Source organism: Cyprinodon tularosa, unplaced genomic scaffold (assembly GCF_016077235.1).
Source record: "Cyprinodon tularosa strain WSP-4 unplaced genomic scaffold, ASM1607723v1 ctg454, whole genome shotgun sequence".
In the NCBI taxonomy this organism is placed as follows: Eukaryota; Metazoa; Chordata; class Actinopteri; order Cyprinodontiformes; family Cyprinodontidae; genus Cyprinodon; species Cyprinodon tularosa.
This window is the reverse complement of record NW_024039179.1, coordinates 299,630-572,221: the sequence shown is the minus strand read 5'-3', so window position 1 is coordinate 572,221 and position 272,592 is coordinate 299,630. Positions and strand designations below refer to the sequence as shown.

The window sequence follows — 272,592 nt, the reverse complement described above, 5'->3', positions numbered from 1 at the left end:
CGGAGCCCGCCATTGGTGATTTCATCACTGCAATGGCTCTTAGCAGGCGGGCGGAGCCCGCCATTGGTGATTTTTTTCATCGCTGCAAGGGCTCCTAGCAGGCGGGCAGAGCCCGCCAACTGCGCTTTACCCACTGCGGTTCAATATGGACAAACCATATTACCCTTGTGCATCATACGCTGTGCACGTCTATTTCCCAGATTTCAGCACAAGTGGCACACAGCTCTCTTTGCCCAAGACCTAGCCCTCTTTCCTTCCCTCAGCAGCCCTCAAAGGCGTAAGCAGTTGGTCTGGGGAGCCCCAATGTCACTTGCCAGGGCCGTATTGGCCCAGTTACCCAGACGGGCAGTAGGTGGCCCCCCTCAAAATTTCTTTAGAAATTTTCTAGTATTTTAACATTATTTCATATTTAAAGGTTTTCAAGTAGAAAGCCATTATTTGGCTGATATGTATGAAGTATTTCCTGTTTTGATTTGCATCATCAGTAACATAAAGAGAAGAGCAATTTAAACACCATCAATAAAGTAAAGACACAATATAATTTTCAAAGTGTTTTATAGGCGTTGAACTGACTTTTGATTTGATTTAACATTATAGACTTTTTTTTTCCAAACAACAAAAACCCTTTTTGTACAAGGGATAATTTTGTAATAATTGTGGTGCTAGAAGTCACATATAAAAAAAGGCACAGTCAACTTTCACCAAGAAATGTTTTAAGTGAAACTAGCACCCTTGTTGATTTCTTGGGATTTAACATGAGTCAGACGCTGTGGATCAGATACACTTGCTCAACTGATCATCAGAACATGTGATCACCGTTGGCAAAGGAGTAGCTTTGCCAGTTTGCTGGTCTGGAGCTTGCAGGTGTGTTTTAACACAATGTTAAGATGGCAACACATCAGCAGTGACCTTAGAGAATTACTATAATTCTTGCTGCCTATCAGTCAGGAAAAAGGTTAGGAGGCTCTTTCCAAACAGGTCCATCATTCTACAGTGAGTGGAAAACAGTTCAGACAGCTGTCAATCTTCATGAGTGGACATACCAGAAATTAACTCTGAAGTCAAATTTTGCAATGTTAAAAGTATAAAGTTGGAAGAAAATCAACTACTGATTGAATAGAAGAGTTTCCAGAATAACTCCCCCCTTCTCTCAAGAAAAAATGACATAACATCTATGTTTCGCAAAGTTGTAGCTGAATAAATAATAAGACAACAACATCCTTTAAATCAGGGGTGCTCCAGTCCAGTCCTCATGAGCTACCATCCTGTAACTTTTAGGTGCATCTTTTATTTAACACACCTGAATCAAAAGGCTCCATTCCCTCATTTAGCCCAGCAGAGGGATGGTAACGAGCCACTCATTTGATTCAGGTGTGTTAAAAATGGGCTGGTTCAAAAAGTGCAGGATAGTAGCTCTAGACGACTGGACTTGTGCACCCCTGCTTAAACCAATGACTAATTTGGAAATATTTGGTTATAATATACACAGAGGCACTTGGTAAACATCAAACCTTATCTGTATCAAAAACCTCAAACCACTGTCAAGCCCAGAGTTGGACGGAGGATAATTTATGCTTGTTTTGGGGCCACAGTATGTTGTAAATAGCTGTCTTGACTTCAAACTGAAGGATGGTGGAAAAGGCAGCATAAGGGTGTCACCACTTCAAACAAAAGCTCTGCCTCTTCAAGCATTTATTGGTACTATTTATCTAAAATACTTGGGAAATTTATTTAAAAAAATATCCAGCAATGAAAGAGCAGTAAAAGGGTTGGTAGGGTATAGATCAGGGCTGACCAATCCATTTAAGGCTCAGAGCTACTCCATGGGTACAAAGTCATGGGAAGGGCTACCAGTACTGACCTATGAATGTTCACTTAAACACCATGCAAAATAAACATATTTTTACTTCTTTCTTTTAATTTTCTTGTTGATATAGTCAATTTAAAACCTCTATTAATGTATTAGGCAACAGAATAAAATACAATTTTAAACTTAGCTTATTGGTGAGTTTTACTGTTTTCATTAGACACCCCGTTTGGTCCTAAGCGCCCTTTGATAAATGTGGGCACCGCGTTGATTACCTCTGGTATAGATGAATCAATTAATGAGCTGATGGTTTGCAGGGGGTGACAGCAGATATAAAACCCTCCTTTCTAATGTTGCTCTCAGAAAACCATACAGGCTAGTATACCCCAAACAACAGCAGAGATGTTATCTTTAATTCAAATGAGGGATGTTTTTTTCAGCTGACATGTTAAAGTAGAAACTGCATTTTTTGTGAGAAATAACACATTTTTAACAACATTTCAGACAATTTTTTCCAATGCCGGTATTTGAGAAATGTGCAAAAGAACACATAGCCACTGATTTTTTCTCCAAATTTTCCAAAAACTAAATCCTCATAAACAAAGAAACAAAAACAGATTAATCAATAAAATGATTCATCTTCCTGCCCTATGAGAAATTGATGAAGACATATAGCAAACATATTGCTTCAAGTTATGACTGTTTAATTCTGCAACATTTCAGACATTTTTTTCATTTCAATGGCTGAATCTGAAAAATATGCGAAAGAAAAGAATTTCCACTGAGGATTTCTCCAAAAGAAAGGCATAAAAACTTGAGCAAAAAGGCAGATATAACCATAAAGGCTATAATTGTTTTGGATGATACAGACTCTGCTGTGAGTTTCCCTGTACACCAGAGCAAACTGAATTACATTTCGGTCGTGCAAAAGAACATTGATTAAATGCATAGCAGCAAACTGATAACAGAATGGCTGAAAAAATAGTCAAAGTACTTTAACAGCTCTGTAAAACTCCCATTTCAGCTTTGTTAAGTCTTGTGATTGGACATCAGATCCTTGCAAACATTAAGGAAGCAGTGGCCTAAAATATAGGCCATATGAAAAACTATGGGTGGGAGACATGGCTTAAAAAAATTAATGTCCATTTTGTTTCTTCTCAATCTGATTAACCTTTTATTTCTCAATTAATTTTTGTAATAAAAATTACAAATAACATACATTTCTTTAAAAACAGATTTAAGTTCAATCATTTCCTCTGAAAGGGGGCTTTAATTTTAGGGCATCAAAATTCAAGCTCTGAAAATGCTTGTAAGCTTATCACGTTTCTCAACAAACAATGAAATTATGTCACTAAATGTAAGCAGCTAGTAATATTAAACAGTGAGATACTTTATCAGTTATGAGCAAACATCTAGGAACAAAGAGTGATGAACTGATGAGACTAAGACATATAGAAGCCAAAGATGTGGATTAGTGGAAAAAAATCCAGATCTTCCAAAAATGAAATCTTCATAGACAAACAAACAAAAAAGAATAAGCAATAAAATTAACGAATCACCCAGCCCTATGAGAAACTGATAGATGTATAGCAAACCTATTGCTTTAAGTCATGCCTGTTTAATTCTGCAGAACTTCAGTGAAAATGTGCTTTCTTCCTAGATCAGCCTACCGTAAGTAAACAAAAGGAAAATGTTCAGCAAATCTCCGAGGAAGATTTAATACAGCTTCTTCAGCGCTGCCAGTGGAAAAAGTTATGACTGTTAAAGCTGTTTAGGGCATTTTTTGAGCAAAGCAAGACAGTATATTAAAATAAAATGACACAAAAAATAAACAAAATCTGAAATCTCTGAAATCTTCACAGATAACTACAGATAACACTTCTGTCTCACTACCAGTCAGAGTACTTTAGGGTTGTTGGTGAAACACCAGACTGAAACATCTCAGCCTGTTAACTCCTCCTACAGTCACATTAAAATTTATAGGACCTGAATATTTTTTCATGTCTGTCCAGATTTATAAGCTGCTGCAGTTTTTATATAACAGCCAGACAGGTCCCAGGGTCCATGATATGCCATAAGGGAAAACCTGTCATTGAATTTATCTCTGCTAGTTGAACATTTAGTTTGAATCCTTACACAAACTTTGCAAAAGAAAAAGTAACATTTCTAATGTATTGATGTATATTTTTTTTCCAGGTTTTTAACTATTTAACAACAAAAAAAGGTCAAGTAATTATACTGTATGTGTTTTTTTTTGGGGGGGGGGTTATTTTGAGGTTGGAGTTGGAATTTTTTTATTGTCATTGTAAACAGTACAACAAAATTACAGCAACAACCTTAAGTGCCATCACATGAACACAGGAAAATAATACACAGTGCAACAACCAGTGCAAATATTTCATACCAATGTTAAGTAATAAATATAGGTAAATAGATTAAAGTGTCTAACACTAATAAATATGAAGTTAGAAGAGTTTCAGTATTAACAAACTCACATATGTGATCCACACTTGCACAGCAGAATCCACACGTGGATATCATGATTCATATAAGCACATCAAAAACATGGACATCATACTCTTCCATATGAAAAAATTATCGCCCATGTGTAATAGGTTCTTGTGATTGGAACAATGGAGTTATCTAATTGGTTGCAAATCATAGCTTGTTAAAAACAATGCATTTTTGCACTGAGCCACAGGAGCTGATTCTCAGAAATCTATAAAACAAATGTTTAAAGACCACTGATGGTTTGTAAATAAAGATACAGTATAATTGTGTATGCATCACAAATACTCTTGTGAATCTTGTCTTGTTAATATATACAATTCATGTGCTTGTTTGAATCGCTATGTGCAAGTGTGGATCTTGTCCTCTGCATGTGTGGATCACATGTGATTTTTTTTAATACTGAGACTCTTCTAGCTCCATATAATTATGACATTAAAAGATTAATTTATAAGTACTGTAGATGTGTGTGTGTAGATATGATCTCAAAATCTTTTTTAGTTCAATAGCGTGATGGCTTGGAGGGAGACAGTTTTTTAGTCTGTTAGTTGTGAACCTGATCATCCTGTAGTGACGTCCAGAGGGAAACAGGTTGAATACGTGATGCTTGACTGCAGGGGGTTGAGGCAGAGTCCAGGAGGGCAGAGTGTGGCCAGTAATTCTCTGAGCGGGTTTGACACCATCTGCAACCTCTCCTTTTCTGCCATGGTGTAGCTAGCATACCACACTGAGATAAAGTAGGTCGGAAAGCTCTACATGCAGGATCTGTAGAAGGACCGCAGTAGCTTGTTTCTTCTGATCACCCTCAAGAAGTGTATCTGCTGCTGGGCCTTCTTGACCACCGCTGTGGCGTTGGAGGGCCAGGAGAAGTCTTTTGAGATCACAACGCTGAGGTATTTAAAGATGTAAACTCTCTCTACACAGGCACCATTAATGTATAAGGGGGAGAGGTAAGTGTTCTTTTTCTGGAAGTTGATGATTGCTGTATTTATTTTGTTTTTGTTATATATAGATCCAGGTAGTTATATGAGAACCAAGCTGTCCAGGATCTCCTTCCTTATGTTTGTTTAATCACCTCTGGAAATCAACCCCAACACAGTAGTGTCAGCAAATTTAATACTTATGTATATTCGGTGCAGTCTCACGTATAGATTGAGTAGAGAAGAGGGCTCAACACACAGCCCTGGGTGAAGCCATTGTTAAGTATGCAGGAGGAGGAAAGGGAGGAACCAAGTTTCACTGTCTGGGGGCAATGTATTTGGAACCCTTTTATCCAGAAAAAGATGAGTTAGAAAAGCCCAAGGTGAAAGTTACCAACAAAAAGGCTATTTTTGATTCTACAGAAGCAGCAGAATTCATCATCCCTGGTGGGAGAATCAGACAGCAGGACAAATTTAACATTTTATGGAAGGGTGGATGAGAGAAAGCTATTGGTGAAAGAAAACCATCAACATTACATACCTATCAACACATAAGAATATCATTAAAGTTCAGAGGTTGTCACTAATGTCAGGAAGTGAACTCATTTGTTGTATAGAATAATTTATTGCATAGATTTATTCCCAGCATTTATGTATTGTTTTTTTTTTTTGTAATTATATGGCTTATATATAATGAACATCCGACATTTTGTGTCAGAAATGTTTTATTCATAATTATTAGTTGCTCCCTTTGCTTCTGTATCAATGTGACGTGGCAGGAAGGGGATCACCCTGTGACACTGTTAAGGTGGAAGCTGAGTACTTTGACAGTGGCCTCAGGGTCATCTGCACTGCTTTGTGCACCACTGTCACCCCAAAATGGCTTTTGAATCAGCTTTTGGTAGCTCTACCAGTGATAGCAGGGACCAAGTCCTCCTTAGAAATAGTAGAAGCATCTCTTTAATGATTGTTCAGCAGAAGAAAGCATGAAGTGCTTTAAAACCTCCTGGTGAAATGGCTGTGCTGACTGGGGATTTAGAAAACACTGTGGATCATTGACAGCAGGTGACATGTCCTCCTACACCATCACTGGCTTCAAGAAAAATGGATTTACGTGTCTCTTTAATGTGTGTGATTAAATGCAAACTTAACTTTTATTGGAAACAATGACTTCGGTTCATTAAGGATGGGTCCAGTGTTTTCTTTTTGCCCTGTATAAGATGCCTGAAACATTGTCCCTGGTTTAATATTAGCTTTACACAAAGAATGTAACAAAGAATGGCAATTATTTAAGCTTTATCAAAATTAGATGTGTTTTAAGAATGTACAACTGACTTCCCAGAATTTCTTTTTTAAAACCATTTTAAGTAACTTGCCAACCTTCGTAAAATATTTTTATAACTTTTGTGATTAAACTTAGACTTAGGCCTAGTTGAATGATCCTCTGTCATTGCTTTCACGAGCACTAAGCAACTTTGAGGAGCATGGGAGAAACCTTGTGACACAAAACAACTACAAATGTGCAAACTGCTTTACAGCATACAACACTTCCTCCTTTCCCTATTTGAGGGAAGTCGATGCAAGTACATTTCCCTCAGACTGTATAGTCGTGCAAATTGTGCAGGGCTGATATTCAGGCAATGTGGCTTTTTTCTGCTGGGATCTATATGTGTGTTTACTGTAAAATTATAAAACATGACACTATATTTTTCGATATCACGGCTGTTAACTCCTCAGCACATCATTTGCTGACAAGTCAGGTGAGGTGTGTGTGTGTGTGTGTGTGTGTGTGTGTGTGTGGGGGGGGGGGGGGGGTGCATGAATACGATACAAAATCAAAGTTAAAGATTTCTTATTTGCAGCATGATCTTCTGACATTGTTTCGCCACATTATAAATTCATCACCTCATCGCTATTCCTCTTGCGCAAAGCCAGTGGAAAAATAAATCTTGTTCAATCCAACTGCAGACCGGGAAATAATCTCTTCGGGAGATAGTTCTCATGGGAAATGCTGTCTTCCTTCAGGCAAAAACAATACAGCTTTTGTCCATTGGGGGAGCCATAATCTACCAAACTGAGAGTTCTTTAGAACTGCTTTAAATCTGTTTACGTCCACTATATCATAATGTGGTGGACCTTCAGTTAAGCTTCTAATTCTAGTTTGTGGTTTTATGGATGCATTTTTATTATTCTAGTGTTATGTTGCCCCCCACATTTTTACATTTCCAAAGTTACTCAGTTTCACATACTTAGACAGCTCCTCCTTTCCTGTTCAATTGCTCACTTATGTAGCATTTAGTCATCAAACTCCTTTTAAACTTGCTCTATATTTGAGTCCCCAAATGTTATGAAAAAACATAACAAAATATGCATTCATATGTTATTTAAAAATTCTAAAAACCTTCTTGTTATATTGTCTTAAAATGTATATAAAAATATTTATAATAATCTGTTGTATGTAGTGGTAAGCTTTGAAATTAGATAGATAACATTTTACTTAATTAAACCAAACTGTTGAGATCATATCCTTATTTTTGATTGCCAAATAAATGTTTTTTCTTTCCTTCCTTTCTCCACCCACACAAACTAATTTGATTATCAGCAATATACTCATCATACAGTACATTCTTGCTATGTTTGTGCTGCTATGCTTCTAGTCTGTTTTGTCTAAATATGAGTCAAGAAGGAGGAACAAAAATAATCATACCAAAACACTTATGTATGCTTTATAGTTTCAATTAAGCTATGCATTTATCTGATGTTTCAGTTACTGCGGCAAGAGATCATAATGCAATCCAAAACCAAATATAATACTTCTTTTTTAAGAGGAAGTGGTTGTGTCAAACTTCTTTCAACAGAGTGGCGGGCATTTTCCAGTAACTATAGTGCTATAACATACAAAGGGTAATGAAATACACCCCATCTGTCTTCTATAAAACCTCACATCAAGCTTGGCTAGCTTCTGGTACTTCCCCTCAGGCAAGAAACTAAACCGGAGAAGAGGCGAGGAGAGATTTATGAAATCCCATGCTCCACATCTGAGAGGAAAAAAAAATATTTTAGTGCATGCTCGTTCAAAGAAAGATCAAGCACAGCAGGGAAACTTAAAATTTGCCATCTAAAATCACTCTGGGACAGAAAATTATGTTACATCCTGGCAGTGGGCTAAAATAATTACATCAGTGAAGAATGCATTCCTGCACTGGATTAAAGAGGCTGTGGAGGATAGGAACAGACCCAGCAGGCAGTGAGACGAGATGAGAGGAGGAACTGCGTCTAGCCAAAAAAACAACATTATCCACCACATTCTTGATTCTGTCGGCTAAATAGGCCTCACAAGTAGCTTGGATACAACCTTGATAAGAGGTATTTCCACCACTATGTTACAAACAAATCAGTTGGATTTGTTGTTTCATTTTATTGAGCTATTCTTGAAAATAAAGTTTTTGCATACATTTAAATCATGAAAGGGAAATTTGGATATTTTGGGGCTTTTGCTAAAAATATCATCAATGAAGGCAAATAAGAAACACTAAACTCAAAGTTTTCTTTTGAACATGCCTTTGGTCTCATCATTAATTGTGATATTAGATTTAGGGGGAGAATAACTAAACAAGGCACACAACAGATATGAGTAAAATCAATAGCCAGACCACTGGAATTAATTTGGATGCTGTTTATTAGGTTAAAATGCCTTTGTTTACCATGGCTATTATAGCAGAATAAAAAATATGGAGATCCAACATATAAAAAAAAAATCAATAATAGTGTTCTCTAAAAAAACATGTGTCATGATCTTGGCTGTCTGGTCTGATTACTCATCTCAGTCACCTGCTTATCTCTGCCCAGTTCTCATTACCACTCATCTGTTCCACCTGCCTCAGCGTCTATTTAAACAGCATTCAGACCAGTTATTGGTGCCAGATTATTCAAGCTTTGTGTACCTGAGTGATCTGTTTGCCTGACCTGCCTGTTAACCTAACCTGCAACTGTTTCTCGTCTCCGTTCTGCATTCCCCTTCGGCACCTCTTTGGACCTCTGATCACCTGGCTTTGACTACATGTCCAAAAAATGTCTTCAACATGGTTTTTTTCTTTGTCCTCTGAATTATCCTGCCTTCCTTTGGCTGCTAGATTCTGATCTCCTGCCTGTTCTCCTACCTCCAGGACTTCAGCGTCTGGGACTCTCCACATCTTGTTGGCACCCAACAAGCCAGAACCAACCCCATCCTCTGGACTCGAACTGAACTTTAAGACCAGGTTAGTGACTCACACATTCATTATCAACATTCATTAACCTGTTGTCTCCTCCCGCACTCCCTGACTTAGATGTCGACACTGTTCACTGCAGTTCCATTGTTAATTAATAAACCTTTTGAGGAATCTAACTGTCCTTCTAACTCGAATACTGGGTCCTATTGAAGGCAGTAGTGATAGATGTGGCAATCCCAAGCGACAGCAACATCAAGAAGAAAGAACACGAGAAGCTTGAGAAATACCAAAGGCTGAGAGAGGAGCTAGAAAAGATGTGGAAAGTAAGAGCAGCAGTGGTGCCAGTGGTAATTTGAGCACTGGGGGCTGTGACCCCCAAACTGGGAGAGTGGCTACAGTAGATTCCAGGTAAAACATCAGAGGTCTCTGTCCAGAATAGCGCAGTCCTAGGAACAGCTAGGATACTGCGCAGAACCCTCAAACTCCCAGGCCTCTGGTAGAGGACCCGAGCTTCAGGATGACACATACCACCCCACGAGGGGTGAGAAAATAGTTTTATATATATATATATATATATATATATATATATATATATATATATATATATATATAAATTATATTATAGATATTATCTGGTATGTTCTTGATGTTGGGGAGAAGCAGGTTTACTCAGGGGGGTTAAAAAGTATGTCCCCCATACCTCTAGTCCCCCTTCTTGTAGAAAGGGGCCAGACTGACCCTGTCCCACCAAAGCACCCAAGCCTTGCCATCATGGAGTTTGTTTCTCTACAATTGACACCCAGTGTAATAACTATAAATATGAATATCCATCTAAATAAATACCCATGTAAACACCCTGTGCAATAACTCTGTATTATGTTCCTACTATAAAAAAAAAAAAAAGTGTCATATGTGGATGCACTGTATATACTGTGTATATCCCATGCACCTTTTTCTTGCTTTGGCACATTCTTCTTCTTTTACTATTTGAGCTGATGTAACGAGTACATTTCTACACTGTAAGATCAATAAAGACAATCGATCAATATTTTGGTCAGCTTTGTGACTTCAGCCTGTTTGATGAACAAGTATGGCTTCAAACACCCAGCCTCTGGATCTGTCAGAGGTTTGTTAGTGATATTGAGGAGATCCTCAATGTAGTCCTTCCACCATCAAGCAATGTCCTCAGTCAATTTCAGCAGCTCCCCGCTCCCACTAAAAACTGTGTTAGCAAAGCACTTCTTTCCCCTCCACAGGAGTTTGACAGTTTGCCAGAATTGCTTTGAGGCCAACCAATGGTCTTTCTCCATGGTCTTTCCAAACTCTTCCCAGGTCCAAGCTTTTTGCATTTGCTTCCCCCTGTACAGCAGCTTGCTCCGCCTCATGGTACACGCATGCCATCTAAGGAGTCCCACAAGCCAACCAGGCTGAATATTACTCCTTCTTCAACTTGACGCCATCCCTTACGGCTGGTGTCCAGCACCAGGTTCAAGGGTTGCTGCTGCGACAGGGACTGCTGACCTTATGGCCCGGGTGCGCATTGACAGTAGAGACAGAGAACATGGTTCACTCAGATTACTGTACATGTGCTCAACTCACCCGGAGTCTTCGAGAAGCTATCCTGGAGGGGAGACATGCATAGAACCCGGAGTGAAGACCAGATAGATAAAGTAATAAACGGACGGGCAGAGGAATGGACAGACAGACAGAGATTTATCGAAGGAAAACACAAACCTCATAATTTAAAAAAAATCTTTACAAAAATAAAAAAAAAGGCTTTGCAACACAAATATGAAGAAAAACCGGGGAATAAATGAAAATTTAATTGAAGATAAGGGGTTATTAATGGGAAATGTCCAAAATCAAACAGCCTTCCGCATTCTATGTTTTAACTGATTTTGGAAGAGCTAAACAGAAGCAACGTTCTTTTTCAAAAATATATGTCTTAAAATATGACATATGTGTAGAAAATATTTGGAAAGAACAATCAGATTTATGAGCATGAATTTATATTTTTAACACACAATCTTGAGGAGAAATTAAATACTTTTTTTGCTTGAATATGCTCTAATTTTTGTCTATGTAATGCTCAAGGAGCTATGGCTCTTGTAGTGTGGGAGCAGACATGTAAAGATTAGCTAATTATTCATTTACTAACATAAATCATCTAGAGTTAAATAGGGTTATCTTGATTGAAGCTTAACTTTACTTTTAGCCAAGAGCTACGGAGCAAAGAATAAAAGACTTAAATAGACTTAGTAGTTAAACCTAAATGCCAATATTTGAGTATACCATAACATATCTACATTCAACTCAAAATATCTTAAAAGCTTAGTTAGAGAAAGTGTATTATTTTAACTTCTAGTTACAATTTTTGCCATCATTTCCCACCAATACTGTCAAAGTTTCAATTTGCATTAAACCACACTAAATCACTGAAAATGTTGGTCAACAACGTAAACTTCAAATTAATATTTTGAACTTTTACTTTTTTATTTTTATATACTTATAGAAATAAAAAATGTTTATCTTATGTATTTCCCTCATATTATTTTAATCTGAAGTTCAGGTGTGAGGTTATTTTTTTTTGTGCTAATTAGCTTTGATGGAAAAATACAACAGAAAACTGACAGATTATTTCAGGTCATTTCACCAAACATAATATATGAACTGCTGTTATATCTATCTGCCTTTAAGATCTGCTGTTCCTTTAAAATGCCTCCCAACTGTTGTTGCCGTGAGGGAAGCTTCTGACTAAATTAACAATTAATGCAACACCTGCGACAAGAGGACTGCTTCCAGAAAGTGAACATTATGAATCATCAGCTGCCAGTGTGATGATTTTCTGATTACTAGTTTTTTGCACAGTCAGAACACATTGATTTTTTTTTTGGGATCCGTGGATACGTTAGTAATAGTTTCTATTCAGCAATAACAACATATTGCAGCAGTCATTTTTGACAGCATAACAGCAGGGGTGATTTTGATGTGCTTTTTAATCTACACGGTAGCTCTGTATTTCAGCAATGCAAAACATGCAAAACTACGGAAGAGGATTAAGGCCACTGAAAAAAAAAAAAAGTTAACTGATTTAAAAAAAAAAAATTTCAGTTTAGTATGGGAAAAAAGTCAGAATTCTGAGATTAAAGTCAGAATTCTGAGATTAAAGTCAGAATTCTGAGAAAAAAGTCAGAATTCTGAGATTAAAGTCAGAATTCTGAGAAAAAAGTCAGAATTCTCTGAGAAAAAAGTCAGAATTCTGAGATTAAAGTCAGAATTCTGAGAAAAAAGTCAGAATTCTGAGATTAAAGTCAGAATTCTGAGATTAAAGTCAGAATTCTGAGATTAAAGTCAGAATTCTGACTTTTTTCCCATACTAAACTGAAATTATTTTTTTTTAAATCAGTTAACTTTTTTTTTTTTCAGTGGCCCTAATCCTCTTCCGTACAAAACCACATGTCCACAATAAAGTAATGTTTTGAATAATGTTTCTCGCCATGTTGTCAGGCTCCACCCATTTATAAAACATTTTAAACAGAAATAACCAAATGGTGTAATACAGTGCATCTCTAACAGATCAACTATAGTAATAATAAACAAAGCTAAGGACAAAATACCTGTCCAGTTTTATAAAAACTTAAAAAAAACTATCTTAGCCCTATTTTACTGCATGATAATTTTATTAAATCAGCAGACCAAAGCTCCTCTACAGCTCAGTTTTTCAGAATGTTTAACAATTTAGAACTTAGTTGTTAAATTGAACGTTTTTCTTTTTTTTTGCTGCATGTGATTTGATATCTATTTTTTTCAATACATAAAACACTCAAACTGACTGTCAAATATTATTGACAACAGCTCCCTAGAGTGCTGATTTAATATTGATTCATCCAGGTCAGTCATTCCAATTTCTAATGTTTTCTGTGTGTAGTAAGTGTCTAGATAGAATAAGACATGCTATTTTCTGTTTCCATGGGGAATTTGAATAAGAAATAACTTATTTTTTTTTTCAAGAAAAAAATGTGTTTTACTACATGCTACTATGTAGCATATCAAACTTGGCAAGAGCAGAGGTTACAAGAGTTTGGCCACATTTAATTCTTCTAACCCTGAGCCAGTTTTCTAAAAAAAAAACATACTCCAATGAGTATCTTCAAAGGTACCTACAAGAATGTACAAAAATAGTTCAGAATGTTATTTTAGAAGTCTTGAATCAGAGCTTGTTAAAACTGGTAAAACATTTTTTTTATTAATAAAAGTCTCTTCTGAAGTCAAAATTGCCTTAAAAATCTGGTTTAAAGCTGACAATAAATAATTATTGCTTAACAAGAACCCTTACATCGATGACTGATTGGTCTTAGCCTTGTTCTCCCATAGATTTATTTCTATGCAATGCTTGCGGGTAGTCTGTTGTGGCTTACTTGTAATGAAAGAAAATATGGCTAATGAATTCATTCTTAATGTGAAGATTTTCTCATATGAAGATGGGTGACCAAGGACTTTAAGACAAAAGGAAAAGTGTTCATCTCTCCAATCTGCTCAGGATCCATCATCTTGATGTACGCCTGCAGTGGCCTTTCGTATTCAAATGAGGAAGATACAGTAGTGCGGCTGTATACTCCAGACAGATATGAAAGAAATTATTCAGGATATTTAATAGGGCTATTTTATTCCAGAATGGAACAGAATAATTTTCCTTACCTTACTTTACAATGAAGTGGCAGCAGTTTTCAGTATCAGGAATAATAAATTAGGGTTAACTTAATAAGGTAGGAAGAAGTCTGCCTTTATCGTGATTGATGACCTGAATACATTTATTTAGTTATGGAGCTCAATTGTCCAGTCTAATTTTATCATTTTATTGAAGTAGTATACTGGTATTGCTTTTCTTCTTAACTATGCAAAATGCAATAACAATAATAATAATAATAATGATAAAAATAAAGCATTATAATATGTTTAGATTCAATCCTAATGCTTAACCTGCATTACAACTGCATTCTACATGTTTCTAATCAGCCTTTGTTTACTTCTCACAAACACAAGTACTCACAAAGAGTTAACTGCCTCTTTTAATATCTAAACAACTCCATATTCAGCTATCGCCAAGGAGATTATTGCATAAGACATGCACATGCATAGTTTATTACCATTTAAAATTCATCTTCTGTACTAACACAAAGCAGCAGAATGTGCTCTAGAAGATTTATTGTTCTTTTACTTTTAACTACATAACATTCACTTCATCAGCTGTCTGAGGTAATATTAGAAAACATTTCACCTCCTTTTTGCATTGCTGCTGAACATTGAAAGGGTGAACTCTGAGTCAGATAGTGTCATGTAATAATAAATCAGGCAATAGATGTGTCAATCATTGCATGGGGGAAGCTGTGACCAATTAAATGGTATCGATTTGGACCAGTTTAGGTAGGACATTATAGCAGCAAGACATGATAGTGACATGACACCCTGATTAATAAATCCAAGCATTCAGTTCACAAAAAAACAGCAATATCTCTGTTGCAATTTTTCTGTGAACCTATTAGATCAAACTCTGCAAGTTAATTGACAGCAAAATAATGACCCCAAAATAGCTTTTTCCTTTTTGCCTTTACTCTACGCCACTGCTTTTCTAAAAATAATTATTGAAAAACTGCTTTGTTTAATGCTGCTAGTACCACCTAATACTACAGGTCTTTTAATATATATATATATATATATATATATATATATATATATATATATATATATATATATATATATATATATATATATATATATATATATATATATAAATGTCATTAACAAACAGTAGAGCTTTGTTTTTTCTGTAAGCCTTTTGAAGTTTTTTTTTTTAAAGCATTTTTAATAACTATTTTTGTAGAATTTATTTTATTTTTAGACAAAGTGATCTTGAGCCATAAACCATGTTAATAATTTTGGACATTGGTTGCCAATTTCCATGCTTTATATTAAACATATCCATTGGGTTAGGAGGATTAAGGTTTTGCCGGTTTTTCGGACACCAAAGCTTCTGCAACCCTCTCCCAGCCTAAGATATCACAAGACATTCCTACAGCGGGGTGCCTCTTCCTCCCCATGGTACCTTGAGGACGAAGCAACTCTCTCTACCTTTTTCTTTCTCTTTTTCCATAAGGTTCTAGGAGATTCACATTGGAGAGACACTATCATGGCCTCATGTTCAGTAACCAGATAAATCAAAATGACTAGAGGCTAAATGGACCTGATGATTGACATTAGAACCCAATTGCTGCAAAACAGACAGTAACATTTCTCTGAGTTTCAGATGCCTGGAAGAGGCTGGAGGTGTGAAACCCCTAATGTACAGTGTGGCCTGCTGCTAAATGCCAGAGAAAAACTCAAGCCTTACAAACTGAGACACAGAATTAGAGAAAACATTCCAATTGCTCTAAATTAGTTAAAAGCTAATTTGATCAAATTCCAAATTCCTTAAGATAAAGTCTGGTTCTTATAAAATCTCAAAATTAAATCCTTACTAAACTACGATATCATTGCATGATCTCATTGATTATAGTTTTCAACCACGTTTTTCTCTCATTATACATAATTAGTTCAGTTGAGTTTCAATAGTTTAATCAAGAATTTTTAAATGAAATATTTTTGGAGCTGAATGATTGACTAGTAGAACTGACTAGTAGAAGTCTGATTGACTGACTAGTAGAAGCCAGCAGACGCGCAAGACGCGGAACAGTCTTGTTTTTGTCATAACTCAGAATGTAGGACCCAAATTCAGGCAGACAGTTTAGAGTGATTTCATAAAACGTGTTTATTAACTGCTCAGATATCCACAGCTTGTCATTTGGGGCAGGATAGCTGGAATCTCTGTAGGGGTGGAAATTAGGTTAGCGACCATGAAACTTAGGAGGACCAATAGCTGGCATGTTAGTCACTAACCTGGTTTGTAAGTTCAGTCTTTATCCCAGAGGAAGAGGTGGAATCCAGTAGGAATATTTTCTCCACAGCATGCGGCGGGAGCAGCCCAGAGAGTTCCAGGAGTGAGACAGAGCAGAATGACTAGTAGAAGGGAAAGCAAAACTCAGAAGTCAAGAGGCAGAAACTAGTTAGGATCAGGTAATCAGAAACACATTAGGTACACTAGAGGCCTCTCATACACTGCTCGAATAATCTGATGGCTGGGAACAAGCAGTTTAAATAGGAACTGGAACAGGTGGATCTGATGCGTGACAATAAAAACTAGGTGGAGCTAGACAGGTGGAAGAACTGAACCAATAATCCAGTCATCAGTGACAAGATCATGACAGTTTTGAAAGGAAGTTGTGGTGAATGTATTCCATATATGTCCAGGGTTATCTGTTTGACCATGATTTGAGTTTGATTCACACTTTAATTTGTTGTTCTAACATACAGCCAGTAGGGCATGCGTTCACAAGCAATATATGACAGTCTGAATATTATCTGATTAAATAACATATTTACCACCCCCACTGAGGTGGGCAATAAAAGTTCAATGGTATATTTTTTTGAAGTGTCAAGTGTCTTATCACATTCCTTACTTTTGCTAAGGCCGGGTTCTCACATTCAAATCCTTAAGGGCTGTTAATCCTGTACCTTTTTTGTTGGTTGCCCTACACAACTGAATCATACCTCTTAAGGTAACATCTTATACACTATACTACATCATTTTTATGTTATCTTAGATGTTTTGAAGAGCTTTTTTGAAAGCTTACCCAGCAGACCTACAGTAGCATCCATTCAAAATGGTCCTTCCCAGTCAAAAGCCAGCCGCATGGCGGCCCACTTCCAGCCACTGGAGCCACTATGACTTAAAAAAATTGATTGACAGATGACTGTTGATATCTGATTGGCCGAATTTAGATGTACAAGCTGACATATAACTAACCGGCCTGCATAAATTAATGAAAATTTTCTAAATTTTGGGACAATATAGTCTGATAAAGGGTATATACATGTTTAAGCCATAAGGATTTGACATTTAAATATGACTTTCCTACGACTTAAATGTCAAGTAGTGTTTTACAAGTATAGAGAGTTTTCTTTTGGCATAAGGACCTACACACAGACAAGCAAACTTATAGTTACCATAAATAAATGTTGAAATACAGATTGTGGAATAAAACTGGAGGTTGTCTAGGAAATGTTATGTGAATAGAGAAGACTATTTCAATGTTTTGCTTAGGGAGAGTATCATGGTGCTGGTGCTGGTGAAGATTCTTAGTCATCCAGGTCATTCCAAAAAAGTAAAAAAACTATCCAAGTTGTTTCCAATATTAAAGACGTGCACTTCCCATACAGGAAGCTTATTCAATTCAAACTGTCAGAAATAGTGGACCAAAAACAAAGCCTTATTTTGGATAGGAAAACATGCAAATTGAACAAAACGAACGGGTCCGCCCCTTAAGAATGGGCAGTTGTTTGGGATTTTTGTAAGCCTGCAATACCTAATACCCATCTTTGTCTCTGAAAGGGGGATCGTTAGGGGCATTGTTGGCCTGGCTGAACAGGCGAGACGTTCTGTTCCCCTGTATTGGGGTGGGGGTTGCGATGATAGCAGGAAGGAATCAACTCTGTCATTGCATTGTAGGTTTTTGAATGCTGAAACCTGAGTCCACCCCCTCTGTTTAAGGTTGGGTTTTTTTTCTTAACATAGATGGATCCTTCAGACCCCTCTTAAACCACCAAAATGTGAATATTTTGGACAAAGAATACAGGTGGCATTAAATTGTATCATGGCATTAAATTATTAATCGTGGAATCACATACTGAGATTTGCGCTATTTCTGATGTTAGAGTATCAGTGTTGGACCAGGGCCTTTTTATTGAAGCTAGCTGCTGAAGGCAAGAAAGCTGTTTTTGTGGCAGAAGATTGTTTTCCCGATGGCCTGCAGCCTCCTGCCAGAACAACTGATGTTCAGGGTGGGAGCTGCTGTCTTTCCTACTTGTCTCATTGTCCTGGATGCGTACCCCTAAAAAAAGAAGTAAAGAGTTCAGTTAATCACCCTCCCTGTAGATTGGGTGTACCTAGCTGGCTATTCCCATTAAATTATTAATCTGGAATAACGCAAATGAAATTAAGTAATCAAAAGAGGTTGCAGATTTCCAATTTGTAGTCATCCAACATCTGTGAATGTGTTTGACTAGTAGTAGTAGTAGTACATTGTGTTCTTACCTGTGGCACCTGGTGTTGTGTCTGCTTCAGTAGCCCATGCTTCAAGGATTGACCCATTGGTTGTTGTGTTAGTAAAATATATATTGATATATATAATGATCTATGTTATAAATTGCTTCTATCCTTGTTACTTATTGTACCTGTCACAGTGAAGGTGTTAAAAATGTCAGTTTGTCTTTATAAATACAAACTGTATTATTGTATTTTAAAAAAGAGAAAGAAATAAACAGAAATACTCAATTTATTAAAAAAATGTTTTACGTGTCAAAGCTGTCTGGGAATTTAATGTGAAGTCTGAGTGAAATTGCTTTCAGAAATTGAAAACATGACTTTGGCTGGTTGAAATAAGCCACATGCTAGAGGCTACTCTGACATTTCTGTCCCTCCAAGTCATCCTAAAGGTGAAAAGGTTTGATTATTATTTGATTTTACAATGCCCTTTTTCTTTTCCTTTACCTATATCATCTCCACATAGCAATCATAGATGCCAAATGTGCACCAGTGCAGCATAACTCCAAACTGCTCTCTGAAAGTCACCATAGTGACAGCCAGTAGCAATCCGGTTCTCCTTAGCACCTACAGTATTATCAAATGTGCTAAAAATATTAGTAGAGCACTCACAAGTCCACTAATTACAGGTGCTTTTTTGTTTACACCTTCAAGTATGCAATATTAGGTGAGATCCTTAGTCCTTGAAAACAATTATTCATGTGTTCATACAGTATGTAGGCCCACATAGAACATATTTTTGGAAACAACAACAAATGTGTAAGAGTGAAAGCAAACTGATAATCAGGTTAGAAAAAAATACGGCTACATGAGAAACAATAACCATGTTAACAATTTTATTTGCAGAGAGCTGGCACATTTAGAATAGGCACCAGATGGCATACGGGGGTGACATAACAAGCAGAGCAATAGTGTCCAAAACAGTTGCCAGATCAGTCAATAAGATAAACATGTCTTGAAGATGCATTTAACATCATTACCTGAACATCAGTTTTCGAAGTTCATGAGAAGGTGGGCTTGTCTATTAACAAATAGAGATTGTTTATTTCCTATGAGCATGATTTATGCTTTATAGTTTACAACTTTTTCAATAATCCAACTGATTAAAAAACGTGTTTCATTGTCGCTGACATTATCAAATATAAGCCATAATAGATAGTAATAGATTGCTATAGAATTTGGTGCAATGGTTCGAACATTGGGCCTCAGTGAAATTTGTGTGCTTTATATCTTATGAATGGTGCTGGGTGTGATTATTAAATACAAGGCAGTGATGAATATTTACAGATAAATAAATAAAAAAAACCTGAACACTGCACAGTTTGCACTTAATAGCGATGGTGTACGTTTTAACAGAGCTCCTAAATGACATTAAATTTATGAGTCATTTCAATTCAATTTAATCTCACTTCTAATTAGATATAAACAAAAGGAAAGAGGAAAAAGCCACAAAAGCTAAAATATCCAGCAAACAGTTCTTAGCCACTGATAAATCCCCAGCAACAGTCTGTGCAGAGGGAGAATTGATTAAGCAAGTGTTAAATAATTTATCAAACACCATCATATGCCTACTATCAGTACTTAGATTCACATTTGAAGGCCCTCATGCAGAAAGAACATCTTTAATCAAGGGTAAACATCTCAATGATTTACACACAAGATGTCAATTTTGGCACTGAGCTTGTTGCTGCTCAGAGGACATCATCAGTGATCGGATTTGCAAGAAGGAAGCCATACAAAGCTGATAAAAATCAATTTACGCCGCTGTCTATGCAGAGATTAACATTCTATGTGGTGAAACCTCTGCAAATGATTCTACAGGACTATCACTAAAGTGAACTAATCTATAAAAACCTAGAGGCGACACAAGAAAACAGAAACAAAATGATAGTAAAAGTTGTTTAATCACAATCTTTCTTGAGAAATTATCTGTTTCTTTGTTTTCTACACTGGCATCAAGCCATCATGTTTTGTAGTACACTGTACAGTTTTTCCAAAAAATCTTTGTATTTAATACCTGATGATAAATGAACTTACCCTGTGGATCTTCTTTTTTATCCATCTTCTCATTCTGTTGTCTCTTAGCTCTGTAAGAACCCCCTCATAAAGGGTTAATGTAGCTCTACTGTCTCCAGGATCTCAAAAACAATTCCAAACTAACAAATCATATATCTGTACTAATATATTGTTAAATGTATCTATTTACATATCAGTTTTTTCCATCTACACATCCAGTTTTCAGCAATGCTATAGAGGAGGAAGTACCATTAGTACTTTTTAGAAATGTGAGATGATGCAGTAAGACAGCTTTCCGTACAGAGTAGAATACCTGCTGTCTAAAAATAAGAATGTGGCTCAAGTGTTTTGTACACATACCTTAAACAGCTGTCAGAGGGAAACACAAAAACTAAATTAGTAACATATTGCTCATTAGCAAGCATATCTATCAGAGTCTTAAGTTGCTTTGGTGAGCTGTGTTGTAACAATGATGGATTCATCTTATAACCTTAAATCAAACACACTTTTTTCTTCTTTTGCTCCACTTTAAGAAGTATGTGCAGGCTTTTCTTTGACAAAGTACTAGAAGTATGATCATGTCTTGAATATGTGTGCCTGCACCTATCACTGGATAGGGATAACACTCCATGGTGGTATGTTACATGCTTACCTGTATGTGCAAATAGCCTAAATATGGCCACTCTTTTTTTAGATTAATTTAAGCATGAAGTGAAGAAAAGGCTTGACAGAGCAAAATCCATCAATGTATAAAAAACAAAACAAAACAATGAGTCAGAGAAGACGTCAGAAACAGACATCTTACTTTCCTTCAAAATAAGAGGTGATGCATGGATGGATGGATCCTACATGCATTGAGTGTAGATTTCTGCATGGCACATTTTATAATGGATGACAAAGCAGACACAGAACGTAGGCAGTGTGAAGCCAGCCTTGGTAAAATATCACTTTTTATGCAATTAAAGTACAACCATGTAGGCATTTTACTTGCAGTTCCAAAACCCCTGAAATAAATTATTTAGAGAGCAACCACCCTGGATCAGAGGTAATGAGGTTATACCCTGTGGATGCCCTTGTGGCCTTGCAAAGTTAGGTAACTCTAACACAGTTTGACCTTATATGGTTGCTCATTCTGTTCTTAAGACAACCCTGAGTCCCTGCAGAGATTAAACAATTCATTTTAAGGTTGGCTTCAGTTTTCAACTGGTTGCCTTTATATTCCTGAAAGAAAAAAAACTTTGTACCAAGATCACAAAATATTTCATCATCATTATGCTTATTTTATGGTTAATGTTGTTAATGTTTTTTACCTACTGTGCCTCCTTTACATTGCATCACTTCATATAAAAAAATATCCAGTCTTTTATCTCATAGCTCTAGCTTGTAAACCTAATTTTTTAGTTAACCTCTACACCTTTTTTTCCTCCTACATTTAGTTGATCATGAGATTGGCCAACATTTTTGTTCGCTTTCCTCCCTTAAGCCCAACTTCCTCTTACCTTTTCAATCACTTTCTATTTCAGCTTGACAGACAAATCGGACAGCAGTGTCACCAGAGCCAGATTGTTTAAAAGCAATTTAGACATCTGTCTTGCACTTTTTCCGCTTTTCTATCTCAGCCTGTCTCATTTGAAAGACTAGAAGACTGAAGGTATGCGGTAAGAATGGATTTCAAATCTGTCCCTAGTGCGAGACACAGTCTGCCTTTTCTACAGCTTCCTTTCCAATACGTTCTGTGGTAGAATAATTTATATCACTAAGCCTAAGTCCCATCTCTAAAAATACAGTAACAAAATCTCCTTTAGTAATGCATGTAGCCTTCCGTGTGGATGTCTATAGCTGCAGAAAGCAGCTACCCTTTTATATCAAGTAAGAGTATGAATCATCATCCAGGAACAGAATAAGAAAAGCCTCTAGACATGATTTAATATTCTAAAATACCGTGAAGACCTGTACAACCAGTTGAATAAATTAAAATCTAATTAGAATGGAAATGTAGAAATTATTGATTTTTCATGAAAAAATACAAGAGCTTGCTATCCACACTGTCAGACCAAGACAAAAAAACAAAACAAAAACATTTGCACAATGATATGCAATTGTTGCATTAAATTAAGGTACAAGATCGGATGGGGAATGTGCCATGTATTGTTGATAATGACGTATCAGTTGAATAACTGCAAACAAAAGAAAAACTAAATTCCTTTCAATCAAGGCTACACTAAATACCCACATGTTCATAGCTGCCTTTGATTAAAAGTCCACATTTAAGTCCAACAGAAGAGCTGCTCTAGACAAAATTTCCTGCTACACACTGGCCATCTCCTTATCATGTGTATGCTATTGATGATTTTTATGATTTTGTGTGATGACTCCAATGTTTTAAAAGATTTGCTGTGTACTTGATTTATATTTTTAATTATTTTATTGCACATTTGTTCTGATGTTTTGAAGGATTTTGTATTACCTTGCCACTATACAGATATATGTTTACTTTCCCCCCCCCAGTGTTTTATTGTCATTACACTGTCACAAGTACAGAGCAACGAAATTCCCTCTCTGCATTTAACCCATCACCTTGGAGAGCAGTGGGCTGCCATTGTACTCACATACTATTAATGGGCTATTTGCACAGCTTCACTACTTCCTGAAGGTCTTTTTTTTCCTGGTCTTTCATCAATGGATGAACCCTGGTAATGAATTCAAATGCGTCAACTTATTGGGCCAATCTTAAAGCTTATAGTCTAAATTCTCCACAAATTCTTCTTAAAAATTACCAAGAAAAACAACAAAAAAAGGAAATGAATAGTTTTGGATAGATAATTCCGAATAAAATAACTAAAATAGGACTTGCTAACTTTATGATTTCGCCCATTGTCCATTATTGGCCCTTGAAAAGATAACAGTTGATTTGCATTTACTGGAAAAAGGGAGAGACATAGTTGACAAATTCATAAAAAATAAATATATACAATAGATTAAAGTCTTTACAGATTTTTCTAAAATGATAAGCGATAAAGTAAGTATATCTTTTTTGGTTCCAGATAGATAAATTAACAGTGTATGTAGGAGAACTAATGGCAATTTGGATGGTTTTAAGATGGGTTGAGGAAGTCATAGACTGCTCAGACTGCAGTAGCGCACTAACAAGGATCCGACAGACTCATTCAGACTCAAGACAAGATATTATAGTGGATATAATTCATCCAGTTTCCAGGATTGGAAAAAAAAGGAACAGAGGTTAAGCCAAAGGGGGTTTCTACAGCTTCCTTTCCAATACGTTCTGTGGTAGAATAATTTATATCACTAAGCCTAAGTCCCATCTCTAAAAATACAGTAACAAAATCTCCTTTAGTAATGCATGTAGCCTTCCGTGTGGATGTCTATAGCTGCAGAAAGCAGCTACCCTTTTATATCAAGTAAGAGTATGAATCATCATCCAGGAACAGAATAAGAAAAGCCTCTAGACATGATTTAATATTCTAAAATACCGTGAAGATCTGTACAACCAGTTGAATAAATTAAAATCTAATTAGAATGGAAATGTAGAAATTATTGATTTTTCATGAAAAAATACAAGAGCTTGCTATCCACACTGTCAGACCAAGACAAAAAAACAAAACAAAAACATTTGCACAATGATATGCAATTGTTGCATTAAATTAAGGTACAAGATCAGATGGGGAATCTGCCATGTATCCTTGATAATGAGGTATCAGTTGAATAACTGCAAACAAAAGAAAAACTAAATTCCTTTCAATCAAGGCTACACTAAATACCCACATGTTCATAGCTGCCTTTGATTAAAAGTCCACATTAAAGTCCAACCGAAAAGCTGCTCTAGACAAAATTTCCTGCTACACACTGGCCATCTCCTTATCATGTGTATGCTATTGATGATTTTTATGATTTTGTGTGGTGACTCCAATGTTTTAAAAGATTTGCTGTGTACTTGATTGATATTTTTAATTATTTTATTGCACATTTGTTCTGATGTTTTGAAGCATTTTGTATTACCTTGCCACTATACAGATGTATGTTTACTTTTTTCCCCCATGTTTTATTGTCATTACACTGTCACAAGTACAGAGCAACGAAATTCCCTCTCTGCATTTAACTCATCACCTTGGAGAGCAGCGGGCTGCCATTGTACTCACATACTATTAATGGGCTATTTGCACAGCTTCACTACTTCCTGAAGGTCCTTTGTTCCTGGTCTTTCATCAATGGATGAACCCTGGTAATGAATTCAAATGCGTCAACTTATTGGGTTAATCTTAAAGCTTATAGTCTAAATTCTCCACAAATTCTTTTTAAAAATTACCAAGAAAAAAAAAAAAAAAGGAAATGAATAGTTTTGGATAGATAATTTCGAATAAAATAACTAAAATAGGACTTGCTAACTCTATGATTTCGCCCATTGTCCATTATGGGCCCTTGAAAAGATAACCGTTGATTTGCATTTACTGGAAAAAGGGAGAGACATAGTTGACAAATTCATAAAAAATAAATATATACAATAGATTAAAGTCTTTACAGATTTTTCTAAAATGATAAACAATAAAGTAAGTATATCTTTTTTGGTTCCAGATAGATAAATTAACAGTGTATGTCGGAGAACTAATGGTAATTTGGATAGTTTTAAAATGGGTTGCGGAAGTCATAGACTGCTCAGACTGCAGTAGCGCACTAACAAGGATCCAACAGACTCATTCAGACTCAAGACAAGATATTATAGTGGATATAATTCATCCAGTTTCCAGGATTGGAAAAAAAGGAACAGAGGTTAAGCCAATGGGGGTTTCTTCAGCTTTGGGGTTGTAGGAAATGAGCTGGCTGACAGATTAGATTTATTATAGACTTGAAAGCGCAAATAAGCAAACAAGAGATTAAGAATATAGGTAAGGTCTATATGAAGAAGAAATTGCAAGAGCAATGTGACAAGTTAGATAACGTAGATGTTTTTGGAGCATCCAAAAGAAGTGGGATTTTAAGAAATATTAAAGGATAAAGAAAGAGGAGTCGTTTGCCAACCGCCATAAAAATCACAAGAAGAAGAATGCATGTGTCTGGACATTAAGGTCATGGTTACTAAAATCAGGCACAACTGGATTAATCAGTTCATCCAGTAAAGAAAGACAGGAAACAAATGAGCGGCCTTAAGTTCAGGAAGGAGTAGAGTTTTTTTATTTTTACGGCACTAGTGGCTCATTTTTCTGACAGTAGCATGACAGGAAAGGGTGAATGAGAGAGGGGGAGAGACATGCGGCAAAGGACCATAGGCTGGATTCAAACTCGGGTCGCCCGTGTCGAGAACTAAGGCCTTCATACATTGGTCGTGTTCAATAACCACTGCGCCACCAAAGTACACCCAGGAAGTAGTAGAGTTATGCAAAGAACGCATTGAAAAACAATTGAGGATAGTCTCTAGTTGACCTTTTCTTTACATTATTTATTATATACTTGCAGTTTACTATTTTAGATGCTTTTATTTTTTTAAATCACATTAAATTCTCAGGTTGTTGTTAAGTTCTCTGGTTGTGCTTAATAAATGCATTGCCTTACCTCATCTACAAGTCCTAACCATGGGTTTCCTAATTTCATATGTACCTGTAAACAAATTATTACCTTCCCATTAGTATTAATTGTTACAACAACATGTTTGTGGCAGATTTTGCTTACTGGAGTCTGATAACCACATTTTTCCCCCTTAGATTATAATCTGATGACAGAGAAAGGCTATAATTGATCAATAGTCAAAGTGGATATGGAATTTCCAATACTGCCTTTTTATTATGGAAAGAGGCAAAAAAAACCAAGACCTCTAAAGTATGAAAAGGCACTGAGAAGAAGTCACTAGTCTTTTGAGCAGATTGTGTAATTTGAACCTAATCTAAAGCATTTTTAGGGTGCTAATCATAAAACCCTGAAAAAAAAAACAAAAGAAAGAAAATAATAAAACAGAGAAAATGTCATTGCTGTTTAACTGGAACTTACATCAAATATTTTTTCTGTACCAAACCAGTTAGACACTGTAGACATACTTACACACTGATCTGCAACCCCTACCTGTGATGGTGTACTTGTTCCCATTAAAGTTCCTACAAAAAGATTTTTGTTTAGGTAAATAAAGTACTTTGCTACAATCTTCACTGTTTTCCTTACGTACACAAAAAATTTAATAGTTGGAAAAGTACAAAAGAGTATAAAAGTTGATATAGCCTCATCTTATCTCAAATGCTCTTAAATCATAAGTTGTTAATGAGATAGCCTGTGTGGTAAGAATAACTAAATACTACTTTACTCAAAATTCAGCATTCACTCTGACTAATGGGGATACTTTTCTAAATCAGAAAAAAAGATAGTTTTGAATAGTTTGTGAGCTTTCTCCTGAACTTTGAAATATATCCTGGAGAACAGTAGCTTTTTACTTAAAATGCCAGATTCCATCTGACTGATTTCACATCTATTTTTAATTAAACAATTAATCAATCAGTAATTTTCTACCAAACTACTAGTTTATTTTTATCTTCGCAATATAACTTAAATAAGCTTTTTATAAAAATTACAATGATATTTTGATTTACATTCTTTAAATTTCAGGTTGGAAAGCTTTCTCACTATCCCTATATCCTCATCCAAGCCCTGAAATATTCAAACCCTTTCTACTGACTGCCACACACATTCATTTTTTTCCAGCTGGATCCTGAGGATGAAGAGAAAATTTAATATTAGCTTAGAGATTATTAACTTGAAAGGAGAAATGGGCATATTTTGAAATGGCCCTCCCCATCAGTCAAAGAGACACTTGCACTGCCATTAATGAGAATTATAAAAAAGGCAAACTCCAGCTCTCCCTTTCGAGGATGTCTCATTAAAATCCTCTTATCTTGTTGAATGGTTTCAGCGTCATTGGAGCAGCAGCTTACATGATAATGACTTTTGTGACACTGTAGCCATTCTTGGCATATTATATTCCATATTTGAAAGGTGATTTAAATAGCTTTTAACATTAAACTTTCAACAGTTTCAGGAGGCCAGCATGTACCAAGGAAAACCAGAGAGCTAGACTGTACCGCATTAGGCGAAACAATTAACCATGGTACATGTTTTTAAGATAGTAGGACATTTTTGCCTTTTCTTTACTTAGCTGAAAACAACAGCAGTTCTGATGCCACAAAACTTTACTCTTAACAAGTGTGGATGCAGCTTTTCCCTGAGCGGTTACTTCAGGGTAATCTTGAAAGGTTTTATATGTCATAACTACACTAGATTCTGTTACTGTTCATTGAAATAGATCAATGAAGACTCATCTTGGGTCTTCAATCGACTATATGAGGGAAATGTTTGTCCAACTCAAGTTAGCTTGGACCCCAATTTACTGGTCCATACTGGTTACTAAAGTCTCTTCTTTTAGTCTACAGACATCAGCTATTTTAACTATAGGCACTGAAATACCACAGGACTCTGTCTTCATTTGTAATCATAAACTATACTTTCAGTGTTCTTTTTTTTTTTCCATAGATAGCAATGTACAGGACAGAAATAATGCTTGTTCCTTGCTACTATGGTGTGTCGCAGATATGATATTTTTGATTTACGCCAATTTTGAACCACGGTCTGCGCTATTCCACGCCACAATGTGAGATGGACAATAACGAACGAGCTAAGATTGTGGGTGTCCGTGTGTCAGTTTGACGAGCTGGTTCACCATTTGCAACCCCTCATCCAACGCTGGACAATACACAGTACACCCGTGAGTGTTCCCGAAAGACTGGCCTTGGCACTGTGTGTTTTGGCTTTGGGTGCATACTAACCGACCGTACAAACTAACGTCCTGCACAGTGTGTGGGATAGTGTGCGAGGTATGCCAGACGTTGTGGACGGCATACAAGGGTTTATGCCATTAGATACCAAACAGGAAATAAGCATAGTGTAGAGCAGATGTAGAATTGACCAATCAGAGGCCTCCTTTCTCTCCTCCCTGCGATGCTATCTGCGGTCATGTCTGCAGTCACCTACAATTTTGGGAAGGTGCACAAGTGTCTGTGGAAGGGGGGCATATCTGCGTCAACTGCGACACACATGCAGACGACCTGGTTTCTGAACATAAACCAGGGTTTGAAAACTTCTAATCTTTAATGTGTTGCTTTCAATTTGGATCAATATGTCTGTCACGCCTGCATTCCTTAGTGTTTTTTTCTTGTAGTTGTTTAGCAGAGAACATTTTTCCAAAGGCGATCTGACAGTCCCTTTGGATACATTATTAGCCTTGTCAAACATGATTTCAATCTGTTGGCTTTACAACCTCCTTATACATGTTATTGCCAAAGTTTAAAAATATGAATAGAAAACCATCTGCATTCAAATACAATGCTGTACTTTTAGACAGATAACATGAAGAGGGTAAAGGAATTAGTTTAAGTGATTCAATGACAAAATATCTGTGGACTGTAACTTAACTAAAGATCTTCAATCAAATAAATAAATGTACAACGAATAGGTTAAATATATGGTATACAATATTAATAATTAATTTATTTTGTTTGTATAGCTTTGATTAAAAATCTATTTTTATGATTTGACTCTTGTGGATTTAGATATTTCAGAACAAACTAGGGTAATAGAAGATGGTGTTTCTCAACTAGAGTGTGTGGTAAATATATTTCAACAGTCCACCCTCCTAGCAAAAAGACTGAGCTCAAGTCAGAGCAAACACTGAAAGGAAATCTAAAAACCAGCGCTGCATAACAGAAGTACTCCAGACCACAAGGTGGAGATAATAAGCTATATAAAGGTATGTTTTCCATTAAATCTGTCTTAAAGCTACAGTGTGTAATAATTACAGGGATATAAAGTCAGAAATTTAATATATTATACATAACTATGTTATTTATCATCACCTATGAGCTCAGCCATTTAACCATAATATTTGCGTTGCCTAAGAATTCGTTATTTATAATTACATAGGAGCGGGTCTCGCAGCCATGGAGGCTGACATCTTTGTGCTACGGCAAGCGCAGAGGCAACAAACTAGCGATTGCGAGATCGCCCATTACGCTCGAAAATAACTACGGCAAGTTGAGAGAGATTAACTGAGACGGTACTGAACAGTAGATGGCAGTACTATGCCTGAGAAGCGTTTAGTCTGCCTGAAACCAAAGAAGAAGAAGAAGCAGGTATACTGCGCCTCAGTAACAAGAAAGGTGAACAAGGCGGCAGGCGTGAGTGACTTTGCAAACTGTTTGGCACTGTGTGGCCAAACATCAGACGAATGGAGGATCATGCCTACTCTGTATCACAACGAAAAGCGGCGGGCACCGAACCCCCGTCATCTAAGAAGCGGAAACACGACGAGAATAAACGCAAGCGTGACAAGAAACGACAAAAAACACGGATCAACATTGGCACGGCATTTACACGATGGAAGTCACTGATGGAGGAAAAAGGTTTTCAAAGTGACGCTCAAGTTGCCAGTTTTCTCTTGGACAGGTAATTAATCCTACACACACAATTGTCTAATATCACTGCAGTTTTTGGAGTACAGAATGCTCAGACCTGTCTAAAACAATAACATGCTGCGTGATGATGCTGTTACTCTCCAGTATACTTATTCAGCAACGTCCCTGACGTTTCACAGGTAATGATTCAGTAATTTTCTGTAAAATAATTTTCTGGATATATACCTCGGTTACTTCTCTCCGGCTCCTTTGGAGATCTTCAAGCCTTTCTTCCTCTGCTCTCACCCCGCTGGCTCCCCTCCCTCGCCTGGCCCTAGCTGCACGCCCACCCCGGCCTCTCTGTCCTCGCCCTCTTCCTCGCCTTGTAACCCCCGTGCCACAAACAAGACTTGGACTCTGTAAACGGGGAATATATATTCTTCCAGCGAACACAATCTTGCTGTTAAACTAATGACTACAATTCCTTCGTCTGTTTATATCACCATGCAAAGCAGCTCACCAAAACGTCACAACGATGTAGAAAAAATAACGGGTATATTTATTATCTAAAGTCTACATGAAATCTATACCCTATACAGACTAATGAAATACTATCTGTAAAATTATCTATGTAAACAAACCTCATCACTTGAGAAGGTAGGTGATTCCGACGTCGTGGAAGACATTTTGTCCCCTAACGCTTGCCGTACTGTTGGGGGGGAGAAGCGGTGGGGGGGAGACGTTCATTTTGCTGCAGTCTGCAGTCTGGACGTTAGATGTCGCTGAAAATTACACACTGTAGCTTTAAACGACCAATCTCTCTTAGTATCCCATTCATGCCTCTGGTATCTAATGTGTTGATATGTTTTTCTTTGCATGTTTTGTGCATCAGTCTGGTTTTTATGTTTGCAGTACTTTTTGAATTTGTTAATTCAAGTATTTGCACAGCATTTGCTTAACACCTCAGCCACAGTTCTTTTGTCTTTTTTTCAACAAATCCCACACTCCACCATTCCACAAAAAACAGGAAACAGAGAAAGTGTTGGAGCGATCACAGGGTCAAAACACTATTTGTTTATATCCAACTCTTTCCTTTCTTCAGCATACATATTCAATGAAACATATTGGATTTTTATATATCTACTTTCTATCTTCTGGCTGTAAAGAAATATATTCTTCCAGCTCTAATTAAATAGAGGTCCCTCTGCTAATACACATGGAAAAGGTCACTGAAGGATAAAGTAATGCCACAGTGGGGAGAATTACACAAATTGATTATGGATGAAAAAGCCAATATCCAACATTTATATATCAAAAAGGGCTTTTGACATAGATTAGATTTTTGGTTATCAAAATGCAACTTTTCTCCTTTTGTCTTTTAAATTATAAGCCATGGCCAAGCAACAGAATATATTGGACAGAACTCACTTTACCTAATAATCTCTACAAAATGAGAATCTCTTTATATTGATTCAGAATCCCAGCTTATGTCAATATTATGGTATATCTCCCATCAGTTCCAGCCTCGCTGGGAGTTCACTGCTCTGCTTTTCAGATGCACATTGTTTACACACCGGAACAGGTCATTGGACTGGAGGCGCTTTAGCTGCAAGAAGCTGACAGCTCACCCACCTAAAAAAAAAAAAAAAAAAAGAAAAAAAAAAAAAATCAGCAAATAGACTGAAACATTGCTGCTTCATAAGTGCAGGTTTGTGCATCTAAAATTGTCATTTGTAAAAATGAAATAAATAAACACATTTTGATTCAGAGATCCATCCATCCATCCATCCATTATCTGACACGCTTGTCCCAATTGGGGTCGCGAGGGGTGCTGGTGCCTATCTACAGCTGTCAATGGGCGAGAGGCGGGGTAAACCCTGGACAGGTTGCCAGTCCATCGCAGTGATTCAGAGATATTACTGATTATTTTTAAGGTCATCTAGAGGTCAAATATCCCCCCATAGAGCTCCGAATTGAATATAAATTATCTACTTCTCCATTACTACTGTATTTCAGCAGGTAAAACTGTTTTATTTAAGATAGAATAATTTTCTAATTTCAGCTGATGATGTCACCATCCGACCAGACATTAGCCTTGAGCTAATTTCCTCATATAAAAGTATTGCATAACATCACATGTCATTCCTGTGCTGGTATTGAATGTAACAGTAGGCTTGTTTACCTTATTTAGTGGTTGAAATGATTGTTTAATATTTATTAAACAATCAGCCTCCCAGACCCTTCAGTTTGGACCTGCCGTTACCCCTGGCAACACCATAGCATTTCCCGTCAAGGTCTTGTTGTCGGTGAATCACATTAAAGGACAGGTGAAACTTAACTTAAAGGAATGCTGCTAAATTGTTCTCTGTGAACAACTTTTGAATCGGCTTGGGAAAAACATTTTTTTTTTTTTTTTTTGGAAAAGCCCCAGAATCAGAAAAAAAGAGTCCACTTTGATTCATCCAGAGCTGATGGTGGAATTTAGCAGGACTTTCTTGTGAATCCATGCTGGGTAGTGGGCAGCGACTGACCAGGGGCTTTGCTGGAGTTAAGGGAGGATGATGAACAATCCCTCTAGGGCTAAATTAGAACAGCTTTTTTTAAAGCCACCTATAAACCTCTTGAGAGCATTCATTATTTCTACCTTTGTTAACATTATTATTATTATTATTTCTCTGTATTCCATTTTAACTGAAAAAAGCTTTTCCTATACCCAGCCCCTGATTAGTTGCCGCTTCATTATTTCATGAAAAAGTTCAGATTTTTCTACTTCAGCAGTCAGTAAAAGTGGATAAAAACTTTGCTCTTCGGTTTATTAAACTTCACCTTCTATATGTACAAATGTTTTTTTCCACAGGACACATAAAATAGTACATCTTTAAATAATGTCTTTGGGAGTGTCTGCGGACATATCCAGCCCCGGTAATGGTACAGTGATGGTTGAAACAAACACACATTTACAAGAGCTTAAAAAAAAAGCAAAAAACAATCGTTTTTGATTTTTTTTTTCTGTACGAAGTCATTGAGAAGGACATATTTTCTTTTTCATAGGGCCTGTTAGTTCTGTAACAAGATGAATATTTGAAAGCATTTATTTCAAAAACTCAATCATGCAGTTCCCTGAGGTCAATGAAACTATTAGCAGCAAGTCTGAGGACAGTGACAAGTGAGCCATGTTGCTATTTTAGCAGTGCAGCTCTTTCACTTCAGTGTTTCTTTTAAAATGACATTTTAGATCTTAATAAGCATGATTTAAAAAAGCTCCCTGAACTGGGCCATCCTTTGGTCATAAGCAGTCCCTGCACAATGCAACCTGTCCTTTTTGGTAGTCCCTACATGGGCAAAGGCGTTGGTATTTGCGACTAGAACCAGCACAGCTAAACAATAGAGGATCGTGCTGTAGGCTGCATTCAGCATGCTCTGCAGAGAAGGCAGGAAAGAGGTGGTTCATCTCAGATTCTACTCCTTCACATTGGAGGTCCAACCTGGGCAGAGACGGAAAAAGATAAATGAAAATTCTTTAATATATTTGACATTAATGCCTGCACAAACGCCTTAGGAGATCCATGATTATTTGACATACATATTTATTATTTATGTTACAGTGCTTCTTTCACTCTCAGGCAGAAAGGAAATTCTAACCTGTTGGGTTGAGCTGAGAGCATTTTCCCTTTGGATTTGATTTTAAAAGTACATGTTCAAATGAGGCATGAAACCATTTTCTGTGTTTTGTTTTAGAAATTTGTTTTGTTTGCTGTTTTAGATCTATGAGATTAATTGAGAAATGGGTTAAAAAGAAAACATATATCTAACCTAATGTTTTAAATCATGCTTTAAAGAAATGTTTGCATTATTTCCTTATTTATATCACCCAATCTAATTATTTCATGCCCTTGGTAAAGGGGGTACCTTATAGCATTTCCTTATAAGTTAAATGTGGTAAAATGTTCCTCAAATCTCTATATATTTTTCATAAACTATCCAAATAGCAAAGAAAAAACATCTTACGCGCTGAATGCTTCTTTGATGTTGATAAAACGATACAAGGCAGGTTCACAGATTAGTCCTTCACTCTGGCATGCTTCCACGCATGACTGGCCTTGTAGTGATGTCAAAAGCCGGAGTGCAGTGAGAGGAGGCCATGATGGGAAAGAGCTGGCATTGGAGCCCCATGTAAGCATTTTTGAGTTAGGCAAAGGGAGGAAGGGCCCTTTGAGCAAATCCCACGATGTGTTTACTGGAGGAAAGGGAACCTCGGGTGAGCAAAAGTCCTGCAGATTCAAAGATTCACAAATCACAAAAAAAATTCTTGTTGAATACAGTAACGTCTCAAAGAAATAAAAAATGTAATGTAACATTTTTTTTTTTTACAGTGAAACAGTTTCAATACAGTTTGCATCACTGGAGTTAGCATCACTGCAAACAAGGAGCCCTAACATAGGTAGGCAAAAAAACAAAAGAGCCTGCCATAAGTGTGTGGTTGTGGGAGATCTAAAGGCAGATGTGCAAACCATTTCAGTTCAGCCCTATTAAAAACACAGAATTTTGTGCAACTAGCAATTTAATACTAATACACCCACCCACCCCTGCAGTCACGATTTAAAGGATGTGTAAGAGGCGACCTTAAAATGTCCCCCTTTTGCCTGATGGTCCTCTGTTGGTGGATGTATCGACATGAAGGTACATTCTTCAATAGATATGACACTGCACACACAGCTTTGTTTTCATGACATTGACTTCCAACCATTCTATAGTTATGTTTACCCTAAACATAACTATTATCAACACATATCTATATCTATATCTATATCTATATCTATATCTATATATATATATATATATATATATATATATATATATATATATATATATATATATATATATATATATATATATATATATATATATATATATATATATATATATATATATATGTATATATATATATATATATATATATATATATATATACATATATATATATTTTTTTTTTTTTTTTTTTTTTTTTATATACTCTAATAATCCCAGAGGGAAATTACTTCTCTGCATTTAACCCATCCCCTTGGGGAGCAGTGGGCTGCCATTGTGAGGCGCCCGGGGAGCAGAGTGAGGTTAAGGGTCTTGCTCTGGGAGCCAGAATGGCAGTCTGTGGGAGTGGGGGATAAAACTCACAATCTCAGGATTCAAAGCCCTATGCCCTAACCACTAGGCCGCCACTCCCGCCAATGGGAGTATATATATGGTATATGGGTACCAGTTGAATGTTCCTATATGTACTTGTAAGTCCCCTACATGCAGGTAAAACACGTCCACCCACACACACCGAATCTTGGTTCTTTAAAGGCTCTGTGATGGCTGTACTCTGGTTTCTGTTAATATTCAATTCATTTATTTTTGTAAACATGCCACAATTTTAAATTTCAGTCATTGTGCTATTATTTTGGTTTATTTGCATAAAGACTGTCTGCAGTCCTGCTGAATTATTCTGCTGGCCTGCACGGACATCTTATTCCCCACTGATGTTATTCTACAACATTTTTCCTGACCTTCAAAATATATTAAAAATGCTTACAGAAAGTATGTCCTTTTCTATACTTGGTTGAGCTCCTGTTGCATGAATTCCGTGCACGTGGTATGGGGTAATTGTCCTGTTGCACTGTATAATGAAAGCCCACATAGCTTTGAAAGCGTCCTTCGGATCCCTTTGTGTGACTTTTTTAGGGTCTGGCCTTTCATGTTTTGAATTACATAGATTTATGTCCATAGATTTGCTATTGGGTTCAGGTCAGGAAAATCTGCTGGTCAGTCAAGAAGAGGAACTCAATGGTGATTGAACCAACTTGACAGCTTGGGCAGATACAAAGTCCTTGTAGAAAATAAAACCAGCATCCATATAGTCAGCAGAGGAAATCATGAAATACTCTAGAATTTCCTGGTAGATAAAAATATTGATTGTGGAATCAGAAAACACAGGGGATCAACACCAGAAAATGACATGGTATGCCCAACCGTTACTGACTCTGGAAGGCTCACAATGGACTTTAAGTAACATGGATTCTGATCTTGTCTTCGCTTACTACTGTGGTTCATACTAATGAGCACTGCAGTTCTATCTGTTGCTGGTGAACCTTCACCTACCACACTTCTTCCTTTAATCATTTTTTCTGTAAATACAGAACTTGGTCAACAACCAGCTGACCTTTTATGGTCCTTTTTCCCCCCTTTTGAGGGGTTTCAATGATTAAAGTTCTCAAAGAAACCATTTGCATTTGTCTATGAAATAAAATCCCAGTTCAACAATGAAAGATTATGGTTGTAACTTGATAAAGTGTAGAAAAAAAAAAGCAGAGGAAAAACTTTTGCAAGACAGACTTCTCCAATGAGGTAGCGACAGGTGGGTAAAACTGAGGTTCTCATAGAACCTGTTGTCATTTAAGCCTGCACTTAATCTATAAAATAAATCTGTATGATTTGTTCATAATTGCAAATCATTCTTACAATTAATGCTCAGTTTTAAATGTGACAAAAAAAGAAAGTACTAACTGTATCTGACAAGTTCTGACAATTTACATGGAGCAAAACATTTTTCCGAATAACAAATAAGACGTTGAGGCTGAACTCTACTGCAGTGAGTCACTAGATTAGATTCCCCCCCCTAGCTGGGCCTATTAATAAAACCCAGGTAATAACATCTCTCTGACATGTCCCTCTGGCCTCTGGACCCGTTTATTAAACAAGCTCCCATGCCCACAGGCAATAACCAAGCTTCCAATCTCACAATCTCTGCTGCACCTACTTTCCTAAACACAGGTGACATTGTTGATCCCTCTTCTTTGCATGTACATGAAAAAGTACAAGGCACAGAAAGGATTGCAACTGCAAATCTTAATTTATACATTTGGAAATGTGTGGAGTTTCATTTTCTTTTCTTTTTTTTACCTGTGATCTTACAGTAATAATTTTTTTCAATACCTGACTTCCCTCTCTCAAGGTTACCTTTTCAAGCCTAAAATCTTGTGAAAATTATGATAATGGGAGATTTTAATATTTTAAAGCAGTTACCCTTTGATCAGCATGCAATTGCTAGTTTTGATAGATTTGTTCTTGAGAAACTCTATAGGTGTATTATTCAATTATTATTTATTTATTAGGATTGGTCACAGGCAATATCATTACTATGTTGTATACAACAAGTTTTTGTTTGTTTTTCTGGACAAACGTAGCACTGAGACAATCTAAAACAAGCCCAAAGTACCATTTCATCCCACCGTCATTTTTGGTTTAGATAACTTTTAAATAAAGCATTATATTCAGTTATGTCTCCAGCATCAAAATATTATTAAAAAGGCCTCATGTGAGTTGCTTATCCATATTAAAGAATCACCGTGCTGCTATAAGACTCTCTGGCGTGATCATTGAAGTTGGACTGTAGCTCTGCCAATGAAAAGGGAAGAGCAGATGCTTTGCAGTGACATGACAAGGTAGATAGGTTCAGGGAAAATACTAAAGGATGTGTAAAAATAAGCTGGGGTTAGAACATTTGTGGCTGACCATTAAATCCTAAAATTCAAATATTTCGAAATATATTTTTTACATGTGCAAGATAAATATTTAATCAATAATGACTAGTAAAGTTTTTTTGTTCCTCGATGGATTGGTCACGTATTTCCGTCCTAGGGTGCAGAAATCCTTAAAAGTTGTACATGTGCAGTAGCTCCTCTTCAATGCAAAAGATAGGATAATCCGGGGCACAGCTCTCCCGTGCCCAGAGCTGAACGCAGCTTTATTTGCACACCACCTCACGTCATAGCGTTGACGTCACAGTTGTTTGTTATAAGGTACGGCTGATTGACTGGTTTATATAATTATTTAGCAATGAGGCTTGGCTAACTGCATGCAGCAAGGCTGAAATTTTATTCTGCTTTCCCTGCCTCCTTTTTCAAATATCTGGATCTGACCCAGCATGTATTACGATAGGTGTTACTGATTTAAAGCACTTTTCAGAAAGTTTTTTAAAGTTGTTATTTTGTTGTTGGCTTTCATGTAAATATACTGGTGTGATAACTTAGTATACATTTCATTAGTTTTTGGTATAAGTCTATTTTGAAGTTATAGCCCCCCTGTAGAAAACCCCACCAGCCACCACTGGGTTAAAATTGATAAAGGTTACATTGTGAGAAAAGACAAAATGTGAAAAAAAAATGGAAGAAGGAAAAGGGACAGGGCTCTGACTTGAAATCTGCAATTTAGGTTTGTGACCTCAGTCAGTCACAGTTAGCGTTAGCATGTTGGATTTAGTTCTGACCAAAAAAAATGGCTACAAGGTACAGCGGAGGGTAAAATATAACTTTCAGCTGTGAGAGCAAATGCTTTTGAAAGAGTAACATGACATGGCTTAAGGTTTATGTTTGTAAATATCATTTAAATATAATGATTTTTGGACGGATGTAAATAATTCAGCTGTAAATGATTGATCAATGCATCTCTCTGTTATAGTGGAGCTTAAAGAGTGCACAATGGGAAACAGTGACAAGGCTTACATTGCTTTCAGCTAGCAACTCAAAAGAAGGCAACAGGTGACTCGGGCTGTGAGGAAGAAAGATTAGTGATGAAACAAAAAATTTCTCATTAAATAGAAATTTAGACCAACAACTCAGTGTACACGTGAATGTAACAGGAGAGAAAAAAACTGTGAAGAGGGAACACATTATAAATGACTAATCCTTTCAACATTTCTCAGAACACATGCTGAAATAAATACACTTATCCCAAAAAAACGACTAAATATATTCTACCATTAACTTTGTAAGAAAGAATCATCCTTTGTGTTTTTTCACAGTCAGGTGCATCAGAAAATGAAGGATCTGAGTGTTCCCACTGGCTGGCATGTATTCAACATTGATCAATGCAATATCCAAAAAACAGTTCAGACAAAACATTTATCCATCTCTAATGAAAAAAACCAATACAATTCCAATAAGAACTCCAGCTGTCTATGGGCGAGACGCAGGGTACACCCTGGACAGGTCGCCAGTCCATCGCAGGTCAACACAGAGACAAACAGGACAAACAACCATTCATGCACACACTCACACCTAAGGAGAATTTAGACAAGTCAATTAACCTAACAGTCATGATTTTGGACTGTGGGAGGAAGCTGGAGTACCCGAAGAGAGCCCACGCATGCTCAGGGAGAACATGCAAACTCCCTGAAGAAAGACCCCGGGCCGGGAATCGAATCCAGAACCTTACACGATACACCACATGACATAAAATATGGAGTATCAGTATTTACAAAAGTGTTAACAATTGTCTGAGGAGCACAACTGCTGCAGCTCTTAAAGCTCTTAAGAACATAGTTGTCAATTTTAGTAAGTAAAAAGTATCTAAACTACAATAGTGCTCTTCCAATTAACTGCATTTACAAGGAGTACTCCACCTCTATATTGGTAGATTTGTGTCTTTATTAAAAAAGAAAATTATCAAACAAAGAAAGTTCAAATGAAAAAACAAACACACAAAAAAAAATGTTGAAGGGATTTTTTTTTTAAGTTTAAAACCTTATGGAGTGGTTTTTATTTTTAGACACAAACATCCCACAGTGGGTAGCAGAGCAACACAGGTCTAGAGTTCCATACCAGACAAGACCCCAGGTTTAGACTGCGCAAGGAGGCCACAATTCAGCACATAACCACAGGGTGTAAGAAGCTGGCAGGGAAAGCTTACATGGAGAGCCATAACCAAGTGGCTGGAATAGTGCACAGGAACATCAGTGAAGATTAAGGGCTGGAAACCCCAAGGTCAAAGTGGGAAACACCTCCAAAGATGATAGAGAATGACTGAGCCAAGATCCTGTGGGACTTACAGATACAGACATACTGAATGGTAATGGCAAACCAACTGGACATTGTGGTGGTGGACAAAAAGCAGGGGAAAATAGCAATACCAAGTGACTGCAACATCAGGAAAAAGGAATATGAGAAACTAGAGAAATACCAGAGGCTCAGTGAACAGCTGGAGAAAACGTGTAAGGTCAAGGCATCAGTTGTGCCCGTAGTCATTTGGGCACTCGGGGCAGTGACCCCCAAACTTGAGGAGTGGTTATAGCAGATCTCTTGAAATACATCAAACATCTCGGTCCAGAAAAGTGCAGTTCTAGGAACAGCAAAGATACTGCGAGAACCCTCACTCTCCCAGGCCTATGGTAGAGAACCAGAGTTTGGAAGAAACAAAGGGAGACCGCCCGCGGTGGGTGAGGAAGAGTTTTTTTTTTTTTTTGTCCATCCATTATCTTCTGATCTGTCAGGTTCATCCTCAATATCTCCAGCAGCCCATGGGCCAAACTAGGGATACACTTAAGACAGGTTGCAAGATGCAAGTCTGTTGCAGGTTCACACAGCGACACACAACCCTGAACACCCACACATCTGAGGACAATTTAGCGATACAAATTGACCTAACAGTCATGTTTTTGGACTGTGGGACGAAACCGGAGTACCCGTAGAGAACCCAGCATACACAGAGGGAACATGCATACCCAGTACAGAAAGACCCTGGGTCGAGGCCAACTTCATCATTTTCCAGTGTTTCATGTCATAAACAATGTATTTACAGAAACATCTAAATCAACATCAAAGTTAGGTTTCCTAAGGGGTCTTCCTGCATTTTTCACCTCAAAGCACCGTTTAATGTGTTCTGGCAATATTGCAGATTTTTAAATCAAACAGGGATTTACATAGAAAAGCATATGGATGTAGAATATAAAAACAGCCCTCTTGCTCTTGGCGTATAGGTGTATAATCTGGACCCCAAACCATCATGATGCTGAATACCCACCTGATTCTGAATATAGGCATGAACCCTTTCAAGCATTCCTTCACATGTATATTCATAGGGCAGGAATGGCTCCACCTGCAGAAAATTGATGATGATGAAGAAGAAACAGAGGAAGTCAGTGTGTTGTTGGTATGTATCTGCATGTTTAGAGCTAAACCATTGTAATTACAGCAGCTGAGCATCTACTAGTTAATCCCAGCTGACATATTCATTAGTGTAATTGTAGGAGACTTAAATCATGCCACAAGTTTCACATAAAAATCAATGACCTAATACATCAAAGGTGGCAGTCTTGAAAATTAATTTCATTATTATATTTGGCGATGACTACATCAATAAATCATACAATGGATTAAAGATCCTGGAGCACGAGGGCGTTTTAATACAATCTGGACCATGCTTGTGCTTTTATTGGGGGGGGGCTTTTGACGTTTTTGGGTTCTGCTGGTAGAAAATGGTTTGAAATTTTCTGAGATGCTAATCGGTTAAACTTTTTTTTTCTCTGTTTGATACACTTGACTGAGAGGATTCACAACACACTGGTGTCTTTGTAGACAGATGAACTACATTTGGAAGCTGTTGAAGTTTGATGAGATCAGGAATTATTTATTGAAATGATGAGCTATTTTGCCAGGTTCTCCTGTGGTAGTTTCTCACTTTAGATCCTCCTCATGGTAGCTAAACTACAACCTATAGTTCCGATCAGACCAACAGTGTTTTCCTTCATTTAAATTGATAAATGGTTCTTTTTAGTGTTCTGTTGCTTCTAGCTATCTCTTATTACATTATTTTATCCGAGTTAAATGAAATGTATCTGGCACCTCATCAGCTGTTCTCGGCTGCAATTTGCCTTTTGGGCATCTTTATATAATTGAAAGGAAGAAAAACAAATCATGTCTGGTCATTTGAATTTCTGTAAATAGAGCTTTTGTTTATGTAGGAAAGAATTGTGCAGTGGAGGAAATATTAATTTGATCTGCTTTTGATTTTGTAAGTTTACACCAAGAGTACTTACTAAAGCAGTTCTTCATTTTAATGGAGACAGAAATTGAAGAAATTGAGGGGGGAAATATATTACATCGGTTACTTGAATGATATTGTATGAAAAAGGGTATTTTACTCCCTAGAAGAAAAGCAACAAAATACCAGTACCAACACAACATGATGCTGCCCAACCTGTACTTCACAGTTGTGATGTTTTTATTTCTATTTTGTATATATCATTTTAATTGCTATTTCAAGCTAAACACTAAGATTTCAGTTTAATGAAGACAAAGGACATGTCTACTAAAAAAGAAATCCTACTTTCTAACTCAACGCACTTACATCTGTCTTTATGCTGGTGTCAGACTAACTGCTCCTTCCTTTCTAAGCAGCCTTTAAAACGTCAGAATTTATTTTATTCTAAATTATAAATAATTTGTAGAGACTTGAATGGAATTTTCAAGATAATTCTAATCTAGGCTTGATAATTTCTAAATGGTTTACATTAATTCACATTTATTTCTTGGATACAGCACCTCTGTCCTTTGTGAGTGGTGTTATACAGTAGATAGACACTTGCATATCACAGCTTAAACAGGTGAATGCGGCACTGTAAGGCATCTGGATAAAAGCTGCCATTAAGTATGCACCATACTCTTAGAGGTGTATTCTTGATCTCTTGCCTGATTTATTTTACGTTTTGCTCGAAAGCTAAAACACTGAAAACATTGTTTGAGATTTTATAAAATGTTTTTTTTTTCTTTACTACATTTTAAATTTTAAATCAAATGTTCCACCTTTGCTTTGCTAGCTTACTTTGCATACTGTGTGCAAGAGTTGATTTAGCACCATCCAAAGGTAACACAATCCACCTATCATCACAAAATAATTACCATGTCCACACAAAAGCAAAGTCTTACCAAGCAGACTAGTTGCTTGGCAACAGAGGCTGTGGGAACTTCTCCCATTGCTCATAGCCTATAAAAAGTCAAACGCAAAGCCCCTTGAGAACTTTGAGACCTTGGCATTTTGTTGGACCGAATGCAGGATGTGATGTGTTGACGATGATGCATTAAAGGCCTTAGTGGGTAGATTTTGTGATAGAGCCAGATAAGCTTTTTACATTGTTGACTAAAGTTGAAAGTGGCCAGCCTAATCAAAAAATCCCTCAAACCATAATAACCTTAATAAACCTTAAATATATACAAATCATAGCATTTTTTTGTATCTATGTTCAAATTTTATTTGTTTTTTTTATTCATTTTTACTAGCAACAAAACATAAGTGACACCTGATTCCTGTTTGGTTTTTGTGTTTAATAATATAATCTCCAGCCTGTGCTCTTCTGCCATTATTCATTTTGCATGTCGAGTATTGCAATATCTTCCCGTTGAATCAGCACTTTAAGGTGTCTAACAGGGTTACGACTTGTACTTTGTTTTGCCTCTATCAGCAGGAAACACCTGGCTGGTAGAAGTGCAGATGCGTTTCTGCACAACGAGAAGTTTGGCAGTGACTCTGGGTTGCTCTGGTGACAGATTGAGAACAGCGTGATTGATTCATTCAATGTAATGCAAACAACGCTCGCTGCCTGTGGGGCTAGCCTTCAGAAAGCTGCTGTGTAAAACCAGGTGTGGGCACAGTTTACCAGTGAAGCCACTCAATATCTGCAACAATTAGAAGCGAAGAGAGCAGAGAGGAAGCCAGCTAAGCAGTCTGTTATAATGTCAGCTGTCAAGATTAAGAGCAGGGTCAAAAAAGTAGGTCAAAGCAAGCTGAAAGAACTCATTACTCTCTCACAATGTGTGTTAATATGTAGCAGCATGCACTTTAGTTTAGGCAGAAAACACATGCAGTTAACGTACATCGATCTTCATGATCTCACGTATGGTTGCTTCAAATACTTCAGAGTTATTGAAGTCAATGGTGATGACATGCGGCCTGCCGATATACTCCTCTGCGTAGGGATGTTGAGAGGACACCTGTGACAGGCATAAAAAGGACTTTTTTAAAATCACAGTAAAAGTAATTTGTTCAGACTAAACTATGAAGTGTTCTTCTTAGTGGATTTTCTTATAGTCACATTTTGTCAGCTTATAGCCACAAACTTCAGTACCTTTTATTGGGATATTAATGTGATACACTAAGGCAGTAGCACAAACATTTGCAATGCATAAAAAAAAAAGCCTGTGTCAATTTTGCTATAAAAGGAAAAAAACTGAAACAAATTGTGTTCAGCCGAAACGAAAACTTTCACCTTGAGTCTCCCTCATGCTTATTACTGTAAAATGTGAGGGTAAGTTTCCACCACTTTTTAACATTATATACATATATTTTTAAGCTGAACATATATTTTTACCTTATCACACTTTGAAAAATACCTAATTCTCATTAAAACTTTATGGCTGCAAAAGGGTAATTTCAATTACATCTGTAATTGTGTTATGTGCAATTAACAGTCATGTTAGAGTCTTTCTAAATAAAAAGATCAGATTCAAATTTTAACTACTACTCTGCCATTTTAACACACATGCATACCCTAAGGGTTCTAGTCATATACTGTAGCTTGTGTTGTGTTGTCCTGCTGGAAGTTAAGCTTTTACCCGTGTCTGAGGTCCTCCAACATGTTTTTTTCCAGCATTGCAAAGGTTTTAGCTTCATCTGTCATCCTATTAACTCAGATTAGCTTAATGTGATACTGCAACCACCATGTTTCATCAGAGTAAGAGTTTTTTTTTTCAGAGAAAGGTTTAGTTGGTTTTCTTTCACACATTGTTTTGCATAGTAGTCTATTTTGTTTTAATGATGTCTGACCAGATAACTTCTAGCACTTGAGTGACAAACGTGACTTCCTTCGCTTTTCTTACTAAAGTTTATTTCTTTCTGGTTTTGTTATATACAAATCTTTGAAGGGAATGATTAATAATTAAAATGTTTATTGCCATGTTGAAGGGGTGATTGAATGAGTGTAGTAGTAAAGCACTGTGAAGTCCTTAAACTTAATAAAAACCTTTCCAAAATTAAGCCATTTAGCATGTTATCAATTCAGTTTCAATAGCAGTTAGTTTCACAAACTTTTTAATTTGGGCAAATCTAACACATTTTTTCCCAACAAAACACATTAATGTTTAGTTGTAATCGGAGGTAATGTGAAGTGGTCACTATTTTTGCAACAAATTTTACATGTAGAAAAGCAGGTATGATGAAACTTAAACAAACCATATTTTACCGGTAGTTATACTACTGTAGCAGAGCTTTCTCAGCCATCGGGTTCATAACAGCTTCTAAAACTGGGTAAATATATCCCCAGCACACTCATATAAGTTACAGCTCCTGATGCCCTTAGATAACTGCCTTAAGTAATGATTAAAAAAGTAGAGCTTTTGGAGGGTTGTTCATCTCAAGAATATATGTTCTATTTAACACAAGATAAATAAGCATTTATTGCTTCTGAACTTAATGAATGGAAAACATTTGAGCCAACTCCACATTTATTCAGACCGAATGTCTCACCAAGTTTCCCTTTGAGGTCAAACTGTAAAAACATAAGAAAAAAATGCAAAATACTGCAGTATAAACCAAAACACTGAAGTTAAAAATGTCTATGCAAAAAACCTTATAGGGACGTTTTAACAAGCTAAGCCTTTTGAATACACCGGGAAACATCTCTTTGTCTTTGCTTTTTTCCTCTTGCAACAACAATCAAAGAAGTGTTTTACAAAATACAACCTAAAGCAAGACCTGATTTGTTTATAACAAAAGACTATGTTATGATTCATGATAATGTGCATTAATAAAGCAAATCTCACCATATCCGTATGTATATTTTATGGAATAATTTGATATTAAGAACATTTGATCATTACATTATCCCTATGTACTCTGTAAAGAACAAACTCAGAAGTATAAAGAAAATAATGATCATTGTTTATAAAACTTAGCTCTTTGGTAGAGCTGGACTGGACTACAGGCAGTATAAGCAAATGGTAGGGGGACTGTAGGTCTGTTAGGGTGCACTGGGTGCATCAAGTTTTTTGTTTGTTTTCAAACAGTCTATAACTAACATGCTATATATAGTTTTATTTATTGAGTTTAACAAACCACTAGTCAAACGACACCTTGTCAGCAGTGCAGAGTATTCCAGTCGGTGTACCCTTCTACCAAGATACCAGACAGACAGACAACACAGAGAGTGCTTAGCTTTATCAAGCACCCAGTAGCAACCAACCCAACAGACACTTCCACACACACATCAACTGGCTGGCCATCACCTCAAAATGCCCTTCTTGAAAAAATATTTACCTAGCTTGGTTTGGGATAAATATTATTCAGATATACAGATATAGTAGTCGGTATGTAAATAATAATAACAATAAAAATGTAGGAGCTGGTATAATATTATCTAAAGCGAAATATAAGACTGTCTAGTTTCAATTTCCCAATAGTAATCTAATATTGTTCAGTCATACTTGTAATAGTTGAAAAGCTTCCATTGCAATGTATTTTGAGCTGCTATGATTAACCAAGGTCTACTCCTACTTTTTCTGTAAATATTGACAGAAGGCAGGCCTAATAAGGCTTATCATAAGTAAAACTTAAACCCATTAAATTCTTTTCAGAGGTGTTTTTTTTGTATCTTTGAAACCCAGACCAATTGGGGCTATAAAACATCTGTGTTTTATAGCTTCCTTGTTGATTCTTTCTGTGTTTAAATCATTTAGCTAAATTTCTAAGTGAGAAATAATGTTTATTGGACCTGAAATAAATTTCTGCCACCAGTAAATACTGCATTATTATTTTTGGGGTGGATTGTGGTTCTTGTCGGGAAGGGGATGATAAAACATATTTGTGTCTGGGGTGCTTAATTGGCAAGGCCTGACCCTTCTCTTTGGCTCTGCCCAATGAATAAGGAAAACTATCAAAAACAGTTATTACAATTTAGTCTTTATGTAGAATTGAGTTTTACTGCACTGAGCCTGAAAGTTGTATTTCATTCAAAACCATGGGTAATTAACCTTTTAATGTTTGTTAATATAATAATATACATGGAAGTAAAAGTTTGTATGCTTTGCTTAAAAATCAAACAGTTATAAAAATAAAGGATTATAAAAAGCAGGACTAAATATAAAAAGAATGAACTTAGAGTGAACTTAGAGGAATATGAGAGCAGCAGAATGGTGGCAGAGGTAGCTAATGCATCAGTAAGGCCATGTCAAAGATCTCTATCACCAGAATTCATTGCACCACATTCCAAAATGACTATGAAACTTGGCTGCATACAAATTATGAGGTCAAATTCATATATGGCAAGCAGAATAAAAAAGCTGCAGTTCATTTTCTGTTTTGTTCCAACTGAAGAAGTGAAGCTTGTTGGAGGATAGAGGTACATGGAAGAACTGTCAGGCAGCGGCACCAATAAAAAAAACAAAATATTTGTTCCCAAGATGTAAATAAAGTAGTAGCACACATTTCAAATGTCGGCTTTATGCAGATACAGTGCCATTTTTTAAACTTTATAAAGTATTACTAAGTTTTACATAAGTAGGTATGTTTTATTCAAAGATAATACACAGACATTTCTTCTTTGTTATTTTATATTGAGTAGCATGCCAGTGTTAAAAAAAGACCAGTTCGCAAAGGAGGTCAATGTGACATTTGTAACAGAAAATTCTTGCAGCAGACACTGTCTTTATGATGAAAAATTATGTGATTTAATTGGTTCTGCATCTAGAAATGCTTCTACCCGAAAGCGACATCCCAGACTCTACAGACCTCAGTTAGCATGATAAATGTTAAAGTTTATGACAGTTTAATTAGAAAAAAGGAGGAACAAGTATGACCTACTTTAGAAGGCTTTCATGAGGAGTATGTCTATTCTCCCTATACAAAAAATGTGCTGACATGTTTGCAAAGTTAGATCTTAAGAAACCACAAACATATCCTTTGAACAGATGAGACTAATATCAAGATGTGTGGATTTTATGTAAACCAAAATTCTACTGTAAATCAGCCGAGTGAGCTGAGCTAATTCAATTTAGCAAACACTCGGTATCTGTCTTACAGACAAATTCTGTAAAACTGTATTAAACCCTTTTGCAAAGTAAAATGTTAAACTAACTGAAGAGTCATTATAAATGGTTATAGTGCAAATTGAAAAGAAACGTTACTTCATTGTGGTCTGTTTTAGCAAAATTGAATAAACCTCAGCTAGAAGATTTTTGAGTTTTAGTTTACAGTGTTGTGAAAAAAACACACTCCCCACAACAGACTTAAGCAAGAACATCATGCTCTCCACACTGAAGGACCAGGGTTTCCTCTAAAAATAGGTTCTGCATTGTCCCTTCTTGTAAACAGTATTATTGTTATATTTTGTTTGCACCCTAGTCTGTCATCCAGAGTCCTTTCTATAAATCCACTCCTCAAATCCATAATCATTCCACTGGACTTCCTTCGACTGAAGATAAGATGAATGTCATAAAACAGTCCACTCAGTTTCTGACAACTGCAGTATTACCAGTCCATTGTCTGCAGATGAGGTGTTATTGTAATAAGTGTTCAAAGCTCTGTGCCATGTGTTGCTTCTGTACAGCTAACTACAGGATCAGATATTCATTATCAACATATTTTTCACAAATACACACACACCAACAAATATGCACACTTCTCTTCAGTTGTCCCCCCTCTGAACATAAACTACGGGCTTATCTACACTTGAAGACGCTTGCATCTGGGGCATCTAATTTACACACACAACAGCACACACACACATTATGCTCTTGCTATATGTAGTTTCAGTTCAATTCAATTCAATTCAAGTTTATTTATATAGCACCAATTCACAACACGTCATCTCAAGGATCTTTACAGTTCACAAGATCATACTTTCAGATTGATTTACAGTTTTCTATCTAAGGAAAACCAGTTGATTGCATCAACTCATTGACTCGGACGCAATCCCTCACACTAAGCATGCTCGTAGTGACAGTGGAGAGGAAAAACTCCCTTTTATTAGGAAGAAACCTCCAGCAGAACCAGGGTCAGTGTGAGCGGCCATCTGCCGAGGCCGACTGGGGTTCAAGGAGACAGAAGCAGAGAGACAAAAAGCGACTGTAAAACACGGCCTCGTCCAGGAGACACACAGCCAGGCAGACGAGCTCCGGGCCAACTCCCAAGTAAATGTATGAAGAGAGCACATCCAGCCAGTCACAGTCAAGAGCAGGGGTGGGCAAACTTTTTGACTTGAGGGCCAGAATGGGTTCTAAAATTTGACAGAAGGGCCGGGCCAGGAGCATTTGGACAAGCAATGTCATTAATTAAACCTGGGGATTGAAATGTATAAAAAAACAGACAATTTTCACGACCATAAGGCGCACCGTACTAAAAGGCGCAGTCTCAGTTATGTGTGCCATTTCTGTATTTAACACACACATAAGGCGCACCGGACTATAGGGTTTTCTTATATACAGGTACATGTCTTCTACTACCTTTAGATACCTCTACTGCGTATTTAAAAATAGAGCGGGAGCAAAACTGAGTATGATTGTGCTTTATTCATTTATTTATTACAAAGTATTAATCAAACCTACGTGCTGGCCTTGAGACAGACACGTCGCTGATGACACAGAGCGCTGTGATGACTCCTAAATTAACTTAAAATCCTGAAACCTGCCGACGGAATATGTTCGCTTTTATTGCTGGTATCCTGGTGCCTGCAGTTTAAATTATTTAGATGAAAAACACCTGCCAGCCACCGAGGTGAACCCGGAGGCTGCCCGGCCTAGAGGCTGCTGTTGAAGGGGTTCCTACTGTCGGTGTACCGCTGGTATGTGGGGGTCTGAGCGCCTCCGACAGATATAGTATAGGCATGATGATAATCTGGATGAACTGACTGCAATTATTAAGTTTTCAGGTGGACTTTCTCACTTAAAAACATATAAAAACTACTTTATTCCCACTGATCACAGGAAATATAGCTTCAAGATTTAGATTATTTAGATGAAAAAACACCTGCCAGCCACCGCGGTAAAGAGGAGGAGACCCGGCCCAGAGGCCCCCTATGGAGGGGGAACAGATTATTTCAGGCAGCTGAAATATATGGTTCCCCCCCTTTAATTTTTGCAAATAAAGAGTAAATATGACCAAATCCACAGGATTTGTTCTCGGTGGTGAGAGGAATAAGCACAGTTAAAGACTTGCAGGTAAATTAATTTCTTCCCCTGTTATGGAGGGGGAACAGAATATTTCAGTAAGCTGAAACATCCATTATCTCCTCTCCTCCTCCCATATCTTTGGGAAATAAAGAGCAACTGTTTCCAATTTCTCTAAAATTGATATCTGTGATGTGGTATACTATAAATGTCCTTAATCCAGTAATCTGTCATATTTTACATTAGAAGGTGATTAACCAGAAATTCTACTCTCATCTTCGCAGGACGTCTTAATTTGTGTGCCCTGCTATCAGCCAGTTTCCATCCTCTTATATCAGCAATGAAAAATTAAAAATACACTACGTGTTGTTGTGTTCGGTGACTGACGTTTATTTCTGTCAGGCTGAAGGGACAAAAGTTGGAGAAATACAGATTCTCTTGGCGTTTAAAAAAAACACAAAACAGCGTGAGGACCTCGTTAATGTATTTATTTTACAATTTCTTAAAAAGAGCAACCGATTAAAATGGATGCTACAAAGTTGAGATGATTATATGAGCTGTTTTTACCGAAAAATGATCAGGAGCGCCTTGGGAATGGGCAGATCCGCCTCTCTGGCTGCAATGCGCGCTCCCGACACAGGGGGAACAGATTTTCACGGTGAAACAGAATTTCGCACAAGACCTCTTCACACCGATGTCGAGCGGTTGAAGTTCCTTTGTCAGACCTCCCGGGATAACGGCGAGCACAGCGTTCATTCAGTCACAGATTAACAGCGATGGTGATGCGTGGAAAAAACCACCTGGTCTCCTCATACACCTGCCTCGCTGTCAGCTCCCAGATCAGCTTCTCTGATTGGTTGATGCGGCGCTTCCAGCAGCAAAACTTCAATTTTTCCATCTCGAGCAGCAGCAGCGCGTTGGCGGCGCGCTCCCGAAGCGCACCGATGTCGAGCGGTTGAATAACAGCGAGCACAGCGTTAATTTGTTTCACCATGTTTTTCACATCAGCTGTGAGATGGGCACGCATGGAGTCACAGATTACCAGAGATGGTGATGAGTGGGAAAAAAACCCCTGGTCTCCTTACATTCACCTCCCTCAGCCACGCTTTCATCATCTCCTCAATGAGGAGATGAGGAGTTCTGCATGGTGCATGGTGGTCTCAAAAGTCGCAGTTACAACACACATAGGGCGCACCGCACATTTTGAGAAAAAAAAAAAAAAAAAAAAGACGTTTATGTGCGCCTTACAGTCAAAATAGGGTAATTTGGACAAGTTCGGCGGGCCGGATTAAAAAGCCTAACGGGCCGTATACGGCCCGGGGGCCGTAGTATGCCCATGTCTGGTCAAGAGTGATTGTGAGGATCATGTGCTGACTTTGATTGTTCTTCAGTCACTTTCAATCCCTTCTAAGTGTGCCCTATCCCTAAAAATGACTCTAAACCTTAAGAATACCAGTGCATAGCTAACACTAACCTTATCCTTAATTTAGTTCACAACTTAGGGCCGGATTTATCAAGATCCAATTTTGCGTGCAGTAATTTGCGCTCGCAAACTGGAATTTTGCGCGAGGGGCTGAACCATGGTTTGCGGGTGATTTAGCGATTGCGTAACTGGTGGCAGGTGCAAAACTGTTGGAGACGCCCTATTTAAATGATGGTTTTGCGCGTTTTGTGGTTTGCGGCAAAGTAGTTTGTAGTTTGTGCAAACTAGTGCATTAAGAAATTTTAATCTTACAGTGACACCCGCCCCCTCCCAAAAAAATAAATATATATATATATATATATATAAACTTTGGCAACCTTTATTCCCTAAGGTGGTATGTGGCTGAATTTCTACTTCACTGCAGTAAAAAAAAAACAAAAAAAAAACAAAAAAAAAAAAACAAACAGTTGTTTTGTATTGGCCTGTAGAAAAATGCACATACCAAATGGCTCATACCCGCAGCATTTGGCACGTTGCTCCACAGGCGCAGGGGGAGAACCCCGACCCCGTCGGACAGCACTTCTGAAAAAACGAGATTGGGAGATCCCAGCTCTCGCTGCAACCGTACGCTGGAATGACCCAGATGCAAAAAAGTGCAACGTTGCAAGGAGTTTTGTGATATCTGGTATTGCGTGGGTCCTCCTTGTGGCTGGCTCCAAATCCATTCGGAGTTCCCCCAACAGCTCCAAAATGGCAATGCTTGATAAACGATATGTTTTGATGATCGTTTCCTCCTTCATTGCAAAAATATTCACACGGAGTGAAAAAATGCGTTCTCTGCGTCTCCTTGCTTCATTTCGATGTCTCCTTCTTGCGACAATAACCGCTGCCATGTGTGCGCAATTACGCATACAGACCATTTGCACCTTCTTTTGAAACATGTTAAATATAGAGTCAGATACCGTTAGCAAAATTGCTTTCAGGTTTGATAAATCACTTTGCGAGTGCTAAATTGATATATTTACATGTTCTCCTCCCACAAGACGCACTTTTGCGTGTAAACGCCAGTGGTGTCAAAAGTACCCACATTTGTTACTTAAGTAGAAGTATAGATACTGCAGTTTAAAAACACTCTGGTAAAAGTTGAAGTATCAACTTGACCTCTTTACTCAAGTAAAAGTGAAAAAGTATGTGCTCCAAAAACTACTTAAAGTATAAAAGTATAAAGTAACCTTTAAAAAAAAACAGCCAGATGCCGCTATATGAATATTAAAGATACATTTTTCAACTATTTTTAAAATTCTCTGAGATAGGGCCAAGGATGAGGGGTGTTTTTGGTCTCCGTCTCCCGATACGCTCTCGCCTGTGTCCGACCTTTCAGACATTTCAACATCTTTTTCTGAATCCAACATTGTAGCATGGCATAGATAATTCACGTTAGCAGTTTGAAGAACAACTGCTTGCTTCTGATGATTTCCTTTAGCTAACCAATGAGTGTTTGCGTTCTATGACTCATCCAATCACACTAGTTTTCACTAGATGTGGATGGAGTCAATGATCTGCATTGGATGGAGCACATGACGGGAAATAAATATTTACAAACATTAAACCAGGGGAAACCAATTAAAAATCAGTGGGTCTGAATAAAGAAAATACATTAAATTTTTAAATTGAAAAAAAAAAAAAAAAACAAATTGCCAAAAATTGCATCCTGTGTTATCTCAGAGGAGTTGACACTTATATATCTGTATTCCTATACATCCATCAGTAGTTAAAGGTCAAGGGTCAGCAAATGCAAATTCTACCTGTAAAACAATGACAGCGTAATTGTCGCTGTCTGATCTGAAGCCTCATTTGGAGCTTCTAAACTGGCTTTTGAAAAACTTTGATAATTTGCTGCTAATATTACAGATTTTTTTAGAATAAAAAACTAGCAGATTTGCACAATCAAACAAAAATTACAATTATAGAGCATTCAGTATTATAAAAAAAAGTCCATACTGTTTCTGAATAGATACATTATTGTATTAGTTAAGTTCTGTTCCGTTTATGTATCTTTCCTTGAAAATGTGAAATGTCCCATGCTCCTGAATGCACCATAGCTATCTGACGCTCGTGAATGCATCACACTGGTCTGTGAACGCTGTGCTGTGTTGATGCGCGTTTGATTTTCCGCTTCAGACAAAGCTTTGCAGTTTCCAAACTCACGTCGGCATCACTGTTTATTGTTGTGTGTGAAAAACAAGAGACTAGAACAAATAAATCAGCCGTTCCTCGGTCAAAATCTTTGGATTAAATGATGTTCATAACGCCCATATATTTTTTAAATGAATCTTCCATATAATCACAAATGTTTTCCCCAGGAGAGGAATATTTAAACGTTTTTATATCATTAATATAACAACAAGTAGCTCCAATGGTCATAGTCAGGGGCGGATCTAGAAAAATATTTATGGGGTGGCAAGAGGGGGGCAGGAATTTTTTAGGGGTGGCAACATATGGCCTTTGTTTACACTGAATTTAATCACAGTTATCACAGTTTGGAGAGAATAGTATGTACAGTACTAGTGTTTCATGTGAAACAGTTCATATTAGAAATACTTCGTACAATGTGATCTCACTTAATAGGAGATAGAAGAATGATAACACTACTTCTAGAGGGGCCTTATGACAGGAAAGGTATTAAGGTGAGACACAGGTGCTGAGTAGTAGATGTGTGAGATTGACTGTCAGAGAGGCAGCTTTGCAGCATTTGCACAAGAAGGAACTATAGAAAGAAAAAGTTCCCCATCAGAGATCTATGGACTGAGCTGGACTAAAGTGAGCATCACTACACAGTAGAAATAAATGGGTCAACGCACCCGAACAAGGTACTGGACATCTATGTAATGTTTACTCTGAACACACATTTACCACATTTGTTCCTCAGTAACTTGACATACAGCAGTTACGGCAACATGAAAGGGACATTTCCTGCATGTAAATATGCTGTAGATGGAGCTGTATATGGAGGACCAACTCTGCCATATTTAAAAATAAATACAAAAATAAATAAATGCCACTAAAAATACAACCAACAAATAAATGTAATTAGAAATTATATTATAATGGCAGGCAGAAATGTAAAAAGGGCAGGCAGAAAGAAATAGCGGTGAAGAAATAACTAGGGTAAAAAAATACAAAGGAAGAATAAAACAGACAAAAATATTATAACATGCACATAAATAAATACTTTAAAATATAAGTAATTAAAAAATGAAGTTGAAGATAATAAATGACAAAAAAATAAATAGGGTAAATATTAAAAAGGCAAAGAATTAAAAAGAGTTATATACCTTTATGACTAGCTGTATAATTTAATTTCTACTTACATTTATTTGTTGTTTGTATTTTTGGTGGCAATTAATTGTATGCTTATTTATTTATTGAGCATTTATTTATTTCTGTATTTATTTTTAAATATGGCAGAGTTGGTCCTCCATACTGCTGTATCAACAAATCAACAAAAAGGCGGGTTCTGTATGTTACATCAAAATCTCCACAAATCTGAAAAGAAGCAACATAAAAATACATTTTGCTTGTGAGTAGGTTCATACGGGTCATTTCTGGATAGTTTCATACTATATATACAAAAAAGAAACAACAACACTGCTTCATATTAAGCAGGATTTACACCAGTATCACATTATAACTTTTAACACTTTTGGTTTTATTAAAGGAAATATCAGATTTTTTCAAGTGCCAAAACAAAATGTAACAGCTCTGTAAAGGCTCACCAGAGAGCATAACATAAAGTTAACATGACTATAACAGCTGAATGCTGCGATTTCCATGCTGCTCAGCAAAACGCTTCACTAATGTATTTAGATCCAATGCCTTTGTGCGTTTTGATTTGAGTACAACCAAACTTGATTGTCTCTTTTCTGTCATAGTTGACCGCAAATATGTCTTTATGAGCCTGAGACGTCAGGCCTAACTAACATCATAGTTGGAGAAATAACGTTCTGCAACCTGATTTTTATCATCTCAAAATCAGCATTGCAGCTATGCTAGCATCATTGTGCTTTCATTATGATTTAATTTCTCGATAGATATTTAATGAATTTTTACCTGTTTCATCCTGTTTCTCCTCTCCCCATCACCCCTGGCTCCCTCGCTTTACCCCATTCGGTTTTCAAAACAATCAGTCTCAGTCGCTCTCTGTCATCTCGTGCTGCATTCACTGCAGTCCGACATCAGAAATTAGCGGTTGTAATTCTCAAATGATCCATAATTTATAAGCCTCACCACCCCTACCGCCAACTGGGGTGGCAGCAGGGGTGGCAAGGCTGTCATTTAGGGTGGCATTTGCCACCCTATGCCACCCCAGTAGATCCGCCTATGGTCATAGTTTAATCCGTTTCCCTCGTTGATATGTGGTTGTACAGAGCGAGGCGCGCTCCCGCTACTGGGGATGCATATTCAGCAGGGATGCACTTTCCCGCATAACACCGTACCGCGGTCCGCTAATCCCTGACCTCTGCATTAAACCGAAGCCAAAAGTAACGAGTAACGTTTGTTTTAATAATGTAAGGAATAGAAAGTACAGATACTCGTGAGAAAATGTAATGAGTAAAAGTCAGAAGTAGGAAGAAAAATTAGTAATGGAGTAAAGTATAGATACCTAAAAAGTGTACTTAAGTACAGTAAAGAAGTATTTGTACTTCGTTACTTGACACCTCTGGTAAACGCCCCATATTGCATATTCATTGCAGAAAAAGTACTAAATGGATAAGAGGCGCTATTTAGCACGTTTTAATGACCAAATCCTTTTAGCACGCTGTTGATAGATCAGTTTGTACATTTTTTAGCGTGCGCAGTGAAATAGCTCACGTTTTTATACACGCAAACCTTTGATAGATCCGGCCCTTAGTCCCAAACCTAACCGTTGGCAAAAAGGGAAACCAGGACCAGCAAAAAGTTTTCACTTTGGTTCAAGCGGGCCTCATTTTGATGATGTAATCTGTGAAATGGTCCTCAGTCTGATGCCTCATAGGATCACCCAGAAACAAACACACATCCCACATACAGTCACACAGTACCCACTGGTGTAGTTTTGTGGAATTCACATGTTGTAGGTGGAGAAAAGTGGGCATAATGTTTCTTCACCACCCAGATACAGGAATTAAATATTCTACAGCCAGCAATCAGAATCTGATCCCTTAGACTATAATGTTTTGGTGAAAACAGGGGTTAAAAAAGGAATGTCTTAGATAAATATTTATTCCTGCCTTTTTTATGCCAACCACTGTTGTTTATACATTTACATTTTTTTCTTCCCGTTTTGTTGCATTAAATGATTGAAAGCATCGCTACAATCACACAAAGAATCCTTCAGTCAAAATGTTCTGCCTATTATTGTTGAGGATGGAAGTCTTAGGGTGTTTCTTGCATTGTAATTCCGGCTGAAATCTGTTTAATGGAGAAAGTATAGTACATGACCCAGTCTTTTCTTTATTTTATGTATTTCTTTATCTTCTGTATTAACTTATTTTTTTCAACTGACAGTTTGGTTTTTAAAACAGTTTTATAATGGCAACTCAAACAGCAACCCCCCTCACAACAGGCCAAATTAATTGGGTCCTGAACTAGTAAGAGTGTCTGCAGGACTTTCATGATGCTCAACATTGGCTAAACAACTCTGTAGTTAAGTAAAAAGAAATTGCATCTTTTGAGTGCTAGAAAAAGTCTAAATATCTTCAATGGTAACTTAACTCAGTTGAAAATCTGCTGAAAGATCCTATAAATCTGTCATGGCCTTTGGAAGTCTTATAATAACTGTTGTAGACAGAGGAGGGAGTGGAAGGTCAAAAGGGGGCATGGATATCCCCAATGTGACAGCAGACAACAATGGGGCAGCAGCGTGATCCGTGACAGAGGTGGATGATAAATAGTTTAGGTGTGACAGGAGAGCCATGGGCCGAGGAAAAGTCTGGAGGTCTGTTTGTTTGGGGGCAGGATGTGATGCTTACTACTAAACCAAACCCGTAGAAAAACACATTACGTTCAACCCAATCTTCCATTGATGTAATTCTCCTTTTTGATGGCTGTGATTTCAGACATTCTTTACAATGTGCTTCTTATAGGGTTCTGCTGGAACTCCAGCTTTTCCTGCCAGTCTCCTTGTTGAGTCAATATACCCCTCAATAATGCTCAGTTTTTTCAAGTCAGTTTTCATAGATGAGTTCGAGGATTTATTGCTGGGGAAATATCTCACTCTATATGCAGCCATTGTGTTAGCACAATAGCACTTAAAAAATATGATTCAGGTACCTTTTAATGAAATTTACATTGTGTCTGGTTGGCAAATTGAGTGCATCCCTGTCTGCAGCCTGGAAATCTCTAAAGGTGCTCTTTATGTTCCTGTGTCCACATACACATTATGCTCGTTTTCCAACTGAGCAATAGATTTATATACAGAACAAAGAAAGACCAGATTATAATCTTGACTGTTTCTCTACAAAAATTAATAAGATATTTAAGTTAAAGTTGCGTTTCTATAACATAGATACATGTGATTTCAGTCTCCAAATAGCCTCATAAATTAACATGGTCTTATGTTTCTAGCTGTTGTAGATAATTTAGCATGTGGTGCTTTTCCACCACCCTTTGCCTGTCCTTTTAAAATCTTTTTCTTAAAAAAAAATCTGAACAAGCCGGCAAAAAATGTTGAAAACATTCCTTCTACCTGCATGTCTCAGAGAAGAATGTAATACTATGTTCCTGATCCATTGGTTGAGTGAACAAGGTCATAATAAAGAAACTTGACCAAGGAAAGCTTCTGCAAATAAGATCAATGTAAATACCTTTATAAACCAAAAAGCCTTTTTTCCAACTCATACTTATAATATGTAAATCTATTGTTTATTTAATGTGGAATTGTCTGACCAATTAAAATGAGGTTGAATGAATCCATAGCAAAGACTGGAAATAGTGTTTTTCATAACTGCAGTATGCACCAATGTGTAATACTGGATTTGAAACAGGATGCCTTTACTCTTTATTTCTACAATAACATGAATAATTTATTTTATACTCACCTTTCTGGAGGTGGGCTTCCCTCTGAAGAATTCATGATTGAGAGAGCTGTGAGGAGGATTAAACTTGGGTTGCAGAAAAATGCAGCCATTGGCTATCGCTTCTAAAGGAGCCGGGCCTTCATATGGGAAGCCAAATCCAATGAATAGCTTACAAGAAAAACAGACAGAAGATGTTTTGTGAATACATACCTTATGGATGCTTACTTACTTAAGTCAAATTCATATATGCATAAAGCAAATTCAATTACTGAATAATCAATAATTTTGACTGACCTTTGCCTTTCTGAGGAGCTGCTGCAGCTCCTGCTGAGGTAACAGACCATGATTCTTAACAAAAGCAGGGACCTCTGGGGGGCGCTGCGTCTCAAAGTACACAGTACCATGGATATCCATGTAACGATGCAGGATTGCCAGGAAATTTTCTTTACCCTTGAAGATCAAGAATAAAGAAAATAGATAATCTCTTGAAAGAGCTGCAGTCAGTTAATACAATGGTTCTTGTGTGCAGTAGAAAAAATATAGTTAACAATGTTTTTGATTAACTACATTATTATATCATATCATTTGTTCAGTCTTTAAAAGCCCACTACCAAATCTATGGAAAATCGTATTTTCTTAGCCACATTGTATTCATTTCAATCTAATTGAAAGCAATTAATTAACTGAAAAATATTATGTGCATATATTAGGGAGATATTTTAGTGCAGCTATTAAATCTATATAAACAAAACAAAACAAAACATTTTTAAAAGGTTTCCATAAAAAAAACTAAATCAGAGAATGCAATTACCGTATGTCTTCGGCTAATATTTAAATATTTATTCTACAGTATATTTGATTATTGGTTACATTATTTGATTTAAAAGAGTATTTTAATGTAAATTCCAATCAAATACACCTAACTGGTATTACTTATACTGTATATTTAGCATTAGCCTTATGGATTAATTTATTTGTATATTTGTATAAACTAATGTAATAAACTCCATAAATGCTATAGCTCCAGCGGTTTTAAAAAGGATCTTTAAGACAGTAGTCTTTGCTTTTATATGTCCATTCTTGTTTGTGATAAAACTGTAGTATATTGACTTTATTCCCTGTAAATTGCTTGTTTTGCTGCACCACTCCCACTTTGACCATATAAATGAGCAGGATTGATCTATGAAATGATTGCACACACAGTTACTTTGGAATGGATAAAAGCCTGAAGTCAATGATAATTGAAATGAGGATAAGAAGGAAATGTATTGAGATGAGTTTACCCTTGTCTACACCTTCACCATCTTGTCGGTAACCACCCCAGTATTTGCGGAGTTTTATGACAAAAAGTAATATCAGTGCTTGTGCCTTGTGTTATATCACTTGTGTCATTTAATTGAACATATTAACCGGAAAAAAAAAAAAAAAATGCCTTTGCTGAAATATTGCAAAAATGAATGCCTCAGAGACATAAATCATTTATACAAGCCACTGAAGTGTTATCCCATTGGTATGTATTAGAGAATAATAATAAAGATACTTTATTGTTCGTTTTGTTTTTTTACATGCCATAACCATTGATATGTGTCTTAACAAATATTAAATATGAGGTTTTAGTGATCGATTTAAATCAATTATTTTCGGATTAATCACCATGCAAATAACAACTGTAATTATAAAAATAACACTAATCAGAATATTATAAATTTTTATTGACCTACTCAGGTTAAATTCATATTTATACAAAAATATTTACAATATTTACTGATGTGTGTGTCCGGCACCTCACTAATTACAGAGGCAGGTCTCAACCACTCACAGACATCAATACCTCCTATAGGCTGAGGAGCTCCTTCATTTTCATGCATGTTTTAAAACTGTGATAGACAATGGTACCACAATTTCCCCTCTCCTTTTTGATACAGACCATACACTCAATGCTGTGGTAGAAAAAATAAGACAGATTATTGGTCTGTGAAGGTCAAGCATGTCAACAGAGGATACTATTGTCACACCCGTGACACATCTTGATAAGAGACAGACCAGCGTAAGACAGCTGTCCACGTTATTAAGCAAATTGTAACTCTGTTCTAACATATTACAGTATGCGACTGAATCAAAAGGCGTTTCTCAATTCACAAGAACGTGAGTACATACTCGCGTTTTCATCAAGTCCGTTCTTGGCGAGAACGCAGGAAGATCGGACTTGACGAGAACGCGAGCACGCAAGCACGTATGTGTATTGGAGCAGAAGCGTACTCGTGACATCATCACAGGCAACGTTGTTTAGCATTTCTTTAACAGTCAAAACTATTTATTCCCTACACAAAACATTTTGAAAACAATATTTTTAATTTCTAAAGCTTAAAAAACATTAAAAAAAATTACCGAACCGCAAAAAACCGCCATCAGAACGAGCTGTAGTTCACACATAACTAGACCGAGAGAAGTTCACTCCACGACAGGGTAAATTTAGCCCTGGCTGCGGTTACCCTCGGAGGTCTGCTGGTCACTCTGGTCCGCTCAACGTCGGACTTTTTTTTAAATTTCGCACTAACTCTGTAAACAGACCACACAGGGAGGCTTAAATGTATAATGTTATCGCTTCAAACGATTTCAAAACGTACTTTTGAAGAACAACAGCAGCAGAAAAGGGAATGTTTAACTTAACACTGTGAGCGCTGTCTCGAATCAAGCTGCGGCCGCGGGGCATTCTGGGAAAGCGGTCAGTCTGAAGAACGCACAAGTCTGCTCTGATGCATGCTCAATAAAGAGGGCGGGGTGAGAACAACATCCGGGGATTTGATGCGTTCTCGATCTGGCGTTCTTGAGAATTGGAACGGTACTCGGGCTGAGGCTGATGACGTGTCACGAGTACACGAGCACACGAGAACGCTCAAGAACGCATATTGAGAAACGGTGAATGTCTTGATGATTGACCATCTACAGATTGGGGCATAACTGACATATCTTCTTGGTTTCAGCACTGGGGCCCATTAAGGTTGTATGCTCACTTCTTTTGGATACTTTATCTACATACATGACTGTATCTCCACCCACCCCAAAATCATATGATGACATTTACTAAATTAAACTAAAACAGACTGAAAATAGCTCTTCCACCAAGTCAGCCGTGTTTGTTTTGCTTTAGCCTGTTGCTTCTGGTTGACCTCATAGATATGACTACAATTTAATGGTTTGAAACATTTCTGCCTGCGTTTATTGTCTTTGGGCAAAATTTATTTTCAGGAGCTTATAAATTCACAAATCTCACAGCAATTCAGCTTGCTTGGAAGGTAAGGTCAGAGGGCCCAGTGGCACCTGCGTATAGCAACCTTACTTCTGTCAGTGAGCCACAGGGCAGCTGTGGTGCAATATAGCTTACCACCATTAAAATGTGTGTGAATTGGTCAGTAACTGAATGCAGTGTGTAGTACTTTATTTAAGTCTCCCGACTTGAAAAAAGGGGCTATATAAGTACAGAACATGTACTGTTTATAGTTGAAACTTGGACACAAATAAAAACACGACCAACTTAGCTTCAGAATGTGTTAAAGCAGGCTAAAATTAAGCTATTTAACTGGATCTAGCCTCCACTCTATTAAAAAATGAGTACAACAAGTGTCATGGTTTTGGTTCTGTTTAAGTTTTCTTTTTCAGTTTTCATTGATTTAATTTCCAATTTGTTAAACTAGTTGTTTTTGGTTGTATTTGAGTTCTTGTGAATTTCTTGTTTACCCTCTGTTGTCACCTTGTCAGTCTCCTTCCCCTAGCTCCCTTCTAGATGCTTCCATCCACCCCTGTTCCTCATCTGCTGATTAGCCCAGTCTTTGTTCAGTCTCCTATTTATTCTTTATTGTTTTATTCTTTGGACTTTACCTTCTGCATTTGGATTTACATTAAATCACCAAAAACTCATCTCTGCCTCCTTCCATCTCTGCATTTGGGACATCTTCAAAACTCCACTTAACCTGACACTAAGCAGGTCCATACCAACAAGTCAAAATTAATTTATTTATCAACATCATAGCAGATAAATAACTGAGATACTTAAACCAAAACTGTATTTACTGTGATAAAGGTTTGTAGATTTTCTAGTAAATAAGGGGCAATTTACCAAAAAACTCATGAAGTTGTGAGCATATCAGACACTTGAATCTTTAGTAGTAAAAAAAAATTGTATACTGGGGTCCTGTTTTTAAAATGATTGCACTTTTTGAATGAGTCACTGTGAATGCATCATTAGAAGTCCCTAATTATACAATAGTCAATTTATACTGTATAATTCCTCATTAGAACTAAAGTTCTTTGTACAAACTTTCATTTGCTTTGATACCCAGTTAAAGAGAAATTCGTATTTTGTAGGCATCAATATTTCTACTAAAACCTTACTTTGATAAAATAGTTTGGAGAATCAATAACTAAGCAACAATACTTACTTGAAGCTTTGTAGGTCCATCAATAATATGTCCGGAAAAGTACAGAAAGAACAGTACATTTTGAAAGCAGGAAAAAGAGAAGTAAAAAGAAAAAAAAGAAAAATTAGGAGAAAAACTAAATATTTAGCATTTATTGTATTATATACATCAGCAAAACTGGTATTTCTAACTTGGCCCTAATCATGAGGTAAAGCAAGGTAATCTTAGAGGGAACTGTTCCTCCTGCACTCTAGCTCTGACACTGAAAATCCTCAGATTCACCAAAGTTACACTGCTGCTCACATTGCTCGGAGGAACAAGGAAGGCTTTGGCAGTGAAGGAACAAAGCTGCTGCCGGTTTCAAGCAAAAAAAAACAACCCTTCAGGGAGGCAGCAGCACGTCGAAGTTGCAGGAGGAGTGAGAGAGAATGGCAGAAGCTTGGAGGGAAACTTTACTCCAAACAAGTGCAAGTGTTCCTCCAGCATCACACTTCAGACCTGATTCTTAGAGGAACATCAGTATCTCAGTATCAGGCATACAGGGAATGTAAAATCCCATGGGTTTTGCAGCTACTGAAACAAAATCTCATTATTTATCACATATAATATATCTCTTAGAGCCGTGTCCATACAAGGTCCTTACCTTGGGTTACAGAGATTTGGAAAAATTTTGAAACCACTTGCATTTTTGCACATTTGGTCATTCAACAACCACTTACTGTAACTCAGTATATTATAACATAACTCTATATAATGAAATAACACCAAGCAGGACATAAGTTAAAACAAACACACACACACACACACACACACACACACACACACACATATATATATATATATATATATATATATATATATATATATATATATATATATATATATATATATATATATGATTGCATTATTCTTTTATTATTTGTGATGTGATGTTTATTTTATTCATTCATTAAAAGAAAAAAAAAACATAAAACCTGTGCAGCTGACAAGTGAAATTTTGAATGAAAGAAAAGTAGCACTAAGAAGTAAAAAACTATATATGCCCCCATTTTCAAGTAATACTTCAATTCAACTCAGATAATTATAACCATACAGAAAACAAACACACCTTGTTCATCAAAACGAGCAACAGCAACAGAGAAAAACTATACATGAGCCTATCGACTGATAATCAACTCATCAAAATTACTTTTTTTTAAAACATAAAATAAGCTTCAGCTTGCTTTATCTCACTAATAAGCTTATTCCACAAATCAACACATTGCATAGAAATACATCTTTCCATCATTCCTGTTCTGTACCAGGATTTTTTGAAAATATCTTTTCCTTTTCAGTTATACTCATTTTATCTTTTAGAAAATCTTTTTCGAATATTGTTTGGTGGACCTTTTTTATGTGCCTTATAAAAGATTTTTAAAGTACTATACTCTATCAACTCATTAAGTTTTAATGTATTCAACTTAATAAGTATCTGATTTGTGTGATTTCTGTATCTACTTCCACTTATAACTCTTATGGCTCCGTTATTAAGTAAAAATACAAATTATTAATCTATTTTACTCACTTTTGTCAACACTTTCACCACAATTATACTTCAGCTGCAGCTCTTTTGGGTTTGTCTCAGCCTTGCAAATCCAGAGACTGAAGATGTATTTTTTTTTTCATAGTTTAAACTCAGTCAAACCGGATATGACAGCATAAGACTTATGTCTGGCCTTTAGCTGGGTCATTCTAACACATGATTATGCTTCGATCTAAACCACTCCACTTTACGCTGACTGCACAACTATCATGCTAAAAAGTGAGCCTTGTCTCATTTTAAAGTAAAGGCTTAAATATGTTTTCTCTCTGAATTGCAGTGCAAGTAACACCACCTGTCAGCCAAATCAACTTTAATCAGTTTCCCTATACTGTTAAAATCAAAACAGCATAATGATTTCCTTGTCATTTTCGTCATGTTTTCACCAATTAGCTTTTCTTTCAATATAAAGGATTGACCATTGCAACTTTCACATCATATTTTCTAAGAAAAACTGGACTTCTTATTTACCTTCTTTTGTCTTCATATTCCCTTAAGGTTATATGTGCTGAGTCACAACTTTTAGTTCAGTTGTACTACAGTACTCATATATAAATCTTTAAATATATTCTAAAAATTCAATCCGTGCTGCTTAAGGAGTGATAAGCAGATCTTTACCCCATGGTCATGTTTACATGTCAATTCGAGAAATTCTCTCACCTCAGAGTCTAACAGTTGTTAGTAGAAGTACTGTAAAAAAATAATAAGCAGAAGCAGGCAGGCACTGCTCTTATTTAGCCCAGACAGACCATTAAAATTGTTAGAATATGCTTGATATGTTCTGTAGTGAGAGAATAATCCCATGTGAAGCAGCTGCACAGCTCAAGTTGATTACTAGAGCTACCTCACAGGTAGTCCTGAATCTCTTCCTTGACCACTTCATCCCCTCCTGTTCCACAGATAGCAATATGAAGTCATAGCTGGACAGCCATAACTTGAATGACGGCCTTATAGTGCAACTCTGAGCAAAATTCTATAACCTAAACTGCTTTAAACTTTAACACTGTTGAAGAATGTCGTTTTTTAAAAGAGTTTATTTAACCATTGGTTTAAATTCTTGAAGGAAATTTGATGCACAAGATTTTGTATTGGGTTATTAAAGTTAAGAGGAGTGATTAGAAAAGCCTATCAAATGTTTCAGATTTTTATTATTAATCAAAATTTTAAAAACCTGTGAATTATTTCCACTGTTTTTTTCTGTTACCAAAGATCACTTACGTTTGTGGTTGTAATGCGACATAAGTTCCAAAAGTTCAAAGTGTGCTGACCTTATAACCTATAACCGATGCTTGTTAGAACAAAGCAAAAGGGAAGTAAAGATTGCTGATTTTTTTGTGTGCCATTCTTACCTTCCACATGCTGGCATCTTTGCCATAGACAACAGCCATGTTGTTGACTTTGTTCCTCTGAATAAACATCCTCTCAGTCTCATTCAGTTCCTCTGCCACAAAACCCATAAAAGAGTTGTCTGGAGTGTGGGCTGCCAAGGACAAACACAGTAATTGCTAATAGATGGCACAAAACCCATTTCATGTCTCAGTAAATACAGATGTTCTCATAATTTAGTTTGAAATAAAATAAAGCTGCAGCAAGGCTTCATAGAGCAGAAGGTTGAAATGTTCTTTGACTAGTTTCATTATACAATCATCTGAAAACAGAGGAGCACAAAGGTTTTTGCTTTTTTTATGCAGGGTCCAGAAGCTGTTATAGTTCATGAAGTTCAGAAATTCAACAACCTGCCGCAGTTGTTAGGTTCGGTGAAATGAAACAACCCTGAATCATAGCAAACAAAAAATAACTTAAACAGAACAGATGAGGGAAGTAAAAAAGAAACATTTTGCATCAAGATCTCCACCAGTGATGATGGTGGAAATTTCTCAGTAATCGTCTCGATGATAACTGTAATTTGGAGAGAGTGTTGAAGCTTGTTGTTCCAGAATAAATTGGAGACAACCTGAAGTTTTGAATCCCCGGGGCTTGACTAAATCTATTATGAATGTCTGCAGTTGGTGTTTTTTTGTATATTTCTGCGTGATTGCGGCCAGAAGAAGGGAGCTGCAGGCATCTGTGCCGACCCAGCTGTTCTGATTGAACTCTCTGGCTGGTGGCTGTTAGACTGAAAAAAAAACCCCAACTCTTTAAAAAAAAAATTGGGGGCTGAATAACTGCTGTAAGAGCCAATTGGAGGTAAATTCATAGATATATGTAAAAAGTTTCAAATAAAAAATGGACACCTTTTTGTTGTTAAAATTATCAGTTAAATTTACAAACACTGTAACGTTAAAAGCATAGCATATAGAAATGCAAATTTGTAATGCATATTTTTGGGCTTCCTACACACTGTAATTCCATTCTGTTTTTTTGTTTTTTTTTGTGTGCATATAGTACGTAAGAAGAGGGGAAACAGATATGCTGGAAGCAACACCGCTTTTTGACCGATTTAATCATGTTGATGTTTTTTAATTTTGTTCCTTTATTAAACATCATAACATCATATTATCTGGTACTGCGCACGTTTCAATAAATTTTTTTTAGACTGATTTCCAAAGTGGTACAGAAGAAACTAAAGGAGCTGGAGTGCCGCTACACTTGCAGGAAGGTGAATATTTGTTCAGAGGCCAAAAAATGCCTCCTGCAGGCTCTCAGCCTCATAATGTTTGTGAGCAAACTGTCTAATAATAAAGCTCATTGATGATTGGGGATGTCAGCCAAATATCCAGAGAATGAGGACAAGAAGGTCTGAGCAAGTTAGTGCAAGACTCTACAATTATTAGGAGTTGTTCTATTATCTGTTCTATAATCTGCTTTCACATTAATTAACATGCACATTATTTCAAACTCAACCTGGCCCATAGCTTGGAATGTGAAGATTTGATGCACTTTACACTCACAGTCTTCTCTACACTCAGAGCAGCACAAATCCACTCTAACATTTGTCCGCTTCTACTCATCTTAATAACTTTGTGATTTTACAATATTCAGCCGGCATTAGTTGATACTGTATTTGATAGGTTTGCTAAGGAGATATTCTGTATGTCTTAAACATTGTAAGACCAAAGTAAAAGAAAAAAAGGCATAAACATACGGAACATGGTCATGTACTGTTGGCCATGAAGGTTCCAGTAGCCCCAGTTGGTTCTGTAGCCGTGAAGAGTGGCATATTCCTCATGGTTGTAAGCAGGCTCTGTGCCGAAGGTGTCAATCACCCGAATATGGCATCTGAGATGTAATAGAAAAGGGAAAATTCTCTCTGTTATTGAAATGAATCCCAGAAATGAACCAATACAAGGTTATGTTTTTCTTTGTCAAAACAATAATTTGCATCAATATTTCACTGCTTATAAGTGAAAATTATTTAGTCAAGAAGGTCAGAAATAAATTGATGTTAATCTGACGAGATTTATCAGAGTTCAGGGTTAATCCTCCAAAGTTATTATAAGTGTGAAGGATTTATGGTTTATTTGATATATGTGCAGTAGTTGCTGTTGTTATTAAAATACCTCCTCTATTCAACTACTTTTGTTTTGCTTGAAATTTCATTTTTTTTAGAGATATATTTAAGCAGTCAATTAGTAAATATCTTATTTTCCACCACCACCTTTAATCAACGTACTGCCAACAATATAACAAAGTGATCATAATGAGTTATTGTATTCCTCCAGTTTCAGTCAGTTTCTGGTATCCCTATGTATTTGGAAAGAATCCCAAACTGGAAACTATGATTAAAAATGAAACATGATTTTTACATTTTATTTCCAATGTTAATATCTGATCAATTGGACCATTGAAAGATTAGCAGACACAAATATCCTTGACAATAAGAATAAGCCAAAGGCCACATTTGACAGTCTGCGACCTCTGCTGTACCAGGAAAAGTTTTACAGAGCTGAAAGGAAATAAGCAATAGCCCTAAATCAGGAGCGTGTGACCTGCAATACTGAAATCAGATGTTGCTCTCCAGCCCTTTTGCTGTACTTCTCTGTAACTCCAACCACTCTCTAAAGGAAAGCTAATACTATTTATATGTAGGTGGCAGACATAGGTTTACAATCAAAAGGGCCACTGATTGTGGTCAAATTCAAGATGAAGCAAAGAAAGTAGAGGGAATACACATCAATACTGTGGGCAATATCTTCAGGTTCACCAGAAAGGAAACATCACAACAAGCTGTCTGATGAAAGCTCAACATTAAGGCTTACAGAAAGTCAACTAATACAGATCAATAACTTCTGTTTTGCTCTGACCGCCCTCTGAAACACAAACCTTCTGTCAATAAACCCAACTCCAATGACCGGAACATGTCCTAAAGCAGGCATCCCCAAAGTCGGTCCTCGAGGGCCGATGTCCTGCAGGTTTCCCTGCTCCAGCTGATTTACATTGATAGTTTATTAACAGGCTTTTGCTGAACTGCATTCATCAGAATCAGCTGTGCTAAAGCAGAGAAACCTCTAAAACTGCAGGAAAGGGGCCTTCGCGGACCAACTTTAAGGATTCATGTCCTAAAGGACACATACCTCCTCTCCAAACCTGTGGATATCCTGACTGGTTTTGGGTCAAGGCAGCAAAAAATCCTCTAATGAACCAATTAATTACAAAAACATAGTTATGGTCATCCCTCTGTGGGAACACCTACTGTAAATAACTGAGAAGTATGATAATTGAAGAAGATTGGTTAATTCTAAGGAAAATTCCCAAACACAAACTGATCAGCATTATGTATCCAGTTCAGAGCAGAAAAAACTTTTAGGTTGGAGAAACTAAACAACCTGTCAAAGGACGCATGGCCAAACATGGGAGAGCCAACTCCTCAGGACAGATCCGCTGGGCACCTACACTTTTAGGATTAGGAACAGACTTCTCAGGGTTCAAAATATTTTACGGACGTGATACTAGATGGTGTAAAAGAGGAGTGAAGGAAACCATTTAGGTAAATAAAATATAACACAAAACAGAGAAGGAAGCCTCAGATTTAAGCTTTTAAAAACACACAGTTCACCATTTCAAACCAGTTCAACACTTTGTACATGAAACCAAACATCTCTCAGTGAGGGAGGCTATTGACCAACAATGCCCTCTAGTTATCAGTCAAATCTGCATGTTAATTTAGATCTGCAGCTTAGAAGCTTTCCAACAGCTTAAAAGCTTGAAACATCTGATTTTTTTCAAATTAAAGTCTTTGAAGGAAGGGTAAACCTTAATCAACCGCAAACACTTAAGTACAGTTGTCTTGTTTAAAAGCCTTTCTGGAGATCTTAAAAGCTCAAATATGTATACAAATTTTCACAGAACAATAACATCAGATAAAGTCACTGGCTTAGTGGATTTCATTAACCAAAAAACAATAAAACATTACAAAAAAATGGCATTTTTTTTCCTTTTCTTTAGACAAAGTGAAGTATTCTAAAAAAATATATATACATGTTAATTTCTTTTTGCATCTAAGTTAGTTTTCCATATATGATTCAATATCAGGCAAAGTCTAAGATTTGATGACAAAAGCATTATACATTAAATTTGGCTGCAATAACTTGTTTTCACACAAACAACAGAAGAAGAGACACAATAGATGTAAAACAGAGGGCAAATGATAAGTTACAAATGCCTTTCAATTGGTGGATGACTTTAGGACTAAAGTGTAGCAAAAAAGATAAGGATATTGGTATACTGGATTATATCTTAGCTTTTTATAGAAAAATATAAACCCACGGAAAGCCTGTTATATTTTTCATTTCTTTGTTTACATGGTCATATTTTTAATCAAAACATACTTTGGATTGTGTTCATGAATGTTTTACCAGGGGACACGCATTGACATCTAGAAGGATAGAGTTCAATCCATAAGACTCGAGATATGATTTTTTCATTATTGGCAGAGGCTCATGCACATATTCTCCTCTGAGACTGCCTGCTTCCAATGATGACACACCGTAAGTTTTCAAGTATGAGAGATGTTGCATCAGGCTATGACATTGCTGTTTGCCATCAACTGAGAGGATTTGTTAACCTTTTTAACCAACAGATATTTTCTCCTTACAGATATGGCACATTTAAATGTAAATACGCAAGTTTTTAACAGTATAAGATTTATTATTAAAAAGAAAGACCCTTTTTTTAGGCTAGGTATGTATTTTTTAGATTTATATCAGACATAAAATAAAGGAAACTGCACTCAGATATGCTTTAATTCTGCTCAGGTAATGTAACAGTTTAGTGCTTCAATATTTTTGTGATATGTTAATACATTGTTAAATGTCTAAATAAGTTTAACTAATTTGTTTCTAATGATAGATAATACATTTGACTGCTATTTGGCTTTAAATGCCCAGCAGTGTAATAAGACCAATATTGCAAACTTTCTGCATTTAGTGAAGTGCTGTTAGAAATAAACTGAAGTGGACTAACTTGTGCTTCCTCAGAGAAAGACCCAAGTGCTGCTTCATTTGCTGCAGTCCGTGGTAGTCAGTGTACATGAGGTCAAACGGTAAAGGTCCTGTCAGGGGGCAGCTTCCTCTTCCAGGTGGAACACCTAAAAACCTGTAGAGAGATCAGATTTGGTATAATTGTTATGTGGCTTATCAAGGCATCAACCTTTATACAATATGTTAATTTTGATTTGATTTTTTACTTGTCCCTTCAGATCAATAACTAAACCCAAGAGCAAAATTTTTTTCCTTAAACATCGTATTACACAGCTAATATGGAAACGGAAAAGTTAGCTCTAGAAGTAATGAGGTGTGCATGTAGAGTATCTACACAGGAAAAAGGAGTCCAATCAATAGTGCTCTACCTTTACTTCAGCAATATAAGACATTTTATCTAAATAAGGTGTCTCTCTGTTTTTCTTTATAGCTTGTTCAGATGATCACACCAAATACATGGATTATTTAAGCCTCACATTCACGTCTATTGAGAAAAGCTTGTATGATGAAAGAAATGGTTGTTTTTCAGAATAGTTTCAGCAGAATCTGTTTATGCTGTAACCAGCAAGAACATTCAAACCCTTTCAAGATGTTCCTCCTCTGGCTTATGCTAATTAGCTTTTATATGCAAATGTATGAATTCTGTGGATATTTACACAACTCTGTTATGTTCCACAACACCACCTCTGCCTTTTTTTCCCCAAGCCCCAGGTTCAGGAATCTGATGACTGCAAAACACATAAAGAATGATTTTCTAAAATAAAAACTAAAGTCGTTATTTAGGATTTAGCTTTTAATAAACCTGTGGGAAGGGGTTTAACATATCACTCCAAATCAATAAATAATTTAAATTAAAGATCCAATTACATTAATGCAATGAAAAAATATTTCATATCAAACATATGCCTTTAAAAGGCACTAGAATAAAGTAAACAGCTAATCCTTTTTCTAATTATGTTTTTTTAATGAAAATAATGTTTTCAACATAAATGACTGATGTCCGTAAAAGCTTAAAAATAAAATGATCCTGTTTTATTGGAGTTGTTAATAATACTGTAGTTAGATGAGCAGATGATGTCAATTTATAATGATTACTTGTGCTTTGAACTGAATTGACAGACTTTGTGATCAACAAAATATTGTATTTTATGTAAACAAATCAATATACCATATAATGATAAAGCTGTTGGTTTACACCCTTACCTATTCATTGAAATGTCATGTTATTGTAACAGTTTATTGGGATATCAGGAAACCAGAGGTAAGACTGACTAGAATACACTTGAATGAAGTTCATGTATAAAGTCAATGAAGATCCAAGAAAAGCAATTGTTATTTTCTTGATAAAGTAATTCAAATTCACTTAAACAATAAACAACCTTACTTTACTCAATAAAGCAGATGTAGATTTCTCAGATCTAGCTGAGGGAAATGTTGGGACACACTACGCACTAATAGTTAGTTTTACTTATCTTGCTGAAATACCTTCAAGGTGTAACTTGCATTTATCTATTGGTTTCTAACATCAGTCCAACTAAATTGAAGTGAACATTTGATACTTGTGTGATTTTGATTCCTAGGGATGGTTCTCCCAAAATCTAATAGTTTACATTTTTTGTTTGGGAATTTGGTAGCAGACCCCGTTATATCAGCAGATTAAGTCATGGAGTTATGTCAGATCAAGTCATATTGCTATTAGCTTATTTAGCTCTTATACAACTTATCTATACACTTATCCTATATATATATATATATATATATATATATATATATATATATATATATATATATATATATATATATATATATACCTATATAGATAGATAGATAGATAGATAGATAGATAGATAGATAGATAGATAGATAGATAGATAGATAGATAGATACAGAAACATAACGTATTCATGGAAACTTCTTAGACCTATCCCATTCACATATGTGGGTAAACTTCAAGGCCTAAATTCACCATAAAATATTGCTCGTGTTTTGTACACTGAGGTAGTTACATAAAATATGCCCTTTAGTTCTTTTATGTTTGCCTTGAATAATCTTGTTCTGCTTTGCTTATCAGTGATGCATTATTACATAAGACAAAAGGATTGTTTTTGTGATTCTTCCAAAAAACTGACATATGCATGTATTTATATATGCAAACTAATATGTTTCTATGGTTTCAGAAATAACAATGCATTTTCTTTTCAAAGCCTGGTTGTGAGCTCCGATTCTCCACATTAAAATTCTGAATTATGATATTTGGTTTCAGTGCTTTAGACTGAGGGTAAACACTGAATAAATCAAATTAAATTATTTCTTATCTTCATTTGGCCAAAATAAAATCCAATTGTTTGCTCTTTCAGAACATAGACAAGCAGCTGTATGAGATTATATTTGTTCAGCAACAGAATGGAATGGATCTGAGCCTTTTGAGCTGCTCAGGTCCGATAAGAAAACCAGGAATTAGAGGTTCAAACTAAAATAATATTTTATAAAACCAAGTTCTCTCTGCTCTACTGTGAAAAAATAAACGCTTTTCACATATAACTGCTGCAAACTACAAGAAAAAAAATCAAAACTATGAAAGAGCTAATATCCTTTAATACATGGGAGAAAATATTACAAACACGGTAAGGTACTTAAGGGTTTTTTATTTTTAATAGTCAATTGAGGAGGTACTTTATGTTTCACTCAATAAAAACATGTATGGTTTACATTTCAACAAATAAAGTTGTCTTTTTGATGTAATTTTGAATGATCAATTATCCAAAACTCTCATGTCTAACAATGAGACAGAAATAAAGGAATTAGTTACATCTATATCAGAAATACTTCTGTGGATATGGTAAAGGCTTTGAATAACTTCAAAATACAAAGACTCCACAGGAAGACAAGAAATACCCTAAAAGAGATGAATGTGTGTCACCTCAGCTTTTCAGATATTTAATAACTAACACTGACAGCCTATCTTCTCCCTATCAAGTACAATCTAATTTGCATAATGACTGTTCCTCAGAGCGCTAAGCATTGCAGTCTAATAACATCCAGACTGATGGATTTTATTATTCAGTTCAATACCATACATTGTCGGATCAAAACTCAACAAAAGACAAGACAGAGTGGATCTCTGTGTGCTGAAAAGAGGGGGGGAAGAGAGGTTCAACTGAGCACTGACATGCATGCTTAGCAAGGCTGGCTTCTTCTGACACAGTTAGAGTAAGGGTGTCATTAAATAGGACATCCAGTGCCAGTCAGAAGTTTAAATACCTTCATCGTTAGCATGAAGTTATTCATCTGGAATATTGATTTTTTATCATTTATTTTTTTTAATTAATTTTATTGATTGTTGTGATCTCTTTTAGCGCAGCTAAGCTGTCACAAAGACAATACTTTAAAATACGAAATGCATGACCACAGACTACTCAATATAGTTCATGGCTTTGAAATGAAACAGCATTTAAAATTTTCATTACTCTATGTTTTTAAATGTACCATCCATTTTTTGCTTTGTATGTTAACATCCTCATAACACTTTTGATTTTTCTTTTGGTAGAACAAATTTTCCTACAGTGGCATGTCTAGTGTATTGTGATAATTATGCTAATAATTGCTAAATATAAGATCTTGTTAAAAGTTTTTTGGCGGCTTTGTTGGTACTATAGTTTTTTTAAGAAAGACAACACATAAAAGAATCTATCCAGTAATGGTAGCCAATTTAGCTGAGTCAGCATTTCTGTTTAGATGATGAGCAACTTCAATAGGTGTAGTTAGAAACCATCTTTTTTCCCCAAAAAACGTTCATTGGATTATTGTTTTTCGTTATCATTTCATTCAGTCTTCTCCATATTTTTTCAGAGGGCTTTCGCGGGTCATAAAAAATCGTTAAAAGTCATTAAATTATTCTTTTTTAAATTAAGGGCTTAATTGGCTTTAAAATTTGTTAAATGTGTTTATTGTGGCATTTAAAATGCTTTATTTAAAAAAATGTTTATAAAAACAATTTCATCAGACATACGATATCATGATATATTTGCGTTGAACTGCTTCCAGTTGATCGCAAAGTTGTATGTTCAGAAAAGAAGCTTGAGTCGGAGAGAGACGAGGGGGGTTGGAAAACGAGAAATTCAGGACATGGCTGCAGCCTGTCGATGGGTACATGTTGGTGGCATGAAAATTATTTCTAAGAGCATTAAAAGAGCATTAAAAAGCATTAAATTTGAGTTATTCATTTCTGTATAAACCCTGTTTCAGATTCTTTTTTCTTTCTGTTAATTTTTGCCATTCAATTTCTGAGTCTTGTATAATTTGTCTTGTATAACTTGTACTGTTACCGGATTTCTCTTTTCCATGCCTCCTTTATGCTAAGCATCTGTCCATGGACACCTTGTTTTTTTCTAATTGTATTTCTTGAGAGGCTCATGCCTTTTTACAACAGGCAGAGTAAATGTTTCAGACTTCATTGTAATAATCCTGGATCCTTCACTGATAAAATATTTGAATATTTTATTTTTTTTTTATCAAAATATTCTGTTTAAAATGACTTGTATTATCATCTAAATGCAATTGTTGGAGTTTAATTGACTGTTATGTTTTCCTAACTATTAAAATAAGGTTATGGTAAGAAAAACCCACTAGCACTAACAGGTTTTCTGTCACATTAGTTAATATATAATCTTAGTCCATATACTGCTGTAATTGCATTAAGTTTAGCTTTTTGTGAACAATAAATGTTGCTCCAGTCAATGTCTAGACCACAAAATACACTTTTTATTTGTATCAAACATATGATCTAACAAATAGAGTCTAGATTCTCTGATTTAAATGCAGCAGCCTGGAACAAGAATCAAAACAGGATTTATATTGAGTATTTCTACAGTAACTTAATGACTAAGTAACTTTCCCACCTTCCCAGGTAGGAAATAGTTAATTAAGGTGTGATTAAGACAATGCCCAAATATTTAGACCTGCTGGTGACCAAACCTGATTTATTTCTGTCAACTTTTTCCTGATACCACATGTATTGGCACATGCTACTTCTTTTTGGAAAAGAAAACGTGAAAGTGTTAAATCAGTAATATATTTACCAAATACCTTTCCATTCACTCAGTTTCCTGTTTATTACCTTGTTGTTTTGGGGTTCTGCTTCATTGATGAACTGTTTGTCATTGCGTTAAAGCAATGTCTTCTCCTTGTCAGGCTCACCTAGCTTTGGGGAGCTTTGGCTTCAGCTCCCCCCTCTTTGTCACAAATGCCTCTGTGTAAAGTAGTCCTCATTGATGCAAATAGAACCCTGCCAAATCTATTTGCCCCAAAGCAGAGAGATGGTTTTTCTGTGAAGTCTTTATTGAACTGTTTAGATGAGATCAAAGCCTTGCTGGCCTTGAACTTTTTTTATTTTAACAAGAAGAAAACTGAGGTCATAGTGTTTGGAACTAGTCGCCCTTGTGAATGCATTATTATAGACCTAGGAGCCCTGACACCATATTTTAAAACGACTGTCACGTAAATTAGAGTGGTTGTAAGATCTTGCTTTTATCAGTTAAGACAATTGACAAAACTAAGACCATTTCTTTCATGACAACCATTTTAAGCAGTTATCCATGCTTTTATTTCATTTTGATTTGATTACTGTAACAGACTGTGTCTGTCTTTGCAGTCTTACTTACAGCTGATGCAAAATTCAGCTGTTCGTCTTTTAACTGGAATTTCAAAGTATGATCACATCACTCCTGTCCTGGCCTCGCTCCACTGGCTGCCTGCGTATTTTAGAATTTATTTTAAAATTGTTATCTTTGTTTTTAAATAACCTGGCCCCATCTTACCACTCTGAGCTTCTTCACCCTTACTTGCCTCCTCGGTCCCTCAGGTCAGCAGAACAGCAGCTCTTGCAGGTACAAAGTTTTAAAATGAAGCTCAGAGGGGCCAGAGCCTTCTCTATTGCTGCTACTCTTTTATGGAACAGGCTCCCACTGCACATTAGGGAGGCTTCCTTTCTGCAGAATTTTAAAGGGGCCATAGAATGCATAACCAAGTTTACATTGTCATAGATGAACGACAGTTCAGTGGTCGAAATGGACGTATAGAGAAGTTCAAGCCCCATTGACACCTCCTTTATTTGCAAATCTACCAATTCTAAACTTCCACTATGAAATGGACGAATTCAAACGAAGCACCGAATTGACCACAATCCGGGGATGTTGCCTTATTTGGTTCTGGGCTGTACTTTTGTGATACCCCAAAACTGACATACAGTAAATGCAGTGTTCCAGGCTGCACGGAGAAAGGGGTACATTCTAACACTCTTCTCAAGGATCCGAAGACTCAACAGGCATGGATTATTTTTTTCTATCAGAAGATCCCCGCAAAGTTTGATGCCCAGCTGTTCATTTGCTCAAAGCATTTTACCGAAGACAGCTCATCTAAATATTCATAGGCATACCATAAAAGGAAGAAACCTGTTGTTTCATGCTAGGGCTTTTAACCAGGCTTGAATTAGGGCTCATAGAACAGAAAATATGCCATTTTCAGCACTCAATGTTACACACCTATTCAGAGACCTTAAAGACCAGCACCAATTACCCTATATAACCAATCTATGACCCCTTTAATACACGGCCCAATACTTATCTTTATTCACTGGCTTTTAACACTGACAGGACTTACAGTAGTTGTTATGACGTGTTTATTTAGCTTTCTTGTTATTTCCTTATTTCTTGTTATACCTTATTTCTATATTTTATGCTGTATTTTATTATTTAATTGTGTTTTATTATTTTTAGCTATGTTCAGCACTTTGTTTTCAGCTGTAGCTGTTTTAAAGTGCTCTACAAATAAATATAATGATTGTGCCTCTGATGGCTTCAGTTCTCTAAAATGTCAGATTTAGCCCTAAATCTTTGCAATCTGAATACATTAGCTTGTGGTCTCTCTGAGTTTGCTCATGTGAGGAATAATTTCCATTACAATCTCCCTCTGCGTGTTCAATTTTTAGCTCAGAACCTTTTTTAATCTTAATTTTTTATCTATCCAAGTTTCACCAACGCATCCTCCTTCACCAGGTTACTTCTCCTTGACAACAAGCCCAGACTTTAAACTAGTCTGTCTGGACTGAGCTGCAGCTTTCTTTTAGTTTACATGTAGTTGTTCTCATAAGATAGACGTCTTTCTGTGTAAATTACAGGATAGTTTCCAGATCCTGCAATTCCCTTAAAAAAACTGTAAGTGAACCAGATATGTTGTGGATTATGTTGGCTAATCCTGAAATTGTTTTCAACTCTTGTTTTAGCAGCTCACTGAACATGTCTTTTTGTTCATTAAGCAGATTAGTTATCTGTGTGAGGGCTGGGAATGCATCCTCAGATATAGCTTCTGCTCTTACGTTGGGTGCCATTTCAGCTGGATTATTAGACCAGCCAGAACCAACATTGTCTCCCACAGCTGCTGCAGCCTCTCTGCTCACTTTATTTAAACTGTTCCTTGTTCAATATAACAATCATTTATTTTCAGATAAAAAAAAAAAAAAAATGGAATTGGTGGCTTAAATTTTAACTTATAGTGGATTTTTTGGATCAGATTTTGCAGCTTTTGTTTAAATTAGCTCCCTGGCTCATAACCAACCTTTAGAGCCGATCTGGGCATTTTCATTAAGATTGAGGCTATGCCCTGCTATTTCCCATGGCTTAAAGTTATGATATTTCTGCAAAATTGTAAAACCAGCTTCAGCTTGTGCTTAGGATTGCTTTCCTTTGATGCATCAATGTGTTTCTTGGTTTCAACTATCTGACCCAAACTACCCCCCTTGAAATGAAAGAAAATTGTTTATGATGCGTAGGAACAACTCAGAGAAAACCATAACTTTAGCCTATCATAAAATGGAAGATGATGGATTACCATTGTAACTGTTCCCGGAGAACATAACAGAAAGATGAAAAAGATGTTTAAGCAAAGACTAAAATTTTTTGTCAACAAATTAAGGCATAACGAGAAAACAAAACCTCTCGAATAGACCACAGTGACACCAAAGATTAGTAAGAGTGCATGATGTTCAATAAGCAGTAAGAATAAAAGAAACCCAGCAATACATTTTAAGCACCTAACAGCCTCTCTGCATTGTCTAATTAATATTCATGAATCCACCAACACTGAAAAACAATATTGCACAGATCAGGACTTCAAGGAGAAAGCCTTTGCTCTATGGGAAGGCACATACAGTTTACTGAAACAAACGTCACAGCAGTTAAGTATTTTTCCTGCATAAATATCCATAAATTCCAGATAATTTTCACATTTTGTCTTTTCAAATACAAAGCTGATATTCTGTTTATGACTACGTTCAGCTCAAATCTTATAATTTATAGAAAACTACACAAAAATTAAAAGCATTTAGTTAAAGAAGATGGGTAACGTGTATTCAGTGCTTTAGAAAGGCCATGCTGGATCAAGAAAAACAGAAAGATTGATCCAAGGGGTTTAGAGAGTTTTTATCATATTCTCTTTGATTGCGTTGTTTTTCATAGAAGACAAATCTATGACCTTTTATACTTTAGATTCCTAGCTCAAAAACAATCCAACACACTGATAAAAATGCCTGTGAAAAAGAGTCTATTGATCCGTTCTTGGACAGCAAACACATCTAGTCAGCACTACAGCCTTCTGGAAACAGAAGCTATGTTAACAAAAAAGTAATCTGTAGCAGCTTTGCTTAGCTTAAAATCAAACTATGTGCGGTATATTTTCCACAGGTAATGAGAACAAAACAGATACACAATACTTAAATAATAGTGTGACATTTTCCGGTTGGATGATTAATATTGATCAATATTTTTCATAAAAGTAAGTTTGAGCAAAGTAATGGCATTAAGGTCTTTGGTGAAATTGATGTTATCCAAAAACTGTCACAGCACTGTTTTGAAAACTGTCATCAAGGATTGTGTCTATGTAAACTCTCAGTCATCATTGGCTCTGATGCGAGATTCAACAGAATTAATATAGACTTTAGGATAGAAGTTGAAATGTCTTAGTTTATATGCACTGGCAATGTGGAGCCCTGATTTGCAAAAAGGCAACCCAATAAAATATTTACATTTCTTATTTGTGGGATATGTCTGAGCTGTAATATGATTGTGTGAGACCCTCACAAAGAGTGAAATGCAAGTTAAAAGTATTTTAATGTACTGTAATGGTTATTCAGCCAAATAATCAGTAAATATCAGTAGAAATCCGCTGTAGATCGCTAGGATGAGAAACGGAACCTTTCTGTCATAGCCCGTGTTTCCAGGTGCTCCCTCCCCTCAGAGGAGTTTTGGGAACGAAAGAGAATGGTTCGTTGTTCTTGATCCTGTGATCATTCACTCTGTTTTTCAGGTTAGTACAACGTGAAAACAACCTCAACTTATCCCTTAAGATTCAATAGTTTATGTGAAGTTACTGGGAGACCGTTTATGACATTTTTGAGTGCTTTAGATCGAGTTTTAGACACTATAAAAAGTCCGCGATTTTCGCGGGTTGTGCTGCAGTTGTTGCCGTGGCAACGGGCAGCCTTGTGACACTGAAGGTGGTTGTTTATATTCATCCACGATAATACTACTGTTGGTTACCTGATTACTTGAAAACTGTAATTTATTAGGTGAAGGGTTTTGTTATCTTTACATTTATTACAATACTTTAATATTTCTTCTCTTTACATTTCCAAATATTTGTCTTTAAGGGTTTACTGTACACTGTATGTTTTATGAAGATAAGTGAGCCTTTAGTGCACTTATTGTTGTTGGAATGGTTTGAACATACATATTTGTTATTTTCCATTTTTATTTCCCATTTGCAATGATGTCAATAAGTTTTGAAAAGACATATTGAGTATTCCGAACAGCTTTAAGCTAAAGAAAATGAAAGTGAATTCATATTGCACTATAGCTGTGATTAGCAGCACTATAAAAACTGCACTGGCTAACAGTATTATTTGTTCTATTTAATGGCAGCTATATGGGACTAGTACCTATACAGAGAGTGCCCGTGGATATATTTCAATGTGAAATGATGAGGGGTTTAGGTGTTTATTGAAGTCAAAGCGTGATACTGAGTGTGAGAGAAACTAGTGTATTTTGACAGAGTTATATGGTTATGTTTAATATAACAATAGCTTTATGGTTATACTGTATGTTTGTGTTCTATGGGAACAGAACAAACAACATTACATACACTACCTGAAAAAAAGGGAATAAGAACTGTATACACGTTCGTATGCACATTGTACCTGGAAGAAGACACTGAAAGAGACACTATTGCAGATTTTGGGAATATTTTATTGGTTGTTTGATTGATTGTTTTGTTATATAATTGTGAATAAATCAGAGGAGTTTTGGGAACGAAAGAGAATGGTTCGTTGTTCTTGATCCTGTGATCATTCACTCTGTTTTTCAGAACCCAAAGCCAGCGAGACACTGAAGACTCATCTCTCTCATCTTTTTTTTCAATATTGTGACGTGGTACCCGGCCCAGCTTGGGACCCGTTACAATTGTCAATGCCATTATTTCTGAATTAGTCCTCTTCTATTGTTTGGGTATCTTTGTAAAAATGTAATATATAAAATATTGAAACTGCATTTTTGTGGGCAGGACAGTCCAGAGGACCAAGCCAAAATCGGTGTCAAAGAAGTGCTCAGGAATGTCATAACTGAAGGTGACTCTGGACGAGAGCAACTACACAGGCAGGTGAAGGTTTAAGAGGTTTATTGAAAAACAAGATAGTGGATGTGAACTGGAAGCTGTATGGTCTGGTCAGGTTCTTCTGGGCTTCTGCAGAGAAGATGAGACTGGTGAATGTGAGGAAACAGTTGCTGGAGGATTATGGTGGGCTGACACTCACTGTAGAGAGGCTGTGGTCCGATCTTGGGGGGAGTGTCCCCGGTGGTCCGAGTGCTGACCAGTACTCTCTCCCTGGTTGGTGGTTCGAGGGTGGACAGGCAGGAGAGCGTAGGAGGGCTGAGCGGTGGATAACCCGAGATCCCTCTCGGGTTCCTGGTTGTTTTCAGACGGAGGGTCCAAGGTCTATGGTTCACGGCTGGGTCCAGGGGTCAGAAACAGGGGTTCTGCAGGAAGAGGTTTAGAGCAGGATTTAGACAAGGGTTTTAGAATCTCTAGGACAAGCTTTGGGTTTTGTCTGTACCAACGCAGTGGCATTAACGAACTGACGCCCTCCTCCTGGTTCCAGCTCCTTAAGAAGGTGATCAGCTCAGATGTAGTGCACCTGCCTGTCCATCCCTGCTGAGGAGAGAGAGAGAGAAAACCTGGCCTGCACCCGGATACAGCCCGGAGTGTGACAAGGAATCGAGCCAGGAGATCAGAGGTCTGAAGAGGTACAAAAGCGTAATCCAGGACGGTGTGGAGAAACAGTTCCAGGTTCGGTACAAAGGAAGAATCCAGCAGGAGTCCGAAAACAGGCCAGGCAAACACATCAGAACAGGAAAAGGTAGTATAGGAGGTCCAGTGGCAGAATGGGTGAGGATCACCCATTCTGGGTGAGGCAATCAGAGACTCTCAGGATGGTCTGAAGGCTGATTAAATAGAAGCTGAAGCAGGTGGATCAGATGAGCCATCATGAGAACTGGTCAGAGATAAGCAGGTGAATGAGATGAGCATAAATATTATATATTTTGTCAGCTTTATTTTGAAAGCAAAGATATTTTCATTTACTTTGAGTTTATCAGAATTTCAAAACAGTTTTTCATTCATACTTACACCTTAAAGCATGATCCTGAGTTAAAAGTCGCTTTTGAACTCCTCTCCTTAACAGTACCTTAAATTACACTCCACTCTGACTAATACTCTTATTGAATAATCTTGGTAATGATAGATCCTATAGCCAAGCCATGACAAGAAGTTAATCTGGTATGGGACATGGGCTATAGCTGATCCAATCTATTTTTAACTAGTAGTGATGTTCCATGTGGAAGAGAAACGTGGATGGTATTTTTACATTATTAAGATTTACACATACCACAGGTTCATAATTTGTAACTATATGTATATCACAGTGAAATATCCCTTAATGTTGCATTGTCTGCATTTCTCTTCTGCAAATTCAGCATTAGAGTATAAGTTGAGTTTGGGGTTGAATGAAAGCATGAGTCTGCTTTCATAGTTTCATGCTGACGTGTATTTATTAATGTGAGAGGAGATGTATTACTGTGACTCCAAGCAGAACTTGCCCCTGCACTTCACAGATCCACTAAAGCTGCAGCTGCTCTGGGGTTTAATTGGAAATATGCAAATTGGTAGAAACTTTGAGAGAAGAGAAAAAGGGATTAAAATTAATTAAGGAGACAGAAGCCTGCTTATAAACACATACTGTACATATGCATCTAACGACATCAACAAACTCTCTTTATCCCTCTTACATTTTCATTGTTATATTTTATCCTAGAGCTGGGCAATAATTCAATAACGATATATATCGATCGATAGACGTGTGGCGCAATAGAAAAAAAGAGAGTCGATAAAAGTTCGATAAAGAAACGCAGTTTTCCTTCCTTCTCATTGTAGCCTATCATGTAGGTCTATGCTAGTCACTACTTCCTCCTAACCAATCACGATTGCGGACCCAGGCATGCCGTCACAAAGCGCCGCCCTCTCAAGCCACAACACAGAGCACATGAAGATGTCGCAGCAAGGAGAGGCGGAAGAAATTGTTCCAAAAAAGGGTTTTTGTAGTTCGCCAGTTTGGCAGTATTTCGGTCATGGCTAGTCGGACAAAAAACAAACCACAGTCATCTGTAAAATGTGTAGGGAACCAGTGAAAACGAAGTCTGATAACACAACCAACTTTTTTTTTTTATCATCTCAGCCGCTCACACCAGCAGGAGTACGAGCTGTGTAGGCCCCGGCGCGCCTCTCCTCCGAGGAATCTTCGGGAATTTCAGGAAAATATATAAATATTTTCAGTTCTGTGCAGTTTCCCACGTAGTTCTAACAATTGAGAGAAAAATGCTGAGGGGCCAGCAACTTCAAAGTAATAACTCAGGTTAAAGCAGGAAACTACCGTATTTTCACGACTATAAGGCGCCCTTAAACGTCTTTTTTTCCCTCTAAATGTGCGGTGCGCCCTGTGTGTGTTGTAACTGCGACTTTTGAGACCACCTCATTGAGGAGATGATGAAAGAGTGGCTGAATGTAAGGAGACCAGGTGTTTTTTTTCCACTCATCACCATCGCTGTTAATCTGTGACTCCATGCGTGTCCATCTCACAGCTGATGTGAAAAACATGGTGAAACAAATTAAGCTGTGCTCGCTGTTATTCAACCGCTCGACATCGGTGTGAACCGGACCCAGCAGGTGCAGCAGAAGCAGCGTGTTTACATGCAAAGTCAATGGTTGACGCGCCGCAGCGCATTTTGAGCAGCAGGCGCAGCGCGTCGGGAGCGTTTAGGCATCTGCCAACGCGCTGCTGCTGCTCGAGATGGAAAAATTGAAGTTTTGCTGCTGGACGCGCCGCATCAACCAATCAGAGAAGCTGATCTGGGAGCTGACAGTGAGACAGACACATTGCTCTGATGACATATGATATTAAGGCAAATGAAAAAGGCTGGATGGATGAGGAGATGATGAAGGAGTGGCTGAGGCAGGTGTATGTGAGGAGACCAGGTGGTTTTTTCCACGCATCACCATCGCTGTTAATCTGTGACTGCGTGCCCATCTCACAGCCGATGTGAAAAACATGGTGAAACAAATTAAGCCTGTGCTCGCCGTTATCCCTGGGGGTCTGACAAAGGAACCGCTCGACATCGGTGTGAACCGGCCGTTCAAGGTAAGGCTGCGAGCGGCGTGGGAGCGATGGATGACCGACGGAGACCACAGTTTCAGGATAAGTGGAAGGCAGCGCCGGGCAAGTTACGCCACCGTTTGCGGATGGATTGTAGATGCTTGTGCTAACGTGTCTGCTGGCACTGTTGTTCGAGCTTTCGCAAAAGCAGGCATTATTTCTGAGGAGCCGCCCGGCACGGAAAGTGACTCTGACAGCAAAGAAGGGGAAATTGGCATTTCTGATTTAGCGCAGCTGTTTAATTCAGAAACAGAGGATGATGACTTTGATGGGTTTGATTAATACTTTGTAATAAATACATTAATAAAGCACAATCATACTCAGTTTTGCTCCCGCTGTATTTTTCTACCTGAAAACTTAATTCAACAGCAGCCTCTGGGCCGGGTCTCCTCCGGTTTCACCGCGGCGGCTGGCAGGTGTTTTTTCATCTAAATAATCTAAATCTTGCAGCTATATTTGCTGTGATCAGTGGGAATAAAGTAGTTTTAATATGTTTTTAAGTGAGAAAGGCCACCTGAAAACTTAATCATTGCAGTCAGTCCATCCAGATTATTATCCTGCCTATACTATTTCTGTCGGAGGCACTCAGACCCCTTCACATACCAGCGGTGCACCGACAGTAGGAACCCCTTCAACAGCAGCCTCTAGGCCGGGTAGCCTCCGGGTTCACCGCGGTGGCTGGCAGGTGTTTTTCATCTAAATAATTTAAACTGCAGGCACCAGGATACCGGCAATAAAAGCGAACATATTCTGTCGGCAGGTTTCAGGATTTTAAGTTAATTTAGGAGTAATCACAAAGCTCTGTCATCTGCGATGCGTCTGTCTAATGGCCAGCTCCCAGGTTTGATTAATACTTTGTAATAAATACATGAATAAAGCACAATCATACTCAGTTTTGCCCCCGCTGTATTTTTAAATACGTAGTAGAGGTATTTAAACGTAGTAGAGGACATGTACCTGTATATAAAAAACGCGCCCTATAGTCCGGTGCGCCTTATGTGTGTGTTAAATACAGAAATGGGACACATAACTGAGAGTGCGCATTTTAGTACGGTGCGCCTTATGGTCGTGAAAATACGGTAAGCTAAACCAGGTTCAGCTTAGAAGAATGGGGGCGGCGGCTGTGTGTGTGTGTGTGCGTGTGTGTGTGTGTGTGTGTGTGTGTGGGGGGGGGGGTCCATTTATTTATTTATTTGTTATATTTATTTTGGTCACTTTAGTTTATTCTTTGTCAGTATTTAATAACATAAGTCAGGTCTCTTAAGTTATTTTTTACTTTAAAACAATTCTGTTATGGTTAAAAAGGTTGGTTAAATAAAGATTTAATTCGAAGTCTGTGTTTGTGTTCTTTATTAAAATTAAATCATTTAGCAATATTATAAAAAGTCCAGGCAGAACTGCACATAAAATATGGTTTCAAATCTTTTCAATAATTATCAATATCGATCAATATTCATTTTTTTTATCGATAAACTTTTTTTCTATATTGCCCAGCCCTATTTTATCCCACTTCATAAAGGCAATAACGGCTCAGGAGGCAGGAGTATGCTCGACGTAACTTTTTTTAGCTTCACAGGCTAAAAACAACAACATCCGGGTTACCCATTCTTCCCAGAATAATCTATGGTAAGCAAAGGGGGACATTCTTAGCAAAACATAACATTCATGATGTATTATTCCAGTCTTTAGAAAAATGAATGAATGTAACCTATTCACAATTTGTGCTTTACCGAAATAACTGGCTAAAATTAGAATGTACTAAAATTTTAATTAAAACTGCATTTTCTCGGCCTATCCATGCGTACACCACTGTGGCCTAAATCTGACAATCCTGAAAGCAGTTCCAGCCATTTTTTATTCCATAGGGCTTGCAGAGAAAAGCAAGGGATTCTGACAGTGAAACATAGGACTTCCTGATCTTCCTGATAACTTCAAATCTGTTTGTGGTGATGTTGTTCCAAGATGATGCTTAGAAAAAATTTACTCCTCTGACGTTGCTTGTTGAAGTTATAAATCCATAATGTTATGTGATGTATGGCGCTGCTGGAGGTCAGATTTTGATGTTTGTTCATCCCCACATAATTTGAGGTAAAAAAATTATTTTGATAACTTATAATACTATGCCTAAAGTTCATGCAAAGTGAATTTGAAGAATGTAACTCAAAAGTTCTATGAGTACTTTGTTGAGATAAAGATGAGTCAATAACAGAATGGCGGACTTCCTGTGGGGTTTGGGAAGTGGCTCCAACAGACTTTTTTTGTGCATCCTGTTCAGTTATAAATATGTACCATATTTCACAAGGCATAGCCTGGGGCTTTTGTTGTTGTCCTATGGCGAGACATAAACACATAAATCAGATTTTTAATCGTTCAAATAACTTATTTTCATTTCCACTATATGAAAAATACATTTCAGTAAAAATGTTTTACTTGAATACAAATGTTTTCGTATTTTTTAAGGAAAACCAGCTGATTTTATCAAAGCTTTTAACCCTAAAACTAATTTATTTGTGCAACTGGAGAAAACTCATAAATATCCCAAATATTTAAAATATTTTTTCTATCAGCAAGAGGAGGAAACTGGGCACCCTGTGAAAAGCCCAAAATCTCAAAGTTATTCTAAAATTGATGTTGTTTCAACCATAAGACGAAACCACAGGACCCAGACAAAACTCAACAATCAAATTAGCCTAAAATTGACTTTGTGTAAAAGTTTGGGATGGGTTTTAGTTTTACAAAAGCCATGGGTGACCCAACATATCTTCTATTGGAGACCATTCCTCTGTGTCAATCATCAGACACTTTGTCAGAAAATCCTGGCAATTCTCTGAAAGAGTTTCGCTGATCTCAAATTCATTTGTGTTGAAGACTTTGTTGTGGAGTAACTCTAACAGGACCACTCCCAGCTGCCATAATGTGATGGGTTCAGCATTGTTATTGACTACAATGAACCAGTCCATTGGCTGGTCATCAGAAAAAATGCTGAAAACTTGATATGGTTGTCTTTCAACAAAGCAGCTTAACCCAAAGTCTATGAGGTAGACTTGTGGCTCCTCTGGGCCTTTCCTTATCAGGATATTATCCATTTTAATGTCTCCATGGAAGATGTTTGTATTGTGGAGGTGAAGGGCTGCTTGCAACAGCTGTTTAAATATGATCTTGGCATCATTCTCCTTGAGGGGAGCTTTGTGCTTTCTTAGGTAGTTTGAGAGGTTATCACATGGCATGGGTCTCTCCATTACTAGAATCAACTGCTCCTCCAGATCATACCAGTCAAGAAGGTACACCATGGGTGATTGTCGCACAGATGCATCTCTCAGTTTAAGCATGACAGCCACTTCCAAGGGAATATTTCTGCCATTCTCATCCTTATGGTTGTAGTTCACATAGTCTTTTAGGATATGTTTGATTGCCACAGGTAAATTATCCTCCCGGCGATAGCCTGCAAACACAGAGCCAAAGGCTCCTGCTCCCAGTTTATGAAGCTCAGCATATTTTTTGTGAAACTTGGATTCTTGGGAATCTGCTTCATTTTCTGTCTCGGTAAACTTCACCTTCTTTTTGCTCGGTTGTTCAATTAAGTCCTCGGCCTCCCTCTTTAGATTCCTGTCTCTTGAATCTTTTTTTCCACTGAAAAGTAGTGGGCTGGGGCTGCTAGACTCTTTGCTAATGTCCAAAAAGAGGGAAGGTGTAGTTGGGACTTGGTCTAGCTGTTTCTCCAAATTAATTTTCTTGGCAGGTGGTTCGCTTTTCTTGTCTTCTGTCATTTTCCTTTTTGGACACTTCAAGGTCCTGATACGGTTCTGGCAACTTGTGGAGGGTCCAACCTGCTCAGAGATCTTGGTTCTTTTTCTGCCTGTCTCATTCCCGGCTCTGTTCTTAGGTCCAGTGTCTTTATTAGACCCTGAAATTTGTAATGTCATGACGCCGTCGCTCTCTTGTTTTGTTCTGACGGCTGAAGTAGTAAAGTTCTTTCTAGATTCTTTGACCATCTTTGTTGTTTAATCTTTATGTTTACAGGTGTAAGCAACTTCAATGTATACTGTAGGGTCAGAAAACTCTGAGAGATGTGTGAGGTCAGCTTAGAATGAATCTTGGTGGCCCCTATGATGTCATCAAGGACATTCTAAAAATAGACCTTTTTAGAATGTTTGTTGATGTATCCTAGCAACCCGCCCACCTGTTAACCATAACCTACAGAACACATGAGATCCCCCAAATCAAACTCAAAACTTCACATTTCACTTTGGTTTTACAGGGAAAAGTCTGTTTAAGGACATATTGCCAAATATTGAGCCCAAATGGGAATCTTAACTTGTTTTGTTTTTAAAAACAACCCAACAAAATAAAGAATTCAAAAAGCACAATCACCCAAAATTCAAAACAAATAAATCAGATTTTTAAATAATAAATTCATACATACAACACAGCCTAAAATTGCATTGTTTTGCATTTGTTTCATTATTAAAAGATCTGACTGAAAATAATGCAAATCGATCAAAAGTTCTTTGTTTGTCTTTGTATAGTTTTGGAAAGAATTGAATGATGTATTATTCCAGTCTTCAGTTTTTTTCAGTTCAGTTCAGTTTATTCGAACAACAAAACAATATAAGATGTGTAAATACAACACAACACAATGAATACATAAACCATAATAAATTGTTCGAAAAGGAATGGGACGAAGTATAAACTTTTAAGTTTCCCATCCCTAATGATTCAAGAGACCTAAGTTGCTCATTTAACTAGTTACATTCACTCTTCCATATTAATCTACCTATTTTGTATCTTTCCTCTTCTACATATTTATCCAAAAGTAATTTTTTGTACCTTCTCTTAAACAAATTTATGTTCACACTCTGCTTTAAACACGGCTGTAGACTATTCCATAACTTCACTCCACTACTTGATATAGTCATTCTTTTCATCGCTGTTCGTACCGTCTTCGTTCTGAATACTGCATCTCCTCTAAAATTATATTTTTCATCTCGTTCTTGAAACAATTCATTTATATTTTTAGCCACTAGTTTGTTTTTTACTTTATACATTACTTGCGCTGTCTTGAATTGTACCAGGTCTGTGAATTTTAATGCATATAGCTGCAGTGTTGGGAAAGTTCTCTTTCTACGTGAACTAGTTCAAAGTTCAGTTCACACATTTTAAAATGAACTAGTTCAGTTCATAGTTCATAATTCAAAACCAAAAAATGAACTAGTTCATAGTTCTTTTTTTTTTTTTCATATATTGCTCAATTACACCATAGCCTACTGTAGAACCACAGACAGCAATTATTTTATCAGTTCTAACTCTGAAACTGTGCGTCAGATTTCATCTTCATATCCAGTTTTGAATCCTTACCCAACCAGGGTTTACATTAGCATTGAGGGGACAGCATTTCCCCATTGTTGCTTTAACGCTTTGTTGCTGTCCATTCACTTCACACTAGTAGCAGCTGCAGCTTTCACCCCTACAGTATATTCTCAAAAACATCAGGAAAAATGTGCTGCTTGAATGGTCTTTTTTATGAGTAATTATTAAAAGAAAAATAGGAAAGTAGTCTTTAAGGTGCAAATGTTTTTTTTTTTTTTTTTTTATAATTTTTTCCATTTGAAATTCCATTTCAATACATACTAAAAAGGAATACTGGAATCCTGGAAAATTATACCAGGCAGGTTTAACAAACAAGTTACATGGATAGTAAAACCCTCAAGAACAGGGGTCTTCTATGTTTTCCAGACCAAGGACCCCCAAACTGATGGCGAGATGGAGCGAGGACCCCTAACTATATATATTGTATGAAATTGTGTCCTATAGTCACTCTATTACAGATGGAGTAATGTAAAGAAATTCATTTCTCCCTGGGATTATTAAAGTTTTTCTGATTCTGATTCCTGGTTGTTGTGAAGGAAACGGTGCCCAGCTTGAAAGAGCTCCTGTGTGTCGCTGAATGTGTGCATTGATGACTGAAAGACATCTTTTGTCTCCATTTATCTGTTTACTACAGTGTGTTGATTTCATGTTAATGAGTATTTAAAGACATTTCAATTAGTGGGGGAAAAAATTGCAGGGGGGGAATATAAAAATATCAACTAACCATGCAGACCCTCATGCAGTACCTCCGTAGACCCCCTAGGGGTCGCGGATCCCCTGTTGAAGACCTCCGCTCAAGAAGATTTTACTAACACAAACTGAGGGACCAGGCTGAGGTAGGAATTTAAGGTTACTGAAGTGCGGATTTTTTTACTGAAAGCCGGCGGGCAAACTTGTTGCCATCATCCTCACCGACCACCTGGTCATAAAACTGTTTTAAGTGATCATACAGCTGCTTTGTCGCCTCCACGCTGCTGTGGCTTCCACACGGAATTTTGTTTTGATGACGCACGCGGCTGTAGGCTACAACACTGGTAGCTGGTGTTGCCAGATTGGGTGTTTTTCCCGCTACATATTAAGGCCTGTTTACGGTTTGATTTAGCCGGGGTTTCGCCTGGAGGGCTCTATAGAAATCTGGCAACCTATTGAACGGAGCTGAACTGAGAGAGCGTGCCGTTCACAGACACCAGAATGAACAAGTTCACAATAACGTTCATCAGGCAGTAATGCAGTACGTTCAGTTCACGTTCGCATAAAATATGAACGAGTTCATGAACTTTCGTTCAATGAACGCGTTCAGGCACAACACTGTATAGCTGTATAAATAATCGATTGGTGTGCTCTCTAAATCCTACTTTGCATATTATTCTTATTGCTCTTTTTTGTAGTTTGCATATGGATTGTAATGTGCTCTTATAGATGTTGCCCCATACTTCAACACAGTAAAGCAAATATGGCAAAAACAATGAAAAATAAAGCATTTTTAGTGATTTTGGGTTCAATATATGACTCGCCCTGCTAAGAATAGCACAGCATTTGGCAAGCTTATTTTTCACATAGCTTACATGTGGTTTCCAGCAGATCTTGTGGTCTAAAATCACACCAAGAAACTTTATTTCATTCACTTTTTTGATTTCTTTATTATCAATTGAAATGTTTCCATTAATCTCAGAATTCTTTCTTCCAAATATGATAAACATTGTTTTGTCCAAATTAAGAGATAATTTATTTTTGTCAAACCAAATTTTAAATTTATTCATTTCTGTTGTAATTAGCTCCAAGATCTGCGGTAAACTTTCGCCCGAACAAAATACATTTGTGTCATCTGCAAATAAAATCAATGACAGTGCCCTTGAAACTTTACAGATGTCATTTATATAAATGATAAATAATTTGGGGCCCAGCACTGAACCCTGTGGTACTCCACATGTAATTTCCAAGAGCTCTGATTTATGTTCCCCTATTTGAACATATTGCTGTCTATTTCCTAAGTAGCTTCTTATCCAATCCAACCCAACTCCCCTTATCCCATACCTTTCTAGTTTGGTCAGCAATATGTTGTGGTCAATGGTATCAAAAGCCTTTTTTAAATCAATAAAAACCCCAACTGCCACTTTTTTATCGTCAATGCAATCTGTAATTTCCTCCATGAGTTGTAGTAGTGCCTGGGATGTTGATCTGTTTGACCTGAATCCATATTGATTGTCAGTGTATATGTTGTGTTTTTCCATAAAGATATCAAGTTTAGTGGTAAATAGTTTTTCAATTATTTTGGAAAATTGAGGGAGTAAAGAAACTGGCCTATAGTTTGTAAAATGGTGTCTGTTTCCGGTTTTGAACAGTGGAATAACTTTGGCTATTTTCATTTTGTCTGGAAATGTACCTGTTTGAAAGGACAGGTTACAAATATAAGTTAGTGGTTTACTAATTTCTTCCATAACAATCTTAACAGTCTTCATATCTATTTCCATCCAGTCAGCAGAGGTTTTATTTTTGCAGTTTTGTATTATTTCTCTAACATCAGTCTCAGTCACTGCACCCAGAAAGATTGTGTATGGGTTCCTTTCCCCCATGTCTTCGCAGACAGATGTATTTGTCTCTGATATTTTTGACGCAAGCTCAGGTCCAACATTGACAAAGAACCTATTAGAACCATTTGCAACGTCAGTTATATCCTTTATAATTTTGTCCTTTTCAGTAAAATATTCCGGTAATTTTGTTCCCTTTGACTCCTTTCTCACAATACTGTTTAAGATAGTCCATATACATGTACCTTTAACATTGTTTTTGTTTCCTTCCAGCAATTTATTGTAGTACTCCCTTTTACAAGACCTCAATATATTAGTTAATTTATTTTTGTACCTCTTGTATTTTGCTTCTGCTTCAACTGTCCTTTTTTTAAGAAAATGTCTATACAATGAGTTCTTCTTCATACACGCCATCCTCAACCCCTCAGTCTCCCATGGACTATTTATCTGTTTAATGCTTTCTTTAAATTTCTTTACTGGGCAGTGCTTATTGTACGACATATTAAACATATCCATAAATTTCTCATAGGCTGCATTTACATTTTCTTCAATGTACACAGGCTCCCAGTTTTGATAATAATCTATAATAGTCTTTAGAAAAAGGAATATACACTCACCGCCCACTTTATTAGGTTCACCTGTCCAACTGCTCGTTAACACTTAATTTCTAAGCAGCCAATCACATGGTGGCAACTCAGTGCATTTAGGCATGTAGACATGGTCAAGACAATCTCCTGCAGTTCAAACCGAGCATCAGTATGGGGAAGAAAGGTGATTTGAGTGACTTTTAACGTGGCATGATTGTTGGTGCCAGAAGGGCTGGTCTGAGTATTTCAGAAACTGCTGATCTACTGGGATTTTCAAGCACAACCATCTCTAGGGTTTACAGAGAATGGTCTGAAAAAGAAAAAACATCCAGTGAGCGGCAGTTCTGTGGGCGGAAATGCCTTGTTGATGCCAGAGGTCAGAAGAGAATGGCCAGACTGGTTCGAGCTGATAGAAGGGCAACAGTGACTCAAATAACCACCCGTTACAACCAAGGTGGGCAGAAGAGCATCTCTGAACGCACAGTACATCGAACTTTGAGGCAGATGGGCTACAGCAGCAGAAGACCACACCGGGTGCCACTCCTTTCAGCTAAGAACAGGAAACTGAGGCTACAATTTGCACAAGCTCATCGAAATTAGACAATAGAAGATTGGAAAAACGTTGCCTGGTCTGATAAGTCTCGATTTCTGCTGCGACATTCGGATGGTAGGGTCAGAATTTGTCGTCTACAACATGAAAGCATGGATCCATCCTGCCTTGTATCAACGGTTCAGGCTGGTGGTGGTAGTGTCATGGTGTGGGGAATATTTTCTTGGCACTCTTTGGGCATCTTGGTACCAATTGAGCATCGTTGCAACGCCACAGCCTACCTGAGTATTGTTGCTGACCATGTCCATCCCTTTATGACCACAATGTACCCAACTTCTGATGGCTACTTTCAGCAGGATAATGCGCCATGTCATAAAGCTGGAATCATCTCAGACTGGTTTCTTAAACATGACAATGAGTTCACTGTACTCAAATGGCCTCCACAGTCACCAGATCTCAATCCAATAGAGCATCTTTGGGATGTGGTGGAACGGGAGATTCGCATCATGGATGTGCAGCCGACAAATCTGCAGCAACTGTGTGGTGTGATGCCATCATGTCAATATGGACCAAACTCCCTGAGGAATGCTTCCAGCACCTTGTTGAATCTATGCCACGAAGAATTGAGACAGTTCTGAAGGCAAAAGGGGGTCCAACCCGTTACTAGCATGGGGTACCTAATAAAGTGGCCGGTGAGTGTATGTAACCTATTCACAATTTGTGCTTTACTGAAATAACTGGCTTAAATTAGAATGTACTAAAACATGATTTTAAAGCCGCGTTTTTTTCTCAGCCTATCCTTACGTACACCACTGTGGCCTAAATCTGAGATTCCAGCCATTTCTTATTCCATAGGGCTTGCAGAGAAAAGCAAGGGATTCTGACAGTGAAACATAGGACTTCCTGATCTTCCTGATAACTTCAAATCTGTTTGTGGTGACGCTGTTCCAAGATGATGCTTAGAAAAAATGTACTCCTCTGACGTTGCTTGTTGAAGTTATAAAACCATGATGTTGTATGATGTATGACGTTGCTGGAAGGCAGATTTTGATGTTTGTTCATCCCCACATAATTTGAAGTAGAACAATTATTTTGATAACTTATAATACTATGCCTAAAGTTCATGCAAAGTGAATTTGAAGAATGTAACTCAAAAGTTCAAGTACTTTGAGTACTTTGTTGAGATAAAGATGAGTCAATAACAGAATGGCGGACTTCCTGTGGGGTTTGGGAAGTGGCTCCAACAGACTTTTTTGTGCATCCTGTTCAGTTATAAATATGTACCATATTTCACAAGGCATAGCCTGGGGCTTTTGTTGTTGTCCTATGGCGAAATGTCGGAATTTAAAGCTTGGGCATAAACACATAAATCTGATTTTTAATCGTTCAAATAACTTATTTTCATTTCCACTATATGAAAAATAAATTTCAGTAAAAATGTTTTACTTGAATACAAATGTTTTCATTTTTTTTAAGGAAAACCAGCTGATTTTATCAAAGCTTTTAACCCTAAAACTAATTTATTTGTGCAACTGGAGAAAACTCATAAATATCCCAAATATTTAAAAAAAAAATTTTATCAGCAAGAGGAGGAAACTGGGCACCCTGTGAAAAGTCCAAAATCTCAAAGTTATTCTAAAATTGATGTCGTTTCAACCATAAGACGAAACCACAGGACCCAGACAAAACTCACCAATCAAATTAGCCTAAAATTGACTTTGTGTAAAAGTTTGGGATGGGTTTTAGTTTTACAAAAGCCATGGGTGACCCAATAGATCTTCTATTGGAGACCATTCCTCTGTGTCAATCATCAGACACTTTGTCAGAAAATCCTGGCAATTCTCTGAAAGAGTTTCGCTGATCTCAAATTCATTTGTGTTGAAGACTTTGTTGTGGAGTAACTCTAACAGGACCACTCCCAGCTGCCATAATGTGGTGGGTTCAGCATTGTTATTGACTACAATGAACCAGTCCATTGGCTGGTCATCAGAAAAAATGCTGAAAACTTGATATGGTTGTCTTTCAACAAAGCAGCTTAACCCAAAGTCTATGAGGTAGACTTGTGGCTCCTCTGGGCCTTTCCTTATCAGGATATTATCCATTTTAATGTCTCCATGGAAAATGTTTGTATTGTGGAGGTGAAGGGCTGCTTGCAACAGCTGTTTAAATATGATCTTGGCATCATTCTCCTTGAGGGGAGCTTTGTGCTTTCTTAGGTAGTTTGAGAGGTTATCACATGGCATGGGTCTCTCCATTACTAGAATCAGCTGCTCCTCCAGATCGTACCAGTCAAGAAGGTACACCATGGATGATTGTCGCACAGATGCATCTCTCAGTTTAAGCATGACAGCCACTTCCAAGGGAATATTTCTGCCATTCTCATCCTTATGGTTGTAGTTCACATAGTCTTTTAGGATATGTTTGATTGCCACAGGTAAATTATCCTCCCGGCGATAGCCTGCAAACACAGAGCCAAAGGCTCCTGCTCCCAGTTTATGAAGCTCAGCATATTTTTTTGTGAAACTTGGATTCTTGGGAATCTGCTTCATTTTCTGTCTCGGTAAACTTCACCTTCTTTTTGCTCGGTTGTTCAATTAAGTCCTCTGCCTCCCTCTTTAGATTCCTGTCTCTTGAATCTTTTTTTCCACTGAAAAGTAGTGGGCTGGGGCTGCTAGACTCTTTGCTAATGTCCAAAAAGAGGGAAGGTGTAGTTGGGACTTGCTCTAGCTGTTTCTCCAAATACATTTTCTTGGCAGGTGGTTCGCTTTTCTTGTCTTCTGTCATTTTCCTTTTTGGACACTTCAAGGTCCTGATACGGTTCTGGCAACTTGTGGAGGGTCCAACCTGCTCAGAGATCTTGGTTCTTTTTCTGCTTGTCTCATTTCCGACTCTGTTCTTAGGTCCAGTGTCTTTATTAGACCCTGAAATTTGTAATGTCATGACGCCGTTGCTCTCTTGTTTTGTTCTGACGGCTGAAGCGGTAAAGTTCTTTCTAGATTCTTTGACCATCTTTGTTGTTAAATTTTTATTTTTACAGGTGTAAGCAACTTCAATGTATACTGTAGGGTCAGAACACTCTGAGAGATGTGTGAGGTCAGCTTAGAATGATTCTTTGTGACACCCCTTAGAATGATTCTTTGTGACGCCCCTATGATGTCATCAAGGACATTCTAAAAATAGACCTTTTTAGAATGTTTGTTGATGTATCCTAGCAACCCGCCCACCTGTTAACCATAACCTACAGAACACATGAGGTCCCCCAAATCAAACTCATAACTTCACATTTCACTTTAGTTTTACAGGGAAAAGTCTGTTTAAGGACATATTGCCAAATATTGAGCCCAAATGGGAATCTTAACTTGTTTTATTTTTTTAAAAAACGCAACAAAATAAAGAATTCAAAAAACACAATCACCCAAAATTCAAAACAAATAAATCAGATTTTTAAATAATAAATTCATACATACAACACAGCCTAAAATTGCATTGTTTTGCATTTGTTTCATTATTAAAAGACCTGGCTGAAAATAATGCAAATTGATCAAAAGTTCTTTGTTGTTTTTTTTCTATCGTTTTGGAAAGACTTGAATGATTTGTAGGAATTAAGGACACAGCACTAGGCTGGTACAAATCTTATTTCTCCAACAGGTCTCAGTTTGTTCATCTTAATGATAAATCTTCCACATGATCCAGGGTTACCTGTGGAGTACCACAGGGATCCGTCCTAGGACCAATTCTGTTTAATATATATATGCTTCCAATCGGTAACATTATCAGACAGCATGGAATAAGTTTCTGTCCATAAGTCCTGAAGAAAGTCCTAAAAATATATATTTTTTAATGCAAACTTACATGTATAATCTTCAGTGCCATAAGCCACTGCTATCTACAGAACGGTCACCCACCAACTTTTGCAATACAATATGCCTTTGCAGCACTTCGTTGCTTGGGCCTAATAATACAATGCATTAACTGTTTTGAATGTTTTAGATCTTAACACTAGCAATGCCTGCACACAAATTGGCTTCTCATCTGCACACTAAGACCAACAGGCAGATGCAGCATCCTCATTCAAATATTAAAAAACCACATGAAAAAGTTAGATAAATATGTCAGCAATGCATCTTCATTAAAAGGTTTGCAAAATGATTCGGGAGAAAATTAGGTTTTGTGCCAAGTCTATTCTCATCTATAAAGAAAAGGTGATACTGAAGACAGAAAATTCCCCCAGCTGCAAGAAACTTGTTAGGAAATTTCAGGCTCACTGAGAAAGAGAAAATAATTACTATAAGGACAATGGAATAAAAGGCAAACAGCAACTTTCAGCTCCTTGTAACTAAGACTAAGTCTGTATAAGCTTCTAAATCCTAAAACAAAACAGGGAAAAACAAATAGCGGGTGTTAGTTTTTAAAGGAAAAATCTGTTGTATTACACATATATAGCTGGTCAGTCAGCAAAGTTGTCCACAGTAATAAATGAGCACATGTTGGTTTTTACATGTGGTACACAAGTACTAAAGTAGTAAGGGAACAGATATGCAAAGGGTAGACCCTCAGAAAAACCAGTGGAAACTATCAGTTATATAAAATAGCATTCTACTGTATGCAACCCAGCTTCCTAACTCAATAGTGTAGTAGCAATAGCTCTGATAATGTGATGATGGATGTTGTTGATTACGACAATCAACCAGATGAGCCAAAAACTGTTGGGATCTGGAGATGTTCCACCTTTCCCCAGCAGAGTGCGCCGTGGGTTCTCTGGGCTGGAGCTCACCAGCACACCTGGAGCTCGTCAGCCCATTAGAGGACCCCTCTACTTAAGCAAATGCCAGACCTTTCTTCGACGCCGCAGTGTTAGCTAAGTTTGGTTAGCGAACCTGAGCCTCCTTGTCTTTTGGTTTTTATCCCCTAGAGAAAACTGAATTCTAACCAGCCTTTGTCTTGTCGCTCCTAGGAAAACCTGTCTCTCGTGTGAAGCTCTGGGAGAGCTTAATCTGAATCTGCCTGCCTGCCCTAGAGAGCCAAACCTGAAGATCTCACTTTGGAATCCACCTGCTGCCCTCGGAAGGAGAGCTAACCCCTCAATCCAAGGTCTGATCCAACAGTCAGAAGTTAGACGCTGCACCTGCTGAGCACTCTGTCAAACCAACAGTCTCTGGACCCAACCGGTTCCCCACCTCTGAGAAGAAAGCCTGAAACTCTCCAAGACGCCTGTGAATCCAGCCTGGACCTGTTTCCTGAACGCAGTCTTATTTTGTGCAAACATTTAATAAACTCTGTTAAACTTTTCATCTGTCTCCTGGTAGTGTTCTGCATGTGGGTTTGATTGAGAACCAATCATGACAAAAACTGCATTATATAGTTCAAAGCCTTTACTGAATTTAAACACACTAAAAAACATTTTTGAAAAAATTTGACTGTATTTTATTAAAAGTAATATAATCCAGTAATATTAGCAATATATTTCTTATTCTGGTGATATTCAAATGAGCATTTCTGACATAAAGGGGTCATAGAATGACTATACAGGGTATTTGGTGCTGGTCCTTAAGGTCTCTGAATAGGGTGTGTAACATTGGTTGGGCTGAAAATGGCTTATTTACTGTTCTATGAGCCCTAATCCAAGCCTGGTTAAAAGCTCTAGAATGAAACAGTGTTGTCAAAAGTACACACATTTATTACTTAAGTAGAAGTATAGATACTGCAGTTTAAAAACAGTCTGGTAAAAGTTGAAGTATCAACTTCACCTCTTTACTCAAGTAAAGTGAAAAAGTATGTGCTCCAAAAACTACTTCGAGTATAAAAGTATAAAGTAACCTAAACCTTAAAAAATCAGCCAGATGTCACTCTCTAAATTGAAAGCTCAATTTTTAGACTATTTCGAAAAATTCTTTGAGATAGGACCAAGGATGAGGGAGGTCTTGTTGGTCTCTGTCTCCCGATACACTCTCACCAGTGTCCGACCTTTCAGACATTTCCACATCTGTTTCTGAATCCCATATTGTAGCATGGCATAGACAATTCACGTTTGCAGTTTGAAGAACATCTGCTGGCTTCTGATGATTTCCTTTAGCTAACCAATTAGTGTTTGCGTTATATGACTAATCCAATTACACTAGTTTTCACTAGATGTGGATGGCGCCAATGATCTGCATTGGATGGCACACATGATGTGAAATAAATATTAATATATTATATATAATATAAATATTGCCTGCACGCTCTCTCTCACAATAAAAAAAACACCACCTTGCATAGTCTAAAATCCGGGATAATTTATCCAACTTGTGGGCATCCGTGAACAACCATCTATATCAAGGAGACTCCTGGAACTTCCTGGAGCCTTGGGATGTCTGTTACCAGCCCCGAGCCCCCCTCCTCCAGCTGAGGATCTCACAGTCTTGGTTCTGTTATGTTTTCTTATGAGTATTCAGTTTAACTTTGCTCAATGTTTTCTAGTTTGTTTTAATTCCCTAAAACTAAAAAAGAGAGGACTAACGAGCAGATTGCTCCCAATCAGCTCGTTAGTCCTCTCTTTGTTCAGTTAGCCATAAATACTCTCCTTGTGCAGTTCCTCAGTGCTGGTTCCTCATCTAACTTCCTCCAACTCCGTCTTACTGTGTCTTCCTCATCGTGGTTGTTTTCCCGTGGTTTGTTTTAATTTTTTAGGATTGATTTTTGGATTCCTGCCTCAGCTGCCTGTTAACCTTTCATTAAATCTACAAGAAACTCACCTCTGCCTCCCTGCCTCTGCATTGGGTCCTCAAACCACAACCAAATCCTAAAAGGAGGATGGGCGGCTCATGGCTCTCTCCGCTGAGGTCCGGTCCAGTCAGCAGAGTCAGTCAGCACAGCAGTCAACCCTTCATACCCCCCCTTGGGCCAGTGAACCAATAGGCTGGTCTGTATGTCAATTTCGGGGCGTAACAAAAGTACAGGCCAGAACCAAATAAGGCAACATCCCCGAATTGACGTCAATTCAGTGCTTCGTTTGAATTCAACCGTTTTATGGTGGAAGTTTAGAAAGTTTATTTGTGAGATTTTCAGAGAAAGGAGGCCTCGATGGGGTTTGAACTTTTCTGTACGTCCGTTTTATCAACTGAACTATCATTATTCATCTATGACAATGTAAACTCGGTTTTGCATTCTATGACCCCTTTAACTGCAGTTATGTCATTGTAATGTTAGGATAATTATCATTGATGATGGGTGAGTTTATTACACCTTAATATCAGCTGCCTGTTGTGTGTCAGAACTGATGATTTTCCCTATAGTTTATCTAATTAGGACAGTTCCTCGGTACGGCTATATAGTTATATACAGTGTTGTGCCTGAACGCGTTCATTGAACGAAAGTTCATGAACTCGTTCATATTTTGGGCGAACGTGAACTGAACGTACTGCATTACTCCCTTATGAACGTTATTGTGAACTCGTTCATTCTGGTGTCTGTGAACGGCACGCTCTCTCAGTTCAGCTCCGTTCAATAGGTTGCCAGATTTCTATAGAGTCCTCCAGGCGAAACCCCGGCTAAATCACTACGTAAACAGGCCTTAATAAGTAGCAGGAAAAACACCCAATCTGGCAACACCAGCTACCAGTGTCGTAGCCTACAGCCGCGTGCGTCATCAAAACAAAATGCAGCGTGGAAGCCACAGCAGCAGTATGATCACTTAAAACAGTTTTATGACCAGGTGGTCGGTGAGGATGATGGCAACAAGTTTGCCCGCCGGCTTTCAGTAAAAAAATCCGCACTTCAGTAACCTTAAATTCCTACCTCAGCCTGGTCCCTCAGTTTGTGTTAGTAAAATCTTCTTGAGCGGAGGTCTTCACCAGGGGATCCGCGACCCCTAGGCGGTCTACCGAGGTAATGCATGAGGGTCTGCATGGTTAGTTGATATTTTTATATTCCCCCCCTGCAATTTTTTCCCCCACTAATTGAAATGTCTTTAAATACTCATTAACATGAAATCAACACACTGTAGTAAACAGATAAATGGAGACAAAAGATGTCTTTCAGTCATCAATGCACACATTCAGCGACACACAGGAGCTCTTTCAAGCTGGGCACCGTTTCCTTCACAACAACCAGGAATCAGAATCAGAAAAACTTTAATAATCCCAGGGAGAAATGAATTTCTTTACATTACTCCATCTGTAATAGAGTGACTATAGGACACAATTTCATACAATATATATAGTTAGGGGGTCCCCGCTCCATCTCGCCATCAGTTTGGGGGTCCTTGGTCTGGAAAACATAGAAGACCCCTGTTCTTGAGGGTTTTACTATCCATGTAACTTGTTTGTTAAACCTGCCTGGTATAATTTTCCAGGATTCCAGTATTCCTTTTTAGTATGTATTGAAATGGAATTTCAAATGGAAAAAATTATAAAAAAAAAAAAAACATTTGCACCTTAAAGACTACTTTCCTATTTTTCTTTTAATAATTACTCATAAAAAAGACCATTCAAGCAGCACATTTTTCCTGATGTTTTTGAGAATATACTGTAGGGGTGAAAGCTGCAGCTGCTACTAGTGTGAAGTGAATGGACAGCAACAAAGCATTAAAGCAACAATGGGGAAATGCTGTCCCCTCAATGCTAATGTAAACCCTGGTTGGGTAAGGATTCAAAACTGGATATGAAGATGAAATCTGACGCACAGTTTCAGAGTTACAACTGATAAAATAATTGCTGTCTGTGGTTCTACAGTAGGCTATGGTGTAATTGAGCAATATATGAAAAAAAAAAGAACTATGAACTAGTTCATTTTTTGGTTTTGAATTATGAACTATGAACTGAACTAGTTCATTTTAAAATGTGTGAACTGAACTTTGAACTAGTTCACGTAGAAAGAGAACTTTCCCAACACTGGTTATATATATATATATATATATATATATATATATATATATATATATATTTATAGTTATAGTCATTCTGCACGTGGCAAAATTTTGAAAGGGTATGAAAGCGGTGTCCTTGATCTAAAGTTGCCCGGTTGGTAAGCAGCTGCCTTCTGTAACCCTAAGAAACGTCTCTGATCTGAGTAAAATTACAAGTTCTATCAGAATCTGTTGTTATGTCTCATGGTTATCTAATACATACATGTTACATATACGTTGCCTCGAGTGATCTCTTTTCAGGAAAACAAACCGGAGAGAGACAGCTTCAAGGTGTAGAAACAGAGCTTTCCTTTAACAGTAGATATATGTTTTTGAAAGCAATTTTTATGCAATTTGGACAGACTTAATAACAATCCCGATTTATTTCTACTGTAGCTTTTTCAAAACCTGTTTAAGAGTACCAAAAAAAAAAAAAAAAAAAAAAAAAATCACAGTACAGTATGTATAACTTCAGGTTTTAAAAAAGTGTTAACAAGTTTTTGCTCAAGCATGAGAAAGGGAAATAATTGTTAAAAGCACAAGAAACAGAAATAGTCCACAGCGTGCATAAATTTAGCTCACTCATCAACCACCACTGGGCACAATTTCTCGGTTTCACAGCTGGCCACTGCAACCACAGAGAGCCAGCATGGTGAGTGAGGCAGAGAGAGAGCTGCAAAAACAAATGAGGAAAGACACTGCACAGTGACACAGGATGACTTTTTAATGGAGGAGCACAAACGTCCAGCAGGGAAGGGAATTGGCAGACACGTTTGTGGGACAGGACTGTATGGAGGGCTGTGGGGCAGTTATAAGGAGGCTCAAACGGAGAGAGGAATGACACAGGCCACAAGGAGGTCTGCCAGGCACAGCGAGAGGGACCTGGCTTGTTAAAGAGAGCACTCAGGCCAGGAGGAGTCCAGGTGAAGAGCTAAAACTCAAATGCTTATGTTACTGTGATCAAAAAAATAATTTAAGCTGAAATGTCTGCTTATTTCTACAAATTAATGGGGGGAAAGAGATTAACTCACCCAGTGTTATATTTTTTACATAACAAACAGAAATCTTTTTTTGCTTTAAACCTCTGAGAAAATTTTAAATAGTTTAAGCGTTTATAGCATCTTTTTCCACAAACCGAATGAAATATTATACAGTATATAATCATATATAAAAATGGTAATGTATATATTTTCTGTTTTTACTAACACGAGAAAAAAGGAAGGTCCCTTTGTTACTTCAATAATGCCCTTTAAGGCTAGATCAAAAAATAGCTTTTCTACCGAATAATCCTTTTTTTTTAAAAATTTTGTCACTGTCACGTCTTAGTTGAGGTTTGGAGGACCCAAATGCAGAGGCAGAGAGGCTGAGGTGAATACCTATAGTTTTAATGAAAAAATGGTTAACAAAGGCAGTCCAAAAATCCAACTAAAATGTAACAGACCAGAACCATGGAGACATCAAGGGAAAACACGTAGAAGGAGCCAGGGAAAGACGAGGGGAGACGATTGCAGCGATGACAGGACCCGCAACAACAGAGGAACCAACAAAGAGTGAGAGCAGAGGGAGAGCATATATAGCTGACAGAGACAAAGGGAGGGCTAACGAGCTGACAAGGAGCAGGTGTGAGGAGACAACGAGGGAGCCAAGGGGAAAGGAACACACACACACACACAAGAGGGCAACGGAGGACAACAGAAAAACATGAGAACTAACATAAATCTAGAAATTACAACAAAATAGGAATTAAACCAATAAAACTAGAAAACAAGGAGCAAAGTAAAGCACAACATACTGTAACAAAAACCATGACAGTAACACTACTGCCTCAAACTTTGCATGTGTTTCATAAAAAAGCCCTAAACAATGAGGCGTGGAAGGAAATTCTGAAAAGCGTTATATCTCTGTGTATTCAAACTCTTTGGTAGAATTTCTCTTCCAGGTTTTCCTTCTTGAGGTTGATATTTTTGACTAAGTATTTCCTAATTTCTCCTTTGGAGCTATTGTAGTAGCAGTTTTATTGTCTTATATCAGAAATCAGAATCAGAATATATCCTACAACGTGGCCCTATACTTACTTAGCAACAAAACAGTACATCTTGAAGTTCAAGTATGAGTCTTAGCAATAATAAAGTCTCTAATGTTGGCTGGCTTGCCAAACAAGGAAGCAGTTGTACTGCATTATGTAGTCCTGTTTCTGACCTTATGCCCACTTAGCAACACAGAGCAAGCAGGTTGGAAGTCATGCACCAATCTTGGCAATAACAACATGTTTACGAACTAGAAGTCACAAGTCTTTGCAAAACAGGGTCTTAAAGGCCCACGCGCATGCAATCGGGTCACAGGACAAGAACTTCCAGAAGGTTCTTCAGAGCGTCCAGTCGTGCGCGTGCATCCACACAGTGCGTTGTGGAGCCTATAAAAGGCCGCCCTCAATGAATTGAAGGTGGGGGAAAACTACAGATGTGAGGACATAGCGCTGAATGTATGAAGTGTTTAAGACAGCTGTATGAATTTGGTTTTGTAAATAAATGTTTCCCCCCTCCGGAGACAATCGAGTGAATCGTCAGCCTTCTTTCTGTCATAAGAGAATTCTACCAATGAGCTTCCACACTATCTCTGGATTTCTCTTAGAAAATTCTAATCATTCTGTTAATAGCCCCAAGTATTTTATAGCTGGCAGGTTCCAGGACTATCCTGTTTTTTTCCATTTGACTAGCCTCCTTAACCCCATTGAAGAAAAGCACATCATTATGCAGCCAACATTATGCTTCACATGACCTTGTTTCCTGTTATTCTGAGTAATACAATTCTTTCCATCCTGTCCTTTTAGCGACAGCAGGTCAGATTTGGTAGGGCTGTCATTTTGCTTTAATTGTTCATTGTGCAGGTGATAGGTTAAACAGCTTTGTTATTAGATTTTAAACATCGAGAAATATTATCTCATTAACCAACTCTGCATTATTTTTCTAAACAGAATTTTCTATGTTATTCACCTTCGAGATTTTATTTAGTTTGTTGAAGGATGTTTACTATTACACATCTGAGGTCTTTGTAGAACTGCTGGATTTGTACTGAGAGTATTTCACAAACAACAAGACTCCTAACATTATTTTGATTACTGAAGGCAGCTAGTTGCTTTAAATTTAATTTTAGGGTGTTAAATAAAGGGGGTTCAATACCAATTTCACACTTTTACAAAAAAATACACAGGGAAATGTTTGATGGGTCATTAATTTACATCAAACTTAGAATATGCTTAGGAGGATGGGTCTTCAGGTACTTAAGAAAAATCAGTTCTCCAACTATGGATGGCTCTGGTGCGAGCTGACAAAAAAATAAAGCCTCCTGGATAGGTGTTGAGACATTTTCAGATAAACTGAGTGGAAGTCAGGTTGCGTTCAATTTTAGCCTGTTTTGTATTTACAATTTTAGCCTCAAGGTTACCATGTTTCTTTACATCACCCCATTCACTTTCACTGTTATGCGGATGACACCCAGCTTTATTTATCCAGTAAACCCACTTCCTCTCTCCCCCCCTTGTCCCTTACTAACTGCCTACTTGAAATTAAAGACTGGTTCACCTCAAACTTCCTTAAACTAAACAGTGATAAAACAGAACTCCTCCTCGTTGCCACTAAATCCACCCTATCTAAAATCAAAAGTTTCTCACTACCCATTGACAACTCCTTAGTCTCCCCCTCCCCTCAGGTCAAGAGTCTGGGTGTCATCCTCGACTCCTCCCTCTCCTTTCAGTCTCACATAAATAAAATTACCAGGTCTGCATACTTCCACCTTCGCAACATTAACCGTCTCCGTTCCTCCCTCACCACTCATTCTGCCTCTGTCCTTATCCACAGCCTCATCACCTCCCGTATTGATTATTGCAATTCTCTTCTTTTTGGCCTCCCTCATAAATCTCTCCATAAACTTCAACTTCTTCAGAACTCTGCTGCTCGTGTCATCACCAGAACCCCGTCCTTCCATATTTCCCCTGTTCTTCACCAACTCCATTGGCTCCCAGTTCAATTCAGAATTCAATTTAAAATCCTTCTCTATACTTTCAAAGCCATCCATAACCTTGCTCCTCCATATCTGTCAGACCTCCTTCACATTGCCACCTCCTCCCGCTCCCTTAGATCCTCCTCCTCCATCCACCTCACTGTACCCCCAGCTCGACTTGTCACCATGGGGAGCAGAGCCTTCAGCCGCTCTGCTCCCCAGCTCTGGAACTCACTTCCTCCCGACCTCCGCAGTATTGACTCTCTCCCCTTATTCAAAGCCAGACTCAAAACCCATCTGTTCCAGCTCGCTTATTTGTGATATACTGCTCTTTTCCCTATCCATGATTGTTTTTTTGTTTTTTTTGTTTTTTATGTTCCTGTATCTGTATTTTGTATTTTCATCTCTTTTTATTTATTTTTTTGTATTATTTGTAAAGTGACCTTGAGTGTCAAGAAAGGCGCTGTTAAATAAAATGTATTATTATTATTATTATTATTATTATTATTAAGAAATCATAAATCTGTGTGTTTATGTCATGATTTACTGTTTGGTGATGAAGGAATGAATCATAATCAAAACATCAGCAGGTGCATGAAAGAAGGATTTATATTTCCTGGAAAGGGATAAACTTTCAAACACAATGGAAATCAGGCTGATAGCTACAGTATGTCCTCATGAAACAGCTGAAAAATGTTTTTAATGCCAACAATTCTATTTGAGATAGGACCAGGTTGAAAACAAACCATCCTAATTATCAGAATTGATATTGAATTGATATGAATTGAATTCTTGAAATGGAATTGCTACCCAGCCCAAGAAAACAGGTGAGAGCAATTAACTTAATCCCTGCCAGGTTGGATCACGATATTACTCCACCCCTAAAGCCAGATATTAGATGTCCCAAAAAAAGGTGCATTTCCATCAGCTTTTTGCATTCTAGACTAGCAAATCAGAAAAGCTTAATAAAAAGGGCTAAATTTGAAAAAGAAATTGCAAAACAATTTTTATGCTCGCTTTAGACGGTTTTTGGGTCTGCCAAAAAAACACTTTTTTTTCACTTTAATATGCGCATAAACACGTCAGAAAGCAACATAGCTATTTCAAGCTGATATGTTAACGCAAGAACAACTTGCCAGATAGAAATACATTCATTTAAACTTTCCTCCGTTACTCATCTGTGGTCAGTGCTAGACTGAAGACTGTTATTACTGTTTATCAATGCCATGCATGACATAATGTGCATGATGACCTATGAAAACTTAATTAATTTGCCTTACACCAAATGGTAACACTGCAAATCCGCATTTCCTTTTTTTTTACTTTTGAAGATTTTCAGTTGGATGGAAACATGGATACTGTCTATGATAAACAGACCACAAAGAAGCTCTGCAGAAGCTCTAACATCTCAAATTAGCTCTAAAGAGGCACACAGCAAAAAGGATTTGGTACGGGAGCAGACATGACCTTCAAAGTGAGAGCAGGAAGGATTGGTAATTTGTCCTCAAAACCCTTGGGAAAGGAAGGTGAGGAAGTTCACATTGAGCAGTATCGGTTGTATGGAGCTGATGCAGGTGGTGCAAATCTGGGAAGTTTCAGAAGTGATGAGGTGGGCTCTAGAACCTGGAAGCAAAGTTCAGTAGGTGGCAGGCCATGGCGGCCCCCTGAGGATGGAGACATTCAATCAAGGTGATTATTTCCAGCCTGATTAAGCACTCTTCTGATGGTCTTGTCCAACTGTCTTGATTTTTGGTTGTAAAGGAGAGAAGCAACAACAGGGCAACAACTGGTGCATGTTTGAGGGATTTATATTAGGGCTGGGCGATAATTCAATAACGATATATATCGATCAATAGACGTGTGGCGTAATAGAAAAAAAGCAGGTCGATAAAAGTTCGATAAAAAAAAGCAGTTTTCCTTCCTTCTCATTGTAGCCTATCATGTAGGTTTATGCTAATCAGTACTTCCTCCCAACCAATCGCGGACCCAGGCACGCCACCACAAAGCACCGCCCTCTCAAACCACAACACAGAGCACATGAAGATGTCGCAGCAAGGAGAGGCGGAGGAAATTGTTCCAAAGAAGGGTTTTTGTAGTTCGCCAGTTTGGCAGTATTTCGGTCATGGCAAGTCGGACAAAAAACAAACCACAGTCATCTGTAAAATGTGTAGGGAACCAGTGAAAACCAAGTCTGATAACCCAACCAACTTTTTTTTTATCATCTCAGCCGCAGGAGTACGAGCTGTGTAGGCCACGGCGTGCATCTGCGTCGTCCTCCGAGGAATCCTCGGGAATTTCCGGAAAATATATACCGTATATATTTTCAGTTCTGGGCAGTTTCCCATGTAGTTCTAACGAGTGAGAGAAAAATGCTGAGGGGCCAGAAACTTCAAAGTAATAACTCAAGTTAAAGCAGGAAACTGAGCCGAACCAGGTTCAGCTTAGAAGAATGCAGGCGGGCAGGGGGCGTCTATTTGTTTATTTGTTGTATTTATTTTGGTCACTTTTCTGGTCACATTAGTTTATGCTTTGTCAGTATTTAATAACATAACTCAAGTCTTTTAAGTTATTTTTCTTTAAAACAATTCTGTTATGGTTAAAAAAGTTGGTTAAATAAATATTTAATTGGAAGTCTGTGTTTGTGTTCTTTATTAAAATTAAATCATTTAGCAATATCATAAAATGTCCAGGCAGAGCTGCACATAAAATATGGTTTTAAATCTTTTCAATAATTATCGATATCGATCAATATGCATATTTTTTTATCGATAAGCTTTTTTTCTATGTCGCCCAGCCCTAATTTATATTTTAATGAAAAAGGATAAACTTAGAAACTCAAAGAAAACCAGTGGGACCGGATGTAAAGAAAAAATCTGACAAAAGGGAAACAGGGAACACTGACTTGAATACAATGGGGAGTAACTGAAAAAAGGTATCTGCAATTAGCTAAATACCAACTGGTTTGGATCATTACAGTTAATGAACAATGTATACTAAAAAAATACAAAGACACTGATACTTATTTTTCAGGATATGAGAGCTTTACGGTAATAATAGATGAGTGACAACTGTATTTTGCTTAATCCAAAATTCTCCTTACTACCCTGCTGCCATATCCTACTGATTATCTATTCTTGCTACTTCTAACAAGGCTGCTGTTCTGCTTTTCATCTCTAACCATAGAAACATCAATCAAAAGGCTGTGGGCTAGAAATGCATAAGCTTTTATAGCGACGCACAACCTGAGACTAGTGGTGTAAAAGGGATCGTTGCAAGGGGTAAAAGGAAAATGGAAGAAGGAGCTTTGATTCTCAGTATCTCATTTTCCATCTCACAATGGCTGCACACGCTTGTCATTATCTTTATTGTTAAGGGTCGGGTTAGGGAAATTTAGGACACACCTGCCCCTAATATGAAGAGTTTTATATTAGGGGCAGGTGTGTTGGTAGGACTGTCATTTTGCTTTAATTGTTCAATGAGTAGGTAATAGGTTAAACAGCTGTTTGTTTATTTATTTATTTATGTTAATGGCTCAATTGAGGGTTTTTTTGTGTTTGCAGTTAGAATCTGTGATGGTCGAGATTACCTGCCGGTTGAGTTGATTTGCTCCATAAAATGCATTTGACAGAATCTGCAAACAACTCATCTAAGTCAGATTCATACTGCATGCAAAACCCAGAGCACTTGAGAGATGGTTGATGCGAAGCAACAACAACATGTCAAAATGAATATCAGTTTCAGAAAAAAAAGAATCTGAGTGGAGTGTGAAGTCATACTGGAAGAGATGTGGCAGCAACTCTCACTGCAGTGGAGGACATCAAGTGTGTTTGGCAAAGCATGGAAATATTGTTTTCCTTTAGATTTTTTATGCCTGACAGCACTATTGCGTGAAACTGTGTGCCTACATTACTATCCCACTTTCCCCACAGAAATCTGAGTCCCTGTGCAGCAGCTGTCTCGCTGCTCTTTTTCATTTTTTTCCTCCAGTTATTCACTGTTGAGGTGTCATGTGGCCATGCTCTGTTGCAGGCTAATTACCTGTGCATATTGGGAAGAGGATGAGGGGGAGATCCCAGAGCAGAAGGGACAGGTGTGTTTGTCCTTCTATAAACTGTGGTAACCCCCTAGTGCCCGCCATCCAGAAATCACAAGTATGCCACAATCGTCAGCATAACTAACAAATCCTTCTAAGCCCACATCAAACTTGACAGCTGGTGGAGTTTTCTCCAGGGGGGCTATAACTTCAAAACAGATGTATACCAAAAAACAATCAAATGTATACTAAACTAAAACATCATAAAACTTTCTGAAGAGAGCTTTAAATCAGTCATACTTGTCTTGATCCATGCTGAGTCCTGATGTTTGAAAAATGAGGCAGTAAAGCAGAATAAAGAGTTAGCCTCGCTGCATGAAGTTAGCCAAGCCTTGTTGCTAAATAATTATATAAATCTGTCAATCAGCCGCACTTTATAGTAGATGCCTGTGACCTCAGCGTTGTGACGTGAGGAGAGCTGTGCTCCATCTTATGCATTGAAGACGAGCTACTGTGCGTGTACAACTTTTAACAACTTTTACGTTTGTGAAATTCTAATCTTTTGTTCTAAAGAAATACCATATCTCTGTTTGTAAATGCAACTCTACACGCTGGGCCTAGGGAACACCAAAATTTTTTTTCTAACACTTAGCTGAGAAAGAATTACAAATACCAGTTCTGAGGCTCTTGCCCAGAAAAAAGAACAGAAAATAATATCATGCACTGGGTATTAAAACTGGGACACTAATAAATCTTTCTCTTCTGCTCGACCACCACCTGGATGCAAGAAAAGACATACCCTTCCAACTGGACATCACGATACATGTGGTGCTGCATAGGCTATGCTAGGGTTTTCATCACTAGTGTTTGTCGACCTGATCTCCAACAATACTTTACAGCACTGTGCAGCCAGTTCTCTCTTCTCTTTATCCTTTTCCTTTCTACTCCTCATTTGTTGTTGACTGTCTCTCTTGCTGCAGGCTATATGGGGTGGGTACTCAATTTCTTGTGCGCCTCAGAAACAAAAAGGAAGGGTGATGGGGTACTGTATGTCTGCTTTTTCCTAATCCCTCCTGTTCAGTGTGTATGGGGGATTCAGCAAGGCAGATACCAGAATAAAACTCACGAATGGCATTGATTGTTTATTTTTAAGGAATCAAAGGCAACCTCAAAAGTCACATTGGTTCAAACTGGCCAGGAGCCAGGCAGGCTACCGAGAACTATTCCACCTTTCCCAAGGGTCACTCTGATTTTAACATCCGTATTTTTGCAAAATTATCAGCCCCATGTTTCCTTTCCACATTTGTGTTGTTGTCAGTCCTTCAGTCAATCCCAGCCAACACCTTGTTTTAATCCATCCCAATCAAATAAATAGACCCTTTTTCTTGCAATAGAGAAAGATTTTATTTGTGTGGACTCTGTTATAGGGTTTGAGGTGTTTCTATGTTGTGAAGTGCACTAGTAGCCCCTGCAGCGACACAAACCTACATGATGTTCACAACTCTGTATTTTGCAGCTGGGAACGCGTTCTCAGGCTTGAAAGCTTTCCCCTTCTTCAGCAAAACGCCACAATGGTCACCTTGAACACACAGTTCAATTTAGGTTTCGTCAGGCTACAGCGCATGTTCCCAAAATGTAATTTTCTCCTTACTATGTGTATTTGAAAGCCGTAATATGGCGTTTCTGTGTTTCTTTTGGAGCAATATCCTCTTCCTGGCAGAGAAACGCTTCAGTACTCATTTCATTGTAGAAATTGACTCACTCTTGCAAGCATTAGCCAGCAGCTTCACAAGGTCTTCTGCTTTTGTTCTTGGGTTGGTATACACATTTTATGCTAAAGCACCTGGTCTCTCAGACATGAAACCCGTCCGCTTCCTGAGTGTTATGATGGCTAGACGGTAACATGATGTTTATACTTATCAAGATGATTGCTTGAACAAATTGACGTTGCACCAACCGGCATTAAGAAATTGCACCTGAGGATAAACCGGAGTTGTGCAAGTTCACGATTGCTTTCCTCATATCTTGGCAGATATCTGTTATTTTTTTCTATTATTTTACAAATAAAGGAAGAGTGTTTCAGATGTTGTTAATAAAGCTATCAGAAGTAGTTTATATGCAAAGTCAATGGTTGACGCACATCAAGGCGCAGTAAAAGTTCTTGCACTGCGTTTTGAGCAGCACCTTGCGAGCTTCTGAGCATCTGACACGCGGGACGCACTTCATAAGCAGCAGTTGTTGAACACGCCTCATAAGCCCAGAAGCTGATCTGGGAGCTGGCAGGTAGACAGACTAAACTGACGGAGATCACAATGATCATTCCTCTGAAACAGTTTATTTACGCCTAAATTTACTCAAAATGTCGAAACCTGCTGGCAAAATATGTTTGATTTTATTATCCTGGTGCCTGCAGTTTGGTTTACGTACATGAAAAACGCCATCCCACGGGATTCCCAGTGACAGCGCCCCGCCGGTGTCTGTGCGGCTCAAACAGAGAAATAATATTTAAAGGCATGATCATAATCTTGATAAACTGCCTGCACAGAAGAAGTTTTCTGGTGGACTTTCTCACTTAAAAACATATAAAAACTACTTTTACCCACTTATAGCCGCACATATAGCAAAGCTGCTCTCTGCCATCGAACACAGGAGCAGCAAAAACTTCAGGAGCATCAAAGCTGCTCTTGATGCATGTCTAACCTTTATGTGTACAAGCATTAAAAAATTAAACAACATGCCTGTTTATGCTGTTTCTGCTGCGTGCAGTCTGAACGTAGCATAACAGACATAGGAAAAGATTGATTAGATTCATAACTGTCTTTAAGGAGAAACATTGTATGTTTAGTGTACTGGATGTAAAAGTCTGGTTTAAACTGTATCATTTAAGGAGCACTTTTAACAGACATATCCACAAAGTGCTTTAAAAATCATATAATCTGTGTAACACTCAATAAGAACATCAAGACGGGGAGAAATGTTTGAAAACACCAACAAACCAAATAAGAACATTCAAATACTTAATTCTATTGTATTTCCTGGCTAGATAGAATATTTATAAGAAACCAGTGATTTAAGCAAATGGATCTGTTGAAAAATGTTCCAACCTCCAAGGTTACAACCTCTAATGCTTCATCCGCTTTAGTTTTCAGTCTTAAAGGGGCAATGACTACAGTTTATATGTAGAAACTTAAAAACGAAATGTTTAGTTAAGCGATCAAAAAGATATGATTGTGCTAGACTATTAACCATGTAGCTTTAAATCTACGCACTAATATTTTAAAGAAGTTTGTAAGAAGGCAGTGCACAACATATAAAACAGGATTCAACGCTGCTTCCTTAAAATATTTCAACCTCTCAAGCTCCACACTCAGGTAATAGGGTAGGAATTAACATGTTTTATCTTCTAGATTCATTCCTCTAAGTGTCCTTCATTAAATATACACAGATGAGGTATCCACAAAAACATTAAAAGCATGGGTACAAACTGATTTAAACTATTTCTGCAAGCACCGAGCATAGTTAAAACCAGGAGAAGTTGAACCATAAAGTAAACAAACCTAAAACCAGGCTGTCAGGTAAAAATCTGCTCTCAGCAGTTTTGCAGGTGGCTATGGATCAAACAAAAAGCTTCTCCCCTGGAAGCAGAGGTCTCACACATTTCAAAAACACAAGTTTTGTCTCAGTCTACCCAGGGTGTATATAACCAGATGAAAGCAGAAGACCAAAAAATGATTAATGCTTGAAAAACATGTAAAAACATTATTACATCTTAGTCTGTTTTTTTTGGGTTAAAATCAACAACTATACAGCAAAACTCTCTGCATTGGTGCACCATAGTTTTCTAGTTCACGTTACAAGCTTTTGTTCATCAATGTTCTCTCTTTCTGACCATCCTACTAAGTAGTTAATTTAACAACGGTACAATTTAATCAGTGTGCTTTAAAATCTCTTGTTGGCAGTGTTGATACTAACGCGTAATTATTTTGTAGTAAGTAGCACTGCTACCAATGGTAGTTTGTAAAAGTCAACAATGTGTTAATCATTACTACACTTTAAACATATGTTTGATTTGTTAATTACTGTTTATGAATAACAACTACAAAGGATGTGAGATGATAGCGCAGAGTCCCTGATTCAGTGACTACATTCCTGCTGCAAAGCGCTCACTGAAGGCTAAATATTGCTGTGATCTGCTCATTATGTGCAGAAAAAAAGACTTTATAAACTTAAATCCAAAGCTGAAAAATCAGCACATCATCTTAACACTGCTCCTTTTATTATACACATGTTCTTTTCTTACTAAGGGGTAGGATGATTTTACTTTCCTGGTTTACAATTTTTCACTAAGAAATACTCAGAGGGTAAAGACCTGCTAGTTTTTTATTTATTTTTATTTTTTCCACGGAATATTTTAATCCTTGTTTAATAGAATTTTTTTTTTAATTGCTTGAAATAATATTTTTTTAGGCTTTCCATTTGCAAAAAAAAAAAGAAGCCAAAATGTCTTATTTTTCTTCTATATTCCCTAATTGAACCTCTGACTCTATTCAAAATTCCAATAATAGGAATGTTTTCCAAATTCTTTGACATTTTGATCATAAAAGGTAACTACATACTTACGTTGCCTAGTAACAAGTTACTGTTATTGGGCAGCAACTGAGTAACTAGTAACAATAATCAGTTACTTTTTTAAGTAGCTTGCCCCACACTGCTCGTTGGTGATTAATGTGACTGATGTGAACATGTTACTTATACTTGATTCTACAAGCACTAATGATATTTGTTTATTTCTATTTTTATAATACTCAATAATATACTTTAAACTGTAAGATGATTTTATGAAATTTTGAAAGTACAAATACCAGAAATACATTTTTGCATGGTGCTAAAGTGTGCCAAACTACTGTATGTCAAAATGCAAGATACCTTAGTTTGTCTAAAACATCTGTAACTTTGCTTTAGTTTATCCCAGCTGCATGACTTAAGGTAAAGAGGTTTATAGCAAAAATATGTCTAAAAGGTTTATAAAGTGGATAATCCAAATGATGCCAATGGAAAAAAAGTTGTCCAGTTCTTTTATAATCTAAACTAACTCTCTAAATCTAATAATAATAATAATAATAATAATACATTTTTTTGTAATGCACTTTACATTTGAGAAAAATCTCAAAGTGCTACTGGTAAAATCATCATAGAAAGGCAAAAGGAAAAAATCAAAAACTACACATCATTGTAAAGTACATATGAATAATAAGTCTGTGGCATAAAGAAAAGAAATTAAACTTACATTTCTGATGGAATAACTAAAGCCTAGGGCTGTTAGGGCTTAAGATTTCACTAACCTTATTGCTTTATTTGTATAACTGTATACTTATTTTATGATTGTATATGATTTGTCTTAACATGAGATGATGCATTGGACAAGTTGAAGGGCAAAGAAATAAATACATAAAGATTTGTTTATAGAGAATGGAAAAAAAGAATAATATGAGCTTCAAGAGGAGATTTTAAAATGGATTTTACATTTACATCAAACCTATATCTCTGTATTCCAAGCCATCCCCCCAAAAAAATATCTTAGAAATATATTAAGAGTTATATAAAAGGAAAAAAATCGATTTCATCATGTTTAAAACTAAATTTAACGTAAAATGTCATTTCAAAAAGGTTATGTAGTATTTTAGAATAACAGAGACCCTAACCCAAGCTCTGTTCAATCAGAAAAACCTTAACACACCTTAATTTAAATCTAAATGAGATTCCTGCAACAGACTGGCGACCTGTCCAGGGTCTACTCCGCCTTTTGACTAAGAGAGGCTGGAGGGAAATATATGTACTTTTTTTTTACCTTCCCTACATTTTATTATGAGTTTAAAATGTTTCATGTCCACAAATACTTAAGTGTAAAAAAAAAAAAGAAGAAATGTGTTAGCCGGGAAATATATAGTTCCCAAAGTGAACTTGACATTATTTCTTTATTATTTGAATTATATGTCCTTATTATAAAAACTGTCAAGCTTATCTTTAAAATAAATTATTCTCATAAAACTGTACATGTACCCCATTGGTGAGCTGGTAAACAACCTCAAAGCACATGAAAAATTGAATCTTCTGATGCATAGATAACTGGTTTATACTTACAGGGAAGCAAAGAGAAAACAGCAGCCAGAGACCTCCAAGTGGATAGGCCACAGTGGCTAAACATTGCCAATCAGGCACAATTACTGTATTTATGTAGCACAACAGCTTGATACTGACTGTAAATACATTTCCAGCATGGACAATTGGGTCAATGAACGGAGCCCCTGCCTTTATTAATAGTTCTGCATATATCAGCAGCCCGTCCAGTGATATTAAACTCCTTTCCAATGTTTGGGTGGAAATACGGAGGGTAAAAATGTAAATAGACACCCGCCTGAGGGGATTCCGTAGGAGCACAACCCACATAACGATCTGTCAATTTAACAGTGTGTAGGAGTGCAAGAGCAGAGATGGAGAGAAATGTTTTCCTCCTCTGCTCATTAATAGTCGTAGAAATCAGATTTATGGTTGTTTGGCGCCTGTCATTAGCTGGCTGGAAATAAATAGGCATGTGTATACAGGGTTGTATTTTTGATTTGCAGGTGTGGTCAGAGCCTGTGTGAAGCATTTTGCATTAGTTACAGCCATCTGTTAGATTTGCTGAAAGGCTGACCCTTTCATTTGATGCTGAGTACAATAAATCATCAGCCTGAATGTTATGCTGCCACACCTCCATTAAAACATGAGGATAATATCTGAACTATTTCTCCCTGCGCACCCAGAAAAGAACCTGTAAAAGGCTGAGGTCTACAGTAACCTTCAGACTTAAGCAGTTTAAAAAAAAAATCTGTTGCTTTTCCCAACAGAGACAGGCCAGTGGGGTTCAATACCCCGCGACACCAATTAGAGGGGTAAATAATGGCACGACCAGCAGAGGCATTCCAACCTTGCTTGTCTTACTGCAACCGGCTTATCAAAGCCCCTTTTCTTCAATGCCATAAGTCTAAGATCAGAGGGCAGCAATAATTCATTAATGCCAAAGTTTCTTAGTGCTTAACAACTAGGAAACATCATTACCAGTTGGAGAAGAGAATCTTGACTGGTGAGGAGACATTTTCTTGACTGGCCAGCATGAAGCCAAGGCACCTCTGAAATATCACTTATCAAATCTCCAAGGCAAGACTAGACCTGTCTGCCCTACTACTTTTGCACTTCTCGGTTTGACAGCAAAAAGTCTCTACAGGTGCTGGTCATAAAATTAGAATATCATGAAAAAGTAGATTGATTTCAGTAATTCCATTTAAAAAGTGAAACTTGTATATTATATTCATACATTACATACAAACTCATATATTTCAGATGTTTATTTTGTTTAATTTTGATGATTACAAATGAAAATCTCAAATTCGTCATATCAGAAAATTAGAATATTGTGAAAAGGTTCAAAATTGATGGCCCCTGGTGCCACACTCTAATCAGCTAATTAACTCAAACCACCTGCAAAAGCCTTTAAATGGTCTTTCAGTCTAGTTCTATAGGCTACACAATCATGGGGAAGACTGCTGACTTGACAGTTGTCCAAAAGACGACCATCGACACCTTGCACAAGGAGGGCAAGACACAAAAGGTCATCGCTAAAGAGGCTGGCTGTTCACAGAGCTCAGTGTCCAAGCACATTAATAGAGAGGCGAAGGGAAGGAAAAGATGTGGTCGAAAAAAGTGTACAAGCAAGAGAGATAACCGCACCCTGGAGAGGATTGTGAAACAAAACCCCTTCAAAAATGTGGGGGAGATTCACAAAGAGTGGACTGCAGCTGGAGTGAGTGCTTCAAGAACCACCACACACAGACGTATGAAAGACATGGGTTTCTGCTGTCGCATTCCTTGTGTCAAGCCACTCTTGAACCACAGACAGCGTCAGAAGCGTCTAAAGAGAAACAGGACTGGACTGCTGGTGAGTGGTCCAAAGTCATGTTCTCTGATGAAAGTAAATTTTGCATTTCCTTTGGAAATCAAGGTCCCAGAGTCTGGAGGAAAAGAAGAGAGGCACTTCATCAACGTTGCTTGAAGTCCAGTGTAAAGTTTCCACAGTCAGTGATGGTTTGGGGTGCCATGTCATCTGCTGGTGTTGGTCCATTGTGTTTTCTGAGGTCCAGGGTCAACGCAGCCACATACCAGGAAGTTTTAGAGCACTTCATGCTTCCTGCAGCTGACCAACTTTTTGGAGATGCAGATTTCATTTTCCAACAGGACTTGGCACCTGCACACAGTGCCAAAGCTACCATTACCTGGTTGAAGGACCATGGTATCCCTGTTCTTAATTGGCCAGCAAACTCTCCTGACCTTAACCCCATAGAAAATCTATGGGGTATTGTGAAGAAGAAGATGCAATACACCAGACCCAACAATTCAGAAGAGCTAAAAGCCACTATTAGAGCAACCTGGGCTATCATAACACCTGAGCAGTGCCACAGACTGATCGACTCCATGCCACGCCGCATTGCTGCAGTAATACAGGCCAAAGGAGGCCCAACTAAATACTGAGTGCTGTACATGCTCATACTTTTCAGTTGGCCAACATTTCTATAAATCCTTTGTTTTTATTGGTCTTCAGTAATATTCTAATTTTCTGATATGATGAATTTGAGATTTTCATTTGTTGTCATTTGTAATCATCAAAATTAAACAAAATAAACATCTGAAATATATGAGTTTGTATGTAATGTATGAATATAATATACAAGTTTCACTTTTTAAATGGAATTACTGAAATCAATCTACTTTTTCATGATATTCTAATTTTATGACCAGCACCTGTATTTTTCATAAATCCAATTCTGCTGGTGTGAGTTAAATGCAGACAGGATTGTCCACTAACATTACCGTGTTTGTCATGACTAGTGAGAGGACCGTTTTCACTCAGATGTCAGTGGGCTGTAACAGAAGGGGGGTGCAGAACCGAAAGAGAAGCCTTTAGGCTTAACAGCTTTCTGCGGAGGAAGAATTTAACAGAGTCTGCAGCCAAAAAAAAAAAGTGTACAGGGTACGGTTCTTCAGTTAAACTCCTCTAGCGAGAGGAAGATGTTAGTTAGCTTATAGATGGTAGTCAGGGTGCCAACTTTTGAAACAGATTAGTTCCACAATATGACAGTAATGATAAGGCTTACCCGTGCAATTCCTTAAGAGAAACCGAGATCTTGACATCGTGACCAAGAACATGGAGAGCAGTGAGAATGTCAGCCCATTGCACCATCTCACCCAGGGGACCTCCTTTCAGCACCCTGGGACTGAAAACATCCCCAGACTCCTCAGTCAGAAAGCCCACATGGACTAGAATCTGGAGGAAAATAGCAGAGGATGAATGGCTTTAGAAAGGAAAATTCATAAAGGTCAAACAATACATTTGTAGTGTTGAAATGTATTAGTCTCTCAGAGTAAAATTTCAAGAGTCATAATTCCCTATTGTTTTTTTTTTAGTCCAAAAAGAAAAACAATAGGGAACTAACGTTTAAAAAAACAAACAAAAGTAATTGAACAGAAGGGTATATACATGTAAAAACTGACAGATTAGATGAAAGGAACTTATCACAAGAAATAAACTCTGGAAATACATATATCCTTTAAAGCCCTTTTTTAAATACTTATCCAGACCTGAAAATCTTATTTTCAGACTTTTCCAAACTGTTAGATGTTTGGATCAGAAAATAAAACTATGTTGTTCTGATTTAAACAATGTTAAAAACCACCTAACTTAACAGCTTCTTTGTACACATTGTCAGGGTTTAGTTGTGGTTTGGACCCAAATGCAGAGGCAGAGGCTGAGGACAACTCTTGGGAGTTTTAATGGGGCAAAACAGTAAACAAAGGCAGGGATCCAAAAATGCAGCTAATAATAAAAAGGCAAACCAGAACAGAGGAGACATCTGGGGAAAACCAAACACGAGGAGCCAGGAGGAGACGAGGAACATAGACCACAGCATGGGAAGACAGCAAAGACAAGGAACCAACAAAGAGTGAGAGCAGAGGGAAAGCATATATAGGAGACAGAGACAAAGGGAGGGCTAACGAGCAGACAAGGAACAGGTGTGAGAGGAGACAACGAGGGAGCCAAGGGGAAAGGAACATACACACACACACACAAGAGGGCAAAAGAGGACAACAGAAAAACTTGAGAATATAAATCTAGAAATACAACAAAACTGGAATTAGGCTAATAAATCTAGAAAACAAGGAGCAAAGAAAAGAACAACAGAACCAAGACCATGACAGTGCCCCCTACTTAAGGGCGGATCCCAGACGCCCAAAATGTCCAGAAACAAAAAATAACCCCCCCTGGGTGGGCGGAGGGGGAACCAGGAAGGAGGGCACGAAATACAAAACCAAACGCAGAGTCCAAACAAAACCGAAACAACCCACCCAAGGTGGGCAAGGGCAAACAAAGTCTCTGGAGGGCGGCCGTGAGGCCAGAGGCGAGGCAGAAGCTCAGGAGGACGGCGACGGCGCCGCCGTCTCTGACGAAGGAGGCTCTCTGGAGGAGACCAGCGGCGAAAGAGGGCCTCTGGAGGAGCCCGGCGGCGAGGCCAGCGGCGAAAGAGGGCCTCTGGAGGGGCCCGGCGGCGACGCCGTCTCTGAAGGAGGAGGGCCCCAGGAGGGGGCCGGCGGCGACGCCGTCTCTGAAGGAGGAGGGCCCCAGGAGGGGGCCGGCGGCGACGCCGTCTCTGAAGGAGGAGGACCCCAGGAGGGGGCCGGCGGCGACAGAGGGCCTCTGGAGGGGGCCGGCGGCGACAGAGGGCCTCTGGAGGGGGCCGGCGGCGACGCCGTCTCTGAAGGAGGGTCTCTTTAGGACGCCGGCGGCGACGCCGTCTCTGACGAAGGAGGGTCTCTGGAGGTCGCCGGCGGCGACGCCGTCTCTGACACAGCTGCAGGAACCTTGGGGAACGCCTACTGCAGCACAGGAACAGCCTCAGAGGGGGCCGCCGACAGCGGCACAGAAACAGCCTCAGAGGGGGCCGCCGACAGCGGCACAGGAACAGCCTCAGAGGGGGCCCGCTGGGGGGCCGTGGAGGCTTGGAGCGCCCGCTGGGGGGCCGTGGAGGCTTGGAGCGCCCGCTGGGGGGCCGTGGAGGCTTGGAGCGCCCGCTGGGGGGCCGTGGAGGCTTGGAGCGCCTGCTTAGCTTTATTTCAGACTGCCCTTCAGTAGCCTGCTCAGGGAAATCAGGATGACTCTGAACGGGCTCAGGAGTCTCTGGTGCTAGGCTAAACAGACCTCCAATGGTCTCAGGAGTCTCTGGCGCTAGGCTAAACGGACCTCCAATGGGCTCAGGAGTCTCTGGTACTGGGGAAACCCCCCCACTAATGGGCACTGGAGCTAGGGGATCTGGCCCTCTACTGGGCACTGGAGCTAGGGAATCTGGCCCTCTACTGGGCACTGGAGCTAGGGAATCTGGCCCTCTACTGGGCACTGGAGCTAGGGAATCTGGCCCTCTACTGGGCACTGGAGCTAGGGAATCTGGCCCTCTACTGGGCACTGGAGCTAGGGAATCTGGCCCTCTACTGGGCACTGGAGCTAGGGAATCTGGCCCTCTACTGGGCACTGGAGCTAGGGAATCTGGCCCTCTACTGGGCACTGGAGCTAGGGAATCTGGCCCTCTACTGGGCACTGGAGCTAGGGAATCTGGCCCACTACTGGGCACTGGAGCTAGGGAAACCGGCCCGCTAAAGGGCTCTGGAGCTAGGGAAACCGGCCCGCTAAAGGGCTTGGGATGTGCTGGCTGACAGGGAACTGATGGAGGTGGAAGGAAAGGGAATAGATCCTCCCTCTCCCCATAAAAGAAGGTCCATAATTGAGACTCCTCAATATGGGGAGCACTGACTGTAGGGGGTGTAATAATGAGTTTCTTTAAGGATGGGGCTAGCTGTTGGTCATGGAGGTGACGACTGAGATTTAGGGAGAAACTGACCTGGTTAAGAGGGGAGCTAAGGCTGTCAGCTGGCTGACCCATGGGAGTGGAGGCGTCAGGCTGACCCGCCGGAGAGGGAGTGGTGGCGTCAGGCTGACCCGCCGGAGAGGGAGTGGTGGCGTCAGGCTGACCCGCCGGAGAGGGAGTGGAGGCGTCAGGCTGACCCGCCGGAGAGGGAGTGGAGGCGTCAGGCTGACCCGCCGGAGAGGGAGTGGAGGCGTCAGGCTGACCCGCCGGAGAGGGAGTGGATTTCTTCCCCCGGTGGCGCTTACGCCTGGAGGAGGCAGACGGCATGGGGGGACCAACAGCTGGTGAAGGTGGTGGAACTGGACCGGAGGCGATTGACAGCAGGGTAGGGAGGAGATGAAGAGATGGCTTGGGTGGTGGAGGTCTGCTGAAGAGCTGGGCGCTGGCTGCTTGGTGGTTCCACTCCAACTCTTCAAACAGTTCATATAATACTGGGGGAGAAATGAGTGTGGAGTTTGAGAGGAGAATCTGTTTAAGTTGGCTAGTTGCACTCACCCTCTTCCAAGGCGGTGTAAGGTTGGATATTGAGTCCAGAGTATTGCCTAGGTTGAGGAAAAAGTCCCTCAGGGTGTCCAGACTGGGCTCTGCTGGGTCCATTGTGGTTGGTTCCTATTGTCAGGGTTTAGTTGTGGTTTGGACCCAAATGCAGAGGCAGAGGCTGAGGACAACTCTTGGGAGTTTTAATGGGGCAAAACAGTAAACAAAGGCAGGGATCCAAAAATGCAGCTAATAATAAAAAGGCAAACCAGAACAGAGGAGACATCTGGGGAAAACCAAACACGAGGAGCCAGGAGGAGACGAGGAACATAGACCACAGCATGGGAAGACAGCAAAGACAAGGAACCAACAAAGAGTGAGAGCGGAGGGAAAGCATATATAGGAGACAGAGACAAAGGGAGGGCTAACGAGCAGACAAGGAACAGGTGTGAGAGGAGACAACGAGGGAGCCAAGGGGAAAGGAACATACACACACACACACAAGAGGGCAAAAGAGGACAACAGAAAAACTTGAGAATATAAATCTAGAAATACAACAAAACTGGAATTAGGCTAATAAATCTAGAAAACAAGGAGCAAAGAAAAGAACAACAGAACCAAGACCATGACACACATACACTGAAAGAGATTAAGCTCATAATAAAATCAGCGATCAAACATGACTCAGTGATATTTCATGTTTTAATTTAATTGCATGTTCAAGAGAAGCAAAACTGCAGATTTATGGCTTTTTCAGCTTAGCTTTGTGAAAACACCATTAACTCTGCATGAATCTAGAATAAAAATCGAACAGGGGAGTTGTAATTTTCATGCAGAGCGATACAGGAGCAGTTTAAATGCTTATGGGGAAGGTTGTAATTTCCAACCTGTTGTATATTTAATGAAATTAAGACATTTCGGCATATGTTAGCACCTCTTTTTTTAACTCCCACCTCCCATTTGTTGCAGAAAAACCTTTTGTAAACAACTACAAAGAATGTTCTCTTCAGTATGAGTGGTATGCAAAACTTCCATATGTCTTACAGCATATGAGCAGTCAACTTGCTATTGCATCATCCACCCATATTTAGGCTCCACTAATCTGTCTAAAAATGTAAAAGAGTATGGAGTTTTAATGTAGCAGCAACCATATAGATATATGTGTTTGGTGAGGGAAATGTATAGTTTTGTGAATTTTTTCTTCCAAATAACTAATTTAAATGAAATGATAATGAACGTAGTGCAAAAAAGGCGAAAACTCAGCGGACTTCCTTTAGAAAAAAATGCAATATATTGTTTTTATACCTCAGTGTTCTGCTCCAATATGTTATGAACATTTCATTACCTTGGTAGCATTTAAAAGTGATCCAACTCACTTTGGATGGTGGCAGCATTGATTTCAACTCTTTTCCAGTCTTGTTTGGCTAAGCTCCAGTTTTTTTAAAAGATTTTCAACTATAGCTCTGATCATAAAAATTGTAAAGGGTAGACAACCAACATTTTTGTTGCCATTTAATGTGTTATTAAGATTACCATAGGTCTGTTTTACTTTCTACTTTTCCCTATTTTTTAGAGCTGCTATTTTATGAAAGGAAAATTAGACCTTTTTGAAGTTATATTGATTTGTAAAAGGGAAATGTTTCCTGACAACTGGGTTAGGTCAGCTAAACACCATCTTAATATGCCAGCTACAGATTTAAGGAAAGTGTCTTTATCACAAAAAAAAAAAAAAGGAAGCTTGCCTGCTTTGGAAAATCCATCCTAACTGTAAAGCACAGAGACTGTAGTGTCATGATGTGGGAATATTTTTGCTGCAGAAAATAGGTAACTAGGTATAGCTAAGATTGCTGGTGTTGATTTGAGAGACCTTAATTAGAGAGAGCTGTACAGAGTTCTGATATTATTCTGTATTGTTGCTTTAATGTTTGTTTTTTTTACATGTGTTTTGATTGGTGGGGTCTGTTGTAAATGAATATCCCCTGTTGGACATTAAAGTCTATCTGCATGTCTATATATCTTCTTCTCTTTATTTACATTTTAAAAGCAATCCTTTTCCTGCCCCACAATTAAATATTTTCTCATGTTTCTCCGTCATGTAAAAAGTCATCCAGTGTATTTGGTGATAATGTGACATAAGATCAAATTTAAGAGGTTTTAATAGCACTCATTTCCAAGTTAATCAGTTGAATCTGAGCTTGGTAAGTGTGAGACTCCAAATTTATGAAGCAGCTCTGATTCTCTAAAAGTATAATAAGCATAAAAACCTGAAACCTTCCGTGGTTTTTAAATCAAATTATGTAAATTCTGAGATTACTATATATTTTCCTACTCAGTGTTAGTCTCTGAAGGGTCGGCGTGGGGAATGTAGTATTTTATTAAAAACTCACAGGGATATCAAGATAAAATAGTGACTTAAATAAAAATGCATATGCAAGTCAGGGGAGTATGTGGGTGTTGTAATCTCTGCTAAGTCCTGTCATTTGGGTATACTAGAGGATATATATTTAAAGTGTGGGTTTTTTAAAATAAATTGTGTTAATGTGTTTAATGTTGTCTTCATATTATTTTACAATCTCTAGGGCAAAATTGACCAAATTAAGGCAAAAGACTTCAAAGAAAATTCTCGATGGGTTTGTTTTTTCTAAGAACTATTTGAATTTTCCAACAGTGTGAACACAAACACAGGGATATATCTAATGTCAGAACCCTTTTTCGTCAGGCACACGTTCCTCGGGGCCAGGCTTTTTAGAAACTGGGGGAAAACGTCCCTGTAAATGTCAGCAGTGAAAGCGCACTAGAGCCAGCAGACGTCTGCGCAAGGCGCCTGTCTGTCATTATCTTCTTCTGCCTTGAACTCAACATTGCTAGATTCACTCCAGGTGGCCATAGATAAGAGAAGAAAATATTAGTCCTAGAAAATGTCACAGCTGTTAAGGGTAACTCAGCGGAAATGGCTTAAGGGTATAAAAAGAACCGTCTGTTTCAAAAACGTGTAATGAGAGGGACTTTTTCTTATCCAGGATTAAATCTGGAAACCTTGCAAAAATTCTCTGACAGCTAAAAAAATCAAATCTCCTCATCAATTCATGTGTGTGGAGCTCAAATGGCACTATGTAGATTTTATAGCAAAATAAAAAAGGCAATTTTAACATTTTCCAATTGGTCACTGTACAACCAAAAATGTCTGTGTCATTTATTGGGATTTTATGTGTTCTGTTAATGTAAAGTTTTACATGATTAGTTTTCATCAGTGTCGGTTTTATTTTTTTTTTATAATTTTAAAAAGGTGCACCTCAGGCCAAGGAACAATCCATAAAAGTTTGGTGAGGATCCAGATCATTACCCGAATAAAGGATTTTTTTTAAAGATTCTCTGACATTGTGAACTAGAGATATTTGACAGAAGAAGCCGTTTTCCCCCTAAACCAGAGGGTGGCAGCAGTGAGTATTGACTGCCTGGGCATCAGACTCAAAAAGTCAAAAGGTATTTTACTAAAGACAATAACCGATGAAAAGGCAGCATTGCTGTTTTGTTAGTAGGATCAATTGAAAACTGATTTTAAGGACATTTGTTACCACAGGTGCACCTCATGGCAAAAATAAAAATAAATAAATCATTTAAATTGGGCAAAGAACCAGATTATATGCAATTTTTAGCTATAGTTTTAGATATAGATGGGGCAACATTTGTTGCTTGCAGAGAAAAGCAGAGGTGTGCTTTTCTAGTTACAAATATTTCTCATTCTGCTAATTGATCTTAAAAGCCCCCTATTGCTCCTACAGCTTAGTGATCAGTAGGACTTATGCACATCTTTATCTCAGATGGTTTTTTTTAGCAGCATAACTGGGTTTATACAGAGATTAATCTGTATGGAAATTATCTATTTACTAATGAAGTTGCTTCTTTAAGGAATTAGTTGGAAAAGGGTTTTAGTTTGGTCCATCCATCCATCCATCCATCCATCCATCCATCCATCCATCCATCCATCCATCCATAGGGTTAAAGTTGAGGTACACCCTGGACAGGTCACCACTCTTCATAGGGCACTACTGGGTTTATACTGGAGCATAACTGGTCCATGCAGACAGAGTGGATTGAATGTTATAATGTAGGCTATACATATGTGTTGGAAATAACATTTCAGCAAAGATATTACCTACAACCGATGGTTTTGTTTTCGTTTGTCTTCTCTTCTTGTTTAATGGTGGCTGGCAAACAACATTCAGATTTATTACTGCCACCAACTGCTAAGGATTTTATCTGCATTGTGGGGAATTATAACTAATATTCATAAATTCTTAACTTTTATTCTCACTGATGTAGATCTAATGTCCCATGTATCTATGAGCTGATAACAAGGAACACGTGCAAATCTTAAATGTCAATTTCAGTCATAATGTTTATATTATTCAAAAGAATCAAACATTTTGATGCTTCCTGTCTGTGTTAAAACTCCTGTTTACCCTTTTCTGTTCTCTCGGGTGGCTGCGGAGTTTCTCATCCAGTCGGCGGGCAGCAGAGGCCCACTCCGCAGACAGCCTGCGTATGCGTCTTTTCATGAAGCTCAGTGACTCCTTCCCGGTTCCAACCTGCTCCAGCAGACTCCCAATATCGGACTGGAAAAATGCCTGGATGGAGGAGCAAGAACACTGTGAATGTAGAGAACCTCTTATAAGAAATCGGTGTGTAAATTTAAAGGACTTTATTTCTATAAATAGTGCAGCAGCTTTAAAAAGTAACCCTAAAGCAGGACAGGGTGGATGATAAAAGATAGAATAAAACTGACAGTATTGTTCCCTTCTCTTTGAGCAAGCTGTTTTTATTGGAGGTGGTTAAAACTGCAGAAGCACAGACAGTACGTCAAGTTGTGTTTTTTGTTTGTACCTCATGGCACGGCTTCTCCAGCTGATGCCTGAGGGGAATCCGGATTTACCTCATAAATACTCCCTTCACATTTTACATCTTCTTTGTGTAATTTATGCATCACAGGGCAATATCTCTATGTGTTTTATTTTCACCTGAGTGACTGCAAGCAGAAAAGACTAAAGATACCCACAAATAATAGAATTCTAACACGCATGCACTATTTAAAAAGTGAACAATATCAGGAAATGTCATGAAAATGCAAAGCTGTTTTGTATGCTGGCATCAGAGATCCATTATATATCTTCCATTAGCAACCCGTGTACTTTACAGCAAGATGTGGAACAAGTAATGGGGGAAACCATTTTGGGAATAATTCTTGTGGAAGCAGGCCGGCAATTAGAGCAGAAGGTGGAGCTGTAGGGAAAACTAACATCAGGTCCCATCATGGCAGCAGTATATAACTCTGGGGGAGAAAACAAGAAAGATGAGATGGAGGCAAACACTGGGGAGGCCCCTGGCAGAGTGACTGTAAGGTCAGATCTTCACATGTTGATGCTGAAAATAAAGTGATTAAATGAGGCAGAGAATCAGAAGATAGTAAAAACTGGAGAAGATTGGAGGAAATATGTGAAGAAAAATAACCCTCAGCTGAGTTTCTGCACTTTTCTTTCTGGAGATAAAGGAACAAATATAACTTTTGGTTTAAGGCCATGCCATATTGTTAAACTTTTTAAATTTCGTACTTTCTCTCAGCATAAAAAAAAAGGAATTTGAAAATCCGTACATATAGCATTTTATAAAAACAGAAGAATTGGTTGTTTTAGTAGCAATAACCACCTGCTGTTTCCTATTCACCAACACATTTTCTTTCCTCTTATAATTTGCCTCTTTTTATACGGATCTCTTTCTAAATGGCTCAAAAACAAACTACTGTCTCTTAATTCAGCTGTGAAGCCAGATTTCTTGTAAAAGGCAACAAATGTTTATTTTTTACTTTCCAGGGACTGAACTAATGTGTTTGCATTAGCAGGCAAATGTTTCCACTCTAAATGATGCTGTTGGCCTGTGTTCGTTTCTCCTCATCAGCCAGCTGTGTTATGGTGGAGGTAAAATTAATGATCCGGAAGTGGGTTTTTTGTACCTGCTTTTTGGGAAGAGGCTTCAGAGTGGGTGTAGCAGTTTGGTTCCTCCAGGGCAGCGGGGGGCAGAACCACTCCACTTCACTCAGATAGATGAGAAAGGAGCAGTCAGAGCCGTCGACACCGTAGAATGCATAGCAGGGGTCCGAGGTCCAGCGAGCACGCATCCACTAGAAAACAACATTTTCTTTTTTCTCAGGGATTTAACAAATGAAAACATTAACAAAATTAAAATAAAAGACAAAATTCATGCTACAAATACAGATGCAATGTAGTATGAAAATGATAAAAAATGCTGACTTGTTTTTCAAATTAAATTTACAATATGTCACTGAGTTAAATATTTCAAGAAGTTTTTCTAATTATTTATATCTCATAACTTTTTGTTCATTATAGCTAATGAAAACCAATACTTCACCAATTAAAAACATGGTATCATATTAGTAATACACTAGAAAAGCTTATAGGTAGAGTGCCTCAGATTACCTAGATTAGCTATCTCTATGTTTATGCTGCTTTAGGCTTAGGCTGCTGCAGGACCACATTTCATCATTTCTATTCTACTTCTACTCTCCAACTCGGTATCATTTTTAAGTTCACCTTCTAACTAAATGTTGCCATCATAAGCCTCATCTGGCCTGTTGCTCTGTTAGGCTGTGACTCCATCCTTTATGTAGCCATTAGCCAAGCATGGTCAGGACTCCAGTTAAGTCCATCGTCACCATTATGCATTACATTTTGCTAAATTAATCTCAACCTCTTAGCGAGTGCATATATTGTACTTTACATGTACCACTATACTGGGACATTTCTGTGTTTAAAATTATCTATTTTACACCTCAATGTTTTTTTTTTGTGTCTTTAATTCATAAGTATTGAAGTTTGAATAAAGTAAAAAGACAAAAACTTCAGGCTGGTGATCTATATATTCAGTTTCCTTTTCAAACATTACATTTTCTAAACTGTTTGATGAAATTCTGATTTTATTAAGATACATATAAATGCTGAATTTCATTTTCTTAACTTTTTAACAGCTTATTCTATGTATCCAGGTTACTGTATTCCTAGATGTTTTTTAAAAAAAATATGTATTATTTGTGTATGGCATTACATACAACGTATTTTTTTTCTTACCTTTTAAAAAACATACAAGACTGAAAAAAAGCAATCTCTTAGTCACTCTCTAAAATGTGAAAGACAAAAGGGCATATATCAGAAAACTTATAGCACTACAACAAGATTAATGTAAATGTATATAGTTGAGGCTTTCATTACTTTATTACTTATACTTTAACGTATGTCTATAAGTCCCTGTTTTCCTTTTACCTTCCATAAAGTATGTTTCTATTTCCTGCTATCATAACACACTTATCAGACATGTCAGTTTTGCACTGCCGTTTAACATTCCGCTATCTTTAATAATTAATGTTGCTGTGAGGTGATGGAGTGATGACTGCTTGTTGTGTGAAATGGTGCATGCGAAAAAGATATGAAGGTTTACATCCATCTTGCTGGAGCAGTCTGGATAATGGGGATCCTTGGGAGTCTCACAGGATCCAAAGACCCCATCTTTACCTGTAAAGATAGGAATATAAACAGACTTTGAAAAGGGTCTGGAGGAAAGCAGAGAACGAAAAACTGATATGTTTATTTTTTTAATTCTTAAGGAAAGAAAACAAAACATCCTGGGGTATGTTTTTTGGACAGAAATGTTTCATAAACTCATTAGTAAAATTTTCAAGGTAATAAGGATTTTTTATGTGCTTAGCACAACCCTATAACAACCCCCTAGGGTTGTTTTTTATTTCAGATGCAGCATAAAACTTTGATCAATAAAAAACAAAGGTATGCTGATTTTCTATTCAAAAGGCCTTAAGCTTTATCTGAGAATGTCCTTATAGGAAGAATAAAATCTTAAGAACATGGATAAGGCAAAAATATTTTGCTCTAATGCACTGGACCAAGCTTTATCTCCATCCAGATCATTGCGTGTTAAGATATAAACACCACTCTTAACAAAATGATTTAATCAGTAAAGTCATCTGAAATAGAAATAAAAGTAGAAATAACGTTTGACTATTAATAATAATAATAATAATAATAATAATAATGATGATAGGAAAAAAAACTATGTAAAGAATCTGCATAAAGACCCAAACTGGTTTCAGAATTAACAAAGCAGGGAATCTTCAAATGACTCTGACCTCAACCTTAATGTGGATTTATGGATAACAATTAAACATAATTTAGTGCTAGTAAATCAAACAGTTTAAATAAACTTGATCAATTCTATCTAGAACAGTGGTCAGATTTGCAACCAAAATTATATCTGCATAATATCAATGGCTAAAAAAATAGTGTATGTTGAACCTACCTCAACATAGTTGTATAATCTGTTCACCCCAAAAGTTCCCATAATAAACAACATATGAGTAAGAAGCAGATTAATTAACGAAGAAATCATAATAAATAAACAACAAATCCCTTCCATGTAATACAGCTTAATTTAGGGTGAGATTATATCCCATCATGCATGTGAGGCAACAGAGGGAGAATACTTTCAGTTTAACAATAGGACCTCAACCAGGATAAACCCATTGGAGGTTGATAGTGTTTGTAGATTGCCGTTGGCTAAGAGTCAAAGACTCAGTAATCTAGAATGAAACTGCTAAAACACTTTTCTTTCCCTAAAGAAAATGTATGCAAAATGTTATTTTGAAAAATGCAGTGAGAAAATCTAAGTGCATCATGGGACATCCCTAAAGGGACTGATTTGGGTAACCCAAATAACAAAGATAAAGTCTTTGTTATTCAAGCATGTCATGAATATTGTTAGCAGTAACATTATTGTTGGCAAAGTCTCTCAGGAATTTTTTACACTGGAATTGTATTAATTAGAAAAGACATTTGCAAATGTTAATACAAAGGCTAAAATTCAAAAGATGTTTCTTTACCACCGGAAGAATGTCATGTGAGGTCAGGTAAACTCTTAGACAGAATGGAATCCATAAAAACGGCTCTTTCTTTTGGGACAGTTTCTGCTTTCGTTTCACAAGAAGTAAGAAAGTCTCTCTTCACAAGTTTCTGTTTAAATTTAAATCTCCAAATTAGGAAGATAGATTGTTTTCCCTCTTGTATCATTTAGTGTTTTACTATGATTGAAAATACAGAGCAGAGAAGGTTCCCAATTTCAAATTCTAGAATTAAAATTTTACAAATGCTCTCATAAATAAAGCTACATTTATGTGAAGACAAAAAGTGGATTATTAATTATTTAACTCTGAAATATCTTCTTTAAAAGAAAGCATTTACATTACTTTGTGTTGAAACAAAGCCCCTGGACATCCATCCTGTTTTGGGGTATAACACCACTTTTTAGCATGAGGGATAACTACTACTATTAGATGAGATGTAGAGGTAAAATGTATCTCTTCAATTCAGTTTATTTATACAGCGCCAATTCACAAAACATGTAATCTCAAGGCACTTTACAGAGACAATTAAACCAGATCATACAGTCCAATTGATCTCCCTCTGATTTCCTTTTCTCTCATAACCAGTTGAACTTTGCTTCCCATAAAACTCAGTGTCTTTAACTTATTGTAACACTGAATAGGTTCTGTTGTAAAACTATTTCATCTTGCGCTTTTGTGATGTGATATCACCCGATAAAGACATTTATAATCTCGTACAGCAGATGGTCAGTCAGATGCAGAACAGGCAAAAATTTTGTTATAAGAGGAGTGATTTTCTCTGGTGGACCAGAACAGATGCTACTGTTCTGGACAGATGTCTTCCTCTGTAACTGTTCTTATTCCTGCATGAATTATAATGAATGTTGCTTGAGCAACATGATCACTGATCTCCTTCTTGTTAATCAAGAGCATTATTTTTTTTTTTTATTATTATTATTTCAGCAGTTTTTTTTTTCTTTTATTGAAACTATCTTTTGAAGTGAGATTTGTTTTTTGTTTTTTTATTCGACATAGATATGTGTCAATTTAGTTTTTGTCTGTACAGTCAATTTCTGTAAAAACATTTCTTTATATGCAGCCATAAGCCTTGACAATTTTCAGTAAGCTTCAAGCGAAACCAAGACAAATGAGAACCATCTGTCTGGACACCTGAATTTTTATTTTATTAAATTTTTTTCCCGTTTGCTTTAGGTCATGGTTTTCATGTAACAGCAAGCTTATACCCTGTAGACTCTGAAAAATGTTCCAAATTACTGTTCTTCATGCATCTATCTTTCTGTCGAAGCCAACAAGTCTCCTGGCAACTGCAGCAGTAAAACACAGTTAAAGTAAAGTATTACAATGTTAGTGCCACAGATGTATTTCTAAAGGTGACATTTAAGCTTTATTTTTCTTCACAAGATTTTGCATTTAATGGACTAATAGCTTTCAGGTGCCTTTTAGTCAATTCCCTGGAGACTATGCTGTTTTAGATAGAAGTAATTCCTCCCCAAAATTAAAACTGTTTACATGTGTGGAGTTTGAAAAGGCATACCCCCAAATACTAAATGCAGATAATTTGTTAAATATGTGTAAAAAAGTATACAATGCAAAGGTGTCTGTATGAGAAAACAGTATATAATATTAATAATGACAATAATATAAATTTAACTATATTTAACCATTATAGGGTATGAATATTTTCTCAATGCACTTTACAGCCACAGTGTAATCAGTAAGAGTACAGATATCTGCTCGACTTGCAATAAATCATTGTAATTCAGAAAGTTTTAGAAACATTGATTACCAATGTATATGTGATGAATCAGTGTTAATGATAATAACTGCTATTGTGGAACCTTGGTCAATGCCCCCAACAGAGATCCGTACAGAACCTGTGTTAATATTTACAATAGACTCTGATTAACTACCATCTTGTAGAGTTAGATTGTTTTTCAGTACCTTGCAGAAGCATAAAAATGTCATTAACCCTCTGAAAAAAAGTTATTTATTTGTATTTAGCACACAAGAGCCAAACCCTTGTTGAACCATCTTTCACTGATGTTACAATTGCCTTCAGGGGTGGAGGGTATCTACCAGATTAGTTTATAACATTCATTGTAGTGACAAATAGCTCTATTCTAGTGTGATTAGAAGGCGAAAGTGTCTGCATAGGAACTTTCAAGTCATTTCCCAGCATCCTAAATAGGGGAGACACTCAACTGTCTCAGTTTGTGCACAACAGACTGTTGAGTGCCTTATTTAATATTCCTTCTTTATAAGTCAACCTTTCTTTCAAAATCTTTAGAATGGTCTCCCTGACCTAGTGTTTCTTGGGCACCATGATCAAAAAGGTATTTTTGTTCCCTAATGTTCTCTAACTAGCATGTTTCAGCTGTCACGCTCCTGAACGCCTGCTAACACTAAGTATAAGGACTGTATGCCCCCTCCTCCCAAAAAACATAAACACACAAACATACATAACACACAAAAATTACATATGGACTCACACAGATCCAACACCACTTACACACACATCTCAACCATAGCTGTATATAATCTGCAAGTGTTTTATCTGCTATTATCTGACATTATTTATCCTATATATATATATACATATACATATACATATATATATATATATATATATATATATATATATATATATACATATATATATATATATATATATATATATATATATATATATATATATATATATATATATGTATATGTATATATATAAAATCCATATCCTAACTCCCCTGTGTAATCTGTATACAGTTTTCATATTTATCAGTTTTATAGCCCCTTAAGATTAGCCTAGACTGGATAAACAAACAAAATGACACAAAGAAGGAAGTTGGTGACACTGGATTTAGGTGTATCAGAGTAAAGCGGCTAAATAGACATGCTCACCACCCTTGTCAGATTTTTATTTGTAAAACACTTGTTGAATCCTAAATTTCCATTACAGCCCTCTGCAAAATAATCAAAATTATCTAAGAATGATAATTTAATGGAGGGTGAAAAACTAATAGATTTGGAAGCTTGCCAGCTTATTGATCACCGTAGATAATATTGATGAATTCAACAAGTAGTTCTCCCTTTTTTTGGTCAAGCAATGCATCTTCAGCCAATGGGAAAGCAGAGGTAAATTGGTGAATAGATCTAGCAACAAACTTGGCCTCCCTTGCAAATGGACGTCATCTGTTGAAAGCTTCATTGTGGTTTAATATCCATAGATCATGTTAGAGTGAATCACAAATATAATTCGGTCTCTACTTGTTGTCTTCTTATTCCACTCTCCGCATCCTCTTTCTACACTACTGTCGATGACTAAATCTCTCCTTCCTTCCTCTATCTGCTTTTACCCCCCCTTCTTTTTCTTTTTCTTGAAGCTCAGCTCGAGTAGTCCTAATTAAGGAGCAGTTTCAGCTCCTCTGTTGGCATATTGCCAAGCCCTAAAAGGGCACATTTCCAGACAAATAATTACCAGTCAGTCCATCAGATTAACATAACGACAGAGTTTTCCTTACAAAACGAGCCACGTCCCCTTCTTGTCAAAACGCAGCCAGATACACCCGTCTTGTTTTAAAGGCATCAGACAAAGAGAAATTATGACATATTTTACTGATTTTATTTATTAAACATTGCTCAGTCAAGTGAAGGGTAATAATAATACATGGGGGCTGGGAGTAAAATAATGCAGTCTAATTTCTATTTTATGCATTATAAAGTAGATAGCAATGGGAGCTATTAATGTAAGTGACATAACCTGGACGTGATTAACAACAGAGCTGTTCGTCTTTGTGATGGGAAGGTGCAGCAGAAAGCAGTCCTCTGTGCAATACGCAGCAACAACAGAACAGTGCATTGCAGTAAAGCTCCTCAAACAAAACAAAGTAGTTGCAGCCTGAATAGATAATGTTCCGTAAATAATGACTATCATGTTCTGTATAATCAGCCAGCATGTAGTCTGTGCATTCAAGCATTCAGGTGTGATAGCTAAACTTTAAAGTTCAGGCCCAGATTCAGATGGGATGTGCCTGGGACCAGACAGGAGTGTTTGTCAGACAGGATGGAGCTGTCTTTGGTATTCATCGCGTGTTCTCTGCATGTGCACCCATGTGTGCTTTAGGGCTGTACCTCGGCTGTTGGCCATGCTGCGCTGCAGGATCTGCTCAACCCGCACGGCCATGTCGGACATGTTCTGGGCTATGGCCTGGATCCTGTCCACCAGCCCCATCGGCTGAAACCTGACCAATAAAGTCACAGACAGATATACAAAAGCACAACGTCTGTTAAAAACTTTTATTATTTTGCATGGCAATGCATTTGAGTATCTTGAAGCAATTCCTATAAGGTTAATATGTGTCAGCAATTCTCAGTATGCCCTGAATAGGGAAAACAAATTAGAAAATGCCTTTTATAAAGAAGTTTAAGAACATAAAGGCTTCAAATTTGAGTAATTTGTTCATTTAGATAGATGAGTAATTCACATTTTCAATTAGTTCTTTGTGAAGAAGTCTGTCTAATAACAACATGTTGCAGGGAAATATTAATTAATTTGATCTGAACACTGTAACCTATAAAGGGCTGGCATTTTAATGAGGAAGTGATTAATTAACATGGGGGTAAAAACAGAATGGATCGTACAAGTGAAATGTGAATCATATGAAGGTCTTATACTTCCACCTAATATGATGATGACTACACCTAAAGCCATAATGCAAATAAAACCAAACTTTCTTTAGACCTAACATTTTGTTGATTAGTTAAGAATTAAAAACATATTCATTTTAAAAAGCAAAACAGTTTCAGAAGTGATATTCCATCAGTAGAATTTAGGCAGTGACCTAAATCTGAGGATTTTCAGCCTGGTTATTTTTCAGGGAAGACATAAACCCAAAATATGTTGGAGAGTATAATATACTGACCGAAAGGTAAAAGTTAGTTACTTTAAAGCTACAGTGTGTAACTTTTAGCGACATCTAGCGGTCAGACTGCAGACTGCAGCAACATGAACATCTCCCCCCCACCGCTTCTCCCCCCCAACAGTACGGCGAGCGTTACGGGACAAAATGTCTTACACGACGTCTGCATCACTACCTTCTCAAGTGATGAGGTTTGTTTACATAGATAATTTTACAGATAGTATTTCATTAGTCTGTGTAGGGTATAGATTTCATGTAGACTTAAGATAATAAATATACCCGTTATTTTTTCTACATCGTTGTGACATTTTGGCGATCTCGCAATCACTAGTTTGTTGGCTCTGCGCTGCCGTAGCGCAAAGATGTCTGCCTCCATGGCTGCGAGACCCGCTCCTATGTAATTATAAATAACGAATTCTAAGGCAACGCAAATATTAAGGTTAAGAGGCTGAGCTCGTAGATGATGATAAATAACATAGTTATGTATAATATATTACATTTCTGACTGTATATCCCTGTAATTATTACACACTGTAGCTTTAAGCACCTTAAGAACAGGTTTTTAAAAAGAGATGTGAAAACAGGCTTTGTTCATTCAGGCTGTGAATTGAAAACAGGAAGGTCAATTTTAAACTTTTTAGCTAACTAGCAATTATAACCTGGAAAATCTGTCCTTGTCTGTATTTGTGATATTTTGCCAGCAGATTACGAATATATTATTATAGTTAACTATGTCATTCAAATCAAGGGTAGAGCCTAGTAATTATTTTTAGTTAGAGGATTATAACTCACAATTTGCTCAATTACCAGGTGTAATTAACTGCTTACCTCTATGGCTGGACATTTTGAACCGTCTGCTAAAATGTAAGATGTCTTCACCATTAGTACATTTCAATAATCTCATAAATTAAGCAGCGTTATTAATCATTAAACTATTTCTCTCTGTCTAATCAAGTTATTAACCAAAAGGGAGGTAGGCTCTGCTTTTTTAGACAATGTGTCATTGCTGTATAAATAATCATGATACGACCAGTTAAAACAGAAAGGTGATTTATTTATTGAACCTAATAATTCACTATTATTATGTTTAAGAAACTAAGCAAACACTAAGTTACTGGAAAAAACACAAGACAAAAGAAAGAATCAGTGAACAGAATAATTTAAAGAAGTTCTTGAGGTAGAGTCTGATAATGTTAAGTCCATTAGCTCAACTGTTGATTAGCAGTAGAAATGATATATAGCAAACAGATGTGTGATAATGGTCTATTGGTATAAGTCAAATCAATCACATATCACAAATCAATCAAGTTTCACTTAATCCAATAATGAACAATTGCCAATAAACACAATGCAATAACAAAACGTCTTTGTTAAATTTGTTGGCTCACACCAGAGTCTCAGAAAATAGACTGAATCTTAGTGCTTTGTTAGTGCAGCAAAAATAATCTTTTGTAAAAAATAAAATATAAACAAAACAAACAAAGAGAGTCATTTGTACTACTTTTGTTTCAGATATATTATTATTTTTTTCGGTCATCTAGGGGGCATCCATCCCCCCATTAAGAGGTCTACGCTTTCAGTGCTACTTTCAGTGCTGCAGATCAATGCAGTTCACTCTGTAGTTTGTGCTGCTTTGGTTAATTAAGATATAATTTGTTTAATTTTGGCCGATGATGTCATCAACCAACCAGACATTAGTGCTGTGCTCATTTCAGAACATGGTTATTTCACAGCATAATATGTCATTGCTGTGCTGGCATTAAATATATGTCAACATGTTTACCTTATTTAGTGGGTGGAATATTTAGTTGTTCTTCAGCCTGGCAGACCTGTCCTAGTCCTGCTGTAAGGACTTCACAATTAAAGCATAGGTAAGACGTAACTTTACAGACTGAGGCTAAATTGTCCTAAACTACAACTTTTGAATCAGTTTGGGAAGACCATCAATTTTTGGAAAAGCCCCAAGCCTCTGAAAAAGTAGATAGCTTTGGTTCATCCAGAGCTGCGTCTGGATGATGGTCAGATTGGAAAACGTCCTTTAATCTAGCAAGGCTGAGAGCGCCAGTGATGGGGAGAGGACTACTGTATATGGGCTGGGTCTGTGATGAAAGAAAGGGATGACAATGAACAGTCTTTCTACAGCTAAATTAAAACGCCTTTTGTAAAAGCCACCTAAAAACCTCCTCAGAGCATTACTTATGTCCTCCTTTGTAAACATTATTTTCTCTATACTAATTTCTGAGTGAAAAACCTTCATCTCGCCTGCCTTTCTTTAAAGTACGGCATATTAGCCACCAGTTGGTTGCCATGGCACAATTTCGAAGAAAAGTTCAGATTTTTCCACCTCAGCAGTATCCACTGCGCCCTCTCTACGAGGTTCGGCTGTTTGAAAGCACCTCAGATTCTATACTTTCTAGTAGTATACTGAGGATGGTGCAGTGACCACTCACATTGTGTGGAATTTGCCACTTCATTGCTCTTCCCGTGCAGTTCTCATAGGGATACTATGTAAATCCACCGCCCTTGCCATGAACGCTGCATTTGCTGTGAACGCAGGCTGCAAATCTATGAGTGCCAGGCTGCCACCAAACGTTTTGCAGCTGCTAGAGAGAAGTGCAGCCTGCCCTCTGCCTTTTGCAGCCACAAACCTCACTAAGACTGCTATCAATCCTTTCCCTTTTCCCTAGAACTGAAGCAGACAAGTTACAACTATCAGTAAGTAAAGTTTGGGTCCTCCATACTTTTTACCTAGGCAGTGGAAATAGCTTTTTAATGTTTCTTTTTTTTTATTTGCCCCAGAAGGAGTTTGCCTAAGCTTTCTGTTGATTTAACTTTGCAGTAGCATACAGTTGGTATTTGTAAACGGCTGCAGTCGCAGCCAACAAAAAGGTCATTTTATCTCTTCTTCCCAAATGTCTATTTTCATAATTTTTTTTTTTTTTTACAACTTTTGGACATGTTAGTTAGCTGACCAAATATAAGTAATACATTTCGGTTATAGAATTGGTAGTTCTCAGTAGTTTTATTATTTTAGTAATCGGTTGTCTCTAAGAGTCAGAATGACCCTTTCAAGGTAACAGCTTAACTACATAGATACATTTCTTGGGGTTTGATTAATGATTAACATTTACCAATTTCAATAATAAATTAAATTCTTAACATGTATTATTAGTTAATGCAAACCCAGCTGGTTTAAATATCAAAATTTCCTGGTATATTATATGACTAGATGACAGCAACTGACATTCTTAATTGTAAATTTTAATTTTTAAAGCCTGATAACCACACATTTTTCATCTAAACCATCTTTTTTATTGTCAATTAAATTTATCAGTATAATTCATAATTTCTTATTACAATCAATGTTACTCGGAATCAGCTAGGTGTAACTGCATAACAAGCATGACATCAATCTTTAGCACATCAGTTAGTTTAGGCTTAGTTAACAAAGAGAACAAATGTTTTTTAAGTGGCCTAGTCAAAGTCCAGAGCTAAATCCAATTAATATGCTTTAATAAAAGGTACATACCACTAAACTCAAACTGAACTTTGTAGCTGCATTTTTCTTTAGCTCATCATCTTTATATAACAATGAAAAAAACAAAAAAAATGTTTAATGTAAAAAAAGAACTTCTAACCTTAAATCTCATCTCTTCAGCAGAAGACTTTAATGATTCCAGATTGTGTTATTACAGAACAAAGTCATATTCTCTGGCTTGTGAGGTATCGTTAAAAATTTACATGAAAAACACTTAGGTAAAAACATTTAATGTATGAAAGGAATCTGTTATTTATATACCCCATTAAACAGCTTTGAATATTAAACCTGAAAAGTTCAGAAAATAACAAAATGAAGCAATTCTTTATACCCAGATGCAGATCAATGCGTATAAATCTGTTTCCATTAAAGCTTCATAAATCATTAACATAGCATGCTTATGTGAATTTTCTACCACTGACAATGAATCTAATCGCCATAATAGGAGTCATTTTGCCTAATCCCAAAGCACAATGGTATTGTAGTTCAGTTCACACAGACATGACATCCAGACAAAGCTAAATATTCTATTTACAATAAACAAACTTTACACTACAATAAGTCAGCACAGGTTAATTAACAGCTACATGACTGTGAAACATGTACAGCCATACAGCTTTAAGATTTACTAGTGTTCAACAGGGCAGCCTTTGGGGAGCAGGGAAGAATCCTAATTAGCTTTTAAAGTGAGCAAAGTTTTCCTGTTATTCTGTCTCTGATCTAATGTGCCAGCCATGACTCTGTGCCATAAACAATGATTTATTTTTCCCTACCAAAAGGGGTTGGCCTTTGCCACTGTAACATTTCTAGTTTAGTCCCTGAGAGGCCAATTAATCTGTAAGATGTATGTAGCTGAAAGGATATCTATAGGGCATCATGAAAATTATGGTGAGGATAAAATCAAGGTGGGATGAGAAAAAGGTTGAGGTCGGGTGAGGTAATTTCCTTTTTTTTTGTTTGCACATAGCAGCAGTTGCATAAAATTGCAATATCAGTTACCTGTAATATCTTTCTGTGCATTATTCGGTGTGTTACAGCAAAAGATAGTGCAAGCACTTTCAAAGGATCTTTTTGATGTTTGATTTCATACCTCTGAAGACGAATTGGAATTGAGGTTGCCATGGGGAACTTATCAGCAAAGGTTAAAAAAACGTGGGGCTTTCTTTGCAGACACCTAAACAAATATGGTCTGTTAACAACAGCAACAAGTGCGTACGTAACTCACTGCTCGTAAATTAATTTCATCAAGAAATAATTGAATCCTGATCAATAGCATTTTGATTTAGGTTTTACTTTTTTCTTTGTTTTCCAGTATATTTATTTCTACATTGTTTAACACAGTATGTTCTGTAGTTATAGGCCAACATATTCTATTATTTCTGTCTTTTTAGAGGTAGCTATATGAGTTACAGTAGTTTCCTTTCTTGTTATTTTCAGGTATTTTCTAGCTTGCTTATTGTCATCTTATTTTTGTCCTGTTGTTGCTTTTAGTGGGCTACAATAATACTGTGGAAAGACGGAGAGACGCTGGAGCTAGTTAATATACAGAGATGAAACTTTTCATCCCAGCACTCTTCATCCCATAAAAGACATTTTATCCCAGCGCTGCGTGTCCTGTGCCCATAACATTATCGATGACCCCTCACACCCCCACCATGGACTGTTCTCCCTGCTGCCCTCTGGGAAGAGGCTTTGCAGTATTCAATGCAGGTCCAGCTGATTCCAAAACAGCTTCTTCCCCACCACCATCAGACAGCTGAATGTTGAAAAAACTCTAAATCATGTCACAGACCCTGCATCAAACTGACTATATCAAAGCGTTTTGGGGTTTTTTTGCACCATGTTTTTTTTTTTTTTTTTGAGAAATTGAAATGGGATGAGAGCTTTAAGAAATGACATTTTGTTTTGTATACACGCTGTATATACAAAATGACAATAAAGTTTGTCTAAGTATATTGAAAGGCTCATCACAACTAAACACAGAACCTAAAAGTGCTATGGATGCCTGTTGGCATGTAGTAATCTGCCCCTGCTGAGGTCCGACACACCGGATTGCTTCAAGTTTTCTAAAGATTAACATAAAACTGAAAGCTTCCCTCAGCATGATAAAGTTTAGAAATAAACTTGATTTTTGTAAAGTTGTTAACATCCCTGCCCCACCATTACTGTGTCTCCATGCTGTGAGTCCGTTGTGCTGAAATAGCTGTCAGATCTCGCTAAAATGCCACTTTAATACAGCCTCTGCTGACACAATAAATGGCTTCTTTTCTGCACTTAAACTGTTAGATGTGTGTATTTCTTATAGTTTACTGTTCTGGTGCACATGACAACCCTTTTAATGTTCTTATGCTAATGTGGGTCAGTTTGGAGCTGTTCACAATTAAGTCAAAAATAATATAGGCCCTATTTTCAAGGTAATAAAGAACAACCATAGGGGAAAAAATCTGAATCAGAAAAACAAATGTGTTTGCCAAGATCTTCAATATTGCAAACACTGCAAACATATACACAAAAGTTAAATGTTTTATAAAGGAAATTCATGCATGCATTCTTCATTTCTGTTTTGAGCTCCATTTATTACTTAACCAGATTTCTGTTTTTTTTTTGTTTTTTTTTAACGCTATTCTTTGTTTCTAAATTTAATTTCGAACTTTGAGAGCCAAGTGTTTGAATGAACTTTGATATTTTCACATTCAGTGTTATTTTCAAAGAAAATAGTCCCTTTCAGTGAAATAAGCGTGTCTGTCTGTGGTACGCTGTACCTGTCCAGGGCTGAGCTGAGTTCATCAATCCTGTGGGTGTTAGTGGTGTTGCCCAACTTAGACATTGCATCCATCCTTTTCATAATCATCTCTAGCATGTCACTAATTTTCCTCAGCACTCCGCGAGATTCCTGGCCACTGAGAACTGAAACAAGATACAATATGAATCAATTTTGTGTACAATACAATAAGACAGCACCATATGCAACAATTCATAAAAAAAAACTTATAAAAGAGGATGGTCTGATGAATATTAACATGAAACAAATATAGAATGTGCTGCAATACAGGGTATATTATAATTCAGTGTGATTAGATGAATTCATGTGACACAATGCAGAACAATAAGGCATTCGAATACAGCAGCGTATGATAGGAGGCGCTGTTATACTGTATTATCATCAAACAAAAATATGCAAGATGGTACAATACAATACACCACTTTAATTACGCATATTTTCAATGAGATTAATAAAAGCCATTAAAAGGCTTTTTAAAAAAATATATTAATCACAGCATTTGACACAATGCTACTTTTTTCATTTACTAATTTAGTTTTATATTTTATACTGAGGCTCTGTAATGATCTTAATTCACTTAATCTAAAACAATCTGTGACTTTCCACTTCAGTACATTTCTTTATACTTCCAGAATTAAAAATGCCTTATTTGAACATGTGTTTTATATTACATGTTATAGTTTATTGATAAATCAGTTGCTGAAATCTATTCTAGTCAATAATTATGAAAGAGTCTCGTATGGACAAAAATCGCTGGAAATTGAAAGGGGTCAAACCTTCCTTTAACTGGTTTTTGAATGATCTTTAAAATAACCTATCCCCTGTTAAAACAATGGAAACATCAATGGATGAAAGATAAAAACATGACATATCTATTTTTTTTTTTTGAAACATGTCACTTAATCTCCCTTGCCTCTTGCTGTAGCTACTTAGTCCCTGAAATACGTTGTTGTATTTTCTGATTCGTTTTGCATCCTCTCCTCAGTCAAGATATATCTTGTACATTATAAAATTTAATTTGAATGTAATTTACTTGTAAATAAAGTTTGAAAAAAAAGGCTTGATTTTCTGTGCTGAAGTATCAAAATTATAAGTTTAACTATCATAAATATATATATATATAGATATATATATATATCTATATATATATATATATAGATATATATATATATATATAGATATATATATATATATATATATATATATATATATATATATATATATATATATATATATATATATATATATATATATATATATTACCATTCAAAAGTGTGGGGTCAAAGTTGTGAAATGCATAGAAAATTGAGTCAAGACATTGACAAGGTTAGAAATAATGATTTGTATTTGAAATAAGATTTTTTTAACATCATGATTTGTATTTGAAATAAGATTTTTTTAACATCAAACTTTGCTTTGGTCAAAGAATCCTCCATTTGCAGCAATTACAGCATTGTAGACCTTTGGCATTCTAGATGTTAATTTGTTGAGGTAGTCTGGAGAAATTGCATCCCACGCTTCCAGAAGCAGCTCCCACAAGTTGGATTGGTTGGATGGGCACTTCTTGCGTACCATACGGTCAAGCTGCTCCCACAACAGCTCAATGGGGTTCAGATCTGGTGACTGTGATGGCCACTCCGTTACCGATAGAATACCAGCAGCCTGCTTCTGCTCTAAATAGTTCTTGCACAATTTGGAGGTGTGTTTAGGGTCATTGTCCTGTTGTAGTATGAAATTGGCTCCAATCAAGCGCTGTCCACTGGGTATGGCATGGTGTTGCAAAATGGAGTGATAGCCTTCCTTATTCAGAATCCCTTTTACCCTGTACATATCTCCCACCTTACCAGCACCAAACCAACCCCAGACCATCGCATTTCCTCCACCATGCTTAACAGATGGCGTCAGGCATTCTTCCAGCATCTTTTCATTTGTTCTGCGTCTCACAAACGTTCTTCTTTGTGATCCAAACACCTCAAACTTGGATTCATCCGTCCACAACACTTTTTTCCAGTCTCCCTCTGTCCAATGTCTGTGTTCTTTTGCCCACCTTAATCTTTTTCTTTTATTGGCCAGTCTCAGATATGGCTTTTTCTTTGCCACTCTGCCCTGAAGCCCAGAATCCCACAGCTGCCTCTTCACTGTAGATTTTGACAGTGGTGTTTTGTGGGTACTATTTAATGAAGATGCCAGTTGGGGACCTGTGAGGCGTCTGTTTCTCAAACTAGAGACTCTAATGTACTTATCTTCTTGCTCAGTTGTGCAACGCGGCCTCCCACTTCTTTTTCTTCTACGGTTAGAGCCTGTTTGTGCTGTCCTCTGAAGGTAGAAATATACACCGTTGTAGGAGATCTTCAATTTCTTAGCAATTTCTTGCATGGAATAGCCTCAATTTCTAAGAACAAGAATAGACCGTCGAGTTTCAGATGAAAGTTCTCTTTTTCTGGCCATTTTAAGCGTTTAATTGACTTCACAAATGTGATGCTCCAGAAACTTAATTCTCAGTTTTGTAGCTTCTGTAACGAGCTAAACTGTTTTCAGATGTGTGAATCATCAATTAACCTTCTGAGCCAATGAGCAAACTGTCGCTGAATGTCGCTGAATGCATGCTTGGTGTGAGGGATTGCTATAATCAACAATACAATGCAAGTGATGTCAACTGTCACTACATGCTTAAACAGGAGGCTTTAATCCTTTGCAGGACTCAAACATATAACCTAAGGAATCCGTCTGGTTTCCTTACAAAATTTTAACCAACTTGTCTGTATGATTTGAATGATTTGTCTTTGGACAGTGATTTGAGATTGTTGCTGTATAAATATAACAGAATTAAAAAAAATGAATTAAAAATTCTGACGAAGGTAAAGGTCTTGAGTCAAAACTTTTCTGGTAGAATTTATTTTATGTATTTAGTATGCAGAGTGTACCCTCTCGTCTACAGACATGTCTGTAGACATACATCTACTGTATATTTAACAAGGAGCATGGAAAAAAGCTTATTTTTCACACAAGCACAGTCTGATGAAAAAAAAGTTCACACTCTACAGAAAACATATTTGTCACAAGTCTGCTTATTTATTTTATTTATTTTGTTATAATTCTGCTACATTTGTCAACAAGTTCACATTGTAAAAACAGCTCTATTTAAATGCAGTTAAATTCAAACTGTTTAATTCATATCAGTCATATTCACATTTAATTTAAGCCAAATTATACGAATACCACTCCTTATAATCAATTTCTGGGTGTGATAAAAAAGCCCATATGTGTATATGAAGAATTAAAAATACGAAGATCTATATTTTTTTCTCTTTGTAACACATCCTTAGAAAGAAGTAAGTCTTTCTAACCAGAAGAAATCTTCTTTATAACCAGGCTCTGTATTGAGAATCCATCTGAACGAATAGGCTAGAAGTTGAGAGGATAAAAATTCCAGGAAAGCACTGATTCTATTAGCTACTTCAATTTAAATGCCATATAAATGATACCAAACAGGGACATGAAGGGTCAATGGGAAATGTGAACAAGCAATCATTTGTGCATCCGATGCCCTGCATCTACGCATATAGGAGTAAAACTATAGCAGTGTTCTTTCAAGCCAGCCCTCAGCTTGATCAAAAGGAAAAGCAGAAGCTACATGACTGAAACTGGGAGCTGGTTTCACAAAAGACAAGCCTTATAATTGAAGGGTTTGCCTTCGAGGGTGGTCATTAGAAGCAGGATAAGTAAGAAGAAATTCTTCTATTTCTTTCTGGATATAAGAGGAAGCCAAAGAAGAGAAGCTAAAACTCAGGAAATATGAGCCCTCCTTATTTTCTTCAAATCTAAGAGGAAGGTTTTTATTATATATATGGTAATAAAGTCTCATTATAATAATAAAAATGTTTCTCTTTTTGTAATTTTGGTCCAAGAGTTCACATACATTCCTCATGGTTATTTCAAAATCATTTAGGGCTTTTAAAATGTGCACCTTAACTATTATTTGTCTGTGGAATGATTATAAGATACATCAATTCAGATTTTGTTCTATAGCTGCAACTCACAACCAATGCCATCTGAAGATCATAGATCATACAGTCAGATTAGTGAAATGTTTTCTATCATAGGAGACCCAGTTAATTGCACCCAAAAACTCCTGTCAGCTGCTTTTAAAAAATAGAATATAGATCAGATGTATTGTGGAATTCCTGTGATTCACCCAAATTTTAAAAGCAGACATATTGTTAAGTATGCTATATACAATGGGATTAAAATTCTTTTCGCCAAATTGTAACTATCCGGATATTTGCAGTAGCTATCAACAAAGTTCTGTCATAATTTAGGATAGAATTATAAGAACCCTTTACAGTAATCTAAATACTGCCAGTATCAGCTGAAATGGCAAAAACTAACAGTATATGAACGTTTTTGAAATCAATAACAAACCTTGTGATCTGATGTTAGATTGAGTAGTTTAGAGTTATTTCTCATTGTTTATTACTTTATCTAGTTTGTACAGTGCGGCAGTAGCAGAAGGATGTTAAAGTCTCAGCACAATTCTTCCACCACCATGCCTAATACTTGATACACTGTTCCTATGACTTCTTCCAAAAACATATTTTCATTATATGATGATCAACATATCTTCTGAAGGCATTTGTTCAACTTTGCAGTGGCAACCTTAACTAAAGCTCTATGATTCCCTTTTCAAGCAAGTGCTTTTTTTCTTAGTGGATACAATGTTGGTCCAGGGATGAACCTGAACATCTTAACTAAATATTTTTGCCCTCAGCGGGGCCGTTTGGAGATCTGGAAACGGTGCATATAAAAGACATCCAAGGAAACAATTTTGTTTTAATGATTAAAGCGAGGAAGTAAGCTTCTTAGATGTCAATCCCAAAACGAATCTTTGCTCTGTTGAAAAGTTGCCTAAAGGCCTATGCCTAAAAGGCAAGGACAGTATGTGAATTTGTATTTAAGTAACCAGGTCTGCCAAGAGAGGTGAAATACTGTGTTTAGCTGCAATGATTTGATGTTTTACATGAATGACCAATGCTTGTATTGCAAAACCGTAACAAACATATAACCACATTTTGCATGAATGCTTGATAATTCTGGGTTGTCATGGTTTACCTTTTAAAAGTCAACATATCAATCATGTGTCTTCCTGTTTACTAAATCCAACAGAATGATGAGATTAAATATGTCAGCAAAGCTCTGCAAATTATTCAGACAATATGAGTTATAAGTTAATAAGGATTATGCTGGAGTTAAAACCCAAATTATGTTAGAAACAGCATTCCATAAACAAGCCTGTAGAGACAAATAACATCAAAGATGGTGCCCTCATTGCATCATTAGTGTGTTGAGGTTCTGACCCCATTTTCTTTTTTCACTACTGTGGTAAACTCAATTAAATACGTACATCTGCATCTGCTGGTAGGAAAATGAGTAACAAAACTTGGGCTATAAAATAAAAATATCAAAGATATCAAGAGGCAAGATTATCTCGTGAGCATACTATGTAAGGTTAGTGGGAAATGAGAAGCTTTAAACTAGCCTTTGAAATAAGTTTAATAAATTATTTTAAATAGACATTACATATGTGTTTTCTCAAAAATATTTTTTAAATAGCCTTTTTATTTGAACCTTTTTGACTAAAACATGGTTTAATAAGCAGGCGGACACCTCAGTAGTTCAGCATCGATGTATCTATATGCCTGTAGACTATTTTCTATGATGATAAAGATGTTTGTCCTGACATAAAGCAAGATTTTGACATATCCACTGTCAGATACAAACTACAACGTAAAATACCTTATTTTGGATGATTTAACTTAGCATTCCATTTTTAAATCAATGTGAAAGGTTTTACCTCCAGCTCATCTTGAATTCTCTTGTCCCAAACTAGAATGAGGAGACAGGGGAATTGATTTGTAGCTGTATTACGCTCTAATGACTTGGTAGGATTTTTATCAAAGGAAGAAAGGGGACAGATTCATTGGGGAAGATTCACTAGGAAATATTACAGACTTACCCCAACATCACCAAAAAGCCTTTTGATACTTAACAGACAACATATGGGCAGATATACATGAAATTATTTCAATTCCACATTTGATTAAAGACATTTTGAATTTCTTTTTTTTTGAATCAATAGTTTGCAAGACAGACCGCTTCGGAACATCCTTAATGTCTACAACTATCAACACTTTTAAAACACAAAAAAATCAACACCAAAAAATTGTTATGAGTTACTGTAACATGAATTTCCCAAAGGAAAATTACAGCAGGTCGAGCGGGTTCTGCAACAGCTTTTTCCCAGTTGCCATCAGACTGTTGAACTGTTGAACTCTAAACTGAAGTCTGCATCCCACTTGAAACCATTATTTTGCACCACCAACGTTGATGAACTTTATAATCCTTTTAAATAGGATACAACTCAACGTTCTAGTGCATTTTGCATCATATTTATTTTGCACTGCATTTAACTTTTTCATATTATTTGCATTTTGCACCCTTATTTTAAAGTGGTTTCTTTTTCTCCTACATAGTTACATTCTAAACACTGCTGCACTTCATACTGGTAATGTTTATCTCACTCCAACTGCAATTACACTGTTTTAAGCTGTGTGCAACAAAATTTCGTTTAGTATTCGTTTTGTATAGGACATTTCTCCTAATGTCTAATAAAGAATTTTTGAATTGAAACGAAATTAAGAAACTGCTGTAATTATTATTAAGTTTGTATTAAAATATACTGTATTTTTTTAATAAACTATTATTTGTATCAGATACATAGGCATTTATTTTTTACAAACATTGCATGGCAGCCCTCTTAAGAAAGAATATACTGTGCTTAAAAAATAAGGGGAACACATAAACAACAATTAACTTCAATTAGATCAAACTTCTGTGAAATCAAACTGTCCACTTAGGAAGCAACACTGATTGACAATCAATTTCACATGCTATTGTGTAAATGGAATAGAAAACAGGTGGAAATGATTGGAAATTAGCAAGACACACCCAATAAAGGAGAGGTTCTGCAGGTGGGACCACAGACCACTTCTCAGTACCTATGCTTTCTGGCTGATGTTTTGTATCCTTCTGAATGTTGTTGGTGCTATCACAGTCATGGCAGCATGAGACGGACTCTACAATCCAAACAATTGGCTCAGTTGGTGCAGCTCACATCCAGAATGGTACATCAGTGCTAGCTGTGGCAAATCGGTTTGTTGTGTCCGTCAGTGTAGTGTCCTGAGGCTGGATGTGCCACCAGAAGACAGGCCAGTACACTAGGAGATGTGGAGGAGGCCGTAGGAGTGTAACAACCCGGCAGCAGGACTGCTACCTCCACCTTTGTGCGAGGAGGAAAAGAAGGAGCACTGCCAGAGCTCTGAAAAAGGACCTCCAGCAGGCACATACAATAAAGAGCCTCATTTTGAGCCTGTTTTATTGATAATACATGAAAATTAGATTAGCCTGTAGTGTGTTTTTCCAATTTAAATTTTGTGTGTGACTCCAAATCCAGGCCTTCATTGGTTGATACATTTGATTTTCATTGATGATGTTTGTCTGATTTTGTTGTCAGCACATTAAACTTTGTAAAGAACAAATCATTTATTGAGAAGATTTCATTCAGATCTAGGAAGTGTACATTGAGTGTTCCCTTTATTTTTTAGCAGTGTATATATGTTTCTCATTCAACATCAGGCTGCACCGTTGCTTTCTTTTTATAATAATATTAAAAGATAAAAAGGCAAAGAAAAAGATGCCAGAATTAATCTTTAATAGACCAACTCACAATGATGGAAAGCCGTAGAACTTTACTTCAGGAATATAACAATCAGAGTAAACATGAATGACTATTGAAACAAATTAACAACTAATTAGCAATCGGATAATTATTAATTGCAGTATAACGAGCAAGAAAATGCCATTTTATGAAAGAAAAAAAACACCTAAAGCAGTGAATCAGCCCAAATTATACAAACAAATACATATTGTGCATTAGGGACAAAAGAACGTTCTTGGTCTATAAATGTCCTTTGTCCAGAAACTGAATTGAGGGTTTTGGGTGTTTTTTTTTTTTTTTTTTTTTTTTTTTTTTACATGTTTTTGTCACTTACAATTCATTTAGGGTGTGTGATAAAAGGTTGTTGCTTATGTGAAATATATTGTTTTGATGTATATTAGATTAGATTTTTTTTTTTTTTATTAATTCATTAAAAACGTAACCCCCGGATTAAGTCATTAATAAAATCATTGATATCTTTAGCCTTCCTAACTTGTATTAAAAAAATGGACAACACATTTGTTTTTGATAAAACCTGATAAATTTGAGAAAAAAAGAGATTGAAGGAGAATTCCCATTCTGCTAGTCCGTAACCAATTAAATATGGATTGTGGTTTAATTTCTCCTTACTTAGATTTTATCCCCATCAACAAATCATTACCTAAAGCCCATCCATTTTCTATATTCACTTATCTGTGCAATGTCATGGAGGAAATTAAATCTATCTTCAGTAGTCTTTGGGTAGGATAGGGAATGCACCTGCACCCTGGACAGGTCACAGATACACACAGGACACATTTATATATATATGTGTGTGTGTGTGTGTGTGTGTGTGTGTGTGTGTGTGTGTGTGTGTGTGTGTGTGTGTGTGTGTGTGTGTGTGTGTGTGTGTGTGTGTGTGTGTGTGTGTGTGTGTGTGTGTGTCCTGAAAGAGAAATTGGATCTTAAATGAGCTAAACATTAATAGTTTCACTCTTTTCTTAGAAAAAGTAGTAAGAGCACCTGGGAAATATGCCGAAGTGAGGATGTTAATCATACACCTTTATGGGACTTGAGTAAACCTATACCTGTTTTTAAGCATTAGAAGAACAGGAACAAATAAAACCTTATATTGTTCCTAAAAACAGTGAATATGGAGCCTTACTTTCTAGAACTTCCTCATCTATTGTATTAGGTTGCAGAAACTGCAGTGTGTGCAGACTCACTTTCTATGTCAGAGCTCGTTTATCATCAGCCAAGCAAAAGTCACCTTTCTCAGGAAAGCCGAAATTGTATTAAATCACCAGTAAATAAAATCTGGAGTGAGAGAGTGAAACACTGCTCTCGCCAATAATAATGTGTGTTTGAGAGTTTCAGTGAAGGCAGCCAGCTCAGGATCATGACCAAGTTTTTACAAAGGATGTTCCAATGATCTTAAGACACTTATATATTCAATTAATTTCCTTGTAGTTTCATTGCCCGTGTGTTTTCCTTTAAAGCTCAACTCTATCTGGTAGCCTTAGCATTCTAAATAATTTATCAGCTGGACAACAAATCTTCATTCCAGGGTGGGAGAGAAAGCCAAATCCCTATTCGGTAAAAAAAAAAACAAAAAAAAAAAACACATTTAGCAAAATAACATTAGCAAAAGGAGACCATTAGAGAAAGGGAGAGAGGTAAAAAAAAACAGTTTTTTTTTCCTGGTAGCTAGCAAGAGCGTATCCATAATGTTAAATTGTATAAACCAATTTAACACCGCAATTTGCTAAATTAGAAAACAACAAAAAAAACACTTAAAGTCTACATACAGCAAGTCTGAATTAGGCTTTTAAGCTGAAAAGTTGGGTGAGCTAATAATTCTGTCCTGTAATGACTGGCAAATACAGTGCTACTGAAACCACTATTACTTAGAATTAACAAAATAAAAACTCAGCAAGTTACAGCTTTTGAACAAAGCATTATATGCTGTTCTCCACAAAATACATTTGAACTATTTTTGGGATGTTTCTAGACCAAATCAATCAGGCTGAGTAATTACAAAGGTGGTCTGAAAGCTTAACATCTCCAAGGATTCAAGGATGGATGAGACCCAACCTGCATATCTCAGGTCTCTATATGTTATATGATTGCTTTGGCTGACATGCCTCTTTAATATTGTTTTGCAACTAGAGACGGTACCATTATATTGGAAAACTGGGGTGGTGGTCCCCCTGTACAAGTGAGGGGAATGAAGTGGGAGGGGCTTCTTGGGGATCCCCACAATGGCCTATACTAGTGAGCTAATTTCGGCTAATTATTAAACCTCATATTTGGGAATCTCAAACACAACCCCAACATTTGTGTACACTCTACATCCTCTGTAGGATGCTTGAGGGTTTTTTGAAGTTTGCACAATTGGTCCACATATACTTTGCAGACCTAGAGTAGGCAGAGGACACTACAGGTGTACAGAGTCAGGTGCCCTTTACTAGGAGCCATCTGGTCTCTGCAGAAGTAGAGCAAGAGTCTGGTTCACATTTTTGGAATTAAATAGGACCTGTTCCTTGTGCATTATGGACTCCAGCAGGGCTGCTTGGTGTCCTGGGTCCTTATATATAATAATTTATATGTGAGGCCAAGTTCCAAAGGGGGTCTGATTTGGGGATCAGCCGATTTTGTCTCTGCATTTTGTGGATGACAGTTCTGCTTGGTCGCTTCAACCAAAGCTCATCACTCCTTATTGTGCCTTCACTACAAATGCTTCTTTTTAGCATCAAGCCATCTGGTTTACATACAAAGTCTATGGGAAATGTTATTGAGGAGTGTTCAGTGACCCTATTTCAGTTTTGGGGAAGTGGCAAGTCATGCAGCATTTCTAACATCAGGAGCAGTGCGTTTTGAACTTTAAGACGGATGCTTTACTCGGGATATCTAACGTTTTGTAGCTAAGCACTCAGTATAAATTAAGCAGAGAAGCTCTACACGCAAGCTCTGATCCCTGTCTCTGCAGAGCTGTCTGCATTAAACTTTTCAAATAATATATATAAAGGAGTTAGACTTTACTGGTTTTACCTAAAAAGCTAGAAGAATATATTTTTCATGTGCTCTAATCATTAATACTCCACTACATTATTTTCTGAACTGTGATGGAACCATTTACCATTTTATGATACCTACATTGACTAAATATGCCAAAACCTGACAGTAAAAAAATTAAATAAAAATCAATTGTATTAAAACTACCAGTTTTTTTTTTTAACATGCTCGTGTAAATTCTCTCTAAGCCAGCCAGACATTTGTTCAGTTTTTCTGAGGAAGTCTTGACACCATTTCAGGAGTCAATTCTCAGCTCACACCAGAGCAAGTTTTAGTTGGAGCACCAACGTATTTATGCAGCATGGAGGTTCATCAGCCTAAGCACATTCCATGTCAGATCAACCTGAGCTGTTTGGGTCTTTGGTTGTGTAAGGGCTATGTGTTAGGCCATTTGAATCATGATGAGTGTGTTAATGTAAATTCTTTGGAATTACTTCCATGACTGAATTGTGGATGCTGATTTTTTTGCAGCTCATCAAAGCAAGAAAAACCAAACCATGTGTTGCATTCAAGGAAAGGAACGGAACAGCTAAACGGCTGGAGTGTCGAGCATCCGGAGCATTGAGTGTCAAGAGCATCTGACTTCAAAATACTCAAGGATCCAGTCGAGGTGTTGGACGACTTTTTGAATGTCATAACATGCTTGGTGTGCATGGATAAGTAGTATCCTTTACTGTATTATTACATATCATTTTCCTGGAGCTTTGGTCCAATACCCAAGGCAGAGCTTTTAAACACTACCAGCTGATGGGGCTGGTTTCTTTTCTGTAAGATATTTTATAAATTTTGGTTTGTAACAACACCAGCAGGAGTAACGAAAGAAAGGGAGTGGACTGTGCAAATGCCATTTTCATATCTTTAATATATCCAAAGAACAATTTTAAGATGTTTCAAATCAGGTAGAAATAACCTCTGTAGTCAATCTATTAAGAATTAGCCTACTTTTAAATCTGTGTCAGAGCTTACAGAGTAGCAGGGCATCGTGCTGTAATTAAGTTCTGGCCGCTGGCCCAGCCGCTATATGGAGTAGGATCTTTCCTCTAACTGCTGCCATAATGTCAGCCCATAATTTGAGCATTTTCTGGTAATTCATTTGTGACTCAAGTACTTTAAGGATGTTTTTAATTGACAAGGGGCAGTTCAAATACTGTATCATCTGTGGATGCAGTTCATAAATATTATAAAATAATTACATACGACACCACTTAGGAACTATAAAGGTCATCCTCTTTAGTAACCCGCCAACTGCATGGTGAGGTAAAAGCAATCTTCATTTGGTTATAGCAAACACGATCCTTTAACAGAGTGGCTACCATTTCTGTCGGTGACTTAGAGATTACTTTGATGGACAGCTGAACACCTGTCCATGTGTTCTGCTAACTGAAACAAACGCTCTATGAGTGCCCAGACTACAAATAAAGACAGGAATTGTACCACTGTTTTCAAATAAGGTGGGCCATTCAACCAAGGGGAGATGTGATTTTGGCAAAATTTTTCCAAATTTTTTGAAATGGTGCCCAAATGTGTTTTTCATCATATTAAATGGAATCAGGTCCAAAAAAAAGTGCAGATTTCCATTGCAGGATCGAGCTTTTGTTCAAGAAGAACACCCACGTGCGGATGCTGTTCCTGGACTTCAGTTCAGCTTTCAACACCATCATCCCACAGCATCTGATGGGCAAACTAGAACACCTGGGCTTCAATACACCCCTCTGCAATTGGCTGCTAGACTTCCTCACAAACAGACCTCAGTCAGTCGGGGTCGGACAGAACACCTCTGATTTCATCACCCTAAGCACAGGCTCCCCTCAGGGCTGCATCCTGAGGCCCCTGCTGTTCACTCTGATGACACATGACTGTGTCCCCAGGTTCACCACCAATCACATCGTGAAGTTTGCAGACGACACCACGGTGGTGGGCCTCATCAGAGATGAGAACAACCAGGACTACAGAGAGGAGGTGGAGCAGCTGGGAGACTGGTGCAGAGCCAACACCCTGATCCTTTATGTGGAGGAAACGAAGGAAATCAGGGTTGACTTCAGGAAGAACCGGCATAACCACGCTCCACTGCTCATCAACAGCTCAGCTGTAGAGATGATCAGCAGCACCTAAGCAGGACTGTAAAGGTCATAAATTACCCCTCACACCCCAACATGGACTGTTCTCCCTGCCTCCCTCTGAAAAGAGGCTTTGAAGAATCCAATGCAGGTCCAGCAGATTCCGAAACAGCTTCTTCGCCACCACCATCACACAGCAGAACTGTTCAAAAAACTGTAAATCCTCTCACAGACTCTGCACCGAACTGACAACACCACACCAAAACACTGCATAATTGCACCACATATATTTTAATGCTCTAAACTTCAATATCATTGATTTTTTGCACCATGTGTTTTTTCCCACACTGTGTACATTTGATCACTGCTGCACATTAAGAAATGGAAATGTCATGAGAGCTGCACAAAACAACATTTAACAGTAAAAGTTTTCTTAGTCTAAGTTTCTTAGGTTGTATATCATCAAATTAATTAGTTAAGAAAGTCAACAAGGAAATTGACATCTTCCGAAAATATGAGTTATAGAATGTTGGAAATGTATGACTCTGGTGTTCAAAGATAGTAACCATGAGGGGAAGAGCACACAGTATATGTTCCCCAAAGCATTTTTCCAGAAGAGCCCAGAAGGGTCCAATGTTTGATGGAACCTTGAATTACATCATCTTTCAAGTGCTCACAATTGCCAGTAGTTGTTTAAAAAAAAACTCTTTAAACAATATGATTTTAGAAACATGTTGCTTAAATTGTCCCTTAGTGGTTTGTATACCACAAAACATGGAAAGATTTAAATGGCAGTGTTTAAATCAAATGCTTATCAGATCCTTCTTTATGTCAGCTGTCTGCTATTCCTGGATAAAGTGAATATAGACTTCTACTGTTGTGATTTCAAGCAGGAGTTGAGGGCCTATCACATAAAACCTTTGCCATGTCGTTTCTCATTCTCTGGTTAATAACAGCTTGATTTAGGAGACACTAATCTCCCTAACGACTCAATATCTGAGGTACTGCAGCTCAGTCAATATTAGAATTTTATTTCAATTAGATAACCATCTGTACTGTGACTGGTGTCCTTAACAAGCCATCTAGCTGGCATCAAAGCTATCAGTCTCTTCATGTTGAAGTCATGTTTGTCAATATTCATCATCTTTTTCACACACACACACAGTTCATTCAATACTGTATCCATTTAACTCAAGCATTTACTCATGATTAGACTTTTAGATTTTTCCTTTGGGCATTTCCATTACCCTTTTCACATGAATATACAAACTGTTTACATGTCGGGCCCTTTAATGAGTCCAATCAAAATAAAAATAAAAAGGCAATGCCAGTTTCAATCCAATCTAATCTATAAATCATTTTAAAATTTGCCAAGGACCAAAATACTGTACAGTAAGCAAAATCACATGGATACACAGACTCTGACGACTTGAAATAAATAAAACCAAAAAAAATAATAATAAAAGGCATATAACAAAATTCAAATAAGAACTAAAAAAATCTGTAATGAAATAACTTTGCACAGGAATATAGGACTCAAATGCAAGACCTGACACAGTGGAATCAAGTTCAAGGCTCTTTAATGCACTGGTCAAACATGTAAAATCCAATGTAAGCAGGAGCAGCAAAAACAGAGGCAGCGAAAGGTCCAAAAAACAAGCACAGTCAAAAAATTACTAGAATGCTAATTTCATTTTTAAAAAGGCTGGAATGCTTGACTCATAGGACAAATACAAACTGGCAAAGGGAAGCTGCATGACCGAGAAATAAAGAGGCGAACAAACAAAGGAGAATCACAAACTCCTGGTGAATGACAATTTGGGGTGGCAGATCCTGATTGCAGGGGGGATTTCAGGAAGTGAGGTTGCCTAAAGTAAGTTAGGAAATTAATAGAAAATAAAACAGATACTGAAAATGTATTGTAATACAAGTAAACTTAACTAGCTAGGACTGCCCCTGACAAAGATCAACATCTTACATGGCGTCAAAAGCCAAGGCAAAGACATGTTTTGAGCAGCCATTTGTAGACTCCTTAATGCACAATGGAAAACTGTTCATATTTTTGGAGCTGCCAAAGAAAACGCAGGATCCCCTCTAAACTTCCTTCTGGTTTTACTGTAGGTATTTCAAGAAGCAGCTGATTGGCTGACCGGAGCAAACATCAGATACAGCACTGGGACTTGCTAAACAGCCGATACCGCACCGTGACATCACAAACCGGTAGGTGGCAATAGTGCTCTTTGACAAACATGGATGTCTCCAGCAAAGCACATTCAAATGAAATTACTCTTGAGTAAAAACACTTATTATTTATTGAAAAGTACATTCAGAAGTTTGTATTTTGAATGTGACCGGACATTTCCTTTAAGAGATAGGCTACCTATATTAGGTGTTCTATAAATATAATTTTGTATTCTATTTATTTTGCTTTTGGTAATTTTTTTCCTCTAACTACAATTACAAAGATAAGGCTTCAAACCTCATCTTTCTTTTATGACCACTCTAAACTGCCTGTAGAACCTGCAATTTGCTCATTTTAATGGGGAGGAGGGAAAAAAGCTTGCAAGTCTGTATATTTGTGCAGCAATATTTGTATACTTGTGGAACACCCACAATACACCCAGTTATTACACTCACAAAAAATAAAAATAAAAATTGCAGGTGCAAATTAGCATCTCTTATTCTGAATCTTTTGAAGCTCATGCCTTACTGTACATTTCCAAAAGTATTTACACACATAGTTTCCAGATATTTAAAATAATGTGTTTAAATCAGTTCAATAACCACGCCGATACAAAATCCAGGCCAAATTTCTTTTCAAAAATTTGTTAAAATATGTGTTGCCTTCAAGAGCTTAAGGAATTCCAGATTCTATGGTATGACATGCGCAATAAGTCCAGTCCTAAATTGTCTTTGCTTTTAAATGCCAGAAGTACTCTCAGTGATATCATAGAATAAAGTTTTGAACACTGAGCAAGACAGCAACTTGGCCACAAAGTGTTAAGCCACTTAAACTGAGGAGTGAGGCAAAGGATTACAGGGAGAGATTGCAGAATCACAGGGGATCTTTGCTCCAAAAATAATTTTTAACATCTTTTTTTTTATTAGTAGTAATTCAGTTGTGTTAAATAAAAGCGCAACTCAAGCAATATACATTGTGAACATAAAACACATTTCTTAATTTTTTTTAAAAATCAAGAACCCCAAGTGAGTTGGTCCAGACTCCATTTCCTTGGGGTGGGGCTGCATGCTGACAGCCCCTTTCAGTAGCTCTCACCTTTATTGAGCAGAAGAGTCACCCCATGACAAAGCTGTACCAGTGTGTAAAAGTTAGTAATCATTTATCAAGCCACTTGCATGAAAAGTTACATTTCTCCAGCTTTACACACAATATCCCATTTTTTTAAAACACAGTCACAACTTTTAACTGAATCATTTAAATGAAATATTTGTATTAAAATGTTCATATATTCTTAAGAAAAAGTTTCATGCAAATCGAGGTGTTCTTTAGTGATTAATTTGGAAAAAACTGATGTTGTGCTCATTCATTTTCCTGTTAGCATAGTCTGATTAGTGTAGATTGAGCCTGAACTTGTTCTGGTCCAATCAGCCACTCCGTAGCGCATATTAGTCCCTAGTTGGCCATCCCTATGAATTTTATTGTCTCAACTGCCGTTATGCATTAAAGGCATGACATACTTCAGGATTTTTATTTTTTCATTTTTAAAAAGTGAGACTTTCAGCTCCCTCCATTCACCAACACGACGTATATAAGAGGGCTACCCAAGTTACAGTTCTGGTGGGAAGGAGTTCCCACTGTGATGAATTAAAGCGTTCACATACAAGTAGCACTTTCATATACCTGGATACAAGGCTGGATTGTAAGGTTTTCAAGTAAATATAGATGTAAAAACATATGCCTTTTAGAATCGGCTTTGGTATGTAAACACAGTACTGATTTAACTTTTAACTTTAAGGGCATTTTGTGCCTTTGGGAATTTAAAGGTTTGCTTTAGATGGATTACCAAACAAAAACAGATATACTCCTTTGAAAATGTCAGAGGCTTGGGTGAAAATAAGTGAAAAAAATCAAAGTACCAACACTATCTTTGATAGACCTTCTCCAAGACTTTAGAAATAGATCAATACAAAATCAAGATTAAAAGAAGGTCTGGCTTCTTGAAAGAAAAACATAAAGAAATCGAAGATGATTCAAGACTTTTGCACACCAATAATATTTTTACTCGCCTTTCAAGTTGATTGCTGCTGTAAAGGGTATCTCATACTATTAATATTTAACAGTTCATTCTACAGCATCTCATTAGCACTGCTTAAAGCTAAATGAATCCTGTCCTGCTGGATGTGCACCTTAGTGGCCCAGATTTCTGAGCTGTGGCAGCTCCTTTCTCCTCATGTCAGCAATGGATAAAATAAAAAAATATATATATCTTTGTGCACAGAAATTTAACACTAAAAGCTCCTCCCTTACAATTTAAATATTCATTACAGAGAAACCAGATTGTGCCTGAGTAACTTCCATCTTTTATGCACGTTTGAGTAGGCTGATGGATTTAAAAGCTGCAGGAGAAAGAAACTTATTCTGTGTGGAGCTCCAACCTATTATACCTGACAGAAGGAAAAGGTGAAATAAAAACTGCAGTTGTTAAAAAGAGCTTTTTTTCCCCGCTGCATTTATAGCTCTAACTTTCCTTTGTACCACTGCTCTTTTCTCAAAATAAGTAATGATCTGAACGGAAGCATAAATACTGCATGAAATACAAATTATGTCCATTCTGCAATCTTAACTGCAAAGTGGGCAGCTTCCAGTTTTGATAACTGTATATTGTTCGGGTAAGTATTAAATAATTAGCCAGTGATATCCTTTGATTTGAATCTTAAATAATTTACATCTATGGATTTTTACAGGCTACTTGCTTGCAGCAAGAAGTTTGTGGGTTCGGATCTTTCTACATGGAGTTTGCATGTTCTCCCTGAGCATGCGTGGGTTCTCTCCGGGTACTCCGGCTTCCTCCCACAGTCCAAAAACATGACTGTTAGGTTAATTGGCTTCTCTAAATTGTCCTTAGGTGTGAGTGTGTGCATGAATGGTTGTTTGTCCTGTGTGTCTCTGTGTTGCCCGGCGATAGACTGGCGACCTGTCCAGGGTGTACCCCGCCTCGCGACCCCACTCGGCATGTAAGAGCGTGTAAGAAGATGGATGGATGGATGGATGGATGGATGGATGGATGGATGGATGGATGGATGGATGGATGGATGGATGGATGGATGGATGGATGGATGGATGGATGGATGGATGGATGGATGGATGGATTTTTACACAATATGCTTCATTTTTAGTAATTGAAAAACTTTAGTGTAAATAAATTTCCTTTTTGTTAATTTGTCATCACAGTTTAATATTTTCAAAATTCATAAAAATATTAAACAAAGATTGAGCAAAACAAAAGTTTATAAATAATTAGGTTTATGAAGGGCATATGTTTTAATATATTAAAATATTTTTTTAAAACATCCTAATTGTTCCCTCTGAGCTAAGATAAATAATATAATAAAAGACTTTGCTCCTTAAAATATGTGTGCACACATCTTAGACATAAATCAGTCTGCATCAGAGTTAACACAAAGTAAAATAATTTGCTACACATGACCTGCTTTCTTAAATTAGCTCGTAGAAAAGCAGTGAAAATATCAAAACCTGAGCGCACTGGGTTACAGTCCAAAAAAGAGAATTACATTATTTATAAAGTAATATGTAGAAAGCTTACATCAAAGCTGTATTAGTCAATTTTCTACTGCTTTCCTGTAGCCAACAATTAGCATATAAAACAACTACAGCTGGGTCTAGAAATAACTTACCCATGCTTTAAGGTTTACCTGTTATATCTGATATGCATTTATAAAAAATGTGTTCTGAAATGCAAACAAAATCTCGACATGAATGAGAAGTAGTACATTTTAATGTTCTGAATGGAAGAAAAATTTGGAAAACGACAGAGATGTCAACAGATTTTTCAATTTAACTCCTTCTTGTCTGTGTAGAGCACATTCCATGTAATCTCTATGTTCCATCAAGTCATGGTAAACCATATTTATTTACTGATTTCGGAATACCCACTCTCAATGTGGAGAATTTGTGCGCAGGTTTTTACCTTAACCTCTTCTTAGATAATGTACATTTATACCATCTTAAAGCTACAGTGTGTAATTTTCAGCGACATCTAGCGGTCAGACTGCAGACCGCAGCAACATGAACGTCTCCCCCCCACCGCTTCTCCCCCCCAACAGTACGGCGAGCGTTACGGGACAAAATTTCTTCCACGACGTCCGCATCACCTACCCTCTCAAGTGATGAGGTTTGTTTACATAGATAATTTTACAGATAGTATTTCATTAGTCTGAGTAGGGTATAGATTTCATGTAGACTTAAGATAATAAATATACCCGTTATTTTTTCTACATCGTTGTGACGTTTTGGTGAGCTGCTTTGCATGGTGATATAAACAGACTACTAATTGTAGTCATTAGTTTAACAGCGAGATTGTGTTCGCTGGAAGAATATATATTCCCCGTTTACAGAGTCCAAGTCATTTTGGTGGCACGGGGGTTACAACGCCAGGAAGAGGGAGAGGACGAGGGCGAAGGCAGGGAGGCCGTGCAGCTAGGGCCAGGCGAGAGAGGGGTGCCAGCGGGGTGAGAGCAGAGGAGGAAACGCTTGAAGATCTCCAAAGGAGCCGGAGAGAAGTAACCGAGGTATATATCCAGAAAATTATTTTACAGAAAATTACTGAATCATTACCTATGAAACGTCAGGGACGTTGCTGAATAAGTATACTGGAGAGGAACAGCATCATCACGCCGCAGCATGTTATTGTTTTAGACAGGTCTGAGCATCCTGTACTCCAAAAACTGCAGTGATATTAGACAATTGTGTGTGTAGGATTAATTACCTGTCCAAGAGAAAACTGGCAACTTGAGCGTCACTTTGAAAACCTTTTTCCTCCATCAGTGACTTCCATCGTGTAAATGCCGTGCCAATGTTGATCCGTGTTTTTTGTCGTTTCTTGTCACGCTTGCGTTTATTCTCGTCGTGTTTCCGCTTCTTAGATGACGGGGGTTCGGTGTCCGCCGCTTTTCGTTGTGATACAGAGTAGGCATGATCCTCCATTCGTCTGATGTTTGGCCACACAGTGCCAAACAGTTTGCAAAGTCACTCACGCCTGCCGCCTTTGTTCACCTTTCTTGTTACTGATGCGCAGTATACCTGCTTCTTCTTCTTCTTTGGTTTCAGGCAGACTAAACGCTTCTCAGGCATAATACTGCCATCTACTGTTCAGTACCGTCTCAGTTCATCTCTCTCAACTTGCCGTAGTTATTTTCGAGCGTCATGGGAGATCTCGCAATCGCTAGTTTGTTGCCTCTGCGCTTGCCGTAGCGCAAAGATGTCAGCCTCCATGGCTGCGAGACCCGCTCCTATGTAATTATAAATAACGAATTCTAAGGCAGCGCAAATATTATGGTTAAAAGGCTGAGCTCATAGGTGATGATAAATAACATAGTTATGTATAATATATTAAATTTCTGACTTTATATGCCTGTAATTATTACACACTGTAGCTTTAACAGACGGGGATTCTCATTATCATTTTATGGATTGCTAATCAAATTAGAACTTACTGGCATTTGAACTTTTCTACAAACAACAAAGGCTTGAATATGAGCACTGTAAAAAAAAAAAAAATCCTATTTCTTATTTAATTAAAACACTGCTAAGCCATGACAAATAAGGCTTTTATCAGTGTTTAATGTGTTGCATCAAACAAGCAGCTGGCCATCACTCCTTGATGTCTCCACTAAACCTTCAACCACTTTCTATAGCACCACAATGAGCATAGCTCATTATTCAACTGTTTTTCCTAAACATCTTAGACTTACTGTACTCTTAGCCACATTGATAAATAATTATATATTTTTTTCAGAATACCTATTTTTTAACACTAAGAAATTATGTTCTAATAAGAAAGAACCTTGTCTTTATCTATCACATTTGAAAAGGCTTTCCATACAGAGTGAGAGCTCTTTGCACAATACCACAAGCTGGTTAAAAGCCATGCTGCATTCACTCTCATTGATACAGGGCTCCAGCATAATTCTAAGACATTTTCAAAAGGTTTGTCAAAAGAACCAAACCTTTTGAAAGACTTACTCCCATCCTTGCTTGAGGCTCTGCTGAGAGCGCCAGGAATTGTACACACTTTATTCTCTTTTCCTAACCACGCTTTACACATTTGTGATTTAGTTTTCCCCACTTTGTCCTGTACTGCTTTACCAATTAAATGTAAAACTTCCCATCATCCAAATAAGTTTGGAAACTTAATTGTATTTTTCAGTGCTTACTGTCACATGCAGCTCTGCTGATTAGTGTCTTTTTTTTCTTTGTCATTTTGTTTCTGACTCAGTTGTTTTTTTGACTTTATCGTTTTATTTTTGTGCACTAATATATGGTCTTGTTTGAGTACTTTACTTCCTGGGATTCCCCTTTAATCAGCCTTTCCACTCCCTAACACTGCTCACCCATATCTTGTTGTTGTTTGCCTTACCTATTTAAACTCCTTTCTCTGCAGCTTTTCTTTGCCAGTTTGTCTTTGCCACGTGTGTCAAGCATTCCAGCATATATTCTCTCTTTGTTGTCGATATTTAGCCAGTTTCTCAAACTCAGTGTGCTGACTCTGTTCTGTATTAAAGGATCGTTGATTTTATTTCCCTGAGTCAAGTCTTGCATTTGAGTCCTCTTGAGCAGCTGTAGCATATTTTCATCTGACCATGCGTACCATATTTTCCCTCCAAATGTGATTTTAAGACATTTCTCCAGGCAGTTTCCACAGTCATTTTGTGTTGTTTGTTTTTACCCTCAATTTTCACATATGGCTCACTTGAAATTGATTTAGATCTGTATCATAAGGTGGAACAAACTATTACACTTCCAAAAAAGACTTTATGTGAAAATGGGCTGGAGTTCAGTTAAACAGAGTTGATATGAATGCACCTCTTAGCCCTTTATAGAAAGACTGAGGCAAGTTTAAAATTAGAAAATACACAGTCTACTGAGAGTAGCAGGAAATGTTCCTGCACTTGAAAAAACTCAGGTAATGGAAAGAGCCTAGGACTGAGAACACAATAACACCTTTTTGTCATGCCTTGAGCAGGGTGAAGTATTCTCAGACCATTTTTTCCATTTATGGTTAAGCTGCATTAAAATGGAGTAAAAGGACAGACTCCATAAAGTCTTTATGGAAGGCTTATTAGAAAGCTCCTGTGTACTTCTGGAACCTTAAAGATATGAAAGATCAAACGTTCTGGTAATTCATGCTTCTTCTGTAGTAGAAAGTCTCTCCCTCTGTCCTCTCTTCTTACATTTTCCCCCCACATCATTAGTTCTCTGTGCCTTCAAAGGAAATTGAGGTGATGAATGCATCTGAAATCCCGATGGAGCTTCAAATCCAATTGATTTGTTCTGCGAAGTCATACAAATAATTAAATTTAACTTTTCCCATTAAAATCACTCTTCATCATCAGCAAAATCATAGTTGTACTCTGATACTTCCTTTCCAAAACCAAAAAACTCAAAATGTTATGGAGCTTCCAAAAGCTTTCACAAACCATTCCCTCTTTTAGCATGAATTTCATACCATCAGCCAAAACAGGCAATGATGTATCCTCCAGCACTTCACAGCTTTCAGCAGCAAAGGCGAGCAGGTTTTACTCAGAGAGCATTATCAAAGTGCTGCTCCTCTGAACGACACATTTCATCTCATTCATTACAGCTGCTTTAGTGCTACTAATCCTCAGCTATAAACATGCACATGTAGACAAACACCTACACGGTAAATGAGCATTTCCATAGCAAGCCTCACTCAGGTTAGCATCACTGTGTTGCTTAATGAGCTTCAGGCGGGATGCCTTCCCCTGACTGCAGGCTGTGAGTGGTTAATTAATCAGACAGCTATGCCGTTGAACACCCACTCCCCCATGCCTCCTCTCTCTATTCAACATACAGAGTATAAATAGTTGAGACCTTTGGAATCGTCTCCTGTGATAAAACCTGGTACATTTAGCTATATCTGTTGCAAACACTCTTTTAGAATTACTGAACATGTTTTTTGTTTTTGTTTTTTTTCCTTAGGTCTAAGAAAAAAATAAAATAAAAATTATCTTATACAACAACAATCCTAACCGGCTCGCAATTATATGCTTCTGGCATCCTTTACTAAATAAAAAAATCCTCACCAAGCTTTTAAATTACTTGATTGGTTGGCAGCCCTGGAAAAAAATACTTTATATAAGGGGGATAACATTAAACCATAAAACAAGTATTTCAAGAAGCAGAGTTTAAAAGAGAAGACATTTTTTTAGCTTTGCTAACTTATTAGTGGTTCAATGTTTGGTCAATTAATCTAGCAGACAAGAAAAAAGAACTGTGGAGTGCAGAGGCTGACACAAAAATTAAAGTTTAAGTGTGTTTGTGTTTGTTGGATTATATACATAAAAATACACAGCTGAATAGTTGAAACTTAACAAGACGGTGATATGGAATATGAGATATTTCTTTCCTTTAGGACAATAATGTCTACTTAAAAGCCCCCACATAATGTGTCCTTCAATGTCTGGGCGGACATTGAAGGAGAGACAGCCTCAATGCAAAAAACCTTTTCTGACCACTTATGTGTATGAGCGTCTCACCAAACCACTCAGAGGGAAGGTATTTCTTGCCAGAAACAAGTATTTATACTGAGCTGTTTTAAGTGTTACACCAAGCTGATGAGGATCCCCAGCTGATCGCTGGCAGTAACTCGCTGCTCAGAGCAACCGATCGCAAGAACCAGCAGGGTGTCAGGCGCTCGCTCACCAATAGAGGAGCAGTGGGAGAATAATCAGAGAGAGGTGCCATTTAGCAAGAATACCAATGCGTCCGATGATTCCATGGCCATATGGGAAATAAAGTCATGAAATATAGGATTGGCTACCCTGAGCTAAGAAGGCTCCATGTGACTCACAGTGAGCACACAGTCCCCTCAGTTACGAAGGGTCCTTAAGAATTAAGACTCTGACAAAGAGAGCATTCTTGCTGCAAGTCGGAATAGAAGTTGGGTGATCTGGGAAGCTTGATTAATGCTAACAGGAGGCTGAAACAAGTAAGGGGGAAGTTTCTTAATCAGAAATGAAATTTTGATGTGTTTCATAATTTTTGTTTTTGTGCATTGGTTTGAACTCATTTATGTATTCTTTAGCTGCCTAGCCAGCTTGTAGGGAGTTTTGAGAAAACTTATGACTTACCCAGAAAATTTGAAAAGCTTCCTCTCACAGGCTCCTCCCCATTTCTCTCTTATGCTCTTCTCGCTACCTGATGTGTACAATAAGTGCAATCTGCACCATCAGCACCTTTCCATACATGTAACTACATATTTATCCTGGTTGGCATTAAATTATGCAATTATGGTGACGAAAGTACTTATCTCTAGCTTTAAATAATTAAAATGAGCTCAACTACATTGTATAAAATAATAATAACCTTGCTGAAGCATTTGATGCATTTCAATTCATTCCATTTCATTGTTTGACATAATTACCAGACAAGCTAAGAACAGTCTGGCAAAATATAACTGTACTATGTTTATATGTTCTTTAGTTGTGTCATTGTTTTAAGGATATATTATATAACATACAGGTTGAATAAAATGCAAACATGAAACAAAAAATTACAATAACTATTTAAAACTCTAAAGCTGAAAAATGTGCTGCTGGATGTAGGGCAGGGATCCCATTTCCAGGAAAAGATGAGTGATATAACAAAAAACTGCAAAAGGCTTTTTTTTTTTCTCAGCAAAGTAGTTATTAAGCTTTTACACAATGTAGTTTAGTACGCTTTTCATAAAGCACAATAGCATGATGACGCAGATGTATGAACTGTATTCATGTAAAGATTTACAGGAAACCGTGCCCTAGTTTATTAGATGTACTGACAATTTTGAAAGATTATTTATTTTAAATTAAACATCTTACATTATCAGTTTTGGTGACACTGTTTATCCCCTGGCAACACTCCAGGCATTCAAAAGAATCTGACAAAACAGTAAGAAGTTATAAAAGCAAACCTAATCATTCTGAAAACTGCAAGTATTTCTATTTGCCAGTGTTACGCTACATTTAAAAGGAATATCTATCTAATGTCTGCATCAATTATGGAGAAAAATATCACCAAAAGCTTTATTTGGTTGCTCAAATAAAGCAACATTTAACATTTGTATTTAATATTTCCATTTAATTTTATGAATTTACTTTATTCTTATTATTCAATGGCATTTGAAGAGTTTGGTTTGATTACTGAAGTTTTAGGCTTATTTTCAAATCTATATATATTTAAAAAAAACACCTATATGTTTATTTAATTATTTTCATGTTGATGCTTCTTATGTCCATAAAATATCAGTGTTCCTATTCCTGTTTCCAAAAACAGAAGAACTGTTTTATTACAGCAAACTGTGCTTTAAAGTATTTAGGAAAAGTATAAAATATTCTGCTTTAGATGTGATCAGTCTTTTTTGGTTTGAACCAGTAAGGATCAGTCAGTCAAGACTCACTAAAAAGCTGTAAAGTAGCCCTTTATTTGCACCCTAATAGGAAACAGATGCCAATTCTCCCATCTCTGGCTGCTAATGTTTATCCATGTATGATATTCTAGGTGCTCACAAATTCTTCCTGCTTCTGTTTCTTTTTTTTTCTATCACGTGAGTTTTTTTTTTTCTTTTTCTTCCAATATTTCATTTAAAAGTTGGGGAATAATTTTAACAACTGAGAGTGGATAGCTGGCCCAACTGGCAGTCCGTATTAGTTGAATTTGTAAACACAGCAAGAAATGCTCCTTATCTTACTTAAAAATGAGTCTCAAACAAAGATGTAACATATAGCTTTATCACAATACTCAAAAGCCATCAGTAGGCCTGAGGACAAATAGCATGACTCACTGGGTCTGTAGCGATCACTGCCTGCTCATTTATACATAAATAAACTGACAACAATGCAACATGCTGCCAGCAACTGCAGCTCTTGGATGGATGATGTGCGATGTTGGATAGAAGCATTGCTGCCTTTCGTTTGCCAGCTGGGATCTGTCGCAGAGATTGACAAACAGAGTCAATATTGTGCCAAGCAGCAATAAAAAGGTGGGAGACCACAGTCCAAAAAAAAAACAACAACAGCGGCTCCCCCAAATGGCTCACGCTGCAGCGGTTTGTATGCAGAGGCACATAGTGAAAACATGAAGAACGTGCAAATAAACCTAAGTTTCTCTCAGGGATGGGTGTCAACACCTCTTTGTTTTCTTTGCTGAGTGTCTGATTTGTTGATCTCTGAGAGAGCTATTTTGGTATTACTTTTAAACCAGAAATGACAGCCTGTAATATGCAGCCTTAAAGGATAAAAAAAACTCTTCAGTTACAAGCTTTCAGATCTATACTTTGGGTCTATAATTATAAAGATTAATATCTCAGCTCTGCATGGGCTGCTAATTTTGGAGACAATTCATCTCTCCATGACTGAACTGACAGCAGAGGTAAAATGCTCCCTTATTGTTTTAGTTTGTCAAAACAAAACTTTAAAAATATTAATAATTCTATTCATATATGTGGTTGTGTGGGTACTCATTTGTTACTAATTTCCTGGGAAAATGCTACATGTGGAGATCAGTTGACTGGTCCCGATAAGGAAAATAATTTTTTTAATAGTTAGGGGTTAGACTTAAGTCTAAGGTGAGAATTCAGTTCAAAATAGGGTATGTATGTTGGTAATGGGTAAGGTAAAGGTAAGGGTCTGGGTTTCCACATACAAATAAATGGAAGCTCATATCAAATCTCCATTATATATGGAAACACAAGTGTGTGTTCTCTTATAGCGTTTGTTGTACAGTGAGTCATTTCAGGTGGCAAGTTACACAAGGCAACTACAATTAAAAATAACTAGATTTTAGGATTTTAATAGTATTAGATTTAACAAGGTTCAATAAAAATGCATGCAATTTATTTTCGAAATCTCTAAAAGGCAACATACAAGTTTCCTTTCATAATCATGCCTGCCTATATTCCCGCAATATGAGGTCACGACAGCAATCCAGGCTTCAGCTGCAAGTATTAGTAACAAAATGAGTCCAAATGGGCAAGAGCATGGTCATGACATGAGGGTGAAAAAAAGAAGATAAAGGGTTTGATGAGGAAGGGAAAAATGCCTCTCAGGGCAATGTGCCCCCGCAGTGACTCCCTGATGAGAAAAGTGAACAGGTCTGTCAGTTGGCTTGCAGCAATCAAGGCAGCTCCATGGATCTGTCAGCGTGTTTCCAACCTGCTCATTACGAACCCAGGACACTGCTTGGCTGGAGTCACCCTGCTACAAGAGTTCACTGAGGTGTGACTTACCTTCAGCTCGTGTGGTGAACGGGGAGTCTCCTGGTCGCTTGGCTGAAAACTGGCTCCCGAGAGAGGTCATTAGAAAGCAAAGGCTGAAGAAGCCGACCCCGACCACAAAGATCCTGCAAGAAACAAACAAGGAGGCTGATCAGTTTAGAAAATTAGCAATTTAGAAGGTAAGAGTAGGAAAAGGAAGCAACAAAATAAGGCAGGTGTCATATCCCACAGCTTGAAAGCTCAAGTAGAGCAAAACATAAGCTCCCTTATATCTGGGTGTGGATTCATAAACATGGACAAATTTCTCTACCTTCATATTGCAACCAAGAGGCCGGAAGCATTGTGTACTCGCCTGAGAGACTCATTTTAAATGTACCATTATGTTAACAAATTTTCAGCATCAAACTGTGCTCAGTGGGTGATACCACAAAATATGAATCCAAAGATGAATGTGTTCAGTGCTTTACAGAAAGCAGCAAACATTTGCCTACTTCTTCTTAAGTGGTTTGGAGTCATTTTCTAAAAACGGGCCCGCTGGAAATCTCAGGGGGTCGTGCTGGGAAAAGGTTTGGAAGCAATCCTATCACGAGGCAAAGCTGCAGGATGGACTGTCACACTTCTGTTGCAGACCTCATTCCTCTAAGACTCTACTTTTTTTTCATATGGCAGAAAACTGACACAAGAGAGGGTTTAACATCTGCATTAAAATGCTGAAATGCTTTTTTTCTCTTTTTGTAGCCTATATCATGTCTCTGGTTGGAGCTTTGGCTAATCAGCCAATCAGAAATGGTAGAGATATTGAATCGATTAATTTGTTTTGCATGGATCAGTCTTTACAAAATAGTCTGTACATTTTCAATTGTGACTAAAGAGATACAAATTCCCCTCATTCTGCCTGACATATCCACTATGAAGCATGTTTATTAGTAACTTTTTCAATTTTCAACCAAGATGTCCTAATCAGATCAAAGAATTTGGTAGGACTTAGCAAAATATTTCAGAAAACAAGCAAAAGCCACCAAAGGGTTAAGTCTTAAGAAATAGAAGAAGGGGAAACAGGTGTGTCACTTTAGATGGTAAAGAAAACTTAATGTACTGTAAGCATGGACCGATATGCTGCTGAGAACTTGAGACTCTCCTGCTCTACCTGCTTACCAAAACAGACACCTTCAAGCTTGACTGTAACTTCCATTGGGCAACATAAACTAGCCAAAGGGCTTCTGAAAAAAAAGTTATGGTCAAAGAAGACAGAAATCAAGCTATATGATCACATCAAGAGGCCCTATTCTTTGCTCCTGTTAATGCATATCTATCAAAATTAAGTGCAATGTTTCCTGCTGAGGTCTGAGCGCGAAACACAAAGTAATTGTATCAATAAATTTCTCCTAATTGTCTTTTCTCTTCTTGTGAGTTTTTCAGATTGAAAAAGAGTTTAGCAATAAAAAAGGATGACTTCCTCCAAATTACTGTATATTTAGAAAAAAAAAAGGGTGGCTTTTATATTAACATTAAACTACATCTTCAATGAGCAAGTTTTTGAAACTTTAACCAATTGAATATACCACTAGAACAAAGATTCCAAGCAAACATCAAAACTTTTTTGGGAATAGATAGGAAAGGCTTATATTAGGCTTGTGGATTGGTGCCAACCTAAACTCGATTGAAAAGTTCATGAATAATGCTTTCCAGCTCAGTCTGTGTTGTTAAAACAAACCACTTTAATTGAGCTAAGTGGTTAAATATCAGAACAATGTCAGGACTTTTTGAGCATTATAAAAAGCATGTTGTGTCTCTGGAACTTACTAACAAACCATCAAAATAATAGTGGTGTTGAATGTTTTATATATATATATGAGTCTGTATGAATAATGTTGACCCTATGTGGATCAGAGTAAAATGTACAATAAAAAAATAGCGATCTACTTTTATTTGAAATAAGTTATTTTTATATCAATAATGACAAAGGTTCTATAAATAGGTCCTACTGTAATTTTTACTGGACTCCATGTTTAATGCCCATCATCTAAAAAGGAAAACACAGAAAGATTTGAATTCCCACAGGTAACACCCCCTGATTGCGACTCATGCAAAGCTGAGAGCCACAAAGTTTGGGTCATCTAAGCTCAGCGTTTTAATGATATGTCTGCTTGTTTGGCTCTCTCTCTCTTCCCCAATGCAGCTGCTTGGGGAGTGAAGGACTGGAGCTGAGTAAGCGAACCTTAATTGTGCAGTAGCTTGTGCCCTATGGTCCCAATTCACCCAATTTTGCAAGTTCAGACAATTTTCTGAACTTGCAGAATTTGCTCCATTGAATAATAAATCATCACTAATAAGGAGATGTATATATATTGTTACTATTTTTCAAGGCTGCACTTTTAAAAAAGATGAAATTGTCCAGAGAGCAGTTCCAAACGAAATTTCTTTTTGTTTTACACTTGTAAACGTCTAAGTCATGTCTTTCAATTCTGCTTAGAAATATCCATGCACAAGAGAGGTAATTATGTTTAAAAAAAAATAATAATAATTAAATTTCACAAAACAAGAAGTTACTTATTGTATTAACAGTTTTCTTCATACAAAATGTATCTTCAAACATGGAGATTTCTTATTGTTTATTAAAATATATACATATGTCTTTTCATTTAGGTTCAGCAAAAACATTGCTCGATAAAATATGTTAAAAAATCATTCTTCATTGGTGATGTTATTAACTACATTGTGACACATTGTCTCTAAATGTGTTACATTGTATCACATTTAGAGATCTATGTATTTTCTCTCCATATTTTACCTATCAGAAGCATGTTTACATTTTTTAGACGTATTTTCTATACAGAGAGGAAAAAAACTGTAAAAATAAATCACATATTTTTATATCTATCCAGACTATGATGCCTAATAATGATATGATTGTGACTCTGAAACTCACCTGAATGGTTTGAAAGTGACAGGGCATCTCCTCACCATCATGGAAAGCTCACCGACGCTTATAGTCATTTTCCAACAGCGAAAAAAGCCTCAAACCCGTCTGTCATCCCGTTCATCTGCGCTTCAGATCGTGTCAAAAGCAGTTCTTAAACGCGCTCCTGTGGAATCTGCGTGGAGTGGAGTGGGATCTTACACTTCGCTCCCCTGGAGAGACACGCTCGGCTGTCCGTCCGCGCGCAACTTCAGCTCAGATCGCTCCCAACAGGGAGACTGGAGGCAGATATGAGTCCTTTCATGAGTTAGGAGTTAAATTTCAAGACAATAAAGCGGCTGGAGCAAAACGAGGCAAGGCTGCTGAGTTTAGTGAATTAGACGGTGGATGAAACACCGACTTTCATGTCTGTGGAAGCGGAGCTGCAGCTCAGGTACTGATAGCGCCATCTAATGACCAGCTCTGGTAACTAAAGGCGGACTTGTCACCTAATAAGTTCTACAATCATAATGAGTGACATTTAAAAACAATCACAGATTTGGAGTTATACACACTAAATGAACTCTGCAGAAAAAAATTTAAACATTTCAGGAATTCAATTCAGTTCATTTGCGCTAATTCCCATTACATGTCATTGCAAGACATTTTACAGTTCAACCAGATCATACACTCAAAATGATTCAAAGTTTTCTATCTAAGGAAAACCAGTTGATTGCATCGACTCATTGACTCGAATGCAATCCCTCACACTAAGCATGCTTGTAGCGACAGTGGAGAGGAAAAACTCCCTTTTAACAGGAAGAAACCAAAAAGCAGCTGTAAAGGGCAGCCCCGTCCAGGAAACACACAGCCAGACAGACGAGCTCTGAGCCAACTCCCATGTCATAGGATGAAGAGAGCACATCCAGCCAGTCACGGTCAGAGAAACAGGACTACACTGGAAAACAGGCCGATCACCAGCATCTATAAACAAGAGTGTTGATGGAAGCAGCACAGCTGATATTTCTCTACAGGATGGTGTCATTGCCAAACAGGAACAGACGAGGCAAAGCTACTATGAGAAAAAGCAGAGAGAGCATAACATTAGAGATTGAACTAACAGATTCCGCAGAGTAGGAGAATGGAGATAGAATGAAGCAGAATGATGAAATGGGGGGCCCTATGTCCTCCAGCAGTCTAAGCCTACAGCAGCATAACTATAGAGATAGCCCAGGATAACCTGAGCCACTCTAACTATAAGCTTTATCAAAAAGGAAAGTTTTAAGCCTAGCCTTAAAAGTAGACAGGGTGCCTCACGAACTAAAACTGGTAGTTGGTTCCACAGGAGAGGAGCCTGATAACTAAAAGATCTGCCTCCCATTCTATTTTTAGAAATTCTAGGAACCATTAGTAAACCTGCAGATTGAGAGCGAAGTGCTCTGTTAGGAACATAAGAACAATCAGATCTCTAATATAAGCTGGAAATTCGAGAAGGAGGATTTTAAATTCTATTGTAAAAAAGAAGGAAGCTCCAGAGACAAGATTTAACTGACTCAATACAAAATTATCCAAATTACTCCTTTTAAATCTAAAAATAATATAACTAAACTTTTTGGCTGTTGGTGTTAGTGGTGCAATATAGTTAATTACTTTTATTAAACATACAACTACCTAGTTTATTCAGAGCATTGCAAATAGAGAGAGCCATGGGTATAATGCAAACCAATTTGAAGAAACCTTTGGGGATAACATAGGCTCCATACCATTGAAATTAATATTCAAACTATACTAATTAAGTCTTAGCTTTATTATGGCCTAAACAGAATGAAATTCATAGATATTTCAACCTACTGGAGATTTATTTCTCATATATGATCACATCAAATATTTGGAACAAAAATGAAAGGTAATTGGGCAAAGGGAAACTAACCACAGTATAATTGTTCTAAAATTGCTCACACAACTGAGGGAATCATATCAAAGCTCCTAAAGTGCCCACAGAGTTGCCTTTGTATGTAACAGTGTGGAGCGAAGTGCTGTTGTGAGTGGCCTTTTAGCAGAGGAAAATGTGATGTTGCCCTGTGAGATGCTCCCACTAGCTGGTAAACATGATTTGAATGAAACTCCTGCCAACAGGATCATCAACCGGGCATATTGTTCAGATGGCCATCTAATGGACATACTTGTTTGATAAAATAAAATGTTGGATTGAATGTCATTTCAGTAAAATGTTGAATAGGGCCAAATGAGTGCTCCTAGTGAGTTTTTATTTTGTTGAGAGCTAAGTATGAAGGTAAATATGTGCCAAAATGAACGTACTTGTGAATTTAATGTGAAAACTTGAGAATGCAATGTGAGAATGTGTACCACAAAAATCTGAACTTGTATGCCAAAATGTTCTGCTGTAAAGAAAAACCGCACACACACAAACTGAATTTGAAGTTGCACTAAAAGACATATCAGGCAAGAACATGTAAAAAAAAAAAAAAAAATTACACTTGTCAGTCCAATCTTCACCTGAAGAGGATTTTCACTCAAATCTGATTTAAATGTGAATGCACAAAAAAAAACCATTTACTGGTGTGTTCATATAGTTTTACACAAATAAAATTACAGCTGACAAATGATTATTGATAGTTTATTTGTAATTATTATTTTTTTGCATATGTTAATCTTGCATTACAACCTCAATTTAGCCATTACAGCTTCTTGAATCTGCTGCTTCAAGAACACAAACGCGCTCTCGCGAGACACAGCACGTTGACACCGCGCTTTGACTTTTGTCACATTCCTTGCGAACGAACTTGTGTTTGAAGATGTGAGAGCAAATGTGTGTGTGTGTGGGGGGGGGGGGGGGGGGGGGGGGGGTTCTATAGGCCAACCAATCACAGGCTGCGTCTCAATTCGCAGGCTGCGTACTTGGGAGGACGCCTTTGGAGCACTTCCTGGTTACGACACGACGTCATCACGTTTACCCCAAAAACAGCGCCAAACAAAATCCGACAGCTCGAGAAATACGGAAAGAAGAGGGTGTGGTGGATGGTCGTTTGGTGCATGGCGCGTGTTTTGAAGCTGCTTATGGAGAAATGCCTTGGGCCGTGAGTAGTGAGGAAACAGGAAGCGATTCTTGTGGGATGGAAGAGGGAAATAGTGACAATGAAGGTTGGAAGATAGCAACATCAAAAAATGAGAAAAAGCGGAAAAAAACAGAGATCAGTTCAAGGGGAATCTAGTTCAGAACAATCCAGTGATGATCATTCCATACATTCCACAGCACAAAAAAATGAATTCAAAGTCATATTCAAAGTCGTTAATCAGGCAGACTCTTTTACAAATTGGAATCCGGTTCACTTAACAAAAACCATCAATAAACTTGTCGGAGAAGTCAAAGGTGCCAGAATTCTGTACAGTGGAGACCTGCTAATTAACTGCAGAGACAGCGCCCAGCAAGGCAAAGCAATACGGATCAACAAAATTGACGGGATAAGAGTTCAGTGCAGCTTAATGGAGAACAAAAAGATCAGCAGGGGAGTCATTGGAGGAGTTCCTCTAAAAATTTCTGAAAAAGAGATTCTGGAAAACATAAGCGTTGCAAAAGTAAAAGAAGTAAAACGGTTAAAAACAACAAGAAACGGAGAAAGATCTGACAGTTTATCTGTGCTAATTAAATTCGAAGAAGAGCAATTACCAAGCAAAGTATTCATCGGTTACATAAGCTATAATGTCAAAATCTACAATCCTCCACCATTGAGATGTTTCAAATGCCAAAAATTCGGTCACATTGCAGCAGTTTGTAAAGGGAAACAGAGGTGTGGAAGGTGTGCAGGAGAACATGAGTACGGAAAATGTGGAAAAGAAGCTAAAATAAAATGATGTAATTGTGGTGGAGAACATACTGCTGCCTATCGCGGCTGTGAAGCAAGCAAAAGGTCTGAGGAAATTAAAAAAATGAAATTTGAGCTCGGAATAACCTACGCTGAAGCTGCAAAAAGGATCCCATCTCAGTCAGAAAAACCCAAACCTACAGTTCAACACACAGCAAATTCCAAACCTCAAGAGAAATCTCTAAAAATTGATGAAGACTCACTTATTGTTAAAAAGACAAATTTTGTTCTTTTCATGGTAGAAGTAATTAATTGTACTGCACAGACAACAACAAAAACGGAAAAAATCAAAATAATAGTGAAGGCTGCAGAAAAATATCTGGACATTAAAGATTTGAACTGGGAGATGGTTGGAAGTATGATGGGAGGACCGATGGGACCATCAGAAACTGGCAGAGTTAAGATGACCTAGAGTAAATTAAAATTATATGGGCAAATGTGATTTAGTATTATGTTGGTTTAAGTTACACAGGGTTTTTTTTTTTTTTTTTTTGGGGGGGGTGAATAGTTTCCTGTTTTCTTGCTTTACTCCATATCAGTTGGTGGCGGTAATGCACAATTCACAAGTCTGCCAACCGCCATAAAATCCCATAAGAAGAAGAAGAAGAATACGGAAAGAAACAACAAAAACAAAAAAATAGATATGGAAATTTTTTTTATGATTTTTTTATTTACTTGTTATTGGAGGAGGAGAGTCGCTTTGACGGCTTCGGCGGCAGCAAAACCTGCGACGGATCTTTCTCAGGCTGGCAGTGCGCAGTGGAGAGGTAAGATCTACCTGCTATTATTCTAACCCACAGGGGCCTGCTAATGATCACATGGGCGTAGGTTTGCATAGGGACATGTCCCTACCAAAATTTTGGAAGGACCTATTTGTCCCTACCAATAATTGGATGTGAACAACATGTTTATAATTTACTATACAGCAGCCGCTTCTTTTCCTCTCGCAGCTTCTCTGCCTGGTAGCTGCAGCTGCTGCTCTTTCCTGTCCCTTTCACATAGCAGTGCATCAACTGTGCTGCGCGGTTTAACTCTCTGATTATTCTGCCTTAAGTTCCGCCTTCTCTCTTTCTGATTGCGTGTTTTCTAGTCTGTATGTGCGCGCGCGCGGGTGCTCGGAGCGCGGAAAAAAAGACGCTAAAATAAATTAATATTGGGCTACGAAACTAGTCCGAATTAAAAAACTTATTATCTACGCTAAAACAGGCGAAAGCTTCTGATTGGAGTTCTGTAAAGAAGCAGGAGAGAGTTTTTTGATTTGTGGAACTTGAGAAATGTAAGTTAACAACGTTAGGATTTCTTTTATTTTATCTTTTAATCAGATAGCCAAACGCTCCTTAAAGAAGATATTTTATGAAATGAAACCAGATGAAACAGAAACGTTTAAACGTTTCCTTTGGAGGAGTTCTGGTTGTAGAATATTGACAGACAAAAACTTTTTTTTTTTTACTTCTTAAATGCAAAATGTTTACATATTTTTTTAAATCTTGGTATAATTCCTGCTCTAAGTGGGTCGCTCTGTCGGCTAAAGGCACATTTTAGTGGCCCTATACTCCAGTTTACGATTAATCAATTACTAAATTAGTTCACGATTATTTAAATAATTTGTTAATATGATTAATTGTTTCAGCCATAGATAAAATACATGTAATTAGCTACACAGAGTAACTACAGCCCAGATGTACAACTTCTAATATTAATACTTTAAGTGCTCAGTGTCAGTTCCTCTTCTAGTTCCAGTGCACATGTAAATACAATACATTTATTTGCTGTCCCTTGAATGTATTATTTTGCATGATCCAGAGAGAGCATATTAGATAAAAAAAAATAAGAGTGGGTTTTACCTCTGCACAATTCTCTATCTTCAGAAGAAAACACAGGATAAATCCACATATTATAAACTATATTTGGTTAAACAGACACTGTCTTAGTAGCAGGTAAATTTAAATGAAATCCTTTTCAAAGTGGAAGAAGTCCTAATTCCACATTCATCAGAGCCAGTGATGCTTTAAATATTGATAAACAGCATCTAGTGCATGTAGTGCTTATAAGATTTGTGTTAATGTAGTAAGAAATGCTGCTGTTCTCTTTAAACAAAATGAGCCCTGGAGCTCACATTAAGCATAAAAAAGAGCATGCATATTTTTGCAAAGGACCAATGAAACTGAAGAATAGTGTCCCTACCAAAGTTGAAATCAAACCTACGCCCTTGAATGATCAGAATATACCAGCTATTAAATAAACGCTTGTCAGCAGATTGATGAATATGTTTAAATATCAAATTTTATATTTATTTTTAAGTTTGTAATTTATTTGTTTGTAACTTTAGTAATTTGAATTGAATACTTAAATGTGTACAAACCCTGTAAATAACTGACTTGAATAACTACTTTCACCATTACTAATGTTTTGTTGAGAAGCCAAACTGTTGAGAAATAAATCATTTTTTGTCTAAATTGTTATCCCCTTACTGCCTGATTTTATTTGCAATTATATATATATATAAATATATATATATAAATATATATATATAAACATAATACAGGAAAAAAATAGAAATATAAAAACGAAAAAATAAGTTAAATAGTGGATCTAGATTAAGTAAAATTTAATTTCTAATAAATCATGTAATAAAGATAGATGACTGAATAAAAATAAATATTTTTGTCTATTTTTTTCTACAGGTCAAAACGGCATGTGCTGTCCTGCACAACATCTGCCTGGGAGCTGGTGATATCACAGCCCCAGAGGAGGACATGCCAGAGGATGAGGAGGGGAGAACGTGTTGGAGGCAGTCAGTGGTGCTCCATGGAGGGACCAGCTGTCTGCCAAGGTGTCTGCCCCTGGAGGAGGGTCTACCCGACCACCATTACATTTAGATTGTCACATTTTAGCACATTTTAATCACATTTTAGCTGTTATTTCAGAGTAATGAAAACAGTTTTAGTAAAGTCATTATTTTCTTCGTCATTTTAAACTTTTTTAGTAACATGGCAGCCGTCAATTGGTGCAGCTGTCGATTGGGTCAGCCCTGCAAACCCTGATGGATGATGTGGTGAACAGTGGAGAGAGGCACCCCCACCCCCCAGATGATGTCCCACTCACAGTCAGAAGACTCCAAGGTCATCTGTGTGGCATCGCATCCAGTCCAGCAGCACCACCGGGGACTCCTGCTCAGTCACAATTGTATACCGGTATATACACTATATTGCCAAAAGTATTTGCTCACCCATCCAAATTATTGGAATCAGGTGTTCCAATCACTTCCATGGCCACAGGTGTATAAATTCAAGCACCTAGGCATGCAGACTGTTTTTACAAACATTTGTGAAAGAATGGGTCGCTCTCAGGAGCTCAGTGAATTCCAGCGTGGAACTGTGATAGGATGCCACCTGTGCAACAAATCCAGTCGTGAAATTTCCTCGCTCCTAAATATTCCACAGTCAACTGTCAGCTGTATTATAAGAAAATGGAAGTGTTTGGGAACGACAGCAACTCAGCCACGAAGTGGTAGGCCACGTAAACTGACGAAGCGGGGTCAGCGGATGCTGACGCGCATAGTGCGAAGAGGTCGCCAACTTTCTGCAGAGTCAATCACTACAGACCTCCAAACTTCATGTGGCCTTCAGATTAGCTCAAGAACAGTGCGCAGAGAGCTTCATGGAATGGGTTTCCATGGTCGAGCAGCTGCATCCAAGCCATACATCACCAAGTGCAATGCAAAGCGTCGGATGCGGTGGTGTAAAGCACGCCGCCACTGGACTCTAGAGCAGTGGAGACGCGTTCTCTGGAGTGACGAATCGCGCTTCTCCATCTGGCAATCTGATGGACGGGTCTGGGTTTGGCGGTTGCCAGGAGAACGGTACTTGTCTGACTGCATTGTGCCAAGTGTAAAGTTTGGTGGAGGGGGGATTATGGTGTGAGGTTGTTTTTCAGGAGCTGGGCTTGGCCCCTTAGTTCCAGTGAAAGGAACTCTGAATGCTTCAGCATACCAAGACATTTTGGACAATTCCATGCTCCCAACTTTGTGGGAACAGTTTGGAGCTGGCCCCTTCCTCTTCCAACATGACTGTGCACCAGTGCACAAAGCAAGGTCCATAAAGACATGGATGACAGAGTCTGGTGTGGATGAACTTGACTGGCCTGCACAGAGTCCTGACCTCAACCCGATAGAACACCTTTGGGATGAATTAGAGCGGAGACTGAGAGCCAGGCCTTCTCGTCCAACATCAGTGTGCGACCTCACAAATGCGCTTCTGGAAGAATGGTCAAAAATTCCCATAAACACACTCCTAAACCTTGTGGACAGCCTTCCCAGAAGAGTTGAAGCTGTTCTAGCTGCAAAGGGTGGACCGACGTCATATTGAACCCTATGGATTAGGAACGGGATGTCACTTAAGCTCATATGTGAGTCAAGGCAGGTGAGCAAATACTTTTGGCAATATAGTGTATATATATATATGTTCTCTAGTAATATTTACTGTATATCTTCTGTAAATAGTTGTAGTAGTTAATTTTAAAATCTAATGTCAATACTTAAAAATGTTTTTAATAGTTTATTGTAAATACTTGCTTCTCTAAAAATAAACTGATGTCACTGAGAAGTTGTTCTAAGTTTACTTAAATTATAAAGAAGTGATGAAACAGATAAAAGACTTTAAGAACACACCGACAACAATAACTTTTATAAACAATTTAATAATTTAATTTAATAACAGCAACACATAACCTGAACTTGTTAAAAAAAAAAAACACCAAAAATAATAATGTCTGTCCACCATCCTCTCCAATAAATGAAATAATCTGTCCATCCTATCCCGCTTCCCTCTGCCATCTGATATCCTCCCTGATTAAATCCACCAACTCGTCTCTCCTTCTTCTCTTGCTCCTTTCCCTCCTCTCTCCTGGCCTCTCATCCTCATTCTCTTCCTCATCGTCAACCTGGTGCTGCTCAGCCTCTGCAGCACCTGGCCCTGCTGTGTCCTCAGGGATGGAGGCAATTAGGACAGGTGGGGCATTAGGGGGCCTCTGTCCTAGTACCTCATCCATGAGGACAAACCAGGGCCAGGTGGCAGCAGTAGGCTTCCCACTGACCCCCTGTTTTCTGTAGTGTTTCTTTAAAGCTAGAAAAAAGGAAGGTTTCATGATTTGGATGGATTAATGAAATTCTACAGAAAAAGACTTTGGAATGGTAACCTGGAGATTACTTTTTTAAGCTTACTCAAAATTAACATGAATATAATAAATGTAAGATGTAATTTCCCTACACACACACACACACACACACATATATATATATATATGGTGTGTGTGTGTGTGTGTGTGTGTCCCATTACATTATCCAAACCTGAACATACTTTGTATTTTTTTTTTTAAGTTGTCCCACACAAGGATCACTTCTATCACAAATATGAGATTTACAAAAAGTGGCATCTGGGCATCATTTGATGTGATCAAATTATTATATTTGTACGTTGGTGTTTGAACAGGACTTCTTTTAACTTGTGTGACTTTTACATAGAAATGCAACATGTAGATGGAATTCTGCCTCAACTCTTCCCTCCATCTGACTGCAGCAGTATTTTTGGCCCCGATGATAAGGTGGTCATTTTATCCACTCCTCTGTCTGCTCCCTGGAACAAAATGACATGTAAAGCATATTTCTGTTATGTCAACAGGCAAAATGACTGTTCTGTATAATTACACTGGTATTGTTCTTCAAGTGAATTATACTTTAAACCTTATTTTACTGTACTGTAAATAAACTATACGTTATTGAGTATTAAAACAAAACGTTTGCAGTATTAACAGCCCAGTACAGCTGGACTAATGTTATTTCTTCAGCTGCATTAAGCTTTAAAAGTTCTAATACTTTGTAATAAACTGTTTGAGAATAAATAGATCTGATTAGAGAGGGATACGGCTATCAGTACAGTAAGATGTAGGTTAAAATAAAAAATAGTGACATTTGTATGAAGGCTTTTAATTGTTGATGAACATCACGTATCAACAGGTTAGCTCAAAGCTTTAGCTTTAGCTGGTCCTACACATCCCGGTGGCTCTGTTACCGTCATGTATTTTAATAGATGTTCATTTAAAAAAAAAAAAAAAAAAAACTACTTACATTTAAAGGTGTTCTCCGCTCTACTGCCGGCGCTGCTGCTGCTTTCGGTTGTCCGTAACTTCAAGAAAATCCGACTTTCTTCTTTTTCTTCAACTACTAAAAAAAAAAAAAAAAAAAAAGAAGCCAGGAAGTGCTCCAAAGGCGTCCTCCCAAGTATGCAGCGGAAGCAAAACATCTTTAAACTGGAAACAAAGTCCAGTGGATTGTTTTTAGTTTTCTTCTTTCGGTAGAGAAACGTCACCAGCATTTAATATGAGGCATTAGTCAGATTTATTACAAGATGATAAACATTGATATAGCCTCCTCCTACCTCAATCTGGCTCTGTTTATTTTTTTAATCCAATGCATGATGAGGCTGTGTGCACACACAAGCACACACAGCATTACATATAATCTTAATGGGTATCCAGTTAGTTTGTCCTTAGCAGCTTCTTTCATTCTAGTTTAAACAGCACGGTGGTACTGAAAACCCGAAAGGTTAGCAAACTCTGAAGACAAACCCGCTTCATCTCAACAAACACAAGCACATGTAATCAGGTTAATGTGTTGGTATTAAGTATCATTTAAGCACTGTGTAACATATCCTGTTTAAAGCCAGTCACACACTACTATCGCAGGTCAAGGAAACGCATAGTTCTGCAGAGAGCTCCGACTAACTCCCTCCCTGAGTCCTGAGTCCTATATATATATATAGATATATATATATATCGTTTTTACTCTACAGAGAAAAATACGGCCCTAATACAACATTTTACTACCATGGACAGCTCCAACCTGAAAAACTAATTTGGCTCAGCGGCGACACTTAGTGGCAGCTAAGCGTTATTACAACTTTAAATTAGATAAATCTAGAATGGGTTTACAGTAAAATGCATACAGAAAGCGACCATTCATGGTTTTCTTTTTTTTATACCAAAATCTCTAAACATCAGATATGGAATGGAATAATAAACTGTCTTTCTAAACCTGTCCATTTTAATAAAACTAAATCACTTTAGTTAGCTGCTGATCAACACAACTGTTTTGCTCTTAATTGAACCTCCTCTAATTTTGGGGAGAACTTGGGAATGTGCTAAAAATCTAAATAACATTTTTTTGCTCTTTTGTGCACAAATTTATTTTTAAAAGCCCTTCCTTGAAAATGGATCTGCTACAGACTTAAACTGCCCTTGACTTTGTTCCTTGTGGAAAATCTTTTAGCTGCCAAAGGTAGCTAAAAGATTTTCAGCATGGAACATATTTCTAAACTATTCAGCACTGAACCTTCCTTGACTGTTATTGAAAATATTTGTTGAAATATTTTTATTGAAAATCAGTAAACACACAGAATACTTAGAATACATAAAATATCTGTAGGCTGTTTAACTAAGGACACTGCTCCCTCTTAATTAACAGAAACGTATTGTTTGTATTTTCAGCAAATTGTCTGTTTTTATGCTCTCTCTTAAAGGACAGTTGGAGGAGGAGACCCACTACAAGATCACGAGAATGTGACACAGTGGAGTTCTATTAATAATCTTATCCTGATCACCAGTAGGAACAAAGAACACTCTGCTTTCTGTATATATAGTAAGGTAGAGCAGTAGTGTTCCTTGGTTTTCACATTTCCTCTAACCTCTGTTGGACTGAGAACACTTCCCACCTGGTGAAAAAAGACCCAACAATGTGTCCTCCTTCTCAGGAAGTCAAATCTTTCTTGCCTATCTACTGAGCTGCTTGAACTATTTTCAGGACCACAACTGAAAGCATCCAGTGCCTCAGCATGACGATTAGGTGTGGAAGCTGCACAGCACAAAAGAGGAAGGAACTTAGCATGGGTATATAGCACAGCAGAGAGGTTTTTGGGATACTGTCTATCAGATCTGGATTTGGTTTATGCTGCCCAAGCCCAGAAAAGGGTCGGATACTTTACCATATATCCTACACACCCAGGCAATGCACTATTGTCCTTCTATACAGGACCAGTCAATGAAAAACAAATGTGCATTTAAATTGTTTATTTCCCAAAGCTGTGCAGGCAATCATATCCATATAGCCTGACATTCCCATTCCATCTCACCTTCAAATAGACATGCACAAACACAATTTCCCCCACACAGAGTAACCCCTGCTGAAAACCAAATAGACCACATGTCCATTTTATAGATTGCTCTGGCACCAGGTGCTCTTTATGTAAACACTACATGCTACATTCCTAAAAACAAATTTTTATTACATGGTTTGTATATCTTCAATAAATGCTTGTTTTTTTCTGCTACAGGCATGGACAAAATTGTTGGAACCCCTCTTTAAATAAAGAAAAATCCACAATAGTCACAGATATAACTTGAATCTGACTAAAGTGCAAATTCTATTTAAAAAAAATAATGCAAGCCAGACATTGCTTTTTAATCCATTTTCAACAGAATGAATAAGCTCATTAAAAAAACCTGGACAAAAATTATGTAATCCCAAATAATATGTAGTTGCACAACCTCTTAAGGCAATCACTGCAATCAAATAATTCCTGTAACTCTCAATGAGACTTATGCTCCTCTCAGTAGGTATTTTGGCCCACTCCTCATCAACAAACTGTTCCAGTTGTCGTAGGTTTGAAGGGTGTTTATCCAGGCAGCATGTTTCAGCTCCTTCCAAAGATGCTCAATTGGATTCAGATCAGGGTTCATAGAAGGTCACGTCAGGATAGTCCAATGTTTTCCTCTGAGCCATTATTGTTTTTTTTAGCTGGGTCTTTTGCAAGACACTGAACCTTTATACAGCCACAAGGCATACAAGTATAACTAAATGTTAAATTAGTCAAATAAAAAAGAGATTAACATTAAAACCCCTAACCCACTAAATCTTGCTCTAAATCTCATAACAAATACCTAATCCTAATGCTACGTTCAGAACGCACACAATTGAAGCAGCAAAAGCAGCTGGGTTACCTGCAAAGTCAATGGTTGACGCACATCAAGGCGCATCAAAAGGTCCTGCAGCGCATTTTGAGGAGCAGAGCATCTTGATGCATCGAAGCAGCTGAAGCAGTGCCTAAGGAGTCTCTGAGCATCTGACACAACCAAAGTAATCCTTACCTATTTTGCCTACCCAAATGGAAAATCAAATAACTGATGAACTGTAATCCCACATTATATGTGTGATACATCATTTGAATGCTAACACCTGAAAATGTAAATGAAAGCTGCCTAAGCTGCACCAATTCAAACATGACTCAAAGTTGTTGTTTTTTATTCTCGAAAATAATACATCTTATTTTAACAGCAATAAGAAAGACATGCTTGAAAATAGTCATGTCTCATTGTATTACATTCGTTCTACATCATGTCAACCACAAATACAGATAATTTCAGACCTCTATCTACAGCGGGTCCAGAGTTGTGAGGGTTTGAACTTTTGGTGGTGTCACCAGTGTCTCCAAACCTTTCAAAATGTGCCTTAGGCATTGTTATAAAACAAAAATCAGCATCCAAACTTTAAAAAATATCGGAGCGTTGTTAGTTCTTAGCTTCGAACTGCGTGCACTGATCCACTCTCAGCAGTGTATTTCACTCTTACGCAAGCCGGTGACACGACTCTGCTTTATGCAACCCAGCCATGTCTAGCCTTGTTTGAAACCTTATTTCATTGGCTAAAAAGCCAAACAGCCCTCATGGTCTTAAGCAATAACAGAAGGACTCTATGAAGCGTAGGATAACTCTAATCATTGCTTCATTGACTGGAAGGCAAGAGGCGCTTGTGAGACTTTTGTCTTGTAGGTTAGAAGGTGATGTAAAGAAACATACCAAACGTTGAAGACAAATTTTTGAGGACGTAAGTCTTATTAGCCAGATGCTAAGCATTAACTATGACCAGATAACTTTTCTGATGTCAAAACCTGACGTTATGTGGCCATTTTTTCTTCATGGAATATTTTTATTGTGAATACTCTGCATTACTTTTAATCTTTGGACCCTTATGGATGAATGGAGTATAAATAATTGAAGACTGGATTTATAAACCGGCTTCTGGACGCCTTCAAAGTTATGTTGTTGTGGCTGCTTTGCCATGTTTAGATTTTGACATGCTGCTATATCTGTCTTAATTGTGCTTTGGTCCTCGCTGTATCCGTAAAATGAACGTGGTAGTTTAATTGTGGAGAATCGAAGCTTTTAAAACAATGTCTCACATGTCTGTATTGGTAAAAATATGACAGTTGTAATTTTCATGCATTCTTAGTTATTTGTTGTAAACACTAAAAAATCGGTGGCTAGCGATTGGGTGGGTTTTGAGAGGTTTTAAAAACATTAAAACTACTTTTTATCCACTTATAACAGCAAATACAGGAAAGCTACTCTCTGCCATTGAACACAGGAGCAGAAGAAGCTTCAGAAACATCAAAGATGCTATATACACTATATTGCCAAAAGTATTTGCTCACCTGCCTTGACTCACATATGAGCTTAAGTGACATCCCGTTCCTAATCCATAGGGTTCAATATGATGTCGGTCCACCCTTTGCAGCTAGAACAGCTTCAACTCTTCTGGGAAGGCTGTCCACAAGGTTTAGGAGTGTGTTTATGGGAATTTTTGACCATTCTTCCAGAAGCGCATTTGTGAGGTCGCACACTGATGTTGGACGAGAAGGCCTGGCTCTCAGTCTCCGCTCTAATTCATCCCAAAGGTGTTCTATCGGGTTGAGGTCAGGACTCTGTGCAGGCCAGTCAAGTTCATCCACACCAGACTCTGTCATCCATGTCTTTATGGACCTTGCTTTGTGCACTGGTGCACAGTCATGTTGGAAGAGGAAGGGGCCAGCTCCAAACTGTTCCCACAAAGTTGGGAGCATGGAATTGTCCAAAATGTCTTGGTATGCTGAAGCATTCAGAGTTCCTTTCACTGGAACTAAGGGGCCAAGCCCAGCTCCTGAAAAACAACCCCACACCATAATCCCCCCTCCACCAAACTTTACACTTGGCACAATGCAGTCAGACAAGTACCGTTCTCCTGGCAACCGCCAAACCCAGACCCGTCCATCAGATTGCCAGATGGAGAAGCGCGATTCGTCACTCCAGAGAACGCGTCTCCACTGCTCTAGAGTCCAGTGGCGGCGTGCTTTACACCACCGCATCCGACGCTTTGCATTGCACTTGGTGATGTATGGCTTGGATGCAGCTGCTCGACCATGGAAACCCATTCCATGAAGCTCTCTGCGCACTGTTCTTGAGCTAATCTGAAGGCCACATGAAGTTTGGAGGTCTGTAGTGATTGACTCTGCAGAAAGTTGGCGACCTCTTCGCACTATGCGCGTCAGCATCCGCTGACCCCGCTCCGTCAGTTTACGTGGCCTACCACTTCGTGGCTGAGTTGCTGTCGTTCCCAAACACTTCCATTTTCTTATAATACAGCTGACAGTTGACTGTGGAATATTTAGGAGCGAGGAAATTTCACGACTGGATTTGTTGCACAGGTGGCATCCTATCACAGTTCCACGCTGGAATTCACTGAGCTCCTGAGAGCGACCCATTCTTTCACAAATGTTTGTAAAAACAGTCTGCATGCCTAGGTGCTTGAATTTATACACCTGTGGCCATGGAAGTGATTGGAACACCTGATTCCAATAATTTGGATGGGTGAGCAAATACTTTTGGCAATATAGTGTAGATGTGTCGGACCTTAACAAGTATCGAAAATGTAGCAGCAGGTGCTTTTTTGCTGCTTCATTTGCGTCCGGTCTGAACATCGCATTAGATGCCTCACTGTTCTTTTGGTGTTCCATGAATTAAAACCTATTATTTCTAAATGCTTCCCCCATGACATAAAAAGTGAAATGCAATGATGCAAAACTATAAAGGATCCAGCATAAAGACACTGCCACTCCTACAGCAGGGTTGGCTCCCTGCAGAGATTTAGTTTTTGGGGTACTCTCACTGTACAGCAGCTGCAAATAGAACAGCCTGTCAAACTTCCAGAACAACTCAATTAAACTCATAGGAGACTCTTGCAGCAACTCTGTGTTTAAGATATGCACATCCTGTACAAGTCAGCAAATCAAAAGTGTGTCAGTAGTTGAGGTTTCACAGATTCCCTCTGCTAGATGCTCTACAAGCATGCTGAAAAAAGGGCTATACATATTAAACAGCTTCCCACTGATATCATGAACAAACAAGAGTAGTGTTTAGGTTTTTCTCCCATTGAATTGCACCAGAATTTTCTTATGTTATTCTCTTCTTAAACCTTGAAGAGGCTGAATGTTCAATCTGTCATCACTCATCATGACTTCATCATGACGCTGTTTTTAAAATCAGATATTGTCTTTCTTTAAGGGATAAAAAAAACTGAAAACTGCTACATGTGATGCTTTGGATCTAGTTTCTACTATGAGGAATAGATTATTTTAATGATTATTAAATTCTAAAACTCAGACTTTTCACTGTAGGTTTGACTTTCACTTGATTTAAGTAATCTTAATGGTAGAAAAGTGGGTTGGTGTGATGCTGATATCCAACCTTGTGAATAATGAATGTTCTCTGAATGCTCTCTTTTCTAGTGTGATTAACGGCTGCAATGAATTTATGTTTGTGTTGCCCTAAACCCTCACACAATGTGTCAAACATAGTTAAATGAATTTCCAATACAAGATATGGATTTTTTTTTTTTGCAGAACATGTTTTGCTTAGTTGAGAGTTTAAATGTTTCTTGACCACTTTGATTGCAAATCTTTACTATGTAATTTAAAGTTTCACTGATTGTCTACTGTCATTCCAAGCAATTTTCCAAAATTTCTCAGTTTGTATCCAATTTCACCTGTAACATCCATTTTCCTGTTGTAGTTTTAAAATTTTCATTATTTTATTTTTTATTCAAATCTAAAGAGAGATTATTTAGGTCAATCTAGGTTATAATGTTTTTAACCAGAGGTGATATTAACTAGCAGGTTTTCCCCAGCACTTAAAATGTCTACATGTTAGTTATGCAAAAGGAAGAATTTTTGTAACACTTAACGCTAATTTACTTTAACCTGGGGAGACTCACATGGAGAAAAGAAGGTAATCAGAGTTTTTATTAACACAAGGAATAAATAAACTACCGTTCAAAAGTTTGGGGTCACATTAAAATGTCCGTATTTTTGAAGGAAAAGCACTGTACTGTACTTTTCAATGAAGAAAACTTTAAACTAGTCTTAACTTTAAAGAAATACGCTCTATAAATTGCTAATAACTAATAACTACTCCCTTCAGAGGACAGCACAAACAGGCTCTAACCAGAGTAGAAAAAGAATTGGGAGGCCGCATTGCACAACTGAGCAAGAAGATAAGTACATTAGAGTCTCTAGTTTGAGAAACAGACGCCTCACAGGTCCCCAACTGGCATCTTCATTAAATAGTACCCGCAAAACCCCAGTGTCAACATCTACAGTGAAGAGACGGCTGCAGGATTCTGGGCTTCAGGGCAGAGTGGCAAAGAAAAAGCCATATCTGAGACTGGCCAATAAAAGAAAAAGATTAAGATGGGCAAAAGAACACAGACACTGGACAGAGGAAGACTGGAAAAAAGTGTTATGGACGGATGAATCCAAGTTTGAGGTGTTTGGATGACAAAGAAGAATGTTTGTGAGACGCAGAACAAATGAAAAGATGTTGGAAGAATGCCTGACGCCATCTGTTAAGTATGGTGGAGGTAATGTGATGGTCTGGGGTTGCTTTGGTGCTGGTAAGGTGGGAGATTTTTACAGGGTAAAAGGGATTCTGAATAAGGAAGGCTATCACTCCATTTTGCAATGCCATGCCATACCCAGTGGACAGCGCTTGATTGGAGCCAATTTCATCCTACAACAGGGCAATGACCCTAAACACACCTCCAAATTGTGCAATAACTATTTATAGCTGAACCAGGCAGCTGTTATTCTACTGTATCTGTAATGGAGTGGCCAGCGCAGTCACCAGATCTGAACCCCATTGAGCTGTTGTGGGAGCAGCTTGACCGTATGGTACGCAAGAAGTGCCCATCCAACCAATCCAACTTGTGGGAGCTGCTTCTGGAAGCATGGGATGCAATTTCTCCAGATTACCTCAACAAATTAACAGGTAGAATGCCAAAGGTCTGCAATGCTGTAATTGCTATAAATGGAGGATTCTTTGATGAAAGCAAAGTTTGATGTAAAAAAATTTTTATTTCAAATACAAATCATTATTTCTAACCTTGTCAATGTCTTGACTCTATTTTCTATTCATTTCACAACGTATGGTGGTGAATAAGTATGACTTTTCAAGAAAACACAAAATTATTTGGGTGACCCCAAACTTTTGAACAGTAGTGTATATTTAGCCTTCAGACCTTGGCAGAAAACGTTGAGCTGAGCATTGCTAATGATGATGATACAATGGGCAGGTCTATGAGATTAGAAATGTCGTTCCCATGCAGCCTGGACAGGTGGACTGGAGATGAGAGTGAAATGGAGGTGAATGGAGTTGGAGGTAGATCAGGCCGAGGGGGTGGAGGAGGGTTGCAGCTTGGATGACTGGAAGAATAGGGCCATGTAGATGGAGCTTAAGAAGGAGGAACTTGGATGGCAATGGTTGCTAAGGAGGCTTTGAGAGTATAATAAGGTCTGCAGTGATCTGTTTTTGTCATTCATGTCAGTCCATCAAGAATTAGCTGATTTTGGTTTGTCCTACCTGATGTTGTATTTCTGCCCTGCTACTACTTCTTTATCTGGTACTCTGCACATCTATCAGAGATAAGGGAACTGTCTATGTCAGTTCTTGGATATGGTTACTTCACATTTTGCCTGCTTCAAAATGTTCATTTCCTTGATGCAGAATCTTTGAAAATTTGGCAGAACTACCATATTAAACAGGGATACTGTTATTATATGCAAGATAACAGTTGTTTATGTACATGTTTGAATTTTTTTTTTTTTAATTCATGGGAACAAGCAGTTGTTTAGGGCAGAAGAAGACCATTCAGTGCATTAAGCCTTCATTTCCCATCAAATAACGTCTTGGTGTTCTTCCACTTTTTACAGGAGTCTGCTAATGATTATGATAATGACTAATGATAAAGAATCTTTTTTCTTGAAGTCTGACATGTTTTTAAGATTACGAAAGACCAACTTTGGAGTACACTTTCTATGGCTGTTCATATAATTTTTTTTGCAGTTTTTTAGCTTCATCTAGTCTACCTGAGGCCTCTTTCCTGCTTATGGATGGATTATAGAAATAAAAAAACATTGCTTTTTGTTTTATCTCTTGTGTTCAGACTTGTCCTTCGTTGCACTGTGGCAAGCATTGCTACATTTTTTGTACCCTATAAAAACTGTTCATGATGTAATAATGATGTCGCAACCACTAACATCGATACATTTTTTTAAATTTATTTGTCTTTCTAAAAAGTCTGAGAACCATTTACTGTTTGTTCTCTCCACGATTATATGCTAATTTTTCAGGGGTGTTACACAGCTCCAAAGCATTGAAATTTTGGTTGTATTGCGAAGAACTGGAAACAATTTAAAGAGATGTGAAAACTTTTTGCAATTCATTGTAACATTGAATAATAACATAGTCTAAGCAGTAGTCCACTATCATGATTTGATAAGAAATAGTGCAAAGCATAAAAATGTAAACAGGTTTGCAGACAGCAGAAAGGACAACAGACATGATGTTTGCATGGGGATATGCATTGTGGTTTTGATTTACTTAAAGTCTACAGAGCTTTTCTTCTGGCATTGTAGGGACAAGCCTAGTCAGGTTGTGGCAGCTTATAAAAGCCAAAAGAATATTTCCACATTACATCATGATCTGCAAAGACAAGTTGATAAATGGTAGCGAAGTAAATGGGAGTGAAACTACTAATGAAAAATATTATTAATCCTTAATAATCTGGTACAGTTACACTTCAATAAATTATTGTTTTTTTTCTGGCAGGCAGTATGGTTTTAAGAGATCTAATATAAAACAATATAGTTTGAAAGTTACTCTTTATTAAGGTAAATTAAACAATGTACATCAAATTACTATTCCACAGGATTATGGAAAAAAATCTATTTGATACAAATTTATCTCAGATTTCTTCTTGTGAACTCACCAGAGTTGGGGAGAGCACCGAAACATTATACTAAATAAATGCAGCATTAATGTATTGCAATTTAAAAAAAGTAGACATCTAAAATATTAAGTAAAATGGCTGCCAAGTACTGACTGACTCATAACATCTGGTTTAGTATTTAAAGTGTAAAGTTGTCTGCATATACTGGTACATTAAAAACTAATAAAAATATTTAAAACAAACAAATAATGTCACTGAAATAAAAAATGATTTCCAACTTTTCCATATCATTTATCTTTTTTACTTAAAACAAGTGAAACCAGTACTCTGAGTAGGTAATGAAACCTCCAGTGGATAATTCATTCATATTGTAGTTTAGCTTGACATCCAGTTGTAATGGTAGGTTCTCCAAATATGAATTATGGTCAAAAAGGAGAAGTAATTTTGAGATGAAAATTAACAGTGTGCTTTTGTCTAAACTTCTTTAATTTAAAACAAGCTTGTAATTCAGTGAATTTACTCATGATGCACAAAGTAGCTAAACATTTTTCTGCAGTAGGAGAAGCAATATTTTATGAAAATAAAATCCAGAAGCATAAGGTAAAAACCCTTTTTACTTCATACTGTCCAGTTAACCAGGTAATGGGCCACCAATCGGTTTTGTGGAGCTGGAAATACAAATGCCTGGAACTAATCTCTGTGCTGGCTTTTTACTTTCTGGATGTCATAGTTTTAGGTAAGGATTTGAGTGACCCACATGTGCAGACTCTCAGGAGGCAAGTTAATCCTAAAAAATGTTATTGAACAACCACAAGTTAAAGGGAAGACTGGGAGAAACTGGAAGGAAAATAGGAGATAGGATAAAAAGACCGGATCACTGAAATGGTAGCAGGGAAGGGGTGAGATGTTGTTTTGATGCTGGGAAGGTTTAGAGGAGGGACGACTTACTGGAGTTTATCCTAACTTCTGTCTGAGGCTGAAACAAATTTTGGAGACCACTTTGCCCTTGCGAAGGATCCAGAAGCAGAGCAAGCTGGTGCAGGATCAGACAGGACTCACAGACCAGCAAAGAGACAAGAGGATATTAGATCACCAGCCGTGGGAAAGTTCTAACGCTCCAGCAAAGAGAGCTAAAAGTTTGGATGGTCTTGGAGATTTCAGTTTTCAGATACATCCTTGCACAGGCTGTCACTTCATTTGGATAGCCATGTCGTTACAAGTGTTCATGTGTGCTATACTCTATTAATCAAAATAAAACCTTTCTACCACTGTTAAGTTACCCACAAACCATTTTAATCTGCTGTTAGGTGTGTTTCTTGGTCTTTATGATGCTGTTTGCTGATTAATGTTTATTAACAATCCTTAAAAACCTCTGTGGCCTCATTGAGCAGCTGTATGTATACAGAGACAGAACTACACACAATTAGGCTCTGTTAAATCATATGGAGATTACTTAACAAATTTAATTGCAATATGTTTATGTAGATGTGGCAGATAAAGGGTTAAGAATGCACTCCACTGTTTGTCATGTGTTAAAAATCCTAACATAATGCATAGAAATTAGAGATTTTGACCTGTAGATATATAAGAAAAAAGAAGGAAGGGTTCTTTTACAAGGATTTATCACAATAAAAAAGCTTGATTATTCAGTAGCAGCTTCTTTTAGAAAGGTGGCATAATGCAATTTACCAAGTACCACATATCTCATTTTATGGTAAGCACATATCTCACTAAAGCACCAAAAAATCTTGACTGGTAGAAATACATAAAGTATGTCAGTGATTAATTGTGACTAAATGGGAAAAACAATAGTTTTTACTAGTTAAAAGATGTTCATGTCTTAGCAGGAGAAATACGTCTTTCAAGCGGCGAAGAGGGAAAGAAACATTCACTATCATGTCTGCATTCATCCATTCCAGGGCAGGTCTGCTCACGTTCAATCTGAAACCTGATAGTACACTCCTCAGACTGGAGCTTTATTTCAAAGACACAAAGCAGTTGATGCAGGATCTTCATCAGTTTTACAGCTTTTAAGATCCTCTACATGGAATAAGACCTATTTAAACAGAAACAACAAAACTGATTCTTGGATATCACTATGGTAGGTACAAAAATCCTTGTTCTGCCTCATCTCCAGTAACATTTTTATTGTATGTGTATTCTAACGTTACAAATGTTGAATTTAACAATCAATCAAGGCAACCAGATCCTACAACCACCCATGGCTTTGCCTAAGTTGTGCCTGGGTTTTCTGGGTCACATTAGCTATCAGCATTTCTGGTGAGTATTTGTTTTTAAATGTGACTGAAAAAAACACTGATAGTTTGATCCTAATGTCTAAAAATAAAATATTGAAAACATATAGGGGTCTAGACACAAATATGTCAAGAGACCTAAACCCAGATTCTTTTTCGAGATCAATTGTCATGTGATGTTCATTTAAAAGGCACAAAATCCAAGATTACAAGATCAGATCTGCAGTATATTCATGTCAAGTATTTACATAATTTGAGTCCGTTTATGTGGGTAATGTCAAACCTATTTACACACCCACTCAAACATCAACCAACCCTCTTTATGTCTGCAGCTTTTAGCTTTGTTTTAGGGCAGATGTGCCTGTAGATTTGTGAGTTGGGCTTTTCTTTAAGGTGAGTAAGAAAGTTTAAGTGTTTAACTGAATAAGCTGCAGGTTAGTGCTGTGAATTACACCTGGTTAGAGAAAAACAGCTTTTGCCAGGGTTAGGGATACTGCATTTCTTAAAATGTAAAAAATGTTGAAGCTGTCTTCGCTTCTGCACATGTCCACAGAACTGGGAAAATAAACGGTCCAAAGGTAAACCTGATAAAGAATAGAATAAGATAAGATTTTGTGCTTTTCAACCAAAGACCATTTTGTAGAATTTATATCTATCAATTTCCAGAAGCCCTTAAAACACATTTGTACTGTTTTGCTTAAATGTTAAACTAGGCCTTAACACCTTTTTTATTAATGCCTTGTAACCTTGATTTTTTTCTTGATCTTTTTATCAGTAACTTGGTGTGAAAAGCTGATTAACACACCGGAGATTTCTGCAAACTGTGGGGATACCCATACCTTGATTTGCCATGTCACCCAATCAATGATAAGAGATGCAATAATTAAAACCTTTCAATGGGAATTCGAAACTACAGCGCTGTGTAAAATCAACCAGAATTACTCCAACAGCAGCATCCAGTGTGAAAACACAAAAACGACATCTGGTCAGAATCTCACTCTGACCATCTTCAACATAGTCCCTAAGAATGAGGGAGTTTACCTCTGTAAAATACGCACAACGCAAGGAGCATACTCTGATCAGAGCCACATTAAAGTTAAAGGTGAGTCAGTTTAAGCCATACTTACCAGCCATCCATCTTCTCCTGCTTATTCCGTCAGGGTTGCAGTGGGCCTCTAAGCAAGAGGCAAAGTAAACCCTGGAGCCATACTTTCAATAACTTATAATTATGTCACTTATTTTTCTGATTTTTTGTTTTTGTTTTTAAACAGAATGTCATGGAAATTCTACTCTGTCCATCGATAACAACACTGCCACATGCTCCTTTGACCAATTTTATCCCAGTGGTGTAGTCCACTGGTACCAGGGAGACTCAAACCTAACAGAAGGCTCCAAAATGGAAACAAAGCAGGAAGATAATGGGTTTTACAAAATCCAAAGTGAACTTTCAATGGAAAAAGGGAACTACAGCCAACCTTACAACTGCTCGCTGTGGATTCCTTCTATGAACACGTACGTCTCCAGCCAACTGGTTGTGTCATCGAGCAACAAAGGTCACCTTCCGCCAATCTGCATTATGGCGGTGATCTTGTTGAGGATCTTTATCATGTGAGAGGAAATGTTGTAACTGGAATTCAACTGCGATGAAAATGAGCCAGAGTTTGAGATATGCAGTTATTAATTGTTAGTGATTTATGTTTTGGGGTCTATTTTTTGTTTTGTTATAGTATGTTTTCTTTGGTGGTGTTAAAAATTAAGGGGAATATATATACCGTATGGGGAATAGATGCTCATAATAAAAAACTAAAGAAAGAGAAGGTTATGTTAATGACTAGCTGAAATAGTATTAGCACTTTGTTAAAACTATATAACATGACTCTCCACTTGATGGCAGCAATGCCCCAATGTTCAGTAAATTAAAAAGAATGCAGAACACTTTGACTTAACTGAATCATCACATTTTAGATGTCTTCCTATTCTTGGTGTAGCTTTTTTTTTATCAATGCCTACCATGTACAAAACAATCACAGCCAAATGCTGTGAAAAAGTACTTCCTCCCTTACAGATTCCTACCCTTTTGTTAAACGGTCCAATTAAAGATTTTACAACATCTAGCATGATAAAATTAGATAGAGATAAGAGATAACCAGACTTAATTAAAAAAGCTGTTTCTATAGGCTAATTTTAAATCTTAAATAAAAATTCTCACTGTATTCAAAGTTTCCTCCCTTGTTAAATTAGGTATTTACTGAGATTTGTCATTTATTAATTTTGTCAGCTTTCATTAGGACTTTTTGACTATTGTTTGACCCTATAGAATTAACACTTCTCTTAAACTGGTCATCTCTAAATAACTATAGTTAATTTTTGCCTGTTGTCAAATTGTGTTTAGTGTGGGGATGGAAGAAAAAAAAAAAGAACAAAATTGCTAACTAAAATTATTTAATTGATTTTATAACTTTGTGATTACCCTTTGGAAAAGTGTTGTGGATATTGTGTATAGTTATTTGGGGTGTATCTTTGGATTTCGTGCAAGGTGTCCCTCCAATAAAAATTTTTTTTAAATGATTTTAAATAAAATTGTTTGTCTCAGTTATGTTGTTGCAGGCTTTTTGTACAGGTATGTTTACTGTAGGAAAAAGTGATTGTTTTGTATAAGGTTAAAGATCTGTACAGTCCTGATGACAGTGTTGATACCAGCTTGAACGTCTGGACAAGTTATGGGTCTGAAGAAAGTACTCTTCAGTGAGGTCAACTAGTGGAAATAGTCCCTTGATATCGTCTTGAAGGAAAACTGTGTCCATCCTTTAGCTGGTAGAGGAGATGAAAGCTCCTTGTGTCAAAAACAGATCTAAAACACCATTTTTTTTGTCATACTTTTATTTTAAACATTGCACTTAATAATTATATACATTGTAATACATTGTGTCGCATACACACTAAAATCCTGTAAACTGATACTTGCCAACTCTCCAGAATTAAATAGAAGTCTTCCGATTTTTAATATATATATATATATATATATATATATATATATATATATATAGATATAGATATATTTATACTTCTGGTAGTTGTTTTTTAACATTATACGTTTTGTCTTAATGAAATAATCTAACATATATGAGATAATTGTTCCTAGCAGAATAATTCTGATAATATTCAAGAGGAGTGAGAACTTTAAATTTTTCTTTGATATAAAAACACACAAAAAACTTGCTTATTCCCCTTTAACTTGTGCTCCATATGAGAACAAAACTTACCACGTCCTTCCTTTGTGGTGATTATCAAACTGAGGGATTGAAGTTTGAAGACTCATTGCATAATATCACTTCAACAACTGGAGGTTTGACAGAACCCAAATGCAGACACAAAAGCTGAAGGTGGTTACTTGAAGGTTTAATAACAAAATTTCCACAGAAGTAAAAATCATAAATCCTCAAAAATCCAAAAATGCTGAAAACCAGGAATACTCACAACAAGAAGGGGACAAATTAATGGTGACAAATCAGCAAAGAGTGACTGAGCAGGAGGAGAATAAATGGGAGAGAGAAACAAAGACCAGGCTAACTAGCAGATTGGGAGCAGGTGTGAACAGAGGGAAGAAGGGAGCTAGGGAAAAGGAGACAGATACAAGAGGGCAAAAAAGAAATATCTAAGAACTCAAATACAATCAAAAGTACCTAGAACACAAGAATAAAAAATAGGACCAATGAAAACTCAGAGATGAAACTAGAATAAAACAAAAACCATGACAATGCTGATCATCAGCTTGGTCACTCACTGCTGGGTGATGGCATTATATCCCTCAAATGAGATATAACAAGTTAGCCAGTATGGTTGTGGTAATCCTTCTGACACATGTGGCATGTGCAGACAAGGTATGGGAGGCCTTCAGTAGCAGCTGATATACAGAGAAAAGGAAAAAAAAAAACTTTTTTCTGTTTTTTTTACTTTTGCAGACAAAGGAAAATAGAAATGATTAATTTATTGTGCTGTTATTCACTACTAAAGCAGCACTCAACTTTTTTGAACAAATGAAAAGCATGAAAGTTGATAAAGGCAAAATCAGCAGAGATGAGAATTAATCCCATGTTCACCCTGATTTGCCTGTCCTATTATTAAATAAAGGATTTAGCCTGAACAGAAATGCTAAAGTCTATCACTTTAACCAATAAATGTTCAAGTGCAGACTTTAATAAACATACTTTTGAATGAATGTATTTTTCCCCGGTTCAAAACACCAAAAATATTATTTTAAGTTAAATGTAGAGTTTTGCAAAAAAAAAAAAAAAAAACTATGATAAGTTTGGGATTAGTGTGTGGTAAGTACACTGAGAAACGCACATACTTAATAATACTTGACCTTCAAATAAAACTTGCCAACACAAGTGTCAGGAACTACATTTATTATATCTAACTTTGAAATCCGAATACAGGGTACATTTTCTCATGAATATCATATGAATAAAGCATAACACATGTTCTCCCTGAGCATGCGTGGGTTCTCTCTGGGTACTAAGGCTTCCTCCCACAGTCCAAAAACATGACTTTTAGGTTAATCGGCCTCTCTAAATTCCACTTGAATGCTAGTGTGGGCGTGAATCGTTGTTTTTCCGGTTTGTCTCTGTGTTGCCCTGCGATGGACTGGTGACCTGTCCAGGGTGTACCCCGCCTCGTGTCCGTGGACAGCTGGACATAGGCACCAGCACCCCTTGTGACCACACTTGGGATTAAGCGTGTAAGAAGATGGATGGATTGATAAAGCATAATATTGAATAAGTGAAAAAAAATAAAAATATTAAGTCATTAAATAAAAGATACTTATGTAATCTTCCAATTATCTGTATAACACTGGGTGTCAGGCTTCACATTGGGCTTTCATCAGTTACTCTATGTATCCATTGCACAGTAAAGACAATTTACAGGTCTGCAAGAAGCAGCATGTAGGAAGCAGCAGGGGCAATACAACTGAAAGAGGCAATTTCTAGTTGTACAACCTGCTGTGGAGTCTTGCAATGACTCTGGCACAAACCTACATGAAAACACTGAATAAAATGACATTGCTTCTTCAGAGAAACAGCTGAAAGTTTTTATTTTGGTTTGCATAACAAGCTTAGGTTTTTGTTAATACAGTTTTTTTTTTTTTTTATTATGATGCAAACCTTCTTATAAGAAGACCTAATCATTTTTAGCACATCCACCTCTCTCTCTTTCTAAAATTGAAATGTGCCATTGACAGCAGGAGATAGGCACCAGCACTCCTCGGACCCAAGCATGGATAAGCGGGATGGATGGATGGATGGATGGATGGATGGATGGATGGATGGATGGATGGATGGATGGATGGATGGATGGATGGATGGATGGATGGATGGATGGATGGATGGATGGATGTATGTATGTATGTATGTATGTATGTATGTATGTATGTATGTATGTATGTATGTATGTATGTATGTATGTATGTATGTATGTATGTATGTATGTATGTTGTGGCTTGATTACATCTGAAAGTCGAAGCAATAATATATACATGTGAATGTAGAAAATCTGACCACTATGGTATTGTAGTTATCAATAAAGCAAAAGTAATTGTACATACAGAGAAATAATGCCTTGGAATGTAACCCATCTTCTGTTCTAAAGTCATGTTAGCTAGGTACCTGGGAGAGAATAATTCAGTTTTCCAATTAGGTATAGTCAGAGATGTGGTGAATAAAAATAGATGGTTTCGTTTTCTGGTAGTTTTTATGGGGTTTCTGTTAAATATATTATTAGCATTAGATAACTAGCTGAACACCTCCCCTTTATCGAGATAGATATCAATCAAAGGGCTATCAGGGAGTCTGGGTAAGGTAATGCACATTTCTTCCAATTAGAAAACAAAAATAAATTCACAAAAGGCCACCACTTTTGCATTATACTGTAGTTTATATAAAGGTCTATGGCTGCTCCCAAGGAACTGAAAGAACTTTAAAGTGCAGCCTTCCTGTTTTGCAAACACTATGAAACGGAATATACTGAAGTGTTAGCTTGTTATTTTAGAGGGTAATATAAACAGGAAATATCTAATAGAAAGTATTATTGATATCCATATTTAGAAGGGATCTAAAATAGGGTGTCCTGGAGGCCCGATATAATGGCTGTCAAAGATTGGCCTTAGATCAGTATTTAATTTTACTCCCATAACTTTAATTTCACCAAGGTCATACAAGATCATTTATTTAAATATCTTTTTATCTGTCTGATATAGAAAGTACAATAATGTAAAAAAAAATATAATAATAAATAGCTTTCAACTAGTCCACCATGATAGCTTTAGTTTTTTGTAAGGTTTTCATCAATATCAATCCCTTCCTCTGAGTAGAACATATTAACATGATCTGTTCTCTGTATGTTTTCTATATGCACAGGATGACCACCACTGAAGCTCTGCCATAAACACATTTCCTGAGTAAATTATAATCTTGTTCTTTATGAAAAATAATCTGATGCAAGCATTAAATTGTTAGAGAGCCTTCTAATCAAAATAGAATTATCATGAGCTGCTACAATGTTTTTATGACTAGTGTGGATTTAAGACATAAAATATAATGTTTTGATGTCGTCCCTTTAAGGGTAAAGCTTTAGCCTTCTGGATCAGAATCCAAAATATGTTGCAAAAATAAAGGGATGAAAAAAAAGTACAATGCTGCAAAGAAAAAAGAAACTTTTGCTGTTATTTTTTTTTTTTTTTTTTGTATTTCACTGTTTTAAAAGATACTTATTTTATTTCAGTACACTCCATCACATGTTTTCTTGCACATATTTAGCATGTAAGGAGTGTTGTTAGGACCTCACATCAGATTTCTTTCATTGTGTTTTTTTTGTTTGTTTGTTTGTTTTTGTTAATTGTGGAATTCTTAATAAATCCATCTATTAGCTACTTAGCATAGTTGATAATGAAATTGATCTAAAATTTAATTTGTGGCTAGTGCAATATATATATATATTTTCATATAGAGTTGTTTGATAACGATTAGAATCTAACTTGTAAAGGTTGCACACTGACCAGCAGTTAGCACAAAACCCAGTTTTATCAGATGAAAATGCCAAGACACATAACAACCACTTTTTAAATGGTCATAAGCAAGTTCCAGAACCCAAAATAAAGGGTACTCTACAGTCTACTATTCATGAAAACTTCAATTTATTGGCATGCAGTTAATTAACCCATTCTACTCAGGTCAGCAAATAGTTGTTTAAAGAATAGCAGCTGTTAGAAATAAAGCGCAACAAGTTACAGGAACAAATGCTAATGAAGAAATGACAAAGAATACCATATTTTAAAAACAATGTCAAAAAACAAAAAAACAACAAAATATAAAAAATATAAACTACAGTAAAAGCCAGATGTTCCCGTCCCTACGGGCCCACTCCTCTTCTGATTCCAAGTGATTTGATTCACTAGTTACTGGGTATGTTACTATCCATTATCGCGCTGCATTACACAGTTAAACAAAGCCTCACATCATGTGCCTGAAATCCAAACACACACACACTAAACAGTCTGCCTTGCAATGAGGTTCTCCACACTCTAGGGTTTTTTACACTTCTGCCTTGATGGCAGATTGTGTTGTTTTAATGGGTTCAGAAATCCAGTGTAAGTGCTAGGGGAAGCATATAGAGCATATATCTATATATAGACATATATATAGATATGTATATATATATCTATATATAGATATCTATATATAAATAACTGTATGTGTTTGTATAGGTTGTGTGTGGATATATGGTGTCTGTGTATTTCTGATTGTATACACACACAATATACAATTGTGTGTGTGTGTGTGTATATATATATATATATATATATATATATAGAGAGAGAGAGAGAGAGAGAGAGAGAGAGAGAGAGAGAGAGAGAGAGAGAGAGAGAGAGAGAGAGAGAGAGAGAGAAAATAAGGGGAACACTGAAATAGCACATCCTACATCTGACTGAATGAAATATTCTCATTGAATACACAATTGAATGCCCTGACAACAACATCACACAAAAATCATCAGTGGAAATCAAAATTATTAACCAAAAGAGGGCTGGATTTGGAGTCACACACAAAAGTAAAGTGGAAAAACACTACAGGCTGATCCAGCTTTGATGTGATGTCCTTAAAATAGGTAAAAAAATTACCTGCTGTGTCTAACAATTGTGCCATTATGTGTGGCCTTCACAGGCATATAAAGCATCCGGCAGCTCCTAGACAGATCAAGATATGATGTCCCAGTTTGCTTTGTCAGATTCAGGTCTGGGGATAGGGCGGGACAGTCCATAATGCCTTCATCTTGCAGAAACCTTTGACAGACACAAGGGCCAACAGTTGCGCGGTGAGTAGCACAGCTGCTTTGCAGCAAGAAGGTTCAGGGTTCAAAGTCCACCCCAGGGTTCTCCCTGAGCTGGAAGAAGGATGGGTTCTCTCCGGGTACTCCGGTTTCCTCCCACAGTCCAAAAACATGACGGTTAGGTTCTCTAGATTCTCCTAACGGTGAGTGTGAGTGTGTGCGTGAATGGGTGTTGACATGCGATAGACTGGCAACCTGTCAATGTCTTTCATGGGGTGCCAAATTCCTGGCGGCACCCCTGCTTGCAAGCAAGATCAAATGTGAGATTTAAGAATTCACAAACTCCTAAAAAAATATCTTGCCAGAAGCCAATATATACAGGTGCTGGTCATAAAATTAGAATATCATGAAAAAGTAGATTGATTTCAGTAATTCCATTTAAAAAGTGAAACTTGTATATTATATTCATACATTACATACAAACTCATATATTTCAGATGTTTATTTTGTTTAATTTTGATGATTACAAATGACAACAAATGAAAATCTCAAATTCATCATATCAGAAAATTAGAATATTACTGAAGACCAATAAAAACAAAGGATTTATAGAAATGTTGGCCAACTGAAAAGTATGAACATGAAAAGTATGAGCATGTACAGCACTCAGTATTTAGTTGGGCCTCCTTTGGCCTGTATTACTGCAGCAATGCGGCATGGCATGGAGTCGATCAGTCTGTGGCACTGCTCAGGTGTTATGATAGCCCAGGTTGCTCTAATAGTGGCTTTTAGCTCTTCTGAATTGTTGGGTCTGGTGTATTGCATCTTCTTCTTCACAATACCCCATAGATTTTCTATGGGGTTAAGGTCAGGAGAGTTTGCTGGCCAATTAAGAACAGGGATACCATGGTCCTTCAACCAGGTACTGGTAGCTTTGGCACTGTGTCCAGGTGCCAAGTCCTGTTGGAAAATGAAATCTGCATCTCCAAAAAGTTGGTCAGCTGCAGGAAGCATGAAGTGCTCTAAAACTTCCTGGTATGTGGCTGCGTTGACCCTGGACCTCAGAAAACACAATGGACCAACACCAGCAGATGACATGGCACCCCAAACCATCACTGACTGTGGAAACTTTACACTGGACTTCAAGCAACGTGGATGAAGTGCCTCTCTTCTTTTCCTCCAGACTCTGGGACCTTGATTTCCAAAGGAAATGCAAAATTTACTTTCATCAGAGAACATGACTTTGGACCACTCACCAGCAGTCCAGTCCTGTTTCTCTTTAGCCCAGGCAAGACGCTTCTGACGCTGTCTGTGGTTCAAGAGTGGCTTGACACAAGGAATGCGACAGCAGAAATCCATGTCTTTCATACGTCTGTGTGTGGTGGTTCTTGAAGCACTCACTCCAGCTGCAGTCCACTCTTTGTGAATCTCCCCCACATTTTTGAATGGGTTTTGTTTCACAATCCTCTCCAGGGTGCGGTTATCTCTCTTGCTTGTACACTTTTTTCGACCACATCTTTTCCTTCCCTTCGCCTCTCTATTAATGTGCTTGGACACTGAGCTCTGTGAACAGCCAGCCTCTTTAGCGATGACCTTTTGTGTCTTGCCCTCCTTGTGCAAGGTGTCGATGGTCGTCTTTTGGACAACTGTCAAGTCAGCAGTCTTCCCCATGATTGTGTAGCCTATAGAACTAGACTGAAAGACCATTTAAAGGCTTTTGCAGGTGGTTTGAGTTAATTAGCTGATTAGAGTGTGGCACCAGGGGCCATCAATTTTGAACCTTTTCACAATATTCTAATTTTCTGATATGATGAATTTGAGATTTTCATTTGTTGTCATTTGTAATCATCAAAATTAAACAAAATAAACATCTGAAATATATGAGTTTGTATGTAATGTATGAATATAATATACAAGTTTCACTTTTTAAATGGAATTACTGAAATCAATCTACTTTTTCATGATATTCTAATTTTATGACCAGCACCTGTATATTAACCTTAAATACAGATATGTTTTGAACCAATGAAATGCAGTGAAGTGTATGACGTCAATCAGAAAAGGCAGGCTGAAGGAAAATGAATATGGTTGTGCTAGTGGACCTACCTGTAGACTCCGCTACTCAGTCTGTTCAAGCTGAAGTATCCTCTAATTCTTTTTTTTAGTAGCCAAAGGATGCAATTTGTGCCTTTTTGGATAGGTAAGATTTTTTATTCCTCCTGACCGGATGATAAGAGTTTCCATGAATAGTAAACTTAAAAACCACCTGCACAATGGACTAAATTATGCTGCTTGGACGCTCCTAACAATGGCCTTAACAGTGCTCGACATCTTCTGAATCTTTCCCTTTTCCCATGGCAGGGCCATGATCCAGGTCCTCTGATTTTAAAACCACAACCAGGGGTGGGCAATTCCATTTCCTGAGTGCAGGTATCTTGTAACCTTTAGATCTGCCTTTGGTTCAACACACCTGAATCAAGACTGAGATGACTCTGGAGGAACTGATAGCATAGCATAGCATTTGATTCTGGTATGTTGGACCAGGGATAGATTTAATAGTCACAGGATACCGGCCACCAGGAACTGCAACTGCCCACTCCTGCCTTAGACTTTGGATTGGCTCCAAGCTTACACAAGAGTCTGGCTTGGCTGTGGAAAGACTTGGCATAACATATATTTATATATATTTAAATACACCAAACAATAAAGTAAACTGAAGAGAGTATGTTCTCTCATGGGTGTACCAGGGAGACTGTTGGGGGTGTATCAAGTGGACAGAATGAAGATGAGCAGTGGCCTTAACACAGGGCATTAACATGAAACTTGACTTAACAGAAATACCTCATAATTCAAAACTTATGGAATAAGGCAAACCTAGAGATAATAATGAGCTCTCAAGAGTAATCAAAACAAAAGCATGCTTAATAATCCCTATTATTCTTACAAATCAAACAACATGACGAACCATTAATCATGACAGAAATTGTTCTTATGTTCTGTTTTCTTTCTGTCTCGTCTCATACAGGTGTGAAAGCAGACATCTAGGAGTTACTGCATATCTTCTGTGTTGTCTATACTTGCTGTTTTATTTTACTTCCTCTCCTTTAGTGCATTCTTTCCTGTCTGTATCCTTTCAACTCTACTGGCCCCAACAAGGAATTTTGTTGCCACCTGAGCCATTGCATCACTTCAATGACTATACAGACCAACTGATAGTATAACAGTAAGTACATTGGTATTCTATCTATTCAAACCTGATAAGCATAACCTCTGCAACTTATTAGGGACGTCACAATCCCTACGTTGCAGACTCCTACCCTAAAGACTGATACCAAATGGAAATAATGTGTCAAAACATGTTTTCTATAAAAAGAGATAAAGTATAAGATGCTTTTAATTTAACTCTTCTTCAAAAATAAAAATTATTTCACAAGCTTTAAAGAAATATAAATTTTAGTTTTTGGTGATGTGATCGTTAAACATTATTTTCATTTTAACAGGAAACATGATGGTGAAAAATGTAAAGGTTTTAAAACAACTCTAAATAAAATGGTGAACAGTTTTGTGTCGTTACAGAGAATCTGGGTCTATCAATGAATCAGGGAAGCCTGAAGCTATAGACTGGTTGTTATTTTCGAAATTCAGTGAGCAAAGAGAGATGTCAAGGCCAGTGACTACGCGGGAGATGGTATCAGCGTTATCTGAGTCACATAGCATCTTATCAAACATATTGTTTCAAAGACTTTTGAGTGCTGAGAGGAAGGTCAGTCAGTGCCTGCTCTACTTCAACCAGCATTTCAATTAGAACTCAAGAGATTTCTTTGAAGTACTATCCAAAGTGCCTATGTTCATAAACTCAGCCGCTGGTTTCATAACCATGATCTCCAAAGACAAATATTTTTTAGTTAATAGAAAAGGAACAATATTTTCTAATGCAACATCTCTTTATTCTGTTCCTGGTCTGTTTCTTTCACATAAGCCTGCCACAGTTTTTTCTTCTTCAGGTTTTGTTTTGTTGTTCAGACTTTAAGAATGTACATTTCTGTTTTTTTTGGCATGTGGCATAATCATGTAGGGTTCAGTTTCACAAAACATGTTTACTAATGAGAAAGTGTGTCTGTTAATGGTGCATATTTGTTTAAAACAAGATTACATTCATTAGGTGAAGTAAATGACAATGGACGGAGTAGTCAGATATTTAATTCAAGTCAAAGTAGGGATATTACCGGTACTTAATATTTTGCGTTAAGTAGAAGTACAATGGTGAAAAAAACTACTCCTAAAAGTACTTTGTTTTTAAGTTACTAAAGGAAATGTAACTGAATAAATGTAACTAGTTACTACCTGCCTATGGTTCTCACTAGGAATGTTATTTTGACCAGAAAGCATCCTTTTTAAGTGATCTTTGAATGGAACTACAGAGAGGAGAGTACTTTTAATAAATGTCAAAACAGCCTGCCATACAGTAGCCTTCATATGAACCTACAGATTAACTCGAGCAGCACTTTTCTCCTACACCATCTCCCTCTCCTTTGCAGCTGTAGAGCTGGAGCTCAGTCTTTTAAACACATTCTCCAGTTTTTTGTTTGATTTTTTTATTGTTCAGCTTTCAGTTCCTATCCTCCACTAATCTGGAATACATATACAGAAAATTTTAAAAGAGCTAAACCCTAAATCGTGCTCAATCCAGATTTAAAACAGACTTGTTGAAAATGGTATTTGACTACATTATCTAAACGTAAAATAAGTCCAACTTTCCTTTTGTTTTTTCAACCATTTTGTATTTAATTCATTTTTATAATCATCCTATTTTATTGTTCATTTCTATTTTTTTTTTATTATTTGTGATACTTTTTTTTTTATATATACAATACTTTGAGATGCCTTGATATAAAAATGTGCAATGAGGAATAAACTTTCACTGGCCTTGCCTTTCCTTTAAAACACTAACTACACATCTAAAGGAGCAATTAATAATAATTAAAAATTATTATTTATAATTTATAATTATTAATAATTATTATTATATTAATAATTAAAAAGATTTTTGGCAACCCTGGGATATCTTATATGACTCAGAAACCAGGAAGTAAACAAAACAGTGAACAAACAGCAACCCATTTAAATCTAGGAACAAAGAAATGATTTTTAAAGAATATAGATATCATAACAGGTTGTGACTCTAAATGAAGGTCCATGAGAGTCTTAAGTTGGTCATTTTTTTTTAACTGTTTGCTTTGGTATAACATTTCTACTTACTTTGCAATGTAATTAATCTGTTTTTATTATTATTTATTTATTACATTAGAATTTGATTTCCTTTTTTCTTAGATGCCCAAAATAAAGTAATTCAATCAATTAATTGATCAAAAAATCTGTTTATTTCCTGCCTTGTTGATATAAAGTAAATTTAATGAGTTATCATTTACTGGAGCAATGGTCATTCCACCGTAGTAGCTATTGTTCCAAAGAACAACTCAAACCAAACAACTTTTTTTATATAAAATCATAATCAACGTCATATCTGGAAAAGCATTTCCCTTGTGCAATGTTTACAAGTTTAAATGTGGGTTGCTTCCCTCTGGAAATACAAACAAGGAAATGTGTCACAATACTTAACACCAGTGGCGGCTGGTGAAAAATATTTTTGGTGGGGCTGATATAGCCTAGTGTATGTCTCCAACTAACCCGTAATAAGAATTCAAATAAACAATTGGACAATAACAGTAACAGTGATGATTTGGGTCACTGTGACGGGGTTCTTTGGCCTCCAAGAATCCAGTCTCAGTCGGGTTACCGGTGTTGGTGATTTATTGAGCTCAAAAACTCAAAACAGGGTGCAAAAGAAACTAAACATATACAAGATACTCTGGGCCTCAGCCTCCCTCCAGTTACCAGCAATGTAACAAAGAAACAGAAAACAAAAATTGCCGCTTTTCTTCCCACAGCCCTCATTAAATAGTTTAAGCCCCTCACCTCAGGCTCTCTTATTTCTGATTTCTTCTCATTAATCAGTTTTGTCCATATATTACCTCCACAAACAATTGATGTACAAAAACAAATAATTTTTACAACTTAATTCTTTTACACAGATTCATTGACTTATTCAATTACACCAAACTGGGTTTGAACCCAGCAAAGACGCAGCCAGACTGAAGATGACAAGTCCCCGCATAAACACGTACACATCCACACCCCCCACATACACACACACACACACACACACACGGCTAACCCCACTGAAATATTAAGTGTGCACCCTCATTACGCCAGCAGGTAACCAGGACAGCTTGTGTGTTTTAAGTTAATAGAGCTACTGATCTCAGCGCGAGTGTATTGGTCCTCACAAACACAGTATAACAGGAATGTGTGTGTGGCGCGCAAAGTTAGAGAGGTTGTTTTAAGCGACGAGGTGGATTCGTCACAGTCACAATAACCATGAAATGAAATGTTCATATCATACAACAGGGATGTTCTTCTGGCAAACGGGTAGATAAATAAGGATCTCACCGAATTTGGTGGAAGCTGCATCTCGCTCGTTACATTCGCCATCTTCCCTCTAATTGTCTGCACCTGCGCTTGGGTTCAGAAGAGAAGCCTGTAAAAGCGCAGTATTTTCAGCGCCCCAATACCATAAAGTTCCGAGACGCTGATTGGCCATTAAATTCACCTAGCAATAGTACATGATTGACAGATTCTCTGCAAATGTGGGTCAGTCTGATCACAGCCCCCAGAACAGAGACGGTAGGAGTCTGTCTGTGGAAATCCACAAATTAATGACAGTAGATAGGGAAATGTAGTTTATATAATTTGTTTTGCTTATAGTTACACAGTCTAGAGAGTAAAACAGACATTTATGAGTTAATTTCTAAAAATATATTTTACGTTTCTCTCTTCTTATCAGGGAGGGCGGTGCCCCAGCGCCCCCTATGGGCCGGCCGCCACTGCTTAACACTGATACCTCATTCTTTTACTTTTAGGTGTCAAAAAAGAAAAATACACTATATTTCACTGTAATTGAATTGTATTTATAATCAATATCACAGTTAAAAAATAGGATGAAATATTAACACTGAATCCAGTAAACTTTTTTTATGCATTTTTTTTTTATGTTTTAAATATTTTGTTGTGGACCTTAAAGTCAAAGACCACTCCCGCAGCAGGAAAATGTGCTTGGTCTAAACATAGAGGAAACATTTAGGTCTGAATAATGGTTACACTAGGGAAATCATATAACTCAGGTCTAATTGAGGACCATATGTAGCTTTGACATTGAATTCATCAGAGATGGGAAGTAACGAAGTACAAATACTTCGTTACTGTACTCAAGTAGATTTTTCTGATATTTTTACTTTACTTTACTACTTATTTTTATGGCGACTTTTTACTTCTACTCCTTACATTTTTACACAAATATCTGTACTTTCTACTCCTTACATTTTAAAAAATTGGCTCGTTACTTTAGTTTTGAATAATTTCAATGGAGTTACCGTTATTATTTTTCACGTCACTGTGAAAACGGAGCCGTTTTCCCCCTCTGTTCCCAAAGTGTAGCCGCTGTCTATCACGCACAGCGTCACATCCTTCACTACATTTCCCAGCATGCACCACAAACCGGCCATCATGGCGGCGGCAGTTCCAAACAATTCACCAGGTAATTTACACTAGTTCCGAAATTACAACGTCACCTTTCATTCAACACTTTACTTACTCACCAGCGTAGCAAACTCTGAAGGTACCCACTGCGACAGTTTTAATATACATTCCGTAGTCGGTAATAAAACTTCCCAGTCAAATTACACATTCTCTTCCCTTAGTCCGTCAGCATACTGGTCCGTGTGGAAACACGTACCGCATCGGAGCCAGTCTCTTATCCATTGTCCCAGGGCATTGAAAAAGACTATTAGGGGGCAGGGGTGTTAAGTGGGATTTCAATGAATGTAATAATTGTTTGCATGGTAATAAGTAGGTGAAATGGTAATGTTAGCATGGTTAAATTATTTCATTAATATGTATGTTTTTGTATGAATGATGCTATTGTCTGTATTTATTTTTCTACAATGTTTTTTTTTTAAATTAACTTTATTTAAACAAGGTGGGTAGAAACAAGTTAGGCAATAAGAACATTAGAATTCTAATTCTATAGAAGGCATAGTAGAGGCAGATTTCAGAATGAAAATACAAAGTAACTTTGATGAGGAAAATAAAAAATGCGTGAGTAATGCTAATAATACAATAAAATAACATAAAGACAAGGGGATTCATATGTTAGGATTAATGTACATCAGTGGGCAGTTCCATTAGTATTTCAGTCAGGTATTTGTAAGATTCGATACATTCAAGAGATGTCAAATATAAATTAAATTCAGATAAAAAAATACTAAAGATAGGGGAGGATCTCAAGACTCTGTTTATGAATAAAGAATTTTGCTAAACAAAAAATTAGGTTACAACAGAGTTCTATTGTTTTGTCTTTCAATAGTATTCCAAAAACTACCATATCTCTAGAAATAGAATTAGGGAGTGCAATTTTTGATTTGATCCATCTTTCTAAACAATTCCAAAATGTTTTAGTCTGACTGCATTCATAGAAGAAATGGTCTATAGTTTCTACATCACTTTCACAGAATGAGCATTTATTGTCATCAATATTAAAACGGATTCTTAGTAGTTCTTTTGATGGGTAGATGGCAGTTTCTTTAGCTTTTGGTTGTATAGGAAGTTTAAAAAAAAAGGTCTTGGTATTTCAATTTTTGTTCAAATTTGCAAAGAATGTTATTTTTATTTATTTTCCCAGGGAACAAAGTTTCATTTAGATAGTTTCTAATTGTGTGGTTATTGAATTTTTGATCAGTGATTGATATTCCATTAATAGATAAATCGGGTAGTTTGGGGGTAATTGGATGATATATTATTATATTTTGAATCTGATTAATAAATTGTTCTGGCAAGGCGTTAAGTTATCTTGTAAATTCATCTTTTGGAGGAAGGAACTGATATTTTGTACAGAATTGTTCGTAATTTAATATGTAACCATTAGTGTCCATTAAGTGTATAATAGACCAAATATTCTTCTCCATCTAATCTTTGTAGAATAATGACTTATTGCGATGTAGAATAAATCTATTATTCCATATGATAGAGGAGTGTGGCGAGTAGTTATGAACATATATCATTTTCCATTTTTTCTACAATGTTAACTGTGCTTTATTGGGGATTTCCCTTCCTGTTTAGTTGGGCTGTCCCAATTGGCTGATTATTGGTGGGTCTATTTAAGGGGCACACTCCCAATGGCTTAGGGGTCTGCTTGGAGAGACTGGTTGGAGAAACTGCTCTTCAAGGTCTGCTTAGAGAGACTATATTTAAAGTCAGCTTGCTGTGAGGCTGTCAGTGTTTTGTATTGCCTGCAATGGCCGGTTTTCTTTATTTGAAAGTATTTTGTTTTTTTTTTGTCTTCACCGTTGCACCAGTAAACCGCTACACGCTTTTGAACTGGAATTTTGTTGTCCGCTGGTTCTTACCACCTTTTTGCAAGTCATCTGCTTACTCCTCCTCTGACGTGAGACGGGAGCTGGTGAGCCGTTTTCTCACAAATACCAAATTCAGTCTAATTGGATGGGAATCTACGTTGCATTTGACGCACCACTACAAGATGAATCGACAGATTCGGCGGTATTAATTCGCTGCAAATCATTGCAGCTTGGTGGCGGTGGCGTTAGCATAGTAGTATGGACGACGAGATGATTGAAAATGAACACAACGGAGATCTAGTCCTATTGGCAGACATCCATTTAAAATGTAGGCAACGGCATGAAAAAAGTGGTTTCTACTTTTACTTTTATACTTTAAGTAAATTTACAAGCCTGTACTTTGTTACTTTTACTTGAGTAAAGAAGTTTAATCAGTACTTCCACTTTTACCAGAGTATTTTTTAACACAAGTATCTGTACTTTTACTCAAGTACGGAAAGTGAGTACTTTTGCCATCTCTGGAATTCATGCATACAGGTATTTGGGTTGTGAACAAACAAAATAATAAAGATGAATACATTTACCACACATGACAGAAATAAAGTTGTGGAGATTTTGAAAACAGGTTACAATTAACACATTCTTACATTTTTCAAACACCCCACAGAGCACCCATCATCAACTCTCAGTCTCTTACATATCTGGCTATTAGATGTTGAACAAGGCTTAAGAGAGTGGTGCAGACTCCCCTATCAGCAGGACTTTGATCCTAAAAATTCTGCCATAGCAACAATGGGGTTATTTACACCAAAACATATTCAATAATAAGACTAGCTCAGTCAAAGTCCAGCCAAAAAACATTAAAACAGTATTAATATACAAGCTTTTATGCTTTACTTCTTTTTGATTCTTTAGCTGTTCTGTCTAATTTTGACAAGGACCTGTTCTTGATATGACAAACATTTAAATATAATAAAATGTGACTGCTTGGTAAACGCCCTTGGTTGGCATATAACCACACGCTCTACTGAGCAAACAGACCGAGTTCTCAGGTATCCAGTTGTTTTTATTAGCAATACACCTAAAAAATATACAAACCGTGTTTTATGAAGAATTTATATCAGTCTGAGTAAGTATACTTAAATCTAGAAAACTCTGATTTTGAACACAGCTGGGCTATTATCTTTTATAAATGATAATTAAAAACACCTTTTTTAGAGAGCAATGCCCAAAATCCAGAGATTGGGTTATAGCTCTCTGTGATTGGATAAAAGACAGCATGCACTATGTACATCCTGTTCTCACTTTCACAGCCAGCCACCCTTAACTAACACCACAGTGGCACCAGCAGCATGAGCAGCCAAACTAAATGTCAGCTAATGTCAAGATCCAATTAAAAAGGAAAGACCATTTCTAAAAATTTTGTTCTACAGGGAACAAAATAAACTAAACTTAAGACATGAAACACATTAATAAACAAATCTATTTTATTTTCAGCATTAACAGATCCTCGAAAAAGAACTTCAACGATTGCTGTAGGTATATTTACGGTAGACAAGTTTTCAGGGCAAATGGTTCTGTGGTTGGTGTATGCACAAATAAACACTAATTCTGCCAGATAATTTGGCTCATAAGTATAACTCCATGAGTAAAATGTGATGTTATCTAATGATTTTACACAGTTTTGCTTTATGGTTAGGTGGTGTTACTATGGAGATACTAAAGCAGCAGAGCTATCAAATCATACTTTAAATTACAGGCTAAAACAAATGAATATACATCACTGGTGTAAAGTGGTGAGTTCACAAACAAACAAGACTCTACCTTGTAATGCTCCAATTTAACTTATTTAAGTTCGAAGCAAAACAGTCGACCAATCATTATGGTTTAAAGCGGGACGTACAGCTATGACAAGAGCTGCCCATAATTAAACGTAAATAAACATGCAAGTCCATAGCTGCTACTATTACATCTGTTTTTCCAAATCAGTGGTTTCCTTTGTGAAGGAGGAACAGCAATTAACAATAACTGTCTTTTTGTTTCGTTACTGTGACTGACTAAAGGCGAAATTTGGGTGTTGTGTTGCCCAATCGGGTTGTAACACTCTGCTGAAAGCTATGTTCTCCCCAAATAAGATTCAATGGGAGGAGTTCTAGATTAATAATATATCCAACTAAAACTAAGTGTTACACATTATTATTCTGGCCTAACAGGTTGGTGGAGTTATCTAAAAATTCAAAATAGATGTATACCAAAAATCAATCAAACATATAATCAAACGTATACTAACTTATCACATCAGTAAGTTTAAATGAATGCCAACAACAAAAACATTATAACATTATACAAACACTTTGTTAAAAAAAACATAATTTCATGTACAGATTTACTTTTTGTACATAACTCTTGCCCTTTTGAGGCTTTGTAAAGGCAAATAGTTAAATAGGTCCAATATTGTGCCACAAACCTAAAAAAATAATTTACTAGTTTAATAATGGAGAAGTTATTAGTCAGCTTTAAGTTTTATTTAATATATAAAAACCATTTAATTTCGCAAATTAACAAACTTACATTGTTCATGCCTTTTCTAAAAAGTGCTTTAATTCAATCCTACCTGTCTATATCCATGCTGGCTCAGATCCTAACATTTGAAAAAGGAGACAGGCAGTCAAGCAGCAGAATAAAGCATTAGCCTCGCTGCATGCTGTTAGCCAAGCCTTGCAGCTAAACCAGGTCCTGGAAAAAGACAAAGTGAACCGTCTCTATCTGTTTGTTTTTTTTTTTTTTTTTATGCTAATTCATTTTGATGTTGACCTTTTCGTGCACCCAGATTTTTATGCCCTATGGCGGAAATACGTCACCATTCCCACAATGAATGAAAACAGCTTTGATTGTAATTAAAGAATAATAATTATCTTCCACATTAAAAAAAAATTTATATCGATATATTTCTAAATATTATAATCTTTAATGTATTAATGAAGGTCATTAGGTGGATGGGGCGGCGCCCTAGTGCTCTTTATTCACCAGCCACCACTGGCTGTAAATATAAAAAACTATTTGAGAGGAACTTAGAATTCTCTTGTTATTTGGTTTTCTGTCAGGCTTGTGTATTTTACCATTTTGTAAAAACCATAAATATGCAAATACTGAATTTTGGAAAAATTTCTTGACTTTGTGAATCCAATATAGTTTAAGTTTTAAAAAAAAGTTGCAAATTCATAGGAAATCCAATTTCTGTGAACCTATGCTACAATTCTCAACATTGCCATTTTCCTGCAGAGCGCTTTGTTTAAGAGTTTCTCCCCTTTGATTGTTTTTGTCCCAAAATAATCATAGTTATTAAATAAACAATTATTTTATCATATTTGAACGTAAAAGCTTGGTCTTCATCCAGTGTGATCTTCATCCACACTGGATGAAGACCACAATATAGTGACTGCAATCTACCGTACATAAAATACATGTAACGGCAAAGGACTCGCCACAAAATTGGAAATATAGAAATATTTTTTTAAAAACTAACGTTTTAACAGGTAAGGGAATGGGCATAGCTCATTTTCTTTTACTTTTTTTCCAGACAGAACGAACGAAAGCTTGTTATTACAGCCCTAGAGTTTTAGTAAGTAAGGTTATTTGAAATGCAGACAGGCCTTTGTGCGCATAGCAAGGTAATATACTATATATAATACCCAAAGCCTTCCATCACTGCATCCGAGCTACTCCGTGTAGCACTCAAACTGTTAGAATAATTGTATATAAATGTATTTGTGTAGTTTTATCATGCATAAAGCTGTGTGCTATGTGCATGTGTTTATAGCCATCTTTTTTGAAGTATACTGTGATTTGTAGATTTGCTTTTGGGGAGGTTGTGGTTGATCTACGGGCAGCACTCGACCTGCTGAACTTTAGTGAACAGCCTCAACAGCTTAAACTTTGGCTGAACCCTGAAATTTATAGGATGTTTACTGAGACTGCAAGTCTAAATTTTTCACGTTGTTTCTCATCTCTAGAGCAGTCTCAACTGTTGTAACCAGGGACCCCTGATTTCAAATAAATAGCGAGGAGAACGCTGGGACTATAGAGTGGGTTGAGATTTGTAAACTCTGCAGTCTCTTCCTACTCTCCTCGCGAGGAAAACTAAATTACTTGCCTCTGTGCCTTCTTTCTTTCCTTGTATGTATGTATGATGTTTTAGGTGCATAGACCTGACACAAACCAATGTGGCAATGATCCAAAATGTAACAACAACAATCTTTCCAGAAGGTTTCTTAATACTCAAAACAGCCAAGGATCTCCCACCCTCCTTTACATCCAATTGGAAGTGTATTCATTTCACTCCAGAATGAAATAATATGAAATAATAATAAAAATGTTTTCCTTTGAACCTCTTACAGATATACTCTTACAGAACCTTAGAGCAGCACCTCCTCTCAGTCAAACACAGCAAATGAAGCTCACAGTATACCATCCTTCAAAAACAAGCAATAAATATTGATTGTTAATATGGTGCCTTTTTTTATCAATATGCAATAATACATTGATATATTTGATGGATTTGATATGCTTAAGTATCTTTCATCTATGTCCCTGATCTAAATTTGCATCTGTCATGAAAATAAAACACAGCTGGGCATTTGAACCAACTGTGTTAAAGTGAGTAGTAGCATGGTGTAGAGTGAGGCTTCATTTGCATGTAAAAATATGTTAAGAAAACTACCTCATCTTCAACTATATTTTAAATCACGTCTCTTTAAATTCTTTCTCAAATGCGGCATATCAGGTGTGTTCTGCATTGAATTGTAAGGTGATCAGTTGTCACTGGACATTCCGTCTTTTTCTCATCCGCTACTCCACCTGCCGTTACCAGAACACGATGTTCCAGGCCCAGTAAAGGACAATTAGTGGAGCCGGAGCAAACTTAGAGGACAGCAGTTCAAAATACATGACTCACATTTTAGCTGATCTGTTTAAAACTGCAAAGCCGCTAAATAAAGAGGGTGGATTAAGAGAGAAGGTAGGAATTCAGGAGGTGGGCATGATGGACTCTGTGTGTGTGTGGATTCATTATTTTCCCATCTTTTTGTGACAGACATGAAAAACATCAATATTTGATGACCTGAAATATCGCTAAAAAGGGTATAAAACACTTTTTCTTTGTTAAAAAGACTGCTTCAGTCATTGCAGGCTGCTTACTAAAAAACTGCAGTTGGAGTGAATTCTTTACCAGGTCATTATTTAAGTGTCATGCTGTTTCTTTACTTGTCAGATGAGTGAAGCCCTTTAAAGAGCCATGTGTGTTTTTGCAGTTGTTTCAGGGATTATTATTGCTATGTTTCCTTATGTCTTAAATATTAAGACAGTTGTACTTACCGGTACATAAAAACTGTTTAGAACAGAAATTATGTCAATTTTTGGTGGAATTGCATATGCTTTAGTACCAGAAAAAGAGAGAGAGAAAAAAAAGATCCTGCAGAATAAATTTTTTAATTAAAAGGATGCATATCAGTATTACATCCATGTTTTTTTTTATGCCAGAAGGTTATTCAACTCCACCCTCCAGGTGAATTTAACCCAAATGTTAGCTTTACCTTATAAGTATTTACTTTGGCAAGCAAGTTCTTGTATGACATTCTAAGCTGTTGTCTTTTGATTATTAAACCTGACATTCTGTCCTTAGTAAACTACTGCATTCCACAAAGCGTGACTGTTTGACTTGACTTTATGGGCTGGGCTGGTATGATTTAAATGCGGAACTGAATAAACATGCACAAAACCGGCCTTTGGTCATCAAACAGTTTTTTCAGAAATCCACTGTAACTTGTTGAACTTTACAACCTTAAAATTACGACTTCATTAAACACAATATTGTTTTTAACAATTCAGCAGAAGTCTTCTCTTTGTTTACATCTGATCAGGTTAAACACAACATGTTTCAGGAGTCCCGTTCTTCAGCTTCAGTAGCTACTAAGAAATAACCGGTTGGCTTTTTGCCAAGATCTTTAAGAATGTGACATAAAAAGATGCATATATTCTAATATTCTAGTCTAACAGAAAGTTGATTAAAAAAAGGATTGTGACCCACTGGGAAATCTTCTTTAGTAAAATAATAGTGTTGCACCGATACCAATTCCAGCACTAACATGTTGGTATTGGTATCAGTGATTACCAACAAATAGAGCACCAATATTATTTTGAGAGCCAAAAGTTAGCTCAACTATTATCACCTATTACAGGTAGGCAATAAAAAGTTCTACTTAATTCACTTTGTATCAGTCTTTTTCCTGCTTCACAAAGGTAGGCAGCACCTTGACAAAGCCATGATGGCAATTATTTTACATCCAAGTAGTATGCAGTTCTTCATACATACAAACACACATCAATTTCAAACAGATGGTATCGGTATGGTATCGTATCGGAAAAATACTGCACAGCAAGGTATTAGGTATCGGTATCAGGGCCAGAAATGGTATCAGTGCAACGCTAGTACAGTACATAATGTATTTACTGAGAGGCTGAACAAACATCCACGGTAATCTGTAGGAAGAATTTCTTATAGGAGACAGCAGCTTTGGAGATCCAACTGCATGCTTCTTCCCACCAATCACCAGCTTTTACCATGTTTGTCTCTGGTCTGAACATTACACATCTATCTCAGTATCCATGTGTCTAACCTCCTTACTGACAGTCAGAGGATCTCAAAAAATATGTGGCTAAAGATACACTATATTGCCAAAAGTATTTGCTCACCTGCCTTGACTCACATATGAGCTTAAGTGACATCCCGTTCCTAATCCATAGGGTTCAATATGACGTCGGTCCACCCTTTGCAGCTAGAACAGCTTCAACTCTTCTGGGAAGGCTGTCCACAAGGTTTAGGAGTGTGTTTATGGGAATTTTTGACCATTCTTCCAGAAGCGCATTTGTGAGGTCGCACACTGATGTTGGACGAGAAGGCCTGGCTCTCAGTCTCCGCTCTAATTCATCCCAAAGGTGTTCTATCGGGTTGAGGTCAGGACTCTGTGCAGGCCAGTCAAGTTCATCCACACCAGACTCTGTCATCCATGTCTTTATGGACCTTGCTTTGTGCACTGGTGCACAGTCATGTTGGAAGAGGAAGGGGCCAGCTCCAAACTGTTCCCACAAAGTTGGGAGCATGGAATTGTCCAAAATGTCTTGGTATGCTGAAGCATTCAGAGTTCCTTTCACTGGAACTAAGGGGCCAAGCCCAGCTCCTGAAAAACAACCCCACACCATAATCCCCCCTCCACCAAACTTTACACTTGGCACAATGCAGTCAGACAAGTACCGTTCTCCTGGCAACCGCCAAACCCAGACCCGTCCATCAGATTGCCAGATGGAGAAGCGCGATTCGTCACTCCAGAGAACGCGTCTCCACTGCTCTAGAGTCCAGTGGCGGCGTGCTTTACACCACCGCATCCGACGCTTTGCATTGCACTTGGTGATGTATGGCTTGGATGCAGCTGCTCGACCATGGAAACCCATTCCATGAAGCTCTCTGCGCACTGTTCTTGAGCTAATCTGAAGGCCACATGAAGTTTGGAGGTCTGTAGTGATTGACTCTGCAGAAAGTTGGCGACCTCTTCGCACTATGCGCGTCAGCATCCGCTGACCCCGCTCCGTCAGTTTACGTGGCCTACCACTTCGTGGCTGAGTTGCTATCGTTCCCAAACACTTCCATTTTCTTATAATACAGCTGACAGTTGACTGTGGAATATTTAGGAGCGAGGAAATTTCACGACTGGATTTGTTGCACAGGTGGCATCCTATCACAGTTCCACGCTGGAATTCACTGAGCTCCTGAGAGCGACCCATTCTTTCACAAATGTTTGTAAAAACAGTCTGCATGCCTAGGTGCTTGAATTTATACACCTGTGGCCATGGAAGTGATTGGAACACCTGATTCCAATAATTTGGATGGGTGAGCAAATACTTTTGGCAATATAGTGTATAAAGGAATACATAATTTCCCTTTCATTTCAGAAGCTTAAGCTACTTTTCGAAGATCTACCATGATTTACCATGGCTTTTATAAGAGTTGGTAAAGATCCAGTCAAAATTGCACCATTGTTTGTAGATGGCTAACAGTATTGATACATATTGAATGGCTTATATAGCGCCTTTTTAAAGTCAGGGGACTACAATGAACTTTCTACTGCACTCAGGCATTCACATACTAATGGTGGCAAGCTACGTGGTACAGTAGCAACAACTGCTCCAGGGCACACTGGCACAAGCAAAGCTGCTGCACACATGGGCCCCTGAACCCCCTAAACATCAGTAGACAATGCAGGGGGGAAAGTCTCGCCCAACAGCTGAGACAGAAGAAGTGGGTGGTTCAAACCACTGACCCTCCGGTTGTAGGATGAACTCCAGCATCCTAATCCACCTGGGTCTCATATCAATTCTGCATGTGTAAACAAGCATTCTTACCACTACAGCCAGGTCCTCTGCAGACAGGGAAGAGAGGAAGAAGGAGCTGCTGATAAAGGAGGGGGTTTATTTCATGTCTGAAAAAATCGATTGGGCATATAACGGAAAGACTTAAAGAACTTAAAGAAGCAAAAGGGGGAAGAGATTAAAACTTCCACTTCAGCTTAAGAATAAGATCCTTCACCTCTGTTGGGGGTAAGTAGATCCATAGCCGCATACATCTGGAGTTGCAGGATTTTATTTTTTTTGTGAGGACAGTCCATCAGCCCCCTCCTCTGGACTCAGATGAGTCATACAACCCAGCAATGAATTTTGCTGTTTAGGTCTGGAATACGACATTCACATATCTCTTGACAAAGATGATCATTACCGACTGTGGGGCAGAGCACTTAATCAGGCCTTTTTTCTAACCTGAACAGGTGAAACTAAATTCAGGTCAAATGCCTGATTAATGTGGTACAATGGCAGCTGTAGAGAGGACCTACTGTGCTTGCCAGTCAGGAGATAGTTTGAGAGATACAAAGGCAAGTTAAAAACCCAAAGCAAAATTTGATCAATTTCTGAGAGTCCTGAAACTTATGGTCCAACAATCCGCCTAAATCATTAACTTGCTGATTAAAATGATAACAATATTTTTCTCCACATCCAGTAGATTCAATCTTTCCAAAGAGCAAGAGATTTTACCTAATGGGACCTGCAGGAAAAAAAAACCCCCAAAAAACTAAAATTACTGTAGCATTGCTATAGGAATGTTCCACTACCAGCTCATCCAGTTTTATCTCTAGTGCCTCATGCAGTAACAGATGAATTATTTTCTATATAATCACCCAGTAAAGTCTGATCAAGAAGTTGTGCGCTCAAAAAAAAGAGAGCGGAAAAGTTTTTAATTTAAGCCTGCATTAGAGCTATCAATAAACCAAAATAATGTGTAGATGGCTTCTTAGTGTGCCCACCATGTGGGACTCCTGTTAACCTCTTACACCCTAAGGGGGTATAAATAAATTTCTGCCTGACAAAAACACACAAAAGTAAATCACTTATAGCCTCACAGCTATTAGATTTAAGAAGAAACTTTTGGTACGTCTGTAAAGGTAAGATGTCATAGAATGGTTTTCTGGTGTCAGCACCATTGTAGCTTTGACCCTGCCTGAAATATTAGGGACAAAATAGAAAATATTTTGCATTTTTTGAACCTCGCCAAAATTTTCTTTGAAATAAACATTGCAAAACACTACCAAAATATTATTTATAGCACAAAAAAAGTAGTACAGACTTTTAAATCTAAATGTTGTGTAAAAATATACCAAATTTGGACTCAATCAGATGAATCATATTTATTTTAGAATGGTATTAGTGAGAAATTTCTTAGGCAGAGAGGCCATTTTGGCACATTTATCCAAAAATGTCACCAAACTGTGCCAAATGTGTTTTTTACATCAATACCGGGGGTTTGTTAAAATTATGAGGTCACGTAGCAGCTGGACCCACCGGTGGGTCCGTAGGGTTCTAGGGGTTTAAGAGAGGAAAACCAGAGGATCAACCCATGTGTGCATAAAAACTCTGCTAGTAGAAAAAAAAGCCTGTTGTAGTTGTCATTCAGTGTTCTTTGTCCTCACTAACTCCAGCCTCAATCAAGGGGACATGAGATTTAAAGCTGAAATATCTTATTACTATTATTTGAAAGATAGTGTACATTGCTCTACCATATTTTTACAATGACTGGGCAATGATCACGATATATATATATAGAAAGCTATTTATATAGATAGATAGAAAGAGAGAGAGAGAGAAATATAAGAAATCTAATACAGTGTGTGTTTTATCAAGGCACCCAGAAAAAAAGGAGCTGTCAATTTATCTTATACACTCTCAGCTTCTGAATTTGTTATGATTATCATCAAGCAAAAAGTCTTGGCATGTCAGTTCTGAGATAATGAAACAGATAAGGAATCAGACAGGAACCAGCTTGCTTCAGTGTTCAGTGAAGTGAGGAACTAGCAAGGCAGAAATGAATCATTCAGGGGGGCTCAGGCTTCGCTTTGAGACAGGTCTCACCCTAAATGAGCTGTGGGAGCTAAAAGCAAGAGGTTAGAGGTCAGAAAGCTCCTTCCTCTAATGAGAAATCACAAAGTGAGCAAGTCATAGAAGATATTTGTTTGAAAATGAAACATTCAAAGTTGTAAGACTTCCTCTCTACTAAAAGTTTGATTTTCTCAAACCTTAACAGATTGTAGAGCCAAGCTGAATTTTGCAAACACAATGTACTGATGTATCAATAATAGTAATCTGGTCTAAGCCAATAGCTTCTGCAACTTAATATATTAATAATTCTATTACTGTGTCCCACTATCAATTATGATGGCAGGAAGTGTTAAATGAAAGAGATAGCTACGGTAGTAAGAGAACTTTTACAAACCCAGAAGTACGGCTAATTGATCGTTGATGTCTAAGCAGTTTCAAAAAGTTGAAGTTTAAGGAAACATTTCAAAGAGATGCCCTTGTTGTAAGATTTGTGATCGAACTGAAAACTGAGCAATGAAATTAACTAAAAAATAAAGATGAAATGTTGCCTATTTTCTGAGAAGTCTAAGCATAAATTAAAACTATGTTTACTACTTTAACTTTATCACATTTTGTAAAATTACAAAATCAAAGTGAAATATATTCTAGTGATTTTGAAGAGAAGATTAGAAGATTTTGAAGGACAATGAAAAGTGTGTCATTTATTTGTATTCAGAGCCCTTTAATCTGATTGAAAAACTCCACTTTGATAAGTTTCCCCCTGTGATATTCATGCTTTTCTTCTGCTGGTATACGGGGAAGCTGCTGAAAGCTGGTGGGAAGAAGGGTGAAGCTTAAAGCTAAGCTACGCTGTAAAAAAAATAGTGTTGTAGATTTCTAATGGTAAGAAAAGTGGAAAACCACACAGCGTTTTCCTTCCTCTTTAATACCACATGCTAATTTTTGTCAGTGCGCCATATTTAAATCCCATCAATCTGCTGAGTCTGCCGTGTTGTATACTCTCATAAATTACAGTAAACAATATACTGTGATTTATCCTTGTGAGGGATTTGCACAAACCAGCCAGAAAACCACAGACATTTTTCAAAAAAAGAACTCAAACACAAACTGACCTCACAAACAAGACATGAGGGAAACTTAAATAGTGGCTGATCAAACCACTGGTGACACACAAGGGGGATAACTGACTGACAAACTAACAAAAAATAAACTTAATCAAATAGATAAAAACTTGCCAGACACTAAATACTTTTTTAATGTAACTAATTAACACAATTACCCAAACTAAGAATATTTAAACAAATGATAAACAAATTTCCCTTCCCATTACAAATGGTGTGACCCGCTGATTAGCTTGCAACAATCAATTGAGGAAAGCTGGAGCCCATTGCAGGCCTCCACCAGCAGATCCAAAGGAAACTGGCTACTCAAAGAAAAAGAAATGAATCAATTGCATCTTAACAAAAAAACAAAATGAAAATGTTAACTAAATGTGTGCACTGTAAAAAGCTAACTTAAAGTCCGGCTAATGAAAATATATGAAATGTGCAACTCACTTTGGAAAATTAAATATATAAAAGCTACCACACAGCTTCAGAGTGTGACAGCAGGCTGTCACAATCCTATTTTTACATACTGGAACCATTGATTTGTTATATTTTATGACACAAATTTTACTTTAAATAAAGTTCATTCTATGTACATTTTTATTGTGTAATTACAGTATGAATATATATTCTCAAAACCAAGGGCGCAGATAGCGTGTACGTCAGGGGTGTTCTGACGTACACAGATTCGAATGACCCTCAATCCGTCCCCCCCACTTTTATAAAAAAAAAAAAAAAAAAAAAAAAAAAAAACATACGGCGAAACTCACAGAAAATCAAAAAGCTTTTTCTAATTTACTGCTTTGCAACAACAACATAAAACAGTCAGATCATAGACGGGCAATCGTTTTGTTTAACTGCAGGCTGCCTGCGTCGTAGAGATTCTAATCTAAAAGTTATCCTGTCTCTGGCGTTTACGTCTCGAGCCTGGTTTCCATGGTTACTCAGACAGACAGTAGTGGCGGGACAGTTCCCAATTCCGGAGTCTGGACATCAACATGAGGCCAGCCAAACCGAAAAAACAGAAAACAATTGCATCCTTTTTTCGAAAAGCACCAACTGTAAGTAAACTGTTAATTGCGGTATCATATCACCCTGCATTTTTTTGGTTGTCTGTTCAATTCAATTCAATTCAGTTTATTTATATAGCGCCAAATTCACAACACATGTCATCTCAAGGCACTTTACAGTTCAACCAGATCATACAGTCAAATTGATACAAAGTTTTCTATCTAAGGAAAACCAGTTGATTGCATTGACTCATTGACTCAAATACAATCCCCCACACTAAGCATGCTTGTAGCGACAGTGGAGAGGAAAAACTCCCTTTTAACAGGAAGAAACCTCCAGCAGAACCAGGCTCAGTGTGAGCGGCCATCTGCCGAGGCCGACTGGGGTTCAAGGAGACAGAAGCAGAGATACAAAAAGCAGCTGTAAAAGGCGGCCCCGTCCAGGAAACACAAAGCCAGGCAGACGAGCTCCAAGGCAGCTCCCATGCCAGAGGACGAAGAGAGCACATCCACTCAGTCACGGTCAGAGAAACAGGACCACACTGGAAAACAGGCCGATCTCCAACATCTATTAACAAGGGTGTTGATAGAAGCAGCACAGCTGATGTTTTTTTCCAGGATGACGTCACAGCCAAACAGGAACAGACGAGGCAAAGCTACTCTGAGGAAAAGCAGAGAGAGCAGAAGGTTAGAGATTGAACTAACAGATTCTGCAGAATAGGAGAACAGAGAGAGAATGAAGCAGAATGATGAAATGGGGGTCCCTATGTCCTCCAAAAGTCTAAGCCTATAGCAGCATAACTATAGGATAACCTGAGCCACCCTAACTATAAGCTTTATCAAAAATGAAAGTTTTAAGCCTAGCCTTAAAAGTAGACAGGGTGTCTGCCTCACGGACTAAAACTGGTAGTTGGTTCCACAGGAGAGGAGCCTGATAACTAAAAGATCTGCCTCCCATTCTACTTTTAGAAATTCTAGGAACCACTAGTAAACCTGCAGATTGAGAGCGAAGTGCTCTGTTAGGAACATAAGGAACAATCAGATCTCTGATATAAGATGGAGCTTGGCCATTTAAGGCTTTATATGTGAGAAGGAGGATTTTAAATTCTATTCTTGATTTAACAGGAAGCCAATGAAGAGAAGCCAGGATAGGAGAGATATGATCTCTCTTTTTCATTTTCATTAGAACTCTGGCTGCAGCATTTTGGATCAGCTGAAGGCTTTTAACTACAGTTTGTGGACTTCCTGATAGTAAAGAATTACAATAGTCCAGCCTTGAAGTAACAAATGCATGGACTAGTTTCTCAGCATCACCCCTGGACAGGATATTTCTAATTTTTGCAATGTTCCTCAGATGAAAGAAGGAAATTCTAGAAACCTCTTTGATATGGGATTTAAATGACAGGTCCTGATCAAAAATAACACCAAGATTTTTTACTTTATTATCTGAAATCAGTTTAATCCCATCCAAATGAAGTGACTGGCTAATCAGTTTCTTTTTCAGAGACTCTGGTCCAAAGACTATAACTTCTGTTTTGTCTGCATTCAGAAGCAGAAAATTAAGAGTCATCCAGGTTTTTATGTCTTCAAGACATGCCTGTAATCTATGTAATGGGTTAGCTTCATCTGGATTTATAGACAGATATAGCTGGGTATCATCAGCATAACAGTGGAAATTAATCCCATGCTGTCTAATAATTCTACCAATTGGGAGCATGTATAAAGTAAAGAGAATTGGTCCTAGCACTGATCCCTGTGGTACTCCACAGGTAACCTTTGAGCGTGTTGAAGATCTATCATTAACATGAACGAACTGAATTCGATCAGATAGATAAGATTTAAACCAGTCTAGTGCTGTTCCTTTAATTCCAACAAAATATTCAAGTCTTTCTAAAAGAATATTATGGTCAACTGTATCAAATGCAGCACTAAGATCCAACAGGACGAGCACAGATACAAGTCCATTATCTGAGGCCATGAGAATATCATTAGTGACTTTCACCAGAGCTGTTTCAGTGCTATGATGAGCTCTAAAGCCAGACTGAAACTCTTCAAAAAGTTCATTATGGTGGAAGTGATCGCAAACTTGTTTGGCAACTACTTTCTCAAGAATTTTGGATAAGAAAGGAAGATTGGATATAGGTCTATAATTGACCAAGTCATCTGGGTCAAGAGACGGTTTCTTAAGCAGAGGTTTAATTACAGCAATCTTAAAAGCTTTAGGTACATATCCCTGTAACAGAGATAGATTAATCACATCTAAAATGGAGGAGGAGATCAAAGGGAATACCTCCTTAAATAACCTGGTTGGAACTGGATCTAACATACAAGTTGAAGGCTTAGATGAAGACAATAATTTTGCTAATTCAGAGAGTTCAACTGGATCAAAGCAGTCTAAACCCGGTTCAGATTCCATGACTACCTCAGGTATAATCGCGGATAGAGGAGTGCTTATGATCTTATTTTTAATAAGATCAATCTTATTTATAAAGAATCCCATAAAATCATTGCTGCTAAGAGCAGGTGGAATGGACGGTTCAACAGAGCTATGGCTCTGGGTGAGTTTGGCAACTGTATTAAAAAGAAATCTAGGATTATTCTTATTCTCCTCTATTAATGAGGAGAAGTATGCTGCTCTTGCTTTACAAAGGGTCCTCTTATACAGCAGTAAACCATTTTTCCAGACTAGGAAGGACTCTCGCAGGCCTGTGGAGCCATATTTTCTCTCCAGTTTCCTAGCATTTTGCTTCAAAGTACGCAGCTCTGCATTAAACCAAGGAGCAAGCTTTCTATTTTTAACGGTTTTCATTTTCAAAGGAGCTGCGTTGTCTAAGGCAATACGCAGAGAACTAGCAACCCCCTCAACAAAATCATCAACCTGTGAAGGGGAATAAGCTAAGCTTTTGCACTCTGCAGCACTGCTCAGTGACACAGAGCAGAGAGAAAGTGAAGCAGATTCTTTAAAATTTATAACTGCACTATCTGATAAAGATCTACTAAAATTGAACCTTCTTTTGGGGGAGGAGAACTCTGTTAAAGTAATCCTGAAGGTTATTAGAAAGTGGTCAGAGAGGACAGGGTTGTGAGGAAATACTGTTATTTCTTCACATTCTATGCCGTATGTCAGCACAAGATCCAAAGTATGAAGATGAGAATGCGTGGGACTATTCACATTTTGAACAAAGCCAATAGTGTCTAAGATAGCATTAAAGGCTGCTCTTAAGCTATCGCCTTCAATGTCAGCATGGATGTTAAAATCTCCCACTATGATGACCCTGTCAGTATTTAATACCAAATCAGAAAGGAACTCTGAAAACTCATCTAAAAATTCAGAGTAAGGACCTGGTGGACGATACAAAGTTACAAAAAGAAGAGGTTTTCTTGCCTTGAAATTTGGATCAGGGAAATTAAGGGTTAAATGTTCAAAAGAGTTGTAGGAATTAATTGTTTTGGGAGTAATCAGTAAGTCAGACTCGAAGATTGTTGCTACTCCTCCTCCTCGCCCAGAACTTCTGGGGATGTGAAAATTTAAATAGCTTGAAGGAGTTGCCTCATTTATGCTCACATAATCCTCTTGCTGCAGCCAGGTTTCTGTAAGGCAAAACAAGTCAATGTGATTATCACAAATCAAGTCATTAACTAGTAGACTTTTAGAGGAAAGCGATCTTATGTTAAACAGACCGCATTTAATTGTTTTAACTTTTTCCCCAATTGGAGTTATTTTGATTTTAATTAGATTATCATGATTTACTCCTTTGGGAATCTTTGCTAATTTATTAGATTTTGGTCGTGGGCAAGACACTGTCTGGATGGAGTAAAGAGTGGGTAACAGTAGAGAAGCTGCAGAGATGTGTGTTAAACTACAACTCTGCTTCCTGGTCTGCACCCTGGGTGGTCAGGGTTTTGGAGGACTAATAAATGTGGCCAGATTCCTAGAAAGAAGAGCTGCACCATCCAAAGTGGGATGGATGCCGTCTCTCCGAATCAGACCAGGCTTTCCCCAAAAGGATTGCCAATTATTAATGTAGCCCACGTTGTTTTCAGGGCACCACCTAGACAACCAGCGATTGAATGACGACATGCGGCTAAACATGTCATCACTGGTCAGATCAGGGAGGGGACCAGAGAAAATTACGGAGTCCGACATTTTTTTGGCAAACTTACACACCGAAGCAACACTAATTTTTTCTGTTCGATGTCGCCGTGGAAAAAAGAGTGGAGACGGTCAGTGAGAATAGCGTGAAGAGAGGTGCCAATGTTATAAGGCGGGAGGCAGGGGGAATCGACTGGCATTTATTTATTTATAATTAAATCGACTGTTCCGACTTTTTCTGGAGTTGTTGGGGGTCTTTCAGAAATGTGTAGGCTACAGTAGGCTACTTGAATCCGTATTTATGCCAAGCCAAATGGTTTAGGTTGTTACAGGTTGAATCATGAGAAAAACGAACTTCAAAGCTAAACAAATTCCACTACACAGGGGCGGATTTAGGAAATTTGGGGCCCTAGGCAAAGACAGGCATGGGGCCTTCTGAATTGAGAAGACAACATATAGAACAGACCCATTATACAGATACAGAAATTTTAATAGAATAGAAATTTGAGGATGTCATGTATCTTTAAGTTTGTGTATGTCACTGTAACTCGGAGGAAAGAATCTCTCTCTCATATATATATATATATATATATATATATATATATATATATATATATATATATATATATATATATTAGTGCTGTCAATCGATTAAATTTTTTTAATCGCGATTAATCGCATCAATGCCTGAGTTAACTCGCGATTAATCGCATTTTAATCGCAAATTTTTTTTATGATTGAAAATCATTTAAATACTCTCGATGACATACAAAAAATACATACAGGCTAGGTTTGTGCCAATGTTCTTTTTTTAAAATGAAAACAGGTCACAGACACTGATTTATGCCATAGAAACATATGGCAAGAAGATGGGGAGGCATGTAGCAAAAAATAACAAATATGTAGCCAAAAAAAAGGGCCTGAAAACAGGCTGATGTAAAAGACAGTCTTTACAGTTAATACAGTCTTTTGAACAAAGACAAGCATTTTACCCTACTGCTATAAAATGTAGTACAGTTAACATTAGATGTTAATTAACCAAGATAATAATGAACAATTTTCAATCAATACATCAAAATCAATAGACCGACATCACTAGATGGAGGTAGTCTATGCTCTAGAAAGTTACTTTTCAGCCTCTTAACAAAAATGAGAACACACACGCACCCACCCACCCACCCACACACACACACACACACACACAACAGACACACCCACCCACACACACACACACGCGATACCGACCTGTGGCGTACACAGACGGCAAGAGTGCCGTAGCAGGTTCCATTTCACCTCAGTAATCTGTTTTCTCAGCGTATTTCAGGTTGCTACTAGTTACCAGACACTCAACTTGTTTGTTGGTGGTGGGGCTTAAAGAAAAGGCACTAGCGCCACCCAGTGTATGAGCGTCTTTTTTCCTTGAGGAGCTCCGCTCTCGAAGCCTATGGAAAATGCATAGACTGGGGGAAAATAGCCCCGCCTTCCCGCAGGCTGCAGCGGGATGTACTTGGAAAATTGTACCATAAAACCACATAGCGTTAATCTCACGTTAAAAAAATTATCGCCGTTAAAATGGCCTTGCGTTAACGCGATAATTTTGACACCACTAATATATATATATATATGTGTGTGTGTGTGTGTGTGTGTGTGTGTATATATAAATAAATAAAAGGTGCATGTCACAGGAAAGAGTAGTGATGTTACAAATATGACAATTGCTTAAACTACAGAACAGTAAATTATTTAATCTATAATTAACATGGCCCTTAACATCCCCAGCTGTACACAATAACACACATTAAAGCAATGTTAATACAAAGCTGTAAAGTAGAGTGAGACGTTGATAATAACTTCCTTATGTTTTTTGAATGTATAAATTTAATTATAAAGGACTAAAACACCTAAAACTTATGGGTGATTTTACAACATTTAAAAGCCTGAGATTTTCCTGAAATTGGGGCTACTGGGGCTCACTGGCCTTAGATGTAATGAGTGAACTGGAAGTGCTGAATACATCGCTCCAAAAAAGCACCCAGACATTGGAGGGCATGGTCTCTGCAGTCTCAGTTGTCCAAGAGAGATTACGGGACAAAAGAAAGCCAGCCCACTTTGAGGCAGTCTTTAAGGAAGCAGTGGATATGGCTGAGAAGCTGTCTCTAGAGCCCATTGCTCTATCTCGAACACATAGGCCCCCAAAGAGATATTCTGGGCCAGCACCTGCACACAGGCCAGAATCTGCTGTGGAGTACCACAGAGTGGAGTTCTACAGAGTCCTTGACAAAGTAGACACACAACTTTCTTCATTTGAGGCCATTTATTGAAAAGCCATGTAAAGTACTTATTTACAAATTTGTTTTTGTATATATGTAGGCTTTGCTGTTCGTGTTTCTGTGTGTTTACAGCCTGCACTTAAAGTCAGTCCATGTTTAAATAAAACCTTTTTTTTTTCACACGTCATGTGGCATGTTTGGTGAGTACTTGGTACCAATACATGTTATTTTCTTGCAATGATGGGCAATTAAGATTGATGGGTTGTCATAGCTGAGTAATAGCCAGTAATAGGGCTCGGGATCCACGTTGCATTGTGGGACGTCGCAGTCATACTGACTGCTACGCAAACGTAAGCATAGCTCTGACACAACGTTGTTGTTGAAAGAAGAGACAGAAGTAGAGAGAAAAAAGATGTTAAAATCCCGAAAAGGATCTGGAATTTACCGGGACACATTAAACAGAGAAGCCAGGGACCGGTATGGTGACAAAATCAGCATTGTTAATCATTTGGATCCATATAAAGTTCCAAACAATGAGTGGAGCACCGATGAGTGAGCGCCTATACTTCAAAACAGTTCCCAAGCTACAAGTCCTTGGAGTCTCATGTGCAGTTCATGAATGGATGGGTTCAGGAGCTGCAGATCATAAAGCCAGCAAACAGTGGGAACACAGTAATCCGTACGAAGGTAAGCTGTGATCAGACGGGCTCTGGAACCTGCTAGTTTAGTAACCGTTAATGCTAACAACCACTCACGCATGTAATGTACTTTTAACTAGCTGCTATGTGTTTCGAAGGTGTAGTTAGTAACGTTAACTGCCAACCCTACGGGTTTCTCACGTATTTGAGCCTTTTCCCGCTGCCGATTTTATTATTTTCCCGTAAAAGATCCCAACTTTGATGAAAGAAACAATGTAGGCTATAAAATAAAACCGTGCATCTTTAACTTACCAGAATGAAAATGCAGTGAACACACTCTCAATGACATTGGAATACTGTGGAAAGTTATGTTCGGTCGTCTTACAGCCGCGATCCAAGCTAGCCGACGACTCTTTATCTCTGACGCTTGGTCTCCATGGTTACGCCTCCAGGCAGGAAAGCGGTGGAAAGTTAACCCATTTTCTATGTTTCCATGGCGATCATGTGTTGAGCTGTTACAGCCCACAATACAGCAACAGTTTACCATGGTTGAAATCAAGTTAAGGTGAAATTAATCAAATTAAAACACGGCTGAGAGGGAGTACAGTACGCGGTAGTCATAGGCAGTAGTCTGAGCCGCGGTAAAAGACGCATTCAACATGGCGGCGACGCGAAGTGCTTACGTCACGATGACCAAGCCCTATAGTAACTGTCCCCCACAGTTTCAAAAACCTATCTGCGCCCCTGCTCAAAACTAAAGTAGCCTTCTTACGTAATACTTTATATTAGTACATTATAGTAAAACTATGATAAAGTAGTGCTACTCTTAGTTAAGTGCCATTTTCAGGTAATATATCCACCTCTCCCATGCTGAAAGAGGGCTGAATACAAAAGCACACCTGACTTTTTAACCATTAATCAGTTTCCAGCCGATTAGCAAATACAAAAATACCTAATTTTTGCCAACTGCCTGAGATACTTCAAGGCTTTTACTAGGAAAATAAGGGGTAGGAACACTTCTGACAGGTGAAGTATCTACATCTAAGATGGTTTAAGAGATAATACTTTGAAACAAAATGTCAGACAAACATTTTCTTCTGCAGAAAAATACATTTTAAGTAAATAAAGGTTTATGTTGATAGAAATGTGTTCTACATTACTCACAAAGGAACACCTTGGGCATGTTTTCTTTTTTCTTTTTTCTTCTCTCCTAGACTTGTTTTCTGGTTGGCTGCTGTGAATTCAACCTTCTTCCTTGTCCTGATTGGCTGGGAGCCCAGTGGGCAGGTGATGAGGGTAAATAAATAGACGGCTGGCAGAGGAGCACACATTCACATGCATCTGTATCTCTCAACACCTTTCAGCTCTGACAGCACAAGTTTTTACCAGCAAGCAACACCTGCAAAAGGAAAAACAAGGAAATTTTAGTCTCTGCAAGAAAAAAAGAGAGAACATAGTCATGTCTTTTGAGACAAAAGACAAGACTGAAGTGCGTCTGGTGTTTCTAGGTGCAGGTGGAGTGGGAAAGACAGCCCTCATCCAGCGGTTCCTCAAAGACACCTTTGAGCCGAAGCATCGTCGCACAGTGGAGGACCTCCACAGGAAAGAGTATGAAGTGGGGGGAATCAAAGTCACAATCAATATTATGGACACCAGCGGAAGCTACTCCTTCCCTGCCATGCGAAAGCTCTCCATCCAGAACAGTGATGCTTTTGCACTGGTTTACGCTGTGGATGATCCAGACTCCCTGGAGGCAGTCAAGCGGCTGAGAGAGGAGATCCTGGAAGTCAAGGAGGACAAGTACACTCCAATTGTCGTCATTGGCAACAAGATAGACCGGCACAAAGAGCGGCGGGTCTCCAGTGAGGACGTGTTGTCCACTTTGGAAGTGGACTGGAACCATATTCTCCTGGAGTCCTCGGCCAAGGACAATGTCAACGTGATGGAGGCCTTTAGGGAGCTGCTGCAGCGAGCCAACCTGCCCACTCCCCTGAGTCCAGCACTCTATAGGAGAAGGGAGACCTTCCCCAAGGAACACAACAAGCGCCCCCCCATGTACAAGATCAACAGCTGCCTCCTTTCATAGAAATGGACAGAGAGAACAGTGGGAACCAAAAGAGCAAAAGACTCACATCAGTGGAAGAAAAACTAAGAAACAATGTTTGATAATTTAATCAAATGTGCTCTTCAGCTCCCTGAACTAAGATTCTCCTGCAAAGACTAAGAGATAACATTGGATCAATGTAGTTTACCCTGACTATACTTACTGTGAAACTTTTAATATTTGTATTTATATTTAACATTGCACAAATCCTGATGGTGCTTTGTTCGTGCTCAAAACTATTGATGTCTTTGTCAGTAATAGTGATCAACTGTTGAAAACAATCAAAATCTGTGAAGCAATCAGTGAAAAGCAATACTGTTTTTGTCTCCAAATGTAAAATTTTTGCAGCTGAAGTAAACATGAAAAAAAACAATCTGCTTTTTATAATTGTTTGATAATTCTTACCTTTGGACATATGTATATATTTTGTTTTACGCCACCAATTTGTTTTTAGATCCTCAGTTTGCTTAAGAAATAAAGTATGATAAAATGGACTTTTGTTGTGTCTGACAGGGTTGATCGGAAACAAGAGAAAATGTTGCTTGACATTTTCCTTGTTCGCAGCTTTCACAGTATAAGAGATATATTCATAAAATGCATCCATGACTGGATGAGAAAAGAAAATGAATTAAAACCAGAGAAAGGCTTTAGTCATATTTTCTATTTAAAAATGACTTTTCAAACATTCCTGACAAATAATCAATATGGCAGAAAAGAAATGACAAAGGAATTAAACTGCTGACATAAATCTACTTGTAATAGGCTGGATTTAGAAGTCTGAGCAAACATTTCTGTCTGTTGATATGTTTACTACGCCCTGAAAGCAGTCCTGTTTTACCAGATGAGGAAGTGTAAATGAAACCATGAAAAAAACTCAACTGTCCTGTTTTTTTTAAGCATACAATGTCCTCAAATGTGACAACAATACCAGGTAAATTAATTCACATAGGTGAAGCAGGTATTAACCCTAGTAGTAAGGTCTAACACAGCAGTCTTATGCTCCTCTTAGTTGCTCTACTGTCCTCTGGTGGTAGATTAAATCACATCATAAAATTTGCTGCAGTGGTAAAATGCAGATTTGTTAAATAATAAATCATGTAATTCACAAAATTTTTTTTTTAAACCCTTTAAGTGTGAAAGCCTAAATAAAATCCAGAGGAACTAATGCCTTTAAATATCAAATAGTTAGATTCAGTGTAATTAAAACTCAATCTCAACAGAGCTGCATCTAAACATGCATCCCTCCATCTTCCGGATGTGGTCCCTCTCCAAACCTTGGGCAATGTCTTTTCTGGATGGGTGTCTGATGTTCCTCTGCCATCCCTTGAAAGCCTTTCTGCTTATTTTTAAAAAGACTCAGAAATAGGTTTTCATTTAAATGTGACAAGAAATCCAAATACAATGAGCACATTTCTTCACTATTTAGTAACAACTAACGTCACCTCCACACCAGCATGGTCCAAGATTAGTTTCATGGCCAGAACAGTTTCTTAGACAACATGAAAAATAATGTTATTTGTCCCTTCTGATAGCTTTGAGGGCAGGTGACCCTAAACACCTGAGCCTGAAATAGCTTAACTACTGCACCAGCATTGAGCTCATATTTAAGTCAGGTTTGATGAAGCAGAGACAGGTTAAAACTGCAGGACATCGTCCTTAAAGGACTTCAGTTTGAGACCTGTGCTTTAACCACACCCTCCCCGTGGTAAAGCACAGTGGTGGCAGCAGCATGTTTTTGTTTCAGCAGGGACACAGGAGCTGGTTTAAGGTGATGAACTGACAGATACAGCAGCTAGTTAAGCTGCAAGGCACAAGGCCTGGGGGATTTAAGAGCTCTTCTTTAAAGAGTAAGCTTGATTTGATTTCTAAAGTTGGGAGATTTGTCTGAATTAGAAACAGCTTAAATAGGTGTTTCTCCTGCTTGGTTGTTTCTGTCCGTTAACCCCTTGAACCCTACGGACCCGCCGGCGGGTCCAGCTGCTACATGACCTCGTAACTTTACCAAACCCCCAGTATTGATGTAAAAAACATATTTGGCACAGTTTGGTGACATTTATGGATAAATGTGCCAAACTGGCCCCTCCGCCTAAGAAATTTCTCACTAATACCATTCTAAAATAAATATGATTCATCTGATTGAGTCCACATTTTGTATATTTTTACACAACATTTAGATTTAAAAGTCTGTACTACTTTTTTGTGCTATAAATAATATTTTGGTAGTGTTTTGCAATGTTTATTTCAAAGAAAATTTTGGCGAGGTTCAAAAAATGCAAAATATTTTGTATTTTGTCCCTAATATTTCAGGCAGGGTCAAAGCTACAATGGTGCTGACACCAGAAAACCATTCTATGACATCTTACCTTTACAGAGGTACCAAAAGTTTCTTCTTAAATCTAATAGGTTTGAGGCTATAAGTTATTTACTTTTGTGTGTTTTTGTCAGGCAGAAATTTATTTATACCCCCTTAGGGTGTAAGAGGTTAAGAGAATCAATTTTCCCTGTTTAGCTAATTCAGATTATTTGTTCTCAGGATGAATTTCTGACTGCTGTATCTTTTAACGGACTCTTTTATGATCTAATAAAGCACTTCACAGGGGGTGTTGATACTTCCACTCTGTCAAAAGGCTCAGCACACTTCCTCTTTCCACAATTTTACACCCAAGGTGAATTGTTTTCCCCAGAATGAAATAAGGAAGCGTCCTGTTACAATCAAACTTTTGCTTCCTCTTTGTGCTCTTTAAACTCACGGCTGCTGCTTTCTATTTGCTACACTAGTGGTAGTCCCTTCTTTGTGCAATTTATCTATTTTTTTATTTAGGCTATAGTGATGCAGCCACCAGCCTTCTTTTAGATGGACCTCTTATTAAAAAGGTTTGCTCCTGGACTTGGTCCAAGCTCCTCAGAGCTGCATGGTTACCTGAGAAGTTTGGAGCAAGTATAGGATCTCTGAACTTTTCTGCATCGAATGTTTTCATTTTTCTTTTAAAGTTCTCCTCTCTATGCGGGGAGTTTAAGGTGAGTGAGGCACTTGACGTTCGCCATTCAATAATAGATTATTATTTGTCACTTTTCTCATTTCTTCATTGACTTTTCACTAGGAATCGACAGGGTTAAATGGTTGAAAAAAAGCCCACACAATTGGAGGGAAGCAGGTTTGATTCAGCATCCAAAGACAGTAATGGTCAATTTAATCAGGTCAGAGTGTAAGATATATTTTTCTTAAGGCCATTTCAAATAGTATAAATAAAAATGTGATATCAATTCAAATTGTTAGTTTATTTAACCAGACATCAGATAAAAGTAAGAGGCGGATAATCTCTAGATCTTTAAATATTGCAAGATCAGAGTGAATTTTCCAAATATGGCATCATTTATACAGGGAATTTGGTTCATTTTCTGCCCTGGACCTGATATTAAGGTGTAATATATAAGGTTTCAATACAGATTAGGGAAGGTTAATATCAGCCTGTTTCATCTTTTGCACAAACCAGTATCAATTAGTCAGTGCTCAATGTGCTGTTAGAACATCCTGCAAAGCTCCAGCTAGGAGTAGGTACTTATTTAAGGTTAAATGTAATGCTAAAGTACTCTGGCAGTTATAGGATCTCCTCCACAGGGACTGCTAGAGGGAATTTAGGCTTCAAAGCCTCAATTTGCCTTCTCCAAATTGTGAGCTTTTCCAACCATCAAACTTTCAGTCAACAGACATTTGGTTTGACCATATAGCCCCCTACAAATTTACGTTGAATTTGGAACAGGAGGTTCTTTTTTTTTCAGAATATTTCTTGAGTTAAAGAAGAGGTTAAAATGGTTAAGTAGCTTTGTGTGTCATTGGTTTTTGGGGTTGATTTGAGAATCAAATATAAATCTGGTTTCATTGGATGATGGCTGTTTGTACAAGAATTGACGTAAAGATAACTTCAAACAGGAACGAAACCAATCTCAACCAACTTAACAATTACAAGAAGATGGTAAGGTCAAATGTATCAGGACTGCATTTTACCTTCTGATTTGATTAAAATGAGTGCAGAAAAAGAGGCTGGGAAAGAGGCAACTAGTTTATTTTATTTCACAATAACAGTCAGACTGACGGCTAAGGAAAGGGACAGACGAGACATTAACAAATATGTCAAAGACAGACGCAATTAGAGCTTTAACAGGAGCATCATTCGATGCACACACTTCTTCTGTTCATGCCGACACACAAGCTTGTCATCATCCGCGGATGTCCTTTAAATATTTTAAAGGAAATATAAGCCAGACTCTTTCTATGCAGGGAGAAAGCTGGTTTAGATATAGTCACATTACTGCTGCATGGAAGACATCTTCACCAAATGCTATTTTTTCATTTACACACGTGCAACAGCACAACACCTTGAAAAACTCAGGAGCAATGAAAATTTGCAGTGGCATCTTAAGTATTTTCCCTGAGCAGAAAATAAGCAAAGTTCTCCCCTTTCAGCATCAGTAAGAAGCCTATGAAATCCCTTAGTTTTTTTGTTTGCATCTATCCTTAAATGCAGAATTTGACCCAAAACTGGATGGTTAAGATGTTAAATACTTTTTGTGTGTGTTTATGTCAAATTATCATAAAACTTAGTGTTAAGAACATACCTACTACCATCGGCGTCGCCAGACCCCATTTACTGGGGCATGTGCCCCAGTATAAATGAGCTGTGCCCCAGTATAAATCTCATGAATATTTGCAACAGTATTACATTTTTTTAATGCATCAATTTAGATAATTCCAACGGAAGGAGACATATATTTCTACTCAAATGCGCAGCAAGTGTGTTGGTAACTCCAAATTGAGGATGTATTAGCGCCCCCACGTCAGCGCATGTCACTGCATGAACTGCAGATAAATTAACACGCTGCTCTCAACTGAGTTGGATGGGACACTGTGCGGCCGCGACGCATTTTTAGTTCTGGTAACGTTTCTTACCTGTCAATTTTATTATTTCCCCAGTGAAACCACATGATTTATAGGCTACTAACTGAAAATTACTGCATTGGTTTGTAGATGGATATCAGGAAATTCCTCACACGAAGTAGAGACAGGGAAGCAGTAAAACAAGATGAGAGAGGGAGGTAAGGTCCTGTAATGAATTAGTGATTTAATGTAACCAGTTACATTAGTTATAAGCAATATGATAGATATTTACATAATTATAGATTTACGTTTTTTTAATGTTTGCTGTAGAGAATGAGAATGAAGGTGCTGGAGTAGGAAAGGGAGGAGGAGGCGAGACTGACAGGCAAGAGACAGATGAAAGACAGGAGAGAGACAGGACCATGAAGGTGATGAGGATGCAACAACCAGCGTCCACAAACAAGTAGGGGACATTAGTGACTTAGGGGGAAAGCATGATGGTCCTAAACAAGTGAAGTTGTCCCACTATCCCCAGCACAAATTTCGAGTAAAAAAACGTTCATTTAATTCAAAATGGTTTGAGCTTTTCCTGGTTAAAAAAGAAAGCCTTGTCATCAAGGATATGCAGTGTTTTCAACTTGCTTGATAACACCATATTCCCAACACTAACGCAGATCATCCAGATCTCCCTCACAATCCCAGTCTACAGCTGTAGTTGTGAAAGGTCATTCAGTGTGTTGAGAAGGCTCCACACTTGGCTGAGGTGCACAATGGGACAAGATAGGCTCCATCATCTTGCTATTTTATCAGTTGAAAAGGAAGAACTTTCTAAGCTGAGTCACAAGTGATTGACCGCTTTGCAAAAATGATTAATAGGAGGTACACTTTAATGCTCAAAAAATAAAAGGAAAACTTAGCTCAGGATGAGTTAAAATTTCCTCCGAACTAAAACTCTGTAACCTAGGAATTAATGATTACTTCAGAATGTGTATAAGGAAACTTTTTATTTGTCAAAGTTGTTGATGTCTTATTTTTTATAGCTGCAATGTTGAAAATGTTCATGTTTGTTAAAACAAATATGCTCTTATACTCATTAATATCTCAACTGGTAATTTTAGTAGGAATGTATCAGGGTGGGGCAGTGTGCTTGTCTGTATTTATGGATGGATGGGCCAGTGCCCCAGTAAAGCTTTGTGCCTAGCAACGCCCCTGCCTACTACCCTTCTAACACCGGAATTAATACCGTATTTTCACGACCATAAGGCGCACCGGACTAAAAGGCGCACTCTCAGTTATGTGTCCCATTTCTGTATTTAACACACACATAAGGCGCACCGGACTATAGGGCGCGTTTTTTATATACAGGTACAAGTCCTCTACTACCTTTAAATAGCTCTACTGCGTATTTAAAAATACAGCGGGGGCAAAACTGAGTATGACTGTGCTTTATTCATGTATTTATTACAAAGTATTAATCAAACCTGGCAGCTGGCCGTGAGACAGAGACATCGCAGATGACACAGCGCTGTGGTCACTCCTAAATTAACTTAAAATCCTGAAACCTGCTGACGGAATATGTTCGCTTTTATTGCCGGTATCCTGGTGCCTGCAGCTAAAATTATTTAGATGAAAAACACCTGCCAGCAGCCGCGGTGAACCCCAGGCTGCCCAGCCTAGAGGCTGCTGATGAAGAGATTTCTGCTGTCAGCGCACCGCTGGTATGTGGGGGTCTGAGCGCCTCCGACAGAAATAGATAATCTGGATGAACTGACTGCAATTATTAAGTTTTCAGGTGGACTTTCTCACTTAAAAACATATTAAAACTACTTTATTCCCACTGATCACAGCAAATATAGCTGCAAGATTTAGATTATTTAGATGAAAAAACACCTGCCAGCCACCGCGATGAAGAGGAGGAGACGCGCCGGGGCTGCTGTTGAATTAAGTTTTCAGGGAGAAAAATAGAGCGGGAGCAAAACTGAGTATGATTGTGCTTTATTCATGTATTTATTACAAAGTATCAATCAAACCCATCAAAGTCATCATCCTCTGTTTCTGAATAAAACAGTTGCGCTAAATCAGACATGCCAGTTTCCCCTTCTTCGCTGTCAGTCACTTTCCGTACAGCGCGGCTCCTCAGAAATAATGCCGGCTTTTGCGAAAGCTTGAACAACAGAGCCAACAGACACTTTAGTCCAAGCATCTACAATCCATCCGCAAACTGTGGCGTAATCTGCCCGGCGCTGCCTTCTTATCCTGAAACTGTGGTCTCCGTCGGTCATCCATCGCTCCCACGCCGCTCGCAGCCTTACTTCGAACGGCTGCTTCACACCGATGTCGAGCGGTTGAAGCTCCTTTGTCAGACCCCCGGGATAACGGCGAGCACAGCGTTCATTTGATTCACCTTTTTTTCACATCGGCTGTGAGATGGGCACGCAGCGATGGTGATGCGTGGAAAAAACCACCTAGTCTTCTCACATACACCTGCCTCAGCCACGCATCCATCCAGCCTTTTCCATTTGCGTTAATATCATATGTCATCAGAGTGCTGTCTGTCTCGCTGGCAGCTCCCAGATCAGCTTCTCTGATTGGTTGATGCGGCGCGTCCAGCAGCAAAACTTCAATTTTTCCATCTCGAGCAGCAGAAGCGCGGCGCTTCAGATGCTTAAACGCTCCCGACGTGCTGCACCAAAATGCGCTGCGGGACCTTTTGCTGCACCTATATGCGCGTCAACCATTGACTTTGCATGTAAACTCGCTGCTTCTGCTGCACCTGCTGCGTCCGGTTCACACCGATGTCGAGCAGCGTTAATTTGTTTCCCCATGTTTTTCACATCAGCTGTGAGATGGGCACGCATGGAGTTACATATTAACAGCGATGGTGAGGGGTGGAAAAAAAAACACCTGGTCTCCTTACATTCAGCCAATCTTTCATCATCTCCTCAATGAGGTGGTCTCAAAAGTCGCAGTTACAACACACATAAGGCGCACCGCACCATAGGGCGCACCGCACATTTTGAGGGAAAAAAAAGACGTTTAAGTGCGCCTTATAGTCGTGAAAATACGGTATATATATTTGGTTAAACAGCTGACAGTTTTAAGATTACATAAGGTTTAGTATTGCACTTTAGCTCAGCTGATCATGCAATAAATAATTTCAAAGCACTGGCATGGGATTCTCATAAAAAAAATCCTAACGATGTGAAAAAAAAATATAGCATTCCCTAAAAAAATATGCCTTGTCCTGCTTTCCTTGTTGTAGTCATAAGAAGCAGAAAGATCATCACTTCTCCGCAGATAGAGCTCTCTATTAAAAATATCAACTTCTGTAGTGTATGACAAAATAACTGTAATTAGTCTTTGTTTTTTTTTAAGTATGAAGCAAGAAAAACAAAAAAAATCATTTTTAATTAACAACATAGCCCCTTTTGGGGTTTTTTTTTTTCTCCCATAGACAGATTTATCAGTGGGCAAACACTGATCTTTGTCAGGTTTAACACAATCAACCCCAGGATATCGAAGCAGCATCTGTCTCTCACATGCATTTACTTCCTCATTCTGTGGCTTCTCAGATTTGGCACTGGTTGATTTACACAGACGATTGAAACAGGTTTAAAGTTCTTCTGTTGAACGATGAAACCCATACTGTCTTCACTTTCACAACATCTTGTGATCACTTCTCTCATGAAATTGAACTATACACGATGTTTAATAGCTCCCTGCAACAGCAGCCCACCATCGAATTACAACGTCACCTTTAAATAAACGTCAGACTTGTTGGGAAGAACATGAAAGGTTTTCTCAAGAGTCGACAAATGCTTTCAGAAATGGAACAAAATACTAATTTTAATAGCTTTTGAAAGAGGACAAATTAATTGGGTGACAAACGCATGTCAATCAAAAACACATGGAACAGCATTTTGCTAGTATAGGACCTATAATATAGGTGCAGAGGCATCCAACATTGACACTCCTTAGTCGTCCACGGTTATATTACGAAATAAGTAGGCCATTGACTCCCCGTTGTGGATGCGGCGGATGGCCTCCGCTAATATCATGCTGACGTCCACAGTTTTGATTTTTGGACATTGAAGCTTCTGGACCTCGTGGGGCACTGTGTTTGTCACAACAACCTGAAAACACAAGTTCAACAAGTTAATTAAATTCTCCCTTGAAAAAAAAAATATCTTGATGTCCATTTGGAGTTTTATCTGCATTCTGGTTGCTATAAGCAGCTTTACCACATAGTAAGATGTTTTTAAAATGTTGTTTCATTTATCTTCCTCTTCCCAGTCCTTTAAATAAAATATTTTAGCTTTTAACTTCAAGTAGTATGAATATTGAACTTAAGCGCTCTAAATGTAGAGTATAGGGAAATGTTAGTTTAACAAGAAATGTTTCTGATTTAACTGGAACACCTGGCAGCTTTTAGGAACAGAAACTGATGCCTTATTAAAATAATGCCGCTGAAAACAATGAACTCTTTTTTCAAACACTGGAAACGGTTCAGACTGAGATTGAGGTAAAAAGGAAGTATGTTATCCTACACTGTTCTCTAAAGAACTTATACTGACTAAAATGCCAAAGCTTTAGTGTTTTTCATTACTCTTTAGCTTCTATGTTTAAGCTAATATAACCGCATGTCCAATAGAACACTTTAATAAAATAATAGACATTTCAGAAAAACCATTAGGATCTATATTCCTACCACATCAATGGCTGATTCCTCAATGAGACGAGGAGCGTCTGCAGAAAGTAACCCGTGGGTGGCCATGATGTAGATCTTATAGGCCCCTCTCTCTTTCAGGATCTCTGCAGCAGCAACAAAGTCTCCTACATCATCTATAATGTCATCCTGGGAGGAAAAAAACAGAAAAATGTCTTTGTAGCTAAAAGAGTTTTAACGTGTTCACCCACTCTGAATTACAGGAATGGAACCACTGACACCAAAACCAGAGAGGTGTTGGATTGGGAGCTATTGTAGGAGGCACTGCAACAGATAACAGTAAAAATAACATAACTAATGGAGAATTGCCTTTATGATGTAATTAAATATTCAAATATTAAAAGTGATCTAAATGTTGCAGCCATGATGTATAACAGGGAAGGAAAAAGGGAAAACATCTGGTGAATCTTACCACTATTATGGCGATCCTTCCACCAACATCTCCAACTACAGTAATCGGAGGTTTCTCCTTGGCCATCATTACTAAAATGAAAAGCAGATCAGGTAACCTTTTCACCATAGCTAGCAATATATGATGGTTCTCTTTCCAAATCAAAGACTAAATCTAAGTAGATTGGGTAAAATGGGTTGAGAAAAGGGGTTTTGAGCAACATAGCTCTCCAAATTACTTTATTTTTTTCTAAATACTTAAATAAATGTCTTAAAATGTTAAGCTGAATGACGATGGATCAATTAAAGCCAGTGGTTCATGTACCCCCTCCATTCTACCCCTCCTACCTCTGAAGAAATGGAGCTGAAAGCCTACACCTTATGCAGAGCATGCCATGCAAAGGTCAAATGACAAAAGGAGTTTCAGCCCAGGATACCCAATCCAACAAAAAGAAAAAAAAAGAAAAAACAGCCTGTATGCACACACACAGAGGTTCAGGCTCTAGTAGCACTCTGCAAACAGACAGTTTAACACGCACCAACAGTGGCAAGCACCGATGATCGATTCTTCATACACACTTGCCAATGTTCTGGGAGCAGCCAGTGAAATCTGAATGCTGCCAGCAAAAAGCCTACCTTTCCATGCACACCCACCTACGCTGTTTTAACACATTTATCCTCCTTTCTATTTGGCTTTATAAGTCACTATCAAAGTTCTTAGTAAAGACTCAAAGCATGCACTCATGCCATTGTTTAGCTTGACAACATAAATATACTCATCTGCCTCCTCTGCTGAATACATAGACTTACACTGCCATCTAGAGGTACACTTAGAAGTCTACATACACTCATACTTTACTGCTTAAGCTTCTGACATCATTTTGGCACAATATCTAATCACATTTCACATCAGATGCAGCAGAGCTCATTAAAGCGGGTCAGTTTCCTGGTAATAAAGTAGTTGGAGATTTGGGAAGGCAGTGCAGAAACTTAAAGGTAACCTGCTGCACTGTTACTATCAGAACCAAAAGGGTTTAAATTCCCAAAGCCAAGGTATAGTTCTGACCCCTTACTTCCTCCCTTAGTCCAAAACCATACATGCTGGGTTCACTTGACCTAACTGAGGTCCTATAATCAACCTGAGGTTTGAGTTTCATGTCTCATCCATTTATGACGGACTGACAGTCTGAGCATCTTACCGACAGACTCTGGAAAAGGGGAACTTGGATCAAACTCTCCATCATTCAGCTACTGGAATCTTTCCTATCTTTAATTCTACTGAAAAGTGATGCATTATAATAAGAAAAAAAAAAGAGCCTAGTGAGTGCTGTGAAGCCAAGATGGGAGAATAGCCTCTACTTTTTTTTTCTTCTAAGGAAATTAGTCGGAATTATACAAAAAAAAAAGTTTAAACACTTGCAAAATGCATGTACTTTTAAACCAACCATTCCTCCAAACCTTAGCAGTATGAATGCATGTATATTTATGGCACTATATGATTAATCTTAACCCGACCAGCATTATTACACAATCCAAACTAAGCCCAAACCTCAGCACAAAAAAATATCTTACCAGTTGTTGTGAGACTGAAAACCTAAGATCTCGCGACAATCCAGCCTACAGCACAAGGCTGGGTGCAGCCTTCCATAAATCTGGAATCATGCCCGCACAAAGGAGGTGACCAGTTTACAGCTTAAAAAGGACTGAAGTTACACAATTTATATGGTAGTTTGACCTTCACATTAGTGATGAGTGTATGTAAATTTCCTGTGCAGATCTGTACATATGCATCTCTTATATGAAAACAAGAGAAATACTAAAGCATACTAAAGCATTGGAAATGATGCATGTTATTGATTGAGGAAGGGTTAGTAAATAGCTTTTCATTAGCTTTGGTTTTATGAAAAACCTTTAGATGAACTACAAAAAAAAATGCATAAATAGCGGTGTGCATGTAAATGCAGACAATCAGAGGGCTTTAGGAAACAATCAACTTTAAAACAATCAGCGAGCAAAGCTGATTGTGAAGGAAGAGTTTTTTTAAAGCAGAGAAAGGAAAAGCATGCCTTGTATAACACTGAATTTCACAAGCCCCTCAGAATCAGAAAACCCGGAATTACTTTGTACCCCAAGAACAGCAGAGTCCACATTTTTGATCAAGATACACAGTTCTCCAAAATAAAGATGCACTGCTTTATGTGACAACCTGAAAAACGCCTGGTTAGATTTTCGCTGTGGTGACAAAAGAGGAGTAAAAACCTGCCAAAATTCATCATCTGCTGACAGTCATAGATTTAAAACTGTAATCTGTAAACTGTCATATTCCTGCTGACATTCTAATAACAGATCCTTAAAGCATGCTTCATTGTTTTCTCACATGCAATCATGAAAAAGGGTTAAGAGTGGTTTAAAAAAGGCAGCATGTGTTGATTGGCAAGATGAGTCCAACAAGAAAAAAGGAGAAGATCAAAATAAAACTGACGCAGTTCTGGTTTGATTTAAGGATTACGAACTAAAATGAGAGCACAACAAAACCAAAGAGGGGTTTGGTGATCTGGTAGAAGTAGTTTATCTGGAATCATAGGAAGGTGCAGTGAACATGGTATCGACTGTCAAGCCAAACACGGCACGCAGGCTTAGAGTTAAAGTGGAGATCAAACAGCCAATTGAAAAAAAAAAAAACAGAAGTAAAAAAAGTACTTTCAGCTCAGTTATTTAAAAAGTTTACATTTCACCAACTCCTCCTCATGAGTCCAGACTATATGCTTCTCAAGATGCAAACACAAACCCTTTTTTTCTGCTATGCATGCACAAATTGTGGAGGAATTTGAAGAGGAATCATTTCATGGTCAGATGTAAATTAAATTTAAGTCGTACTTGGAAGCTCTATGCCAGGGAACGGAGCTTGTTGTTTGCCTGCTATTGTCGACAAACACCACATTAACACAAATGCACAAGTATAACACACGATACACATTTTATGCCAAGACAAAAAACTATTTGGGTTGAAAGCAATAGGAAAAAAAAATGTTAATAAAGCAGACTGAATCAAAGGCTAAAACAAAGCGTTAATTCTCTTCAGTTAATATTTTCAAATGGATTTTGGAAACTTCAAAGTTAGGCATGGAAACATAAGGAACTATAAAGAATATTCTACAGGAGTCATTTGCCAATGAAACACTCATTTGATTCGGATTTTCTGCCCTTTGGGGTAGGAACCATCTGAGGAATTTGTTATGTTAAATATCTCCCTTTTTAGACCCCATTCATGCCGGATTATGACCACGTAACTTTTTCCAGGACCTTTAAAACCGTGAGAACACGGCTAGATGGTGGCTGAGACCTTATGTCTGGACATGCTTGTTTAGTCCTAATCTGTGTTATTTCTCAATTCGTTATAGAAGTTTTCTTCTTCTTCAGTAGCATCTTAAGCCCTGCTTTAAAAAACAACAACAAAATACACACATCATAAGCTTCTTTTCATGAGTAATCAGGATCTAGCAATAATACAGTTTTCGCTTTTTTCAGTACAGAAAAGTGCTTTTTACCTGGGTCAATGCTCAGTGTGAGTATTACCACGACTGTAATCAGTAGTAATCATGCACCTAAAATCCAATAAGTGTTTCCACTGTTAGTTGATTAGACAATAAGTCTCTAAGTTTTGTTTTCTGCAACTTTTTTATAACTATTCTTCTTCTGATGAGCCTCTGAAATGCTTTTTCTTTGATAGAGTAAAAAACCACCTTTTCCAATCTGCAACCTGAGGAACTCTTAGCACCAAGCTGAGCTATATGCACAATTTGGAGATGTGTGTTCTTCTCCTCAGCAATTGCATTAAGAGCCCAGTATATGAAATTCTATCATCTAGCTCTGCAAAACACCAAGGCATTTTCATACCACATCGTATAAGTGACATAAAAGCAGACCACAGTGAGACCCTGCAGACACCAGCACTCTTAAGATTAATGATTTTAATATACAATCTTTTTTTTTTCCTGTGTGAGGGGGGGACTATTTGCAAATCAGGTACTGTAGCTCACTGAGGATGCATTGTGAGTACAAGTAGTGTGTCTTTGTAATAAATCATGCGATGATATAAATCAATTCTTTGAGTATGAGTGATGGTATGAGTGAGAAACAGCACAATCATCAGCTTAAAAGGGGGCGGCTCATATAGAAGTTGCATTAGACTGCTAAGGGGAACTATCCTTTTTAAAGCAGACATTAAAACACTTCACAGAAAGGTAAAGAATGGTATATTATTGATGGCTACATTCCAGTGTTTGAAATTTCTTTAATATTTTGTGATAGTTTGATTTTCCCAATCTAAGTAAAAAGTAATTTAGAGTAGGAAAACTGATGAGAGTACCGATAACTATAACGTATTAAAAGGAATGATAACTTGTACCATGTTTCATTTTTTAAGGTCCTGGATTAAGAAAAAAAATGGCAGAAGAAAAAAATATGACACAGTAAGAAAATGTATGCTAAACAAAGACAGAGGTGGATCTTACAGGGCAGCTCCAGGCCTGTGTGCCCTGTGGTGTTCCGCACACAGGGTGGGGAGTGTCTTCCGTCAGCCATGTCCGACTCTGCACACTGGGCCTCGCCGTGGATCACAGCCAAACCCAAACGGAGACGTTCTGCGTAGGACTGAGCCCTGCAAAGACAGGACACAGAAAGAAATAAAGAAAGAGTTTAAAATAAAAATAAAAATACCTTTTCACTCTGCTGTGGTTTTGATGTAAAATTAACATTGTTAATAAACATCTATTACCTTTTAGCTGCAGCAGGGGACTTTGCCACAATTATGGCATTTCTGTAATCAGGAATCTACCAGAATTAAACAAAGTTTTTGTTACTATTTAATTCAAACTCTGATTGCCTCAATCGTTTGGATATTTCAATGCCATTAGATAAAGACAGGAACGTATTACAGTTGGACAATTACCTCCTCTTGTATGTACTGAATCAGGAACGGGGAGGCACGCAAATTATCCACTGGAAAGCTGAAAAAGCCCTGGATCTCCTTCTGATGCAAGTCCATGGTAATGATGTGTGTCAATCCTTCAGCCGAGAAATCACATTATAGTTAGAGAGACTTCAAAGAAAATCAATTGGTCACTTTTTGGTTTCTTTTTTAATTTACCTGCTTTTGCCAACATTGAAGCTAACAGTTTGCACACTATGGAGCCTCTCTTCCTCATTTTGCACTGCTTGCTGTAGGGGAAGTAAGGAATCACTCCTATAATGTTCTTTGCGCAGGAAGTCTTAAGAGCGTAAGCCATGATAAGGAGCTCCATGATGGCTGTGTTGACATCTCTAGTTAAAGAAATAAAAAAAGGAGGAAAACGAATTTATGGCTTAAATTAAGAAGAAAAGTCATGTTGGGGGGAAAAAAAGCAGGCTTCATGTACTCACCTTGGGATGGTTTGAATAATGAAGATGGTCTGCCCACGAACAGATTCTTTGACATCCACTCTTGTCTCTATTTTAAGGAGAAAAAAAATAAAAATATATATTTATATATATAATTTGTTGATTAATCTTTTTACACAAATCTTTTTTAAACCTTTAACTTCAAATAATCTATACATTCTATAGCCTTTACAAGCTATATATATATGAACATGGAGGAAAAATTACAATTTATGAATGGTTTGTATTTAAAAGTACCCCATTTGCATAACAACCTTAAAGGCAATTCATTACATCAAAAGAAAACGAGAACTTTTAATATATAGAAACAACTTCTTTATCTTTGTCCGTCTACTATATTATTTATCAGATATTGTTTAAAGAATGGTCCCTATGCTTAACCCTTTGCTTAATGCTCACATGGATTTAATGTTTAGTTATTTACATAAAAAAATTAGCAATTCTACAATGTTTTTAAGCAAACAACAAATGAATAATCCATAAAAAACCTATACCAGTTCTGTAGTTTATTGCCTTTGATCAGAATCAGAATCAAGTTTTTTGCAAAGTAGGTTTGCTCTTACAACCATGGAAGTAATAATGGGGGGGGCAAGTCCCCTGCACTTTTTCAAACGTCCGTTTTGGTCCCCTGCACGTTTTTCTGTCCAGAAACAATGTTACACTACAGTACATCCATCCAGCACTTGGTCCATGCGGAAAACAAAAGCTCCTAATTGGCCCGCCGTTTCGTCTTGTGTGATTGGCTGTCTCACACAGCTGTCACTCCTGAGAAGCTCACTTTACAAACATCTGATGAGCCACTGAATCAGGTTGATTGGATGCTCAAACATGCTGAAGTTAGTCATATTAAAAAACACTTGCGCCCCCCCATCTTCTGAAATAAAAATGTCGTCAACGCCTACACTGAATATGATTTTGTGTTGATGGTGCAGACAAATTACATACATATACAGAATACAGGATCTATAGCTATATACAATATATAGTATATAGCTATGTACTACTTGATACTCTTAGAGCAAAGTTGTAGGTCAAAGAAGTTTAGATAAACTGCAAACATGATGTAAAAATACAAGTTAGTAATCATTTATTTGCATGGAGGACTTTTTTTTTTTATTTAACTAATTACTTTTAACTTACCTCTGTTAGATTCTTGAAAGACTACAGACTTTCCCAGTTCAACACCCAACCTCCTGAAAAACAAGATGCACTTTTTCATCAACTGTGTAAACTCTGATCTATGAGGCTTTTTCTACATTCACCATCATGTCTAACAGAACAAGTTTTGACTTGTTTCATATTTTTAGTAACAGTTCGTAGTTACACCTCCACCATCCTAAGTGTTTGGATCCATGCGGGTAAAGCTAAACATTAACTAGTGCTGTGGAGGACTCACTCTGTTATCTTCTTAGCCAACTCTGTGCAAGCAGCGGAGGAGTTCGCGGAAAACACACGATAACCACTTTTAGCGACATTCATTGTGAAAGGTCGCTGTTTTTAATGTCCCACAAACTGACTGTCAGCAGCGCCACCTCACTTTAACCCAGCAAACTAACAGAGTTTAGCTTCTTTTTTTTAATAACAACGTTGTCGTCGGTTAGCTAACTGAAGCAGACTAGCCTACAATGATTGGTCTAATTTATTCGATGAAAAAGGTTTAAAGTGCGCCACAAACTTGACTAAACACAGCAGGTAAATAAATACGGTGAAGTTAGCGTGTCTAATAACATGTATATCACGCGGAAAGACAAATTATATAGTCTATGCTCTATCAGGTTGCATGGTAACCTGACAGCTACCCTCATTTGAGAACTACGGAGCGCGAACAGGGTCAATCAGAGATATCAGCTTCGCTTTGAAGTTGGTGTTTCACCCATAGATATCGTTTCACCTGCAGGATGGCGCTTTAATTATCGGAAAGCACCGCTGTGGGATACAAAGTTCTTAAAATAATTTTTTATTTATTTTTTTTGTTTAATTAAATAAAATAAATTAATTCTGCGCAACAGATGAAATAAGATTAATAATACCCTCCATATTTATCATCACCCCTTCTAAATATATCAAAATTAACCACTTCTTCATTGGATTCATGCAACTTTTCCTAGATAGAAATATAAACGACTGATTTTTTATTTGAAAAGTGGGATTTAGAAAACTCAGGTGTTAAAAAAAAGAAGTGTTAATTTCAAGTGTATTTGAGTTATAGGAGGGGCTTTGGTCCTTCCAAAAAAGCTGTAAACGACTTAAACAAAAAAAAAAAAAAAAAACTGAAATAAATAAATATACAGATGTATAAATTGATTAATGAATAAATGAGCGGGGTTTTTTTTTTTCTAAAAAAGAGCTATTTAGAACACATTTCCTATATCATATTCATCAGAAATTAGAAGTAGCCATTTCTCAAATAGGTGTCTTTTGTTTATCTAACCATGCAAATCCACATCTTAAACTTTTAACTTGCAATCTTAGGTAGACTTGGGAAAGCATGGCTCCTTGGAAAAAGGTTGCAGACCCCAGCTTTAGACTAGAAGGCTAGACCAGAAGCTGCTGTTCTGCAGCAGTTAAATAGATGTCTATATATCAGAGCACTAAACACTAATAGTCCCATTAAATCATATAGTAGAGTTTGCAAAATAACCCTGTTTTGACATAGATAGGGCATAAAATCAGATCTCCTTTATGAAGAATTTAATTTCCCTTAGATTTGCTTACAGTACTAACTATCCACTGTCCTGTAATATACAATAGACATTAGATGCTGCTTTTTGCCAGGCTGATCTTCAAGTAAGGGATGACAAGTGAAACTGGAGAACAAGAAAATGCAAATACACGATAACCTTTATAAGTTAGTAAGAAATCAGATACTGAGCTAGATATGCCAATATTTATATTTAAAACACTGATTGAAAGGTTAAAACTCCTGAAACCAAGAAAAAAAGCTCACATCGTGTGCTGATCTGTTCTATGAGATGGCTTCTGTTGCTTTGATTTTAGTTCAGTCATATTGCTAACAGGTCCCTTGAAATGAAACAGATATTGTTGTTTAACTAAAGAGTGCAGAAAAGATTTGTTGCGAGGCAGCTTGGCTTCCATGTTTCACCAACGGGTGGCAGCAGAGAACCATCATTGTTTTTCTTGATCAGGCTACAAAAAAACACTTTAAACTGCTAATACCTCTGGGATTCCAGTGTGCCACATTGGTTGTTAATTAATTATGGCTTTTAGGCATCTGGACTTGAATTTTTATTTAAAATCAAATAGCAGCATTTTCTTTCAGCGACCACCAAATAAAAGACTATGATAATATAGAAGAACCTATAAATACCCAGAAAAACGACAGTTTTTCCTCAAAACTGCACCAATTTAGAAAATAAATTATTATAATTCATTAGCCATCAAGATCCATGTGTTTAAAACTAATGGAGGGAATTCTTAACAAGTGGATTTCATCGCCTATAAATATATTTTCTGTCAAATTTATTGAATCAGAAATTCTGAGTGGTAGAATAAACTGATAAAGGTTTTATTTGAGTCCCGCTGAAATTTAATCCATCACGAAGAGGGTAGCCTAATGGGATGAAGGGAGGATATATGACCAGGTTTCCATTCTCTGATGTTTTTGTGAGCAAAAAAAAAAGATATTAAAGAGAAAACCACGTTTTTGCTGCTTTATTAAAGCTAATCTGAAAATAACATAGAGGCAGAGCCTGTCATCACAGCTTACCAAAACAGATAAAACCCAACTATAAAGAGGGAGCTAAATATGCTCTTCTTATCTATGATCAGTAATATGGTGGTAAAGGATTGTTTTTACTCATAATCAATTCCCAACCAAGTATGACTACTTTAGTTTTCAAGACCTTTGTAAATAAACTTAAGGTCTTTTATAGAGCTATAAGTGCTGGGTGGTAATTAGTTACCGTTTTCCAGTTTACATTTAGGAAACTTGAGAAACTGAGAAAAATATACTTTTGGAAGTACTTTTATTGTTTTGTTTTGTTGTTTCTTTTACTCATACTTGAGTAAAAAGTAAAATCTATAAAATAGATTAAGAACAGCAGCATCATGCATGAGTTTGAAAGCATGTTCTAGCCTAAAAACCTATTTTTTCCATAGTGTTGCTGCTGCATAAGGAATACTTTTTTTCTTCCATCCATTTATAAAGCAGAGGTTCAAACATGTCTATCTTTGTTTTTTGGCTTTTCTTTGCTCCTCATTATGCATAGCTTTTGTTACTTTTGTGTGTATGAAAAGAAAGCAATTCTACAGTATTTTTGAATTGAATTCAAACAAAGCCATATCCGACGATGCAGAGGAAAGAAAAAAAATTCAACAATTTTTTTTTTCACCTGATTTGTAGATTAAAATTAAACAAATAGAGCTACAGCGAGTAAGATTATGTGCAGCCCACATCTTTAAAAACAAATCTTAAAATAAAAAAAACTGTCCGACAGAAACATGGAAAACTAGAGACAGTGGGAACAGTAATAAACACAGCACTATGTAAACACTGGAGGGAACATAGGGTTATTACTAAGCAGAACATGATAAAAGACTAAAACTGAACACAAAAAAGAATACAAAAATGATGAACAAACTTACTGGCATGAGTTAATCATAATTACATCTCAGATCAACAGCAGATGGTTTTAAATAAAACACAAATGGGTGCTGAAACTGTTTTTTTTTATTATTATTATTTCCAAGCAAATGTCTGAACTGAAGCCATAAAATCCCCTAATTTTAGATGATTGCTACCAATTCTCCCAGAAAACCTGCCCAAAAATCCAACCAGATATATAGTCAAAAATGTCAGGACTCAGAACATTGGACCCAGAATTCAGGCAGACTGACAGATTCAGACTGAAGTGATTTATAAAAGCATTTATTGACTACTTGAAAACTCTGCAGCTCAGCAGCTAGGACTGAATGACCGGAATCTCTGTAGAGGGGAATCTCTGTATACACAGAGTGTATACAAAACTAAATTTTGTTTTGTACAGTTTTCAGAAAGTGAATGAATGAGCAGCAGCTTAGCAGTGAAAAGAACATTTCCATTTCATAAAATGCGGCAGTGATCAAATGTAAACAGTTTGGGAGAAAAAAAACATGAAGTTTCATAGAATTTCAAAACAAATATATAAGGTGCAAATATGAAGCATTTTGGTTTGATGTCAGTGTAATGCAGAGTCTGTAACATCATTTAGAGTTTTTTCAACAGTTCATCAGTCTGATGGCAGTAGGGGAGAATCGGTTTTGGACTCTGCTGGACCTGCATCAAATGCTGCAAAGCCTCTTCACAGAGGGAAGCAGGAAGAACAGTCCATGGTGGGGGTGTGAGGGGTCATTGATGATGTTACGGACTCGGGACACGCAGAGCGGGGATCAAATGTCTTTAATGGAGGGCAGAGGAAACTGATGATCCTCTCTGCTGTTCTCACGACTCTTCTCACTTTCTTCCAGTCAGAGGCGCTGCAGCCTCCACACCACACAGTGAGACAGCTGGTCAGAACGCTCTCTATGGTGCTTCTGGAGAAGGCCATTAGGATGGGTGGGGGAAGGTGGGCTCTCCTCATCCGCCACAGGAAGTACAAGCGCTTCTGTACCCTTTTGACCAGTGGGGTGGTATTTACAGTCCAGGTGAGGTTGTCTGTGATGTGCACCCCCAGGAATTTGGTGCTGCTGACCACCTCTACAGCTGAGCTCTTGATGACCAGTGGAGCATGGTTAAGCCGATTCTTCCTGAAGTCGACGATGATCTCCTTCATCTTCTCCATGTTCATCATACTGTTATCTCTGCACCAGCCCACCATCTGCTCCACCTCCTCTCTGTAGTCCTGGCCGTTGTCGTCTCTGATGAGGCCCACCACTGTGGTGTCATCTACAAACTTGACGCAGTCATGTGTCATCAGAGTAAACAGCAGGGGGCCAAGGACGCAGCCCTGAGGGGAGCCTGTACTTAGTGTGATGACATATTAAGTGTTCTGTCCAATCCAGACTGACTGAGGACTGTTATTGAAGCCCAGCTGTTTGAGGTTGCCCATCAGATGCTGTTGGATGATGGTGTTGAAAGCTGAACTGAATTCCAGGAACAGCATCTGCACATGAGTGTTCTTCTCCTCCAGGTGTGCTAGGCTCCGGTGAAGAGCAGAGGAGATGGTGTCCTTAGTGGAGCGATTCCATGGGTAGGCAAACTGGAATGGGTTGAATTTTGAGGATAGACTGAAGACAATGTGTTAGAGTCAATATCACTATGAAGTGCCTTTGGTGTCCTCATCAGACTCACTCAGTCATCATGAAAATGTAGCAGAATAATGAAAGTCTGAGGTCTTATTATAAGTGGCCAAACACTTGCACACATATCAGTACAATGACAAGTCTCTTAAAATTTGTTTCCTTCATTTTATACAATTTCTTTTTATTGGATGTACGTGATTTTGGTATGTCCCACACACTGCTCGGCTAACTACAGTGTGTGTAATGAGGGGTTAAATGATACTAAATCAAAAAAATGTTTACATGGTTTTATTGTCCACAATAAGTTATTTGATAAAACAAGTCATTTTGTTCATGTATATTGTATTTTCATAAATATATTGAACATTTTGCATGTGTCCCTGAAATTGCGGTCCACCCTGTCATTATGGGGTAACTGTCCCTTTAAGAAACCCACTGATGTTTTCAGTGACATCACTACAAGCATTTTTTCTTTCTTCAATGGAGGCTGAAGCAGTGGCGAGTTGCAGAGTAAGTATTTAGACTTATGTTTCTTAATTTTCATCATATTATGTGTGTAGTTGGATGTTGTCAAGCTTAACATGTCCACCCTGTCATAGGTAAATATCAATTGATAGAAAACCCTATCAAAATGTTGAAATATATTTGTAAATCAGTACATAGTCAGCTTGCTGACTGTAGCATGTTGCTAAGTGAAAGTCCACCATGTGCTCATTAAAGCTACAGTGTGTAATTTTCAGCGACATCTAGCGGTCAGACTGCAGACTGCAGCAACATGAACGTCTCCCCCCCCACCGCTTCTCCCCCCCAACAGTACGGCGAGCGTTACGGGACAAAATGTCTTCCACGACGTCCGCATCACCTACCTTCTCAAGTGATGAGGTTTGTTTACATAGATAATTTTACAGATAGTATTTCATTAGTCTGTGTAGGGTATAGATTTCATGTAGACTTAAGATAATAAATATACCCGTTATTTTTTCTACGTCGTTGTGACGTTTTGGTGAGCTGCTTTGCATGGTGATATAAACAGACGAAGTAATTGTAGTCATTAGTTTAACAGCGAGATTGTGTTCGCTGGAAGAATATATATTCCCCGTTTACAGAGTCCAAGTCTTGTTTGTGGCACGGGGGTTACAAGGCGAGGAAGAGGGCGAGGACAGAGAGGCCGGGGTGGGCGTGCAGCTAGGGCCAGGCGAGGGAGGGGAGCCAGCGGGGTGAGAGCAGAGGAAGAAAGGCTTGAAGATCTCCAAAGGAGCCGGAGAGAAGTAACCGAGGTATATATCCAGAAAATTATTTTACAGAAAATTACTGAATCATTACCTGTGAAACGTCAGGGACGTTGCTGAATAAGTATACTGGAGAGTAACAGCATCATCACGCAGCATGTTATTGTTTTAGACAGGTCTGAGCATCCTGTACTCCAAAAACTGCAGTGATATTAGACAATTGTGTGTATAGGATTAATTACCTGTCCAAGAGAAAACTGGCAACTTGAGCGTCACTTTGAAAACCTTTTTCCTCCATCAGTGACTTCCATCGTGTAAATGCCGTGCCAATGTTGATCCGTGTTTTTTGTCGTTTCTTGTCACTCTTGCGTTTATTCTCGTCGTGTTTCCGCTTCTTAGATGACGGGGGTTCGGTGTCCGCCGCTTTTCGTTGTGATACAGAGTAGGCATGATCCTCCATTCGTCTGATGTTTGGCCACACAGTGCCAAACAGTTTGCAAAGTCACTCACGCCTGCCGCCTTGTTTACCTTTCTTGTTACCGAGGCGCAGTATACCTGCTTCTTCTTCTTCTTTGGTTTCAGGCAGACTAAACGCTTCTCAGGCATAATACTGCCATCTACTGTTCAGTACCGTCTCAGTTCATCTCTCTCAACTTGCCGTAGTTATTTTCGAGCGTCATGGGAGATCTCGCAATCGCTAGTTTGTTGCCTCTGCGCTGCCGTAGCGCAAAGATGTCAGCCTCCATGGCTGCGAGACCCGCTCCTATGTAATTATAAATAACGAATTCTAAGGCAACGCAAATGTTATGGTTAAAAGGCTGAGCTCATAGGTGATGATAAATAACATAGTTATGTATAATATATTAAATTTCTGAATTTATATGCCTGTAATTATTACACACTGTAGCTTTAAATGCTAAGATTAGCCAAAAATGTCCACCCTGTCATTGTCCACCCTGTCAGCAAGCCTTCCATGACAGGGTGGACATGGTTCATGATAGGAAGGACATGTGCATAGTTTAGACCACATGCTGATAATGTTACACATATTACAACAGCTATTACACACATTTTATAACAGTACATGCTATACTTAGTAAAATTGGACAATTGGACAATTTGTACAATTTTTTTGGCGATATCTGTATCACCAAGCCTAGTTTGATAAGGCAAGCCTATTTTACAGGGACTGCCAATTAAAATGTGTAATGGAACATTTTGAATTGTCTCTTTCAAGGAATGAGATCAAAAGGAGCTGAGATAGCAAGGAGATATCGGGAACGCCGTGATGCTGACCCAGACAGAAGAAGAAAGTACCTTAAAAAAGAAAGGGTCTGTCATGATGGGTTCTCAAAGAGCGACCCAAGTATGCAGAACACCACTGACTGACACAAGAATAAAAGTTTAACAAGTTTATTTGGGGAACAAACACACAGAATGTACTGGTACTGGCTTGGGCCTGGACACTGGTTCACCGGAGTCTGCGTGGGAAACAGTTCAGTTAGCGTTGCAAGCTGAAGCTTGATCTTCTTGAAGATAACTGATAGTACCTTGAGGGTTCTTGTGGTTAGCTTTGGGAGAGTCACTGTTGGATCTGGAGAAGAGTTCATCAGCAGAGTCCGCTTGCTGCTTCAGCATCTCACGTCTTATAATGAACAGACCTTGGCTTAGGGGTTTCCAGCTCTTAGTCCTGAGCTGCATGGAAGTTCTCTATGATTCTTCAGGTTTGGCTCAGAGGGTCGGCTCGGCAGGTTAGCTCTTCCTGAGCTTCACAGAGGAGACACTGGTTTCCTGGAAGACAGAGACAACGATTAGAACCCGGGCTGGATTCAAAGTCACAAAGTTTCTCAGAGGATCTAGGCTTAGGCGCTGACCAACTGGATCAACACTGCGGCGTTGAGGCAAGGTCTGAAGACAGCTTATATAGTGGATCCTCTGATGATCTTGATGGGCTGCAGCTGTGCAGGAGGCTCCCTCAGAAGGATCCACGGCGGACTCTGCTGGAGAAAGGTGGAACTTCTCCAGCTCCCAACAGGGTCAAATGGAAAAAAGACAGAGAGACTGGAAAGAAGAAGGGTGTCGATGAGGTCAGTGAGAGAGTGAAGAGGGCAAAAAGAAAGAAATGGAGAGAGGCAAAAAGAAGAACCAGAGCCAGAAACAGGGCCAGTGCTTTGCTACAGTCAGAGACACCACCCAACTCCCCTGCTGAAACTCCTGAAAATCAGCGTGAGCCAGGGCTCTCCAGGTTAGATCATTGGAAGTTTAGCTGATGAGACTTATTAGAAAGTTTAAATTTATTTGAAGGACAATTATCAACTGTTTATGTCCCCATAAAGTGACATATGAAGGGTTCAGATGCAAAAGCCTCTAAATGCCACCTACGTCAAAAATGAGATAAAGATGGTGAATGGATGCTCTCCACACATAGTATAACCAGTATCGACAAAAGGGAAATTTCTTCTACCTCTCAACGGAACCCTACAAGTATGGCTTCAAAGAAATAACATGGAATTTCTTTGAGGCTAATCATGGGAAGGGGGCACCAGACGGTGTAGGTGGGGCCCTCAAGAGGTCAGCAGACCGGATTGTAGCCCATGGAGGTGACATTCCGGATGCCCAGAGCTTGTATAACAAACTGAAAGCCTGGACACATCTGTCAAGCTGTTCTTCATCCCAGAGAGGGATATTGAATCAATGCCTGAGATACCTGCAATAGCTGCCATAAAAGGCACTATGAGAATCCACCAAGCTATCAGTCTGACACCCAGCCAAATGAAATACAGAGACATTTCATGTCTATGTAAAAGGGAGAAAGGTGTTTTGGACTACCCCTGCTTTAATCTTCAAGAGGTCACTCTAGCTAATGTTCCTGTTTCATCTGACAAGTCCCCAGCATGTGGAAAGACACCAGATAATCCTAGGAGACCAGAAATGATTGAAGTCAAGCACATTGGAGAGTGGTGCGTTGTTAATTATGACAAGGAAGCATACCCAGGTATCATCATGGATGCAGAAGGGCATAGTGTGAAAGTTAAGTGTATGCAATGCCATGGCATAAACCAGTTCAAATGGCCAGGTCTTCGGGACGACATCTGCTGGTACCATGACTGGCAGGTACTTTGCCTAACACCAGAACCACAGGCTCTGAACAAGCGCTCTTTACAGATTGAAGCGTCTGCGTGGAAGTATGTGGAACAGCAACTGCAGAACTGAGCGAGCCATGTCTCTTCAGAAAGGGAGAGATTGTTTGGAGATGCTTCCAAGTGATCTTTCTGAAATATTCTGTTTTTTCAAATCACCTGTTCTCCACTTAAAAAATGTTTTCTTTTTGTTCTACAGTTGAATGTTTGACTTTCACTGTGCAGAGTTTAACGCTAGAAGGCCACATTAATGTCTCAGTTTGGGCATCTTTATTCAGTGGCTGCATGCAGGTAGAGTGGATCAAAACTAGTCTGTTCAACTAGCACATGGGAAAAGGCATTTTTTACACATTCTTTACACAATTTTCTTGCATTGTTCCTTGCATCTATGGGGCAATTCAATGACATTCCACAACATGTCCACCCTGTCATGCCCAGGGTCCACCCTGTCATGTCTCTGTCCACCCTGTTATTTTCATGTTTTATGAAAATAAACAAATTACTTCCACAAGTTAGCAAAATCTTTTGTGTGATTCCTTTATAAGCAAATAAGGGCCAAATAGTATTGTTTGAAAATTTGACCAGATATCTTTGTTGTTAGATTTTATTTAGAAAAGAAAGTGCAACTCTCGCAGATTGTATAGAGAAACAAATAGTTTTACATAATTTCATTATTATCCAAATACTTTTCCCATTAACTAAAATGTATTGTTGAGAAAGGGACTAAATAGTTTTCTGGAAATTTGCATTTTATAATCACTATGTAATTACAATGTATTTACTCTGTTTTAAAATTGTCCATGACAGGGTGGACATATTTTGCTGTTTGCATGTAAATTGTCTGCTTGCAGTTAATTTATAAAAAGTGTGGGAGCTTGACCAATATGTATTTCTAACAGCATAACATATACTTAATACAATATATATGATGTTCAATGGAATATCGTATCTTTTTTTGGGGGGGCGGGGGGAGTCTCAAAGGCACCTTATGGTGATATTGACTCGTTATTTAACCAGCCTTTCGAAGCACTTCATCATGATAGGATTCAGTGCGACAGGTTGGTAGTCATTAAATGAGGTGACCTGAGGTCTCTTTTGGACCGGAATGATGGTGGCACACTTAAAGCATGCTGGCACTATGGATTAGTCCAGCGAGGATTCCCAAGAAAACACAAGTTCGTGACCATGTAACCTTGACGGAGGACAAGAATGAGTGTGTGAGTCACTAATCTGGTTATAAAGTATAGTCCAAGCCCAGTGGAAGAGTGGAATCCAGCCGGAGGAATTTCTATAGCATGCAGTGGATGCCGCCCAGAGAGTTCCACAAGCCGAAGCTAAGATGGCTGCAGAGGTAGGGTAGGTGCTTTGTTCCTCTGTTATGGGGTGGGGGGTGTGGTGATATCTGGAAGGGATCATATCTATGACTGAATTGTATGATTTTGGAAGTCCACCACCTCTGTTTAAAGTTGTTTTTTTTTTCTCTTAACATAGATGGCTTCCTTCACGCCCCTCTCAAACCACCTATCTTCTTTATCCAAAATGAACAGCATATACCACTCCGCTCATATTCGGTCTGGGGGTTTTATCTTTAGGATGCACTAGCCTTGAAATGTACTGGGATTTTGTCTTTGGAGAAAATCCTCTTGCATCCTAAAGATAAAACCAAAAATGAAACGAATATGAGCGGAGTGGTATATGCTGTTCAGTGCAGCGAGGAATGCTCTGATCTTTATATTGGAGAAACCAAACAACCTCTCCACAGACGCATGGCCCAACACAGGAGAGCGGCCTCCTCTGGACAAGACTACACCTTGTGGACAAAGGACATTCTTTTGAGGACCAGAATGTCCACAAGCAAACCGCTTGGGATAAAGCGTGTCAGAAAATGAATGGATGGATTCTGATTCCTCGTTGATGGGACAGGTGTTGTGAAATAAACGGTGCCCAGCTTGAAAGAGCTCCTGTGTTTAGCTGGATGTGTGCATTGATGACTGACTGCCTCCAATACAGTGTGTTAAATTCATGTTATCGTGTTTTAAAAGACATTTCAATTAGTGGCAAAAATTGCAGGGGGGAATATAAAAAAAAGTTTAATCAACCAATACGATCCCCATGCAGGGTCCCGTAGGGTCACAGAAAGAAGAGGTAAACACACCTTAACAAAAATAGGTAGGTTTTTCTTAATTCCTGGGGGCACAGATCACACTATGAGCTTGTAAACAGCAACATTTGCAGCAAAATTTCATTTGCTATAGGTATATTGTGGAAAAAAACATTATTTGCAGCCAGATGTTGCAACAGCAGAACTAGTTTATCAAAGAAATTGAGCAAACCTCAGGACGATTCACGGATCTTGTAGGGGGGTATGGGGGTATGTAATAGAGTGAGTATACTGTAGGATCAGTTTGATATCACACAATTTCATACAACATATATATATATATGCTTCATCTCGCCATCAGTTTGGGGGTCATTGGCCTGGAAAACATTGAAGACCTCTGCTCTAAACCATTGGCTGTTCATTTTACTGTCATTTACAATCATTCTCTGTCTGTCTAATCACCTTCTAGCCTATTATAAAACCATCATCTACTTCTGGCACACTTTAAGGCACAGAACTTCTAAAGCTGGGACACATCTACTTGCATGTACAGCTGTTAAAACAAGTTGCATCCCAAGGCTTGAGATTTTCAAATCTCAAGAGGTAATAAAAATAAAAACGTATTTTTCCAAGTCAAAAGATATGTGAACTTTTTCTAATCAAGAAATATATGTGTGTGTGCAACATGATTTATTTTGGATGCAACATTTTGGCAGAACATTCACTACATAAAATATATTTTGAGTGATATTAAAAGACCTCCGCTGTAGAAATATAAACCATTGAAAGAATGCTGTAGTTTACAAACAGCGTCCTGTTTGTAAACTGATGTAAACTGTATGAAACTGTGTTCATACAGTTTACAGAAAAAAGTAAATCTTGGACTAGCTGAGCCTTACATAACCAGGCAAGATTACTGTTAGGACATACGATTTCAGTTTTTTTCTTAAGTGCCTTCATCATGAACAGTATTTCAAACTAACATTGCATCAGGACTTTTAGTTTATTAAAATACCCTCATCATCCTTTGGTTTTCAATAATCAATTTTTTAAGCCATGGCTCCCCGTTTGATGCTGAGAAGAATTACAGAATTGCATCATCTTTTTCTCTTTGGTCCCACATAAAAATGTTACTAAATTAGGTTTTAAAAAGGAACTCCAACCTAAATGTCTGAAACTGGTACAAAAATGCTTTTAACTGGTATAATTAAATATTAACAAATAAATAAATAGCAAATAAAATAAGGTTTTAGCTTCACTTCACTAGCTTCCTGTTCAGTTTTAAATATTTTTCAAAATTTTGGGGGGCTTTATTTATTACAATAGTCTTATTGTTTCCTTTTTTTGTAGTTGATGGTGCCACGTAAAGCTTTCTGATCATCTGACCAGATGCCTTTGAGGTTCCATAAATCCCAAAGGAAACAGAGACTTTGCTGTTTTGGTTCCTAAATCAAAGCAAGCTGGTGCTCGAGGTCAAGCAGGCAGGATCCATCTTTTTCTGTTTTTAAAACAAAAAAAAAAGAAAGATAAAATACAAACACCTTTTCTCTTTGACTTTAAGCTGAGAACGGCTAATTTTTGTCCTCTTTCTGTTTACTCTAGCGTTTTAAATCTCCTGTATCTCCTACGTGTTTTTCTGCAACTGTTTTATTGTTTCACTTCTGTTTGCTGCCTTACATTTTTGTACAGCATTTTTGCTTAGCTGTTATGTTGTTCTTTTTAAGAGCTTTGAAAATCAAATGGTTTGGAGTCCCCATAGAAATCAGAATACTGAGGTTTTACAACAACAATGTGTGCAAATAAACCTTTTATTTCTAATGACTTGTATCTTGACAAATCTTTAAAAACCCACATGGCAATTCAATCTGTGAGTTAACAGGTTGCTTAAGTTTCTAAAAATGCAGATAATGTAATTATAGCTTGTTTGGCAAAAAGCAGTTGGCACTGTTATTAAGCACATATTAACAACCACATCCAATGTATCAATGAACTTGGAACCCGAAATTTGACTTTATGTTGCGCCCATATGCGATTTCTAAATTCAGAACTTAACTGAACACAGAAAAAGTTGCATTTGGGATTCACTGTGGTCCATTTATTTCCTACAGGCAGTTCTTGCAAGGCTCTGGTAAAGAAAAAAATAAATACGTTTCAAAATGTCATTTTTGGAATTTTGTTGCAGATAACATTTACATCTCAGTTAGTTTGAAAATGTTAATTTTACAGATAAATATTATTGGTACTATTTCTTCTACTGAGACAGCCCAAGTATTGGCAGCTATACTGGCTCTGTAATGCGTAGTGACTGTGTAATAAACCTAATGCATAAGCATCCTTCTCTGCCTAAAATACTGGATGTTACCGTGAAGAAATTTTTCCCAGTTCGACTCTCATACATACCTGCCTCAAAATGTGCTGCTGTATGGCTGACCTGAAATGTTCCTTTGCTGGTTATCCTGGCTGTGTGCTCCGGGTCATTGAAGTGTTAGAAGACCCAGCCCCGACCCATCTTCAATGCTTTCACTGAAGGAAGGAGGTTATTACCCCAAAGCTCACGATACATTGTCCCTGTCATCCTCTCGTTATTACAGTGCAGTCGCCCTGTCCCATGTGGAAAAAATCTCTCGCAAAGTATGATGCTACCAACCCCATGCTTCACAGTAGGGATGGTTTTCTTGGGATGGCACCCTTCATTCTTCTTCCTCCAAACACGGTAAGTGGAATTATGACCAAAAAGTTCTATTTTGGTCTCATCTCACCTCATGACTTTTTCCCATGTCACCGCTGGATCAACCAAGTGGTCTTTGGCAAACTTAAGACTGGCCTTGTCATGTGCTGGTTTATGCAGGGGAACCTTCTGTGCCATGCATGATTTCAAACCATGACGTCTTAGTTTATTATCAACAGTACCCTTGGAAACGGGTTTTCCAGCTCTTTTCAGGTCATTGACCACCACCTCCCATGTAATTCTCGGCTGATTTCTGACCTTTCTTTGGATCATTGGGGTCCCAAGGAGGTGAGATTTTGCATGGAGCCCCAGTCCGAGGGAGATTGACAGTCATCTTTCAGTCAGCTTCTTTCATTTCCTAATGATTGCTCCAGCAGTGGACTTTTTTCACCAAGCTGCTTGGCAATTCACCCCTAGCCCTTTCCAGCCTTGTGGAGGTGTAATATTTTTGGTCTTGGCCATGTTAGTCGTTGGATTCGTACTGATTGTATGGGGTGGACAGGTTTCTTTATGTAGCTAACTACATCAAATAGGTGCTTCTAATTTAGGATAAAAAATGGAGTGGAGTTGGATATTTTGAAGGCAGACAAACAAGTGTTTGAGTGTCAGAATTCTAGCTGATAGAATGGTGTTCAAATACTTATTTGAAGGTGTATCGTACAAATCCATCCATTTTTTTCCACTTTTTCTGGGGCCGGATCGAGGAGGCAGCAGTCTAAGCAAAGATGCACAGACTTTCCGACCCACACACACCTCCTCCAGCTGCTCTGGGGGGACCTAGAGGCGACACCAGGCCAGCACAGAGACATAGTCCCCCCTGTGTGTCCTGGGCCTTCCAGGAGGCCTCCTCCCAAAAGGGCATGCCCTGAACACCTCCCAAGTGAGGTGACCAGGAGGCATTAGGAACAGAAGCTCGAGCCACCTCAGCTGGCTCCTTTGGATGTGGGGGAACAATGACTCGACTCCAAACTCCTCCCGGGTAACTGAGCTCCTCACCCGATCTCGAAGGGTGCCCCCAGCCAGCCTGCGAAGGAAACTAATTTCGGCCATGCGCATTCGTGATCTTGTCCTTTCGGTCATTACCCAGATCTCATGACCATAGGTGAGAGTGGGAACGTTGCAATCGATCAGTAAATCGAGAGCTTTTTCCCCCAACTCATCTCCCTCTTCATTACGACAATCCTATACAGCGACAGCATCACTGTCGGCACCGCACCGATCTGTCTATCAATCTCACGGTCTATCCGTCCCTCACTCGTGAACAAGTCCCAGAGATACTTGAACTCTTCCACTTGAGATAAGGACTCTCTACTGACCTGAAGAGGGGAATCCACCTTTCTCTGGTGGAGAACAATGGCCTCGGATTTGGAGATGCTGTGTCATACAAATAAGTAGCTAAAAAAAATCATATATTGTGATTTCTGGATTTTTTTTTTTTATTATGACTTTCAGAGTGGACATTCACCTACGCTGACAATTTCAGACCCCTCCATGATTTAGTGGGAGAACTTACAGAATAGCAGGGTGTTCAGATACTTATTTTGCTCACTGTATTCTCCTTTTGTCGATAACTCACTCATCAAAGACTGAGTCAATGTTTAACATAGGTTTGTACATTGAACCATCTCAGTTTATGGTACCTCTTCTTTCTTTTGCAGTGTGTACGGTGTTTGTCCTCATCTTTTCATGTACAGCCATAAATACCAATGTAATCTACAGGGTTATTCTGTTGGAAATAGCAGAATTATGTATGTCATGTAAGTGGGTCCATGCCTGTTTTTTTTTCAATGCATAAAGAGATATGATAAAAGTGTGCTAGGGCTCTATTTACCCCCTTTACTGTGATGCCACTTGTGCAAACCAGTTTCATGGTTCCTAAGGTTTCTGACAGAGAAACTAGTCAAAAATTCTTCATATCTGACCTTGGTAAAGGAGTTGCAAGCAGTTGTTGATTGTTTAGAATGCACAAGAGCCTAAACACACCTTTCCAACGTTACACCACAGTGATGGAGCCATCATGGTGCTGCGATATTATATATATTCAGTGGGCTCAAGACTGCTGGTCAAAATGAATGGGACGATTGATGGAGCTAAATAAAGGGAGACAGTGAATATAAAGCATGCTAGATGCTGCAAAACACATAAGCCTGAGCTACGATAGAGTGGTTTAGCACATGTGTAAGGATGCCCCTGAATGGCTCATCCAAAATTCAAATGGGAATAAAATGTAAGAAACAACTGTCAAAGACGCTCACTCTGTAATTTGGATAAAACATTTTCAATTACCTTTGTTTCAAAAGTGCAGTCTCATAATCCGGGTTAAAATTTACCGTGCATTCAACCCTCTGTGCAGCTTTAAAGATTTCTACAGGTTTTTTTTTTATCTTAGTTTTGTTAACATAAGTGAGATATCCCTTCCCACTGATAACGACTGCCACCACAGAGCTGGAAAGTGTATGTGTGGGTGTTTTGGAGGGTATACACATGAAATGTAAAGAAATTAAAAATAAGCCAACGTAATCCAGTCTTTTTGATGTAAAGTTGAGACCAAAATGGTTATATTTACACAGATAGTGCTATTTAAGAAACTAAATCACAACTTATTCTCCTGGATACTCAGCTTTTGCTTCTCTCGAGGAAAAGTTCAGTGCGTGTCTCTTTATCATGTAATAATGTCATGATATTATATTACATCCAGACTCGTGTTCTGCATGCATGACATTTCTGGCTCACCTATTAAGGATTTTTGTCTAATCTCGTTATGTTTTTATCTCATAACACCTACATAGGTAAAGTGGACAGAGGGAGGAAGAGAGTGTAGCAGGGAGGGTGCAAAATGGGAAAGGAGAGTGTAAAAAGAGAGACTAACAGAAGCTCCTCCTCGTTCGTGGTGTGCGTTTCTTGTGTTTTTCTCATCCGGCTTCTCACTCACACTCTCTCGCTCAGCAGTACTCAGAGGTAGGGAGCAAATATTCTCAGTTGGAAAAGGTGGAGAGATAAATTTGATCTTTTATTTGTTTTGGTCCTGAGAAAAAAAAAGGCCAGAAAAGGAAAAAGAAAGGTAGAAATTATTGTGTTTATTTTGGGGGAGGGGCAGTGCCACCAGAGCTTGCCTGCCTGAGCGCCTGCCTGCCTGCCTGCTGCATGTGCTCAGCCTGCTTACACACTGTGTTTCCAGATGGAGAGGAAGCAGGGAGAGGTGGACCACCTGGAGCGCCCGAGCCCACTGACTGACAAGGAGAGGGTGATGATCCAGGACTCGTGGGCGAATGTCTACCAGAACTGTGAGGACGTCGGGGTTGCCATACTGGTCAGGTATTTCCATCTGCTGTTTGAGGTTTTGATTCATGGGGATTTTGCTTGTGACAGAGTGGGGGCAAAGTGATGCTGTTGTGATGGATTTTATCAGGTGTTTTTCAATTTCTACCCTCCTCTGCAACTTTACTTAGTTTCCAACCCATAATTTTGATCCTTCCCCCTATAGATCTGAAATATACTGAGGCACCTGCTGGAGGTAGCGGATCCACGACCTATTTTTTTATTTTTTTTTGGAAATAGGTCCAGACTCCAAACTGAGGGATTTCCCCTATTAGAGTAACAAATGACACACTTCAATGGTAATATTGGCCATGCAATAGCCTTATCTCTATCTCTGTATCTCATTGTCTTCTTTTATTTTAGATATTTAAAGCAAATCAATCAAATCCCTTATGGAAACATATTTGGCTGTCTTTCCCTTGCAGCACAGACTATGTTTTGAATACCTGCAGCCACAGGACTTCATCACTCAGCGAGACCTTTAAGTCTTCCCAGAAAACAAAGGGCTTTGAGTTTATTTTTACTTCTTTTATTGTAATACACCCAATCAGTCATTTCAGCATCTCAATTCATCTATTTATGGCCATCTTGCAAAGCTGTTTAAAACGCTCTCACACTCATCTTTTTTTTGGCATTAATACTGCAATCCAAGAATGGGAAACTGTTGCAAAAGTCAGCCATCTGCACGGATGTGTGGATGCTTTTGACATTTGGTCATGTGTGACGGGATCCGCCGCATGATACAGAATGTCTTAATAATCCTTTTTGATTGCAGAGGGGCATCATGTGACAGGCGTCACGCATTGCTAATGAAGCAATGTGTGTGTGTGTAGGGGGTGATCTAGATAGCCTTGTAAATCAATTCAGATATGTTCAAATTCTTTTTCATATTTTGTATTGTATTGTGAATTATTTGGCAAACCAAAAGACATAGAAATATAAGTTATTCCCCTAATTTACAGATAAATATCACAGCAAGCTTTTTCAATTTACAGTCTCATTAACTCAGTCTCATTTGCTAAACAGCTCAAGTTTAATCAAACCAGATACAAATTTTCTCAGGACATACATTTTTAAGTCTGGCTATAGATTACCATTTTAATTCAGCACCGGACTTTGACTAGACCATTGAACACAATCATATATTTAATTCTATAGGTCTGGCTATATGATCAAGGTTATTAGCCAAAAAAGTGAACCTTAAATCAGTCTCTTCCAGCTTCTAAAAGCTTTTACTTCTAGCACTGTCCTGTTTTCACCTGCATCTGTTATCACATTAACCTTTATCTGCTTCTTTGTGTCTGCCAAAAACATCCTGACCCATGATGCTCCCAACACCATGTTACATACTTATGATGAGTTAGCTTAGAGTGTTGGTCTAGTAATGATTGACAGCTGCACAAAAACATATCAAATTTAATGCAATAGAAAATATTGTTTTACATATGCGTTTTGTTCCTGGGATTTGCACAAAAATTTAGCTAATTTTCTAAATGCCTCTGAAATAAATTGGTGACACTTGTTAAATGCAGCATAAAAAATATTTCAGCAGGAAAAGGGATAAAATGGTGCTCTAAAACTCCAACTACTTGTTTCACCTTCAGCAGACACCAAAATCAGGCAACTATTTTTAATAAAACCTTAATATTTTTTTTTTCTTAAGCAACAGGATGAGTTATTCCTTATCTGCGATCAATAATACTAGAGCAGAAATTCCTTATCCATGTTCAGTTGTGTGTTTATATCATTATCACTACAGTACATGCAGCTTTTTTGCATATTGTGTTTTCCTCACATGATTCAGTGATATTCATGTTAATAGAGTATAAATGCCTCACTATTTTAGGGTTTTAGATGACATCCTAGGGCAGGAGGTTGTCCTAACTGCAGTTTAGGGGTATTCAAATAAAGGGGATTTAATACAAATTTATATCAAACATTTTCAGACTTTTATGATTCATTTCCTTAACTTCTCAGATATGCTTCATTGTGTTGGTCTCTTCTTCATAAAGTCCCAAAAAGATAAGCCAAAAAAATTTGCATATTAATACTTTTTTTGAGGCCCTTCAGCTGTAGCATATTCACAAATACACCCAAATGAAGATAATAAATGTGATGGATATGACTCCTTTTTGACCCCATATTTTCCTTACTTACATTCCATCACAAAGAGCCTACAGCCTCCGGGAATGTGAAGAACGAAAGCTGATTGGAAAACCTGGCCTTGTAAAATACTCTGCTAGAAGAATAAGAAAAACATCCTGTCACTCTTTGCAAGACCCTCAGGGCTAATATTAATCCTACAAAATTACAATCTTTTTGGTAACAGATAAGATCTATGGGAGCAAATCAAAGCGCTCCGTCTCTGAAATTAGAAGCTGTCTTCAGTTCAGCTCTTCAATTATTCTTGAAATAAGATAAAGAAGGATTAAGAGCCCAATGACCACAGAAAATTCTAATTAGGCTATTTATATGCATCCACAGGTCATGCAATTACAAGACAGAGAGATTAAACACTGTCGCTCCTCATTAGTTTGCAGTGAAAAAGAGAATATGAAGCTCCGGCATTTTCAAAGCCTCTCAACCATCTGAACTCACTAAACATGTGCTAACTTCCTCTCTTTTCACAAGTAAAGCCCTGAGATGTTATCACATGTGTCAGAGCTAGCAGAAAAAAGAAATATTTGCTTCCTTTTTGTGTAAGCAGTTGCAGAGCCAGGGGGAGATGGGACATCGTGATTTGATAGCCAGCAACCAGATGTATTGGCCTTTTTCCCAGAACAGTGTGAGGGGGTGAGCTTTCTAGGTTCCTCTTTGGTAATTCACTATAATACTGTACCTCTGAGGGTCAAGCAGGGATGTAATTAAAGAAACATCAAAGTGACTACTGGCTATGATGAATCTGGTTGTGGAAATAAATAGAATTTGGACCTGGAATTTCTGTTTTAAAG

The 272,592-nt window shown here is 37.7% G+C and overlaps 5 protein-coding genes and 1 long non-coding RNA gene across 10 annotated transcripts in view; 3 read left to right on the top strand and 3 right to left on the bottom strand.

Annotated features, from left to right (window-relative positions):
* Positions 1–32,897: 32,897 nt before the first annotated feature.
* LOC119793525 (alpha-1,6-mannosylglycoprotein 6-beta-N-acetylglucosaminyltransferase B-like) lies at positions 32,898–174,117 on the bottom strand. Its single transcript, XM_038300727.1, has 18 exons — positions 173,707–174,117; positions 170,790–170,902; positions 143,402–143,546; positions 136,314–136,423; positions 130,712–130,785; positions 129,213–129,380; positions 127,669–127,833; positions 119,909–120,078; positions 70,946–71,077; positions 67,629–67,762; positions 65,893–66,023; positions 62,986–62,991; positions 58,841–58,996; positions 58,568–58,714; positions 43,784–43,900; positions 40,935–41,009; positions 34,107–34,369; positions 32,898–33,583 (listed from the first exon to the last, which is right to left on the bottom strand). The coding sequence occupies exons 1-18, from the start codon at positions 173,772–173,774 to the stop codon at positions 33,385–33,387; spliced, it is 2,373 nt and encodes a 790-aa protein (XP_038156655.1). The 5' UTR covers positions 173,775–174,117; the 3' UTR covers positions 32,898–33,384.
* On the bottom strand, positions 81,670–82,178 carry LOC119793526. The gene is made up of 3 exons (XR_005282103.1): positions 82,121–82,178; positions 81,821–82,043; positions 81,670–81,750 (listed from the first exon to the last, which is right to left on the bottom strand). It is a non-coding gene; the product is annotated as an uncharacterized LOC119793526 (long non-coding RNA).
* A 21,549-nt stretch (positions 174,118–195,666) lies between the features above and the next one.
* On the top strand, positions 195,667–198,379 carry LOC119793522. Its single transcript, XM_038300724.1, has 4 exons — positions 195,667–195,808; positions 195,906–195,987; positions 196,738–197,064; positions 197,234–198,379. Exons 1-4 carry the CDS (start codon positions 195,806–195,808, stop codon positions 197,572–197,574), a joined length of 753 nt encoding a protein of 250 aa, XP_038156652.1. The 5' UTR covers positions 195,667–195,805; the 3' UTR covers positions 197,575–198,379.
* Positions 198,380–234,670: 36,291 nt separating this feature from the next.
* On the top strand, positions 234,671–235,948 carry LOC119793532 (ras-related protein Rap-1b-like). Its single transcript, XM_038300734.1, has one exon. It carries the CDS (start codon positions 234,810–234,812, stop codon positions 235,434–235,436), a length of 627 nt encoding a protein of 208 aa, XP_038156662.1. The 5' UTR covers positions 234,671–234,809; the 3' UTR covers positions 235,437–235,948.
* Positions 235,949–243,763: 7,815 nt separating this feature from the next.
* Positions 243,764–252,706, bottom strand: LOC119793531 (phosphoribosyl pyrophosphate synthase-associated protein 1). Of its 2 annotated transcripts, XM_038300732.1 has the most exons (11): positions 252,282–252,706; positions 252,026–252,078; positions 250,868–250,934; positions 250,596–250,768; positions 250,398–250,513; positions 250,224–250,279; positions 249,961–250,106; positions 248,324–248,365; positions 245,469–245,539; positions 245,039–245,185; positions 243,764–244,463 (listed from the first exon to the last, which is right to left on the bottom strand). In XM_038300732.1, exons 1-11 carry the CDS (start codon positions 252,362–252,364, stop codon positions 244,305–244,307), a joined length of 1,113 nt encoding a protein of 370 aa, XP_038156660.1. In that variant the 5' UTR covers positions 252,365–252,706; the 3' UTR covers positions 243,764–244,304. The 2 variants fall into 2 exon arrangements, with proteins under 2 accessions (XP_038156660.1, XP_038156661.1); XM_038300733.1 differs by lacking the exon at positions 248,324–248,365.
* Positions 252,707–269,149: 16,443 nt separating this feature from the next.
* Positions 269,150–272,592, top strand: part of LOC119793536 (cytoglobin-1-like) — a 9,748-nt gene continuing 6,305 nt past the window's right edge. Inside the window, exons 1-2 of one of the 4 annotated variants that reach the window (XM_038300740.1) lie at positions 269,150–269,281; positions 269,502–269,633. In XM_038300740.1, the coding sequence (XP_038156668.1) occupies positions 269,593–269,633 (41 nt within the window). In that variant the 5' untranslated portion in view covers positions 269,150–269,281; positions 269,502–269,592. Of the gene's footprint in view, positions 269,385–269,501; positions 269,639–272,592 lie in introns of all 4 variants that reach the window. The other 3 variants (XM_038300738.1, XM_038300739.1, XM_038300737.1) reach the window with 3 other exon arrangements.

Bases quoted from the DNA above. Each gene is read 5' to 3' on its own strand.
- LOC119793525 (XM_038300727.1), bottom strand. From the start codon at position 173,774: ATGACTATAAGCGTCGGTGAGCTTTCCATGATGGTGAGGAGATGCCCT. The intron at 129,381-130,711 runs GTAAACCTTCAT...GTTGTTTTCTAG, and splicing joins ACTGCTCCAGCAAGATGGAT to TGGATGCGTGCTCGCTGGAC. The intron at 58,715-58,840 runs GTCAGTCAAAAT...TTTTCTTGTAAG, and splicing joins AGCTCCTCAGAAAGGCAAAG to CTATTCATTGGATTTGGCTT.
- LOC119793531 (XM_038300732.1), bottom strand. From the start codon at position 252,364: ATGAATGTCGCTAAAAGTGGTTATCGTGTGTTTTCCGCGAACTCCTCC. The intron at 250,769-250,867 runs GTGAGTACATGA...TTCTTTAACTAG, and splicing joins ATTATTCAAACCATCCCAAG to AGATGTCAACACAGCCATCA. The intron at 250,514-250,595 runs GTAAATTAAAAA...TCTCGGCTGAAG, and splicing joins TTCAATGTTGGCAAAAGCAG to GATTGACACACATCATTACC.
- LOC119793522 (XM_038300724.1), top strand. The intron at 195,988-196,737 runs GTGAGTATTTGT...TCTTTTTATCAG, and splicing joins ATTAGCTATCAGCATTTCTG to TAACTTGGTGTGAAAAGCTG. The intron at 197,065-197,233 runs GTGAGTCAGTTT...GTTTTTAAACAG, and splicing joins GAGCCACATTAAAGTTAAAG to AATGTCATGGAAATTCTACT.
- LOC119793532 (XM_038300734.1), top strand. From the start codon at position 234,810: ATGTCTTTTGAGACAAAAGACAAGACTGAAGTGCGTCTGGTGTTTCTA.